Genomic DNA, 288,358 nt, shown 5'->3' on the forward strand with positions numbered 1-288,358 from the left:
TGAATAGTGCAGAGAGACGCCACGGAAAAGGGCAGTGTGGTAGCTGGGTCTCTGTGTAGCCACACTCCACAAAGCTCTCTCCTTTACTTAACTCAGACTTAGGTTTGTTTACTCATGAGCTAATTAACCTTTAAGCCTTAATATTCTCATTTGAAAATGAGGATGATAATAATTCTGATTTCACAGGACTGTTGTGACAATTAAAATAGATAATGCATTTGAAGTGCCTATAGGGAAGCACTTGATAAATGCCAGCTCTTCTTATTATTAGCTTCTACCCTCTCTGAATTCTTAAAAGACTTTTGGTGAAGTGCCTCATCATTTAGTAGTCGATGCTTACTCCTTGGAAAAAAAGTTATGACCAACCTAGATAGCATACTCAAAAGCAGAGACATTACTTTGCCAACAAAGGCCGTCTAGTCAAGGCTATGATTTTTCCTGTGGTCATGTATGGATGTGAGAGTTGGACTGTGAAGAAAGCTGAGTGCCGAAGAATTGATGCTTTTGAACTGTGGTGTTGGAGAAGACTCTTGAGAATCCCTTGGACTGCAAGGAGATCCAACCAGTCCATTCTGAAGGAGATCAGCCCTGGGATTTGTTTGGAAGGAATGATGCTAAAGCTGAAGCTCCAGTACTTTGGCCACCTCATGTGAAGAGTTGACTCATTGGAAAAGACCCTGATGCTGGGAGGGATTGAGGGCAGGAGGAGAAGGGGACGACAGAGGATGAGATGGCTGGATGGCATCACTGACTCGATGGACGTGAATCTGAGTGAACTCTGGGAGTTGGTGATAGACAGGGAGGCCTGGTGTGCTGCAATTCATGGTGTCACAAAGAGTGGGACACGACTGAGCGACTGAACTGAACTGAACTGAACTGAGCATACTGTCTTGTATAGTTTGCTAGTGTTTCTTCTGGGTTAATCTCTCATGCATCATTGATCTTATGAAGGAGATACTATCTTAATGTCTAAACCTGCTCCTTTACAATGTACAGAATGTGTCCACAGATATTCTTTTATATGTCTTTTGAATCTCTCACTTGCCCAGCCCAAAGCTGAACACAGACAAGGCAGTCTAAAATATGTATTGATGGATTGATGCTTCTTTGTCAGAAAGATGAATCCCTCCAGAAGTTACTGCGATGATTGTGAATCAAAGAGCTTCAATTTGAAGAAAGAGCACAGTGCATTTTAAAACATCGTAAAAGAAAGCTTCTTATCTTGAGAATTTTTGTCTGCTAGATTAAATACAAAATGATTATTAATCCTTTTCTATGGGAGCACTCTGGGGAAGTTAAAAAGTTCCTGTGGCACACTGTCCCTTTTTGAAGAGGAAAACACAATACTGTAAAGGTTCGTGGAGCCCATTGCTAAGCAACAGAGCCAGGTCTGGACTGAACAAGGGTAAAAATTCTTTGTTCAGTATGATGAATTACAAAATAGAAAATGCTTAATAGAATCTTCAGTCAGTTCACTTCAGTCGCTCAGTCGTGTCCAACTCTTTGCCACCCCATGGACTGCAGCATGCCAGGCCTCCCTGTCCATCACCAACTCCCGCAGTTTACTCAAACTCATGTCCATCGAGTAGGTGATGCCATCCAACCATCTAATCCTTTGTCATCCCCTTCTCCTCCCGCCTTCAATCTTTCCCATCATCAGGGTCTTTTCAAATGAGTCAGTTGTTCACATCAGGTGGCCAAAGTACTGGAGTTTCAGCTTCAGCATCAGTCCTTCCAATGAATATTCAGGACTGATTTCCTTTAGGATGGACTGGTTTGATCTTGCAGTCCAAGGGACTCTCAAGAGTCTTCTCCAACACCACAGTTCAAAAGCGTCAATTCTTCGGCACTCAGCTTTCTTTATAGTCCAACTCTCACATCCATATATAACTACTGGCAAAACCATAGCTTTGACTAGATGGACCTTTGTTGGCAAAGTCATGTCTCTGCTTTTTAATATGCTGTCTAGGTTGGTCATAACTTTCCTTCCAAGGAGTAAGTGTCTTTTAATTTCATGGCTGCAGTCACGATCTGCAGTGATTTTGGAGCCCAAGAAAAGAAAGTCTGTCACTGTATCCATTGTTTCCCCATCTATTTGCCATGAAGTGATGGGACTGGATGCCATGATCTCAGTTTTCTGAATGTTGAGTTTTAAGCCAACTTTTCACTCTCCTCTTTCACTTTCATCAAGAGGCTCTTTAGTTCCTCTTCGCTTTCTGCCATAAGGGTGGTGTCATCCCTGCAACAATAACACTCATTATTTTTCAAAGCACTAATCTGCAGTTGATAGCTAATTTTCATGGTAGTCTCTGATAATAGGACTTCCCTGGTGACTCAATGATAAAAGCATTTGCTGCAATGCAGGAAACATGGGTTCCATCCCTGGGTTGGGAAGATCCCCTAGAGAAGGAAATGAAAATCCACTCCAGTATTCTTGCCTGGGAAAGCCCATGGACAGAGAAGCCTGGCAGGCTACAGTCCGTGGGGTCACAAGAGTCGGACACAACTTAGCTACTAAACCACCACCACCATCTCTGACAGTAACTCACAGTTATGTTTTCCAAGTAAAAGCATTCAGCAAGAAGGTTTTGAATATTCATTTTTGTGGAAGACATGGATCTGGCATCTGGATTTTAAGTCACCATTCCCTGTGTTCTAGAATTAATCCAGGAATATAAAAATCCATCTGAACTAATTTCAATGTGGTTAGTCTTGATGGCAATGTGTATATCACATAATTTAAAACAGTAATCTCCAGACAACATCACCTGGGAACTCATTAGAAATGTAAATTCTTTTTTTCTTTCACTTTATTCTTTTTAATTGAAGGATAATTGCTTTACAGAATTTTGTGGTTTCATCACAGAATTTTGTGGTTACATCAACAAGAATCAGCCATAGGTACACCCATGTCCCCTCCTTCCCTTGTCCCTCCCCATCCCACCCTTCTAGATTGTCACAGAGCCCCTGTTTGATTTCCCTGAGTCATACAGCAAATTCCCACTCTTGAGCCCCATCCCACAGCTGCTAGATCCGACTCTGGGGTTAGGACCTAGCACTTTGTTGGGGTTAGGACCTGGCACTTTGCTTTTGTAAGCCCTCTCGGTGATTCTGATGCTGTGTAAAGTTTGAGAACTTCGAGAATCAGGATAACTGTGTCAAACGTGTTAAAGGAGACGGTGAAGAGTTAAGTTCAGTTTGGCAGTAGTGCATCATCTTGAACTACTGTTGAACTGTTGGACCATTTTGGACTGGGAAGAAAATTATAGTTGTAATTCAGAAAGTAACTGCAGAGGAAAAAGGCACATGTAATGGAGGAGAGTCTTTAAGGTAGCTTTCAGTTACTTCCTCCTAAAATTGGAGCCATTTAGAAATGCCTTCTACCAGTTGCAGTTGTGACAATCAATTTTTGAAGAGTTTATTTACCAAGAATTTATAAGAATTTTTTGGGTTATTTTTTCCCTAGGACATGAAGGGGGAATGATGTCCATTGTTTGTTACATAAGATATTGATAACCTGAAACTTTTAAAATAAAATAAAATATAAAGTCTAGGAAAAAATATGTGCAGTCAGTATCATCAACTTGGCATAATTTTAGAAGTTAGAAGTAATGAATATTAACTCCAGAAAAAGGACTGAAGGGGTCATTGCTCAGTTATAATACATATTGAGAATTAAATTTGATAAATAATGTAATTTCATTCTATCAACTACTAGCTCTGCAGTTACAAGTCATTTTACACCTTGGTGCCTCTTTTTCATTTTTTTTTAACTTTTGTGAAATAAGAGGTCCTTTCTTAGTTGCTTTCCATTTCCAGAATTTTGTGATTGTATAAATAATGCACACTGTGAAATATCTCACATTTGTCCCCAAAGAGAGAGATACCCACTAGCTCACTTGACCTTTACGAGAACCCAGCCCTTCTGTATAGTAAAAAATATGTTTAACTTTGTAGATCTAAATCTTAGAAAGCATGTAACAATCATTGCATAGGTTCTGCAGAAGTTTCAGACATTTAATAATTGGCTAACTTGGCAGATGCTGTTTTGGATAATGTCTTGCTGTGCCTGCAGGATGTACATCATAGGAAGAACTTTCTTATGTTACCCAAGCCTTGATCTCCCTGTGCCTCCAAGTGAACATTATCTGTGTTACCTTATAGGAGAGGGATGTGAGCTCTAAGTTGAGGACGTTACTCTCTTGGTGAGTGTTCACAGGGAACCTGACCCTTCTGAAGGGAGCTTGCTATCAATAGGCAACCTAGCTTAGGTTGGGACTTAGGTCTTTGGGGTAAGACTGATTTGTATTTGAATTCTGGCACTGCCACTTGGCTAGTTGTATTTCATAATGCTGTGCAAGGATTGAATAAAACTAGAAATGGTATGTGTAAAGAATATCCATAGTTCCTGGCCCATGTAAATGTTCAATAATTGTTAGCTTTGAAAGTTGAGGTTAAAGCAGTTGAGGGAAATTGGATAAATGCATTCTAACTGTGAACTTCCAGATGTTCAAGCTGGTTTTAGAAAAGATAGAGGAACTGGAGATCAAATTGCCAACATCCGCTGGATCATGGAAAAAGCAAGAGAATTCCAGAAAAACATCTATTTCTGCTTTATTGACTATGCCAAAACCTCTGACTGTGTGGATCACAATAAACTGTGGAAAATTCTGAAAGAGATGATTGAAATACCAGACCACCTGACCTGCCTCTTGAGAAACCTATATGCAGGTCAGGAAGCAACAGTTAGAACTGGGCATGGAACAACAGACTGGTTCCAAATAGGAAAAGGAGTACGTCAAGGCTGTATATTGTCACCCTGCTTATTTAACTTCTATGCAGAGTACATCATGAGGAATGCTGGGCTGGAAGAAGCACAAGCTGGAATCAAGATTGGCGGGAGAAATATCAATAACCTCAGCTATGCAGATGACACCACCCTTATGGCAGAAAGTGAAGAGGAACTGAAAAGCCTCTTGATGAAAGTGAAAGTGGAGAGTGAAAAAGTTGGCTTAATGCTCAACATTCAGAAAACAAAGATCATGGCATCTGGTCCCATCACTTCATGGGAAATAGATGGGGAAACAGTGGAAACAGTGTCAGACTTTATTTTGGGGGGCTCCAAAATGACTGCAGATGGTGACTGCAGCCATGAAATTAAAAGACGCTTTGGAAGAAAAGTTATGACCAACCTAGATAGCATGTTGAAAAGCAGAGACATTACTTTGCTAAGAAAGGTCCGTCTAGTCAAGGCTATGATTTTTCCTGTGGTCATGTATGGATGTGAGAGTTGGACTGTGAAGAAAGCTGAGTGCCGAAGAATTGATGCTTTTGAACTGTGGTGTTGGAGAAGACTCTTGAGAATCCCTTGGACTGCAAGGAGATCCAACCAGTCCATTCTGAAGGAGATCAGCCCTGGGATTTCTTGGGAAGGAATGATGCTAAAGCTGAAGCTCCAGTACTTTGGCCACCTCATGTGAAGAGCTGACTCATTGGAAAAGACCCTGATGCTGGGAGGGATTGGGGGCAGGAGGAGAAGGGGACGACAGAGGATGAGATGGCTGGATGGCATCACTGACTCGATGGACAAGAGTCTGAGTGAACTCTGGGAGTTGGTGATGGACAGGGAGGCCTGGCGGGCTGGGATTCATGGGGTCACAAAGAGTTGGACACGACTGAATGACTGAAATGAACTGAACTGAACTGAAGGCTAATTAGCTAACTGATTCATTGACTTGTTTATTCAAGAACTATTTATTAAGCACCTGCATGAGTCTGATTCTCTTGTAGACATTGGAAATATGACAACAAATATGATTTAGAAAGATTAAATTTGAGTTGCCTATTGACCTCTAAGTGGAGATGTCAAGTAGACAGCTGGATACATGAGGACAGAGCTAACTATTTGGGAGATATTTTTACCTTTAGATAATATTTAGTGGAGTGGGTTGGTTGAGAGCACTTAGGGAAAAAAGTACAGTTAGAAAAGAGAAAAAATTCTAGGAGCATTCTTAAAGTTTCAGGCACTATGACTCATAATAAAATCTTACAGTAATAACATATAACCCTTATAGAATTTGCTACATAAAAGTTTATTAATAGGAATTCTTTATTTTCTTACATTCTTTAAAAAATTGTTTTGTTGGTGTGTAGTTGATTTATAATGTTGTGTTAGTTTCAGGTATACAGAAAAGTAAATCAGTTACACATACACATACATCCACTCTGTTTTTAGATTCTTTTCCTGTATAGGCCATTACATGGTATTGAGTAGAGTTCTCTGTGTTCTACAGTGGGTCCTTATTAGTCATCTGTTTTATATATAATAATGTGTATATGTCAATTCCAGTCTTCCAATTTATCCCTTCCCCCTTACCCCTCAGTAACTGTAAATCTGTTTGCTACATCTGTAACTCTATTTCTGCTTTGTAGATAAGTTCATTTGTGCTCTTTTTTTAGATTCCACATATAAGGAGTATCATGTGGCATTTGTCTTTCTCTGCCTGACTTTTTTCACTCAGTATGACCATCTCTAGGTTCACCCACATAGCTATAATTGGCATTTTTCCTTCTTTATTATGGCTGAGTAATATTCCATTGTATATATGTACCACTTCTTCTTTATCTAGTCCTCTGTCATCAAACATTTAGGTTGCTTCTGATGTCCTGGCTGTTGTAAGTAGAGTTGAAGTGAACACTGAGGTGTGTGTATCTTTTTGAATTATGGTTTTCTCTGGATATATGCCCAGGAGTGGGATTGCTGGTAGCTCTATTTTTAGTTTTTTAAGGAACCTCCACACTGTTCCCCCTAGTTGCTGTACCTCTTTACATTCCCACCAACAGTATAGGAGGGTTCCCTTTTCTCCACACCCTCTCAAGCATTTGTTGCTTGGAGATTTGTTGATGGTCATTCTCACCGGTGTGAGGTGTTATCTCATTGCAGTTTTGATGTTCATTTCTCGGATAATGAGTGATGCTGAGCATCCTTTCATGTGCTTTTTTGGCCATCTGTATGTCTTCTTTGGAGAAATGTCTATTTAAATCTTCTGCCCATTTTTTGATTGTGTTGTTTGTGGTTTTGATATTGAGCTGCATGAGCTGTTTGTATATTTTGGAGAGTAATTCCTTGTCAGTTGCTTCATTTGCAAATATTTTCTGTCATTCTGAGGGTTGTCTTTTCATTTTTGTTTGTGGTTTCCTATGCTGTACAAAAAGCTGTTAACTTTAATAAAATCCCATTCATTTATTTTTGTTTTTATTTTCATTACTCTAGGAAGTAGATTGAAAAAGACCTTGCTGGGCTTTATGTCAAAGAGTGTTCTGCCTGTGTTTTCCTTGAAGAGTTTTATAGTATCCACCCTTGCATTTAGGTCTTTAATCCATTTTAGCTTTACATTCTTTAGTGTACACAAATGAAGACCAAAAAGAAGTGTGGTTGTAATACATTGGTCTTTGCATCCATCTGACCCATATTTCTGAGCGCCTACTGCAAGGTACCATATTACGTTCTATGTGTAAAGTGAAACCAACAAAACAGTCATGTTGTTGGTCAAACTTATTTACTGAGCACATACTATATACAGTACTTGAGGAGTTGAGGAGAGACCACAAAAATGGAAAATTCATTCTCTGTCTCTAGGAGAAGACAGTCTAAAACTGTCACTCAGAATAAACCACCCCAAAGTGGTTAAGAACAGTGCGTTTCCTTTCCTTTTTGCGTATCTGATGTTCTTAGGCCATTAGGAGAAATCTTTGTGGGCCAAAAGAATTTGGTGAGGTAGGTCACAGTCCATAATTCATTTTATCTTCTCCCCTCCCTTCTACTTGGCTGGTCAATGGGAGAGTGTCCCTGGGTAGAGAGAAGCTTGTTTCAGCCCATCTCATACTTGTAGTTAGTTGACTGGTACTCCATGCAACCCAGCATTTATATTCTCATTATCTGCGGAGAAGAGACAGCAGGAATCCATCAGCATTTGTAACGGCTCATCTCTTTTCCCTATGAAACCAACAGTTTTCCTAAAGAACAGTTCTAGTTTGTCCAGAATTCTATACTTCCTGTGTAGCTAGTGGATGGAGTGGATGCAGGCCCACTTATCAGTATAGATGGGGAAGAAGGGAAGTACCCTCTTCTGAACTGTGGTTGTATTATTCTGACTAATGGTTATATTTGCTTTATTAAGATGCAGCTGAACCTTTTGGAGGAGTGTTATCAGGAAAAACAGCCTGGCATCAATTATGCTGAAACAATCATTATATTTGGCAGTTATTGTCTAATCTCTAAATGGGCTTTATTAAATAAATCCAGATAAAAGCTTAATTCATTCAACTACATGGTACATTAATGATAAAGCATCCTGGCAGACTCCTGATGATGTAGTTCTGCCCAGAAAGTAATTCTCAGTACAAAGTCCATGTGACCTCTTTTGGTGGTCACTGTGGCCAGTTGGCAGTAGAAATACTTAGGGTCTTGGAGAGGGTCAAAATAATTCCTTTGTGCTTTATGATATCATATTTTGTGGTCTCAGCCAAATACTTGGCTATATGCTTAAATGGCTTCAAATGTTCTTTTGTTGTTGTTCATTGAGAAACATTTTGACCCTTTTCCCTGACAACAGCATAGCTTGCTTCTATGTCACCTTGCTTGAACAAGAATGGAAGGTTAGCTACTAAATTGTTCATTACAAAATGTTGAAAATCCTTTTATGTTTGCTATCTGAAGTGTATGGATTTCTCTTCAATCAATGATATATGATGTCATCCCTGTAGATATCCAGCAGAGAGAAAATTCACCTATTAAATCTTGCCATGTAGAGTACTTAGGTTCTGTCATTAGCTAGTACTTGAAAAGTGAAAGAAAGTGTGAAAGTGTTGGTTGCTCAGTCATGTTCGACTCTGCAACCCCGCAGACTGTAGCCCACCAGGCTCCTCTGTCCATGGGATTCCCCAGGCAAGAATACTGGAGTGGGTTGCCATGCCCTCCTCCAGGGGATCTTCCCAACTCAGGGATCAAACCCAGGTCTTCTGAATTGCAAGTGGATTCTTCACCAGCTGAGCTACCAGGGAAGCCCCAGATAGTACTTAAGAAAGCCTAAGCGGGATCCTTGTACTAGTCTCTTATAGTCACTGCATTTGGTTACATCACCAGAAAGTCAGTACCTAGACTGTATTATCTTGGGCTTTATATTGAGTCAATACCAATAATGTATACTTGAAGAAAATTTTGGGGTCTTCTACAAAACAACACAGGAAAATAACAGTTTATTAGTTTATCTGATGTTCCTTATATAAAGAATCATATGATAAATTCCTACTTGACACCAGTGTCACAGACATATTAGTTTCTTTAGATAACTTAGCATGTTTTCTTTCTTCTGGGGATGGGAAATATACAACACAAAAGGCTCTCTATTTTATTGTAAATGCCAGGAAACTAAGAACTTATTTTAGCAAGTCCTAATATCTTTAGATATGTTAATATCTTAAATTCTTAACTGGTTTCTTATCTATCTTTTAAATGTCTATAGCACAGTTTTATAAGTACTGTGAGTTTTTTTCTTGAAAGCAAAGTAAGAGAGGTCACCTCCTCAAAGAGGCTTTCTCTGAAGAGTCTATTGAAATCAGCATCCCTCCTCTGGCCCCCGGCCTGTTTTTTCTTATCAAAGCACTCTTCCTTTATTGCACTTACAACAATTTATAATTATTTTTATTTGTTTCCCTGTTTATGTTTGTTTCCTTCTCTAGACTCTAAACAAGACCAGGAGCAGGCTGTGGCTCAGATCATGAACTCCTTATTGCCAAATTCAGACTTAAATTGAAGCAAGTAGGGAAAACCACTAGAACATTCAGGTATGACCTAAATCAAATCACTTACAATTATACAATGGAAGTGACAAATAGATTCAAAGGATTAGATCTGATAGACAGAGTGCCTGAAGAACTATGGACATTCATGACATCGTATAGGAGGCAGGGATCAAGACCATCCCCAAGAAAAAGAAATGCAAAAAGGCAAAATGATTGTCTGAGGAGGCCTTACAAACAGCTGAGAAAAGAAGAGAAACTAAAGGGAAAGGAGAAAAGAAAGATATACCCATTTGAATGCAGAGTTTCAAAGAATAGCAAGAAGAGATAAGAAAGCTTTCCTCAGTGATCAATGCAAAGAAATAGAAGAAAACAACAGAATGGGAAAGACTAGAGATCTCTTCAAGAAAATTGGAGATACCAAGGGAACATTTCTTACAAAGATTGGCACAAAAAGGACAGAAATGGTATGGACCTAACAAAAGCAGAAGATGTTAAGAAGAGGTGGCAAGAATACACAGAAGAACTGTACAAAAAAGATCTTCATGACCAAGATAACCACAATGGTGTGATCACTCACCCAAAGCCAGACATACTGGAATGAGAAGTCAAGTGGGCCTTAGGAAGCATCACTACTAACAAAGCTAATGGAGGTGATGGAATTCCAGTTGAGCTATTTCACATCCTAAAGATGATGCTGTGAAAGTCCTGCACTCAATATGCCAGCAAATTTGGAAAACTCAGCAGTGGCCACAGGACTGAAAAAGGTCAGTTTTCATTCCAATCCCAAAGAAAGGCAATGCCAAAGAATACTCAGACTACCACACAATTGCACTCATCTCACACGCTAGCAAAGTAATGCTCAAAATTCTCCAAGCCAGGCTTCAACAGTACGTGAACCGTGAACTTCCTGATGTTCAAGCTTGTTTTAGAAAAGGCAGAGGAACCAGAGATCAAATTGCCAACATCCGTTGAATCATCAAAAAGCAAGAGAGTTCCAGAAAAACATCTATTTCTGCTTTATTGACTATGCCAGAGCCTTTGACTGCATGGATCACAGCAAAGTGTGGAAAATTCTTTAAGAGATGGGAATACCAGAGCACCTGACCTGCCTCTTGAGAAACCTATATGCAGGTCAGGAAGCAACAGTTAGAACTGGGCATGGAACAACAGACTGGTTCCAAATAGGAAAAGGAGTATATCAAGGCTGTATATTGTCACCCTGCTTATTTAACTTCTATGCAGAGTACATCATGAGGAACGCTGGGCTGGAAGAAGCACAAGCTGGAATCAAGATTGGCGGGAGAAATATCAATAACCCCAGATATGCAGATGACACCACCCTTATGGCAGAAAGTGAAGAGGAACTAAAAAGCCTCTTGATGAAAGTGAAAGAGGAGAGTGAAAAAGTTGGCTTAAAGCTCAACATTCAGAAAACTAAGATCATGGCATCCAGTCTTATCACTTCACGGCAAATAGATCTGGAAACAGTGGAAACAGTGTCAGACTTTATTTTTTTGGGCTCCAAAATGACTGCAGATGGTGACTGCAGCCATGAAATTAAAAGACGCTTGCTCCTTGGAAGAAAAGTTATGACCAACCTAGATAGCATATTCAAAAGCAGGGACATTACTTTATCAACAAAGGTCTGTCTAGTAAGGTTTTTTCAGTAGTCATGTATGGATGTGAGAGTTGGAATATAAAGAAAGCTGATCACTGAAGAATTGATGCTTTTGAAGTGTGGTGTTGGAGAAGACTCTTGAGAGTCCCTTGGACTGCAAGGAGATCCAACCAGTCCACCCTAAAGGAAATCAGTCCTGAATATTCATTGGAAGGACTGATGCTGAAGCTGAAGCTCCAGTACTTTGGCCACCTGATGCTAAGAACAGACTCATTTGAAAAGAGCCTGATGCTGGGAAGGATTGAAGGCAGGAGGAGAAGGGGACAATACAGGATGAAATGGTTGGATAGCATCACCAACTCAATGGACATGAGTTTGAGTAAACTGTGGGAGTTGGTGATGGACAGGGAGGCCTGGCATGCTGCAGTCCATGGGATCGCAAAGAGTCGGACACGACTGAGTGACTGAACTGAACTGACCTAGACTCTAAGCTCTAACAAACAAGAGATCATATCTCTCTTTCAGTCTAAATACCCTAGATGATTTTATCACATACTCAGTAAAAACCAATTGCTGTCAAATTTTGATAAATTGCAGTATCCTAGTACTATCAGTCAGTATAAAAACTTGTACCATGACATTTTAGATATCTAGAAATGTTGTTGAGATAAGAAATTAATATGCAGTAATTTGGACAACAATGTATTTGGATCTTTTTTTTAATATCTATATTTATTTGTTTGTTTGTTTTTGGCTGCATGGGTCTTCGTTGCTGCACCATTTTCTTCCATTTTCTAGTTGTGTGCAGGGGATATGGTCTAGTTGTGGTGTGTGAGCTTCTCCTTTTGGTGACTTCTTTGTTGCAGGGCACAGGTTCTTGGGCATGTGGGCTTCAGTAGTTGTGGGATGAAGTTTCAGCAGTTGTGGTTTGCTGACTTTACAACACAAGCTCCATAGTTGTGGCATTGTGGAGCATGGTTTAGCTGCTTTGTAGCCTGTGGAATCTTCCTGGACCAGGGATCAAGTCCACGTTTCCTGTATCAGTTGGTAGATTCTTGCTTTACAATGTTCTGTTGGTTTTTGCTGTACAACATGAATCAGCTATAATTATACTTGTATCCCCTCCCTCTTGAGTCTCCTTCCCCTCCCCACACCCTAGGTCATCACAGAGCAGCAGGCTGGGCTCCCTGTGTTATACAGCGACTTCTCATTGGCTATCTATTTTACACACAATAGTGTATATATGTTGATGCTACTTTCTCTATTGGTCTCAATCTCTGCTTCCCTGACTATGCCCACAAGTCCATTCTCTAAATCTGCGTCTCCATTTTTCTAAGAAAATAGGTTCATTAATACCATTTTTCTAGATTCCATATGTATGCATTAATATACAATATTTGTTTTTCTCTTTCTGACTTACTTCACTCTATGTAACAGGTTCTAGGTTCATCTACCTCACTGGTACTGACTCAGTTCATTCTTCATCCTTTTTAAGGCTGAGTCTGTATGCGCCATACCTTCTTTATCCATTCCTCTGTAGATGGGCATCTAGATTGCTTCCATGTCCTGGCTATTGTAAGTAGTGCTGCAGTGAACATTGGGGCACATGTGTCTTTTAGAATTGTGACTTTCTCCAGTGTATATGCCCCAAAGTGGAATTGCCGGGTCATTTCCCTGGTGGCTCACATGGCAGAGAATCCACCTGCAATGTGGGAGACCTGGGTTCGATCCCTGGGTTGGGAAGATCCCCTGGAGGAGGGCATGGCAACCCACTCCGGTATTTTTGCCTGGAGAATCCCCCTGAACAGAGGAGCCTGGTGGGCTACAGTCCATGGGGTCTCAAAGAGTTGCACATGATTTAGAGACTAAGCATGTAGTAGATTTATTCCTAATTTTTAAAGGAATCTCCATATTGTTCTCCCTAATGGCTATATCAGTTTATATTCCTACCAACAGTGTAGGAGGGCTCCCTTTTCTCCACATCCTCTCCAGCATTTATTGTTTGTAGATTTTTTGATGATGGCCATTCTGACTGGCGTGAGGTGATACCTCATTGTAGTTTTGATTTGCATTTCTCTAATAATTAGTGATGATGAGCATATTCTCATTGTATATTGGCCATCTATCTGTGTGTCTCTTTGGAGAAATGTCTGTTTAGATCTTCTGCCCATTTTTTGATTCAGCTGTTTGTTTTTCTGATAGTGAGCTGTGTGAGCTGCTTATATATTCCAGAGATTAATCCTTTGTCAGTTGTTTTGTTTGCAATTATTTTCTCCCATTCTGAGGTTGTCTTTTAATCTTGTTTATTGTTTTCTTTGCTGTACAAAAGATTTTAAGTTTAATTAGGTCCCATTTACTTATTTTTGTTTTTATTTCCATTACTCTAGGAGGTGGGCAGGGAGATTCTTAACCATTGAACCACCAGGGAAGTCCATTGGCTCTCATAAAAGTGCAATTTAGGTTTTTGTGAACAATCCTAGGATTTTTACAGTAAGCAATATTTCAGTTCAGTTCAGTTCAGTTCAGTCTCTCAAGTCATGTCCCAGTCTTTGCCACCCCATGGACTGCAGCACTCCAGGCCTCCCTGTCCATCACCAACTCCCAGAGCTTGCTCAAACTCATGTCCATTGAGTTGGTGATGCCATCCAACCATGAGGTATCAGAGAACTGAAGGAATCATTAAAATTCATAATTTAATAAAAGAATAATTAATTATTGCACATGATTCAGGTAATATTATCTACAGAGTAATACCTTTATTAAGAGTTACACAGGAAGAGGGGATAGTGTGGCTGTGTATTTCAAGTGTAGTTTTAGGAATTTCAGTTACAGACATAGATACCAATATTTCCTTTGGCAAATTCTGTTTTTATCATTTTGGGGTATAGGGAAGGGAGGCTACCTGGCATTCCACTTGCACATCAAGGAAATAATAAAGAAATGAGAAAAAGAATTTCATCCAGAAGTCCTCATATCTTCCTGATGATGGGCAAGTCCTTTGCTATCTTTTTTATGGCTGAGTAGTACTCCATTGTGTGTGTGTGTGTGTGTGTGTGTGTGTGTGTGTGTGTTTGTGTGTGTGTGTGTGTGTGTATTTATACTACGTCTTCTTTATCCATTAATCAGTTGAGGGACAGTTGGGTTGCTTCTAGGTCTTGGCTATTGTAGATAGTGCTTCCATGAATATTAGGATGCATGTATATTTTTAAATTAGAGTTTTTGTCTTTTCAATAAGACATTTCTGATGTTTACCTGATCACCTAGGTTAGGGGATATATACCTGGTTTTTCTGCTATACAATTTTTTTTTCTTTCTTTTTATACTCTGTTGGTTAGAAGTGTGTGATTTGTTTTTTGTCTCTAGCTTTACTGAGATAACTGACAAAAATTGTATATTCTTACATTTATAATGTAACAGTTATAAATGTTATAACAATTATAACAGTTATAACAATTATAAACAATTGTTAAACAATTAAAACAATTATAAAAAAGTTATAAATGCAACAAAAGAAGATATACTTTTGTTAAAATTTGCAATTTTATTGTAAAATGGAAATTAATTCCTTGTGAATTAATTCATGACCTATTTCTGTAACTGTTTCACGTGTGCTTGAAATGAATTTGTTTTTCTCTGTGGCTTAATATCCACATTTATGAAACAGGAAGAACCAAAAATATCCAGCTCCTTTGATTTTTGTTTTGGAGTTTGCAAGCCAAAGCCCAAACTGAAAGACAGAAGAATATGATACTTGTTCTTTTTGACTTTCACTGGCAAACTCATAATTGGTATATCTTGACACAAGCAAGCATGTAGAGGACCAAGAAAAAGGAAAATTGCTGTCCTTCCTGTAAATAGATTTGTTACCACTAACAGGTGCTTAATCCTCTGTGGGGGCACAATTTCAGCCTACAGAGGAGGACGAGATGGGAATGGAGGAGTAAACACCTGTGATAGTGATTCCGATCTGTGTTTGATCTGTTTGATTCCTGCTGGCCTTGGATATTTATAAAAGGGAAGCTGAACCTTTGCTGTGCTGCTTAGACTATCATTGTATGCTTGGGTGTGGCGGTCCTCCAACAGGCTAATAACAGCCGCCGGCTAGTCTAATCAGAGCGGAGAAGGCAATGGCACCCTACTCCAGTACTCTTGCCTGGAAAATCCATGGACAGAGGAGCCTGGTAGGCTGCAGTCCATGGGGTCGCTACGAGTCGGACACGACTAAACGAATTCCCTTTAACTTTTCACTTTCATGCACTGGAGAAGGAAATGGCAACCCACTCCAGTGTTCTTGCCTGGAGAATCCCAGGGATGGGGGAGCCTGGTGGGCTGCTGTCTGTGGGGTCGCACAGAGTCAGACACGACTGAAGCGATTTAGCAGCAGCAGCAGTCTAATCAGAGAGCCAGTCTGGTCACTTAGGAGGCAGCATGGATGCTTACCTCAGTTTTCCATTGGAAGGGGAATTTGATGGTCAGTGGTTTCACCTATGGATGTAGGACCCTTAATAGCCAACCTCTCAGGCTGTTAACCATAAAGATTCCATGTACCTTGGCTCCTGCACTAACTTTTCTCATGCAGTCTCTCTGTTCTCTTCTGTGAGCTCTCATGGAAGCCTTTGTTGGCCTCCAACCTCCTCTGGTTGTCATCAGCAATGTTTCCTTCTCTTTCCTAGGAGATCTCAGCCTTTCCAAACACAATGAGTCATTAAGAAGTGTTTTTAAAATAGGTATTTTCATATGGGTGTTTTTGATCTTATTTCTTTCAACTTTGCTATATGTTTGAAAATTATCAAAGTTTAGAGTTGGAAAAAATACATTTTTTCCTCCCCACAAAGTCAATAACCTCAGCTACTGGCACTGTCACAAGAGGTCTGCACTTTAACTGGATGAACACAGAGAATAAAGTTAACACACCCCAGGAAAGGACAGCAATTCCAGAGTGAAAGAAGAGGGGAGAATAAAGAGGGTACCTGGAACTCAAGAGTATCAAGAGTAGGAGGTGGTACCAGAATGACTTCTGATATTTTGGTTGTCATTAGAACAGTAGACTTTTCACCATGCAGGGGTGTGTAGTGCACTGTGTACTGGAAAGAGCATAATATCAGAAGGACATGGTTTTTAATTCAGGTTTTGCTATTCAAAATCTATTCAGGTTTTGCTGGCTGTGAAATTTTGGTTAAGACACTTGACCACTTTGATTCCATAGTCCTCACATATGTAAAATGCTAATTATAACACTTGCCACTGGATGTAAAAGTATTGTCACTGGCATAGTAAAATGGTATAGTAATACTCTAAACTGGTTACAAAAATTAGAATGTTTTGAGGAGGGAGGTTTACATTTCCATTGATGGTCAGTCATTTGCTCTATCAGTGTTGAGAAGAGGGTAGGACTCTGGAGTGGGGGTTTCTTGCCTTTCTCATTACAGGAGTGATTAACTTGTAAACTTCACGTTCCAGTTTTGGCAGTCTTGTTTAGGGAGTCAATCTTAGATGCCAAGACCCCCTCCAGCCTTTCTGATGATTGTGTGTGCGTTTGTGCATGCTAAGACACTTCAGTCCTGTCAGACTCTTTGCAATCCTATGGACTCTAGCCTGCCAGGCTCCTCTGTCCATGGCATTCTCCAAATAAGAATGCTGGAGTGGGTTGCCATGCCCATCTCTGGGGGCTCTTCCCGACCCAGGGATGGAACCTGTCTCTTACCTCTGCTGCATTTGGTAGGTGAGTTCTTTACCACCAGTGCCACCAGGGAAGCCCCTTCTAATGACAGTCTCTCAGTCGTGCCTGACTTGTGACCCCACGAACTGTAGACCGCGAGGCTTCTCTGTCCATGGGATTCTCCAGGCAAGAATACTGGAGTGGATTGCCATTCCCTTCTTCAGAGGATTTTCCCGACCCAGGGATCAAACCCTGGTCTCCTTCATTGCAGGCAGATTCTTTACTGTTTGAGGTACAGGGAAGTCCTTCTAATGACAGTAATCGTCCCCAATTCCTCATGACAAACCCCTTTCTTTCCAGAATAGCTAGTTGATTGCTGAAACTGAATCCTGACTGACTTGTAACTCTTTGTGGGCAGTACCCCTGTGATATAAAGGAATTATCTTATGTTGGGTGGGGAATAAATGATTAAGTAAAAGTTTTAGTAAGATAATGACACATACTCCAGACAAAAACAAAGCTGGAACTAAGGGGATGAGGAGGTGAATACTGGAATTTTAAACAGTTTGGTGGTCGAAACTGCTGCTTTGAATAACAGTGGTCCTGGAAGGCCTCCCTGATAAGATGACTTTTGAGGCCCAACTATCTGTCAATTGAGTGCAAGACCCAGGTGGAGATAATGCGTTAAAATGCAATTATCCAATTACTCCTTTCCTTAGATAATCCCCTAAATGATGCTATTTTCCACCTCCAGGTGGTTATTTTATTTACCCCTAGCAAACATGGCAGAAAAGGCTTCATCCTGGGCCACCAATAAAGATGACCACAGCACTTCCTGTGCTTGCCCTTAATAAAGATGGAGTCATGACTTCCTGTTCAGAGGTGCTTTGCCTTCAACAAAGATGGTGCTTATGGTACAGGTTCCCTGACAGTTTGGATTCCGGTTGCAGTTTTTTTTTTTTTTTTCCCTTAAGATACTTGTTTGCAGACGTAAGTAACAGGAAACTGGCAACCCCCCATCCATCTTTTCTTAAGAACCCCGCGCCGTGGCGTCTGCGGCCTGGTCCCTGTGCGGCTCCCACGCTCGCTAACTTCCTCGCGGCATTTCGGAGCCGGCCGGGTTGGGGTGGCGGTGGGGGCGGGTACCAGGGCCGCTCTCCCTTCGGTCCGCTCTCCCTTCGGTCCGCTCTCCCTTCGGTCCGCTCTCCCTTCGGTCCGCTCTGCAAGTCATTCCCAGCACCCTCTTTTTTTTAGCGGGTCACGTTTCCCGAAAATCTTTCGTAGTTCTTCCCGTTCCTAATACCACAGAGCTTCAGCTGGTGAGGAAGGGAATGAAAAGAAGTTCCACAAGGGCGGGGGCCGCCAAGGTGCACACCCCTCTGCTCACCTGCCGCCTCTTAGGGTCGCCCGCGGTGCTTGTACTTTCTGTGTCACGAGGCCCCACCTGCCGCCCTCGCGGCCCCTCCCCGCCACTTACTCTCCTAGCCATTGTCACTGGTGCTGTGGTCTTGGAAACAAGCCTTCAGTGGCGTGTGGATTGTTTTATTTTTAGTCTTTTAAAGGAAAAAACCCCACAACATTAAATGTCCCATACATGCCATGACAGTGTTGTGATGGAGATTCGAAATTCTTCCAGACAAGGGCTGGCACTTGTGATTGTAGATAGAAGATGTATACCGTAGACAGGGCATGAAAGCTTCATGTTTTCCCTGAAGGCGGTGGCGGTGATGTATAGGCCTTTTCTCTTAGGGAAAATGACCCTTAAACTTATTGGAACCTGTCGGTTTCTGGCTCCACTCGCATTGTTGTTCAGGTTCTGCAAAAGCACACCGTCTAAAGGGCACTCGCGTGCACCTAGACCGTTTCTGCGGTGGTGGGTATCTCTGATGATGTCAATGTTAAAATAAAAGCACTATTTCTTCCTAGGTTTTTTAGAATGAAATGCTCCTCTGTAATCCTTAGATAAAAGTTGCTTTTTAAGCAGGGTCTCTGATCCACTTTTCCCCAAATCTCTTTATAGAACAAGGAATGGAGCTAGGTTCCCATTGTGTGGAAAAGAAAAACAGAAGATGATTCATGTTCAGTGCTGTTCATCATGTTCTGAACCATTCAAAATTAATTCAACTTGGCTTAACAGCCACTGTGGCCTGGTGCTTTGCTAGGCTTCAAAGATGTCCATGACCTTAAGGAGCTTGCACTGTAAGACACTATCTTTAGGGGCTCATCAGACTTCCTGTGATCTGAGTTACCATTTTGTCTCTTACCAGGGGAAAATGGAGGCTAGAGACAAGCAAGTGCTTCGTTCCCTTCGCCTGGAGTTGGGTGCAGAGGTACTGGTGGAGGGGCTAGTCCTCCAGTATCTTTATCAGGAAGGGATCTTGACAGAAAGCCACGTTCAAGAAATTAAAGCTCAAGCCACAGGCCTCCGGAAAACAATGCTACTGCTGGATATCCTACCTTCCAGAGGTCCTAAAGCCTTCGATGCATTCCTAGATTCCTTGCAGGAATTCCCTTGGGTAAGGGAGAAGCTGGAGAAGGCAAGAGAAGAAGCTGTAGTTGAACTGCCTGCAGGTAGGCCTCAAAAAGTTCACTCCAGGCCAGCTCCAAAATTGTTGGAACTATGCCCTTTGGATTTGAAGTTGAGATTTTAGTCTGGGTGGAGGTTGGTGGATCCTGAAAGTGGGTAAAACGTTTGGTCTGAAGGCACATGCTATTGGAGGGACCAGATGAGGAGATGGAATTATGAAGTGCAGGGAAGGAGGGAGGAACGGCCCATGATAGAGAGGATGAGGAGGGAACTCAGAGGATACATTTAGAAATACTTCCAGGGAAAGTTGGCAGGTCACTTGGGAGGCATGCTCTCATGTGAGAGCCAGGTCATATCTTAGTCCTTGGCATCCGGAGCCATTTAGAAAGTGTAGATGGGAAAGCAGGCTTTCGGCTTCTTGATAACTGATTCGTGGGGTGCCAGAGCGGCTGGCTGGAAAAGGTCAGACTCCTGAAGGAGACCGCCTCGAGGAAGGCACGCCTGCACCTGTTCCCTGTCCTGTGTGGCCAACGGGAATTATTTGGAAGGTTGGCTTAGTTTGTTTTTAAAGGCTATTGATTTAAAGGCGTTCTTTTTAGTTTGGCTTTGTTCAAACACCCAGAGTATATAATTTTATAAGGACAGCAGTTTTTTGGGGTGGGCAGTAGGTGTCTCATTTTGATTTTAAGGAAAATTGGAAGCTATGGAAAAGAGAAACAGTCCTGGTGCTATCAGCCTGGCTTGTAGCAGGAAGAAGATGTGATAGGAAACACTTGTTCATGCTTGACACCTTCCTGTCTTCTACTTTCTGCAGAGACTGAGGAGCAAAGAACTGAACTGGCAAAAAAAAAAAAAAAAAAAAAAAAAGAAGAAAGAAAGCTAAGGTTTTTACAGCAGTGATAGTTAGGACTACTCCAGCTTAGGGGTCCCCAGAATTTGTTGTTGCTGTTTTTTAAACACCAATATAACTGGTAAAAAAAAAAAAACACAAACCAGTAATAGAAAGACCACTTGTGGCTTAGCTGGTAAAGAATCTGCCTGCAATGCAGGAGACCTGGGTTCAATCCCTGGGATGGGAAGAATTCCTGGAGAAGGGAAAGGCTACCCACTGCAGTATTCTGGCCTGGAGAATTCCATGGACTGTATTAGTTCACAGGGTCACAAAGAGTTGGACACAACTGAGCAACTTTCACTTCACTTTGTTATTTTTGTCCCATGGTCCTCATATTTTGAATGATATTCCAGAGTAATACTGATTAATTCTTCTATTTCTATTAATGGCATATGTCTGAATATTTGATCTGTATGAGAGAACTGGTTGACTTAGGAAGGCCTTGTAAAACCCCTGTGGAAAAAGCAAAAATATTTTCATTTCATTCAATTGAATTGAATATTTCAGTTTTCAAATTGGATTATCCTTACAAAATAAAATACTCCAGGTGTGTGAACAAAGCCAAACTGAAGTAGCTAAGATATTTCTACCACTTGATTGAAAACAGAATAAATAACGTAGAAGTGGGAAAATGGCTAAAGAAATGTTAGGGAGTCTATGTTACATGGTATTTGACTTAGAGGTTCCTCTTGGCAATACATAATTGGAAACAACAAAACAGGCAAACTGAAAGCTTATTACTACCAAAATATTTAATTTCATAGTCATTGTGGGTGTTGTAAATAGTACTTTTGTATGTTGTTCAAAGAGGTGTGACCCCATTTTCATTTCTTGTAGTTCATTCAAACAACAATAAAAATTGAAATTATTCTTTTACTAATGTGAAAGTCAACAGAGATGTTGAAGAAAAAAAGTTTTTTAAGTGAGCAGTATGAATCATTAGAGTGGGGAAAAAATTGAAGTTTGGAAAAATAACATTAATTTGTTAATTCTGTGGAAGTGGTCGAATGGAACAATAGGTTGGCTGCTGCACAAATGAAGTCCTCTTCATTGTTTTACTTCTTGTTGAGTAACACTGCTATTGAAAAAAATATCCTGAAGAGAGAGTTTGATTTATGTAATGTTCTGTGTATCTCCCACAGTGGCAATTACACAAACTCACTTTTTAAATAGTTTTTTTAAAATTCTTGAATACTTTTAAGTAAGATTACAAAATATAATAAAGTATGAAGAATAATGGTAAAGTGAACACCCATTTCCCTGTCACTTAGTTAAAAAAATTATTGCATGGCCTTTGAGGACCCCTGGGTGTCCTCAAATCTTAGCTCATCCCTAGCCTCCGCTCACTAATAAACCCCAAATTTCAAGTTTATCATTCCATTCTTCACTTTGTAATTTTCCATCTTATAAAATTCACTTTTAAAATCAACATATGTTATGGAAAATTCACTACACCGTAAGTTTCAGCACTATCTATGTATGTAAGGCATAGAGGAAATGATATACTTTAAAGGAGTTGTTAGTTAACAGCCTTCTTTATTTGAGACCTTAAACCTTAAGTTTTTAAATCAATTAATTTGATGGCAGTATTTTAATTATAAAATTAAATTAGGACTGAATTGGAAACCTATTTAAAAACATTCTGTGAAGAGCACTAGACTTGAAATGCCTTCAGTTTAATGTCCCTGTAAAACTTGCAAATGGACCCAGAGGCCTATTTCCCAGAATCCCTGTGCTGCTTCGGTGTTGTAATGGAGTAATTTTAATAAGCTTTTAAATAGTCCATTTAAATTTTTTAAAAGGCATGTTTGAATTTTGAGGAATTGGAATGTAGGAAAATGTGGTGCTTATATATACATGTGTGTATACATGAACCTCTTCTGACTTCTTACTCATTTTGGTTGCAGTTATTAATTAATTTGTGTGGGCTTGGTGGTCTCCTCTTGGGAGGCTTTGAAAACAAACGGGGAGGAATGGCTTTCTCTTTGGCCAAGAGGTCAATCCTGACTGACCTGCATGAACTGATTTTATTTTATAAAAAATTTTCTTGATTTGGTCTTCTTGTTTGGTTCTTGGTTTTCCTTCTGTTTGTCTGGTTAATTTTTGTGTTTCACTTGTAAACTTTGAGCTACCTCAAAGGCCATATTTGGTGATTAATTCCAGTTAGTTGCTTTTAATTTATTTTCTGTGTGTCATTTTTTAGAAAAGAATCAAGTTGTATCTTGATCCTCTCTGTTCTTCTAAACTGTGCCGCCAGGAAATCCCAAAACATAAAAACAGAAAAGCAAACACCAAAGAAAATACTTTAAATCTTTGATTGTCTCCGACTATGCCTAGATAATGGGTATCCCTATTTTTGTTGTTGTATATTTTTTAAAAAGCCCAGCATGTTAATGGATAATTGACTTCTTGTTTTTCTCACCTTATAAAGACTTTTATATTTTAAAAGAGGAATTCTGGTGATAAGATGACTTAATCCATTTTGGCACCATGGAAGGAACACTTCACAGTGTGTCCCTTACTGTCCAAGGTCACTCACTGGACACTAGATCAGCTGGAAATCCTCCTTGGGCTCCTGGCAGGTCACCGAAAGGGTGAGGACGGTGCTGAATCGGGGTAGAGGTGCATGTGCTTGCCTGCCTGGCTGCCCACTACTCATGGGCCTTGTCTAGACTGACAAGCTCATGCGGGTGCCTGAGCTAATCTGGATCTGGGAAGGAGGTTTGTCAGCAGCCTAGTCTCACCAGCTGGGTAAGACTTCTGGGCCCAGGGACTCTCTGTTCTACCTTGTTGGCCCCGGCTGTGGGCCTGGGTCTCTGCTGTAATTCCCACCTAACAGTCAGCCTGGCAGCTCTTCTTTTAATTCCAGTCCTTTTTAGGCTCAAGAGTTTTTTGGTGTTTTTTTTTTTTTTTTCCTTCCTTCCTCATTGGGCTAAATTTCTGCTTTTATAGTGTCTTAGCCAACTGCAAGGATGAAGGACAGATACCTTGGAATGCAGCGTACCGCCTCCTGTGTTAGTATCAGATGCCTGCTGGAGTAGCTGTCCTGGGGCTGACATTTGTTGTAACTTTGCCTGAGCTGGTTCTCGCCATGGACCCTTGCCCTGGACTGTGTGGCTGCCCTCACCAGAGCAGGATGTAGGGCTGGCTTGTTTCCGCTCTACCCCAGAGTCTCCAGGACTCAGCATATCCCTTTTGGAGATGGCCTTGTGTGACCACGCAGAACTGCACCAGCCACTATTTCGGGATATACTCAGGCTGTCAGATGTATGCTTGGATACACCTGAAGCTACTGAGCAATAAAGGGGAAAAAAAACAAAACCCCAAACTGTAGGTATTGTAATAGGTTTATTAGAGAGCTTTCTAGGGTGGGATTTTTGAATCATACCATGAATTCATACCTACTCTGGGGCTTCCCTCATAGCTCATTTAGTAAAGAATTGCCCACAATGCAGGAATCTGCCTGCAGTCCAGAATACCCTGGTTCAATTCCTGGGTCCGGAAGATCCCCTGGAGAAGGAAATGACAACCCACTCCAGTATTCTTGCCTGGGAAATCCCACGGATAGAGGAACCTGGTGGGCTGCAGTCCATGGGGTTGCAAGAGTCAAACATAACTTAGCGACTAAACCACAACCTGGGTATGGTAAGTTCAGGGTTGATCTTAGTTCATCAGACTCATGGTCTGTTCAGACCCTTCCTCTGTGCCTGAGTAGAGTTCACTCTGGCATCCTGTGTCCTAGAGAGGGTATGCTGTGTCAGCATTCAGAGCAAGACCCCTCCTCCTGCTAAAGGCAGAGTCTTCGGTGAGCCTGAGTTTCTGTGTGTCTCCAGCACAATTATCATATACTTCTTGAGGACTAAGTAAGCGCCAGGCAGTAGTTAACAAAGACAGGAAGGCTCTCCAGATCAACTGAGAAGATCCATTCATTCATTTGGCAAATATTCGTCTTGACCACGTGCCAGACGTTGGGTGCTAGGGGTACTGTAGTAAACAAAGCCCCCGCTCTTCTGGACTCCTCCTATTCTGTAGTCTAATGGGGACAGACCACAAGCAAGTGAATGAAGAATACATCAGGTGAGAGTGCTTTGAAGAAGAACAGCATGCGGGGTGGTGAGGAGAGGCTTTCCACAGTACATGGGGTGGTCAGAGGAAGCTGCTTTGATGGGAGGACATTCAGCAGAGACCTAAATTCTTCAACAGAGTGGATGCCTGGAGGAAAAGCTTTCAGATAGAGGGGACCACAAGTGCAAAGGAACTCAAGTGGGAGCCCCAGTGACACCATGGCTAGAGCCCAGAACTTTCTGGGGGAATAGCCTTCCTTTCAGAGAGATGCTGCGTCCCGTGGCTGGTTGCTAAGGCCCAGTCTCGGCTGTTTGTCGCTGTGCTTCCCAGAATGTGAGATGCGTGCACAGCCATGATCTTGGGTGGTTCTTAAAATAATTTCAGGTGATATATGGACATGGAATTAATCCTGTTTTAATCCAAAGGAAAACCTCCATCTGGTACAAGTTATTTCTGTTACGTCTCTTGCAACCCTTGACAATTTTTCATCTTAGTAGACCGAAAAAGCTCCTCATGCATAAAGCCTTTTGTGGACAACAGTATTGAGTTAGAATTCAGTTGTTTTGCCTTTTTTTTTTTTTTTTCTTATAGTACTGTAGTGGTTTTCTTCCATTTATGACAAGTAAAACAGGCTTCTGTTTTTGAAGTTGCTTTAAAACACATGGTATTTAGAAATGAGTTAACATAAAGGAAAATACTAAGAAAATAATAATGGTATGAGATACAGCAAAAAGCATGAAGATGTTTTTCATGTATTTTCTGTTTTAAAAAGAGCAACGGGAGTTTGGGGACAGGAAGCTTAGTGTGGCTGGCATAGTTGGGGCAGAAAGGCTCCAACCATCCTTCAGACAGAAGATAACATCTAGTCAAGGTACTTTACTGTTTTGCTTATTCAGTGGATGCACGGTGGCTGGCAGCTGGTTAAATTTACTAGCAGAATTGTGAGAATGACTCAATTTTAAGTTGTCTAAATTGTAAATGTCTTCACTTGCTAATGTAATAAGTGGGCAAAATGGAGAAACATCCTGGTATTCTGCACTTTAAGTTTGGGAAGGTGATGATCAAAGATCATCTAATTTTCCTCTGAGAAAATTGAGGGCTAGGGAGATGAAGGCAACCTGCTCACAATCACACAGCTAATGTAATTTGTTGTCAAGACCAGAACCCAGGCCTCTTGACTCTGGATTTAGGACATTTGCTATGTAATTTTCTCTCCCTACTGGCTGAGAAATGGAACTATATTAAGTTGTGATGTTAGTAATCGAAATTAGCCTTTAAAAAATTTTACTTATGCTTCTCTCTTCATTTTAAGGGGAAAATGTCAAAGGCTTTTTGAGGAATACTGGCGTGAGATTTTCCTAAAATATTTTTATCGATGCCAATTTTAATCATTTAAAAGGAAATTTTGATGGGTCAGCCTTACATTTTGTCAGAAAGCTCCTCCTCCCACCCCGTCCTTCCCCTCTTCTGCAAGGCTGATATAAAGGAAGAACAGAAGACTTTTATCAAGTATTTATGGGGCTGGTGAAATAATGCATCTGTTGGCAGCAAACTGCAGCTCTTTCTAGGAACAGCAGCCCATGTGACAGGTCTCTCCCCAGGAGGGGCGCCTCCATATCACTCTAAAAAGTGCATTTAATGTTATTTCCTTTTTGAAATCCTCCCTGTGATATTTGTTTCTCTCTCCTGTGGATGTATGGGTAGCTAGGCTATCTCAGTCATGCTGATCATGGTGATCAATCAGGGTTGATTTAGCTTGGTGTTTTTCAACTCTGGCTTAAAAAAAAAAAATCAACAACAAATGATCCTCAGTATTTGCCCCAGGCCAGTTCACGCCGGAATCTTTGGAGGTGGGGTCTGGGCAGTGGTGGTAAAGACAGAGGTGCAAACACAGGCACGGACACTTTCCTAGGTAATTTTAAAGTGTCGCCAAGGTTGAAAGCCTAAAGACCTCACCATCAGATTGGGCTCCTTTTTCACCTGTTGCTTCCCAGGAACAGGCCTCCCAAAGCTTTGTGCTTGCTTGAAGAGTTGCTCTTATTTTCAGGTGGGGGACCATGAAAGGAGGTAGGAATGGAGATGTAGAAGGATAGGTAGTTTTGTTTTAACTCTGTGCTCACCATTGTTTGTAATTCTTTGAATTCCATAAACAATGTAGCTTACGACTGTTCTAGCATTTCATACCCCATACAGGTGTGAGTCTACTACCAACATTAAACTCCATTAGAGCTCTGTGGGGCTTCATAGGCTCTGTGTTCATAGAGAAAAACTGATGGGAGGGTTTTGAATTATCTGGTGAATTTGGATTTGGGGGAATTACTTTCATTGTCTGTTCACACTGTTTGGTAATTACAGACCGCCCACATTACTGTGAGCGCTGGAGACCAAGCTGTGTTCAAATGGAGACAGAAACTGCCAGCGGAGAGTGAGTTGAGTGTTGCCGTCAGCCTTATGCTGTGTGCATGCTCAGTTGCTTCAGTCATGTCCAACTCTTTGTAACCCTGTGGACTGTAGCCCACCAGACTCCTCTGTCCATGGGATCCGTCAGGCAAGGATACTGGAGTGGGTTGCCATGGCCTCTTCCAGCGTATGTTCCCAGCCGAGGGACTGAACCTGTATCTCTTGCATCTTCTGCATCGGTAGGCAGGTTCTTTACCACTAGTGCCATAGTCAGCCTCAGAGGGAGCTGATGGTGGCTTAAGGATGGATGAGGGGACGAGAGGCGCAAACGGCCGTCGTCAAGACCGAGACCGGCCTGGTCTGTCTGTCTGTGGGTTGGTCAGACAATCTGTCTGTCTGCCCACAGTTTCAATTTATAATAAAAAACTAATTTTAGTCTTTTCTGTGTCTCGCAAGAGCCTCAAATAATACTAGTGGAATAATAATCACAGTATTTATTGGGGGCTTACTTTACTATGTGTCTGGCACTGTGCCAGGAAGTTTGCATTTATTAATTCATTTAATCCTGACAGTAACTTGATGAGGCGGAAGGTATTATTATTACCCTCGCTCACAGAGATGTTAAGTCACTTGCTCAAGGTTATACAACATAGTTAAGCCTAATTTGGAATCGAGAGACTTTGACTTCAAAGACTGCTGATTCATATCCTGTAAAGACACTTTCTCAAAATTCGCATTTCTCTCCTCCCTAATGTTGAGAGCCTGTGGTGCTTCAGAGCCTGTTATCTGCCAGTCTGATTTCTCCTCCTTTCCCCTACTCCAGTCTGTCTCAGAAGTGCAGCGTCAGGGGCTTTTCTTTCTCTTCCCCACCTATTGTCTAAAGACTAATTCCTGGTTGGTCTCTTTCTTCCACATCTCTCACTTTATCCTTTTATTCTTTTACTTTAGCAGGAGGAGTAGGGTGTAATGTGAGGCCATATGGGGTCAAGGAACAGGCCCCTGGGTACCTTGAGAGTAAAAAAAAACCCAAAAAAACAAAAAAAACTCAATCTTCTTGGCTATGGTCAGGAGATGGTGCTTCGGCTCTGCTAATCCTGGAATCAGGCCCCATTTCTGCAGCTTCTAAATCATGCTGTGGAAAGTCATCAGTTGCAACAACCAGCTTTTCTGGTGGCTCGGCCTCAGTTAAACTGTACGTTTAGCAAGGTAGTGTTCTCTTTTTATGGGTATAGTTCAGACTTGTAGGCTGCTGTTGTAGCTAGCTGCAGGAATGTTTGCCTTTACTTAATTTTAATAGGCAGCTGTGTTTATACTTGTTCCTCAGTTTGAGCAGTAAGGAGTATATGAATATGATTCTTTGGAGGACTTCTCCCCCTGAAGGGAAAAAAGAGTACATTGTCCTTTTCCAAACAGTAAATTTTAATTGAGAAGGAAATGTAACTTCTAGAAGAAGTTTGGGGCAGGTTTTAGTCTTAGGCTTTATTTTTGTTAGTGTTACAAAAGAAATCTTAACTCCTTGTGAGAAGTGCCAAGTTGACAATTCCTGGAAATGTTCATGTTCTATTTATGCTCAGCACCAAAGCAGAGAGGGTGGCGACGCTGTTACCAAAATAATACTGCTGAGATGTAGCAAGTGGCAAACGAGAGGCTTGTGGTTTTATAACCTAAATATAAGACTTTGAAAGCATCTCTCAGTCCCCCATTTGTCCATAAGGTGTATGGGGGCTGGCTGGTAATGGTACCATTATTATGGAGAATTCAGAACAGTCAGAGCACGTCTTCTGGAGCTTGCCCTGTTGTCAGAATTGGGGAAGGTTAGAGCCAGAAGGTATCTCAGAAACTTTACAGATGGGGAAACTAAGGGATGCAAGTCAATCAGACTTGTATGTGGGCCCTCTGGTTCAAGCAGTAGACCTCTTGCTAACATAAGCAAAAGTAGGAATTTCTGTAACATGCACTGGGTAGTTCACAACTTAAAGGGAGTTGCTCAAATTCCCGTACTTAATAAGGGCAGGAGTGAGGCAACCCTGGGGATTTCTGGGCATTGATGACTGTCTGCAGCTCAGTTCCTCCACTTCGTCTTCTTCCAAGGTTCAGAGTCTGGTTAGCTTGCGCTGAGTCGTGAGCCCTTCCCTTAGGACACCAGAGTCACATGGAGTGAGGGAGGGACAGATCCACAAGGAAGAGGTGAAAGCTGATTGAGAAGTGTCGGCTGTACTGTATCCCTCCTGTTCTTTTATTTTTAACAGGTTCCACGTTTGTGGGCCTGGAAAGAAGTGGTAGCCCTTTAAGGAAGGAGAATATTCTACATCTTATTTCAGCAGGGTCCAAGTTGAAGGCCAGGGATGGTAGGAAGAGTAAAGGAGAACAGTTTTGAAAGAAGGTAGGTCTTCTGAAACTTTTTTGATAGATACAGATTTTCAATAGGTATTCAATATCTATTTCAATAGGAATTGATCAGTAATAATCAGATGATATTGGGGAAAAAATGGATTGAACATGTTGAAGTAGAGAGGAGGTTAGAAAGAGAATTTGGATAGAGTTCTAGCCTCAGGGCTTTATATATATAAACTTAATCTTCATAGAGCTTTGAAGTAGGTACATTATCGTTATTAGATAAATTGCCCAAGGTCACACAGCTCAATAGTAGCAGACCTCAGATTTGAACACTGACGCTCTGGTCCTCCAGTCTTATTGATCACTAGGCAATTTTGCTCTAATTCCAGTTCTTGGTTCTGGTTGGAGTCACATGTCTTAGATGACCTGACCTGGGCTAGCCACAGCTTCTTTATTTTCTGACGCTTTCTTGCCTTGGGTCTCACATGTGGCCAATATTTGCACTGATTTTTTTTTTAAACAGTTTGCCAAATAGGAGATTGAAAGAAGTACCAAAAAAAGATAAAATATGTTTTCTAAGAAATGTGATTAGACATAGATTTTAAAAGAGATTGGCATGGCAATTTTTATTTGTTGACTATTTCAGTTTCTTTTTATTCTTAATTAGTCATTTGATGGTGCCATGGGAAAATGTGCTTCTTCAGGCCTCCCATATTTGTTTAAGAGGTCTTTTATTCCTTTATGTGCCTGCCAGAATCCATTCTAGAGACAAAAACCACATAGTAATTTGAATAAGGAAAATTAAATATAAAGCTTTACACACTAGTAAAAAGTTAACAATGCTTAACTACTAACAGTGTGAAAGAGGTCTCCAAGGAACGCAGGAATACCAAATGGAAGAAGCTAAGTTTTTCAGGGGCTGAAGGGGAGTTCAGGATGCAGTACTGTGAGCTTGCAAGAGGCCCCTTTCCACCCCCAAGACTGAGGTTCAGACCTCATTGAAGATGAAGTGACTGGCACATGAATATGCAGCCTGCTGGTGGCCAGTGAACTTGCTGGAAGTTCTGCTGGAACTGGTTTGTAAGAGCAGCTTACCAGGTTGAGAAACTTGATAGAGAATGCAGTAGTACACTTTAGAGGGGATAAAAGTGAAAATGAAAAATGAAAGTGTTAGTTGCTGAGTCGTGTCTGACTCTTTGTGACCCCAGGGAGTGTAGCCTGCCAGGCTTTTCTGTCCATGGAATTTTCCAGGCAAGAGTACTGGAGTGAGTAGCCATTCCCTCTCCAGGGAATCCATTGCAGGCAGATTCTGTACTGTCTGACCCACCAGGGAAGCAGAGCATCCCAAACCAGGATGAAAAGCCCCTTCCTCTGCAATTGTCTTGCAGTATCTCACCAGTGCCCTCTATTGATGAAAACTAACACTGTACCATCTGACAAAGGAGAAATGTTTGCTGGGTCCAGCCCCAGTATTATGAAGCAGGACAAAGAGGGTAAATTTAGAGCTAAGAAGTAATATGTTGGGGTTTCCCTGGTGGCTCAGGGGTAGAGAATCTGCCTGCAATGCAGGAGACTGTCACAAGAGTCAGACAACTTAGCGACTAAACCGCCAGCAAATAATATGTTGCTAATTGGTACACTTCATCTGTAAAAGGATGATAGTAATAGGCATCACTGTGGTATTAATAATTACATAATTCACCAAACAGTTCTTAGAACCTGGTTCATTCATTCATCCATCAGGCAGCATTCACTGAGTATCTGCTGTTGCTGGCTGTTGTGCGAAGTCTTTGAGATCATGATTGTCATTGTCATTTTTTCATTTCTCCCTGCAAATAGACTGTATTCTTCTCTAAGGCAAAGGCTGTTTTTTTATCTCTGTACTTGCAAAATCCATCTAGCATAGTCTGCGTGCGTGTGTGCTCAGTGTGTCCAACTCTTTGCGACCCCATAGACTCTAGCCCACCAGGCTCTTCTGTCCATGGGATTTCCTGGGCAAGGATACTGGAGTGGGTTGCCATTTTCTACTTCGGGTGATTTTCCCAACGCAGGGATCAAACCTGTGTTTCCTGCATTGGCAGGCAGATTCTTTACCACTGAGCCACCTAGGAAGCCCCTCACATAGTCTACATACATGTTAGTCCTCACATGTTTATTGAATGAATGGCTATAAAGTTATGACCAACCTAGACAGCATATTAAAAAGCAGAGACATTACTTTGCCAACAAAGGTCTGTCTAGTCAAGGCTATGGTTTTTCCAGTAGTCATGTATGGATGTGAGAGTTGGACTATAAAGAAAGCTGAGCGCCGAAGAATTGATGCTTCTGAACTGTGGTGTTGGAGAAGACTCTTGAGAGTCCCTAGGACTGCGAGGAGATTCAACCAGTCCATCCTAAAGGAGATCAGTCCTGGGTATTCATTGGAAGGACTGATGCTGAAGCTGAAGCTCCAATACTTTGGCCACCTGATGCGAACAACTGACTCATTTGAAAAGAGCCTGATGCTGGGAAAGACTGAAGGTGGGAGAAGAAGGGGATGACAGAGGATGAGATGGTTGGATGTCTTCACCGACTCAATGGACATGAGTTTAAGTAAACTCTGGGAGTTGGTGATGGACAGGGAGGCCTGGCATGCTGCAGTCTATGGGGTCACAAAGGGTTGGACACGACTGAGTGACTGAACTGAACTAAACTGAAAGGCAGAGTCATATCCTCAAATAGTTTATTTATTTTTTAAAATGTTTTTATTTTTTTTTTACTTATAGGGGTCTTAGTTTCCTCACTGAAGTTTGAACCCAGGGTCCCAGCAGTGAAAGCTCTGAATTCTCCCACTGGACCACCAGGGAATTCCCATCAAAGTGTTTTAATTGTAACTGGGGAGAGGTGGAGGCAAATGCATAAAGTGTAATATGGTGTTCTGGTTATCTTTTGCTTGGAACAAGGTACTCCAAAACTTAGTGGCTTTGCCCATGAATGTGCAGTCTGAACAGGGCTCAGAAGGGACAGCTCATTTTTGCTTTACCACGTGCCAACTGGGATGGTTTACTTGGGGCTGGAGGACCAGTTTCCCGGGTGGGCTGCTCACAATTCTGGTAAATTGGTGCTGCTTGTTGGCTTCTTTCCACGTTGTCTTTTGTACAGGTGGCAGGGGGTTTCTCACAGTATGGTGGTTAACTTTCAAAAGATAGGAAGTAGAAGCTGCTAGTTTAAGCCTTGGATCTGGACACTCTCATAGTGTTGACGTTCACTGTGCTCTTTCAGTTAAGTGGTACTGAAGCCCAGATTCAAAGAGAGGAGATAGAGACCTCACATTTCCAGGGGACTATGTTGATCATTTGGGGGCCTTATAGACTTATCAGATGTAGTGGTTTAAAATAAGTATATTTCTTATCATAAATGGGAAATCAGTCCATCTAGTCAAGGCTATGGTTTTTCCAGTGGTCATGTATGGATGTGAGAGTTGGACTGTGAAGAAGGCTGAGCACCGAAGAATTGATGCTTTTGAAGTGTGGTGTTGGAGAAGACTCTTGAGAGTCCCTTGGACTGCAAGGAGATCCAACGAGTCCATTCTAAAGGAGACCAGTTCTGGGTGTTCATTGGAAGGACTGATACTGAGGCTGAAACTCCAGTACTTTGGCCACCTCATGTGAAGAGTTAACTCATTGGAAAAGACTCTGATGGCTGGGAGGGATTAGGGGCAGGAGGAGAAGGGGACGACAGAGGATGAGATGGCTGGATGGCATCACCGACTTGATGGACATGAGTTTGAGTGAACTCCGGAAGTCGGTGATGGACAGGGAGGCCTGGCGTGCTGCGATTCATGGGGTCGCAAAGAGTCAGACACGACTGAGCGACTGTACTAAACTGAACATGAGAGTGACTTGTAAATTAATAACAAATGTTTTTAATGTGTAATAAAAATATGCTTTTAAAAGTGAAAATAGATTTTTTCTGAGTATAAATCCTTTTTTTTAAAATAGAAAGGCTCCAGATAGATATCAAGAAAATGGAAATCACCCATAATCTTATTGCCCAGAGAAAACCATGGTTTATAATAAATGATTAGTGAAATGTAGTGTTTGGGTTTTTGCCATAGGACATTTTGTTTTAGAAGTTCTCTCTTTTTTGAACTCTAGTCATTTCTAAAAAGTTATTATTTACTTAATACTAACACTTAAATCCACATGATGACAAATGGAGAAAAAAATCCAGAAGGTTATGTGTCTGTGTGTAAAAATATATTTATTTTCTTCAGAGAGTAAAACTTTCTGAATCAATTTGAAGTCATCTTTTCACATTATTATTAAGGCTGGTTGCTATTTCAGTTAGCAGAGGATGGGGGTGGGGAGCATTGGACTTAAATGACCTTCTCCAGTGACTCTTAAGGAACTATGAGTAGTAGGTTTCCCTCTGCTGTTTAAAGTATTTTCTGTTTATCTTTCTGTGAGTATTCTATTTCAAAGTGTTTCATTAGATTATTATATAACCTGATTTTTTTCCAAGTCTCCTCTTTGTATGCGTTTAAATACTACTGTATTTCTAAATCTTTCTTCATTGTTTTTCCCAGACTTTTGGGTTATAGGTGATTAAGGCTTTCCCTATGGCATGTTAAGATATAATTATATCCTTTGAATTGACTAGATTTGTAAATATGCAAATATTCTGAATTGTAGATTAGATTCCCCCCCTTGCACTTGGAAAGGCATTCCTAGTAGCTTTTTTTAGAAAACAAAATTAGTATATTTCAAAGAAACTGTTAAAACCTTGGGCAGAATAGTCCTATCCTGTTCCTCCTCACTTTTTATTACCAGTGTAAATTACATAAACCATTGTAGGAGGGACTATATAAGGCAGAGGGGAAAAAAAAAAAAACCAGTTATTAGAAACTCTAAAACTTTGCTTCCTGCATTATTTCAGCAAGTATTTATTGAGTATCTACCATGTGCCAAGAGTTAAACAGGAACAAAAATTAAGGTATAATCCCTGTCCTCAAGGTGCTCCAGGTAAATGAGATGATCCATGTGAAGTGCTTAGACTAGCCTGGTATATTTTACACATTCAGTTAATGTTTGTTGAACGTTAGGATGTTAGTTATTGCTGTTATAATCATTAGAGGTAACTGGAGTTGTGCTGTGTGAAAGGGACAGTGGCATTTCTAGTTCTCCTGCAGAAAAACAGAATTGGGAAAGGCTTTAAAGAGCATGTGTGTACCTTATTATGTTGAGTGTCGAGGCGGTAAGTAGAAGCTCATGGGGCAGGCAAAGGGGAAGGGCATTCTAGGTAGAGGTAACAGGAAGTGCCGTGTTCCAGAGGCCGTGGCTGTATGTTGTGTGTGCCTGCTGCCTAGAGAGGAGGTGGGGGTGGCAGCTGGGGCTAGGAGTTCAGGCCCAGGACTGCTCAGCAGGGACCTTGAGTGCCATGGAAAGGTCCGGCAGGGGTGGGGCATAACCGATCACTTTTGAGGAAGTGCTACGCAGGAGCAGACTTGCACTCAGCTCACTCTGGAGCATATGGTTGGGAAGCTGGGAGCTGCTGGAATATTTCAGAGGAAAACCTGTGAAGACGAGGCACTGGCGCTGAGGATAGGGGGAAGGGGAAATGGGCTCGAGAAAGATTTTGGAGGAAGGACTAGTACAGGTGTTCTCAATGAGGGGGTATGGCCCCAAGGAGGTAAAAATTGGTTGAGATGATGTAAAAAATTCATAGATGTTACTATGGTTTATGGTCTGTGAACTAGAGGAGTGGGATGGGGGTGGGTGAGAGGGTGGCTCAAGAGGCAGGGGATATATGTATGCTTGTAGCTGATTCACGTTGTTGTACAGCAGAAACTAACATACTTCTGTAAAGCAATTATCCTCTAATTTTTTTTTTTAAAGGGCCACAGTAATAAACAGATACACAGTCACCCATGGTATTAAAACTTCATGGGAGGGATACAGTTGGGGAAAAAATGTTGAGAAAATCTCCTTAGGAGACAATAATGAGAAATAAGGTTGAGAAGCACTGAATTGGAAGGACTTGTTACTTGACTCAACTCTGAGGGAGGAGGTGGTTTCTGGGATGATGTCCAGAATTCTGGTTTGGACAGTTATTGGAATTCACCGAGACTGGTTACACAGAGGTATGGTTGATGTACACGTTACGCTCATTGATTTTAAGCTGGTAGTGACTCCCATTCATTGGACCCTTATTGTGAGCCAGCCCCTTTGGGTGCTTTACATTCGTCAGTAGTGTGAAATAGATACTATTTTTGTTCCCATTTTTTCAGATGAGGAAGCTGAGAGCCAGCTCAGGGCTAGTTAATACTTCCTTCAGTGAAAATGCTTGGTGAGCTTTTGGAGACATGAGTCTAGGTTCAGGATGAAGTCCTACCTTTTGTTTGTTGTTTGACCTTGGGGGATGTTTATTATTTTTTTCTCTGAATGTAATTGCTTTGTGTGTAAAATGCATCCCAGGTGGCCCAGTGGAAAAGAATCTGCCAGCCAATGCAGGAGACATAGGAGACCGGCTTGGATCCCTGGGTCAGAAAGACCCTCTAGAGGAGAAAGTGGCAATTCCAGTATTCCTGCCCGGTGGACAGAGGCGCCTGGAGGGCTACAGTCCATGGTGTCACGAAAGAGTCAGACACGACTGAGCGACTGAACACTCACGTTTCTAAAAAAGGGCTGCCTCGTTGCTGTTCTCCAAAAGTAGTTGTTCAGGTTAAATGAGAGGAGATATGAACAAATCTTCTACAGCATAAGATGCTGTGTATATGTAGGTAGTATTTTTAATGTTAGCTGGTACCCCATGGTAAAGGGCTTCCCTGGTAGCTCAGATGGTAAAGAATCCTGCAAAGTGGAATACCTGGGTTCGATCTTTGGGTTGGGAAGATCCCCTGGAGAAGGGAATGGCAACCCACTCCGGTATTCTTGCCTGGGGAATTCCTTGGACAGAGGAGACTGGCAGGCTACAGTCCACGGGGTGGCAAAGAGTCGGACACGACTGAGTGAGTTTCATTTCACCCCATGGTAAATGCTGTTTTCTCCCTTGTTGTACCTCTTACCTTTCTCCTCTTTGTTCAGTTTGCTCCCAGAGGTATTGGAAGACAGAATGAGAAATCCCCCACCCCATCCCCACCACCATCTCTCCACCATTTTTTTTTGCAACTGTGTCCATATCATCTGATTCTTCCCCACTTATGCATCCCAGAAGATGACTCAGGAAGCTTTTATTTCTTGGGGTTTTCATGAACATCCTTCTATCTAAATCCAGTGATTTATTCTTAAGCTACAGTCATTTGACTTCTGCCATTTACAGCTGTTTTCACAGAGGTTATCAGTGACCTATGGTAAAATTGATTGACTTAACTTTTCAGGTTGCCACTTGGCAACACCTGACGTGTCTCAGCAGCATCTGACATGGCCACTCCCTCTCGCTCATTCTTGATGTGGCCACCTTCCTGGGCTTGTGTTTTTCCTCCTGTCTCTCCGTCTACTACTTCTCTCGACTTAGTCTGCTTGCCTCCTAAATGCTTGTCTTCTCCCAAGTCCTGTCAAATCCTTCTTCTCTCACTGGCACCATTCTTCTTAGACAAAACCAATCTGTACCCCGATTTGATGACCCCGTCAAGGTGAACTGCTTCTAAATCCCTGCCTCCAGCCCAAATAGATAGCTGCACTTCAGTCCTTGGTCCCTTAGCTCATCATGACCAAAAGACAACCCCACTTCTCACTCATCAGACTTTCTCCTTCTCAACAATACTGATTTTCTCCAGTTCAAAAATATATTCCTATATATTCTCAACCAGAAGGTAGCCTTTTTGTTGTTGTTTGTTTGTTTTAAGCACTTATTCCAGACATCATCTCTTCCTTAAAGCTTTGCATGACCACTTCCTGGCTGGCTGAGAAATTCCTGTGTTTCCAAAGGACTTGGGGTACATTTCTGTCACAGTGCATTCATACTCCGGTGGAATTTTGTCCTCCAGCAGGCAGTGAATTTGGCAAAGGCACGAATTTAGCTTTTCGTCCTTAGAGACCCAGAACCTCGCATGTTGCCGGATAGCTAGTGGGGCTAACACATGTTGGTTGAATGAGTGAATCTGTGGTGACCTTATTTGCTCCCACCTTCCTCTTAATCTCCATAAGCTGTGACTGTTTTTATTTTTTGCTTGGGTTGCCACAATCAAATACCCAGAGCAGGTGGTTTAAGCAACAGAAATTTATTTTCTTGCAGTTCTATAAGCCAGAAGTCGAAGACCAAGCTGTGGGCAGGTTTGGTTTCTCCTGAGGCCTCTTCCTGGCTTGTAGATGACTGACCTCCTGCCTCCTCTTCACAAGGTCATCCCTGTATATGTGCATCCCTGGTGTCTCTCCAAGTGTCCTAATTTCCTCTTCTTATAAGAATACCAAGCAGGTTGGATTAAGGCCCCCTTAATGGCCTCATTTTAACTCAAGTTACTTCTTTAAAGACTCCAGATACATCAGTTGTAGGTATTAGGGGTTAAGGTTTCAACATACGAATTTTATGAATATATAACGTATGAATTTTGGGAAGATAAGTCAGCCCATAACACTATTATCACATTTTATGAAAGTTTATCTTATTTTTCAGCTTTTCCTGGATAGCCAGCAGATAATAACTGTTTAGTTTTTGACCCTCCATGAAAGTAATTCTTTGGCATTTTGTAGTAGTTTCTGTTTAGTGTTTGCTGGATGCTATTCATTAGCCACTCATTTTACCAGATTTAAAACAGAATTTGCCCTGGTCTCTATGAAGCTTTAAGTTCTGACCCGTCTGTCTGGGTATTGATCCATTTTATCAGTGTTATTAGCAGCTGTTGTAATAATGAAATCTCACATGGGAGGGTGTTCCCTAACTTTCTTCTTGCTGAAAATGCCAGTTGTGGAGGTACAGGGTAAGTACTGGAGTGGGTACCACAGTCAGGGCCCCAGAGCTGAAGCCCAGCTCTGCCCAGGGCTGTATCACTTTAAAGGTGAGGGGACTTTGAAGACTGAACTGATATTCCTGGGAGCTCTGTACAAAATAAAAGTAGAAAGAAAAATCGCCCCGCCAACATGCACATACCGCAGTAGGCTTCCAACAGCACACTGTCCTTGCCTGCTGAGAGCAGTTTCGTGCACAGAGTAAGTAGCCTTGGTTCTTTAGTTCTGGGCTTGTCCATTCATCTGCTGTTCAGCTTTCTTACAGTTTAATCTGCATCCTGTCCCCGAGGCTAGTCATTCACTGACATCCCTTTTGCCCTTTCCTTTCCCACCAATGCCCAGGTGTCTTGGCTTCCTGCTTCTTTCTGTTACCACCAATTACTGCCCCCTCCTCCCTCCCAGCTTTCACCTCGTTTGGATTCCTCTCCCCTCAGGCGACAGCCTTCTAATTTCTCGTGGGCATCCCTTCTTCTTTTATTCACTTGGTCCTCCCTTCTTTCCTTCCCTAGCGGCCTTCTCCTTTGAAAAACAGGCTGGACGCTTTCTAAGTTCTTTTTGACTTTTTGTTACCACCTTGTCTTTGCTATAAAGCAGGGGTTGGCAAACTGGCCAACTCCTTGGGAGCCACAGACTACAACCTGTTTCAGTCTGGCCTGTGAGCTAAGAATGGTTTTTCTATTTTTAAAGAATTGAAACAAAAATGAAACAAAATAAGAAGAATATTTCTTTTGACCTGTGAAAATTATATGAAATTCAGATTTAGGGTCTATAAAGAAAGTTTGGCTGGAACGCAGCCGTGCTTATTTGCTTATCTGTTTTCTGTGGCCGCTTTCATGCCATGCCAGCAGAGCCGAGGAGTTGCAGTAGAGACCTGGGGGTCCACGAAGCCTGAAAAATATTTACTCTCTGGGCCTTTACAGAGAAAGTCTGCCCATTCTTCGTATAAAGAGTGAAAAAGGCCAGAAAATAGCCTTCCATGACGGGAATCAGCTTTGTTTACCTTTCTTTTCTTGGTGCTTACCAGAGGGCCGGATTAAAGCTAATGCTTAGTTCTAAAATTGTTTTGAGAGTCAAAACTGGAGAGGCCTTTCCTCAGGGCAAACTTTTCCTGTGAAAGTATGTCATTATCTCTGCTGTTCCTTTTGACTAAAATTTTGCCAGAAGAGATTTGTCATACCAGCGCCATTGAACCTTTTCTTTCATTTCTAAAACTATACATAAGAGAAAGTAAATTAGGTAAACTAAACAGATAAAACTCCTTTGTACTCTGCACATTCACACGAGGATTTAATTTCGGCTTATCCTGTGTACTCACTCATGGTTTAGTCTCACGATGTTTAAGTATTGGGGTGATGAGATAATGTTAGCATTTAAGTACTAACCACAGAAAGAGTTGAGCAAGGTTTGCAGTCATGAGCATTTGCCTTTTGTTCCCATCCATTAGGTATTTTGTGTATTTTTTTTTTCCACAACACCCCACCTTGTCTTTGTTTTCATCTCCTTTAAAGGAAATTACCATTGAAACTCAAATCTCCTGACAAGTAATGCCAAGCAAGGGTAAGAATTTCTTCCTGTTCATTCCTTGAGATAGCCATTGTGCTATTTCTGTCCATTATTCAGAAATGGGGCTATATTGGGTTTCTCAACCCCTAAGGCATTTGTTAACAATACATTTTGGGTGTTCTGGGAGTCCTGTGGGCTCCAAAAGGCAGGAAAGGGGTTCATCAGAAATGGAAGGTAGAACAAGGAGTCTGCAGTCTGTACTACAAGAGAGGGGTGACCTGTACGTGAAATTCTGAACATTTAACAGCAACTTACAAAGAAATACCAATGAATTGAAGTCCGCCAGAGCATGCAGCACACAGGCGATCTCTGTGGAGGGAGGGTAAAGTAGGGAGTGCTTCTAGGATGCTTTTGGGTTTTAAGGAAGGTAGTCTTTGCTTGGGCTTCCCTGCTGGCTCAGATGGTATAAGAATCCACCTGTAGTGTGGGAGACCTGGGTTCTATTCCAGGGTCAGGAAAGATCCCCTGGAGGAGGGCATGGCAACCCACTCCAGTGTTCTTGCCTGGAGAATCCCATGGACAGAGGAGCCTGGCGGGCTACAGTCCATGGGGTTGCAAAGAGCCAGACACGACTGAGCGAGTAACACTAACAGTCCTTCCTTACTGGGGAAGAAACCAGTCTAGACAAAGCAGATGCTGAGTGCTATCTCCTAGACCTCTTCTCAGGGTGCCTTGCTGATCATGAAACCCATGGCATTGCAAATGGAATGAGTTTTTCCCCAATAAATCTGGCTCTTCTTCCTACTTCTAGTCTTCTCATCCATGTCATTTTTGTTTTCTGAGCTACATACCTGCCCTGTTTACAAAGTGAGTTCTTGAATGAGTGGGTTCTGTGAGGAGAAAGACAACGCATAGACTGTTTGACTCAAAGGAAGAATTTGTTTATTTATTTTGTTAAAAAACGAGACAGGTGAAAGAGGGAAGATGAGTTGGTGGATGATCTTGTTATCAAAGCATTGGATTTGGGCTTGATAGGCCTGTGGAGTGAGGCTTGAATGTGAGGAAACTGGCCTAGGGAGAGAGAAAAGCATCCCTCTAACTCCCATCTTTCAGGGCTGACTTCAGTAACTGCCCCCTATCCTCCAGATTTCCCCCCAGATTTTAGTTGTGATTAGAGACTTTAATTCCACTTCTCGTCTTAACTGAGAAACTTCTTCCTGTATTGACTTCAGGCTGGTGCTGCTGCTGGGTCCTGAGAGTGATAGGCTTTGGCGGGGGACTGAGAATCCCACGTGGCATCTGACTGTGGCTTAACTTGACATGACCCTGAAGTTTCCCTTGAGAGAGGGAAATGTCTCCACCTGTCCTTTGATTCCTTTTCAGGGTCTTCATGGCTCCAGGCTTCTTAAAGCATGATTCACTTTGTCCTACCGTTCCTTCCATCCTTCCTCTACCCCTGCAAAACAAACGCGCAAACAAAAACTGCACAGCTCTCCTCAAGCAGCACACTTTATTGGCACTGACCTTGGTGGCCGGCAGACGGGGATGCAGCTGCTGGTCTTTGGCGTTGTTGATGGTTCTCTGCAGGGCCTTGAGAGTGGTGGCCCTGGACAAACAGGATAACCTCACCCACCCCGAGGTCGCTGGCTTTTCTGTACTACGGACCATTCGGATTTGGTAAACTGTTGCTGGGGAAGACTCTTGAGAGTCCCTTGGACAACAGGGAGATCAAACCAGTCAGTCCTAAAGAAATCAACCCTGACTATTTATGGAAGGACTGACGCTAAGGCTAAAGCTTCAATACTTTGGCTACCTGATGTGAAGAGCCAACTCATTGGAAAAGACCCTGATGCTGGGAAAGATTGAGGGCAGGAGGAGAAAGGGGGTGGCAGAGGATGAGATGGTTGGATGCCATCACTGACTCAACGGACATGAGTTTGAGCCAACTCCGAGAGACAGTGGAGGACAGGGAAGCCTGGCGGGCTGCAGCCCATGGGGTTGCCAAGAGCTGGACATGACTTAGCGACTGAACAATAACAACAAATTCTGATTCATTCCACAAATGGCTTAAATCATTTGCACTGTTTTGTTCAACTCAGGAAAGGAAAGCATAGACATTTTAATTGTTTTAGAAAGTGTTTCACACCTGCTGCAGACTCCCAGGGCCAACCAAATGCAGATTTTTGCTCCAAGGTTGCTGGCTGCGTGCTGTGTTCTTGAGAGCAGAAGTGAAAATAGCCCCGGACAAAAAGGCAGTTACGCTTTAGAAAGCAAAGGAGAGCAGATAGGCTGCCCTTAAATGTGCCACTTTGGCATGTGGATTGTTTTGAGCTGAAGGCAGTCAAGACCCAGCAGATGCAAGAAGAACTTGTATCTCTCCCTTAACTGCCTAAAAGAATTTGGACAGGAGGCCTGGCTCAGAAGGAGAGCTATTATCAGAGATTAGTTTTTTTTGTGAATGACCTTATCTGTCTGGCAGGGCAAATATCTCATTTACTAAACATCTGATCTTCTTGTGAATTCGTCTGTCCACTGAAAATACTCTCTTCCCCTTTGAAGCCCCAGACCCCTATCCCGTTCCTTAGCTCAGGATTGTACATGAGGCTCAATCTCCCTACTCTTCCTTGGGTTTCATATTTTTACTGGGCTCCTTCCTGTACATATAAAATTAAATTTCTTTTTCTCCTGTTAATCTGTCTTAGATCACTTTAATTATTAGGCCTGCCAAAGAACCTAGAAAGGAAGAAGGAAAAATTTTTTCCTCCTCTACAAAAGCAAGAAAACAGGTGCTGTGAAGAAAACAGATGCCAATTAGGTATTACTTCCCACACCGTCCCCCCCCCCCCACCCCCGCCAAGGTCCTTTTAATTTAAAGAACATTTGAGATAACAAAGACTTACTGTATAGCACGTGGAACTGTATTCAATATATTGTAATAACTTATAATGGAAAAGAATAGGACGCTGTACACCTGAAACTAGAACAATATTGTAAATCAACTATAGCTTTAATTTAAAAAAAGAGCATTTGAGCAATGGAGAATGTAGTCAGAAGAACTAGAAGTCAGTTGATCTAGGCTCAAATATTACCTTTTTCCTCCTAGTTCGGTATCCTTAGACAAGATTACGAAAAATAACTTTTTCCTTTAAAATAATTTTAGTAGAAACGCTTCCCAGGTGCTACCACACCACACACCACCCCCCACCCCCACCATGAAAATATCTTACATATCCATAGTCCATTGCCCAAACCAGGAAGTTGACATTGATTTAATACCATTAACTCAAATACAGACCTTATTGGGATAGTTTTTACATTCACTCTGCACATGTGTATAGTTCTATGAAATTCTGTCACATGTGTAGATAGATTTGTGTAAGCTTTTGATTTTTAATGCACACTTATCTTGAAATTATTTTGTGCCTTTGTGTGAATAATTAGTAGTAGCAGAACAGCAAAAGTGGAAACGATTAATCTGGAAATCTCAAATTAATATTCTTAATTAAAAGACTTCTGGATTAGGAAGTAGAAGGGCAGGCTCTATTGATAATCCCAGCTCTCCAACTGGAGAAGAAATGTAGAAGCTACATCAAACAGCAATCTTGATTGCCCATGGTTTCAGCCAGAAACCTAGAACTCATCCTTCTTTTGCCTTTCTCTGCACCAAATGTCCTCTCCAACGTCTATCCTGTGAGCATGCCTTCTGAAATATCCCCCAAATCTGTCTTAGTCTCCTTCCCTTGTTGGAATGACTACGGTAGCCTCTCTGTACAATCCATTTTCCGCACAGCAGCCATAACCGTCTTAAAAATATAAACCAGGTTATGTTGCTCCTCGGTGTAAACCCTCCTCCAGTGGTGTCCCATTGGCCTGGGAATCCGATGGAGCTCCTCCCTAGAGCCACGAGGCCCCTGTAGTCTGCTTCTCCCATTCCATTGGCGTTTTCCACCTTCTTAGCGTGCCCCCGCCACCCAGGCCTCCCTCTGTTGTCTGTCCGGTTGGCCACCATAGTCCTCCTGATGGTCTTTGTTCCAGCACTTCTCTTGGTTGGATGTGCCTGGTTCCTAGTTTTGCTCTGATACCTTGCTCCTTCTGGTCATTTAGGTGTCAGTCCAAAGTAGACACTTCCCAAGTCACTTTCTATCATATCATCCTGTTTTATTTCCTCCATCACATCTAACATGATCTCAAACTATCTTCTGTACTTGATTGGACTTGTTTTTACTTGAAAAGTGGGGTTGCCATAACTTCTGGGTAACCTTCAATCCTGGAGCTTAGGACAGTGCCTACCCTATAGAGAGCATCAATAATTATATTTTGAGTAGATGCATTAAAGCACCAGGTAATCACAGAGGTTTTTAACATTGAAAAAAAAAATATTGGGGACTCTTGAGAACATTGTGATTGAATTCCTGTATACTATGGATTCTGTTTATATACCCATGTATTAATAGCAGATCTCTTTCTGAAGCAGAACCATGTTAAATGGAAAAGATAAGTCTTTTGTCCCCTGGTAACAGGCTCCTGTTTGCCTGAACATGTCAGACAGACTACCTTAATCCTTTGAAGTAGTAAAATTGAAATACATTGACTTCCCCCATCAACTGAGTTTTTTTGCATCAGAGAAGACCATTGAGCAGGTTTTCATACAGAACGTGCAAGAAACTTAATATAATGTGGTTTGACATTTAGGCAAACTTGCTTTCACTGTTTATTTTAGGTTGAACACATTCTTTTTCTTTTGAATTTAACGTGTGAGTAATGACTCCGCAGAGAGAAGGCAATGGCACCCAACTCCAGTACTCTTGCCTGGAAAATCCCATGGACGGAGGAGCCTGGTAGGCTGCAGTCCATGAGGTCGCTGAGAGTTGGACACGACTGAACGACTTCACTTTCACTTTTCACTTTCATGTATTGGAGAAGGAAATGGCAACCCACTCCAGTGTTCTTGCCTGGAGAATCCCAGGGATGAGGGAGCCTGGTGGGCTGCTGTGTGGGGTCGCACAGAGTCAGACACGACTGAAGCGACTTAGCAGCAGCAGCAATGACTCCCCAAACTAGGAGACATGGAGCTGCTACTGTTCTGACTTAAGTGGAAGGAACAGAATTTATGTCCTTTGCCTCATTTCTTAAATTCCCATTTAACTTCCATTTATTGATTGTCAGGGTCATATAAGCAAATATTTCTCTATTCTACTTTTAGTGGTATTTCCAGCCACTTGTGCCTTTTAAGCAGTTTTAGAAATGTGATACAGTGTAGGAGTATAAATACATGTTTTTAGACATGTTATGCTGAATTAGTGATTTACTATTAAGTAGTGATTTACTGCTGCTGAAGGAATGGTTTCTACGTGAGAGAAATGGTTAGTTTGTCACTAACTGTTTTTTATCAGAGGTTAATACATTTTTTCTTCTCTAATTAAATTCTAGTGTTCTTTTTTGAAAAAATGCATGTACCTGTATAGCTTCCAGTAATGTAATTGTTGATTTTTTGGTTCCTTCTGTTCTGTTTTTATTGTTGTTATGGCTAATGAATTAATTTCCAAACAAATACATACTTTTAAACCTGGAAGATGATATTTATCTCTTAAGAGCATTTTGTCATTGTTATGCCCCTAGCTTATAGGGTATTTTCTTGAGAATTGATTTTCTTCTTGTTGACTTTTTAAAATGGCGTACTCATGGTGAGTGTGAATTCATATTATGAAAAATGTGAGGATGGAATATGATTAGACATAATTCAAAGTAGTAGTTTATATGAAAAATCAAAACTCTAAAGCATTTATTACCAAAATTTGTTCTTTTTGTGTTACCCTCCACCCCAGGTCCTCTTAATGGTTCTGTGTTTTTGGTGAGCCAAACATGATTTGAAGAAGATAATGGGGAGAGGGAGGTGTCAGAAGGGTTTCAAGTGAGCAGGCTGCTTTTCCAAGAGCCTTTCACTTGGCAGGGTCTGAAATGACTGTTTTGGGGAAGAAGTGATATTTACACTGAGGCGTTAAAAATGCCTGCCTATTTTGAGGAGCTTTTGCTTTCATAATAGAACTTCACTATGCAAGCAAAAGGATGTTTTGAAGGAGAGAACCATTTGCAATTGAATGTTTTCCATTCAAGTAGGATCTGACAGAGAATAATTTTCATAAATCCTTAGTGCTGCATGCAATCATAGCTTAAGAGTTGGATCTTTTTTTTTTTTTACCTTTTCTTTGTGACTGTGCCATAAGGTTTGCAGGAGCTTAGTTCCGTGGACCTGGGTTTGAACCTGGGCCCCTACAGTGGAAACATGGAGTCCTGACCACTGCACCACCCGGGAATTTTTGGATCTTTTTATCTTTATGGTAGAGTTGTACATTTCATTTCTAATTCCCACCCGTGTTTTTAAGTAGTGTAATAAAGTCGTGTTTTAAGCAGTGTTTTCTTGCCTGCAGTGTGACTGAGTGAAACTACGCATGATTTTCCCAATGGCGTAATTCTGTGATCTGTATCATCCGGTGTATGGCTATGGCTTTTGCACTGGATAATTTTCAGGTGATTTTTGTTGACCTGCAATCTTATTAAGTAAGATTGATTCAGGGTACTCATTCAAAGTTACCTAATTTGTGTTCTTCATATCCTAAAAATCAAATCTCTGAGCAGAGCAATTGTTGGATTTAAGACAAACCTTGGACTGAACGTATCTGTCACTTTAATAAAAAAATCAGTGGAGAGGCACTCTGAGAGTAATGATGTGCTATGATGATTCTTTTCTTTTTAAAATAAAAAATCTACTGCTATAAAACAAGTTACCCCAAAACTCAGCAGATTCAAACAGCTGTTTTATTTTGAAGGTTAGGGATTCAGGAAGGGCTCAGCTGGGTGGTTTTTTTCTGATATGCATGCTGTCAGTTGAGGTGGTTGGAGCTGGAGGATCTGCTTCTCAGAGAGCTTTTTCACTCCTGCATCTGGTGCCTGGGCTGGGATGGCTGACGGTCAGTGCTGGCTCTTGGCAGGGGCTTGGTTGGGGGCGGTTAGTCTCAGCACTGCCACGTGGTTCTCCATGTACTTTGGTTACGCACAACATGGCAGCTGGGTGTTCAGAGGGAGCATTTCCAGAAGGTGTGGTGGAAACTTTAAGGGTCAAGCCTTCTTGTGACATATCCCTGTAAGTCCCAGAACACCACTTTCCCTGCATTTGATTGGTTAAGTCACTAAGAACAACTCAGATTCAGAGTGAGGGGAGTTACCCTTCACCTTTCAGTGGGAGAAGCGAAAAATTTGAGGCTGTGTTTAATAGCTGATGGTGGAATCACATCAGGATAGTATTTATTTAATTGCAATTAATGCCTCTCCTAAGGTTCATATGGCTTAAAGTATAAATACTAATAAAGTAGTTCCATGTACTGGGCCCACTATTCTAAGTGATGCTGCTGCTGCTGCTAAGTCGCTTCAGTCGTGTCCGACTCTGCGTGACCCCAGAGACGGCAGCCCACCAGGCTTCCCCGTCCCTGGGATTCTCCAGGCAAGAACAGTCTTCATTTAAAGAAAAACTCTGATGTCATTCATTCCAGACATTTAATGCCCTAAAAGTGGCATGACTGTAATCTCATAATATCTAGAAAGATGTCAGTCCTCTGAGTCATTGGGCAAACTAGCTTGTCGAAACAGTTCAAAGGAATCATAGATCTTTCAGCTGGAAACGACTCTAAGGGATTACGTCATCATTATCACCTTCCAAAGAGATTTATTGAGTTCCACTGGGTGCCAGGCCCTAGGAATGTAGAGGAGAATATGACATAATTCTTGTCCTTGAGACACAGTTGAGAAAATAGGACTGGTGCATAAGAGATGAATAGAAATCCATAGACTGAGTGGCAATTGTAAGTACAAGTGAAATGTGTACAAGAAGTGATCAGTAGAGGCTGTTGGGGCTGGAAAAGAGTGTAAGAAGAAAGGCTTCCCATCCCAATGAAAACAGAATCCATTACCTGCAAGTCCGTATGTGACCTGGTTCCCCGCTTCCTCTCGACTCCTTTTCTGCCTCTCCTGTCCTCACTCACTGGCCTCCTTCCTTGAATATGCAGGCATTTTAGGGCCTTTCTATTTGCATGTTTTTCTGTCTGGAATGCTCTTTCCCAGGATATTCTGATGGTTTATTTCTCAGTACAATCAGATCTCTGGGCTAATGTGCTTTTCTCAAGTCTTCTCTGACTACCTACCCTGTCTACTTCCTATCCTTCATCATTGTTTGTCTCCACAAATGCAGGGCTCTTGTCTGCCTTGTTCATTATTATATCCTCAACACCAAGAACAATGCCCAGCAAGTAGCTGGTGCCCCCCCCCCAAAAAAAAAAAAAAACAATGAATAAATGAGTAAGTGAATGGAGAACCTTGAAACAGCAGAAGGACTTAAAGCGAAGAACAGATTTTGTGGCTGGCTGCCGTCTATCCTGTTGCAGGATACAGTGAAAGAGAAATAAAAGTGTGCATGGTACATTCATGAATCATCTATTTTAGTATGCTCACATCAGAGGTTGTCGTTTTATAACCATGGGTCCTTTGGACCACCCTCTTCTTAGTTCCATGTGATAAGCACTAAATTAGGGCTTATAAAGGGAGCAATTTATTTGACTAGAATGGCTGGGTCATACCTGGTCTCTGTTGTAGGTGAACTTGCCATTCCTGAAAAATACTCTGTACTATACCACATCTTTGTCTTTGCTGCTATTTCTTTCTGCAATATCCTGTGTTTTGTCTTGACATTGAAATTCCATGTGAATGATCCATTTCCTCCATTGTACTTAATATTTACATGACTTGATTATCACATAAGGACATTCTGCTTCAACTGGAAGTATTTTTTTCTTTCACTTGAATATAAACTTTTAGAGGGTAGAGCCTGGGTCTAGTTCATCTTTTATTTCCCTATACAGTATATCAGTTCAGTTCAGTTGCTTAGTCATGTCCGACTCTTTGTGATTCCATGGACTGCAGCACGCCAGGCTTCCCTGTCCATCGCCAACTCCTGGAGCTTACTCAAACTCATGTCCATTGAGTCAGTGATGCCATCCAACCTGTCATTTGCTTCTTCTCCTGCCTTCAGTATTTCCCAGCATCAGGGTCTTTTCCAGTGAGTCTGTTCTTCACATCAGGTGGCCAAAGTATTGGAGCTTCAGCTTCAGCATCAGTCCTTCCAATGAATATTCAGGACTGATTTCCTTTAGGATGGTCTGGTTGGATCTCCTTGCAGTCCAAGGGACTCTTAAGAGTCTTCTTCAACACCACAGTTCAAAAGCATCAATTTTTTGGTGCTCAGAGCTTTCTTTATGGTACAACTCTCACATCCACACATGACTACGGGAAAAACCATAGCTTTGACTAGATGGACCTTTGTTGGCAAAGTAATGTCTCTGCTTTTTAATATGCTGTCTAGGTTGGTCATGGCTTTCCTTCCAAGGAGCAAGTGTCTTTTAATTTCATGGCTGCAGTCACCATCTGTAGTGATTTTGGATCACAAAAAAGTAAAGTCTATCACTGTTTCCATTGTTTCCCCATCTATTTCCCATGAAGTGATGGGACTGGATGCCATGATCTTAGTTTTCTAAATGTTGAGTTTTAAGCCAACTTTTTCATTCTCTTTCACTTTCATCAAGCTCTTTAGTTCTTCTTCACTTTCTGCCATAAGGGTCATGTCATCTGCATATCTGAGGTTATTGATATTTCTCCTGGCAATCTTGATTCCAGCTTGTGCTTCTTCCAGCCCAGCGTTTCTCATGACGTACTCTGCATATAAGTTAAATAAGCAGGGTGACAATATACAGCCTTGACGTACTCCTTTTCCTATTTGGAACCAGTCTGTTGTTCCATGTCCAGTTCTAACTGTTGCTTCTTGACCTGCCTACAGATTTCTCAGGAGGCAGGTCAGGTGGTCTGGTATTCCCATCTCTTTCAGAATTTTCCACAGTTTATTGTGATTCACACACTCAAAAGTTTGGCACAGTCAATAAAGCAGAATTAGATGTTTTTCTGAAACTCTTTTGCTTTCTCAATGATCCAGTGGATCTTGGTAATTTGATCTCTGGTTCCTCTGCCTTTTCTAAATCCAGCTTGAACATCTGGAAGACCATGGTTCATGTACTCTGTTGAAGCCTGGCTTGGAGAATTTTGACCATTACTTTGCTAGCATGTGAGATGAATACAATTGTGGTGGTAGTTTGAGCATTCTTTGGCATTGCCTTTCTTTGGGATTGGAATGAAAACAGAGCTTTTCTAGTCCTGTGCCCACTGCTGAGTTTTCCGAATTTGCTGGCCTATTGAGTGCAGCACTTTCACAGCATCAACTTTTAGGATTTGAAATAGCTCAACTGGAATTCCATCACCTCCACTAACTTTGTTTGTAGTGATGCTTCCTAAGGCCCACTTGACTTCACATTCCTAGATGTCTGGCTCTAGGTGAGTGATCACACCATCATGGTTATCTGGGTCATGAAGATCTTTTCTGTACAGTTCTTCTGTGTATTCTTGCCACCTCTTCTTAGTATCTTCTGCTTCTGTTAGGTCCATGCCATTTCTGTCCTTTATTGTGCCCATCTTTATTTATGTATACAGTATACAATAGATTCTTAAATAAAAACATTAATTTTAATTAAATATAGAAACTAGAGTCCTTATGTAAAACAAATAATGTATGCCTAAAAATCAAAAGAAGCAATACCAAATCCCAAGGAAACTAAATAATAATGAGCTCTTTTCATCCATGGATTTTTCTGGTTGTTTTGATCTGTTTAACTTCCTCACATTGCATTCATGATTTGCAAAGGGCCCATAGGATCAACAGTTTACATGTTATATGTTTTATTTCATTATCTCTTGGTGCGTAATACAGTGCCATAAAATACAGTGGCTTCGAACAATGCCAGTCTATTATTTCTCACAGTTTGTGAGCTGACCAGGCTCAGCTGGGTTGTTGTTTTGTTGCACATGGTATTGGCTGGTGTCATCTGTATACCATATGCTTTCGGTCTCAGAGCTCGGCTGGGACTGGTATCGGCTACAGAAGGCACCCCTTTGTTCTCCTCAGTGAGGCCTCATTTCCTCCGGCTTCTAGGCCAGCTTCCTTACAGCTCGGTGGCTGAATTCCCAGCATGTGGAGATGGAGGTGGCCTCTTTTCTTGAGGCCTCGATCTGGACCTGGCACATTATCACTTCCACCACATTGTGTTGCTCAATGTGAGCCACAAATTCCAAGAGAGAGGAAGTAAATGTCATTCCTCAATGGAATGGGGAGCATGCATATTCAGGGATGGGAGAAATTATTAATGGCATTGTTTACAGGCAGTATACATCAGCATACTTATTCATTCATTAATGTTGTCTTTTCAGTGGGAAGTAGAATGATGTTAGTCAACTCCCAAGCCTCTGAATTTGATTTGAACTGTTCAGTTTTGAGTTGTGAATTGTTTATAGAGAGAAGTGCTGTGAATATTTTGGGCATAATTGAGTAGTTGCTGAAGATGATTACTGACTGTGTTGACCTCGTTTTCTGCTCTACTTGTCTATATTGTGTTGTACATGTTCCCTTGGTTTGAGTGGAGGGTGGAATCAGAAGCCAAAAGATCTGAAAAGAGGCCCTGAGCTCTTCTCTGATTCTCAGTGTAACTTAGAGCAAGTGACTCTAGCAGCAGGACAGGTAAGCACAGACCACAAAGCAGAAGCTGATATTTAATGTTAACAGATGGCAGAGGAAAACTTGAGGTACTCAGCTGTTTGGCCTCCAATTTCTCTCTCCTAACTGGCTTCTTTGATTCCATTTTTTTCCCACAGCATCCAGAGATCTTTTTAAAAATATGTAAACCAGATCATGTCATTCTCCAGCTTACAATATCCCGTGGGTTTCCATTGTACTTGTAATAAAATACAGACTCATCATAAACTGGCTCCTGTTCCCACCTCTTCAACTTCCCCTGCTATGACTCTTCTCCCCTGCTTTATGGTTTAGCCACATTTTTTTTCTATGCCTGGAGTCTCCCAGGTTCATTCTCCCATGTCCATCCCATCTTAGGGCCTTTACACTTGCTGTTCCGTCTCTGTGGAACACTCTTTCTCTAGATCTCTGTGTGGCTGGTTCCAGATGAGCTGAGAGACCTGTCCTGACTGGGAGTACCCCAGGCCTTCTCGCTCACAATTTATCCATTCTTTTCTTTCTAGCACTGAACCTGTTTCTGTTTTCTCAGGTATAAAAATGGGGCTGATCAGAAACTAGTGACCTAGAAAGTCCAATTATAAAAATTCTTGTAAGAAAGAGGGAGGAGGTATCAAGTTTACCTAATACCTGAGTTCTAGTATGCCAGGTGCCAAAGTTTTAGTAGAATTTATATCACCCCTGATGAGTTGTGTAATTAAGGAGCTTTTTGTGAGAAATTCGGAACAGAGCTTTAGCAGCAAGCAACCAGGCTATCCTTAAGGAGAAGGGAAACTCCTCAGTAATCCTGGGACCAGGTCAGTTCAGCTCAGTCACTCGGTCGTGTCCAACTCTGTGTGACCCCATGGACTGCAGCACGCCAGGCCTCTCTGTCCATCACCAACTCTTGGAGTTTACTCAAACTCATGCCATCCAACCATCTCATCCTCTGTTGTCCCCCTTTCCTCCCGCCTTCAATCTTTCCCAGCATGAGGATCTTTTCAAATGAGTCAGTTGTTCGCATCAGGTGGTCAAAGTATTGGAGTTTCAGCTTCAGCATCAGTCCTTCCAATTAATAGTCAGGACTGATTTCCTTCAGGATGGACTGGTTGGATCTCCTTGCAGTCCAAGGGACTCTCAAGAGTCTTCTCCAACACCACAGTTCAAAAGCATCAATTCTTCGGTGCTCAGCTTTCTTCACAGTCCAACTCTCACATCCATACATGACTACTGGGAAAACCATAGCTTTGACTAGATGGACCTTTGTTGGCAAAGTAATATCTCTGCTTTTTAATATGCTGTCTAAGTTGGTCATAGCTTTTCTTCCAAGGAGCAAGAATCTTTTAATTTCATGGCTGTAGTCACAATCTGCAGTGATTTTGGAGCCCACCCCTCCAAATAAAGTCTCTCACTGTTTCCATTATTTCCCCATCTATTTGCCATGAAGTGATGGGACCAGATGCCATGATCTTAGTTTTCTGAATGTTGATTTTTAAGCCAGGTTTTCCACTCTCCTCTTTCACTTTCATCAAGAGGTTCTTTAGTTCTTCACTTTCTGCCATAAGTGTGGTGTCATCTGCATATCTGAGGTTATTGACATTTTCCCCAGCAGTCTTGATTCCATCATGTGCTTCATCCAGCCTGGCGTTTCACATGATGTACTCTGCGTGTAAGTTAAACAAGCAGGGTGACAATGTACAGCCTGGTATGTAAGAGTGAATTTGAATCCTGAGTTAATGATCCCCCTCAGATGACTATTGTAAATAAAGACATCTGAAGTTGATCAACTTCAAAAAATAAAAAAATGAAAGTGAGGTTGATAATAACAGAATATACTTCACAAAGTGTAATGAGGATTCATAAGTTAGTATTTAGAAGGATATCTCACACATGGTGGGCTTTCCTGATAGCTCAGTTGATAAAGAATTGGCCAGTGATGCGAGAGACCCCGGTTCAATTTCTAGGTCGCGAAGATCTGCTGGAGAAGGGATAGGCTACCCACTCCAATCTTTTTGGGCTTCCTTGTGGCTCAGCTGGTGAAGAATCTGCCTGCCATGCGGGACACCTGGGTTCCATCTCTGGGTTGGGAAGATCCCCTGGAGAAGGGAACAGCTACCCACTCCAGTATTCTGGCCCGGAGAATTCCATGGACTGTATAGTCCATGGGGTCTCAAAGAGTCGGACATGACCGAGCGGCTTTCACTTTCCCTTCCTTGCACAAATGTGAGCTGTATTATTATATCATGTTTTACTACCTGAAGTTGTCCTGCTCATTTATTTTCTTTCATCCAGCTCTAGATTGTAATCTCTTTGCAAGCAGGGACTGATTTTGCCTATCTTGTTCATATCCCATTCGTATTCCCATTGTGTTGGCATATACAGTGTATCTTCAGCATGTATCTGTAAAATGAGTAAATCAAAGACAGAATGGTCATCCTGAACAGGTCAGTAAAATTCATGGTAACATACAATTAAAGCTTGAGAAAGTAGAGTGGATTGTAAGAGATTATTTAGTTGTTCAAAATGAGTGTAAGATATTTTGATCCAGAAGAATTGTATTTTGGTAATTTTAACTGGAGATATTGTTTTATTTTTATGGAATTTTGAAAAGTGGAGAAATGTCAGAATTATGAAGGAAGGTAAATGCAATCCTGATTTTCAGTAGTGAGGAATATGGGTTCAAAAACCATAGACTTGGTAATGCTATGGTGATACAATGGTTAGGACTCCACACTTCCACTGCAGGGGGCACGAGGTCAGTCCCTGGTCAGGGAACTAAGATTCTCATGCCACATGGCACAGCCAAAAAATAGTATAAAAATATTAAAAACAAACAAACCATAGACTGAGAAGGAGTTTTATGCTATTTGCAGGCAGAGTTCTAGAATGGATTATTGAAAGGATGATTTTTGAATGCTTAACAGTGTTGCTTAGTGGCAAAGTGGAACTCTGTTTAAGAAAAGAGGCCTAGAAAAATAAACTGATTTTTTTTCAAGTCACTTCTTAGTTTGGTGGCAGAATCAAAATGAAAATAAAGATCCCCTGATTCTGTTCCGAGGGTGTTTTCAAACTGGGATCTTAGAACGTCTTAGATTCTATATGCCATAGAGACTTTTTTGTATATTTTTATTTTGAGGATAAACTGAAAAAAAAAAAAAAAATAAAGAGGCACTTTTAAAGACAGTTTCTCAGTTGGGGAACATTGACCCCTGGAAGTTCAAGGACATAGCCACAAAGGGCCGTGAGATTTGATTCTCCTTCCCACTCCTTTAAAAGAGATCTGTATAGTACTCTAGGTCAAGAAACTTGTCACTGTGACATTTTGCCAATTTATCTGATTAACCAAACAGTGCATGTTGTCCATCTGTAAGAAATAGCACATTCTTCCCTCAGACCTGTGCTTTCCTATACGGCAGCCTCCACCATGTGGATAATGAAAATGTGACTGCTCCAAACTGGTATGTCCTGTAGTGGAAAAGTGTGTCTTGAATTTCAAATACCTAGTACCAAAAGAAAAAAAAAGTAAAATATCTCATAATTATTTACGTTATTCTGAGTATCTGTTGAAGTGAAAAGATTTTTGATAAATTAGGCTACCTAAAATATATTATCAAGATTAATTATACTTCATTTTTCTTTAAAAAATGTGACTGCTGGGTCAACATAAAACTTATAATTATGTATGTAGCGTGCATTGTTGCATGGTGCTGTGTTAGAACTTGTTGGCTCTCCCAGGAGGCAAGGTAAAGGAGTTGGTGAACACTGGTATGCAGATGAGGTGATATGACAGCTGCTTTCATCCATTTGGATGGCTCTCATTCATAGAAGAGATTCTCTCTGTTGTATATTTCTCAGAAGGTAGAAGGAAGACAAACAGCTGGAAATGTCAGGTTATTATGAGAGAGATGTTTCTAAAGTTGTCCAGATACGGTTATGGGCTCCTTCTAGATATAGCAAATCCGTCATCATTATTATATCCCTCATGCATTATTCAAGCAGCGGCTAAGTTGCGGCTTGAAAGATTATTTAGAGAGCTCAGGTGGTTAAAATGAATTCCCTTCCCAACCCTGAGATTCTGATCCTGAAATGAAATCAGGCCAAGGGCTGGTTTTATAGAAATATGAAATAGATGGATTCTGTGGGCAGGAGAAGAAAACAAAATTTCCTTCACTCTTTGTGTCCTTTTCCTTTAAACTTTCATTTGAATGTTTTTTAGTTGAGGAGCTTTGCATTCTTGGTTACAGACAAACATTTGATTCTGTGAATCTGGTGAGTAGTGCATCGGTTGGGAACGTGCTTGCCAACAAGCCAAGCAAATGGACAAAATCCACCAAACTGACAATGGCAAAGTGAGTTGCTGCCGCTGCTAAGTCGCTTCAGTTGTGTCCGGCTCTGTGCGACCCCACAGACAGCAGCCCACTAGGCTCCTCTGTCCCTGGGATTCTCCAGGCAAGAATACTGGTGTGGGTTGCCATTTCCTTCTCCAATGCATGAAAGTGAAAAGTGAAAGTGAAGTCGCTCAGTCGTGCCCGACTCTTAGCCACCCCATGGACTGCAGCCTACCAGGCTCCTCTGTCCATGGGATTTTCCAGGCAAGAGTACGGGAGTGGGTTGCCATTGCCTTCTCCGAAAGTGAGTCAAGATCCCTTTAAATCGTTTAACAGGAAGTCTGGAAGTCAGCTGCTTCTGGCATTGGTTCATTGGCTCAAAGGCCTCAGGGCGAGTGTCTCTGTCATTGGTTCATTGGCTCAAAGGCATCTGGATGAGTCTCTGTTCTTCTCTTGGCTTCTGTTTTCCTTCTGGTAGCAGGATGACTGCCGCTACCAACAGTGCAACTATAAGACTGGAAGCTAGCGGAAGGAGTAGCTCCTGATGCACCTGTCACTTTTATCAGGAAAAGCAATAGTCTTTTCAGAAATTACCAGCACACTTCCTCTTTTGTTTCATTGGCTGAAACAGTCATGTGGCCACTCCTTGCTGCAAGCAAATGTTTGTTGCCCTAGCCTCTAGAATGGAGACAGTACAAGACAAGAAGGTTGGGGATGGTGGTGAGTTAGCCTGAAGAGCAGAGTCTGCCACATATTAGCCTCACGTGTGACTGAGGGCACCACTCCCAAGTCAATAACTCCTTTTAAAAGATGGGAGAGACTTCCCTGGTGGTCCATTGGCTAAGACTCCACACTCCCAATGTGTGGGGCCCAGGTTTGATACCTGCTTAGAGAACTAGATCCCACATGCCACAACTAAAAGATCCTGCATGCTGCCACTAAGACTTGGCACAGCCAAAAAAAAAAAAAAAAAAATATCTATATATATATTTAAAAAAAGAGAAAAAACTGAGGACCAGAGAAGTAGATACCTTTGATTCTGATATAAAACATGGGTTCAATCCCTGGGTTGGGAAGATCCCCTGGAGGAGGAAATGGTGACCTACTCCAGTATTGTTGCCTGGAAAATCCCATGGACAGAGGAGCCTGGTGGACTGCAGTCCATGGGGTTGCAGAGTTGGACATGACTGTGCGACTGAGCACATAAATTACTAGTTCAGTTCAGTTGCTCAGTTGTGTTCGACTGTTTGCCACCCCATGAACTGCAGCATGCCAGCCTCCCTGTCCATCACCAACTCCCGGAGTCCACCCAAACTCATATCCATCAAGTCAGTGATATTGTCCAACCATCTCATCCTCTGTCGCCCCCTTCTCCTCCTGCCTTCAGTCTTTCCCAGCATCAGGGTCTTTTCAAATGAGTCAGCTCTTTGCATCTCACTTTGCGCCTCTACCTTACAAACTTCACTAGCAAGGAAAGCATATTCCCAAGTGATAGGGCACATTGGATATAATTGTCACTATCTTGGATCCTTTTAACATAGATTTAGACATTTTGTTTTATTGCAAAGGAATTTTGAGTAAATGGTTGTAAACCTTGTAAGGGACAGCCTTATAATTTTTACATTCATCTCCCATTTTGTTTTATTCCCCTATCAGTGTTCCCTGTGGTTCTTTTTTTAAACCAATGGCCCATTACGAGTATCAGTGAAATAATGTATGTCTAAGAGTAAAATAGCTTTAAGCCACCATGGTTACTGGCAGTGTTCAGCTGATTGTCACTCACTGCTTCACATACTCACATACTTCACATAGCCCTTCACATATGCACATTAGTTGCATAATCTAAAAGGGTTCTGCTTTGAAGGAAAAAAATACTATTGATGGATTGTAAAAGTGAAAATTGAACCAGTTTCCACTACCTCTTCTAAAGGCTCAAGACTCCCCCCTCCCCTGCACCCTGCCCCACTGCTCTCAGCAAAATCCCCTGTGAACTATACTTTGGGAAATGATGGTAGTGGCAGTGTTGTGATGGAATTTGTGAGAGCAAGGAAATGGAAGGTTGGACATACATAAGAAAAGCAAGTTTTGATGAAGAGGAGAATTGACCTGTGAAGTATTGTCAGGCAAAATGAGATTGGTGTGTAATAATGGAAATAATTTGATAAATGAAATAGTAAGAGTCCATTGTGGGTTGAGAAGTTGGGGACATTTACTTTGACCATTTAGTGGGCAGAGAATTTGAATAGGGAACTAGCTCTGTGTGGAATGCTTCCTCTGTCTCTTCATTGTTGGGTTTTCTATATACCTCTGTCTTAACCTCTTAAAGAAGTAGGTATTTCCCCCATTTTGCAAAGAAAGACGTTCAGAGAGATGAACTTTTCCAGTGGTTGAAAACTAGTACATCATGGTGCTATTATTGAAACCCAAGGCTGACTCCAAGACCTGTGCTATTCTACTGAGTTCATCTGAATGTTTGCAAAATCTGCAACTCTGATTGTTTTTGTGGTTAATGTTCTTGAACTGCAACAAGTAAATGGTTTAGCTATCTAATGAGTTGAGCCTCTTTAACTTTGTTAGGTCTCATTCAGTTCAGTTCAGTTGCTCAGTCATGTCCGACTCTTTGTGACCCCATGAATCGTAGCACGCCAGGCCTCCCTGTCCATCGCCAACTCCCGGAGTTCACTCAGACTCACGTCCATCGAGTCCGTGATGCCATCCAGCCATCTCATCCTCGGTCGTCCCCTTCTCCTCCTGCCCCCAATCCCTCCCAGCATCAGAGTCTTTTCCAATGAGTCAACTCTTTGCATGAGGTGGCCAAAGTACTGGAGCTTCAGCTTTAGCATCATTCCTTCCAAAGAAATCCCAGGGCTGATCTCCTTCAGAATGGACTGGTTGGATCTCCTCGCAGTCCAAGGGACTCTCAAGAGTCTTCTCCAACACCACAGTTCAAAAGCATCAATTCTTCAGCGCTCAGCCTTCTTCACAGTCCAACTCTCACATCCATACATGACCACAGGAAACACCATAGCCTTGACTAGACGGACCTTAGCATTAGAGACCGTCTATTATTTATTTGGGACAATCAATGCATTTTTACATTTAACTACATATTTGACTTTTCTCAGGTCTTACTTTTTATATTAGTGAACCAAGCTTTACTAGTACCCTTTTTTTAGAGGGTACTTGTCTTATCAGAGAAAAACCTTATTCAGGTAAACAAATACATGCCATGACAATAAAGAACTATATATGTTATTATTTTTCCCCATTCTTTTCTGCCATGCATCTTACCAGGTAGAAGTTTGGTTTTCATAGCAAGAAAGAACAAGTAACAACTTTGTGAACTGTGGCATTTGAGATTAGACTGATAAGACTGACCTACAGCACACTAGTTAAGCAAGCAAAAGGAACAGAGCTGCCGCCGAAGAAGACAGAGGAAGGTCTGTTGTAGCTGAGAGTACTCTTTGGCATTTGGCCATCACAGTGTCACGATAACATGACGAAGCAGGAACCTTGGAATTGCTTTCCTTTATATTCCTTTCCTGGATAAGTACCAACCATCCTCAGATTTTGAAAAGTCCTTTTATTTTGTGATTACATCTTTCAGCAACAACTCTTATTATCCTGTTATGCAATTTGTCTCATTTATGATGCTCAGGTGGGAAAACTTTCAGCCTCAGCAATCGTAAAGATCACCATGATTGAGCATTTTGTGGTGCTTTCACTTGTTTTGATATTGAGCAGGCAGGGTTCAGGGCAGGTGAATTCTTTCCAGATGCATTTTTAAATGACTGAATAGGTCCCTGGGGTCTCTTCAGGATAGCCCAAGTGACTGTGTGTTCTTGTCCCCTTCACGCACATGCAACTTCCTGAGGTCACTCTGCAGAGGGCTCTGTGGTTTTGGGATAATTCCACAGTTCATACTGAACCAAGGAGGATGGGTAAGTAGTCCTCCAAGCAGCGAATCCCTGGGCTTTCCAAGGTCTGCTTGTTTGGATACCAGAACCTGTCCCTCTCCAGGAGACACACAGCAGTTTTGCTTTCATTTGCTTTCTCACCATCCTAGGCATGAAATGGGACTGTTTTCTCCCAGAAGACAATGTTCCTGTGTAGGAGTAAGTGATAGCACTTCACAAGCATTGAGGAGTCTAGAGTCAGGCCCGTTCGTAACTGACATTGTAATGACTCAACTTGATACCACTGGCCTTCTCCTGAGGTTATTGAGGAGGGGAGGCATGGGAAATGTGGTCCCTTGACCGACTATGCCCAGCACCCAGCTCAGCGACGGGCAGCCAGGATGGCTGAGCCAGCTAGAGAAGCCTGCAAGTGGATGGGATTTTCTGCCTTGTCCTGACATGGAAGACAGAGCATGCCAGCCTCTGCGTTAAGGTACTCATTGGTTCTGGAGGACTGAATGCAGCTTTGAGATGTGCCTCTTCTTGCCAACCATGTTCAAGGGAGAATTGGGACCCCCCTTGGGGGTTGGGGAGAGCTCTTGATGAAGCTTTTCCCAACACATATATTCCTGGAGGAGGACGTTGCGTTGTTCTCCTGGGCTCACCTCTAACACAGAACTTATGTTATGCTTGTCTGTTTTATTTTTTATTTCCCTAGACTGTGAACCCTTGAAGACAGGGATTGTGTCTTATCACTGTTTTAATACTCAGTCTCTATGATGTGTTCAATAAATGTTTGTTTAACGAAATACTAATGTTCACTTCCTTTCTTCGACATGGTACTCCATCCTGTGCAAGGATAGAATTATATCAGAAATTATACCAGTTATCTTCAGTTAGTACTTACACTAATGAAACCCAGTAGCATAGATGTAAGTGGAGTTGAAAAGTGAAGGTGATTATAAACTACATAGAAATATACTTAATAAGAATTGGTCAGAATTTGTGTGAAAAAGACATCCAAACTTAACTGAGGCACATAAAAGAACACTTGAATAAACAGAGGAAAAACATACCATGTATATTGGCTGGAAGAGTTGATATGGTTAGTGTATCAGTATCACTTTTGTCCACCGTAGTCTAAAATTTAATGCTGTTACAGCAGGACTTGCAGTGGGATGATTATTCCATGGAACTTGCTAAAATAAGTCCAGAATAATATTGTTTGAGAAGAATGAAGAATGAAAAATGGGAGATTTTTGTCTCATCAAATATTAAGACATCGTCAACCATAGTAAAAACCACGTAGCATATAAAACAGAAGTCAGTATACCCTGGATTCCAAAACTTGATGAAGACATTTTAAGGAACAAATGTAGAATTCATTACTATAGATGTAAAAATCCTTAAAAAATATTGACAAGTTGAATCTAGCAAAAAGAAAAACATCTTTACCAAATGTATCTCAGCAACTCCAGGTCAGCTTAGTGTTTGAAGCTATGTACTTTATCATGTTAACAGAATAAAAAAGAAATTAGAATGGAATTTAGAGCTAGCCTAAAAACAAACTTGTGCATAGATATGGAAACCTGGTACAAACCCACAGTTCCTTATTTGAAACATATTTCAGAATTTCGATTGTTAAACAATATCTCATAGTCAAACATGTTTATTTCCATGGCAAAACTGATTAGTAGTGAAAGACCAGAAATAGCATCAACATTACCTCAGGTAAAGCTTTGCCACCACATAGTTTTGGCACTAAACTTAAAAAAAAAAAAACCCAGAAAGTTCTGTGTTTTTAATATCTTTGCGATTTCAGCATCTCAGAGAAGGAATTATCTACTGTTTTACATAAAGTTGGCACATTTCAAATCATTGATGACAGGGTTCTGAAGGATGCTGTGACTGCATACTAGTCATTTAAGAGAAAAAGAAAGTTAAATCCCTACTTTAAAGCAAAATTAATTTTTTTTTTTTTTTGCTGTGCTGCATGGCTTGCAGGAACTCAGTTGCCCCACCAGGGATTGAACCCAGATGCTCAACAGTGATAAAGGGTAGAGTTCTAAACACTGGACTGCCAGAGAATTCCTAATGATTTATAATTAGAGATCTTATTGTTAAGGATGGACTGTCAGAGAGTTCCCAATGATTTATAATTAGAGATCTTACTGTTAAGAAATTAAAGAATCTGTAAAAGTAACAATATACACCCAGCATTTATAATCTTGTGATAGCGGAGGTCTTTGTAAGCATTACACCAGTGGTAGAAACTGAAGAATTAAAAAGATGAAAAGAGAGATTAGATTTAATGATGTAAAAATTAACTTCTATACAGCAAAGAACACAATAGTAAGTTAAAAATGAATGTCAACACGGGAAATATATTGGTATTATGTATAGTAGCCGCCAAGGAGTTATTACCCATAATTTATAACAAACTCTTACAGATTAATAAACAAAAGATGAATTCTCCAGCACATAAAAAGGACCAATTATATGAAAAGGCCATTTGCAAGAGAAGAAATACAAATGGCTGCCAATATTCTACCAGACGACAGTTTGGACTGTAGAACTTCTCCAGCTCCTGTAGCCACTACAGCTGGTGGCTCCTATTTACTGAGTGTTCACTGTGTGTCGGGGACTGGGCTGAGGGCTTTACCCACAATGCTTAAGAAAATACTAAGGCACAATTATTTATACTTTGCAAAGACGTGTATATGATTTAGCGAATCAAGGCAGCTTGTCCTAGATCACACATGTAGCAGGACTTTTGTAACTCAGGACTCTTAGCTTCCAAAGCACTTGCTTTTCAGTAGACACTGACTTACCGCCTCAATGTATCAGTGTACTTATGAAGTGAAAATGCAAATGAAAGCAACCTGAAGTTACCATTTGTTTTGTCTATCAGATTGGCAATAGTTTATTTATTTTTTTGAACTTTATTTATTAAAAAAATTTTTTTAATTACTTTACAATATTGTATTGGTTTTTGGCAATGGTTTAAAAAGGATCTTCATTGCCAGGGAAGCTCAGGATATGGAGAAGCCTGCAGTCTTTTCTATTGCTGGTGGGAGTGTCAATTGTCATGATCCTTCTGGAAGGCAGTTTGGTAATGTGTATCAAAAGTCACATCCTTTGACATAGTATTTCTACTTCTAGGAATTTATCTGAAAGGACTGATTTGACATTCTCATATGCACAAGGATATTCAATTCAGTATTGTTTGTTAAAACACAAGGTTGAAGGAAGTTTACTTGTCCTTCAGTGAAAGATGGGTTAAATGAGTTGGGGGAGAACTGATGACATAGATAGAACTGTATTTATTAATTGTTAAATATTGTCCTACTCAAACTTATTATTGGGTAGAAAAATAAAACAAAGCAAAACAAAACAGGTTGCAAAACAGGACATGTGGCGCAACCCTATATTTGAGAAACTCAAAATGTTTATATATGTGTATAAGCCAAGAAGAAAGTCTAGGACACAGTGTTGACAGTTGCGTAATTATAAGTGACTTATTTTCTTTATATTTTATGAAATATGTATTGATTTATTTTTGCTATACACATATACTCTGGTTTTTACAAAGTACTTAAAAATATATATAATCTTCTGGTGCTGATGGAACATCCCAACTTGAAGATTAAGCACGAAACTTGGGGATCTCATCCAGGTCTGTAAATTTACTTTGCTTTTGTTAGCAGGTATTTAGGTACTTCCTGTACTTACATTTTACTCTTTGAAAGTTGACACAGGCATGAGTTTACATAAACATATGATTTCCTACATGTTCTTCCAAGAATTGCCAGACTTCTTTTTCACTGGCTTACAAAATTGTCAATGTGAAATTGACGTGAATAACTTTTTAATAGATATAAGGGAGTCTTATTCACGTTTGCCCAATTGGGAGATCAAGGTCAGATTTCCTTATTGGGCTGATGTCTTCTTAATAATAAATAGAGTTTTCAAAAGTAGTCTTTATAAATTGTAGCTGAGGCTCAGTTTGTGAAGAATCTGCCTGCAGTGCAGGAGACACAGGATATGCAGGTTCCATCCCTGGGCTGGGAAGATCCCCTGGAGGAGGGCATGGCAACCCACTCCAGTATTCTTGCCTGAAGAATCCCATAGACAGAGGAGCCTGGTGAGCTACACTCCTAATGCTCGCAAAGAGTTGGACATGACTGAGCAACTAAACAGGAGGAGTCCTGCCCCAGAAAATGGTTTAGAAAAGTATTATTTCTCATAGGGAAGCAGTCATGTTGAGAACATCTTAAAAGGTTTGATATAACCCAGAATTTACTATGAAACTGTGGAAATTAACATAAGGCACGTGAACAGTTTGCACAGCGCTTTTCAGCACCTTTCTAACCATTCACATTGTTTAGTGATGAGAACTATGGACTAAGGAGTGTGTATTTTGGTCACGTTTGAAGATTTGAATGCAAGGATTTGAGTTCCATTGGATTGAACTGGCAGTTTAAGACATAGATTTTTAAATAGCTTACCAAATGAAAGGGAAAACACTTGGTAGTGAAATCGCTGACTATAGATAGTTCTAGAGGCCGTCTATGGTAACAGAACAAGGTGACAGTCACTGAGCAAATGATTAGTAATGGGCTCTTAGAGAGAGTGTCTTTATGTAGTAGTTATTTTAAATTATCTTTAAAGTGGTTTATTGACCCTATTCTGTTTTGACATTCTCTTTGAAAGCTGCAAGTTCCACTGATACTATTTAAATAGTGGAACTCTTCTGTAGCAGTTAAGAAGATGCATTTTGGAGACAGGTAGACCCAGGTTAAAATACAAGTTCAACTACATGGTAGTTTGTTGGCCTTTGGCAGGTTACCCAATCTCTCTAAGTCTCTCTCAGTTTCTTCATCTCAAAAATACCAACCTTACAGGGCTGTTAAGAGGACTAAATGAGATAATTCTCATAAAAATCTTAATAGCATCTGACACATAGTAAATGCTCGGGTTGCTCTAATTATATAGTTCAATCTCATTCAGAATATTTTTTTGTAATATTTTGTGGCATAATGGAAACAAGGCATGTTGTACTGTGTAACGGTTTGAACCCAGGCCGTGTACATTATTAACTCCAGAATCTTGGACCAGTCATTTCCGTGCTGAGCCTGAGTTTTCTCCCCCGTGAAATGGGGTCTGTAATACTTACCTTGTCAGATGTTGTGAGGATTAGAGGTGATAGGCCAAGTGTCCAACTCTATGTTTGGAGCAAAGCAACAGATATTCAATGAATGATAACTATTGTCATTGCTATGAAAGCTAATAAATTTCAAAGAACATCTTAAGGGCTTTTTATACTTTCTCTCCTTGTTTTTTACCTTTAGTTTCATTTCTTTAAGAAAATGGGTATACATATCCAAGACTATGCAATATTAGAAAAGTTAAAGAAGTTATAAAAATTGATCATAATACTACATTTGGCAAACCAAAAGAATAAGAATCTGAAGTAATGAATGATATCACTACAGAAGAATGTGTACCTAGGGCCTGGCCTTGGGGTAGTTTTTCTTTGTAAACCTGCCTGTCACAATGACTGGATTTGCTGCCTTCCTCCGAATCTGGAATGGTTAACAGATAAGCTCTGTGCAGGCAGAACTCTGGTTATCTTACTATTTCCCCAGCTAACACTGGGCTTTATATTAAATGCTCTAAAAATATGGAATAGAGACTGGCTGGAGCAAATTTATGTTGTATTCAGTCCCTTCTTGAATCTGATTCTAACAATGCAGACAGTTTATGAAATGGTGCAGGTATCCCATGTTTTACTAATGTTTAAATAAGAAAGGGGAAAGCCACTGCTAAGATTTGAAAAGTTAGTAAAGTAGCAGCAAAAAATGATGAAGGGCAGAAACAAGACCCAATACAGAACTGCGGAAAATTGAATAAAACAAGTTATCTGTCTTTGTGTCCCTTTCCCACTAAACTTTAAGAAATTTAAAGTCAAGCACCAGAACTTGTTTATTTCCTATATTCTAAAATGAAGCACAGTTCCTGGCTCTTAGTAGCTGTCGAATAAATGGATGAATGAATGAATGAGACATCTCTTACCTTTGAAGTGGCCTTCCTATGTTCTTAATGCTGAAACTAGACAAAGGTATAGATCCTTATTGCCAAATTCAGACTTAAATTGAAGAAAGTAGGAAAAACCACTAGACCATTCAGTTATGACCTAAATCAAATCCCTTACGATTATACAGTGGAAGTGACAAATAGATTCAAGGGATTAGATCTGATAGACAGAGTGCCTGAAGAACTATGGATGGAGGTTCATGACATTGTACAAGAGGCAGGGATCAAGACCATCCTCAAGAAAAAGAAATATGAAAAGGCAAAATGGTTGTCTGAGGAGGCCTTACAAATAGCTGAGAAAAGAAGAGAGACGCTAAAGGCAAAGGAGAAAAGGAAAGATACACACATTTGAATGCAGAGTTCCAAAGAATAGCAACGAGAGACAAGAAAGCCTTCCTCAGTGATCAGTGCAAAGAAATAGAGGAAAACAATAGAACAGGAAAGACTAGATATCTCTTCAAGAAAATTAGAGATACCAAGGGAACATTTCATGCAAAGATGGGCTCAATAAAGGACAGAAACTGTATGGACCTAACCAAAGCAGAAGATATTAAGAAGAAGTGGCAAGAATACACAGAAGAACTGTACAAAAAAGATCTTCACGACCCAGATAAGCACAATGGTGTGATCACTCACCCAGAGCCAGACATCCTGGAATGTGAAGTCAAGTGGGCCTTAGGAAGCATCACTACGAACAAAGCTAGTGGAGGTGATGGAATTCCAGTTGAGCTATTTCAAATCCTAAATGATGCTGTGAAAGTGCTACACTCAATATTCCAACAAATTTGGAAAACTCAGCAGTGGCCACAGGACTGGAAAAGGTCAGTTTTCACTGCAATCCCAAAGAAAGGCAATGCCAAAGAATGCTCAAACTACTGCACAATTGCACTCATCTCACATGCTAGCAAAACAATGCTCAAAATTCTCCAAGACAGAGTTCAACAGTACGTGAACTGTGAACTTCCAAATGTTCAAGCTGGATTTAGAAGAGGCAGAGGAACCAGAGATCAAATTGCCAACATCTGCTGGATCATAGAAAAAGCAAGAGAGTTCCAGAAAAACATCTGCTTTATTGACTCTGCCAAAGCCTTTGACTGTGTGAATCACAGCAAACTGTGGAAAATTATTAAAGAGATGGAAATACCAGAGCACCTATCTGCCCCCTAAAAAATCTATATGCAGGTCAGGAAACAATAGTTAGAACTGGACATGGAACAACAGAATGGTTCCAAATCAGGAATACATCAAGGCTGCATACTGTCACCTTGCTTATTTAACTTATATGCAGAGTACATCATGCAAAATGCTGGGCTGGATGAAGCACAGGCTGGAATCAAGATTGCTGGGAGAAATATCAATATCCTCAGATATGCAGGTGACACCACCTTTATGGCAGAAAGTGAAGAACTAAAGAGCCTCTTGATGAAAGTGAAAGAGGAGAGTGAAAAAGGTGGCTTAAAGCTCAACATTCAGAAAACAAAGATCATGGCATTTGGTCCCATCACTTCATAGCAAATAGATGGGGAAACAATGGAAACAGTGACAGACTTCATATTTGGGGGCTCCAAAATCACTACAGATGGTGACTGCAGCCATGAAATTAAAAGGCGCTTACTCCTTGGAGGAAAAGTTATGACCATCCTAGCCAGCATATTAAAAAGCAGAGACATTACTTTGCCAACAAAGGTCCATCTAGTAAAAGCTATGGTTTTTCCAGTGGTCATGTATGGATGTGAGAGTTGGACTATAAAGAAAGCTGAGTGCCGAAGAATTGATGCTTTTGAACTATGGTGGAGAAGACTCTTAAGAGTCCCTTGGACAGCAAGGAAATCCAACCAGTCCATCCTAAAGGAAATCAGTCCTGAATATTCATTGGAAGGACTGATGCTGAAGCTGAAGCTCCAGTACTTTGGCCACCTTGTGCAAAGAATTGTCTCATTTGAAAAGACCCTTATGCTGGGAAAGATTGAAGGCGGGAGGAGAAGGAGATGACAGGATGAGATGGTTGGATGGCATCACCAACTCGATGGACATGAGTTTGAGTAAACTCCAGGAGTTGGTGATGGACAGGGAGGCCTGGAGTGCTACAGTCCATGGGGTCTGAAAGAGTCGGACACAACTGAGTGACTGAACTGATAGTATGATTTAGAGAAAGAATACCGGAGATAGAACTGGAGAGACACAGGTTTAAAACTGCATTGAGAATAGGAATAAATGTGCGTACCAAGTCGGTTTATTGGGAGAGTGGTATATGCAGTGAGTGGCACATGTAAGAGGTCCTCGAAAGATCTTAGCCCCTGTTTTCTGCCTCACTCTCTTTGGTCTTGTCTGGTGAAAACTTTGGAGGATTATGGTACATAAATTGTTAAAATGAAGAAAGAGAACCTCAAAACAGAACCATAGCAGTGGAACTGTGGTGTGAATCCGTCCATGGCACTCGCGTTTGTCAGCGCAAGCATGTTGCTGGAGTCTTACATGGCAGTGGAGGACGTGGTGGGAATTGGGAAATCACATTCCTATTATTCTTGTCTGTGGTCAACCTATTACTAGAAAAAGAAACCAAACTGATCTCTAAAGTCCTTAGGTTCAGAACTTTCCATTTTGACCTCTACCATTAATGTTTTCCCATCTTCGCTTAAAAATATCACCTAATCCCAGCTCTCCCTCAGATTCTTCCTTCTCCTAGAGTTATTTTGTTCTCCGTAGTAAATTGTCTTTTATGTCCATCAATGGCATTTCAAATACTTTTGATGGATTGATGGAAGATGTGTTAAATTTTGATAGATTCAGTAGTTTCCTTGAGTTCCACACTGATTTCTTTCAGGATGTGACTAGGTAGCCTGATTATTTCCCTGTTCCCCAGCTCCCTGCTGCTGCTGCTGCTGAGTCATGTCAGTCATGTCTGACTCTGTGTGACCCCATAGATGGCAGCCCACCAGTGTCCTCTGTCCCTGGGATTCTCCAGGCAAGAGCACTGGAGTGGGTTGCCGTTTTCTTCTCCAATGCATGAAAGTGAAAAGTGAAAGTGAAGTCGCTCAGTCGTGTCCGACTCTTAGCGACCCCATGGACTGCAGCCTACGAGGCTCCTCCATCCATGGGATTTCCCAGGCAAGAGTACTGGAGTGGGGTGCCATTGCCTTCTCCGCCCCAGCTCCCACCCCCATCTAATTATGCTAGAGAGGACAGAGAAGTGTGACTAGTTTTTCTGTTCCTCTGAGGACAGACCTGGAACAAATGGTTTCAGACTATGGCATGATAGACTTGGGTTCAACCAGCAGGATCTATATCAGCCTTGCACTAGGCTCATTATGTTTAAAAGCTAGAAGTCATTTCACAGCCACATCAGGTTACTTCTTGTTTATAGCACCATGGTTGTGTGTGTGTGTGTGTGTGTGCGCAAAATACGCAGGGCACTGGAGATACAAGAACAATTAGTTTCTCAGGGAATTTGAGTCCAGCAGGGGAGACAGACATGAAAAACACAGTGCTGTCTGGGAGACGCAGTGCAGGTATGTGTACAAGTGACACAGGAGGAAGGGCTGGACTTGGATCTGGGACAGGTGGGCCTCTTCATAGACCCATCTATTGAAGAATAAATTCGAGTTTGCTCTGTGGCCAAGGTCGGAGAGGGTGTCCCAAGTAAAGGAAGGAGTGCGTGGAGAGACAGAGAGATGTGGACTGGTGCGGCTGGCGCAGGGAGCTCCAGAGCGATTAGATGCTGCTGGATTGTCAAGCACAAAGGCCGTGTCAGGTCTGGCGGTGCAGGTGGGTTATGGAATCTCTTTCTTTTAAGTCTGGAAGATCAAAATGAAGCATTTGTGTCTCTTAGGTTGGTTTGGGTAGTATTTTTGCCAGAGGTAGGGGCATATACTATATATGTCAGAGAAAAATCAATGACTGTTTTGTAAACATGGAAGTTGTGTTAAATTATTTGAAAGAAAGGACCCAAACCTTGCACTTGACTGGATTTGCTATCCTGGGATGTACAGTTTTCAAGTCACATAACGAAGAACTGTGTTTGGTGGAACTCTGCTGTTTCTTCGTGAAACAAATGCACTCGTAAAAAGCAGTACAATTTCAGGGCTCCCTGAAACCCCTCTCCATTGGAGGGGTGTTTTCTTATGGAGCAGAGGTAACCGAATTAAAATGGAGGGTGGCCTCTCTTAGGTCACTCTTGGCTGCCTGGGAGTGCAGTGGAACCTTGGATATTGTGTACCTTTAAATCATCCATGTTGCCTGTTTCATGGCCTTCCCAGGCCGAGGAACTGGGTAGTCAGTTTCTAGTTCTCAGAACTGGAGCAGGACTGCTGTGCTTGCAGTTGCATGCTTTTTATGGAACAGGGAATGTTGTTTAGGGAATTTAGGCAGCTGGAACCTGCCGCATTAGCAATTTGGACGCAGGAAGAATTTCGGAGTGAGAAAATAAAGCTTATTATATAATTTCATTTGGGTATTTAGGAGGCTGAGAAGGGAGATGAGAGTATTATGAAGGCAGGCAGGAGAGTTTCATAAACAGCTCCCTTCCTCCCTATTCATTTTTACTGTAAGAGCTGGATTTAAATAGGGTGATCACGTGGCCCATTTTGAAAAGGGCAGTCATGTTCTTCTGCTGTTTCTTAGCTGTTTTGTCAGTTGGAGCAAAACAACAGCGCTGCTCACTTTTTTTGCAGGGTTAGAGGAAAAAGGAAGGGCTGGCAGAATAATGAGGTGGAAAGCTAGATGAGAGAGGAGAGGCCAAAAGTGTCAGACTGTGGGGACGAGGACCTGAAGGAGGCCCCTTTGGCCTCAGGGATGGGGCCTGGAACTCTGCCTTTTTGAAGCCTGTTGACGATCTCATCCTAATTTAGCCTTTTGTGGAATCTTCCATGAGGTGCAGTTGCCAACTTCAGCCTTCCTAGAGAATAGAGGCTGCCGAATCTGTTACGAAGTCTACCCAGAAGAGTTGGCAAAGCAGGCCCCCTCCTTAGAAACAGAACAGTAACAGAAGGTGAAAGTCCACTCCTCCTTTAAGAAAGCAGAGTCAATTCCTCACACCTGCCTCACCCCCACCCCACCCCACCTCACCCCACTCCCACTGCACAAAAGGGGGAAAAAAAAACCCAGCTCACAGCAAAAACTAAAATTGACGTCACTCTAACCTTTGATTATTCTTTTTTTGTGCGTAAAGTGTTAACCTCTTGTTTCATCTTTGTAAACAATGGAAATCTCATTTCTTTCCAGAAAATTACAAAAGATAACAGGGACCAGATTCAAGCAGAATAAAACTTATAAGTAACCCAGAGAGTCTGGCTTAAAAAAAGAAAGAAAAAAAGAACATGTCTTCTCTGCCTTAAAATATGGCTTAAAGGGAAATCATTTAGGTTCCTAGTGGTTTCTTTCTTCATTATACTAATTTCTATTAGCAGAACGTGATTCTGAAAAGATGCAGGGAGTTTGGCAAGAGAGTTTTATATATTTGTTTTTCCTGTCTTCTTACAACAAAATACAAAGGTATCTGACCTTAGAGATGCTTGAACTGAGCTATTCTGATTGACAATGGTCAGGACACAGTAGGATGTATAATGTCCAGGGATGGGCAGCTGCTCGCCTGATAACCTGGCCGGCTGTACTTTGCATCTCTCTCTCCTACAACCCAACAGAGATTTGAGCAGGGATTAATGTAGCCTCTTCCTCTTTTAAAAAATGTGTCCCCTGCTCATTTCCAACACAAATCTGAGGTTGGTATTCACTTATCTTAATATAATATATCTCTTGAAAGTATAGAACATACTATTTAAAATATGTTACTTAGGCCTTATTACATTATTCTGTTTTAGAGTATGTCAATGGACTAAATTTGTCTGAACTACTGAGATTTAAACTATCTAACTTTTACAGGCATTGGAGGATTTCTCTTTAAAAAGAGCTATTGAGATTACATATCAATATCATATAAATCTTTCTAGGAAAATATAATCGAAAGCATCAAGGCTCCTACAGTTGGTGGTTTCTGTTATCTTCGTTCTCAGAGCTATGACAATGTCACTGAATTTCAAGAATTCAAAAAGAAAGAAAACTCGTAGTTTTGAAATGGAGAAAAAGAAAGATCCTGGAAGTTGTCTTCTGTTTTTAAAATAGTCATTCTTACCTTAAACATACAAAAATCAGAAAATTATTTTTCATTTTTAAAGAAAACACCCTGCAGTTTATACTTCTGAATTAATGGAAAGACCAGTATTTTATAAATAACATTAGTAATAATTGTGGAACCTATTTACAACTCTGCTTTTGATTTATTACAAATATGCCTTCAATTTTCTTCCTTATTACCAGTTACCTTCTTTAATTATATAGGACTTTCCTACAATATTTGTATCATTTATTTTGAAATGTCTAACTTTACAAGAGGTTTGCTGATTTTTATAGCATAAAATGCAAAGGTTTTTATTTTAGGATAACAGATCATAAACTTAAACATTACTGGGGTAGTTTGGTCAAGAATACAAAAATATGTGGAAGGAAAAGTATACTCACCTAATACTGTGTACATTTTTACAACAGAGTGAAAGACATTTGGATTTAGAGTTTTAAATAGTAGTAACCTTATTTGTTTAGTAATGATTTTTAAAATAGAAAAAAAGAGTCAGCTGAAGCAGATAGGCACTTACTAGATATTGAACTGAATGAGCTGAAGTTAGTGAAACAGGGTAATTAGAACAACTTTATCAATATCTAAATATTTCTCCATTTCTTTAACATTTCAATTAAGTGTGAAGAAATCCCAGAAATGAGATACCCATTAGCTATGTGAAAGGAATTCTGAGGATTATAAACTATCTACATTTTTCTATGGCATGAATACTGCCCCCTCTTTTTTAAAACATAATTTGGAGGAGATTTTAAAATTTGTTAAGCTTCTGTAACACTGTGGTTTGCTACTTTTATTTTTAATTTTAAAAAATGTAAAAAAGAAGCTATCTGAGTCAATTCATTTTTGTTTGTTATTGTGATTAAAAACTAGTGGGCTGTATTCTGTGAAAACCCTATTCTTAACGTCACTACCTACGTAGAAAATATAGGAGTCATCCTCGATCATTCCTAATCATTTTGAAATTCTCTGGTCATTTTTTTTTTAAGGCCAGAATTGAGTAATAATACTGTGTGGCTGGTTATTTATTCTTGTCATAGTAGTTTAGTTATTTTTGTATAACATTAGTTTTCCCATAATAGTTAGAAATGATTCTACTTGTGATATAAAAAATATGTAAATTTGATAATTTTGTTGTATGAAATACTTAATACCTGTTCAAAGCTGTCTGACTTTCGGTTTTAAAACAGCTCTGTAGTTTGGTGAGTCCTGCAGAAATTCCAGCTTTCTCCGTGGCCTGCCAGCCAAATAATTTTTGCAGCATTTTCCTTTGCTTTCTTATAAACATTAAAAATTTTTCTTTGCTTTTCTGTAAGTTCAACCATTAACTTAGAAAGCCCTGAAGTTGCTATTTAGTTTTTTGCCTTATGAGGGAGGAACGATAGATTTTGTATATTCCCTGTGAGTTGTTAGAACAGAAATACTGAGGACTGCTTATGGAGCTGTACACTTGCCCTATTACAGATGAAATGACTCTGTCTAACTGCATTGCTTTAAAATGAGTTTTGTTGCTTTCACGCTCAGGCAAAGATACTTAATTTTACTTTTGTTCGGAGGATCATGTAATATACTGCTTTCCCATGTTGTGCTTCCAAAGCTCTGGGATAAACACCGAATCCTTTTAGGACTGCAGGTTGCTGTCTGATTTACTAGAAAGCATGATGCATGTAGTAAAACAGTAGCTGATGATCACAGAGTCCCACCTGAAAGGCGATTAAGAGGAAAAGTTAAAATATCAAGGAAGGCGCTACTACAGTAAAAATGCTATTTCTCTCTAAAACCCTGGTGTCTCATAGGAAGCCTTGGGTCTTATCTCAGCTACCAACAGTGTTTAAATATGAAAGTAAAGATGACACAGGAGTTCATTCTGTTTTAAGGCCCACTGTTCTTAAGGTGTGTGGTTATTAATCTTGGTTTGAATGTATGAATTATATAAGATTAATTTGCAGATAAGGTCAATGGAGGTTAGTGCATGGGTTTTTAGAATGAGGAGGCAGATACGATTTTACTCATCAGCCTTTCTGCTTCTGTTTTTGACTCTTTGGAAATGCTATTAGTTTTACTCTGTTGTTTTCTTAAAGCTGTGGTCAAAGTAAATAGGCTTGGAGAGAAAAACTCATATTATTTTCTCCTTTGTGAGATAAGGGGGCTGGACTGTGCGACAGTTTTCAGGGACTTGAATCTCGGATTCTGAACTCTCACTACTCATTCCAAGCTCTCTACCTTTCTACTCTGCCAGCTTTTTTGTTATCTGATTTGCAAGTCAATGTTATGGAAAGTTTCTATTGTAATGCAAACAGCCTCAGCTTCGGGTTCCAGCTGATTTCCACAACCCCAACAGGCTATTCAAGCCACCTCGGAAAGAAAAATCTTTTTAAAAGATGGCAAACTTTGCTTTCACGTTCACCCCAAACGAAGTTCTGGAGCAGCATCTGGCTATGCAGGGTAATCCAATCTATTTTAATGCAAAGATTTTCCAAGAAGGCAGGAAACAGTCCAGGGGAAGGCTTTCAGGCATCTGCTGTTTCGTTTCCAGACCCCTTGTGTTAATTTAATGTTTCTAGGGAACCAGGCTCGTTCTCGTTTCTCAGAATCCCTTCTCTAGGAACTGGTGAGTGCGGTGGCGCTGTGCGAGCAACAGATAAGCAGGCAGCTTGGCGCGGCGCACGGCGCTCCTTTGCAGCCCGGCCACCCCACCACCCCGGGGGCGCCCCGGGAGTGCTCTGCGGGTGACTCGGCAGTTTCCCTCCTTTCCCAGCATCTTACACAAACGCGGCGCTCGGAGTGACAGAGGTATACTTGAAAGACGTGTTTATTTGCATTTGTCCACTTTGGCCTTAGTGAAAGGTAACTAGGAAGCGATTGGCGGCCCTTTCTCACTCAACCAAAACCAGGGAAAGTCGGCCGATCTCAAGGAAACAAACCAAACCTAACATGAACCTGCGCGAAACGTGAATCTTGCATTGAACACTTGCATTTATGTTCGGGAAAGAAAATCCCGGGAAAGTTGGCATTCCTTACGGTAGGCTGCTGCCCATTCTCGGTGAATTAGCCGTCGCAGGTTGCCGGGAAATTTCTTGTCCTTGTGCGATGAGCGGGTTCGGCAGATTTTGTTTTGCAGCTTACTAGTGGAGTCAGGTGTCTGTGCGGCGCCAGAGCATTAACGCCTTGTGTTCCGGGGCCCTTATCTTCAGGGAGGAACTCTTCCCATTCTCATCTCCCACTTTACAACCAGAAGAATGCATCCAAACTTCCCTTCTGAAAAAAAAAATTCTGCAGAATCAAAAACAACAACAAAAAAGGCTGTCTTTTAAAATACTTTCGTTTTTGTATATTGGTATCTGTTATTCCTGTTTAGAAACTTAGAATGCTAGTAGTTTATGTTGCTGTGAGAATTGCCCTGCATACCTAAATGTTAAAGTTTAATGAGTTCACTTGTAACTTAGCTAGTACTCTGATAATGCCACTATGCTTCTAGCAGCCGGTTTAACTGTGACTAGGTTGATGGAACCACAGAATCTAAGGTGAAAGAGTGTAGAGGTCATTTAAGCCAGTTTTTAAATGGAATTGTAAGAAACTCTTTTATAACATTTCTGACTGCTTTTTGAGACAGTCCGTTCTTTTGCTGGAGAGCTCTGATTATTACTAGAATGTTACTCTTTTTACTAAATTGAATTCTCTCCTTGGTTCCTGCTCTTTAAATAATAAAAGTCTAATTTTTTTTTCACGTATTTTAGTGAGTGTTATTTACTTGGAGATCATAATAAGACAAGAGATTAGATTCATAGTAAAGATAACCATATTTGGAGCTCCAAATTCTTGCTTTATGCCTTATGAATCTTCTTTTGAACTGCTTAGAAACAATGGCAGAACCTCCCATCTCAGGGTAGTACTTGAGATTAAGCAATAAAATGGTATATTGGCAACACAGTTTTCATTTAAAAGATCCCTTTGATGATTTTATGCTTATATTCAGTGTTCTCTTATGGTAAGTTTTTGTGTTTACTTTTAGTTTTCTATGTAACGTTCTGTGCTTTAGCTGAAATCATTAAATAAAGATAAGTTTACTGGACTCAGAAATGCCCGTCTTTTGGTTCCTTTTTGCTTTACCTCTAGTAGTTTTCTACTGCTCTTATAACAAGTTCCCACAAAGTGAGTAACATGCAACAACATCCAGTTGTTGTCCCACCTTTCCACTGCTCTTCTCGGTTCTCTGTTCAGGTCCTCACGAGGCCCCATGTGAAGAGAGCAGCAGGCCTGGACTCTTAACTGTAGATCCTGGGGGAGAATTCAGTTCCATGTGGTTGTGGGACTGAGGCCCCCCTTCCTTCAGCCAGCAGTCTTCCTCGGCTCCACGTTCCTTGACTCACGCTCCCCTGCCCCTCATTTGCAGGGCCAGCAATAGTATGCGGAATCCTTGGGCTGTGAATCTCGCTGCCTTCCCTGTTTTCTTCTCTTACAGTTCCATTGGGCCCACCTGGATAAAGTCAAATGATGAGTAACCTTAATTACCCAGCAAAATCTCTTCACAGTGGTACCTAGCTTAGTGCTTGATTGAATACGAGGGGATGGGAATCTCGAAGGCTTATCTTTAGAATTTTGTTTACCTTATTCTTCTAGTTACAGATTTTCTGGGATGGTAGTAGTCACAATCCCACATTTTAAAGAGATTTTAAGCATCTTAATTGTCAAAAGTTTGCAGAGTAAAATTAAAACTAAAAGTGTCAGGTAACATCAAAGGTTATGTACAAAGAATTTTTAGAGGTTTAATAAAATAATAAACAATCACTTATAAGTTTTTTGTTTTTAAACTCAAACTTCTGTATTGTGAAGCCTTTCCCAATCTTCTTGTTTTGTTTTTGGCATTATTATAGGATAGCATCAGATAGGAATCAGTTTATAGTACCAGTACTGTATATACTACTAATAATCATATTTTTAAAAGATTGGTTTTCCTCTGCAGTCTCATTTCGGCCTTGGAGAATTTTTGATATATTCAAGTAGAATTCTACTAGAGTCTAATTTTAGATAAGAAACTGGGTCCCCTGACCTAGCTGTTAACTTACTCATACCTAAAATGTGCTTGAATATGCAACTTCCTAATATAGGGCCCACGCAAAGCCCCTCTTCACTTTTTGTTGGAGCTACATAGTTCTTACGCCTTGGGGTAGGGGGAATGCAGGCTTACATTTTGCATCCTAATTTACTATTTATGAATCTTGACTATCATTTCTTTTTTAAATTCTGATTTTTCCCTTCAGAGATTTTTAACCTAGGCAGCAATTCAAAAGTACAGATTATACATGGGAAAATTCTAGTGCTTTGGAACTACCGAAAAGAAACTAAAAGGATGCTCATCAGATGCAGCAGTGGAACAGAAAGTGGCTCTTGGGGAGTTTTATGAATACTCTTTAGGACTTTCCCACCTTCTTCCAGGAACTCCAGTAAGAAGGGGCCTGGTGCAAGAAGTGGGAATCTGCCAGTCTCAGGCTCAGATGTGATTCTGTGAGACGTAACTGATGGTCTGGAGATACAGGGCTGAGGGATAGGCAGCACGTATGCTGAGAGCTGAAACTTGTGCCTTAGCCTTCAGATGAGGTAATGATCAAATCACAGCCACACATCTCGGGTGACTATATATTTGAAGCGCACAACTTAGCTAACGAGTTTCTTTTGCTTTCCCTAATTTGGGATAATCTTCATGTAATGAGTGATGGTCATGGGCGTTTTTATATAGATTTTAATTATGTCTCAAGCCTTTATGCGGTTGATCAAACAGAATGATTTAGAGTTCTATGATTACTGAAGTCTGTTTAGCTGGAAGCCCATGGACCCACACCAGTTCATTATTACGTATACAATTACTTGTTTACTTATCTGTAGTCCACCTTACTACAAAAGGGTTTTGAGGAAATTTACACATATGTATATATCCACCATCATTACTCCCACCACCACCACATAAAAGAAATAGATGAAGCAACTGTACAAAAGGAGGATAAGGTTAGGAGAAAAATAACAAGACTGGTATGGGAGGGTTACTGCAAAGAAAATGTCGTATAAAATTCTATACAGGTGCTGGAACTAGACTATAAATTTGGTTCTGATTTTTTTTTCTAGCCACCAAAACAAAATGGCATCAAAGTAATCAGCTACAGGATTCATCACATTCATAAAATGACTATAAGAAGATTGGAATTTTCCTTTGAACTTAATCTTGATGCTTTCCTTCTGCTAGAAAGGTTAACTTTGAATTGCAATTACAGTTATAAAAACGTAAGTTTGGCTTTAGTAAGAATGAACAGAATGGCAGAATGGAAGCAGTTAGCAGGATTTCTAGTATTCCCTCTTTTCCTTGGTCCATGTTCTCATATTCCAACACATTCCAATACTCTCCTCAATGCACAGAGAGGTCCAAGGAGACTGGCCATTCTTTTCGGAAGCTGGAGACTTCCCTGAAGATTCTGTGAGAATGGGAAGCAGAATCTTGATTTTTTTTTTTTCTAGAATGGAAACCTTTTATCATGAAGAATTTTTTCTTTATTGTATACTTTTATATAGTTTCCAACCCATGAATTAGTGGTATTCCAAAAATTCATTTTTAAGTTGCCTGTTTGAAATTAAGAATATATTTTACCAAAGAAATGATGTTGTCTACAACCTAATTTCAGACTTGCAGTGTACCCAAGGTTCAAGGAGGTTAAATCTGAATAAATACAGGTCTACAATTCTGTATTCAAAACCTTTGAGGCCAGATTTTGCTGACTTTGAGTTTTGTTTTGTTTTTTGAGAAGGATAATACTGTGCATATACCAGTTATTACATAGCGCTGCAGTGTGGTCTGGAGCAGAATCCTATAATCAAACACATTAATACTTCTGCAGTGAAACTGATGAATATTCACACTCAGTGGAATAAATAAAAACTATAAATAGCCTCCTGTCAGTTCAGGTCAGGTTTTGTCGCCAAATGAATTCAGGCCAAATGAGTTCAGGTCAGGTCAGATTTTGCTGCCAAATGAGTTATGAAAAAACTTCTGGTTTTCAGAGCATTTTGGATTTCAGATTAGTGGATCTCTATTATACTTTTTTTTTTAATATGAAAAAGCTACTGGTATTATAAATCCTAACCACAATACAATATTATTTTATGGGAAAATGTGTTGAATTCCAATTAGGGAAGCCAGTAAATCATCACTATATTGCAGCCCTATAGCAAGAGTTAAGTGTTTCCATAAGGCTGGATCAGAGCAGAAACACCCTCTTCTCTGTAACCCAGGAAAGGGCTTGTGTCAGGCAGGTGCTGGTGAAGGTTCAAGGCCAAGGGCCGGAGACTGGTAAGAAGCGTGAGAGAGGGAAGGTGGGAGAACAAGATGGGGGACTTTCTTTCCCTTCCCATATTCATTTCTCTACTCCCCACTGTTTCTCTTCTCTTAACTTTTCCTTTCCTTTGAATGCAGGGAGCCCAGCAAGGATGTCACGGATGGTATTTCTTCTCCCCACCTTTCTCCCAAAACTGCCTGTAAAGGTACCAGATGGTGCCAGAAATAAAAAACTTCTAAAGGCAGTTAGACTTGGGTCTAGAACTAGCCTCTGCCACCCTCCTGCTGTGTGACCTTAGGTGGTCTGCTCAACTTGTAAAAAAAAAAAAAAAAAAAGTCCAATCTGCTTCATGGGCTGGTTGAGAAGACATTGTTCTGAAGTCAATGTGATTTTATGTGCAAGTGCCTCACATGGAATGGTGCTTGATAAACGATGGCATCCTTCAGCACTGTGGTCCCCTCACGTACCTTGTGGTAGTTTTTTCCTTCTTCCCCTGAACATTGGCCAAGAAGCAGGGAGCCAGGATCCAGTGGAGATGTGGTGTGTCTGTAAGCGGGATAGGAGAGGCTTCTCAAGTGATGTGTGGGGCGGTTGTGATGGAAAAGTGCTCTGTAAAGGCTGCTGCTGCTAAGTAGCTTCAGTTGTGTCTGACTCTGTGCGACCCCATAGATGGCAGCCCACCAGGCTCCCCCATCCCTGGGATTCTCCAGGCAAGAACACCGGAGTGGGGTGCCATCGCCTTCTCCGTCTGTAAGGGCATGAAGGCCCTAAAATGTGTCCACTTGTTTCTAACTTGACCATGGCATCCACTCCCTGGGTAGGGTCTGATCTAGGCTTGATAAACCCTCAGACCTAGAAGTTTCTGGAAGAAAGAATCATCTGCAGTCTCTTCTGGAAGTTAGTCTGGAACCTAAAATATCTTTGGAGTTTATGTGAAAGTTGTTTGCAGCCACAAGGGCTGACATTGCCCCATGGACTGGGGCTTAACAAGAATAGCAATAAGACTTTAAAGAAGCCACTAGAAGTTTCACAGCTATTCTGGGGCTTTGACACAGGTGCTGCTTGGTGGCACTCTAGCTCTTTATATTGACTACATGCATTCTTTCAATGATATTAAATGCTTAGTTAGTCCCAGGCACTGTTCTGGGATTATAATGGCATAGACAAGGTTCATGCTGTTATGGAAACAGATGCGGGTACTGTGTTAGAACATTGGTAAGATGTGAATGGGTGGGTGGGTGAGTCGGGGTGGTTAGGGAAGGTCTGTTTGAGGAGTTGATGTTAAAACTGAGACCTGAAGGATGGGTAGGACATAGCCATGCCAGGAGCATCCTAGATAGAGGGCTAGCAAGTTCAGAGGTCCTAACATGGGGAGGGGGCCTCCCTGGTGGCTCAGTGGTAAAGAATTCCCCTGCTAATGCAGGAGATGTGGGTTTAATCCCTGGTCAGGAAGATCCCTTTGAGAAGGAAATGGCAACCCCACTTGCCTGGAAATTCCTGTGGACAGAGGAGCCTGGCAGTCCCTGCAGTTGCAAAGAGCTGAACATGACTTAGCAATTAAGCAACAATAGGATGCGGAGGAGCTTGGTGTGTCTTAGGGCCTATAAGAAGCAGATTATTTGAGCTTCTTGAGCAAAGGGGAGAGGATCAGGTGTAGAGGGGAAGGCAGGCTGGGTCTAGACTGTATTGAACCTTGTGTGCCCTGGATGGGAGTATGAATTTCATTCAAAGAACAAGAAGCCCCTGAAGGTTTTCAAACAAGGGAGGAACATGGTTTGCATGATGTCCACTTGGCCTCTCAAGTGGACATCATGTAACATTAAAAACTAGACGAGGCTCCTTTGGGAATATTCCAGCGTTTCCCTTGTATCTTTAAACTCAGATGTGAGTACTTTGAAGTAACTTGTTTCTCTTTAGTTTTCAGGGTTTCTCTTCAAATCCAGTTAACTGTCATCATAAACTTAGCTTTTTAGTGAAAGTAAGATTGAGCAGTTCTCCTGTTTCTTTATTTCCTACTATGTTTTTTGTTTGTTTATCTTCCAGCACACACAGCCATTGCTGCCAATGTTGACATGCTTTCTCTTTTAATCCTTTTTCTTTTCCTCCCTTGGCTTTGCAATTGTGGTAGATTTTGTTGTTGTTGTTGTTGTTTGCGCATTTCTTCCGTGACTGTTGAGGCATTCTCTCCTGGCTATATTCATTTCCTTTATTGTTTTTTTAAATTTTATTTATTTATTTTTTACTTTCCAATACCATATTGGTTTTGCCATACATTGACATGAATCCGCCACAGACTCTGTTCGATATAACAAACCTAACACAGCTCCTCGTACATAGTAGTTACTTGGTGAAGTTTTGTTCTGTGACCGAATCAACAGCAAGATCTGCGGGGCTTTTGTGATGAACATGAAGATGAATAGGTCATTTTTATGCCTGTAAGCGGGCCACTTCAGGATCTAAAGTCAGTGTTTGTCAGGAATCCTAATAAAGGGGAGATAAGGACGGTGTGGAAGGAACTTTGGGGAATGAATTTGACACTAAACCTCAGATTCAGCCTCTGTTCTGGTTTTTTATTTAGGTGGATTTTTCAAGGAGACAAGTATAGTTGTTATTATTGTGGACAACTGAATCAGGCGTTTAGGAAAGCTGTTCTGAAACTTGGTAATAAGATGATAAGTTAGAGATACAGCTTTCAAAGTCAAAGTAGAGCGTTGTCTGGTAAGACCTAAGAGTCATCTGATTCCCTGGAAACTGGAGCTTTATTTTACTTACTATTTGCTGTTAATTAGTACTCAGCCTCTGTTAAACTCAGAACTTATAAAAAATTGTTATTGATGTACATAATTTCTTGCAAGTAAAGAAGATAACCCCAAAGGTTATATTTTATTGCCCTATAGAGTATTAACTAGTTTTGTATGTAATTAGCAGTCTTGTTCCAGTATTCTTTTTTTTTAAATTTTTATTATATCAATTTCTTTGCCACCTTGGTATTTCCCTCATTATGAGTTACTTAAGTTTTTGACATGTGCCCACTCCAGTATTCTTGCCTGGAGAATCCCAGGGACAGAGGAGCCTGGTGGGCTGCTGTCTAAGGGATCGCACAGAATCGGACACGACTGAAGTGACTTAGCAGTAGCAGCGGTATATATTGGTATGTGAGTTATATTTCTAACCTTTTAAAACCTATGTTTTGACTTTCGTATTCAGTAAAGTCCTTAGACGTGCATGAACGTGCAAGTCACTATCCAGCTTCCCCTCATTTCCTTCTGCCGCATGGGTTTTGGTGGCTCAGTGGTAAAGAGTCTGCCTGCCAATGCAGGGGACGTGGGTTCAATCCCTGGGTCAGGAAAATTCCCCAGAGAAGGAAATGGCAGCCCACTCTGGTAGTCTTGCCTGGGAAATCCCATGGACAGAGGAGTCTGGCAGGCTGCAGACCATGGGGTCGCAAAAGAGTCAGAGATACAACTTAGCGACCAACCGAACAACAGTGCTACCGCATAATTTCTGAATGGGAACATCATAGATGTCACAACAAAGGGCCTTATAGTATGATATAAAGGTAAACATTTTACTTACAGAAAACCTGTACTTTAAAAGGGTATCTGTCCCTGTATAAGTTCAATATAAGCAATCGTAACGAATTTTAGGCCAGTTGGACACGACTGACGTGACTTGGCAGCAGCAGCAGCAGCAGCAGCAGCAGCAGCAGGGAAGGTTCTCATTGAATTAATCTGGGTATGAGTTTGTACTTACCATGCTCTTTCTTGTATGGTGGCAAATATAATAAGTAAACTCAAGGAACATTCTACAAATATAAATCTTGCATTTTTTTTTCTTTAAAAAAAGCCTGAACATCATTAGAAGAAAATTTTGATTCTGAATTATTTACCCTGAGCAATCAGTAGGCCAGTAGTATAGTAAGTCATGAAGTATAGGTGACTAAATTCTTACCAATCACATTTGGAAGTTCAGCACTGGATGGTATATTTTCCTTAGAGACACCTTATCTGCATTGAGGGCAGCCTGTCACCACCTGATGCCATGTTCAAAGCCTCTTGGTCTAAACTGGAAATTCAGTTCAAGTCACTGTTAACTGAACTGACATTAGTATGTATTCTGCCCCATTAAAAGCTGTTACGAAAGGGAAGATTGATACCAAATTTGAACAGAGGACACGTTAAGAGAAGAACGTAAGGAAATGAAACATTCATTTAGTGCTTTTGGTAAATTATTATCTTCTCCAGTCATCACTTAAAGGAGTCCTAGCTGTGACCTAGTCCAGGTTTTAGTATAGTGCTTTACACACTTAACTCAGTTGCTATCTTTGACTGCCTCTCCCTGGATAGCTGTGGAACTGGAATCTCCTTTTCAGAGCTTTGTTGTCAATTTCTGCAGTTTGTTTACACTGTAGTCACTTAAGGGTGTTTGTATACCTGCTTTGCTAGGGACTGTCCTGTTTTGTGCTTCTTTTCTCCACAACATTCTCATTTACTCTCAGAAAAATCCATGTTTTTCGTCATACATTGTATGGCCACCTCACTTTACCCTGGCTAGTTGTTGTTAAGACTTATTGGCACCAATCTTGTCTGCTTTCTTTGGTCTCGCTACCCTCTTTATTCCCTTCTCCACATATGGTAGAAGCCAAAAAAAAAAAAAAGAGTGACACCCAAGATGAATGTGTTTTCCCAATTCTTCCTACTGTCATTTTCCCCTTTTATAGATAACAGCCTCATTTATTTATTCCTACATCATGCCAAGTTATATTTATTGAGCTCTTATTACATTCCTGACACTGTTTTTTACTGGGATTAACTCAGTTCTCAACAACAATTGTATGAGATACATGCTATTACTGTTCCCACTTTACAAGACTAAGTGGATGAATAACTTGTCTTGGGTCACATGGTATGGAGCTACCTTTGAACTTGGTTAGTCTGACTTCAGAGTCCACGCTGTTGACTACCAGTACATAAGAATTGTTTATGTAATTGTATGTAGTTGTTGGTCTTAGTTTGAATTGATATTAATAGTTAACATCTAATTGGTCATTTGTCAGCTAGCAACTTAACGATATAAAGTTTTATGTTAGCAATCTATTGCTGCGTAACACACCCCTAAATCTAGCAGCTTAAAATAATAAGCATATATGATCTCACAGAGTTTCAGGGATTTGAAAGTGTCTTAGCTACGTAGCTCTGACTTGGTGTCTCTGATGACATCTCAAGATGTCAGTTCTCATATGGCACCGCTGCTTCCAAGATGGTGCACTCATATAGTACAAGTGCCTAGCATTATGCTTCTTGATGGTGATGTAAACGCCCAGCTTGATTGCTGAGGCATCCATTTCAAAGATATCCTCTTGAGTAAACATATTGCCAGCTCTATAACACTGCTGCTGTTAGCAAGACAATTAGATAAGGAACCTATTGCCTCCACCTATGAGGTTCCCCTTTTATCTGGGTACCCTAGATAGCTGGCCACTTGAGTGACCGTGCTTCTCCTTCCCCATGCCCTAAAGCTTCATGTTTGCCAATGGAGAGTGAACGTGTGAAACCGTAGAAACCCTACCCTCACCCTGTTAAAAGCAGAGCCCCAGTCTTCCTTTCTGTCTCTCTACCCATGACCTCACTGTGTTGCCCTCAGGCATGCTGTGTACCCTCCAGGACTTGTGAGTGATAAATCTTGTTTTTCATAGTTCTCTCATGATTTGCTGGAGTGCGTCTTGAGATCATAATAAGAACCGCAGGGCTGGTCCAGCCACAGCACTGGCTTCAATCAGGAAAATGTCCGTGGGGACTCCCCACAAGCCATACAGGTCTGGGTGATGCCTTAGGCATTTCTAGCTCATAGCGTCGCTATCAGTAGGCTGAGGCTGACACAACTCATACAGTGTTGGCTGTTGGCAGGTCTCGCTTCCTCCTGTCTGGACTTCTCCATGGGCTGCTTGAGTGTACTCACAGTATGGAGGCCAGCTTTCCTCAGAGCCAACAAGCCTGGGGAGCAAGGTGGAAGCCAAAATGTCTTTTGCAGCTTAGTCTTGGAAGTCACATTCCCCTGTCATGTTTGTAATATCCTTTGGTTACAGAAGTCACCCTGAGTCAGGGAGGAGGGTAGGAGGGCTCCACAAGGGTGTGAAAGAATCACTGGGTTATTTTGCAGGCTGGATCTTACAAAAAGGCTAATGTATTTTAAAGTAAACGATTAAAAACAATGTTTTTCCTATTCTTTTCCATTATGATTTATTATAAGATATTTAATGTATTATAGTTCTCTCTGCTATACAATAGGACCTTTTTATTTATCTCTTCTATATATAATAGTTTTCTTCTGCTAATCCCAGACTTCCAATCCAACCCTCCCCGACACCTTCTTCTCCATGGCAACCACAGATCTGTTCTCTACGTCTGTGAGTGGTTTCTGTTTTGTAGATAAGCTCATTTGTGTCATATTTTAGATTCCACATGTAAGTGCTATCATATGGTGTTTTTCTTTCTCTTTCCGACTTCTTCCCTCTGTATGATCATCTCTGTCTAGCTCCATCCATGTAACTGCAAATGGTATTTTATTCTTTTTTATGGCTGAATAATAATCTATTATGTATGTAGTATTCTGTGATATATGTGGATAAATGTATCTTTATCCATTAATCTGTAGATGAATATTTAGATTGCTTTCATGTCTTAACGATTGTAAATAGTGTCACTGTGAACATAGGATTGCATGTATCTTCTCAAATGATAGTTTTGTTTGGATATATGCCCAGGAGTGGGATTGCTAGATCATATGGTAACTCTATTTGTAGTTTTTTGAGGAATCTCCTTACTGTTTTCCATAGTGGCCGCACCAATTTACATTCCCACCAGTAGTGTGAGAATGATGGTTCTCTTTCTCTACACCCTCTCCAGCATTTGTTACTTGTAGGCTTTTTAATGCTGGCCAGTCTGTCTGGCTTGAAATTGTACCTCATTGTAGTTTTGATTTGAACTCCTCTAATAATTAGCGGTGTTGAGAATATTTTCATCTGCTTTTTGGATATCTGTATATCTTCTTTGGAGAAATGTTTGTTTAGTTCTTCTGCCTACTTCTTGATGGGTTATTTATTTTTGTTATTGAATTGTCTGAACTTTTCTATCTTGAAAAATAAGTCCCTGTTGGTCACATCATTTGGTAATATTTTCTCCCAGTCCATAGGTTGTCTTTTTGTTTTGTCTATGGTTTCCTTTGCTGTGCTAAAGCTTTCAAGGTTGATTAGGTCCCATTTGTTTGTTATTTTATTTTATTTACTTATTTTTGCCTTGGCTTCTCTGATAGGTCAGTTGGTAAAGAATCCACCCACAATGCAGGAGACCCTGGTTCAATTCCTGGGTTGGGAATATCCGCTGGAGAAGGGATAGGCTACCCTCTCCAGTATTCTTGGCTTCCCTTGTGGCTCAGCTGGTAAAGAATCTGCCTGCAGTGTGGGGGACCTGGGTTCAATCTCTGGGTTGTATAAACCCACTGGAGGAGGGAAAGGCTACCCAATCCAGTATTCTGGCCTGGAGAATTCCGTGCCATTTAGTCCATGGCATCACAAAGAGTCAGATATGATTGAGCGACTTTCACCTTCTTTGCCTTGGCAGAATTGACCTAAGAAAACATTGGTACGATTTCTGTCAAAGAATGTTTTTGCTAGTTCTCTTCTAGGAGTTTTATGATGTTGTGTCTTATGTTTAAATCTTTAAGCCATTTTGAGTTTATTTTTGTGTATGATGAAAGGTTGTGTTCTAACTTGGTTGATTTATATCCAGCTGTCCAACTTTCCCAACACCACTTGCTGAAGAGACTGTCTTTTCCCCATTGCATATTCTTGCTTTCTTTGTTGAAGATCAATTAAACATAGGTGTGTGGGTTTCTTTCTGGGCTCTATGCTTTTCCATTGATCCATGTGCCTATTTTCCTGCCAGCACCATGCTGTTTCGATTACCATAGCTTTATACTACAAAGGGTTATACCTCCTGCTTTGTTCTTTGTCCTCAGGATTGCTTTGGCAATTTGGGTCTTTTGGGTTACATATAAATTTCAGGATGGAGAAGGAAATGGCAACCCACTCCAGTATTCTTGCCTGGAGAACCCCATGGACAGAGAAGCCTGGTGGTCTACAGTCCATGAAGTGGCAGAGAGTCAGACACGACTGGGTGCACACACACACACACACACGTACATTTCAGGATTGTTTGTTCTGGTTCTGTGAAAAATGTCACGGGTAATTTGGTGGGGATTGCATGAAATCTATAGATTTATTTGGGTAGTATGGGCATTTTAACAGTATTAATTCTTCCAATCTAAGAGCATAGAATATCTTCCTAATTTTTAAAATCATCTTGATTTTCTTTTATTAATATTTTATAGTTCTCAGCATATATGTCTTTCATCTCCCTAGTCAGGTTTATTCCTAGGTATTTTGTATTCCTTTGGTATAATTTTAAAAGGAATTTTTTTACTTTGTCTTTCTGATATTTCATTGTGCAACTGATTTCTAAAGCAAACAATTTTTGAAGGTTTAACATTTTAAAACCTAAAACAGATTCTTTAATTTTTAATTTTTTAAATTAAAGGATAATTGCTTTACAGAATGTTATTGTTTTCTGTCAAACCTCAACATGAATCAGCCATAGGGATAGATATATTGCCTCCCTCCTGAACCTCCCTCCCACCTCCCTCCCTATCCTACCCCACTAGGTTGATACAGAGCCCCTGTTTGAGTTTCCTGAGCCATACAGCAAATTCCTGTTGGCTGTCTATTTTACATATGGTAATGTAAGTTTCCATGTTACTCTTTCCTTACATCTCACCCTCTCCTCCCCTCTTCCCATGTCCATAAGTCTATTCTCTATGTCTGTTTCTCTATTTGGGTCAGTTCAGTTCAGTCACTCAGTCGTGTCCAACTCTTTGCGACTCCATGAACTGCAGAACTCCAGGCCTCCCTGTCCATCACCAACTCCCGGAATTTACTCAAACTCATGTCCATTGAGTTGGTGTTGCCATCCAACCATCTCAACCTCTGTCGTCCCCTTCTCCTCCCACCTTCAATCTTTCCCAGCATTAGGGTATTTTCAAATGAGTCAGTTCTTCCTGTCAGGTGGCCAAAGTATTGGAGTTTCAGCATCAGTCCTTCCAATGAATATTCAGGACTGATTTCCTTTCGGATGGACGGGTTGGATCTCCTTACAGTCCAAGGGACTTTCAAGAGTCTTCTCCAACACCACAGTTTAAAAGCATCAATTCTTCAGCGCTCAGCTTTCTTTATAGTCCAACTCTCACATCCATACATGACTACTGGAAAAACTGTATTCTTGACTAGACACACCTTTGTTGGCAAAGTAATGTCTCTGCCTTTTAATATGCTGTCTATGTTGGTCATAACTTTACTTCCAAGGAGAAAGCATCTTTTAATTTCATGGAGGCAGTCACCATCTGCAGTGATTTTGGAGCCCAAGAAAATAAATTCTGTCACTGTTTCCACTGTTTCCCCATCTATTTCCCATGAAGTGATGGGAGCAGATGCTATAATCTTAGTTTTCTGAATGTTGAGCTTTAAGCCAACTTTTTCACTCTCCTCTTTCACTTTTTTTTTTGCGATTCAAGTGTATTTTATTTTATTTTATTTTATTTTATATTGTATTTTATTAAAGGCTCAAGAATTAAAACAGTGTCTGTGTTAAGACACTGGTACCTGTGTCTTAACTTACATTAAGATAAATGAAAAAAATGGAAATGCCAAAATATGGTAGGGGTATACAACACTGGGATTAATCGAAAGAAAAGGGTGGCATTTCAAATCAGCGCTAAGGATGGTCCACTGTATGAACTATGGTAGAAAAGAGGAAGTTGAGTGCAGGACTCACCCCGTACTTCACTTGAATACAAAAGTTCTTGAGGAAAACACTGGAGAATTCCCTTATAATCCCATCAACCGCAATCCCAGAGCCAGAAATCATAAAATAGCTACCTGATAATTTCAACCGTTCTAAGAAACTTGATTTAAACACACAAGAGCTGAGAGAGCTTTCACCTTACTCCTTACGCTATTCAACTGTTCTGTGCAGTTTAATGCAATGTGTTTTATAACAAAAAGTTAAACCCACCATAAGTAGAGTTAAAACATAAAAACTGGGAAAAAAGATACATCTCATAAACAAAAAACTAACATCCCCATAAGCTCCTAGAAACTGCTAAAAATATCAACAAGCCCATAGAAAAATGAAGCCAGGACACAGAGTTTCTGGCCCCACAACAAATTAAAAGACTCATTCTTGAAAGGCAAAAGCAGTCGTTTAAAAACCTGAATGGTCTCTTGAAAGAGTTCCCTTGAAAATTTAGGTCAGATCCTTTTTACTTTCTGGCTTAAAACCTGCTAAGCATTCCCCATCTACTTAGGTATGTGTGTTTTTCTATCAGTGCAGAATCATTCTGTCCTGATCTGTGTAGCTATGTATGTTTTTTTTCCTCCATCAAAGTCCGTTTTAAGGATCTAGAGAAACGGAAGCACCTACTTCTTGTCCTTCCCTGCCACTAGCTGTGTAGTATTTCATCCAGTAATGAAAAACCACAGCTAACTGATGCATGAAGTTGTTATTGTTCAATAATATGAACTAACCTAACAGCTTTGTGACTGCTCTACATGGATGTGAGTTTACAAGTGGTTTCACAGTAGTAACTTTCAACATTATTCAGATTGCCTCTTCAGCCTTCCCCACCTAACAAAATTATAAACATGCAGACCAGAGTATTAAGGAGCAGGAGTTAGTTCGGGTGGCGGGCAATCTGTGAAGGAGGAAGGGCTGAGCGACAATCTGTGAAGGAGGAAGGGCTGATAAGGGAGCCACATCGAAGAATAGCTGTTCCACTGCCTAGCTTCTGTGGTGACAGGTCAGGGAGCCCTGGGTTCTAGCTGCTTGAGTTTCTCCTGGAGTTCCTGGAGCTGGCTTCGACCCCAGCTGATGCGGCTCTGAAGGCTGGCCATGTCTGCAGACCCTCCCGGAAGCTGGCTTGAGCTTGTCGCAGACTGTGAGGAACCAGGATTCCAAACCATTTCAAAGGATTCTGGGGAGCTGGGGAGGAGTCTGGCTCTGGAGTCCTTGGGAGACCCTTGCGCCTGCGCAGAGCTGAAGAACCAAAGGCTGCCTCGCGGGATCCCACTTCTTCTGGAGTCTGGGTGCCGGCTCTCACCATCCAGAACTTCTGGAGTCCGTCCTCAGCCTCGCCGGTGCAGACGCGGACTTGGGGCTCCATGTGGGACGCATACTGCAGGGGCCCTACTGACTTGGCACCCATTGCATAGCGCGCTTTGGAGAGCGAGAGCCAGCCCTCCTCCACCCGGGCGTTTAGCGCTTGCCGCTTCACCTCCAGTTGCTCCAGGTCTCCGAGGAGCTGCAGGAGAAGAAAGTCCAGCTCTGCCCGCAGATCCCGAGAAGCCCTCCTCTTTCACTTTCATCAAGAGGCTTTTTAGTTCTTCTTCACTTTCTTCCACAAGGATGGTGTCATCTGTGTATATGAGGTTATTGATATTTCTCCCAGCAATCTTGATTCCAGCCTGTGCTTCTTCCAACCCAGCATTTCTCATGATGTACTCTGCATAGAAGTTAAATAAGCAGGCTGACAATATACAGCCTTGACGTACTGCTTTTCCTATTTGGAACCAGTCTGTTGTTCCATGTCCAGTTCTAACTGTTGCTTCCTGACCTGCATACAGATTTCTCAAGAGGCAGATCAGTTGGTCTGGTATTACCATCTCTTTCAGAATTTTCCACAGCTTATTGTGATCCACACAGTCCAAGGCTTTGGCATAGTCAATAAAACAGAAATAGATGTTTTTCTGGAAATATCTTGCTTTTTCAATGACCCAATGGATGTTGGCAATTTGATCTCTGTTCCTCTTTCTTTTCTAAAACCAACTTGAACATCTGGAAGTTCATGATTTACGTATTGTTGAAGCTTGGCTTGGAGAATTTTGAGCATTACTTTGCTAGCATGTGAGATGAGTGCAATTGTGCAGTGTTTTGAGCATTCTTTGGCATTGCCTTTCTTTGGGATTGGAATGAAAACGGACCTTTTCCAGTCCTGTGGCCACTGCTGAATTTTCCACATTTGCTGGCATATTGAGTGTAGCACTTTCACAGCATCATCTTTCAGGATTTGAAATAGCTCAACTGAAATCCCATCACCTCTACTAGCTTTGTTCTTAGTGATGCTTTCTAAGGCCCACTTGACTTCACATTCCAGGATGTCTGGCTCTAGGTGAGTGATCACACCATTGTGATTATCTGGGTCATGAAGATCTTTTTTGTACAGTTCTTCTGTGTATTCTTGCCACCTCTTCTTGATATCTTCTGCTCCTGTTAGGTCCATACCATTTCTGTCCTTTATCGAGCCCATCTTTGCATGAAATGTTCCCTTGGTATCTCTAATTTTCTTGGAGAGATCTCTAGTCTTTCCCATTCTATTTTTTCCCTCTATTTCTTTTCTCTGATCACTGAGGAATGCTTTTCTATCTCTCTTGGCTATTCTTTGGAACTCTGCATTCAAATGGGCATATTTTCCCATTTCTCCTTTGTCTTTTACTTCTCTTCTTTTCACAGCTATTTGTAAGGCCTCCTCAGAGAGCCATTTTGCTTTTTCGCATTTCTTTTTCTTGGGGATGGTCTTGGTCCATCTCCTGTACAATGTCATGAACCTCTGTCCATAGTTCTTCAGGCACTCTGTCTATCAGATCCAATGCCTTAAATCTATTTGTCACTTCCACTGTATAATTGTAAGGGATTTGATTTAGGTAGTGGTTTTCGCTGCTTTCTTCAATTTAAGTCTGAATTTGGCAATAAGGAGTTCATGATCTGAGCGACAGTCAACTCCTGGTCTTGTTTTTGCTGACTGTATAGAGCTTCTCCATCTTTGGCTGCAAAGAATATAATCAATCTGATTTCTGTGTTGACCATCTCATGATGTCTGTGCATTGAGTCTTCTCTTATGTTGTTGGAAGAGGGTGTTTGCTATGACCAGTGTGTTCTCTTGGCAAAACTCTATTAGCCAAATTTCCCTGTTACTCCAGGTGTTTCTTGACTTTCTACTTTTGCGTTCCAGTCCCCTATAATGAAAAGGACATCTCTTTTGTGTGCTAGTTCTAGAAGGTCTTGTAAGTCTTCATAGAACCGTTCAACTTCAGCTTCTTCAGCATTACTGTTCGGGGCATAGACTTGGATTACCGTGATATTGAATGGTTTGCCTTGGAAATGATCAGAAATCATTGTGTCATTTTTGAGATTGCATCCAGATACTGCATTTTGGACTCTTTTGTTGATTATCATGGCTACTCCATTTCTTCTTGGAGAAGGAAATGGCAACCCACTCCAGTATTCTTGCTTGGAAAATCTCATGGACAGAGGAGCCGGGCGGGCTAGTCCATGGGGTCGCAAAGAGTCACACATGACTTAGTGACTGAACAACCATTTCTTCTAAGGGATTCTTGCCCACAGTAGTAGATAGAATGGTAATCTGAGTTAAATTGACCCATTCCAGTCCATTTTAGTTCACTGATTCCTAAAATGTTGACCTTCACTCTTGCCATCTCCTATTTGACCACTTCTAATTTGCCTTTATTCATGGGCCTAACATTCCAGATTCCTATGCCATATTGATCTTTGCTGCATGGAACCTTGCTTCCATCATCAGTCACATCCACAACTGGGTGTTGTTTTTGCTTTGGCTCCATCTCTTCATTCTTCCTGGAGTTATTTCTGTACTGATCTCCAGTAGCATATTGGGCACCTACCAACCTGGGGAGTTCATCTTTCATTGTCCTATCTTTTTGCCTTTTCATACTGTTCATGGGGTTCTCAAGGCAAGAATACTGAAGTGGTTTGCGATTCCCGTCTCCAGTGGACCACATTTTTTTGGAACTCTCCACCATGACCCGTCTGTCTTGGGTGGCCCTACACGGCATGGCTCATGGTTTCATTGAGTTAGACAAGTTTCTCCATTGCTGCCCTGTAAATAAATTCTTCAGTACCATTTTTCTAGATTCCATATATATATGCATTAGAATACGATATTTATCTTTCTCTTTCTGACTCACTTCACTTTGTATAATAGGTTCTAGGTTCATCAACCTCATCAGAACTGACTCAAATGCATTCTTTTTAATGGCTGAGTAATATTTCATTGTGTATATGTACCACAACTTCTTTATTCATTCATCTGTTGATGGACATCTAGGTTGCTTCCACCTTCTAGCTGTTGTAAATAGTGCTGCGATGAACAATGGGACACATGTGTCTTTTTCAGTTTTGGTTTCCTCAGGGTATATGCCTAGAAGTGGGTTTGCTGGCTTATATGGTGGTTTCATTCCTAGTTTTTTAAGGAATCTCTATACCATCTTCCATTGGAGAAGGCAATGGCACCCCACTCCAGTACTCTTGCCTGGAGAATCCCAGGGATGGGGGAGCCTGGTGGGCTGCCATCTATGGGGTCGCACAGAGTCGGACACGACTGAAGCGACTTAGCAGCAGCAGCAGCAGCATACCATCTTCCATAATGGCTGTATTAGTTGACATTCCTACCAACAGTGCAAGAGCATTCCCTTTTCTCCACACCCTCTCCAGCATTTATTGTCTGTAGACTTTTTGATGAATGCCATTCAGGCTGGTGTGATGTGATATCTCATTGTAGTTTTGATTTGCATTTCTCTAATAGTGAGTGATGTTGAGCATCTTTTCATGTATTTGTTAGCCATCTGTATGTCTTCTTTGGAGAAGTGTCTGTTTAGGTCTTTTTCCCACTTTTTGATTGGGTGGTTTGTTTTTCTGGTATTGAGTTGTATGAGCTGCTTGTAAATTCTGGAAATTAATCCTTTGTCAGTTGTTTCATTTGCTCTTGTTTTCTCCCATCCTGAGGGTTGTCTTTTCACCCTGCTTATAGTTTCCTTTGCTATGCAAAAGCTTTTATGTTTAATTAGGTCCCAGTGTTTACTTTTGTTTTTATTTCTGTTCTAGGAGGTGGGTCATAGAGGATATTGCTTTGATTTATGTCATCGGGTATTCTGCCTATGATTTCCTCTGAGAGTTTTATAGTTTCTCTTACATTTAGGTCTTTAATCCATTTTGAGTTTATCTTTGTGAATGGCGTTAGGAAGTGGTTTAATTTCATTCTTTTACATGTGGCTGTCCAGTTTTCCCAGCACCACTTATTGAAGAGGCTGTCTTTGCCCTATTGTATATTCTTGTCTCCTTTCTCGAAAAGAAGGTACCCATAGGTGCATGGGTTTATTTCTGGGCTTTCTATCTTGTTCCATTGGTCTATATTTCTGTTTTTGTGTCAGTACCATACTGTCTTAATGACTGTAGCTTTGTAGTATAATCTGAAGTCGGGAAGATTGACTTCTCCAGCTCTATTCTTCTTTCTTAAGATTGCTTTGGCTATTTGGAGTCTTTTGTGTTTCCATGTTTATTGTGAAATCTTTTGTTCTAGTTCTGTGAAGAATGCCATTGGTAATTTGATAGGGATCACACTGAATCTACAGATTGCATTTGGTAGTATAGTCATTTTCACAACATTGAGTCTTCCTATCCAAACTTAGATTCTTTTACCTGCAAATTAACAGTAAATTTTTTAAAATATCCATATCTAGTTGCTTTTCTAAGTTTTCCACTGACAGTAGAATATTTTTGTATTTGTATAAAAACTACAAATATTATTTATCCTCTGGTACAGACTGAACTCAGAAGTTCTGTCCAAAAATGTGTGTTGACAAAGGAACAGCTTGTGAATACCTGATAACAATAAACAGAGTGTACACAGGCACCTAACTCTGAAGAAAGTAGTGAGGAAACAGAAGCTAAGGTAGTTTTTGACCTCGAGATGTTTGAGGTGCAGGGGCAGGCAGGTAACTACACATTCTCTGTGTGCTTGAGGGAGCCTTTTTACTTACCAAAGGTGCCATGACTATTTTTCTGGATCCTTATTCCCTCTGAACTCCAGTGGAGGATAAAGCAGGGTCTTTGCTGAAGGTTTCCAGGAAGCGTTCCAAAGTACAGTTAGCATTAAGGATTAGGGGTGGTGACCATCTAGCTTACTCATAATGTGGAGGCCTTTTGGGTTCACTTATAAGGCTTTTCTGTTTAGGCCTGCTAAGGATATCAGCTATGTTAATATTCAAGGTGGGGATTTTAGGTTGTGATAGTGATCACTGAGGAATTTTGATAGCTCATTTTGCCAACTACTGTGACCACATCCCCTGTTAAATCTTCAGGAGAAATAGGCTGGTCAAATCAGCACTGTTTGCTTAGACTATAAGAGTCTGAGACGCCTGTGAATTAGTAGGTTAGCAGACCTGAGGCACTTGGACACATTCTTGTACTAAGGGCTGTAGCTTTTAGTTATCTTGGGTAAAATATACGATCCAATCAGTTAGGACAAAGGCTATATCTAAGTGTTGCCTTGTCCCTCACAAAGGAGTGGTGGGCTTATGAGGACACATGTCAGAGGAGTCCTGCATCTCACCTATGTTGGCTTTTTCTTCTAATTTGGAACATCCTTCACCTTTATCCTAGCTTCATCCTGTACCCTACAGAACAGTATAGGCTTACGCAGAACTGGTATCAGCTGCTTATTCCAGAGCTTTTCTTGTTCACTGCCATATCCTCAGCATCTAGAACAGGACCTGATAGGTAGGAGATGTGCAGGAAATATTTTTTGAATGAAGAAGGGTACAGTCTTCCCAAGTGGTTCAGTTTAGTTCAATTCAGTCGCTCAGTCGTGTCTGACTCTTTGCAACCCCATGAATTGCAGCACGCCAGGCCTCCTTGTCCATCACCAACTCCCGGAGTTCACTCAAACTCATGTCCATTGAGTCAGTGATGCCATCCAGCCATCTCATCCTCTGTCGTCCCCTTCTCCTCTTGCCCCCAACCCCTCCCAGCATCAGGGTCTTTTCAGTGGGTAGCCTTTATGTACAGGATAAAAGAGAGAGGTGTAATCCAAAGAAGAAATGGGTCCAATGGGAAAAAGCTAAGGAGACATGCCATACGGGCATAACACCATAACCTCTTAGCTTGTCAGGTAGTAGGGAACTTCCAAGTAGTGAGGACACATGACCTCCTTGCCTTCATCTTTAGGTATTAGTATGCCTTCTTCCCTTTTCTTACTGTCCATGGGGTTCTCATGGCAAGAATACTGAAGTGGGTTGCCATTTTCTTCTCCAGTGGACCACATTTTGTCAGAACTCTTGACTGTTACCCGTCCATCTTGGGTGGCCCTGCATGGCATGGGGTGAAAAGAGAGAGTTGAAAAAACTGGCTTGAAATGCAACCTTAAAAAAAAAAACTAAGATCATGGCATCTGGTCCCATCACTTCCTGCCAAATAGAAGGGGAAATAATGAAAACAATGACAGATTTTACTTTTTTGGTTTCCAAAATCACTGTGGATGGTGACTAAAGTCATGAAATTAAAAGATGCTTGCTCCTTAGAAGGAAAGCTATGACAGACCTAGACAGCAGATTAAAAAGCAGAGATACTACTTTGCTGACAAAGGTCTATATGGTCAAAGCAATGGTTTTTCCAGTAGTCATGTGTGGATGTTAAGAGTTGGATCATAAAGAAAGCTGAGTGCCGAAGGACTGATGCTTCCAATTTTGGTGGAGAAGACTCTTGAGAATCCCTTGGACTGCAAGGAGATCAAACCAATCAATCCTAAAGGAAATCAACCCTTAATATTCATTAGAAGGACTTATGCTGAGCTCCAGTACTTTGGCTACTTGATACAAAGAACTAACTCATTGGTAAAGACTCTGCTGCTGGGAAAGCCTGAAGCTAAAAGAAGGGGGTGGCAGAGGGTGAGATGGTTAGATAGCATCACTGACTCAATGAGCATGAGTTTGAGCAAACTCTAGGAGATAGTGAAGGACAGGGGAGCCTGCTGTGCTGCAGTCCATGGGGTGGCAAAGAGTCAGACAGGACTTAGTGACCGAACGACAGGCTTTCTTCCTCCCCCTGGCGTGCCTACAGGTGGGAAGCCTTGAGCGCCCTCTTGAGGCTGAACATGCCACCGACAGAAATTTCTTTAAAAGCTCACTTTTTACCGTTGTCTTGGAGGAATCCAATGGCAACCCACTCCAGTATTTTTGCCTGGAAAATCCCGTGGACAGAGGAGCCTGGTGGGCTACAGTCCACGGGGTCGCAAAGAGTCAGATATGACTGAGCGACTTCACGTTGGAGGAATCCATTTTTCATCTAAGGAATGAATGAATTACAACCGTTTAAGCACAGTCACTTAAAACTATTCCAACAGTTGTGTTGGAAACTTTACTAAAATATTGTATATTTCTCCATCTTCTTAATAAAGTACTTGGGGGTATCGTCTGTTTTCCTATTATTTCAGGATCATTTTGGAAATACCATGCTATAAATACAGTGATACACTTAGGGTTTACTGCAGATGGATTTTTTTCCATTACACTGAAGACCGTCTATTGTGCTTTTTGAATTCTCTCGCCCATTTTTCGTAGTTTCTCTCTGATAGGCATTCTTGTTCACTTCCTGATGCCACTCACATGTCTCCCCAAGGGCTCCCAGTCCCCAAGAGTATATTTTCTCTGGTTATGTGTAGGACAGTAGATAACTGAGTTTATTAGGTTTTCTAAAATACAAGGGAACTTTAATATGGGGACTTTGTGGTATCTGTGAGTCTCCTTTCTAGTTTTCCCCATCTCTAGTTCTTCTCAGGGAAATTCTAGAAAGTTAGGCTCATCAGACATGTGGCTTCTGAATAAGTGAGATGTTAATGACTCTTATAGTTATTCTGTTCCAAATTTTGAAAGTAGTAGGATATCAGTACTAAAAATAGCTATTTTGGTGGTGGTTTAGTCACTAAGTCATGTCCGACTCTTGTGACGCCATGGACCGTAGCCCGCCAGGCTCCTTTGTCCATAGGATTCTCCAGGCAAGAATACTGGAGTGGGTTGCCATTTCCTTCTCCAGGGGATCTTCCTGACCCAGGAATTGAACCCAGGTCTCCTGCATTGCAGGCAGATAATTTACCATCTGAGCTACAAGGGAAGCTATTTTGGGCAATCACTTTTCTTAGCCCGATTCTCATTAGAGCTTGAAAGTGAAAGTGAAGTCGCTCAGTCGTGTCCGACTCTTTGCGACCCGTGGACTGTAGCCCACCAGGCTCCTCCGTCCATGGGATTCTCCAGGCAAGAATACTGGAGTGGGCTGCCATTTCCTTCTCCAGGGGATCTTCCCAACCCAGGGATCGAACCCAGGTCTCCCACATTGCAGGCAGCCGCTTTAACCTCTAAGAAGAAAAAAACAACAGTAGGATGTTGTTTATCCAGTCTTTCCATTTCTGCGTAAGGAGAAGGAAAAAGGGAAGAGAAAATGTGTGGGGTTGTGTCATGTTCTAGTAGCCAGTTTTGAAAGACTCCTCTAGGTTTGGAGTGGAAACATGGATTATAGAGGATTGAGGGGGGAGCAGAGAGGATGGTCAAGATGTCACAGCAGCTGTCCATGGGAAGGATGGTGGTGACTTGGACAAGTGTAGAAACGGTGCGTGTAGTAAAGCATAGCTGGACTCAGAGTATGTAATCGAGATCGCGCCTGTAGAGTCAGATGTCGGTCCTGACTCTGCAGGCTCTTATTGTATTAGAGTTCAGTCATGTTTACAGTCTGCATTTGTTCTTAACTGAAGGAGTCACGTATATCAGTTATTCCTCATTGGTACTGATATTACCGTGGTTGGATTTGCTGTGAAAGTTACATTACCAGATACAGTATAGAATGAAAAATATTCCCTATCTTATGGGCAAGCAATCCAAATGTTTGAGGTTAGACTCTAGAATGTGGTGCTGAAGATGTATTAGAACACATGTTTAGCAATGAGCATAAAATTTTTCCCTCTTGCAGTTGTTATAATTTATCAAGCAAACATAGTTTGGGGGCTTGTATAAAAACTCCACAGTTTTAAGGAAATAAACACAAATCTCCAAATAAATAACTAAACATTCCTCAGAGGATACTAAGAAATATAATTTAGAATTTAACTCATTTCTTTTAGCTATTTTTTTTTGTGTGTGTGATTCTTTATAGTTCATGACAGCATTGAATTAAATAAGCATCTTTTTTCCAGGGTTTTAGATGCAGTGGAAGGCTTTTACATGTATCATTCTCAAATTGTTTGATTTATTGTTAGTTTGATTTATGTGAAAATTTTATCCTTAATTTTAGATTTAGTAGATTTTAACCTGACATCACTTTATAGGAATTTATATTCAAAGGCTTTATTGAAAGCCTGGGGGTACGCATTTTAACTATAAGTGTCCTATTTATTACTTTATTATAAGAAAGAAAAGTATGGAGCCTTGTGGCTGGGACTGTTCACGCTCTACTTTTATAAAATCAAGTTCTCATAATCATCTTTGCAGCCATTATTTATTGTGCTTTTGCAGTGCTTTGTTTATTCCAAGCTATCCTTACAGGTTTCTAGGAATTCAAGGGCTAAGAAACATTCTACTACGAATTTGAAATACCAAAGCACTTAAATTTATGGGAGTGTTGAGTGTTTACTCCTTTTTAAGTTTTGAGGACCAGCAAAATGAAGAGGTGTTTTGTGTTACACAACATGTCGTATTATAAATATGTTTTACTTTTATTGCCCATGATGTAACCAGAATGGGAAAAAACATAGAAAAAATAATTGTTGATATGACCTTGCCTGGGGTGGGGGATGGGCATATGACCCAAGAAGAGATCTGTTACCAATTATAGTAAAATCATTAGCATTAAAAAGAGTTGCATAGATGAGTGAGTAATAATCAAACTTACACACAGTTTTCCTGAAAATTTGCTGTCTCCTTTCATCTTTCTTTGCTTAGGTACTTGATAAAGGGAAAAAAAAAATCCTCTTGGGTTTTTCGGATGAAAAACTAATTCCATGATTTTGCTCTCTGTAGCTGTTTGTCTTTGATTTTAATCCCCAGAGAATACCATTTGGCTATTTTGAAATTATTTCTGTTTCCAACTGAGCTTGCACTCGGCCGGCTGAGAGCCTTTCCCCATCTCATTCTGCCTTTTCCTCTGCCCCGCTGCTCCCCCTGCTCCCACCTCTTTTCCTATAGCCAAGGAAGGAACTTATTAACCACCACTTTCTCTTTTATAAACCGACTGAGCAGTCCCATCAATACGATACATTCACAGGCACCCTACCGCATTCTGATCCCAGAAAAACAAGCAACAGGAAATGCAGGAAAACACGCCGCTCAACTCAACCCAGATAGACAGAATTGGGCAAAGGAAAATACCAGAACAATAGAGACTGTTCATTTGATTTCCAGGAACGGAGATTATTGGTAGTCTGCTCTTTTCAAAATAAACTCTGATCTGGAGCTGATCACTTTGTTAGTTATTCCCTTCGGATGCTTAGGACCGGTAGCTGCCCTTGTTGGGTTTTCAAGGTCAGTCTGTTAAATGCAGACATATGGGCTAACCTGTCTCCAAGAGAAGTAGAGAATACTGGTCACTTGTCAGCCTGGGCCCCAAGGTAAAAGCAGCATAAGGGTGTGTGTGTGGGATATTCATTTGAAATGGAAAGGAGATAGAAACGAAGATAGGGAAAAATGCAGAAATGTGGCCTGAAAAATTACAACTGGGAGGAAACTGCTGCTGTTGCTACTTAGTCGCTGAGTCGTGTCTGACTCTTTGTGACCCCACGGACTGTAGCTTGCCAGGCTCCTCTGTCCACGGGAGTCCCCAGGCAAGAATACTGGAATGGGTTGTCATTTCCTTCTCCAGGGAATCTTCCTGACCCAGGGATCGAACTCAAGTCTTCTGCTTGGCAGGCAAATTTTTTTTCACCACTGAATGACCTGGGAAGCCCAAGAAGAAAACTATTACCTTACTAATCTCTGTGTTATGTGTCAACTATAAAGGAATTTTCTCTAATGTTCATGTTCCCTGTAGACTATCCTTCCTTATCTCTTTCTTACAATTTCCCTGTTTTGTCCCCTTTCCCCCTCTTTGTTTTCTCTCTTCCTTATTTCCTCTCTCCTGAATCTCTTTCCTTCTGTTGTCGTTCTTTTTGAGCTTAACCTGGTGCTGTGGCAAAAAACAAAGATGATTAAGAACAAATCTAGCTTGCCTGATGGCGAATCCACATACGAGTAACTGTAATACAGCATACCCAGTGAGAATACTGCTCAGTTCAGTTTAGGCGCTCAGTTGCGTCTGACTCTTTGTGACCCCATGAACTTCAGCATGCCAGGGTTATCTGTCCATCACCAACTCCCAGAGCCTACTCAAACTCATATCCATGAAGAGGTAGGAAACAAAATTCCATGGGGTTCTGAGGTGAAAATGACATCTTTATCATTTGTGGGGAGACACGACTTTTTGCACTCCTTCGTTCATTCATTCATTCACTAACCCCTCCCTCCATCTGCCCAGGCATTCTGCCAGGAACTGGCAATAACAACAGGGCCAATGGTAGGTATGACCACTGCCTCCCAGGAGCTTGGATGCTACTGGAAAGACTAGAAGCAGGCAAATGAATATCAAATAGTTACAGGTTATGAAGAGGATTGTGAAGGAAACAGTTGCCCTTTGCAGTGGCAGCGAGTAAAGGGGGAAGCTGTCTTCCTTGTGTAGTTTGCGAAGGGATTTAGGAGGGATATTGCAGGAGACAGCTGAAGGATGAGAGCGAGCCCGTCTTGGGGAGAGGCAAGAGAAGCGTGGCCTGGTCAGAGGGAATGTGGGTGCAGAGACGCAGAGGAGAAGAGTAGGCCACTGTAGAATTGTCAGGAGGTCGGGATGGCTGGAGGACCAGGCTGGGCATGGCCAAGGCAAGATCTAAAACGAGGAGGGCCTAGATCCTTGACAAGCTGGGGTTGAATTCTGGGTGGAGTGGGAAGTCACTGAAAAGGAGTGTCTTGCTGGGATTTTATTTTTAAAAACATCCAATCTGTATGAGGTATGGAGAAGACATTTTAGGGGGTAGCCAGAGGGGAAGCATGGAAATCACCCCCCAAAATCTCTCTACTATAGGAAAAAAAAAAGGAGTATTAGGAAATTATGGGATTAAGAGGTATGTTATCAACATGGCGACATTTCATCTGGGCTTTGAAGACTAGCTGGAGTTTTGACAAGCAGAGATTTGGAGTGAGGGGCATTTCTAGAGCAGGAGGCAGAATGACCCAGGTGCGTGGGGTGAGAGGCATGAGGTGATTTGGCAAAAGGCCAGCTTACTTGGGGGACTGAGCAAGAGGTGAGGGTGACTGAGATGAAGGTGTGTCAGTGGTGGGAACTGGGGAGTAGGGCTTAAGACAGAAATCAAGGATGGCTTCTGGTTTGTGAGACAGAAATGTGGCTCGGGGGAGTGGCCATCAGGGGTGAGAGACAGCTGAAGGAAAGGCAGCTTCGGTTGTGCAGGGAGACGGGAGGGGGAGGTCAGTTGGCCTGGCTTGGCGTCTCCTTTCCAGTGTCTCCTGACAAACTCAAGCTGCTCCTCTCGACTCTGCAGCTTGTTCAGTTCCTCTGTTATAGCACTATTCGATGGACCCTGTCATATTTTCAGCAAAAATCACCGTGGGACCACGTTGGTCTTATGAGCACCAGTTTCTTTTTGTGACAAATAGGAATGGAAAGAAAAATCCTCAGTAATTTCCCCAGTTTTAATTCTCTGTTTCTCAGTATGCTTTGGGCCCTGATGGGTTTCTTGCTAATTTTCAGAAAAATTCTGCCCATGCTTTCAAGTGAAAGAAGGCGGATGAGTACTGTGAGTTCAGAAAACTGCCATGTCTTCTTGGAGGCAAAGTTTTGCTTTCCTGCCATCTTTGGAGCTTTGTTTCCTCCCAACGTTAAAGGAAGTACTACGCAATAGCAATGAACACCTAAAACCAAGATCCAGCTCAGCAGAAAGTAAAAGCCCAATAAGTTGAAAATAAATTTGAAAAGGTTAATGACTTGAAACCCCTTTTTAAGCTCAAAAAAGGACTCATTGTCTTTAAAGTGATAGTCTACTTCTTCTGGGTTTCATCATATGTTCTGAATAAAGAACAATGATAGAGAGTAGCAGTAGCTACTCTTGAGTTATGTCAGGCAGTGGTGTTAATTGCCACCATTCCTGGGATGAGGCTGAGAACAGTCAGGAATCACGAGGCTTGTTCCTTCTCTTTAAGAATTTGCAGTGTATTGGAGAAATACGCCTGACTTTCTTGAACCAGCTCATAAATGCAAAGGAAGTGATTGGGAGCTAAGTTATGGAGAGGACAGCAGTGGACATTCAGAGCAAGGGGAGGTCAGTCAGGAAGAGCCATAAGGTCAGTGAAGTCCTATGGGCCATAGGACTTGGCTCTGAAGTGTTTAGTTGAGTCAAGGTGAAAGTTGAGCTGAACCCTAAATGATATACCTTTATTTATAATATAAATGATATACTTAAATGATAAACCTTCATTTAATGCTCTGTCTTAAGATCGAACATTTTACTCACTTTGAACCGCTGGCTTGCACAAGCTGCAAATGGCGAAGGTCTCCTTTCTACTCCCGTCCCCAGTCCCTCAGTCTCCCTAACCCAGAGTGCCTGCCGTGACTCGTTTCTTACAGTCCCTTCCGGATAGAATGTAGTATTTTTACACATATGTAGCGTTTCTTATTTGAATTTGTGAAATGTTTTCATTTTTAAAATGTATCCCTTTCTAAGTGCTAAAATGTAGTAAAGAACATGAAAGGTAAAAAACACCCAAATCAAACAAACAGAAACCCAACAAATTGCTTTCCTGTTGGGAGACCGCAGCTGTGCTGGTCCCCTTTAATGGTGGTGGGCAACACCTGAGTGAGAAGTGCTTTCCCTGGGATCTTTGCATCCACATCAATGGGAATAGCCCTGGCGGGAAGGTAAAGCAACCGTGAACCCTCTGCGTCTTGGAGAATCATAATACTGTTGTCTTGAATGTGATGGTCTCGAGAACCTTACTACTCTTTCCCTTAATCTTCATCACAACTCCACAAGGTAGGCCTTTTCCTTCCTTTCAGATGAGAAAGTTCAGACTCAGGCCACAGGGCAAATAGGAGGTGCTGTCAAGCTGTGGCGCTGACTTCTAAACCTGGCCTTTCTCTGCATTTATCAGGCTGCGCTTCGAGATGGGACGGTCTGTATTTCTGGAATCACTGCTGCCATATTTTTCTCCTGTGGCTGTATGTTCTGCGATGTGGAGGTGAACTTGTGGTGATCTAAGGAAAAAGTCACCAGAAGTTTTCTTCCTCTCTATTAAAAAAAAAAGAAAATCTGGCAAAAGGAAAAGAGTAAATTCACAGCTCAGTCATAGGGGCTGTATGTCAAGGCATGTTTTCTTTTTGTGTGGCTAAACTGCCTCTCTCATTTTGAGTTTTTCAGCCTGAAATGATGAGTCTTATGAATAATAAATATACTTCTAATGAGCATTTTGGATTCAAGTTTAGAAATTCTTTTTATATTTTCATTTTTGTCTAGCCTCTCCTTTGAAAAAAGATTGTTAAAGGCAAAAACTTAAATTGGGAAGACAGCAGTCTTCTTGCTTTTCTGCACAGGGAACGTTTTTTATTTCATGAGCATATGTGTAGTTGTGTCCCAGGCTGCGCTCCCAGTGCCCAGACCCTGTGACAGAAGCGCCACACCCTTCCTCCAGCATCTCAGTGAAGGCACCTCATGAATTAGAAGCAGAGGTTGGGGAGGGAGCGCCTGTCTAGAACATATTTGACGGGCTGTTTTTGTTTGTTTTGGGGAGGCTGAGTAGATCTGGTTAGAGAACATGGACTTTGGGTTTGCATCCTGAAAGTCCACTTCCTAGCCATAGAACCTTGGGCAAGTTATACCCTTAAAAGTGAGGAATAGACTAGAATATCTGCCTCAAAGCTTTGAATGATTTAAATGAGTTTAAAGCACTTAGAACACTGTTTCATTTCAGTTCAGTAGCTCAGTCGTGTCCGACTCTTTGCGACCCCATGAATCGCAGCATGCCTCCCTGTCCATCACCAACTCCCGGAGTTCACTCAGACTCGCGTCCATCGAGTCAGTGATGCCATCCAGCCATCTCATCCTCAGTCGTCCCCTTCTCCTCCTGCCCCTAATCCCTCCCAGCATCAGAGTCTTTTCCAATGAGTCAACTCTTTGCATGAGGTGGCCAAAGTACTGGAGTTTCAGCTTTAGCATCAGTCCTTCCAAAGAAATTCCAGGGCTGATCTCCTTCAGAATGGACTGGTTGGATCTCCTTGCAGTCCAAGGGACTCTCAAGAGTCTTCTCCAACACCACAGTGCAAAAGCATCAACTCTTAGGCGCTCAGCCTTCCTCACAGTCCAACTCTCACATCCATACATGACCACTGGAAAAACCATAGCCTTGACTAGACAGACCTTAGTCGGCAAATTTAGCACAAAGTAAACATACTCTTGACTATTATTATTATTTGTCATAGTCCCACGCTATTTTCTAGTTTCTCTTCCTACTTTCTTTGTGCCTAGAATATGAATGCATTGTTCGTGGCTTCCATCTGGGCCCTTGAGGGAGAGGCCAAAACAAGAGCAATTCATTGGCTCTGAAACCATTGAGATGTTCACGGTGTCTTCTGCCACTTACTCGTGATCTTCTTGTTAAATGAGAGAAATAAACCCTCTTTCTTTAGGTTGCTCTGTCTTCCCCACAGCCCGGGAGCAGAGAGAAAGTATGACTTATCCAGGGAATTTTAAGCAGCCCAGGACGATTGGGGGCAGAGTGCTTGGAGCCAGCTTGGGTTGTGAGATGACACTGGAACCATGTGTACGGCTCAGATTTTGAAGAGTTTAGTTGGATTTAGGACCCCACCCCCACCCCCCCCGCCCCATGAGCTGTCTTAATCAGGTAGTCAGACATGACCAGTGGCTCAGATGGTAAAGAATCTGTCTGCCATGCAGGAGACCTGGGTTCAGTCCCTGGGTCGGGGAAATCCCCTGGAGAAGGGACTGGCCACCCACTCTAGTCTTCTTGCCTAGAGAATCCCATGGACATTGGAGCCTGGTGAGCTACAGTCCATGGGGTTTTAAAGAGTTGGACACAACTGAGCGACTAACACACACACAGACATGATCAGGTTTTTGGCTTAAGAAAGATCACTCTGGCTGCTCTGTGAACAATGAATTGGAAACGATAAGACTGGGGCCAGGGAGACCTGACTGAAGGCTCCATATGCAGTCATTAACCTGGGTGAGTGTCAGTCGCGGGGATGGAGGCAAGTGAAAGAGTTCTGGAAATGTTTAGGGAGAGAAGTTCAGTTCAGTTCAGTCGCTCAGTCGTGTCCGACTCTTTGTGACCCCGTGAATTGCAGCATGCCAGGCCTCCCTGTCCATCACCAACTCCCGGAGTCCACCCAAACCCATCCATGTCCATTGAGTCGGTGATGCCATCCAACCATCTTATCCTCCATCGTCCCTTTCTCCTCCTGCCCCCAATCCCTCCCAGCATCAGGGAGAGAAGAGAACAGGCCTAACGTGCAGAAGAGGGAGGAGCACGCAGGACAGCTTGGGAGTTTCTGGTGTGTAACTGCTTGGATGGTGGTGTTCTTGGCTGACAAAGGCCATGCAGAGGAGTGGTTCTTAGTCCTTGTTCTCTTGATGGGCTTTAATAAAGTCACTGCAAAGCTTTATATAATGTTTCGTTTCATATCGTATTTCTTCATGCTCTTTTTTTTTTTTTAACTCCCTTTTCTTTCTTTTTACTTTTTCATGGGGGAGGGTTTAAGAGCCTCAGTTGTGTACGAAATTCACATTCCTGCTAGGAAAGTGTCTGTGGTATTCTTAGAACAGTTTTCCTCCTAACTACAGAATTCTTTGTGGTGTTAGTAATTATTATTATTATTTGTCTACAGGGAGTGAAATGGAGAGCATTATAGTCTGTGAAAAATGTTATCTCTCCTAACAGCTTTTTGATGCAATTTTATGTGCCCGAAATTATCTTTATGAAATTCGACTTTCTGTGAAAGTGGTAAAGAGGGTAATACCTCATTTTAATGAAAGGCATTCATCCAATTTTGAACTATTTGGGAAGGAAATCTCTGTGGAGACCTGAACTTAAGGGATCAATAAATTTTTCTAATTCAGAAATTGAGATATGGCTGAATGGATATTTTAAATCTTGAGTGTGGTTATAAATTGGAAATGTAGATTAGGTCCAATCCAAAAAGCAAAAAAGCCTCAATATTTTTGAAGTTATTAGTGATTAGACTGTGAGCTTGTCATGCTTGAAGATAAACATCATTTTAGCACAGAGTTCCTGCTGCTCAGGGAGTAAGGGGCTTTTTGAAGTCATTCAGAGAGAGTTCAAGAGGGCATTACTGATTTTCTTTTTTGTTTTTAATGAATACTTAATTAACAATAGTAGTAAAAACAATGATGTATAGTGCTTAGTAGTTTACACTGCCCTTTAAAATGCACGATCTATTTAGCCCATGTGATGCAGGCAGGACAAATACTTTATCTCTGCTTCAGAGATGAGGAAACTAAGATCCAAGAGGTTTTCCTCAGGTCATCTGATTCCTGGAGCAGTACTTTTCCCAGTAAACACCAGCTTCCCTGAGCCTTACAAAGGTCTCCACAGTGCAGCTGTGTGGTGGGGAAGGGAGCCTCTTAAGGGGGGTTGAGCAAACTGGTCTCCGATGTGCTCTCCTAGGATTATGTTAGCTCCAGTCACACATGTGAGTGGAAACAAAAAAAGATGTTGGACTAAGCATGATCAGCTGTTGCTCATTTTTTCCCCCAGTAAATTTTAGTTCTGTATCTCTTCTCTTCCTCTAGGATTCTTCAGGAAAAGCATTCATTAATTAGTGCCACAGCCTTTAAAAATTTTTTGAAAAATACTTTACATTGAGAATGTTTTGTTTATCAACTTCTTTCCTGTGAATTTATAAAAGATTGCTGTGTGTGATCTTAGCAGAGTGTCTTGGTTCAGAGTGAGGAACTCCGACCAGTAATCCTGGGAGGCATAGTTTTAGAACCTTTAACAAACATTTCGAAAGTGATTGAAATGGACGTCCTTAAAGATGTAGTTTGTTGCCATCCGAGGAATATTTGCATAGGTTTTAAAATTATTCATATTTGAAAGACCAGCATTATACAGGCACAATATTTTTGAAATAGAGATATCCTATGAAAAGTGAAAGTGAAAGTCGCTCAGTCTTGTCTGACTCTGGATTGCCATGCTGTCCCCCAGGGGATCTTCCTGACCCAGGGATGGGCCCAGATCTCCTGCGTTGGTAGGCGGGTTCTTTACCACTAGCGCCATCTGTTTTGAAGTTCATCTGTATCACAGCTTCTCATGGTTCTTTCTAGTTCTCATTCTGCCTTTGGTCAAGGTTAAAACAAACTCCAAGGTGCAGCTGGTCCTGGGAAGAGTGGTGTGTCTTGCTCTTTCTTTGATATTCCCCCCTTCACAGAAGATGGCTATTTTAGGAATAAATAGTATCAACTATCTTTTGCCGGGTGGGAGAGTCAAACCTTCTAAAAGGTAAGCTCCATGAGAGCAGTGAACTTACTCTGTCCATCCCTCTCTTCCCAGTGCCCAGAACAGGGCCTGGAACGTTGCAGAGAAAGATTGGTGGCTAAAGGAACGAAACGTTCCTGTCGGGACTCCCTGGAGGTAGCTGACTCAGCGTAGAGGTCTGTGCATCAGGACTCCTGGTTGCAAGAGAGAGACAATGGGCTCAGTACATTTCTACGATTCTCTCCCTCTCACTTGTACCCACCTAGAAGCAAAGCTCTTGTCTTTTCTGTCTAGGCCTAGGCAGAAAGCCCATTGCCTGTGCTCTCTGAAATATTAAATCTTACATTCACAAAGAATCTGGGTTCTTCAGGTTGATCTGTATGTTCCAAGTTCCAGTCCATATTCAAAAGGTCTCAGCAAGTATATTTATGATTTCTTCATATCCTTTCCCTTCCAGAGATTGGGTGAAATGTTAAGCTGTTGGTTTCTATTTTTCACTTCACTCAAGCTATAATTGTAGCCCCTTCTTTTATAAGAGACTTCCCTGGTGGCTCAGATGGTAAAGCGTCTGTCTACAATGGGGGAGACCTGCGTTCGATCCCTGGGTCAGGAAGATTCCCTGGAGAAGGAAATGGCAACCCACTCCAGTACTCTTGCCTGGAGAATCCCATGGACGGAGGAGCTTGGTGCAGGCTACACTCTGCAAAGAGTCGGGCGTGACTGAGCGACTTCACTTTCACTTTCACTTATATAAGAAGCCTTCTCTGATCAACTTCATTTCCCTTAGATCCCTGTGTACCTTACTTTGTGTTTCCTTAGCATATTGCTACTAAGTTGTGTTGTGCTGTCTTGCATTTGATATGTTATGTATATCATGTATATATGTATATTTGTTCTGTTTGCCCTATTTTCAGCTTTTAAAAATAATTCATTTACTATATTTCACAATATACACAGAGTAGTCTCAATGTAACAATACTAACACTACCACCAACAAAGTGATTACTGAGAACAATTTAGTGTTTAAAATTTTTCAATTCCGTTTCCTTCCTCTATCCCTCCCCTCTTTCTTTCCTTCTACCAGGACTACCACATAAGGTCTACTTTCTTAGCTAGTGAAATTTCAGTTATATAATACAGTATTATCAACTGTGATCACAATGTTATACATTTAATCCTCAGACCTCACTCATCTTATGATAAACTTGCTACTGTTTTACCAACTTCTCCTCATTCCTAAGTTCAGTTGCTCAGTCATGACTCTTTGCAACCCCATGGACTGCAGCATGCCAGGCCTTCCTGTCCATCACCAACTCCCAGAGTTTACTCAGTCATGTCCGTTGAGTCGGTGATGCCATTCAACCATCTCATCCTCTGTTGTCCCCTTTTCCTCCCACCTTCAATCTTTTCCAACATCAGGGTCTTTTCAGATGAGTGTTCTTCCCATCTGGTGGCCCGAGTATTGGAGATTCACCTTCAGCATCAGTACTTCTAGTGAATATTCAGGACTGGTTTCCTTTAGGATGAACTGGTTGGATCTCCTTGCAGTCCAAAGGACTCTCAAGAGTCTTCTCCAACACCACAGTTCAAAAGCATCAATTCTTCGGCTCTCAGCTTTCTTTATAGTCCAACTCTCACATCCGTACATGACTACTGGTAAAACCATAGCTTTGATTAGATGGACATTTGTTGGCAAAGTAATGTCTCTGTTTTTAATATACTGTCTAGGTTGGTCATAACATTTTCCCCAAGGAGCAAGTGTCTTTTAATTCCATGCCTGCAGTCACCATCTGCAGTGATTTTGGAGCCCCCCAAAATAAAGTCTGTCACTGTTTCCATTGTTTCCCCATCTATTTGCCCCGAAGTGGTGGGAACAGATGCCATGATTTCTTAGTTTTCTGAATATTGAGTTTTAAGCCAACTTTTTCGCTCTCCTCTTTCACTTTCATCAAGAGGCTCTTTAGTTCTTCTTCCCTTTCTGCCATGACGGTGATGTCATTTGCATATCTGAGGTTATTGATATTTCTTCCAGCATTCTTGATTCCAGCTTTGCTTCATCCAGCCCAGTGTTTCTCATGACATACTCTGCATATAAGTTGAATAAGCAGGGTGACAATACACAGCCTTGACGTACTCCTTTCCCTATTTGGAACCATTCTGTTGTTCCATGTCCAGTTCTAACTGTTGCTTCTTGACCTACATACAGATCTCTCAGGAGGCAGGTAAGGTGCTCTGGTATTCCAATCTCTTGAGGAATTTTCCGCAGTTTGTTGTGATCCACACAGTCAAAGGCTTTGGCATAGTCAATAAAGCAGAAGTAGATATTTTTCTGGAACTCTCTTGCTTTTTTGATGATCCAACGGATGTTGGCAATTTGTTGGCTAACATGTGAGATGAGTGCAATTGTGTAGTAGTTTGAACATTCTTTGGCATTGCCTTTCTTTGGGATTGGAATGAAAACTGGCCTTTTCCAGTCCTGTGGCCACTGCTGAGTTTTCCACATTTGCTAGCATATTGAGTGCAGCACTTTCACAGCATCATCTTTCAGGATTTGAAATAGCTCCACTGGAATTCCATCACCTCCACTAGCTTTGTTCGTAGTGATGCTTCCTAAGGCCCACTTGACTTTGCATTCCAGGATGTCTGGCTCTAGGTGAGTGATCACACCATCATGATTATCTGTGTCGTAAAGATATTTTTTGTATAGTTCTTCTGTGTATTCTTGCCACCTCTTAATATCTTCTGCTTCTGTTAGGTCCATACCATTTCTGTCCTTTATTGTGCCCATCTTTGCATGAAATGTTTCCTTGGTATCTCTAATTTTCTTGAAGAGATCTGTAGTCTTTCCCATTCTATTGTTTTCCTCTATTTCTTTGCATTGATCACCGAGGAAGGCTTTCTTATCTCTCCTTGCTATTCTTTGGAACTCTGCATTCAAATGGGAATATCTTTCCTTTTCTCCTTTGCTTTTTCCTTCTCTTCTTTTCACAGCTATTTGTAAGGCCTCCTCAGACAACCATTTTGCCTTTTTGCATTTCTTTTTCTTGGGGATGGTCTTGATTCCTGCCTCCTGTACAATGTCACAAACCTCTGTCCATAGTTCTTCAGATACTCTATCAGATCTAATCCCTTGAATCTGTTTCTCATTTCCACTGTATAATCGGAAGGGATTTCATTTAGGTCATACCTGAATGGTCTAGTGGTTTTCCCTACTTTCTTCAGTTTAAGTCTGAATTTGGCAATAAGGAGCTCATGATCTGAGCCACAGTCAGCTCCTGGTCTTGTTTTTGCTGACTGTATAGAGCTTCTCCATCTTTGGCTGCAAAGAATATAATCAGGCTGATTTTGGTGTTGACCATCTGGTGATGTCCATGTGTAGAGTCTTCTCTTTTGTTGTTGGAAGAGGGTGTTTGCTATGACCAGTGCATTCTCTTGGCAAAACTTGATTAGCCTTTGCCCTGCTTCATTCTGTACCCCAAAGCCAAATTTGCCTGTTACTCCAGGTGTTTCTTGACTTTCTACTTTTGCATTCCAATCCCCTATAATGAAAAGGACATCTTTTTTGTGTGTAAGTTCAAGGTCTTGTAGGTCTTCATGGAAGCATTCAACTTCAGCTTCTTCAGCAACCACTGTTCTACTCCTTGTTTCTGTGAGTCTGACTTTTTCCTTTTGGATTCCACATATAAATGATACCAGGCAGTATTTATCTTTTTCTGCCTGACTTACTTCATTTAGCATGATGCTTCTTAGGTTTATTCATGTTGTTGCATGTGGCAGGCTTTCCTTCTTTTTTAAGGCTGGGTAATATTCCATTAAATATTGATATGTCACATTTTATTCATCCATTATTGTGTCAGCAGACACTTACATGGTTTCTATACCTTCACTGTGGTGAATAATGCTGCAATGAGTATTAGAATACAGAGATATCTTTTCTTTTTTTTTTATTTTTTAATTTTTATTTTTACTTTATTTTACTTTACAATACTGTATTGGTTTTGCCATACATTGACATGAATCCACCACGGGTGTACATGAGTTCCCAAACATGAACCCCCCTCCCACCTCCCTCCCCATAACATCTCTCTGGGTCATCCCCGTGCACCAGCCTCAAGCATGCTGTATCCTGCGTTAGACATAGATTGGCGATTCGATTCTTACATGATAGTATACATGTTACAATGCCCTTCTCCCAAATCATCCCACCCTCTCCCTCTCCCTCTGAGTCCAAAAGTCCGTTATACACCGCTGTGTCTTTTTTCCTGTCTTGCATACAGGGTCGTCATTGCCATCTTTCTAAATTCCATATATATGTGTTAGTATACTGTATTGGTGTTTTTCTTTCTGGCTTACTTCACTCTGTATAATCGGCTCCAGTTTCATCCATCTCATCAGAACTGATTCAAATGAATTCTTTTTAATGGCTGAGTAATACTCCATTGTGTATATGTACCACAGCTTTCTTATCCATTCATCTGCTGATGGACATCTAGGTTGTTTCCATGTCCTGGCTATTATAAACAGTGCTGCGATGAACACTGGGGTACATGTGTCTCTTTCAATTCTGGTTTCCTCGGTGTGGGATTGCTGGGTCATAAGGTAGTTCTATTTGCAATTTTTTAAGGAATCTCCACAGTGTTCTCCATAGTGGCTGTACTAGTTTGCATTCCCACTAGAATACAGAGATATCTTTTCAAGATAGTAATTTCATTCCCTTCAGATGTATATCCAGAAGCGAGATTATTGGATCCTATTGTGTTTACGTTTTAAATTTCTTAAGGAACTTCTGTACCATTTTCCATAGTGACTGTACCAGTTTACATTCTCACCAGCAATGTACAAATGTTCTTTTTTTCTCTGCATCCTTGTCAGCGTGTGTTATCTCTTGTCTTTTTGGTAATAGACATCCTAAGAAATGTGGGGTATTATCTCACAGTGGTTTTGGTTTGTGTTTTGCTGATGATTAGTGATGCTGAGCGCCTTTTCACGTACCTGGCCATTTCCATGTCTGCTTTGGAAAATGTCTATTCCAGTCCTTTGTTAATTTTTAAGATAGGTTATTTGTTTTGTTTTGCTGTTGAGTTGTATGAGTACCTTGTATATTTTGGATATTAGTTACTTATTGGATATGTGATTTGCAAATATTTCCTCCCAGGAAATATCACCTCCCAGGAGGTAAGCTGCCTTTTCATTTTGCTGATGGTTTCCTTTCTTGTGCAGAAGCTTGTTAGTTTGGTGTAGTCCCACTTGTTCACTTTTGCTTTTATTGTCTTTGCTTTCGGTGGCACATCCAAAAACATATCGCCAGATTAGTGCCAAGGAGCTTACCTTCCATGTTTTCTTCTAGGAGTTTCAGGGTGTATCTTCATGTCTTTAATTCATTTTGGTGGGCTAATTTTTAAATCTTCTTTATTTATTTTTGGCTGTACTAGGCCTGTATTGCTGTGCACGGGCTTGCTTTAGTCGCAGCGAGGAGGGGCTGTTCTTCATTGCGTTGTGGTAGCTTCTCATGGCAGTGGCTTCTCTCGATGCAGAGCACAGGCTTCGGGTGCGTGGGCTTCAGTAGTTACAGCTTGTGGGCTCTGGAGTGTGGGCTTAATAGTTGAGGCACATGGGCTTAGTTACTCCATGGCACGTGGGATCTTCCCGGAACAGGGGCTGGACCCGTACCCCTTGCATTGGCAGATGGATTCTTAACTACTGGGAAGTACCCTTTAATCCATTTTGAGTTGATTTTTGGATATGGTATAAGATAAAGGTACACTTTCATTGCTTTGCATGTGGTTGTCCAGTTTTCCCAGCATCATTTATTGAAAAGACTCTCCTTTCTATATTGTATATAATTGGCTCCTTTGTTGAAAACTAGTTGACCATATGTGCATGGATTTTTTTTTTTTTCCTGAGTTCTATGTTTGGCTCCATTGACCTGTATGTCTAGCTTTATGCCAATACCATACTATGTTGATGATGACAACTTTGTAATATGACTCTAAATCAGAAAGTGTGATGCCTCCAGGAGGCATCTATGAAACCAAATAGACAGCTGAGAAAAACACAAACAAACAAACAAAAAACCCATGCACATATGGTCAACTAGTTTTCGCCAAAGGAGTCAAGAATATACAATGTAGAAAGGAGAGTGTCTTCAGTAAATGTGCTGGGAAAACTGGACAGTTCACTTGAGCTCAGCTGTTCAGTCATGACCGACTCTGCAACCCTGTGGCCTGCACCGTGCCAGGCTTCCCCATCCATTGAGTCGGTGATGCCATCCAACCATCTCATCCTCCATCGTCCCCTACTCCTCCTGCCTTCAACCTTTCCCAGCATCAGGGTCTTTTCAAATGAGTCCGTTCTTCCCATCAGGTGGCCAAAGTATTGGAGTTTCAGCTTCAGTATCAGTCCTTCCAGTGAATATTCAGGACTGATTTCCTTTAGGATGAACTGGTTGGATCTCCTTGCAGTCCAAAGGACTTTCAAGAGTCTTCTCCAACACCACAGTTCAAAAACATCACTTCTTTGGTGCTTAGCTTTCTTTATAGTCCAACTCGCACATCCATACATGACTACTGGTAAAACCATAACTTTGACTAGATGGACCTTTGTTGGCAAGGTAATGTCTCTGTTTTTAATATGCTGTCTGGGTTGGTCATAGCTTTTCATCTAAGGAGCAAGTGTCTTTTAATTCCATGGCTGCAGTCACCATCTGCAGTGATTTTGGAACCCAAAAAAATAAAGTCTGTCACTGTTTCCATTGTTTCCCCATCTATTTGCTATGAAGTGATGGGACCAAATGCGTGATCTTAGTTTTCTGAATATTGAGTTTTAAGCCAACTTTTTCACTCTCCTCTTTCACTTTCATCAAGAGGCTCTTTAGTTCTTCTTTCCTTTCTGCCATAAGGGTGGTGTCATCAGCATATCTGAGGTTATTGATATTTCTCTTGGCAGTCTTGATTACAGCTTGTGCTTCATCCAGCCCAGCATTTCTCATGATGTACTCTGCATATAAGTTAAATAAGCAGGGTGACAACTTACTAGCCTTGATGATACTCCTTTCCCTATGTGGAACCAGTCTGTTGTTCCATGTCCAGTTCTAACTGTTGCTTCTTGACCTGCATACAGGTTTCTCAAGAGGCAGGTCTGGTGGTCTGGTATTCCCATCTCTTTCATAATTTTCCACAGTTTATTGTGATCCACACAGTCAAAGGCTTTGGCGTCGTCAATAAACCAGAACTACATGGAAAGTACAAATTTTAGTATTGCTTTTTCTATTTTTGTGAAAAATGCCTTTGGAATTTTGATAGAGATTTCACTGAATCTGTAGATTGCTTTGAGTGTGGACATTTTAGCAATAATTTTTCCATTCCATGAACACATATCTTTTCATTTATTTCTTTCATTGAAGTGTTACAGAGTTCAGTATACAGATCTTTCACCTCCTTGGTTAAATTTATTCCTGCATATTTTGTTCTTTTTGATGCTGTTGTAAATGGGGTCATTTTTTTAACTGGAGGATAATTGCTTTACAATGTTGTATTGATTTCTGCTGTGCATCAATGTGAATCAGCTGGAAGTATATATATATTTCCTCCCTCGTGATCCTCCCTCCCACCGCACCCCTAATCCCACCACACCCCTCATCCCACCTCTTTAGGTTATCCACAGAGCACTGGGCTTAGCACCCTGTGCTTTGCAGCAATTTCCCACTAGCTATCTAGTACGTGGGGTTATTTTTTCTTAATTTCTCTTTCTGCTAGTTTGTTGTTATTTTATAGAAATGCAGCTTATTTTCATATATTGATTTTTTTTTATCCTGCAACTTTACTGAATTCATTTATTAGTTTTAAGAGATTTTGAGTAGAGTCTTTTAGATTTTCTGTGTATCTCACCTGCAGACAATTTTATTTCTCCTTTTCTCACTTGGATGCCATTTATTTATTTATTTATTTTCTTTCCTAATTGTTCTGGCTAGGACTTTTAGTACTCTGTTGAATAATGTGGTGGGGATAGGCATCCTTGCTTGTTCCTGATCTTAGAGAAAAAGCTTTCATGTTTTCACCACTGAGTGTGATGTTAGCTGTAGGCTTGCTTGTCATATGTGACCTTTATTTAGGTTCATTCCTTTTATACCCAATATGTCATGAGTTTTTATCATAAAAGGATGTCACATTTTGTTAAATAATTTTTTTACATCTATTGAGATGATCATATATTTTTTAGTCATTTTATACTGTGTATCACATTTATTGATTTGCATATATTGAATCACTTTTGCATCCCAGGGATAAATGCCACTTGATCATGGTGTATGATCCTTTTAATGTACTGTTGAATTCAATTTCCTAATGTTTTGTTGAGTTTTTTTACATCTATGATCATTATGGATATTGACCTATAATTATATTTTCTGGTAGTCTTATAAAATGAGTTTAGAAGTATTCCTTCCTCTTCTATTTTTTGGGAGAGTTTGAGGAGGATTGGCATTAATTTTTTAAATGTTTGATAAAATTCACTAGTGAAACCACTTGATCCTGGACTTTTCTTTGTTGGGAGGGTTTGATTACTTTTAGTCTCCTTACTAGTAATTGGTCTGTTCAGTTTTCTGATTCTTCATGATTCAGTCTTGGTAGGTTGTATGTTTCTAGGACCTTATCCATTTCTTCTAGGTAATCTAACTTTTTGGTGTATAACTTTTCATGGTAGTTTCTTATGTTCCTTGATGTTTTTATGTTATTGTTGCAATGTCTCCTCTTTCATTTCTAATTTTATCTAATTTATTTAATATTCAGTGCATAAATATCTATAATTGTTATATCCATTTGATGAATTAACCCTTTTATAATTATAGGATGACCTTTGTCTCTTGTTACAATTTTTAGCTAAAGTCTATTTTGTCTGGTAGAATTATAACTATCCCTGTTTTCTTTTGGTTTTCATTTTTATAAAATATCTTTTCCCTTTACTTACAGACTATTTGTATACTTAAGGCTAAAGTGAGTCTCATATATAGCATATGGTAGAGTCTTACTTTTTAATCCATTCAGTCACTCTGTGTCTTTTGATTGGATAATTTAGTCCATTTATCAATACAGTTCAAGTATTGATAGGCATAGACTTACTACTGCCATTTTGTTAATTATTTTCTGGCTTTTTGATAGTTCTTTTCTTCCTCTCTCACTTTCTTCTTTTGTGATTTGATAATTTTCTATAGTGGTATACATAGATTCTTTTATCTTAATTTTTTGTGTGTATACTATAGGCTTTTGCTTTGTGGTACCACAAGACTTACATAAAACATCTTGCATTTACAACAGTTTATTTTAAGCTGATAGCAACTTAACTTCAAATGCGTACAAAAGCTCTACATTTTTACATTCCCCTTTACCCATATTTTATGTTTTTCATGTCACACTTTACATCTTTTTAGATTGTGTGTCTATTAACAGATTATTGTAGGTATAGCTACTTTTAATACTTTTACCTTTTTACCTTTATACTAGAACTATAAGTTATTTATCCATCACCATTACAATGTTAGAGTATTCTGAATTTAGCTCTGTGTTCACCTTTATCAGGGGATTTTATTCTTTCCGATGTTTTCCTGTTACTGATTAGGATCTTTTTATTTCAGCTTGAATAGCTCTCTTTAACATTTCTTGTAAGGCTAGTCTAGTGATGATGAACTCCTTCAGCTTTTGTTTATCTCTTTATCTCTTCTTTAATTCTGAGTAACAGCATTGCTGGGTAGAGTATTCTTGGTTGGCAGCTTTTTTCTTTTAGCACTTTGAATGTATTATTCTACTTCCTTCTGGCCTGTAAAGTTTCTGCTGAAAAATCTGATGAGAGCCTTATGGGAGTCCTCCTGTATGCAACAGGTTGTTTTTCTCTTGCTGCTTTTAAGATTTTCTCTTTGTCTTTAATTTTGACAATTTAATTACAATATGTCACTGTGTGGGTCTCTATGGATTAAACTTATTTGGTACTTTTTGGACTTTCTGTATTTGGATATATATATATCTTCAGATTAGAGAATTTTTCAGCCATTGTTTCTTTGAATGCACTTTCTCCCCCTTCTCTCTGTCTTTCTTTCTCTTGTCTGTTATGGGATGCTTAAATGCAAATATTGATCTGCTTGGTGCTGTTGCATAAGTTCCTTAAGCTCTTCTTTTTTACTCTCTTTTCTTCTTGCTTTTCTGGATGAATTCCACTGCCCTACACTCAACTTTGTTGATCCTTTTTTTCCGCCTGATCTAGTCTGCTGTTGAGTTCCTCTACTGAATTTTTTTTTTTTTTGGACTTCCCCCGTGGCTCAGATGGTAAAGCGTCTGCCTACAACGCAGGAGACCTGGGTTTGATCCCTGGGTTGGGAAGATCTCCTGGAGAAGGAAATGGCAACCCACCCCAATATTCTTGCCTGGAAAATCCCATGGATGGAGGAGCCTGGTAGGCTGCAGTCCATGGGGTCGCAAAGAGTCAGACGTGACTGAGCGACATTTACTTACTTACATTACTGAATTTTTCAGCTCAGTTATTGTATTCCTTAGCTCTATTATTTATGTTCATTACTTTTTAATATTTTCCGTCTCTTTGTTGAAATTCTCACTTCATTTAGGCATTGCTCTTCTGACCTCAGTAAACATTTTAGTGATCAATATTTTGAACTCTCTAAAAGGTAAATCACTCATTTCTATTTTATTAAGATTGATTTCTGGAGGTTTATCTTGTTCTTTTGTTTGGAACATTGTCTCCTGTTTCTTCATTAGCCTTATTCTCTATGTTGGTCTGTGCATTAGGTAAAACAGCTACTTCTTCCATTCTTGACAGTGTGGTTTATGTAGGAGTTGAACCTTATCAGTCAACCCTGTCTGAGCTCCTTGTGGTCTCTCGAAGATCATCCGACTGCCATCTTTGTCCTTAGTGGCTCCCAGTAGTAGGATTATAGTCACCTCTTATATGCATGCTAATTAGAAGCCAGATCCTCAAGCAGCAGCTTATAGAGTGTGCAGTCAAACCTCTCCCAGGGAAAACTGGGAGATGGGCATTTTTGCCTGTTCCCTCTGTGTTGAGCCTTGATGGTATAACAACAGTGAGTGCTCACACATGCCTTTTAAGAACTGATTCTTTGTTTGCTACTGTTCTGTGGGACTCGTGAATGCAAGCCCTGCTGGATATCAGAGCTAGGCAATCTGGAAGCCCATCTCTCAGGTGGCAGCTGCAACAGCTGGGACACCAGAAGTGTGTGCAAGCTTCTTCCAGAGTGATGCTGGTAACTTGTTTTTATCACTGGAGCAGGTCAGAGGGAGAAGGTGGAGTAAGTGCCCATCAGCTCCCCTAGGCTCAGGTGTGGATTGTAGCCAGCCTCTAGATGCATGAAGTCGAACCCTCAAACAGTAGCTTAAGTTGCACTTAAACAACATCTAGGTGAAGACTGGGAGATGGGCCTTTTTGCCCATTCCCTTTGCACTGGGCCTCTGAGGAGTAGCCTTGGCAAGTGCTCACCTGCCTAAGAACTGCTTCTTTGCTCTAGTCTTGTGGTCCTGTGGATACAGCCCCATTGGCTTTTAGAGCTAGGTGTTTGGGAGCTTGTCTCTTGATTGTGAGTCTTAAAAGTTGGGGCACTAGACATGCAGTCTAAACCCTTTGTATTTAATTAATACCCTTATGTTATGAATTTAAGTTCTTTTTTATTTTAGTCATTGTTACAAACACTATGGTCATGAACATTTACTTGTGTATATTTTTTAGTCCTTTTCTGTCTCCTTGGAATTAACTCCTGAAACTGAAAGTATGGGGTCAGCTAGCATGTACACTTTTCTTCCCCTGAGAACTGTATCATTAAACTTCTCACCCATAGTTAATTACAGATTCCACTCTTGAAACCTAGAAAATTAGTGATTTTTAGTATTTTTCAGTTTGATAGGAAAAAATACCATTGTTCTTTTCAATTTGCACTTTTATTATTAGTGAGATTGAGCAAGTTTTCAGTTGGTCATTTGTAGTTGTGTGTGTGTATGTGTGTGTGTGTGTGTGTGTGTGTGTGTGTGTGTGTGTGAATAGCCTGTTTATGGCTTCTGCTTATTTTCTATCAGTATTTTTATTTCTTTCTTACTCATACGTAAGTGTTCTTTACGTATCACAGATAAAAACCTTTTGTTATGTATATTTTCAAATACAAATCTGTATAATAACTAACTAATGGACACGACTGGGGTGACTTAGCAGTAGCAGCAGCATACTTTTGCTATTAGAGTTGGCCTTTGCAAAGGAGCAAAAAAGGAGCCCTGTTTAGTCTGTTTAAATTGTGATTATTTCTCAAATATTTATGTCCTTTGCATACTTAGTAATATTATAATAATAATGTGCTTCGTAGTAGGGGCTAACAGCAACTACATAAAATAGAAGTAAGATAATATAATAGAGAGGGAAAAACATTATAATTAGAACTGGAAGTCTGGGTTCTAGACCTGGCCTCACCTTTCTTTACCTCTGTGATCTTGGTTAGTCCACATATTCTCCCTGAGCCTTAATTTCCTCATCTATATAGTGGTCAAATTTATATTAGTCTCACAGGGCTAAGATGAGATCATGTGTGAAAAAAATTATTGCAGTAAAAGTTACACAGTACAAGTGATAATGCTAATAAGTGTGGCATAAGTGTGTAGCAGGTTGAATGTTTACTTTATTAAAATGATCCTCTTTTGAGGTAACCTAATTATAAACTATTTAGCCTAACATCTTTCTGAGTCTGTGGTTTTTGAGTTTGTACTACTTTGCAGGAGGCCTTTAAAAAGAAATAGTTTGCTGTTCAAAAATTCAAGCTGGTGTTCTTTGCAACAATGCAGAACATGTTTGTGGTGTGCTGGCTTCTAGGGAACTGTGCTTCTGTCTCCAATATTGACACCTTTGTGAGCTCATTAGCCACCTTTCTGGTAAAAGCCATTTTGATCTGTGATGAGGGCATTGCATTAAAAGGGCATTGGTGCTGGAAATCTATATTTTGGTCTTTTCATTAAAATGCACTCTTCACAGAAGAGGCAGCATGAATTTGCATTGCAAAGGATAGCTTATTTCTTTTAAAAACTCTTGAAACCAGGTAATTTAATTATGTCTCTGCCACAGCCTTTTATCTTCCTCTGCATAGGAATTCTGTTTTCTCTTGACGCTTCACACTGGAAGCCAGTCTTCTTATTCTCAGAATTAGTTAACATGCAAATACTTGTCTAGAGACTCAGGAGCACTCCTTTTTTTCCATTAGCATTTAAATGTCACTCTTAATGATGTCAGATTGACTCTTAAGGGTAAATTAAAATGGTGTACTCATCATCTGATTATTTCCCAGAGCATGTTATTGGTATTTCTGATTATTTGGTCTTAGTGTGAGTTTTATCTGCTACTGTTCCCAGGCTAATCGAGTCAGATCCAAGACCATACAGTGTGTGTGTTGTGTTAGTCAGCCGCTCAGATGTACCCGACTCTTTGTGACCCCATGAACTGCAGCCCACCAGTGTCCTCTGTCCATGGGATTTTCCAGGCAAGGATACTGGAGTGGGTTGCCATTTCCTTCTCCAGGGACCATACAGTAGTAACCCTCTTATCTGCAGTTTCACTTTCCATGGTTTCAATTACCTACAGTCAACTGTGGTCCGAAAATAGTAAATGCAAAATTCCAGAAATAGGCAATTCATAAGTTTTACATTGTACCCTGTTCTGAGTAGTCTGATGAAATCTTGGGCTGTTCTGCCCTGTCCACCCAGGATGTGAATCATGCCTTTGTCCAGTACATCCCACCTGTTAGTCACGTAGTAAGCATCTCAGTTATCAGATCCACTGACTTGTATCACAGTGCTTGTATTCAGGTAACCCTTATTAATCGCCCCGAAGCACAAGAGTAGGGATGCTAGCACTTCAGATATGTGAAAGAGAAACTGTCAAGTGCTTTTTAAAATGAAAAGGTAAAAGTTTTGACTTAATAAGGAAATAAAAGAAAATTGAAAGAGGAACAAAATTGTATGCTGAGGTTGCTAAGATCTATGGTAAGAAATGAATCTTCTATCTGTGAAATTGTGAACAAGGGAAAAGAATTTTGTGCCACTTTTGCTGTAGCACCTCAAACTACAGCGATACTGTGTGATAAGTGCTCAGTGAGAAGATGGAGAAAGGCATTAAATTGAGGGTAGACGACATGAACGGAAAATGTGTTCCAGTTGATGGCAGCATATCACGCCAGAAAGCATTGAGGCTATACGAAGATGACAGCAAGGGATCCGCTTAAGCGAGTGACACCAAGCCTTTTACTGCAGGTAGGGGATGGTTACACAGATTCAGGGATAGGTTTGAACTAAAAAGCAGATTACTGGAGAGGCTGAGTCTGTCATCAGAAAGCACTGTCACGTTTCCAGTGGGGGGTTTTAGAAGTTGATCAAGGAGAGAGACCACATTCACATAAGTTATATTACAGTGTATTGTATAATTGCTCTATTTTTAGTTATTGTTGTTATTCTCCTACCTGGTTTATAAATTAAACTCCATCATAGGTATGTATGGGCTTCCCTGGTGGCTCAGATGGTAAAGAAACCGCCTGCAATGCAGGAGACCTGGGTTTGATCCCTGGGTCAGAAAGATTCCCTGGAGAAGGAAATGGCTACCCACTCCAGTATTCTTGCCTGGAGAATTCCATGGACAGAGGAACCTGGCGGGCTACAGTCTGGTAGTGTTGCAAAGAGTCAGACACGACTGAGCACCTAACACGCACATAGGTATGTATGTATAGGAACAAACAGAAAATGCATTCAGTATTATCCATGGTTTCAGGCAAACGCTGAGGGTCTTGGGACATAGGCTGTGCCGATAAAGGGGAACTACTGTACTTGATTGCTGAAAAGCTGGGTTATAGCCTTTCTTTGCCTATGGCTTCTAGAAAGGCCCACTTACCATACCTTATACATCTTAGCACCAAGTGAGATGCTACAGTGGCGGACTATAGCATCTACAGTGCAGGAGCAGCACCTGCAGAAACTGTTAGCAACAGGCAAAGGTGCCCAGGAATTAGGTGTAGAGGGGCTTGGGTAGTGACCATGTGGTATGGAATAAAGAAGATGGACTTCAGAGTTAGAGACTCATAGGTTCAAATCTTGCCTGTGTCGGTTTGAAGCTATGTGACCTTGAGCAAATTACTTGTCTTCTCTGAGACTCAGTTTCCTCCCCAGTAAAACATAAATAGGAACGTGTCCCACTCAGGTTGTTGGGAGGGTTAAAGGTGATAATATGTATTAAGTACTACACAGTCAAAGTAAGCTATCTGCTTTATCAGAGAACCCCCAAATTCTAGTCAATTATTTAGATTATTTCCATCTGAGGGAGGGTGGGCTCTGTTCCATGCAGACATTCAGCCACCCAGGCTTCTTTTAGCCCATGGTTGTGCCATTCCCTAAGGCTGTGTAGCCCTTCACTGGATTATTTATCTCTTGCTGGCAGCTGAAGAAAGAGTGTGAGCATGTGGATTGCGCAGGAGGCTTTATGGGCCAGGCTGGAGATGGTGCACAGCCCTGCTGCTTGTCTCCTGCTGGCCAGAATGCACTTCCATAGATGCACCTGCTTCCAAGTTAGCCTGGGAAATGTGTGTCTAGGGGGAAGGCAAAATGAGTTTGTTTGGTGAACACATAGTCTTCCACTATGCTGCTGCTGCTGCTAAGTCGCTTCAGTCGTGTCCGACTCTGTGTGACCCCATAGACGGCAGCCCACCAGGCTCCCCGTCCCTGGGATTCTCCAGGCAAGAATACTGGAGTGGGTTGCCATCTCTTTCTCCAGTGAATGAAAGTGAAAAGTGAAAGTGAAGTCACTCAGTCGTGTCCGACTCGGAGCGATGCTGTGGACAGGCATCCAGTAATATGTGTTGAGTAGATGAAAGAAAGAATGAATGCGTTCTCTGTTCATTTTCCTCTCCATGGACTTATAGAGTGTTAGAGCTGATAAGGGACCTTAAAAGTGATTAAGTTTTACTCTCTGTATTTTACCAGTGAGGAACCTGAGGGCCTGAGGAACTTAGTGACCTAATTAAGATCTTCCAGATACTAGTGGCAGGACTAGAGACCCTGAATCTGCTTTCCCAAAAGCTTCTGTTTATCCTGCATTTAATTATTTGAAACATCACTCTTTGTTTTCTACCATAGGGTTTCCTTTGCTCTTTGGCATGTGAAAATGAGGAGTTTTAACACGTTAGTTTGGTCATTGTAGGTAGACTTCAGTTTTGTTTGGGAAGAGGAATTTGGTATTTTAGGGTGGTGGGAGAGATACCCTCAGAGGCTGGAGACTCCACAGATTTTTAGTATTTTGCACCAAGAGTGAAAATTAACCTTCATTCACCCACTCATGTGTTTAAGCAACCTTTCTTTAGCCTTCTTCCATGTATAATGAATTATACAAGGCAGTTATTATTTCAAAAACATCCACAGCTTGAGGAAAGTGTCAAGTATTTAAACAATAATTATTATATAACATGAGAGTGCAGTGGAAACAGTACTATAAGGTGAAAGTGACCAGCTGCTGGAGTTAGAAGGAGAGGGAGTATGACAAGCTTCAGGGAGGAATTAGGTCTTGGAACTGGATCTTAAAGAATCCAGTTTACTGAAAATTTGATCTGCTCTGAAATGTACACACTGTATTTATATAATTGGTGTGAACAGTGACTGCAGCTGTGAAATTAAAAGATGCTTGCTTCTTGGAAGGAAAGCTATGTCAAACCTAGACAGTGTACTAAAAAGTAGAGACCTCCCTTTGCTGGCAAAGGTCCGTATAGTCAAAACTATGTTTTTTTCCAGTAGTCATCTATGGATGTGAGAGTTGGACCATAAAGAAGTCTGAGTGCCAAAGAATTGATGCTTTTGAACTGTGGTGCTGGAGAAGACTCTCGAGAGTCCCTTGGACAGTAAGGAGGTCAAACCAGTCCATCCTAAAGGAAATCAGTCCTGAATATTCATTGGATGGACTGATGCTGAAACTACAATACTTTGGCCACCTGATGCCAAGAGTGGACTCATTGGAAAGGACCCTGATGCTGGGAAGGACTGAGGGCAGGAAGAGAAAGGGGATGACAGAGAATGAGATGGTTGGATGGCATCACTGACTCAGTGAACGTGAGTTTGAGCAAACTCCAGGAGAAGGACAGGAAAGCCTGGTGTGCTGCAGTCTTTGGGGTTGCAAAGAGTCTGATACGACTTAGCTACTGATAACAACTTACCTGGTTGTGGCTGTGCATTGAGAAAAATGGGGTAAGAAAACCAAACAGATGAAAAACCAAAGCTGTAATCAAGTTTCCTGTGTTAAATAAGCATTCAGCACTCACATCTACCACATCATTTTGTTGCAGTATTACCAGTAAATAATTATTTACGACAACCCTTGAATACAGGTGAATCATTATCAACAAATATTTTATTGTGAGCCAGCAAGTTCTTGACACCATCATTTTAGGTCCAGCGGGCTTTGCATAATTTTTGGTTAGGTACAGACCCTTAAAAGAATTTGTAGAGGCAAGGATTGGAAGGGTGATATTCCAGAAAACTATGGATCAGTATAAAGGGAAAGGGCACAGAGACACTGTATATGACCCATGAAAATGTACATGGATTTAGATTAGGAGGCTTGATTTTCAGGTACTTCTCTGAGAGGTACTGTTTGGAACCTAGATTTGTAAAGGTTGGAAATGCTTGGGAGTTGGCATCTCACTCTTAGCTGTTAAGTCATAGTAATTGAAAGAGCATGGGCTATTCCATAATCTGGCAAGGAGAATTCTGATGAGGAAAGGTGGAATGAAAGTTTCACAGAAAGTGGCAGAGGCTGGCTGAGCACTCAGGCTTGTCCGCAGTCCGTCCTTCCACAGCTCCATCCTGCCTCTTTGAGGATGCAGCAGGAGTTGGAGTCCCATGAAGCTCTCCATTCTGGAGGTTAGAATCAGGGTTGCCCAGGGTCAGCTAGGAAGTAGGAGGTGCTTCGGAGAAGGCAGTGGCGCCCCACTCCAGCACTCTTGCCTGGAAAATCCCATGGGCGGAGGAGCCTGGTAGGCTGCAGTCCATGGGGTCGTGAAGAGTCGGACACAACTGAGCGACTTCCCTTTCTCTTTTCACTTTCATGCATTGGAGAAGGAAATGGCAACCCACTCCAATGGTCTTTCCTGGAGAATCCCAGGGACGGGGGAGCCTGGTGGGCTGCCATCTATGGGGTCGCACAGAGTCAAACACGACTGAAGCGACTTAGCAGCAGCAGCAGCAGGAAGTGCTTGTCTTCAGTACGTCCAGCTCCTCTTGGTGTGTCTTTCTTCTCATTAGCAAATATTTGCTCACATTCTCCTATAACCTTTTCACAGCAGACTGTCAGGAGGATTCACATTATTTTAAAATACACATTGTAATATTTAAAAGCATTCTTATACATTAAGATGGTGAAGGACAGGGAAGCCTAGCGTTCTGGAGTCCATGGGATTTCAAAGAGTTGGACCTGACTGAGCAACTGAAAACAACTGTCTCTCTGTTTCCAAACCTTTAATCTTCATTAAAAAAAAGTATCCTTCTAGACATTTTATTTTGACATACAAGTACACACATGTATATCATTTTTTATTTAAGTGGGCTCATTTAATGCATTTTCTATAACTTGCTTTCTGTAATTAACATATGAATTAAAAGCTAATTAATAGATTTTTCTACTACTATATAGTTTCACCTTATTTTTGTAACCAGCAGAATAATGTCTGTGGTGCTTCTACATGATTCTTACTGAATAATCTTTAAGCTTGTTTCCTTAATCCTTAGCTATTTATTATACACTCTGCTGCAGACAACCTCCTTGTAGCCATCTTCAGACTTGTACAACAGTTATTTGCAGGGTATTTATAAAGGAATTCCTAGGTTGAAGAGTTATCTGTATTTAAAAAGTTTGATAGGTATTGCTGAACTGTCCTCTAGAAAGGTTGTACTTATTTTTCATTCTGTTCACAGTGTATGCAAATTCTTTTTGTGTGTTATTCTTTTTAAAGAGGATCCTGGACTTAGGGTCAGAGAAGAAGAGGCAAAGAGGAGATACCCTGCTAAAAATAAGTGGTGGCTGAGAGAAATGAAAACATATGTTCACAGAGAAACTTGGACATAGCAGCACTGTTCATAACAGCCAAAAAGTGGAAACAACCCAAATGTCCATCAACTGCTGAATGAACTAACAGAATGTGGTATATACATACAACGGAATACTATTCAGCAATTAAAGGAATGAAGGACAAATGCGTGCTATATTATGAATGTGCCTTAAAAGCATCATACTAAGTGAAAGAAGCCAGTCACAGATATCACACATATTTATGTGCAATGTCCAGAGTAGGCAAATCCATAGAGATAGAGAGTATATTAGTGGTTGCTTAGGGCTGGTTGGTGGGATAGGCGGGAATGGGGGTTTGAGAAGTGACTGCTAATAGGTGCAGAGTTTCTTTTGCGGGTGATGAAAATGTTCTAAAATTAGACTGTGGTTATGGTTACACAAGTCTGTGAATATGCTAAAAACCATTGAATTGCACACTTCAAATGGGTGAGTTTTATGGTATATGAATTATATGTCAATTAAGCTGTTGAAAAAAAAAGAGTGGTGGCGGAATGCATAGAATGGAATGGGAAGGATGAAGACGTGGCCATTAGCATGGGCCTGTGGGGCAGACAAGAAGACCCTGTTAAAGTCACGTGGCAGGGAATTCAGACGGTGAAGGCATTCCTCTGGGCGACAGTGTTCAAGCGGCTGCTGATAGGCAGCTGCAGAGGTGGATGGTGGATTTTCTCCCCGCTGGCAGCATGGAGACAAGAGGCAGTTACTGCATGCCTGGGCAGGGAGAAAATGGGGGCTAGTACACTGAATTACTGATTCCTTGTTCTTGTTCAGTCCTTCGAATACATAGAAGATACTGTTCTCCTGGAAGGCAGCAATAGCTTTTTTTGCTGACCTAGAAATGCCTGCTGTGCTCCAGCATTTGGAAAAGGAAGGTCAGAGAAAGGAAGCTGAGCTCAGCTGCTGAGTCAAGGAGAAGGGGAGGAAGACCTAAGGTCACAAAGGACAATGGGGCCCTCGCTTGTGAATAAGAGCAAGTGGTCAGTTTTGAATTCAGCAATTAAGCTTTTTCTACACAGTAAAATGAATCGTACTTGCAAAGAGTTGGACATGACTGAGCTACTGAACTGACTTAGTGGAACTGACTGTTCTGGAATGTGTTTGCTAGTAAATATCATGCTAAGAAGGTTTAAAAGGAAGTTATGATTTTAACTGTCCTCTGAGTTGTGCTGATAGGTAAAATTTAACTCAAGGGAAAGGGGTTAATTTTGCAATAAACAGTGAGGGTTAAAGGAAAATCAACCCGCTTTTCTGCAAAAGCCTGGTTTTCTTTGTAACAGCTTGAACATGCCCTCTACTTCTCGTTCCCTATCATGATGATTCTGTAGCACAGATTAGACAGAACTGGAACATCCAAAACCTCCTTAATTACTTTTAAGTCTGAGGCTTTTGGCTTCAAAAAGAGCTAAAGTAGGTCTCCATGGTTCTGTTTTGAAGGTTAATCGTCTTTAGGTGGCTTTTACTGGTTTACCAACAGTTTGCTTTCAAAAGCCCAAGACCACACATGTTTGGGTCAGTATATATCCTGATGGCAAAAAGACTGTGTCAGGCTGAAGTCTTTTTCTTTGTCACTGTGTTTGATTCACTCCCCTCACTATGCTTTATTCTCCAAAAACTTCATGTAAGTATATATGAGGAATATTAAACTCTTAGTCTTGGTGCTTGATTAGGATGTAAACAGGTATCTCATGCTCTTTTAAACCTTCCCAAGAAGTAACTTTCCCCTCCCATTTTATTTGACTTGCTAAAGAACCTTTGGCATTGAGAGAAAATTTGGCTGATGATTCAGTGTGAGCGAGAGGAGGGGAGCAGTTCTGGCAGATGCATAACAACTGGTGGATATTTTTATATTTATTGCTATTCTTAGTCTAAGGTCTGTAGTTAACTAGGGAGTAACTAAGCTTAGCTAAACTTATTAGACTTAGAGACTTTAGTTTGAATACGTCACTATCTAGGCCTTTGGGAAACCCGTATGTTTAGCTGATTGTAGAAATGCAAACATTCTCTCATGGAGTTCCCTCTCATTCAATAAATGAAGAATAAACTTCTAGTAGATTAAACTGTGAGATAATTAAAATTGCTGTTTATTTCTGGCTATTAATCAAATCCTAACTACTGCACATAACTGCATAAGATTTTTGTTTGATTTTGGCTTGTTTTGCTTTTTGGTTCATTTCCTTTAATGTATTTTAAGGATAATATAAAATAAGTTATGGCTTGTATTAGTATTCCTCTTTGTGTTCTTGTATTAGAATTCTGGAAGTAGCAGTGAATTCACAGGAGGACTCAAGAATGTGAGAGATCATATGTTGATTATATCTTAATTTTAAAAATTAATGAAAAATAAAACAAGTATAGGTGCAGGGTGTTTCCACCACTTACTGAGTTGGGGGTTAAACTTTCATCCATTGCCAGCCCACTTAAAACTTGTGACTGTGAGTTGTCATGACTTAACTTCAAAGCCCAGCTTGTTCTCTTGGTAGTAGAGCCAAACCATTTTAATTATGCCTGAACAGCTATTATAGGTTGGTGTAGGCAAGTGAGTAAGAGTCTTACTTTGCTGGTTGATGATATTGCACATATTTCAGTTCAGTTCAGTCGCTCATTCATGTCTGACTCTTTGCCACCCCATGGACTGCAGAATGCCAGGCTTTCCTGTCCATCACTAACTCCTGGAGGTTGCTCAGATTCATGTCCATCGAGTCAGTGATGTCATCCAACCATCTCATCTTCTGTCATCCCCTTCTCCTCCTGTCTTCAATCTTTCCCAGCATCAGGGTCTTTTCCGATGGATCAGTTGTTTGCATCAGGTGGCCAGAGTATTGGAATTTCAGCTTTAGCAACAGTCCTTCCAACGAATATTCAGGACTGATTTCATTTAGAATTGACTGGTTGGATCTCTTTGCAGTCCAAGGGACTCCCAAGAGTCTTCTCCAACACCACAGTTCAAAAGCATCAGTTCTTTGATGCTCAGCTTTCTTTAAAGTCCAGCTCTCACATCCATACATGACCACTGGAAACCATAGCTTTTACTAGATGGACCTTTGTTGGCAAAGTAATGTCTCTGCTTTTTAACATGCTGTCTAGGTTGGTCATAGCTTTTCTTCTAAGGAGCAAGCGTCTTTTAATTTCATAGCACATATTTAGAATCAGCTAAATGTCAAAATTGCCACCAGCCAAGATAAAGTCATTGATGAGGACATTAACTTTCTCAGTGTCTGATAGATGTTTCGTAGAAAGCAAAACTTTCTTTCATTTTCTATTTTTTAAACCATAGATTGAGGAAGCAATGTGATGGAAATACTACTCTGAACTTGGTTCTAACTAATGAGAACAACTGTTTATTGAAGTAGAATTGACTAAAATCTTGGGAAGGAAGTAACCGTGACAGTATTATTTTGTAACTTCAGAAGAAAGTGAAGTGGGCTATAGCCATATAGTAATAGTGACTTTAGGAAAATACACATTTAGAGAAAGGATAGAAGTTTTTCAGTCTCCAGAGACTTGAAAAGTGAAAACAATACGAAAAGAAAGGCAGAAAGGAAGAAAAAAATTGACAGCAAAAGTTATAAGTTGTGGGAACGAGGAAGAAAAAAGAAATGGAATCAATTTAAGAACAAGGACGCTTTTGATGAACTGGGATATTAAGAGAACATGTACAGAAGATTGAAGGACAAGCACAGGCTCAAGGACAAATGCAGAAGAGTGGCATAAAACCAGTAAGAAAATACCTGCAAAGCTCAAGTTCAGACTGAGCTGAGGTTGGAGAGAATGCTCAAGACAACAGACAGGGGCTCTTTAAAGCTATGTTCCAAATGAGAGCAAGTAAAGGCTAAGCTCATTGCTTGGGGCAGATGAAATAATGTTAACATGACGAAAAGCAGACCTACTCAACTACTTGGCTTCTCTCTTCCTCTATCAAAGAGAGTGATCTTTAGACTGGAATGTGTAACATAAACATGGTTAAGAATAAATTGAAGCACAGAGGATCAGTGATGATAATAATAGCTGCAACTATAATTTTTTGAGATCTACTCAGGACCAAGTATTAGGAAAGATAATTTAGTTTTGTTTTTTTCCAAATTCTTATGGCAGCTTTTGCAAAGTAGAGATTATTGTCACCGAACCCATTTTACAGGTGAGAACACCAAGGCTCAGGAAGACTTAGTAACAGGCCTGAAGTTATACATCCAGTAAGTGATGGGCTGAGATTCAGATCCAGGCCTGACTCTTTTGCCTGGACACCCTGCTGCCCATGCCTTTCAGCCCCTAGCTGTTTTAAATCAGATTGTGTCTTTCAGCTTAAGTTATGTTCTGAGACACAGAAATGGACAAAAAATCTGATAGATGTTATTGAAAATCCATAGTGTGTAATTGCAGGGGAAACAAAAATGGAATATCAAAATGATGAAAAACAAAGCCTGTTTTAATTTCCTTTTTAAAGGTTCGATTTAGACTACCTCAAGCAGTCAGACGGTGATCCTCAGGACACTTGAGATTTTGTTCTGCAAGTAAACAGTTGTAAATGAAAGAAAGGATCCTTCGGGCAGCAAAGGTTCACAAAGCATCACAAATTAGACACCCCCAACTCCCTCCCTTCTTAATTATATAACTGGTAACCCTATCTTTTGACAGAGAATCCTATATGGCTCATAAACAAGTTGAATTAATCTAGGCTCAATTGAGTAGATTCATATTTCTTTGAACTCCTTTACACAAATTATCGACTTTAGACAAATAGGCTTTGTTGTTGCTATTTAGCCGCCAAGTCCTGTCCTACTCTTTGCCACCCCATGGACTGAAGCATGCCAGGCTCCTCTGTTCTCCACCATCTCCCGGGGTTTGCTCAAGTTTATGTCCATTGGGTCGGTGATGCTGTCAAACCATCTTATCCTCTGGGTTGCCATTTGCTTCTCCAAGGGATCTCCCCAACCCAGGAATAGAACCCTAGTCTCCTGCACATGTCTCCTGCATTGCAGGCATATTCTTTACTGCTAAGCTTCAGGGCTTCCCAAACAGGCTTCAGTGAGCTCAAAATGCCATATTTATGGCATTTCTCCTGTCTATTCATATAGCAACTCTGTAAAAAAAAGGAAGTTTTTTAGCCTGAATTGTTCTTGCTAAAACCCTTGTGGTTTCTGGTATTTGTTGCCTTCTGAGTGCTTATGAATTATCTGTGTCAGCATTCCTCAAGCTGTTTTCTGAAGAAATCTATAGATGTTGGAAAGTAAACAGGTGTCATCTTATGAAAGCACAGTTTGGGAAATGCTGATCTGAATAGATAGCAAGTTCATGGATCTATGATTTAGGGAATCAAACTCTTTCATCATTTAAAAAACCTGGGCTGGATTGTTTTCATCCCCTTTGGTTGTTCAGAGTATTCCACATCTTTATACCTATCAGTGCATTCAGGATCCTAGAATATAATTTACCTTGGCTTGGTGACTTGAAGGCCTTTAAAGGAGTTAGGCATACTCTTACTTTTGGGGCTTTAATTCCTACTTATGCTTTTTACCTTTTGAGGTTTGAGGAGCAATTAGATAGGGCATGCCTAATGTCTGATGGCTTAAAGTAGGAGCAGTAATTGAAGTTTCAGTTTGAGAGGTTTCACATCATTATAATGAAGAGCTTTCTAATAATTTGGAGGGGAAGCAGAGATCATATTTGTTAGTGACATATAAAGAGGAGATTAATTCATTGGATGAGATGTTAGAGAAGATGACCTTCTCATACTAAGATTTCATGATTACAGATGTGTTTGTTTCATACTTAGTGAAAAAGAGGATAGCTCTTGGATGCTGTCAAAATCTTAGAAATCAAAGACTATTTTTATGGTACTGTTATTATCCAAGAAAAGCATGTGCAGCCTCAAGTTCTGAAGAGTAATCGCTGCCTTGGTTATTCAAAGGGGATAGGTGGCTGGGCCATAGATACATTTTAGGAACCCTTTAGTTTATTACGGTGAAATCACCACTGCCTGCTCTTCAATAGCACTCCTCTAAGTGGTTTTGTTTTTATTGATCATCAAAGAAGAGAAATCAAATTTTGGTTAGAACCCTATTTGCATGTAACAGGACTGTGTTGAAATTAAAACTTTGCAGACATTTGAAATGAAATGGAATTAATTAACAGCATCACCCTGTAGGTAGGTTGAAAGCAACACTCGTTGAGATTTTTGTCAGAACAGAGAGTTGCAGTCAGTATTCATTTTTTCAAAACAACTAATGGTTCTTTGAAAATAGCTCATTTCCCCCACAGTAATGAATAAATTACGTCAAGTAATGGGATTAACCAGATTTTATTTTGTTGTCGAAACAAAACATTGCCAGGAGTTATAACTGGTATTCAAGACCAGACTGAGTGTATTCCTTGGCACCATCAGCATTTGAAGAATATGACAGAGAATAGGTTTGTAATGTTCAGTGTCCACTTGGACCTTAACAATATAAAATGAAAAGAGACTTATAAAATACGGCTGTTGTTGAAGAGATTTGCATCAAGAGTCATGTTGGAGTAACCATCACTAGTCTTGCCTGATCATGAGAATTGTGGGATATTGATTATGATGGTGTGGACAGTTAGAACATATTTTATGGGATTTTTGTAACTTTCCCCTCCCTGTTCCAAAGTACTTCAGAGCAGTAACCATACTGTATTGTCAAAATGGACTCATGTGTCTCTTTCCTGGTAGGCTGTAAGCCTCTTGAGGGCAATTATGGAATGTGTCTTAGTCATACTGTACTGGACTCTGATCCTGATGGCTGCATGTGGCTACTAGCCTGATGATGACTAGACTTCACTACGCCCCCTCATCCCCTCAGCTGTGCAGGCTTCTGGCCAGCCCCAGTGGCTGTAACAAATGTTTGTTGAATGAACAAAGGGAGGAATGAATAAACAGGCTAACTATTTTTTGCTATGTACTGGCAGACCGTTCTAGAATAGGACTGACTGCTCAGAATTCCACTGTGCATGTGGCAACCAGGCACTGTTGCATGGTGCCTGTGACATTGCTGCAGTCACCTCCCTTTTGGGCCACTTTTGAAGCCCTTCCTGCCACTCTCTCTGTTCTGAGACACACAGCACAGTGTAGTTTTCCATCTTTCTTTTTTTTTCTGAGTCCCAGTATTTTTGGAACGCCTAACACATACCAAGCACTGTGCTCGTGCTTTTCCTTATATTCTCTATTTCATCATGTATACTGTTTTCGGTTTGAAAAAGATCTTATTTTACTAGTGTGGAAACAAAGACCCAGAGCGACCCAGCCCGTGGTTGTACAGAAATACATGGGGAGTGCCAGGGCTCAGCCCAGGTGTGTCTGATCCCAGACTCCATGTTCCTTCCTTTGCACCATGCAGCCTCCCTGGATTGTGCCTCACTGTTGCTCTTTTATTTCTCTCTGTCTGTCATCCCTGTCCTGCCTCACGGGCTGTTTCCTCACGCAAAACACAGATGGGGGTCAGTCCTTGAAATTACACTTTTCAGAAGATACTGAAATTGTTCGCATCTGTTACATGATGTCACCAAATGCTCGGCCTTGTTTAACCCTTTGGTTATGGTTAGGCCATTTCCCACTGCGATTATCACAACTTAGCCTTTGTGTCTGCTGTTTGTTCTCAGACAAGTCTGAACACTGTGGAAGAAATCATCTTCCTGCCGGGCCAGCTGTGCCATTCTCCCCAGTATATCCTACAGTGACTCTCCGGCTCTTCTTCTAGAGAGGCAGCCTTGAGGGCTGGTTGAGGTCATGGTCTCTGGAGTCAGAATGCTAGGGTGGGAACCCCAACTTTTGCTCCTGGCTTGCTGTGTTACCTGGAATAAGTTACCTCTGTGCCTCATCCCCTCACCTGAAAAATGGAGGTGAAAACAGTATGGCCATCATAGGATTGTTGATTTAATCCACGTAAAGCTAAAAGCACAAAATTAGACCCTCAATACATTTAAAGTGTTATTTTGAATAAAGGCCAACAGGCTCACTCACGGTTTAAGATTCATCCCTGAACTGCTTCAGTATTTGAAATCTTTCAATTCTCCTTCAGTCTTCCTTTTCCTTGGCGTCCCATCTTCTGCCTGTTCCTCCCATCTATCAGCAGATCATCAGCCCACCACTGTAGCCTGGACCTCATCTTCTACCTGCATCTCATTCTCTGGGCCAACCTGATGCTCCCTGTCTGCATCTGTCACCTGGCCTCCCTTACAGAGCGTCCAGAGCCTTCCAAAATCCTTTGTCTTTCATGAAACCTTTCTTACTGAAGGGAGAGATGGGAATAATTCCCCTGCTTGTACCTTTTCTGAATATATGCCTTCGCCTCCCCAAAACACAGTGGTATTGATGTACATTTGTGAAAAGAAACCATTTGATTGCACTGCTTGCTCCGAACCTAAAAGTGTGTTTGGAAGATCAGCATTCATTAGAAAGGGGCACTTTTTCTCTCCGTGCCTGTTCTGAGCCCATAGCTCATGGGAAATAAAGGCTCTGACTTCAGAGGCCGTAGTCCAGAGTCACCTGGCCATCTTTGAATAGTAGTTTCTTGATTCAGATGAAAGGCAGTTTGAATTTAATTATGCATACACAAAAAAGAAACCCTAATCCCTAACGTACATTTTGAAAATGGATATTTAATGCTTCAGCCAGATCTAACAGTTGAAAGACCATTTAAAGCCTCTCATCTTGCATTAGGGGTCTTAAATTTCTCTGCAGTCTCAATAAATGTTGACTAAAGATATTTTCCCCAGAGTAGACATAGAAAGGGACTCTTGAGAGTCCCTTGGACAGCAGGGAGATCAAACCACTCAATCTTAAAGGAAATCAACCCTGAATATTCATTGGAAGGGCTTATGCTGAAGCTGAAACTCCAATACTTTGGCCACCTGATGTAAAGAGCCAGCTCACTGGAAAAGACCCTGATGCTGGGAAAGATTGAGGACAGGAGGAGAAGGGGACGACAGAGGATGAGATGCTTGGATGGCATCACCGACTCAATGGACATGAGTTTGGGTAAACTCCAGGAGTTGGTGATGGACAGGGAGGCCTGGCGTGCTGCAGTCCATGGGGTCACAAAGGGGCGGAGACAGCTGAGTGACTGAACAACAACAGAAAGACATGGAAAACACCCATCCTTCTTCCTAGCCGTTCATTCCCCGCCGGCTACTGAAAGCTTTCTTATTTATCCTTGTATATCGTTTGTCCCTGCCTTGTATTTCTGCCCAGATTGGAGGAATGACTTTCACAATCAGTGGCAGGAACTGTTCTGATCCTTAAGAAAAAACTGCCACTGAATAGTGCATAGTCTTCTACTTTGGAGAGATGACAAAAATTATAGTGGTTTTGCCTGTCATTTAAAAAATAAACAGACTCTGAACCTATCTGGATTTATTGGCTTTACAGAGCCAGACTGAGAGTACACTGTGCACCAGATTATAGCGGAACAAATTCTTCTTTAGGACATTGATAGTGGCTTGAGCTTTTCTTTCTGTGTCTCATTACTGGCAATGAGTTTTGAAGCGTCAGGCATTTTCCACCTTTGTATAAAGTTAACCAAAGGTAGACTCAGTGGCCTTGAGCTACTTTTCATCTCTGTGTTGGACCAGATCCTTGTCATGATTGCTTTGTGGTGTCCTAGACAGAGGTGGGCATTCCTGAAGAGCAGTGTATATTCTATAAGAAATGCCTTTTGGATGCTGATTGGCTAGGTTCTTTTATGGGAACCGTTGAAAGTGAGACAGTGAAGGAATAGAGGCATTCCCGGCAAAAGATACAAGTCTTTGTTTTTATCTTTAACATGAAATGTTGGAGTAGGATATTTGCTAATGGAGGAGATGGAAATATTGCTTGAGCAGAAGTCCTTTTTATTGCTACATCTAAACTTTTACTTTAGTTTCCAGACTGCTGTCTTATACATAATTGAATTTTAACTTCACAGCAATCCTGTGAAGTTGTAAGGAAGATATTTCTTATGTCCAACAAATATACAAAGAATCATTCCTGAAGAGGCCAGATCTGATCAGGTTGGCTTGTGACTGAACCCAGATGTCTGTCTTCCAGTTCCAAGTACAGTGCTTTCCCCACTAGATGTGGAAATCTCACTCTTGATGGTTCAGATGGTCTGGGCTTGGGCCTAGAAATGACACTTTGATCACACACTCCTGGAAAGTGATTGTGATGAAGGTATGTGCTAGACCATACTTTAAACCCACCCCCCCTCATTCTTGTCCTCATTAATAAGAATCTAGGTTTCAGCTCCTTAAGTTAATTATGATGTATTAAAGTATAAGTGGAACAACCAAACACTTATGCTCCTCCTGATATGATCTGATAGAAATGATATTAAACATATGGTTTTTAAGATGGAATGTTTAACTTAAGACTGAGAAGTTAAATTTTGTGCCCAAAATAAAAAATGATACATGCACAAGTTTATTTATCATAACATGGCTGGTGATAGCTGAAGACAGTAACCTTCCACATATCCATTAAAAGAGGAATGGCTGAACAACCAAATGGTATAATCGTAAAGAGGAGTAATATGAATCTAAGAAGGAATGAGAAAGATTTCTATTTCTTGCTATGAAGTAATCTTTAAGATTTATTGTTAAGTGATTAAAAATAAAGCAGAAAAATTGTTTTTATAGTATCCTACTTGCAGCATGGCATAGGAAAGAAAATATAAATGTGTTTATATATGTGTGTGTGTATACTTCAAGGTAAATCCTCATAGAGAATTACAGCTAATAAATGTAGGGATGTTAGAAATAGAAAACCACTATTTCACAACATCCAATGAAATAATGGAGTGAGGCAACACTGGCAATCATTAATGGATGCTAAAATCACTGGGTGAAATTGGAGCTATATAACTGAGAATCAGCCTGATAACACTTGAACTCACCAGTCAATCTCAACATCACTACAAGTGGAACGCCAAACCCTTATACCGCTCCTGGACTTACCCTTGCCCACACCCCCTCTCTTCAAGTTTGAACCAGAGTCTCATCCAGCTGCCATATCTAAGTACCAGTTCACCCGAGAAGTATAGGAGACAGAGGAACGTGTTAAACACCCCCAGGAGAGTACATCAGTCAAGTCCTAAATGTGAGAAGCTCCACAAAACAAATGACTCAACGTCTTCAGTAAATAACTATTATGGGGAAAAATTAGGGAGGGGGAACTGTTTAAGTGAAAAAGGCTTGCTGCTGCTGCTGCTGCTAAGTCGCTTCAGTCGTGTCCGACTCTGTGTGACCCCATAGATGGCAGCCCACCAGGCTCCACCATCCCTGAGATTCTCCAGGCAAGAATACTGGAGTGGGTTGCCATTTCCTTCTCCAATGCATGAAAGTGAAAAGTGAAAGTGAAGTCTCTCAGTCGTGTCTGACTCTTAGCGACCCCATGGACTGCAACCTACCAGGCTCCTCCGTCCATGGGATTTTCCAGGCAAGAGTACTGGAGTGGCGTGCCATTGCCTTCTCCGAAAAAGGCTTAAGAAACCTATAAACAAATGCAATGTATGACCCCTGTTGGGAACTTGATCTGTTCAAATGAACTATAAAAATGCCTTTCTGTTTTAAACAACAGGAGAAAATAAAATATTTTCTGCTTATTATATTTTATTAAGAAATGATTGATAATTTTATTGATTTTGATAATGGTATGTGATTAGTTTTTTAAAGTCCTTACCTACTAGAGGCACTTGCTATTGAATTGATACGATGCCTGAGATTTTCTTTTAAAATACTCTGTCAAAAGGACATTTGTTTAGCCAAATAGAAGAAATCAGAATGGTAGAATGTAATCCTTGCTGAATCTTGGTGATATGTTTGTGGGGTTGTTTACACTTTTCTCTCCACTGTATTGTATATGGAAAATTTACACAATAAAAAAGGTCAGGTTGTGCTATTTTAGAGGTAGACTCCCGGCCCAAGTCCTGCATTGCAGCCTCTATCGTATAACTGAGGGAGAGTCACAGCTGCTCATTCCTCCGTCTTTCCATCCTTTTTATACTTGTTCAGTTCCTTCTGTTTCTTCAAAAACTATTTACTGAACCACGTGTTGCAACAGGCACTATTCCGGTGTGACCAGCTTTACGAGATACAGAGACTGTTCTCACTTTACAGATGAGGAAACTGAAGCTTAGAGACGTTAAGTTTCTTGCCCACAAACCCACATCTGCCTGTCACCAAATCTGAGCTCTTATGTGTTTTGTGCTGCTTCCCAGGAGTAGTCCTTTCATTTTATAGTTTATAAATTTCATTTATGGATACATTGTACACAATGAGTAAATAAGGATAAATCAAGTGGAGTAGCGTCTATACATTACTTGTGTGTGAGAAAGATATATGATCTCTTTCTTACTGTAATAATTACAAAGACCTAATCAAAGGAAAGGGCTTCCTAGTTTGTGCTGGTGGTAAAGAACCCACTGGCCAGTGCAAGAGACCCGGGAGAGGTGGGCTTGGAGAACAAAGTAGCAACCGACTCCAGTATTCCTGCCTGGAATACTGGAAATTTCCATGGAGAATTCCACAGCCAGAGAAGCTTGGTGGGCTGTAGTCCACGGGATCTCAAAGGGTCAGACGTGACTGAGCCACCGAGCACACACATGCACAATCAAAGGCAAAGTAGAGATGAGAGCGAAATCCATAGCAACTTTCTTCATATTCATGAAAAAGTAAAGCTCTGTGAATTGTAACTTTAAGTCACAAAATAAGGCTTATTTGTGCTTGTTCTTCAACAGCACACATTTGATCATCTTTTTCTAAAAATGAAGGCCAGAGGAAAAATGGCTGATTTCATTTCTTATGTGTTTGAACAGTGCTTTTAGGACTATTGAAATGGAGAAGTCCTTTCAAACTAACAAAGCAAACAAATAAAATCTTGAATTTCCCATGGGCCACTATTTGCTTTACTGTCTTGCAAAATCGTTTTGGCATTGGTAAAAGCCAGGTGTGCCCGTGGGCATGTGCAGCCATGCCCCTGTCATCTGTCACGTATGATGCTCTAGATGGAAGATACAGCAGTCATCATTCAGGGGACAAGAGCGAGCGCTTCCCTGAATTCCTGCTGCTGGGCGTGTGTGAATCGTGCCTCCTGCTGTACAAGATGTAGTGTGCAAAACCTCTGCTGTGTGCTATTCTGTGGCTGCTCCCACATAATGACATGTGCCGTAGAGACGTCTGACCAGAATCTTAGAAAATTAGACTAATGGGTCTTAAGCTGTTGTTTCCTTCAAGAATCAAGGCATTAAATACAGTCAGGCTGAATGAAAACATTTTACCCATATCCAGGGCATGCCAGTGAGAGCATCCAAAATGGATGCATAGTAAATATTGTTAATACTTATGGAGTCTACTGGATGCCAGGAACTTTGCCAAGCCCTTTAAATACCTAATCACATTTAACCCTCTCAGTAGTTCTGTTTTATATTAGAGGTGGCTGAGGCACAGAGAAGTTAAGTGACTCACCCAGGGTTACGCAGTAAGTAGCAGAGCCAGGAAGTCAGGAAGTCTCAGAGCGCCAGCAGAAAGATGATTAACAGCCATTAATCCACACGGCCATGGCTTGTCCCTCTGTGGACTTTCAGGGCACCTTAAAAACCTCTGTTATATATAGAGCTCCATTTTACAGTTTTACAGATGTCTGGAGCCAAGCAGAAAGCAATGAAGAGACTGATAAAAGTACACGAAATCCATGGTATTTGATATTAGATACACAGAGTTGATAATAGAACATAGAGTCCTAGAGTGATTTACTGGCCAGTGGGAAAGCCAGTTGGCTTGGCTACCTTGCAAGATGGTTAAGGGACATAAGCATGGATATTCATTCAAGACTGTCAGAAATTAGGTCAGAAATAAAATAAAAACAAATGGCAAAGATACCATCTTGATATAAATTTTAAAATCTGTTCTGAGTGATGAAAGAGGTGTTTATTCCTTATTGATTTATGAGAAAAGCATGGAATCGGCTTATTTTGAAATCCTAAAACCTCTTCAGGCCCAACTATTATTCATTATTAATGTAGTATACTTTTCTTAAAAGAATAGTATTTCACAAATGCTGTTTCTGGCTTCAGTCACGTATAGAAACATTGGAATATGTACAATATGGTGTTTTACTTTTTTAAAAAATAGGAACTACATTTGCTAATGCATATGCTGCAAACATCTCTGAAAATAATTTGCAGTTTGTAAGTTGTTTCTTTAGTGTCTTTTCCTGGTCTTGGAGAGCAAGTTTTAAAATTTAAATTTGATAAGCTTGGGAGTAAGGAGGAGAAGTTTTGCCAACTTAAATAATTGGAATATGCTTTAGCATTTATGTAATAATTGAGAATGACTCAACATAAATTTTCTCTGGCTAATATCAGAAATAAAAGTAAAGTATTATATCTCCTCTAGAGGGTTGTAGGCCCAAGTCAGCCACTGGTATGCATGACCTATGAGTCACTTGCTAGTTATCATCGTCCTCATCTTCCCTATCCCTGACCTGTGGGTAAGAAGTCAAGGATGATGCTTCTTTGGGGTGTCCTTCATAGCTTCTTTTACTCTTTAGTATTCAACCACACTGCTGCGCAGCTCCTGGAGAACAGAAAAGGGAGGCCCGGGAATGGATCTGTAAAAGCAGAGTAATTTGTGCATACGAGATCTCTGGGGAATAAAAGAAAAAAAAGATGATTTGCTATCTTGGCAGTACCAGCAATATTTATAAGTGATGTGAGCTCATAAAGGATTTCGGAAGAATAGTGATCCCTCGCTTCCCTGGTCATTAACTAAGAAACATGTTTGTTTACCAGTGAGAAGCTGAGGAGCAAAGCCTACAAGAATAAGAACATTCCAGATCTAGACCTGTGGCTCATGACCACGAGCCAGTCTTTTAATTTTTTGACCTTAGATCCTGTGTAAAGGGTTTGTACTTGAGCTCAATGACTGTGCTCTACTTCATGAAAATGGTATGATTCTAAGTTTCTGTGAGATATCCAGGTAAGGCAGGACAAGAGGAATATTAATTTGGTTTTGCTTTAAAAGAAAGTACTGGTGAGGCAGCAGGACATAACAGGGGTGATAGACTCAAATGCAGTGTTTACTTGGCCTGTGTAGGCCGATGAGTGAAGTGAGTTTGGTAGAGGGGAGGTACAGACCTGCGTTTTGTGCAAAACACCAGATTTTTGACCACTGACAATTCATTTCCTTGTTATCAGATCACTATTGTAGGCCACATAGGGCTGGCTGGGGGCCCTTCTCCTGTACGAGTCTGGCCTGCTCTCCACATCTTAGAGCTAAGGGACAGGCATTTTGATTCTGACAAACCTGAGTGTGAACCTTAGCTCTTCCTCTAATAAATTATGTAAACTTGTACATCTGTATTAATTTCTCAAAGTTTCATGGTTGTTTTGTCTGTAGAAATGAGAATGATAGTACCTCTTTTGTTAGATTTCCTAAAGATCACACACCATGGCATGTAATGCCCAGTAAGTGCATTCTAAATTCTAAATGTTAATTGTATTACCCTTGCTGTGGTGGTGGATTTTATACATATATATATATATATATATATATATATATATGTATGTATATATATATATATGGAGAATGAAATAGCAAGCCACTCCAGTACTCTTGCCTGGAAAATCCCATGAACGGAGGAGCCTGGTAGGCTGCAGTCCATGGGGTCGCGAAGAGTTGGACACAACTGAGCGACTTCACTTTCACTTCACTTTCATGCATTGGAGAAGGAAATGGCAACCCACTCCAGTATTCTTGCCTGGAGAATCCCAGGGACGGGGAAGCCTGGTGGACCGCCGTCTATGGGGTCGCACAGAGTCGGACACGACTGAAGCGACTTAGCAGCAAAACACACACACACACACACACACACACACACACACTCACACTCACACTAACACACACTCACACACACTCACACACACACAATCTCATTAGCCAGTTGCTGAGAATGGTAGATGCTGGTGCTTTTTCATAGATTCTGAAATTTCTTTTATTTCTGTTACTTAGAAATAAAGAGACACCACTCAGAGGGATAAGTTTTGTATTTGCCAGTGGATAAAAGAGGCAGTAAAATCCACTAGATCTTCGATTACTCTCGAAAACCACCTTTGAGGATGAGGAAACCCGAGGTCACGTTTCCTCCTTAAGAAAAAGTCTGGTGGATAAAGGCCTCATTGTTCCATAGTTTGATGATTCTCAAGGGAAATGTATTTTGAAAAACATTTACTTCCTGACCTACTATGTGTAGGGCTGTGTGAGGGAAAAAAAAAGATGACTGAGATGTAGTGGGATTGCTGTATACAAGAGCACCCTGGCTCTTTAGACCACAGTTGGTACAGAATCCCACGTGAATTCTCCTTGAGAGGCTGCAGAGGCGGTCCTGGAGTGCCGCTGTTGCTTAACGTCTCTGAAATCTCTCACAGGAATTTGCTTTTAGAGCCCTGGCACATTTTTGCTGAAGATTTTTTTATGCTGATGGTATTCTTAGAAGGTGGATTTGATTTGGGGGACTGGCCAAGAACTGTTCATCACTGTGTCTACCACATAGGTGGTGACCAAATTGGCTAGAATAATGTTTGGTTAAAAATAAGCCAGGACCGTAAGTTATATGACAGGTTTTCTTGTGTGTCATGTAAACTGATTATGGAGACGAAGGCAGCTCCAAAAGAGGTTTTCTGTAAGTTTTTTGCTCAAAACCAGTCCAAAAAATTCCAGTCTCACTGGAATATCTCTGTACCTTCCCAAAAGGGCTGCTTGGAAGGGAGTGGTGCTTATCTGTGCACATGTTATAATAGGTGCCCTTAAAGAACCTTGTAAATACTTACCTCTTAGTAAACCCAGTTTTTTTTCCCCCCTTTTAAATGTTATGGCCTTCTACCAAGCTCAGGGATATATTTCTTCCAAGAAAATGAAACGAGTCAAATCTACTCTAAGGAGACTTTAATGGGAAAAAATACCTGTTTATACTGTCTTTAAAGTTAGCTGGATGGAAACTGTTGCTTCATTGTTGACTATGATGATTTTACCAAGATTTAGGGGCAAATAAATTGCCCACCCATTGTTGAAATTAGAATGAAAGTGTTCTCTGGTGTACCTCATTCATGCATTCCACAAACATCTTTTGAGGCCAGTTGTATGCTAGTCTTTGGCCACCTCATGCAAAGAGTTGACTCATTGGAAAAGACTTTGATGCTGGGAGGGATTGGGGCAGGAGGAGAAGGGGACGACAGAGGATGAGATGGCTGGATGGCATCACTGACTCGATGGACGTGAGTCTGAGTGAACTCCGGGAGTTGGTGATGGACAGGGAGGTCTGGCGTGCTGCGATTCATGGGGTCACAAAGAGTCGGACATGACTGAGCAACTGAACTGAACTGAGCTGATGTGCTAGTTGGGCTTCCCAGGTGGCTCAGTGGTAAAAAACCCACCTGCAAAGCAGGAGCTGCAGGAGACGTGGATTCGATCCCTGGGTTGGGAAGTTCCCCAGGAGTAGGAAATGGCCCCCCACTTCAGTATTCTTGTTGGGAGAATCCAATGGACAGAGGAGCCTGGCGGGCTATAGTTCATAGCGTCCCAAAGGACCAGTCATCATCAGGCATTTGTGATAATGATGACAATGATACAGACTTCACTCAAGGAAGCCCAATATGCAAGAATACAAACCTATTCAACAAGTAACTTGAGTGGATTTAGTAGCTTCCGGGGAAAGGCGGTCACTGCATCTTTCTCAAGCGGACTGTGCTGCCACCTTGATATAGCAGGCTCTGTGAGAGCTTGAAGGAACCAGAAGACAAAGCATGGAACTTTCAGTGGTTTATAATCTTAGGGAGAGAACATAGGGTGATTGATTGGTTTAGAAGAAACAGGGACTGACTAAAGGAAACATGCAAAACAATGTTAAATTTAGATTTTTGTTTTCAATTGAAAAATTTAAAAAATTATATAGCTTTAAAAGTTGAGAGCAAAACAGTGGTTGCCCTGGATTTGGGAGGGAGTGATGATAAAGGACAGAATTGGTATGGACCTAACAGAAGCAGAAGATATTAAGAAGAGGTGGCAAGAATACATGGAAGAACTGTACAAAAAAGATCTTCACGACCAAGATAATCACAATGGTGTGATCACTCACCTAGAGCCAGACATCCTGGAATGTGAAGTCAAGTGGGCCTTAGGAAGCATCACTATGAACAAAGCTAGTGGAGGTGATGGATTCCAGTTGAGCTATTTCAAATCCCGAAAGATGATGTTGTGAAAGTGCTGCACTCAATATGCCAGCAAATGTGGAAAACTCAGCAGTGGCCACAGGACTAGAAAAGGTCAATTTTCATTCCAATCCCAAAGAAAGGCAATGCCAAAGAATGCTCATACTACCGCACAATTGCGCTCATCTCACATGCTAGTAAAGTAATGCTCAAAATTCTCCAAGCCAGGCTGCAGCAATATGTGAACCGTGAACTTCCAGATGTTCAAGCTGGTTTTAGAAAAGGCAGAGGAACCAGAGATCAAATTGCGAACATCTGCTGGATCGTGGAAAAATCAAGATAGTTCTAGAAAAACATCTATTTCTGCTTTATTGACTATGCCAAAGCCTTTGACTGTGTGGATCACAATAAGCTGTGGAAAATTCTGAAAGAGATGGGAATACCAGACCACCTAACCTGCCTCTTGAGAAACCTATATGCAGGTCAGGAAGCAACAGTTAGAACTAGACATGGAACAACAGGCTGATTCCAAATAGGAAAAGGAGTACATCAAGGCTTGTATACTGTCAGCCTGCTTATTTAACTTATATGCAGAGTACATCATGAGAAACGCTGGGCTGGAAGAAGCACAGGCTGGAATCAAGATTGCCGGGAGAAATATCAATAACCTCAGATATGCAGATGACACCACCCTTATGGCAGAAAGTGAAGAGGAACTAAAAAGCCTCTTGATGACAGTGAAAGAGGAGAGTGAAAAAGTTGGCTTAAAGCTCAACATTCAGAAAACTAAGATCATGGCATCTGGTCCCATCACTTCATGGGAAATAGATGGGGAAATAGTGGAAACAGTGGCTGACTTAATTTTTTTGGGCTCCAAAATCACTGCAGATGGTGATTGAAGCCATGAAATTAAAAGATGCATACTCCTTGGAAGGAAAGTTATGACCAACCTAGATAGCATATTGAAAAGCAGAGACATTACTTTGCCAACAAAGGTCCCTTTAGTCAAGGCTATGGTTTTTCCACTGGTCACGTATGGATGTTGAGAGTTGGACTGTGAAGAAAGCTGAGCGCCGAAGAATTGATGCTTTTGAACTGTGGTGTTGGAGAAGACTCTTGAGAGTCCCCTGGACTGCAAGGAGATCCAACCAGTCCATCCTAAAGGAGATCAGCCCTGGGTGTTCTTTGGAAGGAATGATGCTAAAGCTGAAACTCCAATACTTTGGCCACCTCATGCAAAGAGTTGACTCATTGGAAAAGACTGTGATGCTGGGAGGGATTGGGGGCAAGAGGAGAAGAGGATGACAGAGGATGAGATGGCTGGATGGCATCACCGACTCAATGGACGTGAGCTTGAGTGAAGCGAGAGTCGGACACAACTGAGCGACTGAACTGAACTGAACTGAACTGAAGACAAAGGGGCAGCAGAGACTTTGGGGGATAATAGATATTATCTTTGACAATGGATAACGCATGTTATCTTGGTTGTGGTGATTGTTTCACGGAGGTGTGCCTATATCAAATCGTATCACAGTGCATACCAAAATATATGCAGTTTACTGTTTGTCAAGTATACTTAAGTAAGGTTGGTAGAAATTGTACAGTTTCATTATTCTGGAAGGAGGGATATTTTGGAAAACACATTTTGCTGTAGAGAATAGCATTCTAGAAAGAAAAACTAAACATTGTCCCAGTTATTCTGTTTTATTTTTTTCTTCCTTCACAAATTCTCTATTGTGGGCTAATTAGTGATTTTTCCAATATGTAAAAGTAGTCTGAACTCTTTAGAAGTTCTTTTAAATTTGTAATCCAGGTGGTAGACCTGATTTTAGAAAATTGTGTACATATATTGCCTCTGTAAATTGGACAGAAGGCCCCTTCCATACCCGCTCCTCCCCTGCCCCGCCCCCAGAGGAGCCTGTCACTTAATATAATTATGCAGGAGCTCCTACTAAACAGTGTTGCCCTGGCCCAAGTTCCCAGAGTCGGGGATGTTGTCACCTCTATTACTCAAGATCACAAAGTCACAGTCCATTTGAAAAATACTTGTGGAATTCTGCTCAGGAAGAACTTTGTTTCCCTGGGTAGAAGCAGTACATGTTCTCCTTTCTGATAACTATAATGAATGCTACTCCTTTCTTCTTTCTGGCTCCCAAGAAACTCAGAAATAAACTTGAAGCTTAGTTCTAACAATTGTGGTCTGCATACTTGTGTTCATATTTTCACTGGTCTTGAATTTCCATTTTATCTATATTTCCCTCTCTTAAGACTCTATATTTTTTGAATATTCATACCTTTATATGATCTTGATGGAAATCCCCTAAAATCCTTTTTTTGTAGTGAGTCAGAGAATGAAATCTGCTGACTATGATTTAATCTGCTGACTTTTCTTTGGGCAAGGGATACTTGGACTAGAAAACCAAAGATTATAGTAGATTTGGAAAACCAATATAGTTCTTCATGTTTAAGCATGATCAGTCCTCAAATTTGCCCTGACCTTAGGAATTAACTCTCTTGGTCCCAAGTTTTAACTAGATGTGAATTTCTTATGAATAACAATCACATTTACACCCTCCAAAAGAGAAAGGAAAGAAGCCATTTAATTAACGGTGATTATTATCATCATCTCCTGCAAAAATAAATCATCTCTCTCTTTCTGTCTCTCTCTCATACAAATGGCTAACCCCAGCCCCCTCTCCCACTTTTCTTCCCTCCTTTCACTCAAAACACTGTGGTCTCTGCTACCATAGGAGCTGTTAAACGGAAACAGATTAGATAGATTAGAAATAGAGTAGATAAAATACTTTGTTGTTGTTCAGTCGCTCAGACATGTCCAATTCTTTGAGACACCATGGACTGCAGCATGCCAGGCTTCCCAGTCCTTCACTGTCTCCCAGAGTTTGCTCAAACTGGTGTCCTTTGAGTCGATGATGCCATCCAACCATCTCATCGTCTGTCACCCCCTTCTCCTCCTGCCCTCACTCTTTCCCAGCATCAGGGTCTTTTCCAATGAGTTGACTGTTCTCATCAGGTAACCAAAGTATTGCAGCTTCAGCTCCAGTCCTTCCAATGAGTATGCAGGTTGATTTCCTTTAGGATTGACTGGTTTGATCTCCTTGCATTCAAGGGACTCTCAAGAGTCTTCTCCAGCACCAGTTCGAAAGAATCAATTCTTTGTCACTCAGCCTTCTAATGGTCCAACTCTCACACCTATACATGACTACTGGGAAACCCATAGCTTTGATTATATAGACCATTGTCAGCAAAGTGATATCTCTGCTTTTTAATAAACTGTCTAGGTTTGTCATAGCTTTTTTTTCAAGGAGCAAACATCTTTTAATTTCATGGCTGCAGTCACCATCTGCAGGGATTTTGGAGCCCAGGAAAAGAAAGTCTGTCACTGTTTCCATTGTTTCCCCGTCTATATGCCATGAAGTGATGGGAGTGGATGCCATGATCTTAGTTTTTTGAATGTTGAGTACATTGTTTCAAAGAAAGAAAAGAAACCATGAAAATAATGCTAATGAAATTTTCATTTCATGGCCAGCTTCCAGAAAATGCTCTATGGTGGCCCAGACTGTTTGAATTTTTTCACGTAGATTTGTTCCTCTAAGTGTCCAGTAATTAGATATTTTGATAAGAACTCTCTTTCAAGAATAGATACTTCTGAGACTCAAGGTGTTAATAATCATATACAAGTAATTGTAAACTGGTGCACGGGAATGATCCAGAGAGATGATATGGGGTGGGAGGTGGGAGGGGGGTTCAGGATTGGGAACTCATGTACACCCGTGGCTGATTCATGTCAATGTATGGCAAAACCAATACAGTATTGTAAAGCAAAATAAAGTAAAAATAAAAATTGGACAAAGAAAAGAAAGCATTTTGCCCCTCGCACCTAGCTGGGGTAGAGAAAGAATTCATTTTTGAAGAAGATTATATTTTGAGATGTACTAGGGGCTTCCCAGATGGCTCAGTGGTAAAGAACCTGCCTGCCAATTCAGGAGACGTGAGATGCGGGTTCAATCCCTGGGTGGGAAAGATCCCCTGGAGGAGGACACGGCAACCCACGCCAGGATTCTTGCCACGGACAGAGGAGCCTGGCAGGCTACGACCATAGGGTCCATAGCGTCGCAAAGAGTCAGACATGACTGAAGCGAGTGAGCACGCAGGTATACTCTGTGGGAGAACTGCCATGGTAAGCATTACAGTAAGACTGTGGACAAAATAAGGGTACTGGGGTCTTAGGAAGGAGGAGTTCAAAAGCAGGACAGGCTTGCAGAAAGGGGATGAGAGGGGGCTGAAGAAGCTCTTCAACCTGTTTTATAGTGTTCTTCAAGGCAGGCCTGGCGTTCATGAAAGGGTTCATTCATGTCTTCTCAGTGCTTTCTGCACCAGGGTTCCAGGATCCCAAATCCAGGCCAGTGCTCCTCTTGGTGAATATAAGTTATCTCACCTATATTACTATTACTAGAGGTGAGATGACTTATTTGCTTTGTCCTTGCTGAAGTGTTTTAAAGAAAGTCCTAGATAACATGACATTTCTCTCTTAAATACTTCAGAATTCATCTGTAAAAAATAAAAAAAAAATTTTGTATATAACATATTATCTTACGTAAGAATAATGAGGTAACGATATTGTAATATATATGCTGTAACACCTGGGGTTCTAGTTGGGTTTATTATGTATTAAATAGGTTTGGGTATAAAGCTAGCTTCTGTTTATGCTCTTATCTCTACCACTTAAGTCAATATCAAGCTATAATTTAGTAATTTTCAGTGTTCCTAGAACCCTGGTGTCACAAACTGTAATAATAGTAGCAATTGTTGTTGTAATGGGTATAGTATTTTTTATGGAAAAATATAGAACTTAATATGTGCCAGTTACCCATTTATGGATATTCACTCATTTAAAGATATGAGGCATCTACTATTATTATTCCCATTTTACAGATGATTAAACTGAGGAACAGAAAAGTTAAGTAACTTAGTTTTCCAAGGTTACACAGCTCTTAAGCAACAAAACCTTGATTTGAACATAGACTCTCTATATCCAGTTAGAGCTCATGATTGTTATACTGTCTCTACAGGATTGAGGTTTTCCACAGCTAAAATAAAATGATAAAATCCTCCTCAAGCCACAGAAAAAAATTAGCAACATATACAATTTCCTTTGTGTTAACTTTTTCTTCCTCAAATCTTTGTACCCTGGACCACAGTTAACCAATGAATGAACAAATTAGTGTTAATGATACAAATATGTATCACTGCATATAAACAACCCACAGTAAACTAAATTGTTGCTGAAGTAATTTGGAGTCAAAAAGCAAAAATAGGAGAATTGCAAGCACAAGTAACTCAAGACATCCATGGGTGATTAGGCATTATTCCTCCAATTTACAGAAATTCCCACCATCTGTAAATGTTCTGCCACAGTGCCAGACATTGCATGACAGTCAGACTGCTTAGCATAATTTTGAATGAGAGTCATTTGCAAACTCTAGTAATGTACTAATTTTAGTAAACCTAAATAACTCACTTAATAAGTTATACTACTTATTCATGCACAAGAACAAAATAAAGACCATGAACTTGGATTTCTTCTTCCCCCATACATGAGAGCTGAGGAAAGAACTTGGGTGTGCCCCGCTTGCTGCTTACCTGGAAGCCCCTCATGGCCCACCTGCAGACTGTGGGCCATAGTTCGAGAATCCCTGCTTTAAAGGAAAAATAAATTTTATACCTTTTATTGAAGTTACTCTGTTAGTGTAGTGGAGTTTGAATTTTTTCAGTGATAGCATTGTTTAATCGGGCTTTCTCTTTTCCTTCTTCATAACAGTATTTCTCACTTAAAATAAAAATCAGCTTTCCTTGAAATAATGTCTGGGCTTTTCTTCAAAACAGCCCTCTGGGTGGAGAATTGGGAATGAGCTGGGGGTAGGGGCGGCAGATGAAGTATGATGGGGAGGAGAAAGCGGTCAAAGCCGGATAACATGGGGCATTCATCCACTGTTCTGTTTTTCTATGTCTTAGAAAACAAAAGTTAACAACAACAACAAAAAAACAAGAACATCAACAAAAAAACTCTTCCTCAGCCCCCACCCTACCTACTGCATTCTCTGGTCTCCTTTGTAACAGCGCTTCTAGAAGGAGCTCTCCGTATAACCCCTTTCTCTTTCTGCATCCTCCACTCTGTTGTCACTCGGGTCAGTTTCCATCCCTCCAGTCCTCAGGTATCTCTGTTAAGGAACCTCTGATCTCCATCTTGCCATATATGGTGGTTAATTCTTTTTTCATGTTACTTGACTTTCAGCAATATTTGATACCACCGGTCACTTTTTCCTTCTTGGAATATTTTCTTGTCTTGGCTGATGTCAACTCACACCTCTTGTTTCTATACCTCCTTGATTGTTCCTCCACCTCCTGACCTCTGGCTATTGGAAAGCCTCCTGGGACTTCTCCATACTCTTTCTCTGGGCAGTCTCAGTGGGTCTTGTTGCTTTACCTACTTTCTGTTTACTAACATCTCTGTAACCCTGACTTCCAGACTTGCAGTCTGAGAGGCAGCTCACATTTTATATATTGAGATCAGAACTCTTCATCTCACTCCTCTTTTCACCATCAGGCCTGGCCCTCCCCATCATCCGCATCTCAGTAAATAACCCCATTACACACCCAGCCGCCTGAGCCCCACACCCGAGCACCATCCGTGATTGCTCTGTTCCCCCCATCTCCCACATCCAGTCTGTCGGGATCACCTACTGAAATACCCCCATATTTACCCAGATCCGTTATCTCCCCCTCTCTGCTACCACCCTATGCAAACCTCCGACGTCTCTTGCTGGACTTCCAGATGGCCTCCTTACCTGCCTGTCTGCTTCTATGCTTCACACACAGTCTACCTGAGATAGCAACTGGAGGGGTCTTTTAAAATAGAAATGTCATTTTCCTACTTAAAATCCTGCATTGCCTTCCTGTCACACTTAGAAGAAAATCCAAACTCCTTTATCCTGTGGCTCCTGCCTATGTCTGTACCTTGTCCTTCATTGCTCTTCCATGGCTCATCACTTTCATCAGATCAGATGTTTCCGATCTTCAGATACCTCAAATGGGGGTCCTGCCTCAAGTCTTTGCAGTTCTCTCGTTGGTATACAGGCCGTTACAGACTGACTTCCTCTCATTACTTAGGCCTTAGCTCAAGTCCTCTCCCCAGGAGGGTTTCCCTGACCACACTACTTAAAGCATCTGACCCTAGGTTACACTCTAGCCCAAAGCCTGTTTTCTTTGAATTTATATATTAATAAAACACGCATATATATTTGTGTGTTTGCATACTTACTTTTGCCCCTAACCTATGAACCCCAGAGAGCAGGTTCTGCTTGTTCAGTACTGGATCTCTGGTACCTAGAACAGTATCTGGAACATACAGAGGCATACTTATTGCATGAATAAACAAACAAATGACTTTAGTTTCTGATTCTCCATCAAAGACCTTGGCTTTCAAGGGCTAATTTAAGCAACCTTATCCTTATTTCTTCCCCCACCCTCCATCGTCTGCTCATCTGGGTGCTGTGCTTATGTACTGGGTAAGCCTTGTTCAGGAGAAGGCAGTGGCACCCCACTGCAGTACTCTTGCCTGGAAAATCCCATGGACGGAGGAGCCTGGAAGGCTGCAATCATTAAAGAAATACTGTACTTTAGGATCTTTGTAATTTCAGATTCTCTCTGGGGTACCATATGGAAGGGTCTTGTGTTTCCCTATTTCTCAAAAAGACCCTTTCACGATTGCTTGCATCTCTTCTCCAGCAGAATTTGAACTTCACACCCTTCATCAGCAGGGCCAGGACCTTTCCTTCCTCTGAACCAAGAGCAGCAGAGCTCCGGCGGCTCCATCCACTCTTTGATCTAAGACACACTTGTTTGTTTTCATCTTTCTCTGCCCATCCTTGTCAGCTTGCTCCTCCTTTCCCTTTCCCTCTGTGTTTCTCTTTCTGCAGAAAACAGCTCGTCAATTTCTAGTTTACTTAGATCAAATGCTAGAAAGGCCATTTCCCAGGCTTGTCTATATAACTAAAAGCTATGCTCACATTCTAATTTTAATATAATTGTGCAACCTTTTGTAAAATAACTAGAGCAGGGGTAAAGTTATGAATTTGAGTATCAGGTCTGACTCAGAGATTTGAGCAAATTCTAGCCTTCTCTAAAGAGGGCATAAGGAAACTCCTGATCAAAGTGGAATCCTTTCTCATACCCTAGAGTAGGTCAAGATTTTAAGAATCTTCTGGATGGGGGATAAGCTGGAATCACAAAATTTTGTCTGTTTATCTAATGAGTACAGAAATAGCTCTCTATTTCTGCTTGATAAAGTGGTTGGGAGGTTAAAGTTTTTTCTTTACTGAAAAATTTTAGGCTCTTTCTCAAAGAATTATAACTTAAGGAAAAACTTTATATAAAGCTAAGCCATTGTGTGAGTTTTTTTTTTCTGCTACAGCTAACAATTTTGTGCTTGACATTCTTTGCAGGGTATAAATAGAAGACTGTTGTTTTGTTAAGTTGTTCCTTATTGGAGAAGGAAATGGCAACCCACTCCAGTATTCTTGCCTGGAGAATCCCGTGGACGGAGGAGCCTGGTAGGCTACAGTCCATGGGGTCGCAAAGAGTCGGACACGACTGAGCGACTTCACCTTCACCTTCACCTTGATTACTATATAAAAGTTATCTGAATAGTACTTACTCCTTATAAATGTTAAGTATTTACTATTAGATCAGTGAAAACATTTTAATGGGGCTAGACCTTTCCTTGTCAAGGTTATAATTTTTCTCAGGAGTTTTTACTTGAAGCCCCTGTTTCCTCAGGCCCTAGGGTTAATGAGTAATTTTAATTTTGTTTTTTGTTTTTGTTTTTTTTTAATTTTTTTATTTATTTAATTTTAAAATCTTTAATTCTTACATGTGTTCCCAAACATGAACCCCCCTCCCACCTCCCTCCCCATAACATCTCTGTGGGTCATCCCCATGCACCAGCCCCAAGCATGCTGTATCCTGTGTCAGACATAGACTAGCTAGTTCATATCCTCCTCTGCCTCTGTTAGAGTTCCAGCCCTTTGCAAACCTCTCTTCCACCCTTGAGGTTAGCCCCGAGGGCATGTAGCGTGCCCTGGTCCCACCTCTGCTTCTCGTACCAGCCATTGTCGCATCCCTTGGCACAGCTGCCGCTTCCACCGGGATCAGCCCCTCCTCTCCAATATAAAATTTAGCTCAGAAGCTAGGGAAAATGGAAATGCTATCATCTGAACATCTGGCAGCCCACGTTGCTTTATGAAGGAAATAGCCTTGAAGAAGACACCTTGATGAGTGCTTGAGGAAGAGTAAGAGGCCCCAAAGGCCTGCTTTTGGCAGAGCTGCTCTGTGAGAGTCCGGTTGTTGAGAGCGAGGCGGGTACAGGCAAGAATAAAAGAGAAGGGGAGGTGGAAGAGGGACAGAGCACCAGCTCAGAGCAGGAGGTCGTGGGCAGGGCTGAGGGTGGGGAACACACTGCCCTTGTGATCTCCGACGTCTCTGTGAGGCCTCTCCTCTGCCTGTGCCTGCCCAGCTTGGAATGGATTTCAGGGGTGAGCTTGGGAATGCAGAGGTTCACAGAACAGTTGATGCAGTACAGGGTGGAGGCAACACTGATAAGGTCTGGAGCCCAGAAAGTAAAGGGAACCCGGAGAATATAATCTCACCAGATGCTGAGAACTTTGGGATCCCAGAAGCTATACAGTTCATGAAAGCTTGAGCTGATTTCCTGAAGGTCAGGGAGAGCCCTAGCTGACACCTGGGCTGCATCCAGGTAGTACCTGGTAAAACATTGGCCGAAGAATTTTACCACTGCAGGTAGGTGGCTCACCTACTAATATTGGATTTTATGCGTTTGGTGTGTTTGTATGTCTGTAATTCTATTAAAATTTTCTTTATTGCACAAAGAACATTATAACAATTCATAACTCTGTACCAAGAACAATATTAAATCAAAAGACAAAGGGACACATTCAGCCAAATGTGTCTCAAACGCCTGGCAGAAAGGTTGTCAGGGTGGAGCTGTGTGAATAGAGAGCCCAAAAGAGGCAGTTCCTGTAGCTCAGCAGCTCTCGGAATTGAGTCCACACTCCCAGCACCCTGTGAATCAGCTGTTTCTGCTTTTCCATTCTAGTAGCATCTTTTAGACTTTGGGTAATTTATTACGAGAGTAAGTAAGGTTTCGTGCAAGACTGGAAACAGTTTTTTCCTGCATCATGTGAGCCTCAGCTGAAGCATCGCCTCCTTTATTAGTCTCATCAGGCTTCCCTGTAACTCCTCATCTGTGCTTCTTTCTCATCCCTGATCAGATAATGCTTTGTTCACTTCTTCGTTTCTGCATTCAGCACATTATTTGTAATTGGTTGTGTGTATCTGTTTTCTAGGAAGTTATACTTATCTTGAAGGCAGGAAACTGTATCTTGTCTGTGTTTTGTGATTCCCTGGAAACGTCTGCTGAATAAATGTCTTGGGAGACGTAAGTTAAGGTATACTAGAAGTGTTTTCATTCCCTCTTCACCCTAGAGTGAAGGGTAAGTGAAGAGGTGTGGTGAGAAATAAGATTGATGAAGTAAAATAAGAGCTATGTCAGTCATTGTTCTAAGCATTTTATACATATTCATTCATTCCTTATAACAATCCTATGAGATGGCAGTTATCATCCTTCCCCATTGCATAGGGCTGGAAACGGAGACACAGAGAGGTCAAGTGACTTGCTCAAGGTCACACAGCTAGTAGGTAGTGGTTGGGATCTGAACTCCACAGCCTGGCCTCAGAACCATTATTCTTTCTCTCTAAGGTTGGAAGAGACTGCGAGAGCTCAGGTCCCCAGCATGAGCTAGCCACCAGGTCACAGCTGTTGCTATCACTCTACTATTACTAAAGAGCTGAACTGAACCGCGTGGCTGACTCCTTGTGCAAACCCTTCCCCTACTTAACACTGGGATAGTGAGGACATGTGAGGCCTAGGACAGCAAGCTGAGGAATGCTGAGGAACTGCTCTCTGTGGTCCTGGGAATGACAGCCAGCAGCCCACCTGGGGTCTTGTAATCTGGGTGTGTAACCACAGGTGCCCAGCCCTCTGCCAGCCTGCAGAAGAGAAGGGGACTCCAGGAGCAGAGTTCTGAGAGCGTAGGTGGGGCCAGGGCCAGGGATGCAGAGGGGCGTGTGCTCCCACCTGTCTGTGGTTTGGTTTCCTTATCTTAAAATGAACAACTTGGAACTGTATTATTCTTTCTCAGCTTGAGGTTTGAGGACCCAGGGAATCCAAAAGTTCTATATGAACTAGTTATTTTTATTTCAGTTCTGTTCAGTTGCTCAGTGGTGTCTGACTCTTTGCGACCCCATGAATCGCAGCACGCCAGGCCTCCCTGTTCATCACCATCTCCTGGAGTTCACTCAGACTCACGTCCATCGAGTCCGTGATGCCACCCAAGCCTCTCATCCTCTGTTGTCCCTTTCTCCTCCTGCCCTGAATCTTTTCCCAGCATCAGGGTCTTTTCCAGTGAGTCAGCTCTTTGCATCAGGTGGCCAAAGTATTGGAGTTTCAGCTTCAGCATCAGTCCCTCCAGTGAACACTCAGGCCTGGTCTCCTTTAGGATGGACTAAAAGATTGTGCTGTGTGCTCAGTTACGTCCAGCTCTTTGCGACCCCAAGGACCGTAGCCCACCAGGCTCCTCTGTCCATGGGATTTCCCAGGCAAGAAGACTGGAGTGGGTTGCCATTTCCTCCTCTAAGGAGGATCTTCCTGACCCAGGGATCAAAACCTCATCTCTTGGGTCTCCTGCATTGGCAGGCAGATTCTTTACCACTAGGGCCACCTGGGAAGCCAAATTTAACTGTATTTGGGATCATCTCCTAAGGGACTCCTGCCTCTTGATTTCAGTTTCTTAAGTTGGGTTTGTGATGCTGACTGTGCGGGGTGTGTAAAGCAGCCAGATTCAGGCTTTTTGAAATTTTTTACATCTTAACCCAGCACACACATCCATGTGCACATAACCACAACAAAACATTTCCTAAAGTATCCTTTACCCTTTTACAAAGGAAGTACCCATTGTTCCTCTCCCTTCCCCAGCTAGTCACGACCTACAGTCTTCAGTTAGAAAGACCGGGGGATTCAACAGCAAGCGTGTCCAGGCTGCTGTTTTTTTTTTTTTTTTTAAGTGGAAAATTTCCACTGAAAGATGTTTACTAGAATAAATCTTCAGTTCTTAACTGATTTCAGAGATTTCAGTAACTTAAGAAACTGAGTCATTGACTTGAGGTTATGAGAACAAAGCTGAGGTATGAAGTAATGACTGTTTTGTTCTTGATCACTGAGGAAAATACACAGGCAGTTAATCTGTTTATGTCTGTGAATCAGAATTACAGTCGATTCTTGAACTGTGCAGGTCCACGGATGCGCGGATTCTTTTCAATAAATACGTAATGTACATCACGTATTTATTGGTTGTGGTTGATCGAATCTGCAGATGTGGAACCACTGATGGGAAAACCAGATGCAGAGGGGCGAGGGCTAACTATTCAGTTATATGCAGATTTTCGACTGCTTGGAAATCGGGGCTCTTAATCCCCCACCTTGTTCAAGAGTCAACTGTACTCACCCCCCCAAAAAAAAACTAAATCAGAATTTGTTTGCTGTACGAACAGAGTTTTGTAGCAGAGATTAGTAAACTGTTACATCAAAACAACCGGGGCCCCAGCACCCAGTGCTTTGTGAGGAGATGTAGTGCATGGATGGATCCTATCTCTGCATATACCAGCTTACCTCAAGTCAAGAGCACAAAGTATGGTCACCAGTGGATAGTGGTTTTTTTTTCCTGTTGAACTTGATTTTTTCATGTTATTTATTTTGGAATACATTGTTAAGGTAGATGTCTCATTTATCTTTTACATTTTTTCACATTTGGGTAATTTTATTCTTGTGGTGGTGGTGAATATGGTCTTCCATTTTCTATAAACTAGTAGCTGGATCTAGAGGTTTGATTAAACTCAGGCTAAATAGTTCAGGCAGGGACTCTTCATTGCTGGTGCTGTGGGTTCTCAAATATATCTTGTCAGAGGGGATGCATAATGCTAGGCAGTCTTGTTGGTCATGCAGGGAGGAGGCCCACCTCTCCAACCTGTTCTCCTGCCCAGTGCCATTTGTGAGCAAGAGAAGAAATAGCTACTATATTTGCACCTACCTTAACTGATGCTGGGAGGGATTGAGGGCAGGAGGAGAAGGGGACGACAGAGGATGAGATGGCTGGATGGCATCACCGACTCTATGGACATGAGTATGAGTGAACTCCAGGAGTTGGTGATGGACTTGGAGGCCTGGCGTGCTGCAATTCATGGGGTCACAAAGAGTCGGATATGACTGAGCCATTGAACTGGACTGAACTGAACGAGTATGGGGGCTTCCCTGGTGGCTCAGACGCCTACAATGCGGAAGACCTGGGTTCGATCCCTGGGTCGGGAATTTCCCCTGGAGAAGGAAATGGCACCCCACTCCAGTACTCTTACCTGGAAAATCCCATGGATGGAGGAGCCTGGTAGGCTACAGTCCATGGGGTTGCAAAGAGTCGGACACGACTGAGCGATTTCACTTCACTCCACTTCACTTAACAAGTATGGGGCTTCTCGGGTAGCATAGTGGTAAAGAATCTGCCTGCCAATGCAGGAGACATAAGTTTGATTCCTGGGTCAGGAAGATCCCCTGGAGGAGGGCATGGCAACCCCCTCCAGTATTCTTGCCTGGAAAATTCCATGGACAGAGGATCCTGGTGGGCTACAGTCCATGGGTTTGCAAACAGTCAGACACACATAACAAATACACTTTCCCTTAAAGTCATTCCACATCTACCTTTTGGCATGAAGCATCTAAAACCATCCAAAAACTGAAAGTGCCTGCCTTGCCAATAAGCTGTTAGCAAGTCTTAACTCAGGAGATCTGTCTCTCCTGGCATTCTGAGAAGCAGAAGTCTCAGATTACTTCCAGCTGAAGTGGAAAATAAACCAAACAAAATAGAAACTCATCTGTGGTAGGCCAAAAGATGACCCTATCACCCCCGAAGTTGTACACGTCTTAATCTCCAGGACCTGGGAATATGTTACCTTATATGGCAAAGAGACTCTTTAGATGTGATTAAGGGTACTGATTTTGAGATGAAGAGATTATCCTGGATTATCTAGATGGATCCATCCTAATCACATGAAGAAGAAAAGGAAGGCAGAAGAGTGGGTCAGAGAGATGTGACATGAGGATTTGGCCCACTTTGAAGATGAGGGGAAGGGGCCATGAGCCAAAGATTTCAGAATGTCTTTAGAAGCCGGAGAAGGCAAGGAAGCAGAATCCTTCCCAGTGCTTCCAAAAAGGAACACAGCCCTGCTGATGCTTTGATTTGAGCTCGGTGAGATCCACGTCAGACTTCTGCCCTACGTAGCTGCAAGATTAAATTGCTAGGTTTGTAGTCAGTTGCTGTGGTAGCAACAGAAGACTGATAATACCATTTCACAAGAAACAAACTTTTATCTGTCTGTCTCTGTGTAGCACGTACATTTAAAGGTCTTTAGTGCCTAGTATCGATCCCTGGAAGCTTGGGTGCTTGCTTAACTGCATTTTCACAAGATTGACGTTAATGAACATGTTCCTGGGCAGCTGAAATATATCCAGGCTGTTAAAATGATGCCAGACAGTCAAGGGCAAATGTAAATATTTAGTCTTCACAGGTATTATTGCAAACATCTCCATATTGGAATTGCAGAGCCAGGTGTAGACCAGAAACATCTGAGAGGAACTTTTCGGTGTTCAGCCCATGTCTGGCAAGCGCTGACATAGCCAGACCATGTGAGATCTGGCTGGAACTAAGGAAGTCCCCGTGGCTCTGGAGAACAATGAAATGTGGCCCTGGATGTCTGCTGGAATCATGGGGCATTCATCAGGATGAGCTGCTGAATGTTGTGGTCAGGCCCTTGGGCAAGCCACACAATTGAGATTCTGTTTCCTTCTAAATCATTGCCCCCCCTCCACCTGCTGTTGAAATGTGGCTAGCTGCTTCATCTCTCTGTTAGGGTGTCACCCTTCTAATTCACACCAAGCAAAACAGTTGGAAAATAAAACCTCATGGCCAGGAAGAGGGGAGGAGGAGGGGAGTAAACACATAACTAGAACCGAAAGCTGAAAGATTAATAGATTCAGATCGCATCTTAGTTTGTCCCTAGACCCTGTCTTTGACCTTGCACTGATTTCCCTGATCCTTAACTTCCCAGAACTCTAAAAGGTGCTTATTAAGCACCTGTCACACAAAGGTGGTGAGAGCTAATAAGTGGTAGTTATGGATGATGAGTTAGCCAAATGTAATGACTGTTGCTTTTAAGGTTTCCCAGAATATATATTCAAGTTACTTTTTTTTACTTTACAATATTGTATTGGTTTTGCCATACATCAACATGAATCCACCACAGGTGTACACATGTTCCCAATCCTGAACCCCCCTCCCACTTCCCTCCCCATACCATCCCTCTGGGTCATCCCAGTGCACCAGCCCCACGCATCCTGTAACCTGCATCGAACCTGGACTGGTTCGATAATTCGTTTCTTATATGATACTGTACATGTTTCAATGCCATTCTCCCAAATCATCCCACCCACTCCCTCTCCCACAGAGTCCAAAAGACTGTTCTATACATCTGCGTCTCTTCTGCTGTCTCACATACTGGGTTATCATTACCATCTTTCTAAATTCCATATATATGCGTTAGTATACTGTATTGGTGTTTTTCTTTCTGGCTTACTTCACTCTGTATAATCAGCTCCAGTTTCATCTACCTCATTAGAATTTTGTTTTAAGGACCATGATGAGTTCAATAAGTCATTTCTGAGTAAGGTACCAGTTATCTTTATGTCCTAAATATTCTTAAAGCTATAGTAATTTCCTTGCTATAGCTGTAATTCATTTCCTCTGGTGGTTTTGAAACTAATTAGATGTCCTCGACCCACTGATGAGCTACTTCTGCTTCTCTTCTGCTCTCTCACCCCTTCACACCTTACCTGTTCTTGCTGAGAAATGCTGTGAATATAAAGCATACAGTAATTGCTTTATTTTAGTGTTTTGATGTGCAGTGTTTATAAAAGATCAGGGTAAGACTTTTGGGTTGCTAAACACTTTCACCATAGAGACCAGATTATTTTTCAAATAGTGGTGAGTGACTGAAGATAGTCATCTGGCACTCTCTCCCATCCTAAATGAAATGTAAAATAAATATTTTGTTTAAGTGCTGGGAGTCAGGGAAAGGTGCTGTCTATGTGTCTAAAACCAGAAGGAGTTTTTTTACTAGAGGTAGTCTTGCTTATTCTGGAAAATTCATTTTCAACTCAACTTCACAAAACAGAAGCATTGTCTTGAGAGAAGTAAATGTAGGTCCATGGTGTTCGAACTTTTTGCTGGATGCCTCATAAAAGGAATTTTTTTAAAAACCATGTACTTCCTTGCATTTTTAACTTGGCATCTAAATGTTTTCATCATTTTTTTAAATAGGAGATAGAAAACATTACGCATTTCATAAGTGGAAGGAAGGTGAACATTGAGCTTGTATGAAATTAATTGTTGTTAGACGTGATTTGGCAAAATATGTTATAATGACCTCACTGAATACCATGTTACATCTGTAAAGAAATCAATTAGAAACAAAACTTATGTGTAGACCTTGTTTGGAGAAGGCAATGGCACCCCACTCCAGTACTCTTGCCTGGAAAATCCCATGAACGGAGGAGCCTGGTAGGCTGCAGTCCATGGGGTCGCTGAGAGTTGGACACGGCTCAGTGACTTCACTTTCACTTTTCACTGTCATGCATTGGAGAAGGAAATGGCACCCCACTCCAGTGTTCTTGCCTGGAGAATCCCAGGGACGGCGGAGCCTGATGGGCTGCCATCTATGGGGTCGCACAGAGTCGGACACGACTGAAGCGACTTAGCAGCAGCTGCAGCAGACCTTGTTCAGAAGATCTGAGGAAATCTAGAGGTTTCAGGTTTTTTTTTTTAATTGCAGTTAATTTAAAAATAATCCACATCAGTAATTTGTTACCTTTCTGAATTCAGAACTTCCTAGCCTGTCCAAGCTCACCTTTTCAGACCTGTTTACAGGACAGGGGGAGGCAGAAAAGCCCATGGCCTCCCTAGACCAATAGTTGGAGTCATGTAGGGAGGCACACCTTAGGAAGATTGGAGATATTTGAACAGTATGACTCTCCCCACCCCGCCACCCCCCCCACCCCCCCCACCCCCCACCCCCCCCCAGCCCCCCGCGTAGAGTAGGAGAAAGAGTGTTGCTTATGCTGGAGATCTCTCAGGCAGTTTTAGAAAAAAAAGTGCAGGTGCAAGTTGAGGGTATAGCAATTCACTTTGTAAAACTGTGCCTTAGAAGGTCCATTTGAAGACTTTGAAAACTGCTGGCATAGAAACTTCTGGGAGAGATCGTGGCCCTGATGGATACCTTGCAGCCTCATCTGTTTTTGTTTTGTTTGTATCTTTTTTTTTTTTTTAGATTCCACATAAACATGATATAGCACGATATTTGTCTTTCTCTGTCTGACTTACCTCATTTAGTATGATAATCTCTAGGTCCATCCACGTTGCTGCAAATGGCAAAATTTCATTTTCTTTTTATGATTGGTTAAGAGTTGGACTGTGAAGAAAGCTGAGCGCCTAAGAATTGATGCTTTTGAACTGTGGTGTTGGAGAAGACTCTTGAGAGTCCCTTGGACTGCAAGGAGATCCAACCAGTCCGTTCTGAAGGAGATCGGCCCTGGGATTTCTTTGGAAGGACTGATGCTAAAGCTGAAGCTCCAGTACTTTGGCCACCTCACGCGAAGAGTTGACTCATTGGAAAAGACTCTGATGCGGGGAGGGATTGGGGGCAGGAGGAGGAGGGGACGACAGAGGATGAGATGGCTGGATGGCATCACGGACTCAATGGACGTGAGTCTGAGTGAACTCCAGGAGCTGGTGATGGACAGGGAGGCCTGGCGTGCTGCGATTCATGGGGTTGCAAAGAGTCGGACACGACTGAGTGACTGAACTGAACTGAATATTCCATTGTATGTTTGTACCTTCCCTGGTAGCTCAGCTGGTAGAGAATACACCTGCAATCCAAGAGACCCCAGTTCGATTCCTGGGTCTGGAAGATCCCCTGGAGAAGGGAACGGCTACCCACTCCAGTACTCTGGCCTGGAGAATTCCATGGACTAGAGAGTCCGTGGGTTCGCAGAGTCGGACACGACTGAGCGACTTTCACTTTCACTTAATGTATATATGTACACACATGTATGTGTATACAGCGCATCTTCCTTATTCACACGTATGTTGATGGGCACTTAGGTTGCTTCCGTGTCTCGGCTCTTGTAAATATTGCTGCTGTGAACATTGGGGTGCATGTATCTTTCGGAATTAGACTTGGACCATGTGCTGACTCTACCTGTAGTCTGTTAAGGACTCTCCATACTGTTCTCCATAGTGGCTGCACCAATTTCCATTCCCACCAACAGTGTTAAGTTTCTCCACATCCTCTCCGGCATTTGTTACTTGTAGACTCGATGGTGGCTGCATTTTCTAACTGTAGAAAAATGCTTATCACTTAACAGAATCAGCCCTCCAGGAAAATGCACCATGTTTATCCTGTTGCCTTGCATACTGCTTGTGCCCCAGGAAGTGGTTCTGCCTCAGTTGAAGGAACATGGATCTACTGGAAAGCACACTGGGTCAGGGATGGAGATATTTGAGCACTTAATCCCATCTTTGCATAAATTAGCTATGTGATCTTGGGGAAGTCATTTAAAGCAGGCCATTTCCAGTTTCCTTTATCTTAATTGGAGGGATGTGAGCAATCAGACTAGATAATCAGAGTCCCTTCCTTCTGTCATTGTGTAATGACAGAATCTGGAAAGCCAGAGCCCTCACTCTGCAGGGCTTGAGTGGTTGCATTTTAAACTGTAAGGTCTAGTTTGTACAACTTACTGCCCTTATCTCTTTACCACTTCATAGTTTTCATTGTTGAATAAATAAATAATGAGCGAGCATCTCGGCGTAGCTGGTTTTCACATTCCTTCTCCCCTTTCCTATCTAGAGAGTAATATGAATTAAATCCATAGTCCTCCCTTGGCAAATAAAGACGTGGGCACAAAATTTCCATGAATTTAGCCTGCTTTTATATCCAACAGTCTCATCTCTTTTACTCAACTTGTGTCCTCCCTGACTGAAATCTTGCCATTACTACAAGTGGCAGCCAAAGAAATATTCTGCCAACAGATGAAAAGTTATATACGTTCTTAATAATTTTTATTTTTATTTTTTTAGAAGAATATAAAACTATTTATCGACCACTGTTCACCAGTATTTACAATAAAGTAAACAATATACAGTTGAATAACATTCTGATTACTACAAAGTTATTGTTTTTCTTGGCTTCTGCTGAACTAGTAACCCAAAATACTGAGAAAATTGAGCCTTCATGTAAGGAATGGATTGGAGTCAAGTCTGAAAAAACATGCAGGTCAAGCGTAGATTAGAAAAGTTTGTTCACTCATTTATTCCTATAGATCGTAAATTGCCAATATTTTAAAACTATCTGATTAGGTTTCCATGAACAAATCTGAGACATCCCACGCCTTCCCAAAATATAGCACAGAGACTTCAATTTCTTGTAAAACAATGGTTCACCAAAAAGTACCATCGAGTGTCCATTTAACTAAGTTTTGCTTTGCTATATTAAAACATACCAGAATTTTTCTACATTTTTCATTTGGTTGGGGAGGTTGTTGATAGTGATAAAAATTCTCTTTCAAGGGTTTCTGCATATAAAACTGCATTTATATGCAGATATGGATGCAGATTCTGATAGGGATGCTTTAAAAAATTACCCAATTTAAACTGCTTAAGTTGTCTAATTAATTACGAAATTATTTAATTTGAAAGGTTAAGACTTAAATTTTAATCTAAGTTGAAGTTATTTCTTACGTTGCTCAAAATGATATAATTCCAGAATATGGGCTTTTCCATGGTTATGAAAGGCTATTGTTTAAATATATTTACCAAAACAGAAACCACAACAAAAAATTAACTCCCAAACTATTTACATATGTCTTTTATGTATATACATACAAAAAACTTAGAATGGTCCTCAAGCATATATGAGTTAAATGCAAATTCTAAATTCTTACTGAGTAATGACTATGGAGATCTCCTGCAACATTTAGAAGAACTGTTCTCTAATGCTGAGGAAATAATATACCATGGTATCAAATTCTTTCCTGCTGAAGGAAGAAACTATAGAAAGCTTTTATTTGTTCAAAGTAACCAGTGCTATAGATGGGGGAAAAAAAAATGTAACTTCCCCAATACTACTACAAGACAAACATCAAACCTGATTTTCATTAGAATGTAGTTGTTTCTTCACACTAAGAAATCAAACAGAGAGGGCAATGGCAACCCACTCCAGCACTCTTGCCTGGAAAATCCCATGGATGGAGGAGCCTGGTAGGCTGCGGTCCATGGGATCGCTAAGAGTCAGACACGACTGAGAGACTTCACTTTCACTTTTCACTTTCATGCATTGGAGAAGGAAATGGCAACCCACTTCAGTGTTCTTGCCTGGAGAATCCCAGGGACGGGGGAGCCTGGTGGCTGCCGTCTGTGGGGTCACACAGAGTCAGACATGACTGAAGCAACTTAGCAGCAGCAGCAGCAGCAGCAGCAGCAGCAGCAGGAAATCAAAAAACCAAGACCCACATTTTATATATGTGTGTGTGTGTGTATATATATATATATATATATATATATATATATATATATGGCAATGCAAACAATTATTGAGACTCATCTTCTGGACCAGAATGCCAGGTTAGTCTCTCTTCATAAAAAGCAATTACAATTTGAGGACACTTCATATTTGCCTCTTTTGCCAGCACCAAGTCCGCCTCATCAGAATCTTTCCATTTCATGAGGAACATTAATTCTCCAGTGCTGTCTGTGGCACCTATTATTCATTCTGGATCAAGACCTCTGGCAAAACCTCTTGGTTTATCAGCAGCATCTCTTCTTCTTTGATTTGCTGTCATCAGATTCACTGTCAGACAAAGATTTTCTTTTTGTTCCATCTTTTTCTTTACCAGCTTTTTTAGAATTAAGAAATGCTTCAGTTAACTCTGGACAATGTAAATTTTCTTCAGGTTCCCAAGTATTGTCTGCATCTGTAAACCCCTTCCACTTCAGGAAATACTCCGCCTTCCCGTTCGCTACACAGCGGTCCAGTACTTTTTCTACCACAAATTCTTCAGATTCTGCCTCTTCAACTTTTTTACTCTTTCCATTTTGTTTCTTTCCCATTTTTTGCAATGTAGTTTTATTGGAGGCCATTTTTTATTGCACACTTGAAGAGCTATTATTCACCGCCTCTGAGCTGCTCTGGGTCCCGGGTCTGTGGCATTTCCTTAATAAAATTTTAAAGAGATGACCATTAGCAGAGGGTGGTGCTTCTAGGCTCATCCAAATTACTCTGTAAAGCATACTCCCTAAATTAACCAGATTGCATTAATATTATCCATGAGAGCAAGCATCACTCTTCTTCTTAAGCTGTTTCTCCAAGCTGTACCAAATTGTGCTACCTCTAGAAGCAGGACATTCTGTGCCCTGTTTGAAGGCTGGTGTGACTGATGTAGTTGGAATTGCTGAAAGGAGGAGAGGGGAAGAGAAAGAATTGATACTCTTTAGGGAATTTCACTAGGCTCTTTGCAGTATCAGTATGGCTGATATGTGTGTTATTGTGTGAAAAGTATTATCCTCCACCTTCTAGATGGTGGGATGGTCTCCATATCATGCTTCAAGGTCACACTAAGTAAGTAAGCCTAATAGTGAAGACAGGCTGACTGTGGTCCCTACTTTCCCCAGCCATCCCTGCCTGTCACTCCCCCCCCAACACCTACACTGTACATTGTGATGGTCAGTTACCTGAGGTGCTGGTGTACCTGGATTTCTGCCCTGCTTAAAAATTAGGAATGCCTCAGGAGTGCAATGCAAAACTCCCTTGTCTTGAGGTGAAAAAATAAAAACATTTTAAAGTCACTAAATCCCTTAGTTAACTTATAGGTATATTGGAAGGACAGATGCTGAAGCTCCAATACTTTGGCCACCTGATGTGAAGGGCCGACTCATTAGAAAAGCCCCTGATGCTGGGAAAGATTGAAGGCAAAAGGAGAAGGAGGAGGCAGAGGATGAGATGGTTAGATAGCATCACCAACTCGATGGACATGATTTTAAACAAACTCTGGGAGATAGTGAAGGATGGGGGAGCCTGGTGTGTTGCAGTCCTTGAGACTGCAGAGTCAGACACGACTGAGTGACTGAACAAGAACAGCATGAGTCTATGATGGTCATCTTAAATTGTTTCTGGAAAAAAAAAACTTACAAGTGGCAGCACATGGCTTTTCCTCCAGCCTTCCATCCCAAAGCAGCTGGTATTCTCGATCTTTGAAAGAAGCCCTGAAATCAGAAACCTGATGCTGAGGCATTTGGTTAGTATTTGTATTACTGAAAGTGTGTGTGTATTTTTTAATGGAGTGTTGCTGCTGCTGCTGCTGCTGCTAAGTTGCTTCAGTCGTGTCCGACTCTGTGCGACCCCACAGATGGCAGCCCATCAGGCTCCCCCGTCCCTGGGATTCTCCAGGCAAGAACATTGCAGTGGGTTGCCATTTCCTTCTCCAGTGCATGAAAGTGAAAAGTGAAAGGGAAGTCGCTCAGTAACTGTCCAACTCTTTGTGACCCCATGGACTACGGCCTACCAGGCTCCTCCGTCCGTGGGATTTTCCAGGCAAGAGTACTGGAGTGGGTTGCCATTGCCTTCTCTAAATGGAGTGTTACTACAGAGTTTAATGTCTTTGCCTTCAACTGGAGCTGTATTGTATTGAGATATTGAGGTGGGGCTACTTCTAATACCTGCCCTGTGCCTGTTCACAGGGCCTGTAATCCCTCCCCGGAGCTGTGGCAGAGGAGGAGGAGAGAATGATTCTAGGGGGAAAAGTTATAAGGCTTGTGCAACAGGATATTTTCCTGGTGTCTTGTTTTAGACTCAAGACGGGAACGTTAACTCACAGAGTAAAGATTGGCAACATAGTCTCACACCATTAAAGGACCCTGATTTGGCTGAGTGTTTGGTTCCCTTGGTACAGTATAGTGCAAGATCACTACCTTTAAAGCCAGACCAACCCAAACTTGAATTCTGGCATCAGCCATTACTCTTTTGCATGACTTTGGACAAATTATGTAATCTCTTGGAATCTCAGTTTTCTCATCTGACAGCTATAACATACATACACTGAGGGGTGGCTGAAAGGTTAAGAAATGAGAAAGCGAAGTAGAATAGCACTTTGCAAGACACTTTGGCAATTTCTTAAAATGATAAACATAATCTTACCACATGATCCACAAGTCCTGCTCTGAGGTTCTGCCTAAATAGTTGAAAACTTATGTCCCCACAAAAAGCTACACACAAATGTTGATAGTAGCTTTATTCATAAATGCCAAAATTGGAAGCAACCAAGATGCCCTTTCGTAATTGAATGGATAAACAAACCGGTACATCCATGTGATGGAATATCGTTCAGCAATAAAACGGATTGAACTATCAAGTCATGAAAAGACTTGGAGGAACTTTAAATGCTTATTACTCAGGGGAGGAAGGTGGTCTGAAAAAGATCCATACTGTATGATTCTATTAATATATGACATACTGGAAAAGGTAAAACTTTGGAGACGATTAAAAGATTGCTGGTTGCCTGGAGTTTGGGCTGAGGGGCTGAGGAATGAATGCATGAAACACAGCGGATTTTCAAAACAGTGAAACTATCTTGTGTGAGGTAATGGTGCACACATGGCATATATGTTTATCAAAGCCCTTCGGATGTACAATACAGAGTGTGAACCCTAGTGTAAACTTTTTTTTTTTAAGATCAAACAAGACAGTGTATGTAAATTGGCTAACCTACTAATTAGCGTCTGTTAAACTCTAATAAATGATAGATTTTATTTATAATTTTTATTTTTACTCTAATTTCTAATAATGTCATTTAGACATAGTTTCTGTTTGTGTTAGATGTGTCAGTTTTAATTAAAAGTGGTATTTAAAATCTAGCTGTTTACCAAATGAGAATTAATTGTCCTTTATAACCATTTTCTCTTCTGCTGTCTGTTGTGTGCAAAGTGGATAACTTGTTTACCGGTCCAAGGAAAGCAACCTCTGGCTCAGACTCGAGTTTTACTTCAGTCTGTGATTTACAGTTGGTGTAAAATTTGTAACTGGAGTTGGTTAATTATAATGCAATTGCAGTACAAGGCATCTTGAGTTGATTTTTGTCGTATCCTGTATTGTTATGTAAAATGCTAACTTTAATCAGGAATTGTTTCAATGCAATCTCCTTACTTGTCCTGAATGCAGTTTCTCTTCTTTTGTCTAAGTTTTTTGTATGGTTCACATTAGTGTGGGAAGAATAGTAGGCAGGAAATATAAATTTAAGCATGTTAAATCATGCTTAATGATTTAAACATGACACATGTTAAATCATAAAAGAATTACATCACAAAGCATTAAAATGGTGCATAGAGAACTTTGCCAACGTCTGATAGAGTTGTGGGGATTATATAATTAAGAAAGAACAAACACCTATTCTATAACTGGAGATCAAGTGTCAAAGTCCCTTTCCTTTTTTCACTGGATGCTAGGAATCTAACCTTGCAAAAATGTCCCGAGTGGCCAAGTCCCACAGAACTTGAATCCAGCGAGATACTGCAGAAGTTGTCAAGCAATGCAGTAGTCTTTGGGCTTTTACAGAGCAGTAACAATTAAATGTGACTTTTATCTCCTTATGCACTTTTCTGTGCCTAAATGTAGTATCTCCTCCTGCATTCACGTTGTCCACCCCATTAGGGAAATCAAAAAGACCAGTATCGTTGGTTTCGTCTCATCCCTATTACTATTTTAGGTTGAGGTCTCTGGTTTACCTGCTGGGGTCTGTATGACATTGTCTCAAAGCCAAAGGGGCCTCAGTGATGCAGATGCCAGGAACAAGGGGGACTTGCTGGCATGGTGTGTGCTTCTCTTGGGTTCTGTGGATATTGGGGAACCACTGGCCTGAGGAAGAGGATGGAGCTGAGCTAGGGAAGGGGGAAGAATGAGCTTAGAGCTCCCCAGGAAAGGGGAAGAATATATGCTTGGGAAAAAAAAGCTGTTTTTTGGGGTATCTGAGGGCAGGTTGGAATCTAGGGCAAGCCGGAAGCACCTTTTACCCAACTTGCTGAGGGTGTTGCGAAAAAAAAAGTTGATCTGGAGCCAGAGGATATTGCCTGCAGACCAAATGCTGAAATTGAGGGGCATGGACATGGAGGGGGAAGCAGGGGCAATAGCCAAGGTGATTGTCAGGGCCTGCTGCTCAGGCAGGGTTTCGCCTCTGCCTGCCGATTCTCTGGTGGGGCAATCCCAGCCACAAAGTACAGACCAGACTTTGGTGCTGGCTGTAGGCATATTGTTTTCCCATAGCTGCTGTGGTTCAGACAGGATCTGGTGTCTTGTCATGAATAGATTGTTCCCACTGAGCACAAACACTCTTCTGTGAGCAGGGCCAGCAGATCTTCTGAGGAACTAGATGGTGTCTCCATTCCAAGATGAGCAGTTAGGGGGTCGGGGGAGATGGAGAAAAGCCAACTTTACCTTCTGTTTGTGTAAGTTTTGAATGAACTGGGTAGAATCCACATTCCTCCCCCTCCACAAAGTAAGTGAGGTTCTAGTGGGGTTACCCAGCAGGACTGCAGTTTGACTGCAGTTTAACCTGTTTGAAGGATCTGAGGGAGAGATTTAATCTACCCACATCGTGAATCCTAGAATCACATGTAAGCAGCAATGAAAGAGAACACTGCCGTGGGAGACAAGAGTGTTGCAACCCGTGCGATTTCTACTGTGGTGTCCTAGAAACTTTTAAGAACGCAGAGGAAACAAGCCTGCAACACGGGCCTGGCAGCCTGGAGGCCTGGCCTGTCCAGCCCAGCCTGCCTCAGAGTCTCTGGGCTGCTTTTGTCCAGTGGGAATGCGGGCAAAAATGTCTCAGAAGACAAGTCTTTCTAACAGATTGAAACGTGACTGAACCAGCAGTGATCAGCAACATAAGTGTGAAACCTCAGTTCCTGATTCCCTTTGTTCTGTCGTAGCATACATATGCAACTGTCTTGAAAATAGACCATCTTTTCAAAACTTTACTATGTCTATTATCTGTGCTCTCACATCTTATTCAAATTATGCCCGTAATTAAAAAGTTCTGCCCATCAGGGATTCTCGTCTGTGGTTGGCATCACGCCCTGGGGTGCTTTTAGCATCCTGTGGGAGTGTGTTTATTTTTTATTTTATTTACGTGGCTGCATCAGGTCTTGGTTGCAGCAGCAAGATTTTTGTTGCAGTGCACGGGCTTCTCTCTAGTGGCACCCAGGCTTAGTTGTCCCCTGGCACATGGGATCTTAAGTTCCCCAACCAGGGATTGAATCCATGCCCCTGCATTGGAAGGTGGATGCTTAACCATTGGACCACCAGGGAGTCCGTGGGAGTGTTGTCAGATGCCACAGTGCTCAGGGGTGGGATGCTAGTGATATCTGATGGCCAGGGGCAGAGCTGCTCTGTGATACTCTGGACAGTTCTGCAGAGAGGAGAATGGTCCCACAACCCTCATGACTTCCATATGTTCTGCCAGGTTTTCAAAGAATCCAACTTTGTTTTACTCATTAATGTATAGCAGTTTTCATGTTTAAAGATATACACGGGATTCTCCAGGAATATATATAAGCAGAGGTAAGATTGTACTCTGTTTTACTCAGAGCTTTACAGAGTTATTCACTATTTCAGAAAAATCATCTCGCCATTAGCAAACTCTGAAGATGTTTGAGTCACCAGCACAACACGCCTGTACCATCTGCACTGTCGCATCCATGGTGCTTCTGTAGGTGTGTGAACCTGAAGCTTCACTGCGCTTTAGAGCAGTCATGTGGAGTATTCATATATTGAAATACGTATTATTTTATAGAAGTTATGCTATTTTCATCTCTCCTTTGTATTGCAGTTTGCACGTTAATTTTAAAATGTGTATAGGTAGGTTACATTATTTTATATCAGATTAGCAAAGAACAGAATTGTACAATGTTGGATTGTAAAAATTGGATTGTAACTGATTGAATTGAAAACCACTAGACCAGAGAGTTCTAAAGTCCCTTTTTGCTTTAAAATTCTGCTCACCTATCAGATTACTTAGTCTGATGCCTTCCTTTTTGCAGGTGGGTAAACTGGAGCCCTCTAAGTCTTTCATGCATTGCATTCAGCCAATTTCTATTGACTACCTCCTCGAGGTGTGGATACACAGTGGACAAAAATCTGATCCCTGTCTTCAAGCAGTGTTCAGCTTGGCAGCCAAGATGAGATTATGCCAAGAAATAAAAAATAGAAAACCCCAGGTCTGGTTAGTAGCTCAGCTGTATCTAGAACCCACCATTGCTTTGAAGACTGGTTCATTTTTTATGCGTGGTACTCCCTGGGCCTGAGGTGGGGCCTGGATTCTGAGGCTAGAAATGTTTCTGTCTGTGATCATTGGAGAAGGGTAGACTGGGAGGAATATACCACCAGCCAAAAGAAAACGATTTTAGTTTATTCTCTCCTTTTCCCCCGCAGAATAACAGAAGCCTAGGAGTGACTCCAGTACTCTTGCCTGGGAAATCCCATGGACGGAGGAGCCTGGTAGTCTGCAGTCCATGGGGTCGCTAAGAGTCGGACACGACTGAGCGACTTCACTTTCATGCATTGGAGAAGGAAATGGCAACCCACTTCAGTGTTCTTGCCTGGAGAATCCGAGGGAGGGCGGAGCCTGGTGGGCTGCCGTCTCTGGGGTCGCACAGAGTCAGACACGACTGAAGCGACTTAGCAGCAGCGGCGGCAGCAGCAGCAGGAGTGGCTAGTTAGCTTCCCACTGCTCACTTAGGTGAAGGGTTAGGACGAAGCATGAGGATGGCAGCAGTGAGAGGGCAAAGAGCACAGGAAGCAGATTCCGCAGCTTTACCCTCCGACAGAAATACGATGCAAGCCACAATGTGAACACCTGTGGAATTTACATTTTCTAGTATAAAAGTAAAAGTGTTAGTCATCCATCAAGACGGACTTTTTGCGACCCCATAGACTGTAGCCCACCAGGCTCCTCTGTCCATGGGATTCTCCAGGTAAGAATACTGGAGTGGGTTGCCATTCCCTTCTCCAGGGGATCTTCCCAACCCAAAGATTGAACCCAGGTCTCCTGCATTGCAGGCAGATTCTTTACTGTCTGTTACATTTTGAAAAGTAAAAAGAACATGTGAAATTAGTCTGATTGATGTGTTTAACCCAATATATCCAAAGTACAATGATCATTTCAACCTGAAAGGAATAGCAAACAATTATTAATGAGGTATTTTACACTTGTTTTCCACAGCTAAGTCTTCAAAATCTGGTGTGAGCTTTGTACTTGCAGCATACTTCCATGTGTGTCAGGCTGTTTTTTTAAGTGCTCAGCAGTCACACGTGGCTAGTGACTACCATACTGGATAGCACAACTATATCGGAAAAGGACTTTTTAGCCCTTTTTCTGCCTTCATCCTGTTCTCCTATCTAGGCACTCCATCAGAACCGCTCTGATTATAAGCAGTGACTCCTCATCTAGAGGACACTCCCATCCCTGTGAGATGACAGTGGACAGAGAATGGGGGTACAGGTACCACTACCCGCCCACTCTCTGGACAAGAGTCAAAGGCTCTGAAAATACAGGAGGGTCCCACCAAGTCTTACCTACCCAGTTTAGTGTGCTGGGGTGACAGCTCCAGAAGGGACAACTGCTGATTTGGAATGAGAGATCTGGATTTGGAGCAGTGACCAGGAAATCCGAGGGCTCAGTACAGTAGAACTTTCCAACAGAATTTCACAAATTTACTATTTTTTAAGTTACATCTTTTTCCTTCTCATTCTGTCTTCGTCTGTTCATTTAGCTCCTTTTGGAAATCACATGCATAGGGTGTTGGGCCAGGTGACTTCCCAGGGACCCTCCCTGCCCATGTTACTGTCTCCTCAGGTGGAGGGCAGTCCGTCAGAACCTGGGACCTGGTCCTTCAAGGGACTGCAGCCTCTGACCAGGTCTCCCCAGCAGTGACTCTGAGGTATTTGAAATGTGTTTTCAAAATGGCTGGGAGCCACGTTCATGGGTATGTGGGTGGGGCTAGAGAATGTGGAGCCTGACTGGGCCAAGTGATTTACGTATTGTATATCACTGTGCTGAATCGGCAGGATGATCATTTGAAGTAGGTCCTAGACTTATCCTCATCCTACAAGAGGCAATGGAGGGAGAAAGTGTGGAGTAACTTGCTCTAGGTCCCAGTAGCTATCATCATCCCATTCTTTATGGTTGGCTGGCAGAATTTTCTTTCTTGGCAGGAAGGTGCCAGCCCCTCCTTATTCATTTTTCTTTTTCCATGACCTCTTCTCCTCCACACTGCCTCACCTCTTTACCACAGAGGTGCTTTAGGTAAGATCTCATCATAAAACAATTGAGAGCTTCTAACCCCCTGTCTGTGGGCTTCAGACGGGCATTCCCCTTGATGGCTCAGATTGCCTCTTCAAGAGACTCAGTCTGGGGACATGTGACATTCAGCTTAGATCAGGGATCTATTTTGCCTGTCATCTCGTGGAATCCAGACCAGGGAGCTGCTGCTACCACCTTAGCCTTTCATTGGAAGAAAATCTGCTTCCCAAGACCAGAGGGCGCTGTGTGGCCACTTGGCAGGCCTTGCCCATGGACAGTGCCTTGCCAGGATGGCCCTTCTCCAGGCCTGGTCCTCAGCTTCACAGACCAAGGGATGCCTGGACCAGAGCAGAGCAGTCTGGGAAAGAAGATGGAGAAACTGATTCATGAGAACCGATCTTAGAGACTGGTGGAGAAGTCACAATGCCCATTCATTCATGTGTTGGAAAGGATTCTTCCTAAACAAACACAGATATTCACGTTTGCAGGTTAGCATATTTTTCTCCCTGCAGAAAACCTTGTGTGAGGAGCCAGACTTTTATCAGAAGGTTGTGTTAACACACTTGGAATCAGAACTAGGAGAGCTATTAGGTTATTATTGAAAAAGTAAATATTTGTAGTTGAAGAGAACATGATACAAAAGGCTGCTTAGTGGAAAAGCTCACCTAGGCCTCCCCTGACCCTTGCTCCTTAGCCCCTTCCCCGGAGGCAACCCTTATTAATAATGAACTTCTTCCACCTGTTGGATTGTCTGAGGCCTCCATTTCCTAAGCAGGGAAGTTCCTGCTGTACTGGCCAGGTGCCTTACATCTTCTGGTTAGGCTACCTTCCTGGATCAGCTTTTACTTGACATATTAGTGGGTGGGAGACGGGAGGTACGTGAGCAGTGGGAGTGACAGAGGCAGTTGGGAGGAGAGGTACGCAGGAAGCTGCTGAGTTAAAAAGATCTGCATTCTCTAGAGGGGAGGGCACAGAGGAGGGGTGTGGAGTGAACCGGGAGCTTCCCAGTGACACTGGAAAGGAGTGCTCCCAGGTCCCTGGCAGGGAGCAGATGGTGGGTATTCCCTGACCCTTCCTCGGCCCTGGGGAACAGAATGGGAAGGAAAAACATAGAGCAAGAGATAAAGGGGAACTCTGCCCCAACTGTCTTGAAGGGACAGCACCCGCCCCAGAACAATAGCCCCAAAGAGACAGAGCAAGATCAAAAGCACTGTGAGAGGTGCCCCATCCCCACCGCCCCCTCCCAGCCCCCGAGCAGCCATGCCATTCAAGGCCAGTCATATCTTATGGTGCAAAAAGGCGCCTTCCAGCTTCGACACTGTGACCTGGGGACAGTGCGGGAGAAGGTCTGTAGCAAGAAGGAACAATTAGCCGATTCATTATGTTGACATTTCTAGCCACAAAATAAGGCCTTTCCCCTTAATTAGGGTTGTGACAGATAAAAGCGTATTCCCAGCCGACTTCTGTTATTCACGCGGGCAGGCCCATTATCCCTGCTTGGTCTGGCCCTGTCTGTATATGAGGGCTTGCTCTGTGTGAACGCTCTTGGCAGCTTTGTAAAGGATTCAGAGGGAATAAACACAGGGCCTGCTTCCTGCCCTGCATCCAGAAGAGAAGACACATTCATACATATGGTCTAAGCCAGCAAACCTTGGTGCTTCAAAAGCAGGAAAAGAGCTAATCGGGGGGTGGGAGGGGGTGTCTAAGACCAGTTCATGTGAGGAAAATAAAGCTAATGAGGGATCTAGAAGCCAGTTCAAGTGAGGAGCCAAGGGTGGTTAGAGTGGAAGAATCATCTCCGATCTTCGAAAAGGTGGTGGAATTTAGCGTATGGTGGCTAAAAGCCAGATTATTGTTGTTGTTTAGTTGGTAAGTCATGTCTGACTCTTTTGCAATCCTGTGGACTGTAGCCCCCCAGGCTCCTCTGTCCGTTGGGATTTCCCAGACAAGAATCCTGAGATGGGTTGCCATTCCCTTCTCCAGGGGATCTTCCCCACCCAGGGATCAAACCTGTATCTCCTGCTTGGCAGGTGGAGTCTTTACCGCTGAGCCACCAGGGAAGCCAAAACCCAGATTGCCCAAGTTTAAATTCTGGTTAAGCCACTTTATGACCTGTGTAACCATAGGCAAGTGACGACACCTCTCTGTGCCTCAGTCTCCTCATTTAAGAAAGTGAAGATGATATGATGCCTATCACATAGGGCTCTTGTGAGAACTGAGCAGGTTACAGCATGGTGAGCTCTTGTAACTGCCTGACAAGGTAAGCACTGCAAGTATTTGCCACTATACAGAAGAAGACAGGGCGCAGAAAGTTGGTTGCACCAAAGTAGAATCAGGGATGGAAAATCTACCTTAATCTATAGATCAGCTTATTTTATTGTTAGAGTTACCCAATAAGGGGCTTGGAAAAATAATAAGCAGAGACAGCACTAAAGTCCAAATGGATTTATTCTCCAGTCCAGACCCATTTGAGTTCTGCGTGTCTAGGCATCCTGACATTTCCATTTGGATATCTTCCAGGCGTCTCACATTTAACATGTTCAGACCTCGTCTGGGTCCTGCTTCCACCTGTTTCCACCCTCAGTCTTCTCCATTTCAGTCCTGGCAGTGGCAATACCAGCCACCCGGTCACCCAAGGTAGAAGTTTGACAGTCTGTCATCTTTGACTCCTCTGTCTGCCTCGTCCCCCAAGTCAGTAACCCACAGTTGTCCATTCTGCCTCTTCAGTATCCCTGCTGTCCATCTCCTTTTCTCCTTTGTCACGGCCTCTATTCTAGTCCAAGAAATGACCCCTCCCTTGCAGTAACTCACTAACTGGCCTTTTGCTCTTACCTGTGCCCCGAAGCCAGAAAGCCTTCAGGGCACCTTGGTGTACAGAAGTACGCTGCCCGTATGAAGAGAGGCAGCCCTGGCCAGGCCTTGGGGAGCAGACTGGGGCCAGGTTTCACCCCTCACTTGTCTGCTTGGGCAGCACCCTTGTGCTTCAGCACCTGCTCAACCATGTGCAGTGGCCCTTCCCAAATGATTTTTCCAACAGCAGTTGGAGTGGTTTCATTAAAATGTAAACTGGCCCATGCCATGCTTCTCTGTAACATTACCCCATCCACAGCCCTTCATGGGCTTCCCTGGTGGCTCAGCTGGTAGGGACTCTGCCTGCGGTGCAGGAGACCTGGGTTCGATCCCTGGGTTGGGAAGATCCCCTGGAGAAAGGAAAGGCTACCCACTCCAGTATTCTGGCTTGGAGAATTCCATGGACTGTATAGTCCATGGGGCCTCAGAGAGTCGGACATGGCTGAGTGAATTTCACTTGCACTTGGACAGTCCTTCGTGGCTTTCTGTTGCCCTTGAGCTCTGAATCAGATCCAAGCTCCATCCTATCATTTATAGTGATGTATTAATATCCATCATATTAACGTATTAATAGTATTAATAGCCATTAATCAGGTCGGAGTGCCGAGGCCATAGACTGAACACCTAGGGGCATTCACATTTTATTTGGCTCACACAGCGTTTTAAAAAAATTTTTAAATCAGTTGACACTAATTCAAAATTGAGATTCCACTTAGAATATAGCTTCTCTTGGAAGATGAGAAAATGTGGAGTTGAAGGACCCTCTTCCTCCCAGGGTGACACTTGGCTGGTGCTGAGCAGCAGCTGCTTCCCCAGCTGGGGTGTGGGCACTCTGGTTTCCCCCAGTCCCCGCTGCTCCATAGTTTATACTTTACTTCCTGCATGTTATCTGCTAGGCCCCAGTAAGTGTCTGCCTTTGAAGCCCCTAAGCTAGATCCACCCTTTCACTTTATGGTGAGGAAGCTGAGGCTAGAAAGGTGGCCTTTTAGTCTCAAGGTCTAGTGCTGGATCATGAAATATGCCGTGACTTCTGCCCTGCCTACTAAATCACAACTGCCTCTCAGTTACTGAAGGAAAGGAAACACACCATGCCACCTGGTTAATTATTCTTCCTGCTGTGTTTGCTAGCCAACACGCCCTTCTGTTATCTTGCTTATATCTGTGACCGCATGAAAATTAGAACATTTGATCTAGAGGATTGGGATTTTGTTCTGTGAATATCACCCATTTGGCATGAGAGTCTAGCTAAAATAGGAAAAAAGGAGAAATGGGGGAGGATTGGAAGTGACAGGAAAGATAAAATCTTTTGAGAGGGGGCACAGTCTTCTCCTGGTGGTGTTACAGAAAGGTGGGGGCCTGGCTGGATCACCACCTCTTCAGGGATGTGGAACTTGAGATGCAGATGGCAGTGAGTCAGGGGCAGAAAAAGGACTGAAGAGCGTGTCCTGGGCTCAGTGCCCCATACCACACTGTCACACCCTGAGAATGACCACGCACAGATCCATCACTGCAAAAAAGGGAAGTTTGCAGTTTACCTTGGCAAATAACGACTTTGGCCAATCAAGAGGAATGGGAGTGAAGCACAGCCCCAGAGCCTTGAGTCAGATGAAAATCATCTTCCTGTGTAATTCACTAGAGAAGGCAGCCACATCATGCCATAGGGAAATGAGTCTTGACAACCACCAGTTCCTCCTTGTACCACAGTGACTCAGGGCCATGAAGCTGAGGGGCGAAGACTGCTCCAAGTCATGAATGAGACTCCACCCTCACGGCCACTCCGGGATCCTTCTTCGTAAGCTGTGGAAGGGCAGGCTGCTTCTGAGGAGGGGAAGAAGTGGCAAGATGGGTTCCCAAAGGCAAGCCATGGGAAGGAGTTGGTGTTACATGAATTCCCCTTGGGGGCTGGCTCTCTATCGTAGTTTTCTCTTTTTTGTTTCGCATTGGAGTCTAAAAATGTTTAATGATTCCTATAGTACTCTTAAAAATCTACCTTCAAATGTATCTAAGAACTTTTTCATATATTAACACTCTTATGATTAAGCCCGTGTAATTAGAACGTTTTATCAATACACCGTATGCAAAGTGTTTTCCTTTAGAAATAGAGGTAGAAATCAAATTCTCTCTTTCAAATCTCTGAGCCATTGCTCAACAATGGAAATCAGGCTTATGATTTTATAGATTGTCCTCTCCTTACAACAGCAGACTAATGAACGCAATGATTTAAGCAAGCAAAATGTGCTCATTTGAGAATAGGCTCACATTGCTGATTTCATTTCTAGAATCCCCTGGGCTTTTATGTTTTTCCCCCTGTAAAGAATATACCAAAAGAGTGAGTAATAGATCAGAACTCTCATCATCCCCTTCCCTTAGACAAAAGTAATTTTCAGACTTCAGACTAAGATTACTTCCATTAATGGTGTAGCTCTATTAATCGATTGGGTCAACAGGAATAGAAAGTTTTTCTTCTGTTCCTTTTAGGACTTTGCTGCCACCAAGTTATTTCAGCTAAAGAATGTTCATTTGTTATAACACCTGTCAGTTCAGGCATTTACTTTATTCATCTGAAGTGTGGATCCATCGCTATTCTTGTCTCTTGTCTAACGCGAGGTCTTTTTCCTTGCCTGTGGTTCATGGAAAAGTGGAGAAGTGATTTATGTTGAAAGTGTAGGGAGAGTCTAGAAGTAGGTAATGGAGATGAGTGTGGAGTGGGGAACTGTCAGAGCGGAAAGAAGTCAGGCTGTTGGAATGGAGTGGCCCAGAGAAACTGGGGTCTTGGGGGTGTGTGGGGTGGGGGGCCCAGCATAAAAACCCAGCTGCTGGAGTCTGGGAAATCATCAACAGAGAGCCGGTAGTTGAAGTGTCTTGGGCGCAACCGCTCTTGGCAGTAAAATGCTGAGTTATGGAGAACACAGTGACCCACGCTGACAAAATATGGAAATCGATGGCTTTTCCCCACTGAATGGAAATTTGCTTTTTCCCATATTCCAAAACACTGGCTCCAGTTTGGTGCATGCTGTGTTTTCATTTGTAATAGTCTGCCTTGGCAGTTCCGGAAAACTCTCCCGTGCATCTGTGAGTTTTGATGTGGGCTCTATGGTGGCCTTGCCGTCACCTCTAGCCACCATCATGACACACCCTAGGTCTTGTTTTCAGTGTCTCGGCATACTCTCCAAGGCTTCCAGTAATTGATTGTGCAAAACACAAAACCAAAAGCAGATGGGACATATGTAGATAAGCTGTTTTGTTTCTCATCCCTATAATTTCCTAGGTTTGATAGCACTTCAATTTTCTAACCATAAAAGCTGCTTCTATGCTCTTTGGAACACACATACACGCACACCATGCTGCCAGTAAGTAGGCTAAATGAATTTATATGTGGCTTTCTCTTGTTGTTGTTTTTCTTTCATTCTTTTTTAAAGAAGTACCTTGCTGCTAGAGAAGGAAATTTTAAAAATCGGCTTCAGGTATTTTTGTTAAAGTTCAGTTTACTTAATGGAACTATTATGTTAACACAGAGGAATATTTTAGAGTGACATATCAGAGCTAAAGCTGATTACTAGAGTCCGCATCTTCTGGACTAGGGCAGTGGGGAGGGAAGATTGACTCTTCTGTCCACTGAATGCGACTGACCAACAGGAGGTAAAAGCTGCCACTAGACAGAGTGCAGCATTTTGGGGGGAAGGGTTAAGCACATTAAAGGAGGCATCCCTTTGGACCCATTAAACGCTCATTTTATCTTTTCAATGACATAGACCTTACAGGCATGGATTTACAAGGGCTCTAAGTCCATCATGAAAATAAGTTGTGGTTGTTAGTGTTATTTATTAAAGTGCCTGAGTGCCTGCTCAGTCGCTTCTGTTGTGTCCAAGCCTTTGTGACCCCGTGGACTGTACCCTGCCAGGCTCATGCGTCTGTGGGATTCTCCAGGCAACAATACTGAAGTGGGTTGATATGCCCTCCTCCAAGGGGATCTTCCCAACTCAGGGATTGATCCTACATCTGCATTGTAAGCAGACTTTTTTTTTTTTTTTTTAAGTGCCGAGCCCCTGGGGAAGCCCACCTACCCCCAATTTTCAGTCTGTAAAATGAATAAATTCTTCTCAGCGGACAACCTCTTTGCACATTGGCTCCAGGCTCAGCCATTTAGTAGTGTTTCTGGGTATCTGCACAGGTTGGGAACTATATCGAAGCAGCACAAAATCATTGCCCAGTAAGCTTCTACCTCTCTTAATGGATTTGTTAACACTCGTCTAGTCAGACAGACTAGAGAGCATAGAGAAACTCACAGGAGGAGCATAGACTCTGGAGCCAGATGGACCTGAGTTTAGAACCAGGCTGTCACTTCTTCAAAGGAGTGAGTTGGTTCAAGTCATCCAGCTTCTTCTAATAGTAATGCCCTCCTTATAAAAAGAATATAACAGCTATACCTGTCTCATGGTGATGGCCTTAAGAGTAGAAGTGTTTCCTTTGTCTTCCCTTCTCCTTGTTTTGAAATGACACAGGAGGGAGCACACACAGTGAGAACTGTTTGAAACCAAGCCGGGCTGTGTTTGAGACTGTGTGAACGTGGAGCAGGGCTTTTGTCGTATGAGTCATGCCGTGAGAAGGAAATGACTTATCTTGCTTGTCTTCTCTGTTATCCATCCAGTAGCTATGCGGGGAAAAGGAGGGGCTCATTAAGGAAGAGCAGCAGGAAGCACCAAGAAAGCCCCTTCCCTGTGCCCTTCATCAGCCCCTCTCTGGTGCCGAAGGGGCCACCGCGCCAAGGAGGGGTCAGCAGGACCTTGCGGGCAGCGCCTCTCAGACCCAGCCCTGGACGGACCCCGCCCACGCAAGCTGACAGGCGTGGGGGCCATCCCATAGGTCCCCTCTCCCCCTCCTCGGAGCTGCCTGATGGGATTGTTTTTCCCGTGGATAAAAGTACAGCTCCTTTTAAATGAACAGAAATCGAGACAAACACATCCCCAGAATCTGACAAGTATTTACGGAGCTCTGTGCTTTTATTTTCTGTTCTGCCTGCAGAGTGTGTAAATGGGAGGGCTAAACTGTGTTCAGGAAAATCTGAAAGCCAGGAACTTATTAATAGGCTTGACACCTGCCTCCGTGAGGAACTTCTGAAGCCAGATACTCTTTGTAACTGCAATCCATCTGTTGCACAGATTTTTAATTCAGATATTCTTCCTTCTTGAGCCAAGACTGAGAAAGCAGCCAATTTTGTGGAAAGATCTCTTTAATAAGAAACGAATAAAACTATCAGTGCTAAATAAAGTAGACCACTGTGAAACTTGGGTTAAATCCCACAGGGAAGAGTATGTGAGATTAACTGCATTATATAACAAGACCGCCTTTAATAGCTGGCACGGTTCTTTTTGTTGTTCCAAGGGAGAAGCAGCCAAGGCTGGGGCCAGAGCACAAGATATTATTTTAAAGTACTGCAGCCTTTGGAATTTTTCCTCGGAGAGATGTCAGGAGTCAGAGTTGTACTTTGATTTATGGTTGCTTCAAATGTTTAACACTTTTTACATTTCAAAGCGACATCCTCTGCTTCTAGAGCCCAGGGGTGCATTTCTGTTGCTTTTGAAAGATCATTTTCAAATAGGAACTATTAAAATTATGCAGAAAAGGAGGTTCTACCCTCCCAGGGTGTTTGAGAGATTTTAAATGGACAAAAGGAATGAAGCCGTTAAGGCAGGACCCTGTAGCCATTTCCTCAGCTGCCTGTGATGACCCAACAGAGAACGGGCAGCTGGAGAGAAAAGGATTTTCACAGCGGCAGCATATTTGCCCGGCAAACATCACTGGGCCAGGTCTTCCTTAGATCTCAGAGAGCTCACTTTCAGGTCTAGCTGACAGGCAAGCACTTAGGTTGAACCACATGAACCTGCCATATTTTAGATTAGAAATAGTTGGTAGTGCCATAATGGCTCAACTTAAGAGTTGGATGAAAAATTATACTCATTGACTGACTAAGGTCTGTCTAGTCAAGGCTATGGTTTTTCCTGTGGTCATGTATGGATGTGAGAGTTGGACTGTGAAGAACGCTGAGCGCCAAAGAATTGATGCTTTTGAACTGTGGTGTTGGAGAAGACTCTTGAGAGTCCCTTGAACTGCAAGGAGATCCAACCAGTCCATTCTGAAAGAGATCAGCCCTGGGATTTGTTTGGAAGGAATGATGCTAAAGCTGAAGCTCCAGTACTTTGGCCACCTCATGCGAAGAGTTGACTCATTGGAAAGACTCTGATGCTGGGAGGGATTGGGGGCAGGAGGAGAAGGGGACGACAGAGGATGAGATGGCTGGATGGCATCACTGACTCAATGGACAAGAGTCTGAGTGAACTCCGGGAGTTGGTGATGGACAGGGAGGCCTGGCGTGCAGCGATTCATGGGGTCGCAAAGAGCTGGACATGACTGAGCGACTGAACTGAACTGATAAAGATTCTAACAGGGCCAGCATATGGTACTACGGGAAAGTCTAGGAAAGAGGACCTAACACAGTAACGTGGGGTCAGGTGACAAGAAAAGGACAGCACAACTATTGGTTTTTTTGTTTGTTTTATACCACTTCACTGAGGTATTACTGGCATGCAGTGAACTGCATGTATTCTTAGTGTATACGTTTTGACACATATGTACCATGAAATCTTCACTATAATGAGATAATGGACATATCTATCACCCCAAAGCTTCCTCCTATCCCTTTGTAATTCATTCTTTCTGACAGCCCCACTCTGGCAAACGTTGATGTGCTATCCTTATACACTATTTCATGGCCTAGAGTTTTATATCAGTGGAGTTATACAGGGCTATTTTTTGTCTGTTTTTTTTCGCTCTCCTTTGTAGTTTTCATTCATGTTGAAGTGGGCATCAATATTTCATTTTTTAAAAAGTTACATAGCAGTATTTCAGTGCACAGATATGCCACGGTTTGTTTTTCCACTCACCTATTGATGGACCTGTGTTTTTGGCCATTATAATTAAAGCTCTTCTGACCATTCATGTACAAGTCTCTGTACAGACACAGGCTTTCTTTTCTCGATGGTATTCATGTACAAGTGAAATGGCTGCATTGTATAGGAGATGTATGTTTACCTTCTTAAGGGACTACCAAACTGTTTTCCAAAGTCCCATTTTACTTTCCCATCAGCACTGTATGAGCATTCCAGTTCCTGCACATCCTCAGCAACGTTGTATTATTGGTCTTCTTAATTCTTACCACCTAACAGGTACATAGTGGTATCTCATTGTGGTTTTCATTTACATTTCTCTAATGACAAATAATGTTGGGCATTTTTTCATGTGTTCATTGGCCATCCATTTATCTTGTTAACTGAAATATATGTTCAAGTTTTTGCCCATTTCTAAATTGAGTTGTTTATTTTCTTGTTAAGCTTAGAGAATTCTTTGTCTATATACTATATACAGACCTTTATAAGATATATTGAGACTGCAGAAATGCACCCGGAGGTGGTTCTGAGGAGCTCTAATTCTTTATGTCTCAGTGCAGAAAGAATTCATTGATAGGCAGTGATAGATAAGAAGCAATTTATTAGAATAGGATGCTTGTGAGGTTTACAAGTGGGTAGGCAACTCTTGCCTGGAAAATCCCATGGATGGAGGAGCCTGGTAGGCTGCAGTCCATGGGGTCGCGAAGAGTCGGACACGACTGAGAGACTTCACTTTCACTTTTCACTTTCATGCATTGGAGAAGGAAATGGCAACCCACTCCAGTGTTCTTGCCTGGAGAATCCCAGGGACGGGGGAGCTGGGTGGGCTGCTGTCTATGGGGCCTCACAGAGTCGGACACGACTGAAGCAACTTAGCAGTAGCAGCAGCAGCAGGCAAGAGGGTACTACCCCAAGAGTGGGTTACCGTTTTATAATCAAACGACAAGTGGGGAGAGGAAGACCACTCTTCCTCATTCTCGAGTAGATGTCAGGCTTCCATGATCAGTTTCTCCTCCACTTTGGGCAAGGCAGTTTTCTTGTCCCTACATAGTCAAGCCTGGACTGTCATGATGCAATGGAAATGAGCAAAACAGTGGTAACATAAACTAAAACACTGTAAGTCATCTCAAGTTTCAGTGTAATATCACCTCTTCCTTATATTTTTGTTTTTACTATGCACAGAGGAGTATATCCTAAGAATCATTGATTTACTGACCTCACCGGTCAGGATGTAGGTCTCATTCCACCATTGTTTCATTGTTTCAGGGCATGTCACATACTTCTGTTGCATGGTTTTGTTGCTAAGCAAGCTTGCCTGGTATTGTGGTTAAGCAAACCTGCTTTCTTGACTGATCATTAATTTACAGGTATCTCCCATACTTTTTCCTTTATTTACAATCTCTTAGTGGGATTAACTATTTAATCACCTATTTTGTCTCTTTACTCTGTCCCTATCAATATGATTTGCATGTAGCTTGTCATTTCATTCTCTTAACAGTGTCTTTCAAAGAGCAGAAATTTTGCATTTTGACAACAGCCACTTTATCAATTTGTTTTTATATTGACCATGCTTTGGATGCTATTTGTGAGAAAACTTGATTTAAGCTAAGGTTGCGAGTGTGTTTTTCACCTGTTTTCTTCTGGAAATTATGTAGTTTTAGGTTTTTCATTTGGGTCTGTGATCAGTTCTGAGTTCATTTTTGTAGATGGCATGAAGTATGGATTGAACTTCTCTTTATTGTTGTGCATATAGATAGCTGATTGTGTCAGCGTCATTTGTTGGGAAGACTGTCCTTTCTCCAGTGAATTGCCTTTGTTCACTTTGTTGAAAATCTGTGGTCCATAAAGGTGTAGATCTATTTCTGGACTTCAGTATGTTCCATTGATCTGTTTGTCTATCATTTCACTAATATCACATCCTCTTCTTTACTTTTAGAATAAGTCTTGTAATCAAGAGAGTGCTAAGCAAAAGTAAACTAGCATACATTACTAATATAACGTCCTTAATTTGGTATAAGTGTGATACATTTTCTTGCTTTCCCATGTAATGTAATTTCTCTGACTTTGTTCTCTTTGAACATTGCTTGGGCCCTCACATCTCCTTATAAGTTTTAAACTCAGCTCGTCAGTTTCTATTTTTAAATGTGTTGGGATTCTGATGGAGAGTAATTTTGATTGAGAGCTTTAGGTCTTTCAGGGCTTTCATGAGGATGTATCCGTGGGAGGAAGGTATTCAAGCATCACTTTTATATCTGAACAACTGGAATTTTGAGACCAATACACCACTTAAAAATTTTTTCCACAGTCTTGCTTCCAAGTTTATTGAAAACCCACCTGTGCAAAATGGTGTTATTCAAAGCCAGAGGATACAAGGAAAAATAAAATGTTCTAATTTTGGTCCTTATTTCCTATGATTCTACATGTTGTTGTTGTTTTTTTCTTTCCTCTTTTCATCTCCTCCCATTGAGAGAGAAAGAGGATATAAAGACAGTTCTCTCAGGCAGCCTTTTGCCTCTGGGAGATAGGGAGGGCCTGTGCTTTCTTGAGTGAGAGGGGTCCTTTTTGCCATGCTCTCTTTCTTACCACAGATGGTGGAAGCTCATTCACTCTATGCGCTTTTGTCCCATTGCTTGGTACAGGAGTCAAGATCACACACCTGTAGGACCCAGGAGGTCTTGTACATGGGAAAGCAGCCCAGCACCTGGGCTTTTACGAGCACTGTGGAGAGAGCGGAGGTTCAGAGGTGACCAGCCTGAGGATGACTCTGGTGAATGGACAAGCACAGCCACAAATCTGGAACTTTATGAAACCTCCCAATTTTCAAATGCTTTCGCTCTAGTTTTTTGTATTGCGCAGGCCAAATGAAACACATCTGCGGGCCAAATTCAGTCCATGAGCTCCCAGTGTGCAGCCTCTGATGGATGGGCTCTTTTATTTGCTTTCAGGATAAGCTCTTTCATCCGCTCCCTAAAGGATTTATTTTAACAATTGCTTAATGAGCATTTATGATGGGTCTGGAAGTACTCAGTACCCAGGAAATCAATCAGGGGTGAGGAAGGCCTTCTCACCCTGTGCTCGAGGGGCTCCTGCTCCAGTGTGGAGCTCAGGTGTGGCACAGACAACTGTTCCAGCACCACCTCCTGTTCTCTCCTGAATCTGCCCCTTCCCTGTGCCCTAACTGCCACTCAGGTCAGGCTTTAAAGAAGGGCATGGTTGATTGTGCTTGGAGGAGTCCTGGCAGTCTTCTCTGAGGAGGTGACATGTGCGCTCATTATTGAATGGCAGAGTAGCAATTAGCCAGCAAAATGTCCGCTTGAACAGTGTTGCTACCTGTTAGTGGAACATGAAGTCACTTTAGTGGCTGCTGGTCAGTATTAGGGCAAAATAAAATACAATAGGATAATATATAGTAAAGGTAAGGATTTTTTGTTTTGTTGAACTTTTCTTTCAGTTTCACACACATATACGTGCACATGCTTCTAATACATCTATGTTTGTTTAAAAAAATGTTAGTTAAAAAACAGAAAAACATAGTCTGGAAAATTTTTCATTTTGGGGAATGTTAAAAAGGAGATTAAAAGAAAATTTCTTAACAATGATCTTATATTTATAATTTCTGAGTTCCCTTCATGAATATGCCCCCAAACTGTTAACTTCAGCTGCTTATTTGCAGCTGTAAGCAGGCACTGAGTCCCTGCTGGGATTGGCATCTGTCTTCAGAGCTCCATGGACAGTTAATTGTGAGAGTGAGCAAGTGACTTTAATTCCTTTCATTTTATTTTTTTCTTTGATGAAATAAATGTGTTGGTTTAGATAGATAATTGTAAAGACCTAAGTTCCACAGAGGTGCTTTAGACAAACTGCAGGCAATTTACCTAAATAGCCAAATTTGCCTACTGCTGAATGGCTAACACTGAAAGGTACCCAGTACATAATAGGCCTCAAATGCTCACGTGCTAAGTCACTTCAGTCGTGTTGGATTCTGTGTTACATGAACACTCTAGCCCGCCAGGCTTCTCTGTCCACGGGGCTCTCCAGGTAAGAATACTGGAGTGGGTTACCATGCCCTCTCCAGGGGATCTTCCCCACCCAGGGATCAAACCTGCATCTCTTAGGTCTCCTGCATTGGCAGGCAAGGACTCCTGGGAAGCCCCAGGTGTCAATATTTGCTAAATTAACATGTCTATCCTCTGAGTGCCCTTGCATTTTATGTGATATTAGGCATATCTGAATTAAGTTGATCATTATTACTGAAGTCATACTTTAGGCACACAATTTGAAATAGTGCAAATCCTAGAATATTTAAATTTTGCCGACAATCACAAAATTCCAAAGCCAAGAGGATTCTCTACAGTGCTTCAGCCCTTGCTCGAAGCTAGTGCTCCTGCATTTTGCCAGGTTTGTCTCCCAATGTGTGAGACTTTCTGAATGCATCCCCTGTATAAAATGTAACTGCTCTGTATGTTTTTAAACTAAAGTCTTAAAAGTTATTTTTTGGGAGCTGTGATGTCCCAGATATGTGCTTGGTCCTTGCCGTGAATAAGACAGGCACAGTTTTCTACCTCGCTAGAGCTCATAGTTCACCATAGTAGACACCAAATTCTTGCTTTCACATGGAGTTCATATGCGCTTACAGGTTAACCTTTTTAGGCAGACCTTGCATTCAGGCTTTGCCTGCTTCCCTGCCCCTATAATATGCAATCAGGTCATTGACTTAGAAGGGATCTGTCTGACTAATACAAATCTGTGAAACTATCGTCTCCCTTCTTCCTGATTCCCAAATTATGTACAGCACTTGGAACTAACATTGTGCTCAGTTTTCTTTTTTTTCCTTTTCCTAGAGTTATATTGCATTTGCAGTCAATTAAAACATCACGGTCTTTTCCAATGAGTCAGTTCTTCGCATCAGGTGGCCAAAGTATTGGAGTTTCAGCTTCAGCATCTGTCCTTCCAGTGAATATTCAGGACTAATTTCCTTTAGGATGGACTGGTTGGATCTCCTTGCAGTCCAAGGGACTCTCAAGAGTCTTCTCCAATACCACAGTTCAAAAGCATCAATTCTTTGGCGCTCAGCTTTCTTTATAGTCCAACTCTCACATCCATACATGACTACTGGTAAAACCATATCTTTGACTAGATGGACCTTTGTTGGCAAAGTAATGTCTCTGCTTTTTAATATCTTGTCTAGGTTGGTCATAACTTTTCTTCTAAGAAGCAAGCGTCTTTTAATTTCATGGCTGCGATCACCATCCACAGTGATTTTGGAGCCCTCCAAAATAAAGTCTCTCACTGTTTCCACGGATTCTGCATCTATTTCCCATGAAGTGATGGGACCAGATGCCATGATCTTTGTTTTCTGAATGTTGAGATTTAAGCCAACTTTTTCACTCTCCTCTTTCACTTTCATCAAGAGACTCTTTAGTTCTTCTTCACTTTCTGCCATAAGGGTGGGGTTGTGTCATCTGCATATCTGAGGTTATTAATATTTCTCCTAGCAGTCTTGATTCCAGCTTGTGCTTCATCCATCCCAGCGTTTCTCATGATGAACTCTGCGTATTAATTAAATAAGCAAGGTGACAATATACAGCCTTGATGTACTCCTTTCACTATTTGGAACGAGTCTGTTGTTCCATGTCCAGTTCTAACTATTGCTTCCTTATCTACATACAGGTTTCTCAAGAGGCAGGTCAGGTGGCCTGGTATTCCCATCTCTTTCGGAATTTTCCACAGTTTATTGTGATCCACACAGACAAAGGCTTTGACATAGTCAATGAAGCAGAAGTAGATGTTTTTCTGGAACTCTCTTGCTTTTTCGATGATCCAACAGATGTTGACAATTTGATCTCTGGTTCCTCTGCCTTTTCTAAATCCAGCTTGAACATCTGGAAATTCACAGTTCACGTACTGTTGAAGCCTGGCTTGGAGAATTTTGAGCATTTCTTTGCCAGGGTGTGAGATGAGTGCAATTATGCAGTAGTTTGAGCCTTCTTTGGCATTGCCTTTCTTTGGGATTGGAATGAAAACTGACCTTTTCCAGTCCTGTGGCCACTGCTGAGTTTTCCAAATTTGCTGGCCCTGATGCTGGGAAAGATTGAAGGCAGGAGGAGAAGGGGACAACCGAGGATGAGATGGCTGGATGGCATTGCTGACTTGATGGACATGAGTTTGAGTAAACTCCAGGATTTGGCGATGGACAGGGAGGCCTGGAGTGCTGAAGTCCATGGGGTCACAAAGAGTCAGACATGACTGAGTGACTGAACTGAACTGAACTGAACGCATGTGAACCTTTTCTTCTAAACTGCATTTGAGGCCAGTTGAAAACAGACTATCTTTTTTTTTTTTTAACCTCACCACGTGGCATATGGGATCTTAGTTCCCTGACCAGAAATCAAATCTGTGCCCCCTGAATTGGAAGGCAGAGTCTTAACCACTGGACCACTGGTGAAGTCCTCCGTCTGTATCTTTATAATTTGTTTTTTAAGTTTGGTAGGATGTCACATTTATCCCAAAACAAATGAAATCTTGTGGGTATCATTCCATCAATCTATCCAAATTATTTTGATTTCCTGATATCAGTCAGTGCATTAACTGTCCCTTCCAGTTGTGGGAAGGCAGCAAATTAAAAAGCCTGCCTTCTATCTCTCTCCCTAGATTGCTGATAAGACCAAGTTTCATTTTTAAAATTATTATTGTGTCATGGCTTTGAAAGGTTTTGCTTGGCAAATTTACATGACCTTCATCCTTCTTTAAATCTTTGGTCTTATCACCAAGCCACACAACCCTGCTGAACTCCCATCAAAGGAACATACTTTTGATGCCTAAAGTCAAATTCTGTAAGCACTCCTTAATGATGATCTTGTTCTCCTAAGTAGGTTTGGGACCAAGAAGGAAAACAAGAATCTATCAGATATGTTATGTTATAATTCTAATATACAACTGACGCTTCTTAAACTAACTCTCCTTATTGACCAGGGGCCAGCAGCAAAGACAGAATCAAGTGACATGAGGGCAGCTTGTTTTCTTCAGTTTGGGTACCAGTTTAAATATTTATCTATCTGATCTTGAGAACCAAAATAAATTTACAGATACTTCTAAATAATTTTGAACATTTGGCAGAACAATCATCTGTGGGAAATACTGTGATTAAGGAGTTCATTTTCCCCATTTAGAAAAGAAAAAGAAAAGCCTCAAGACTTTATATCCTTATCATGCAACTTCCGTATGAATGGCTTTTTATCGTCTGCCAGTAGACCATAGGAGAAGGCAATGGCAGCCCGCTGCAGTACTCTTGCCTGGAAAATCCCATGGATGGAGGAGCCTGGTGGGCTGCAGTCCATGGGGTCGCTAAGAGTCGGACACGACTGAGCGACTTCACTTTCACTTTTCACTTTCATGCATTGGAGGGGGAAATGGCAACCCACTCCAGCATTCTTGCCTGGAGAATCCCAGGGATGGGGGAGCCTGGTGGACTGCCATCTATGGGGTCGCACAGAGTTGGCCATGACTGAAGTGACTTAGCAGCAGCAGCAGTAGACCATAAAAAAACAGTGTTGTCATTAACGTTGAAAATTTACATTAGTCGTCCGTGCACTCTGAGTAACTGACAAGGTACTTTGGAATTTTGTCTATCAACAGCTACACTGTTTTTAAGTTGGAAAGGTAGTTTTTTAAGTACATGTTTCAATAAACCAAGTAAGTTTTTGCCATCTGCCAATGAATTTGTGATTCAGAAACAGGGCCACATTATGAAATTTCGTGGACTGAAGGCACTGCTGATTCTGTGGGCCTTTTCCTCCATAAAAAAGTATGAAAAAAGTACAGTTAATGACTGGGTTGGTATAAAAATGAATATATTCACCTGGATGGGAGGGCAGTTTAGGGGAGAATGGATACATGTATATGTATGGCTGAGTCCCTTTGCTGTCCACCTGAAATTACCACAGCATTGTTGATAGGCTGTACTCCAATACAAAATAAATGTTTTTTAAAAATAGTTGCATTTATATTAATATTATATATTCAAATATTTTCTTTGACCTGAAGTTCACTTTTTTCTTCGGATTTTCAAAAGAAATTAAAACATTTTCATGGGTCCCCAAAAGTACTGTGGGCTCTCTCAGCACCATTCCCACTGTGCATAATGGGTAACTTGACTCAGATTAGAAGTTGTATTTCCTCTTCAATTTATTAACTGTACTTTTTGCATTTAATGTCCATATCTTTTTAATGGGAAAAACCAACTCTGTTTCCATAGTACACCCCTATTAAACTTAATAAGCACTGCATATTTGGTAGGAATGACCTGTATCAGCAAGATATGTTTCAAAAATTGGTAGAATAGAAATGTATGTCCTTTATATACCTGACTCAAGCTAGCTGCCTGGCCTGAAGCTATCAGCATTTACCCATTCTATCATTTCAGACAGTGCTAAGTCTGCATGCTAAGTCGCTTCAGTTGTGTCTGACTCTGTGCGACCCTATGGACTGTAGCCCACCAGGCTCGTCTACCCAAGGGACTCTCCAGGCAAGAATGCTGGAGTGGGTTGCCTCGCTCTCCTCCAGGGCATCTTCCCAACCCAGGGACTGAACCTGCGTCTCTCATGTCTCCTGCATTGGCAGGCGGGTTCTTTACCACTGGCGCGATCTGGGAAGCCCATGCAGTGTATAACAATCATGAAATAGCACTCCTTTAATCCCTCTTCCTTTCCTGCTGCAATCAAAAAGAAAAAAAGAAATCTCTTTTGCCATCTGGTGATTTTAAGGCTTGATAGTAGAAGGCCAAGTGTTGTTTCTAATTCATGCAGATTCTAATGATTCTCCTGTGTTTATAGAAGTGATACACGCTCATTATAAAAGAAATTGAAGGAATGCAGAAAAGTAAAAAGAAAAAGATAAAAAAAATCCTAACACTCAGAAATAAGCCTCATTAAGTGAACATCCTGTTGGACATCTGACATCTCTCTAAACTTGTTTGCAAATGATAAAGATGGATGGATGGATGATAGGTAGGTAGACCGATTGAAATGCTTTCGTTAAAGTAGAATCATATACTGCTAATTTTAAAATTTTAAAACTAATATATTTAATTTTATTTGAAGTTAACTGGATAAAAAGAAACTAAGAATTAAGAAATTACTAAAATTTAAATAAACATTTTTTTTTTCACAGTAGGAAATGTTATTTTTTTCCCCGCTTAGGTTAAGAAAAGAGATGATGAACTTGATGTTTTGGATTCTGGCCTTTCTTTTTCTCCAAGCGTATTTCTTGGTAGATCTTACTGGTGTTCACCCAGTTCTCTCCCTGTTCTGGGGTACAGGAGAATTTTATTTTCCTCACTCCCTTCAAGTTACGTATGATCTTGTGACTGGCTTTAGCTGCACAGTGTGAGCAGAAACGACTTGCATCACTTATGGATGGTTGTATTTAATAGCCAAATCTCCAGTCTCTCACCCCTTCGCTCCTCGTCTTGGTGACCGTGGACATTTATGTGATTTGTGAATGTGGAGAGGCATAATGCCACTGTGGATATGGAACACAGTGCCAGCTCAGGGAGGCACTGCCCTGAAGAGCCATGTGAGGCTGCGGTGGATGGTGTGTGAGTGAGGCATGAACTCTTGTTCTGTTAAGTCATGAGATTCGGGGCTTATTTACTACCACAGGCTGTCCTGGCTGCTGCTGTCTCCATCTCAGACCATAGGGATTTCCCTGCCATGATAAATGAGCTCACAGGCGCTCTCACTCTCTTTCCTTCCTTCCGTCTAGATTTTGGTTTATTACATCGTTATTTTCATGCAGTCAGACTATTTAGTGTTTACATTCCACAGTATTCTATCATCTAGCCTTGATTTTGATTGGTTATATTACTGTTTTCATAAAATCAAGACATGTAACATTATGTTCTGTTCAGTTGTTTAAAATTAGTTTTATACTTAAATAAATTCAATATCCAGTACTGATCTTTTTTACTGTGGCTTTCAAATCACTGTTTTCAAGAAGCAAGTCAAGGGGCTTAGAGCAGACTGTCTGGTAGGAAAACGTTCCACTCGAGAAAGGAGGAATATTTTTATCATTTGCATTGCTGAAGTTGTTGTTACATGGTGATATGAAAAGCAGACTGATTTTTTAGTGGTTTTATTTCTAATTTTAACTTCTCTATAAACAATGCCTTCTTTATTGCTTGCATCTGAAGCAAACCATTTCCATCTGCCCATCCTTCATATGCCGCTGTTGATATTTTTATTTTATTCATTGCACTGACTAAATCGTCAAGACTTTTAAAGGAGGGCTCAGAATGAAAGTGAATTCTTACGTTGTTTTTATGTTCTACAATACCTACTGATTATCTTTCTGTTTGAAAATCATCTTGGCTAAGAATAATATTCAGAGACTACACTTTATCCCCCTTAAACATTTTTGTGAAATTGCTTTGTCTTTTGCATTTAAAGCACTGTGAAGAAATTTGACTTTCTCCTTGTATACAACTTGCTTTTTCTTTCTACTTGAAGAATTATATTTTGGAATTGGAAATTCAATTACTTGGCCAGAATATGCCTCATAGTTGGTTATTCTATGTCAGTTTTTTTTTTTTTTCTTAAAACAGAGTTTGCTCTTTCATCTTAGAGATTAGATTCCATTGTGTCCATTTTAGGGATATTTTCTTGTGTGAGATTTTTGAATACTTTGGGGTGGATTTTCTACTTCAGGAATACCCATCAACCTTTTAATGGACTGTATTTTTCTGTCCTCTGCATCTATCATTTTTCTCTAATTGCTTTAAATTCTGCCTTGATTTCAAGCCTTTCCTGAATATGAATAATTTGGAGTCATGTCACTGCTATTCTTTGGTATTTCTAATTTATGTATTAATTTCTAGGTGATGCTGTTTGGTCATCAATTTATCATTTTAGTATGACAAGCTTCTTTTAAAATCTCATTTTGTTATTTGATCATCTCACTGCTAAGTTCTTGTTTTTACTATATTCACGTTTCTATTATGCTTTTAAGTTATTCCATGACAAATTACTTTCTCTTATTCCTTGAGGATCATGAACTTTAATCTTTTTTTTTTAATATAATGTCCCCTTTAAAAATCACTTGTTACGGTAGAATGTTCATTGCTGTGCTGTTTCATTCCATCTTGCCCATGTCTGGGCAGCCATGCTCACCCTTTGGCGCTGTAATGGACTGGAGTGGTTTCTGCTTGGCACTCCTGTAACCCTCTATCTGTTGCCCCTTGAAGACTGGATATTTCCTACTCTGTCCACTTTCTTTGGCTTAAGGGCACACGTCGGCAGAAGAGTTGGGTAGAGGACTGAACTCATCTAAGTTGCTTGTGTGGGCCCTGCAGTGTCTCTCCTGAGACCCTGTGAAATGTCTCATCACTTCTTCCGAGAACAAGTCTGTTGTGGTTGTTCATGTTTCTGATCTCCCCATCCTTCCGTGTGGCAATTACCGTCCCCAGTCTACTGAAGTCAAAGGAGAGAAAGTGAGAAGAAAACCCACATAACTCTTTTTTCCCTTCCAGATTTGGGGATATCAGTCTTTCTCTTAAAGTAGAGTTTGATGCAACTTTCAGAGGTTTTGGAGTGTGGTTCTGCCTTTTTTTTTTTTGGGAGGGAATGGCTTCTTTTCGTTACCTTTTATTTCCTTAGATACTAGTGGGTTGGAACCAGAGTATTTACCCAGAAGCCATCTTGGGGTCTGTCAGCGGTTCTGACTCTCTTAAAATTAAACATCAATGTAGAGGGAAGAGTCCATTGTGGCCCAGTTCAGACAAAGAATGGGAACCTGCACACCCTTAACCTTGACAATATCTTACTGTTATAAAGTTGCCCCTGCCTTTAAAAAATCTGTGTTCACTCCCAGATGATACAATAGTTTCTTTAGTTTTTAAGTCCTAAGTGACTAAAAGTAGGCACTCTTGGTAATACTGTAGCCATAGAAAACACAACCAAGTGAATATGTTGTAATTGTAATGGATCATTCCTTTTAATTTGTTCATTTATCCAACAGTGTTCATTTAGGTAGTGAGTAGCTACTATGTTCTGTTCTTGGTGCCTAGGATACATTGAACATCACCGAACAAAACAGACAAAATTTCCCTTCCTGTGAGGAGCTTACATTATAGCAGGGATGGGATTTGTGTGTGGAGTAGGGAGAGTCAGCAACGGCAAATATAGCACATCCTTAAAATACATGGTATGTTTGAAGGTGATATGTGGATAAGGGGGAATCACAGAGTGGAATGGGAGTTGTAACTGAGAATCGGGCGGTCAGGCAGGGTTCCATCGAGAAGTCACATTTGATGGAGGGAGTCAGAGGAAGAGTGCTCCAGGAAGAGGGAGCTCGCTGCTCGGGACCCTAAGGTTCCAGGCAGCCTGGTGTGTTCAGAGAGCAGGATGAATGGTAAATTAATGGAGTTGGGTCAGCTCTGTGCAAGTATGTGAGAAAAATGTGTGGCTCAGCTAGTTGTAACATGAACTTTTAAAGTTTTTAATACTGTTTTGAAAAAATTTACTATACCAATGTTCAATTAACTTTTTCTTCCCCCCCCTTTTTTTTTTTTTTACTATAGAAAGATGTGTTTCCATGAGCAATATTTTAAAAGCAGGAACAAGCCATAAAACATCACTAAAACCCCCAAAATCTTGGTTCTCTTTTAGAAGACAAGTAGGGGAAAAGGATGAGACCTGCAGGAAATAAAATTGCTTTTTAAAAAGATAGTGTAATATGTCATATCTACATAAGACCTTGGAAATCATCTGGTTTTGTCTTTTAACAAATGAGAAAACAAGAGAGGCTAAATGATATAGTCAGTTTTATGGCAAGTTGGTGGCAGATTTGAATTTAGATAGTAGCCAGGCCTGCTCATTCTTAGCCCAGAGCTCTGTCCACCCTGCCTCCCTTCTTTTAACTCAGTGAGAACTCAATTATTGCTAATAGTCTTGTCATTGACCTTCCACAGACTCGATGGTCAAATCAAGTTTTCCATGACAAATAGGTATGACTTACTTGCATTTTGCAGTAGAACCTTCATCTAGCTGGAAATCAGTTTTAGACCAGTTTATTAATATTTCTGCACCTCTCTGGGCACCTGATTGTTCTCTACGATTATCTACCAGAACATGTGGCTCTAATCACTTTTCTTTTCAAGGTGCTTTTCTTTGATTTCCAGGCAGCCAGTCCCTGACCCAGAGGGATTTCTCTGCAGGACCACTGCCCACAGGGACCCAGATTAACATGTAGGCCCTGGGAGGTGGCCTGCCATGTAGTTTGTCAGCCTGGCAGCCTCCCCACATTTCCTTCCCTTCCATAACTAACTATTCTGTCTTACACATTGTTTTATTTGTATATGTTTTTTATAAATGGTGCTGTTTTAGGCATGGATATTAGAATTCACATTGTTGTAGAGATCATCCTTTTAACACTGGCTTTAGTTCACCCTTTCTGACTGCACAGTGTTCTCTATGTGCTCCTTCATATTTATCTATCATTTCCCTCGAAATGAGCTCTTATGTTGATTCCAGCTCCTTTCTTCCCAGTGTTACTTGATATAAACCACCTCCTACCCAGCCCCTCCTGGATCTGAATGGGAATTCTTCTGAGATATATAAGCCCCAAAACAGGATTGCTGGGTTCCAAGGCTTATGTATATATGTTTGCTAACACAAATGATTTAGCCTTGTGCAAACAGCCTTGTACGCATCCCTTATCGATCTTTTTCAGAATTTTTCTTGGGTACATACACTGTGGAACAAGGTTATGTACTGCATTCTGTTTTATTCACATGGCTGACTTGTTTGTATTGATGGAGTGGCTGCCCAGTCTTCATTCTTATCAGCAGTGGATAAAATTTCATGCTCTGACGCATCCCAGTCAAAATTTGTATTGTCTACGTTTCTATGCACATCAAGTAATTTATCATTGCTATTTCATTTGTTATTTCTTAAATTTCTGCATTTGAGCATCTCTTTACATATTTGCTTTTGCATTTCCTCTAATTCGAATCACCCGGCCATTTCTTTGTCCTTTTACCTTTGGAGGTTCTTATCTTTTTTCCTATGGTTTCAGGAGTACCTTATAAATCCAGAAATTATGTCCCCTTTGCTTTTAGACATTAATAGATGTCTTTTCTGATTCTGCTCTGTCAACTTGAATCATAATCTCCTTTGATGTAAAAGGTTCATCTGATCATCTTTGGGGTATTCACTTAAAAAGTCACTTCCAGTGTGGGAGAGGGATAAATTAGGAGCTTGGGATTAGCATATACACACTGCTAAGTCGCTGCTAAGTCACTTCAGTCGTGTCCGACTCTGCAAACCCATGGACAGCAGCCCACCAGGCTCCCCCATCCCTGGGATTCTCCAGGCAAGAACACTGGAGTGGGTTGCCATTTCCTTCTCCATGGAAGTGAAAAGTGAAAGTGAAGTCGCTCAGTCGCATCCGACTCCTAGCGACCCCATGGACTGCAGCCTACTAGGCTCCTCCGCCCATGGGATTTTCCAGGCAAGAGCACTGGAGTGGGTTGCCATTGCCTTCTCCACTACACACTACACTATATTAACTAGAGAACCCACAAGGACCTATTGTATAGCACAAGAAACTATACTCGATGTTTTGTAATAACCTATAAGGGAAGAGAATCTGAAAAAGAATCCACACACACACATACAAAACTGAAGCACTGTGCTGTACACCTGAATTAACACAACACTGTAAATTAACTGCACTTCAATTTTTAAAAAATAATACATTTTTTTCCTTAAACTCAAAAAAAAGACCCGTTTCCACCACAGGTCATAAAGATACTCCAATGTTATTTTCCATTAAGTGTATACTTCTGCCTTTTATGTTTGGGCCTTTTATTCACATGGACTCTGTCACTGTTTATGGTGTGATATAAAAGTCCAGTTTCTTTTTAGGTAGAATTAGGTAGTTTTCCCCAGTTTGGAGAAAGCCTCTCCTTAGCCCATTATGAAATTTTAATTGCCATTATAAGCATTCTCGTCTTTATGTCATAATAATGTCTTCCCAGCCGTCACAAAAATAACTCCATTTATTCAAATCTTGCTTTACATCTTTTAATAAAGGCTTAAAAATTTCCCCACAGAGGTCTTATGTGATCTTTGCTAATTTAATTCTAGATTCTTTGTAGTTTTCATGCTTATTTTCTTTTGTATTTGATGATTGCTATAATGTAGAAATGCTGTTTAGTTGATTTTTGTTTTGAGTTGATCTTGTATCTGGCAATTTTGCTCAACCCTCTTCTTCGAATGAATTGTCTATTGATACAGGCCTTTTTCTACTTATTAGGTCATATAGTCTGAAAATGCTTCCCTTCAAGTGCTAATACATAATTTCTTTGTCTTTATTTATAGCATTGGACAGGACTGTCTACTACTGTATTCAATAGTAATATAGTAATTCTAGGGGGCATATTTCTTCCCATTCTTAGAGGGGATACATTTTAAAATTCATTAAATCAAATGCTTATTGAAGGTTTTCATAATTTTATTAAGTTTTAAAGACTGTTCATATTTCTAGTTTTTGAAGAAAATAAATTTAATGATAAATAAGTATCAAATTTCATCAAATCTTTTTTTTCATCTATTAAAATAATGAATTTTCTCTTTTGGTTGTTGATATGTTGAATTAATTGGTAAATTTTATGATGTTGAGATTATTATAATCCTGAGATAAATTCTACTCATTTACAATATATTCTTTTAAATATTTGTTAAACCTGTTAAAAAAGCTTCTCTTCCATAACTCTTTTAATTTTTATTTATTTGCTTATTTTATTCCTGGCTGTGCTGGGTCTGTGTTGCTACGCAGGCTCTTCTCTCATTGTGGCAAGTGAGGGCCGCCCTCCAGGTGCAGGGTGTGGGCCTCTCACTGCAGTGGCCCCTCTTGTTGTGAACCATGGGCGCTAGGGCTTGCAGACTTCAGCACGTGCAGCACGTGGGCTCAGTAGCTGTGGCGCACAGGCCCAGCTGCTCCATAGCACGTGGGATCCTCCTGGACTCAGGGATCCAACCTGTGTTTCCTGCATTGGCTGGCGTATTCTTCACCACTGAGTCACCAGGCACCCCTGTTTTAAAATATATTTTAAAAAACGCAAATAGTTACTATTTAGGATTTTCACATCTAAAATTATAACTGAAGTGAGCCTCTGATTTTTCTTTTTTCTCCTCGTTGCTTGGGATAAAAAGTACAGGAGTCTAATAAAATGGACTACATAGTTTTCATTCTTTTTGTATTTTCTGGAACAACTTACATGAGATAGGAAATGAAATGTTCCATGAATGTTTGATACAACCAGTGTATAAAACCACTGGAGCCCAGGGCTCTTTAGGGCTTTGATTACCACTTGGGTGTATTGGAAACTTTGGTTTATTCAAGTTTTCTATTTTGTTCTATACCAGCTTTGGTGTTTTATGTATTCCTAGTAATATATCACCTCATCTACATTTTAAGAATTTATTAATATACTTGTAAGTGTTTATAGATCATTGCTCAGCAGTTTTCAAATTCCTCTCACCCCATGAGATGATTTAATTCCTTTCCTGTTGGCTTTGCCCTTGGCCACATGTCTTGCTTTGGTCCGTGGAACATTAGTAGATGTGACCTGAGCAGAGGCCTTATATGTCCTTGAGGCAGGGTTTTTAGCCTTTTCTCCTAAAAAGTGGCTATACTAGAAGGGCACAGTCTCTTAGCTCAACTTTTTTTTTTTCCTGGTCCAGCAAGCCTGAAGCATATGGCACTTCCATCAGTGAGTTAAGGAGTGTGGTATGTATCACCAGCTCTCCAAAGAAATGTATATGGTTTTTCAAAGTACTACCCCATTTGCAACTGAGTCACTTTATAAAGCACTCATATGTGCTTACAAAACCGCCAGTTGTACCTCCAAATAACAGGTTTAAAAGGGAGTTCTGTAGTTATATCCTTTGCAGTAATTCTAGACCCCGGGCTGCGGCTTCATCTGACTTTTCCAGCAGCCATTTACGTCTGCCACGCCTCTCCCTTACTCCATGGCCTTCAGCGTTTGAACTGTGCTTTTGAACTCTGTGTAGGTCCTCCTCTCAGGTCACTGTTAAGGTGGCCACATATATGCAGGGTACAAAGCAGAGGTCAACCGGGCAGGACACTGGGCCTGTGGACTTTAGCCAGGGTAGAGCAGAGAGTGCTGTTTGCACAGAGGTTTGGAGGTGGTGACTGTTTTCTGTAACAAGTCAGAAACACGTAGCTATTAGAGAAGGTGAGTTGGAAACTTGACTTGGATAACCTTTTGATTTTAAGAATGTCATCAGTTACTGGAAAAGTATACGTGAAGTTCCATATTGTGCTCAGCAAGGGGCTAAAGCTTGTAAAGGAAAGACATAGAAGTAGGAAACATGGTCTCTGCCCATAAGGAGCTTGAGAGACAGTGATGTCATATAAGAAACTGCCGGGAGCCAGTGTGAGGAATCCCGCCCGTGACAAGGTCATGAGGAAGGAAGCTGACATACGCAAGGCGTGCTCAGACTTCAGGGACCCCTCTGGAACTTCCTAAGCATGTACCCCAACAAAAATCTGCCGGTTTTTGTGCTCTGCTTTTCCACTCTTCTGACATTCTCTGGAAAAAGTCAATTCAGGGCTTTAGACTTCTGCATTTAAAAGAGTGTTTCAATCCAAAAACCCCTCTGATGGCTTTCTAGCCTGCCTGCAGGACTCGTACAGCTGCGCGTGTGATTGTTTGAGGCCTCCTGACCGCAGGAGGCACGGGAAGCTTAAAACATCCTGGGAATGTAGGGGCTTCCGAGGAGTCAAAATCTTTAGAATAGGACTGATTAAAGGTTTCATTTGTTGAGTCAATGCTTGCTGCCAAATTTTCATATCCTTTATTTTTAGATACAGTTGGTATATAGAAATACAGGTAGTAGACCTGGTATTAGCAACATTAGATCTTTGAGTTAAGTACCTTCTTTGTTATAACCCACTGCGCCTTTGTTCTATAGAGATGTAACTTCAGCGCTTTAAGGAGATGCAGATTAAAGAAAAACACTTCAGGGGAAACAAAATTAACATTCATTAAGGAAGAGAGCCAAAAAGTGTTAACAAGCCTCTTGGCCAGAAGATAATGTAGATCACCTGAGACCTTTTGTATACAAAATAATATACAGAAATAGTCTGAGTTGCGAACGCTACATAATTTTGTGTTACCCATTGATCTCCATGTTTTATCAAAAGTATAAAAGGCCTTCTGAACAATAAAGGATGGGACCAGCTTCTCGGACCAGCTTCTCGGACTAGTCTCGGCCTGGTTTCTTGGGAATCTGGCTCCCCCCGTGTCTCTCTCTCTCTCTTTTTCTCTCCCTTTCCCTCCCTCTGCTCTTTACTTTAATTTCAGGCTGAATTTCCATCTGGGGCGTGGAGGCTCGCCAGGTCTACTTATTTGCCCTGGCTGTTAAGACCCGCGCGAAAGGGAGCTTAAGGCGAGGCACCCTTAGATATTCAAGCGGGCGCCGGTGGCCCAACGTAGATGGTGCAAATTCCTTGTCTTGAATTTTATTGGTCTTCCGCGTAAACCAAGGTATTCAGCCCTGTTCCTCCACTTAATCTTCTTACTGCACTATAGTTTCTTAATCTAATCTTATATTAATAAATAAACAAGTCTTTCCACGCCAGCGCCGTCCACCCTTCGAATTCCCTGGATCCACCGGGGCTGGACCCCGGCAAGAAACAAAAATGCGGTGTGGAAGTGTTTAAGATTTAAGCCCAGAGCAGCTATTAGCCACAAGTGTGAGAAGAAGAGATAGTTGTAGAGAAGGGGAATCACCATGTACATCTCATTCATGTCATCACCACAGAGTTGGAGGGTGGAGGGGAGGTGGGGGGTAGGTGGGCAGATGGCGGTGGTGAGTACTGGAGGTGTTCATCCCTTCAGATGGATTTTCATCCTGGTAGACAGGTTTGTCAACAAATGATATTTCTTTTGAAACAGGTGAGTTTTAACTTCACCAAGAATGGGATTAAAGGATTGCATGAAAGAGACAGGATCTATGTAAGGGAGAACAGTTGTCAGTATAAAAGGAGTTAGCTGCCTGCTTAGGATTTTTCTTTTTTTTGAAGGATGGACATTCTTCTGTCCCTAGTATCTGGTGGTTCTTAACCAGGGGTAGTACTGCCTCGCTCCAGGGCACGTGGACCTGTGTGCTTGGGCTGGGGTGGGGTTGTTACTGACACTTAGTAGGTGTAGGCCAGGGGTGCTCCAGACCCTGCTTTGCACTGGAGACAGCCCCGCAGGATGGATTGTCCTGCCTGAGATGCCAGTAGCTCACTTGTTGAGAAACACTGGACTTCCCAAGCTTCAGTCATTTCTGTTCTACTTGTACAATTCCTGCCTTATTTTTGTATCACCTGTATTGCTAATTTAATGCTGTTATTTAAATCTACTTTTTATTTTTTAAACTTATGTGGTTTGTTTTTTTTTTGGTCTGTTTACTTTTTGGTCATTCTACTACGTCTGCTTTTTAATTTACTTACCTTAATCCTTGCAATCATGGGTTTGAAATACTATTTGTACTTTTCTAACCATGTTAAGACAGATACATGGCTGTTCTAATACAGAATGTTCCCCTGTGTACCCCCCGGCATCATCTTGCCCACCACCAGTGGTGTGCACATCAAGCATCGCGGAACAGTGGCCAGATGGTCACAGTGGATTAATTTCTAGCTTGACCTGATTTGATGTAGTATGTCCTTGGGAGTTGACACTACCGCCTTAGGGCTCTCATTTTTAATTAACCTCATATTCAGCAGAATTCATGAGCTGGAAGGGCTTCATGAGGATACTTTTCCAGACAGAGGTCAGACGACCCAAACAGCTGTTACTCTGTGTGTGTGTGTGTGTGTGTGTGATCTCCTTGGAAGGGCTTGATTCGCTCTTGGCTGGGGCATGCCTGTGTGCCAGTTATCTTTGCTCAAGTCTGTGTCTGCAGACTGCTGGCCATCTCCCAGTTAGGTGGCAGTATTCACAAGGGATATGTGACCCTGAGACTGTAGAGGAGCAGAGCACATACTACCCTCACTTCCACATCCTTGGCTCAGAGCATATGTTGCATGAACAGCTGGCCAGGAGTCAGAATGATGACAGAGTGCAGCAGAATCACACATGTTCCCACCCAGCACCCATTGAACTGCCCCAAAAAGAAGTTCAGAATAAAAGCAGAGCCCAGCAAACAAGAAAGCTGATCACAGCTTTATGCCGAGCACTTTGGAAAGTGACAGGCAAAGAAGGAACCCTCCCATCCTGACCCCTCAGGAGCGATGCTGGAAAAGGAAGGTGAGGGGCCGGTAGCCTGAGGGTGCCCAGTCATACAGGTCAGTTGGAAAGAAGCTGTCTGAGGAGGGTGGGCAGCCTCAGTGATGTCAAGCAACACCCTCTTCAGAGGCAGGAAGGCAACTCAAAGCAAGCTCTCGCCCCAGTTACAGGAAGGAGATCACAGAAGTGAATGCACCTCAGCAGAGCAGGCTCTGGTATAAGACATTTAACTGGCTTTCAAAAGAGAGAGCAGGCCTTCCCTGGTGGGACAGTGGTTAAGAATGCACCTTGCATTTCAGGGGGACACTGGTTCGCTCCCTGGTCTGGGAAGATTCCACATGCCCTGACGCATGTAAGCCTGTGCACTGCCACTAGTGGGCCCACGCATCTGAGAGCCCTTGACCCCCACGCAAGAGAAGTCACTGCAATGAGAGGCCCGTGCACCACACTAGAGAGCAGCCCCTGGTCACTGCAACGGGAGAGAGCCGATGCACAGCAACAAAGACCCACCGTGGCCAAGAGAAAGTGTTGGTACATACACACAGTGGAATATTGCTCAGCTATTAAAAAGAACACATTTGAATTGGTTCTAATGAGGTGGATGAAACCAGAGCCTATTATACAAAGTGAAATCAGAAAGGAAAACACCAGTACAGTGTATTAATGCACATATATGGAATTTAGAAAGACGGTAACAATGACCCTATATGCGAGACAGCAAAAGAGACGCAGATATAAAGAACAGTCTTTTGTACTCTGTGGGAGAAGGCGAGGGTGGGATGATTTGAGAGAATATGTTGAAACATGTATATGATCAGATGTGAAATAGATCCCCAGTCCAGGTTCCATGCATGAAACGGGGCACTCAAAGCCGGTGCACTGGGACAACCCAGAGGGATGAGAAGGGGAGGGAGGTGGGAGGGGAGGTTCAGGATGGGGGACACACATACACCCATGGCTGATTCATGTCTGTGTATGGCAAAACCCACCACAATATTGTAGAGTAATTAGCCTCCAATTAAATTAATTAAACAAAAAAGAAAACCAAACAAAAATCAGTGCATAGCACCTCCAGCAAAAGCTGGCCCTGTGGGTCCTACCCCTCCTTCATGGCAGAGGCAATCTCAGAGTGTAACCCCCTGTGAGTGAACAGGCTGTCAAGGATACATCAACTTACTGTAGGAGACCACACAGAAGTCCTGAGCAGAGATACCCACATTAGGTATGAACAAGATGAGTCTAAGTGTTGTGAAAACGCTGCCTACAAGAGAGGAATGAAAGACAGGAACACGACTTGCGAAAAATAAATGTGCAACCAATCTGGTCTGGGAGAAAACCGAGTCCAAGGAAACTCAATCTCACAACCATTTCATGCTATAGAAGAGCTCAGTGTCAATTCGGTAGGAATAAAAATTCAGTGTTATGATTAAACAAGATTCTTTTCATGTTTTATTTTTAAATGTAGAATATACAACTTGCTATCCTTTCCATTTTCAAGTGTGCAGTTCAGTGGTTAAGTACATCCATGTTGTTATGCAACAAACCTCCAGACCTCTTCTTCTTGCAACTCAGAAACTCTGTCCCCATTAAATAGCAGCTCCTCATTCACCCCTCCCAAGACCCCAGCAACCATCATTCTTTCTGTCCCACCAAATTTGACTATTCTAAGTACCTCATGTGAGTGAAATCATGGTGTAGTTGTCTCTTTTGTGACTGATTTATTCCAGCTAGGATAATGTCCTTAAGAATCATCCATTTTGCAGCATGAGCCAGACTTTTTTTTTTTCCTTTTTCAGGTTGAATAATATTCTGATGTGTAATATGCCACTTTTTATTTATCTGTTTACCCCTTGATAGATACCTGAGTGGCTTCCACTTTCTGGCTGTTGTGAACAGTGCTGCTATGAAGATGGATGTACAAATATCTCTCTAAATCACTGCTTTCAATTCTTTTGGGTATATAAGCCAGAATTAGAGTTGCTGGATCATAGTTCCATGTTTAATTTTTTGAGGAACTGTTTTCCGTAGCAGCTGCACCATTTTACATTTCCACCAAGAACACAGAAGTGTTCCAGTTTTCACACGTCCTCACCAGCACTTTTTTTTTTCTGATAGAAGCCATCCTAATGGGTGTGCAGTGGAAAGGGATTTTTAAAGATTGAAGGGCCAAGAATAATTGGCAATAGAAATATGATACAAGATTTGAACCAAAAGGAAAAAAATACAGAATAGCCCCTTCAGTTCAGTTCAGTTCAGTTCAGTCATGTCCGACTCTTTGCGACCCCACGAATCACAGCACGCCAGGCCTCCCTGTCCATCACCAACTCCCGGAGTCCACTCAGACTCACGTCCATCGAGTCCGTGATGCCATCCAGCCATCTCATCCTCGGTCGTCCCCTTCTCCTCCCACCCCCAATCCCTCCCAGCATCAGAGTCTTTTCCAATGAGTCAACTCTTCGCATGAGGTGGCCAAAGTACTGGAGTTTCAGCTTCAGCATCATTCCTTCCAAAGAAATCCCAGGGCTGATCTCCTTCAGAATGGACTGGTTGGATCTCCTTGCAGTCCAAGGGACTCTCAAGAGTCTTCTCCAACACCACAGTTCAAAAGCATCAATTCTTTGGCTCTCAGCCTTCTTCACAGTCCGACTCTCCGTTCTTAGTGGTAGTCAAATGAATGGCATAGTGGAAAGGCATGAGGTGATCACTGGAAGGGAGTTGGAATGATAAGAGAAAATGATAGCTTTGGAAGGTAGACAAAACCACCCAGCATAAGGAATATAAAAAAATAATGCAAAGATACAACTCAGAAAGATATTTTTGAAAAGAAGGATGGACTAAATCTTTGGTCAGAAGGCCATGCCACATATAGAGTGACCAAGATAAATTCTGGTCTAAAGTTTCAGTATTGCAAACACCAGAGAGAAAAAGCAGGTTATACCAAAAGGGGGATGATGAAGTTAGTATCAGAATTCTCCATACCAGCATTCTCTACAGTAAAATATGAGCAAGTTCTACAACTGTAAGAGAAATAAAATTATTTAAACAATATAAAATTATATTCATAATTTAAAATATAATATGACATTGTTTTTATAAATATTGTTCTTGTTCAACAGTGAAGGCACTCAGCAGATAGTCTTGATCTGAAAGAACTCAAGGGATATCGTAACCATGAACCTTTCTTGGAAAAAAAACCACTTTATGAAGAAGAGACTGACCAAATGAGATTCAAATCAAAATAACAGACTCAAGAGCAGAAGAGCTGTGTTAAAAAAACAATAACAACAATAAAAAACAATAGTGAACATTCAACCCATTATAATGTAGTTTTAAGACTAATCAGTGGGGGAAAATTATTCTTACAGAAGCATGTGCATGTTGTGCATCCAACAAAATAAAAATTATAGAAGCAGCAAAAACCAAGAGGTATGAGAAAAAAGAGAGAGACTATAAATGTTCATTATACAGCATTAATGTGGAAACATGTTGTTTACCTGTTAAATTTTCATTAATTTTTTCTCAGCATTAAATATTTTGTGTATTTGTGTTTTTTGTTATTTGTTTTTTTTTTTAAACATTTAATTGTAAATACAAAAGTCATTTAGTTCCACCTCTGCTGGTTTTCCTTCCTGTATTCAAGCAAAATGAAGTAACTCTTATTGGAAAAAACTGTTATATTCTCCTTCTCATAGTATACACACATAAAGAGATGTCCGGAATGATGTTCACGAACTGTCAATAAGATGGTAGGGTAGTGCAAATTTTGTTTTCTTCTTTGTATTTTTTTGTATGTTTGAGTTTTAAAATGAGCCCATATTTTTATAAAAGCCATAAAAGTGCCAGTGTTAATATAAGCTATTGCTCAGTAGTATCGTTATTCTAATTTGCTTCTTAGTCATTAAAAAAAAAAAAAAAAAAGCAGTCTTGACAGATACCAGAAAGAGTCCTTGACAATATTTTTGCAACTTGTGCCTAAGCTTTTGGCAACTGCCTAGAGACCAAAGGTACATTTCGTGGAAGATATCAACTATTCTAACAGGATGCCTCTTGCCTTCTCATTGAATTCATAAATCAAAACAGTGAGCTGTGAGTGTGAAGTGGGATTGACCTGAATTCCTGGAATGCTGGTGATAGAAAGTGTAGTTCAAGGTGCTATCATATGGAAATCTGAGCTTTCAGTCCTGTTCTAACCCATAACTGGCACCATCCTTTTGGATGTTGGGAGTGTGTCTCAACCTCTGCTCTTTGCTACAGTGACTGCCTTTCACCTGCCACGTTCCGTTGCCTCGGGGCCTTCGCATATGCCTTACCCATTGCATAGAGTACCCTCCTTTCCTTTCTCTTCACTGGGCTCCTTCTCCTCATGCTCAGGACTTAGCTTTTAATCTCCTTCTTCTGGAAGGCCTTCTGTATAACTAGTGGCACCTTTCAGCACATCTGTAGCCACTCACCTGGTGTTAGACTTCCTCAGCAGACTGGCCTTGGGGAGACAGGGCTCCCGTTTAGGAACTGCAATGTCAGGTTCTGCCATTGCCTGTCGGCAGCACATGCTTGCTCTCCTCTTCTGAGCGCAGCCAGGTGGTCATTCTTCTTCTGTGATCTGTGCTGCTCCCTCATGGCCTTTTATTTCTTGCTTCGGGCCTTTCTTAGCTCATGCTTCTTTAGCAACTGTCAGTTTTCTCGGAGGTGTTCAAGTTGGTCAGGAGAGACTAGCTGTTCTGTACAGCCCGTTACCCTCTAGCAAATTACCCTCTAGCACTGGCCATTCCTACAGGACGCAACACCACAGGCCAGTTCCAGAGGGAGGAGGGCCACAAAGGCATCCTTAGGTGCCCCCAGAAGCTTCAGCTTGGCCTCCCTAGTGAAGGAGATGAAAGTGAAAAACGCGTGTTACAAGGTATCGTGTGTGTTAGTTGCTCAGTCGTGTCCAACTCTTTGTAACCCCATGGACCATAGCCTGCCAGTCTCCTCTGTCCATGGAGTTATCCTGGCAGTAATACTGGAATGGGTTGCCATTCCCTTCTCCAGGGCATCTATTGCAGGCAGATTCTTTAACATCTGAGCAGTACCCGCAGTGTAATCCTAAATGTATGTTTTATGCATAAAAGACTGAAAATAAAGTAAAAATAATTTTTTTTAAAAAAAAAGACTGAAAAGAAATAGATCGAAGTATTCTGAATGGGTGTTTCTCTGATGGGATTTCACGTTATTTTTATTTTCTTGTTTTCACATTTTCTGTAATAAACCTATCCCTAGGTGCTAAGTGCTTCTTAAGCCCCTACATATGGCTTTTTGCTGAGCAGCCCCTGTGAAGACTAAAAGTTGGCCCCTGACGCTTGGGATGTGTGTCATCATTTCTGCCTGGCCCTGCCCGTCTGATGTGTTTGGGCTTCCCTGGTGGCTCAGACAGTAAAGAATCTGCCTGCAATGCAGGAGACCTGGGTTCAGTCCCTGGGTTGGGAAGATCCCCTGGAGAAGGGAATGGTTACCCACTCCAGTGTTCTTGCCTGGAGAAACCCATGGACAGAGGAGCCTGGCAGGCTCTAGTCCATGGGGTCACGTAGAATCAGACACAATTGAGCATCTAACACTTTTTTCACTGTCTAATATGTTGCCTCCCTCTCTTCACCATGGTGTCTTTCTCCTCCCCAGATGACCGGATGGCTGGAATCCCCCCGCACATCCTGCACAGCTCCCCATCCGACCGGCAGATCAACCAGCTGGCCCTGAGGCTGGGCCCTGAGTGGGAGCCTGTGGTGCTGTCTCTGGGGCTATCCCAGACAGACATCTACCGCTGTAAGGCCAACCATCCCCACAACGTGCAGTCCCAGGTGGTGGAGGCCTTCGTGCGCTGGAGGCAGCGCTTCGGGAAGGAGGCCACCTTCCAGAGCCTGCACAGGGGGCTCCAGGCAGTGGACGTGGACCCCTCAGTGCTCCAGCACATGTTGGAATGACTGGGCCCTCGTCCATGCTTGGGGCTAGTCACATGGCTGAATCGTGACTCTCACCAGGGCAGGTAGATTTGGGGGTGGGGTTGTTTCTTTGTCATGGTGATTTTTAGATGAGAGGAAATAGTGGAATTTGCACTTGACGTTAGTTGACAAGCAGGATTACTCAGGAGGTTTGCCGGAATGAATTGACAATTGACTTTCTAATTGCTCAAATACTGCATTTTTTGAATTGTGCAGGTTTTAATTGTGTGGGTGCCTTTTAATAGACTGGTGAGTCCTACTCGTTAAAAAAAAAATACAGGTATTCTGTGTATAAATCACCCACTTTTATGTTGCCTGGGAACTCTGCAGTGGACTTAACTATTAATGATGACAATAATAAAACAAATTGCTATATATAATGTAGCCCTTTCATGAGAAAGTATTGCTTTTTTTGCCCCCTTTCATTCTTGTATTGCCTAGATTTAGGGTATAAAATTACGGCAGTTGTGTCTTTGGAACGGAATTGATAGTAATAGTGGAATAGTTACTTGCTCTAGTCAGGATGAATAGCTCAGGCAGGGTGTCTGCATTGAAGTTAAGACACTAAAGCTCCCTGCAAAGACCAGTTCAAGTACCAGCATGCATACCTGAGCCCTTTATCTTTAAAAGATTTGCTTAAGAAAATCCCGTGCCCTTTATTTAAAGAACTGGAGGTTTGGGGACAGTGTGGTCTTTCTCCTGAAGCTGTGATGATTGACGCGTTGTGCTCCTAAGGTCTATCTATGACCCAGTCTTCTGACTTTTTAAAATAACACATGCTGTTTGTCAAATGCTCTGCTGTTTTCAAGGCCTTTAGTACATAGGACCTCATTTGGATCTCGCAAAAAGCCTGTGAAGTAGTTGAGCAAGAGGTGAGCTCCATCCCGTAGCAAGATGGAGTGATTTACTAGCAGCGTCTCCCCGGACAAGTTACTTCACTTCTCTCAGCCTCAGTTTCCTCATTTGTAGAGTGAGGCAATGACGGGCCTCACCTCCAAGATATTTGTGACAAGTGAAAGAATAACGTCTGCCATGGGCTCATCCAGTGCCTGGCCCGTCGTCAGCTCTTGGGAAATGGTAGCTGTTAATTCTCTGCTGTGGCTCAACATGGATCCAGTTCCCAGGTCAAGGGGACGAGTGGCTAAAGCTGAGGGTTCTGTAGGAGGAAGTGCTGTTACCATGTTTCTGGTTAAGCTTTAAAAGGTGATCTGCTTTTATTAATGCTATTATGGGTCCAATAAAGAGAGTGCAGACTTCCCTGGTGGTCCAGTGGCTAAGACTTATGCTCTCGATGCAGGCAGCCCAGGTTCGATCCCTGGTCAGGAAACTAGATTCCACATTCTGCAACTAGAAGTTTACATGCTGCAGGTAAAGATTGAGGGATCCTCATGCCACAACTAAGGCCCAGGATAGCCAAATAAATAAGTAATAATAATTTATTTTAAACAGTAACAGGTGAACATTCCCATTTGTGATCCATCCTTTGGAATAATTGGAGAATCTATTTCTCAATACCAACCTAACTCAGAATTCTTCAAAGGGAAAAATATTCTGAGGGGAAGCATATGGAGTCGTGAGGTTTGACAGAAGGCAGGTCTTCAAGACGATGACAGTGGTGTGTTAATTACATTCTGTCAGGTGTCTGGTAACCATATTCTCTTTCCTAAAAAGGATCAGTTATTTAACAGTCCAGCAGTTTGGCAGTTTGGCTCACTGGTCTTATCACCTCTAATTTTCCATCCTGTAGTCCAGTCATTAATTCATGATCTTGTAAAATCCTTAAACTTTTGGCCTCATCATTGCACTGAGTGACTGTACTTCCACAGTATCTTCAATAACTGCTTGTCACTTTGAACTCTGGACTTGCGTTGCTGTTCGTCCCCCTGGATTTGCTAACAGAGAGTTATTTCAGCTTTTGTTCTCACCACATTTATGGATGAGTGAGTATAGCTGGGCTGGACTGCACTCAGTTAGATGACATTTTATTAGTGGATCTGATGACTAGGGACTTCCCAGGTGGTGCTAGTGGCAAAGAACTCACTTGCCAGTGCAGGAAACAGGAGAGATGTGGGTTTGATCTCTGGATCGGGAAGATCCCCTAGAGGGGAACATGGTAAAGCACTCCAGTATTCTTGCCTGGGAAATCCCATGGACAGAGGAGCCTGGCGAAATACAGTCCATAAGGTCGCAAAGAGTCGGCCACAACTGAAGTGGCTGAGCACGCACTGATGACTAGCTGGGGCCTCCCCGCCATTGCTGTCACCCGTGAAGGGCAGCTCATTATGAAGTGGTCCATGATGGGCTGCCAGGTTAGTAGGCAGCTCTGATTTGTCGCTCTTAAGGAGCAGAGTGTCCCTACCATCAAAAACCAACTGCAACCCTTTAGGCCTGCTCATGTTCTTGCAAAAGACTTGCAGAATGGAAGAAACGAGTATCAGCTTACTGCCTGGTTTTTACCTCCTGCTGAGAAGAGTGGTCTACATCACGTCTGCCTACCACCCAAGAGGACCTGATAGGGGATGCACCTGCAAGGCACATCCGTGTGTTTTTGTACAGAAGATTCTGTGATCCCAGCGAATGCTACCCCCCAATAAAATTTTGAGTGAGTACAATGATGTGGCAGAGGACCTGTAGCTGCTGCCAAAAAATAAAGATGAAAAGTCTTACTCCACTTCGGTTGGGGTGTACGTGCATGTGGGCACAGACACACATGGATGAGCATGCCCCCTAACTTTCTAGAAACTTTAACTTCTATGAAATTTTCTCCGTATATAAATAGAACATCTTTTTTTTTTTGTAGCAGTGAAAAATTACCAGTGAGAAAAAAGAAAACAATAAGCGTCTATTCCCATCTTCCAAAGATAAGCCCTGTTACAGCCCAGTTTTGGTCTGTGTCCTCCAGTCCCTTTGCCATGCCTGCACATTCTTTCTGTAATAAAAACAGGATTGTGTCATACATGCTGTTTCATAACCGGCTTCTTTTATTTGATGTTTCACCATCTTTCCATGTCATTAAAGATTTTTATTTACCATTGATTTTCAACATCCTTTGTGTCTGATGCACACGTTCAAACCCTGTGATTTTTACCACATACTTGAAAAAAAATGAAAAGACCCCAGCAACTAAGTATACAGATGTCTTTTTGTTGTCAAAACATCCACCATAATCCCACTGTTGGCTTGTTCCCCCTTTAGAACTCGTTCGTTACTTGAGTAGAGCTATTGGGGGCCCCCACCGTGCACTCTTATGTCCTCAAAAAGCAAAAGTTGAGCACATTCCTGTAAATGTCCTGGGCTTTATTCTGAGTTTTTAGTCTCTCTCTTACAGCATGATACGCTCTCTAGTGCAGCATGTGATCCACTCAGCTCTGTGTTCTCTTCCTCCAAGAATATCTGTTCCAGGACACAGAAATATTGTACCTATTGATTCAAATTTGGTGCAACACCAGATTTGACCTGTGTGCAGCTGCTGGTCTACCCCATCATTGTTAGTGGTGGCCTGCTTTCCAGTAGGGGCCTATGCCGTGACTTGCTGACCACTTTCCTATTACATGAGGTGGATCTGTAAGTAGTTTTTTCCTTTTTCACTATAAACAGTAATGCGAGGGGAATCCTTGTTAAATGTTTACATGCACCAGAGGTTGCAGAGACAACGGAGGCAATAGAATGAGCCTGTCTTCATCCTTTTCTCTGGGACAGGGGTCCCCAGCCCCAACGTCACAGACTGATAGTCATCTGTGGCCTTTTAGAAACCAGGGAGTACGGTAGGAGGTAAGCGGCGGACAAGCAGGCGAAGCTTCATCTGTGTTTCCAGCCTCTCCCCATCGCGCGCGTCACTGCCTGAGCCCCACCTCCTGGCAGATCAGCAGCAGTAATAGATTCTCACAGGAGCGCAGACACTACTGTGAACTGCACGTGCAAGGGATCTAGGTTGCGCTCTCCTTATGGGAACCTAATGGCTGATGATCTGATTCTGCATTATGGTGAGTTGTATTAATTATTTCACTATATGTCACAATGTAATAATAATAGAAATAAAGTGCACAATAAATGTAACGTGCTTAAATCATCCTGGAACCATCCCCGCCTCCAATCCCACTCCGGTCCACAGAAAAAATTTTCTTCCCCTAAACCAGTCCCTGGTGCTGAAATAGTTGGCGACCACTGCTCCGGGGAATTCCTCAGAAGTGGTCGTTTTGGAAAGAGACTCCCCTCATTCGGTTATTCAGCGGACACTTATTGAGAAGCTCCCATAAGCCAGTTACCCTAAGTGGGGAGGCAGAAAGGTGACCGAGAAACACAGCCCCAGTCCGCCAGCTACTTACTCAGTGTTCGGCCAGCGAGACCCACATGGATCTCCTGTCACAGCACAAGGCAGTGAGGTCCGGGCCTGAGTAGTGGGTCTGTGGGAACACAGAGGAAGAAAGGATTCACCCTGCCTTGTTTCAGAGGTGAGAGGCATGGAGAATACTCACATTACTCACATAAGGCTCGTCTGTTTGGCAAGTAACTCTGCCTTTCTATGCCAGTTTCCTGGTATGTAATGTATACAGCAACAGTCCTGTGCTTTACAAGGAGGCTCCAACAAGATAAAAGCTTAGATCAGTGCCTGGCACTGAAAAATGCTTTTGCTGAATCACTGAGTTGAATTATTTTTGGTCGTCAGGGTTTTTCTAATATTCTCACCGTTCCCGGGGCCCTGAGAAGTGTGGTCAGAATCTCCCTTTCCTGCTGTGATTTGCATGTGAAACAGGAAGTACATGGTCCTTCAGCACTTTTACCAAGGCCTGTGAGCCGGTAGGCACACCTCAGAGTGTATTCTGAATTGGGATGGAATTCCGGTCCAACACTCAGCTCTCCTTAAATGAATCCCTGCAGTCAGCAAGCTGGCAATTTATGTGCACTGCCCAAGATACAGAGATAAATAAAACATAGTGCCTGCCCCAGAGGACCTCAGCCTGTTGAGGAGACCAACATAACAGCTAGCAGTTATGATACTATTTGGCCAGCACAAAGGAGGGAGCAATTAAGTTGGCCACCAAGGAGGTGATACCTCAATTGAGCTTTTTGTAGGTTCTTCCCAAGTTACTAAGTTGGTCCCTTTAAGGGAAGTTAATGCATGCGAATATCAGAATTCCACTTAATTTATTTTACATCCAGTTTAAAAAGTGACACTTCTTGCTATGGGTCTGCAAAATGCTTCCAAGTTACTGTCTCAGGCAAGTTAGAAACTAAGAGAGTCTTAGTTAGAAAATAAGAGGATCTTACGGATAGACTAAGTGGCCAGTACTATCCCATTTTGTCCCTGAAGACAACAGCGATGTTGAGAAGCATGTGGTTTATTTAACCACAACGGAATCAGATCAGGCTTCAGGTTCTAGGTATCAGGCATATTTGGGGGTTCTTTGTGCCATCTCTAGCCCTTAGTTCCTCCTCTGAATGCCCCACAGGTTCAAATTAGATGTTGCTGGCACACAAGGAATGTTTTTAATGTAATAACTGCTTGTTTACTTCTTAGAAGTGTAAACAGCCTAGAACAGGGATGTCTATCTTGTTGGCATTTGCTGTTTTATGGGAAAACTAAAGTCTCACAAAGATACAGTTCAGTGAGCCAGTTAAGCCTTGCCTGTTAAAATTATGCAAAATATATGGCAGTAACTATAAAAGCTGTTATTAATTCAAAGCATAGACCTTAAAAATCCAGGTTTTAGTGCTTTCAAAGAAAAAAAAATGGACCAAACATCTTGGTAGCACTCATGTGTTTCCATTTCATTTTCACATCGTCTCTAGCCAGTGCTGTTTTGGGTGTCAAATTACAGTCCTGGTGGAGAATATTTGTGGAAAATGTCCATTCTGCCCAGATGTTTGTGTCCCCTCCTCCTCCAGAGTTCATATGTTGAAATATTAACCCCCAGAGGTGAGGGAATTCAGAAACAGGGCCTTTGGGAGGTAACGAGGTCGTAGGGTAGTGTCCTCAAGGAGTGACCCCACTGACCTCCCTGGCCCCTCCCGGCATGCGAGGACACAGCGGGAAGGCCCCAGCCACGCACCTGGCAAGGGCCGTGCTGCTGCCTTGATCCTGCACTTCCCAGCCTCAAGGACCGCACCTGGAGCAGTAAGTTCTTGTTTATAAGCTATCCAGTCTGTAGTATTTTGTTATATCAACCCTCACAGACAATATCAAGTGGGTTGGATTTAATCATATAACCTCCCTCTTGATTTAGTCACACTTTGCTGATACCAAACTTCTTGGCATGACTTATTGGCTCGTGGTTGATCCCAGGAGAAGACTGAGAGCCTACAAATGAAGTAAGTAAGCCTGTTCGTAAACTGGTGGTAAACTTGGTACTCCTGGGCATGTCAGAGCCAGTGTCAAGGGAGAGCTGTCTAGGTAATCTTTCTTCAGAGCACCAGAATATCTGTAATAGGTAATGGTTCTTATCCATTCAGGTGCCATGGATCCTTAAAGAATGTGAGAAGACTGTGGAATCATTCTTTAGAAAAGTGCACATGCCTGCGTGAACGCACACACACACGCACGTGTGCACGCACACACATACACACACACAACATATGGTGTATAATTTTTAGAGGATTCCCAGTATACCTTAATCTAATTTGCTCATCCCAAGAACCCTGAGTCTGTAAGTTATAAATGGGCCCCTGGCACCAGACTTCAGTAGCATCTGAGTCCAACTGATCATTTTTTTGGCTTTGGAGGGTATTTGGAGGGCTTGTGTCCAACAGAATGGAACTACGTGTTTCTCTGGGCTTGTTCTAGAATGTAAACTCTGGTGCGTGCGTGCTCAGGTGCTTCTTTTGTGTCCAACTCTTTGCGACCCCAGGGACTGTAGCATGCCAGGCTCCTCTGTCCTGGGGTTCTCCAGGCAGGAATGCCGGAGTGGGTTGCCATGCCCTCCTCCAGGGGATCTTCTTGACCCAGGGATCAAACCTGCATCTCCTGCTTTGGGGGCAGATTCTTTACCCACTGAGCCACCAGGGAAGCCCTGTGAACTCTAGGAGGAAGGACTAACAAAGGTATTGGAATAAAGTTGAAGCCATTTGTCTAAACCCTAATCTTTATAGAGCTGACCACAGATCTGCCCGATGGGAGGGCAGGCTGGTGGACCTCTTGTATCTGTGCCTTGGAAAGGTAAGCGCATGCAGACATGAAAGGTATGACTGTCTCTAGCTTCTAGGAGCACCCTGCCACCATCTCATTGCTTTAGAAACAGGGATCCTAGACAGGGAAAGGCTGAGAATTCTGTGCCCAGCAGAGAGGAGATAGTTAATTTCAGGAAGAAATTATATAGAACCACATCTACTTTCTATACTAGGAAATTATTTCCAACAGTATCTTTTTGTCCAGCCATCTGCTTGAAACAAGTTTCTGTCAGCCTCTGGAAGTAGTAATTATTCCCTCCTCTGAAACTGAGCCCCATGCTGGCTTTCTGCTAAGGGAGTAGACCATTTGGTCGTCTGTGGTCTATTGTCAAGAATTATTTTGACACTTAACTATTGTCAGCTGCTGATTTTCCAACGGATACCATCTTTGAGGCTAAAAATAGATCCTCCCATCCCAAGTCCCCTCTTCATGAAGTGTGAAAGACAATATGCACCAGTCAATTATGGATATAATTTTGCAATAGGGAGAACACTTATTAATGAGGAATGTCTCAGAGAAAAGAGGCCTGAGTTTTCATAGAGGCCAAGAGGACTTGCCTTGGACTTGTGGGACTCCTGAGACAGGGTGGAGGTGGGTCTTATATCAGAATATGGGAAGGCTGGGTTGTCCTTTGTGGTGGTTGACTGTTTCTTAGAACACAAAGAGGGGTATTTCTTAACCATCCCTAGTTTCAGAGAGCACAGGGCTAAGAAAAACTCCATCATTGCCAAAAGTCCTATCTTCTTTGACTTTTAGGAACCTGAAGCAAATTTGAAAGAAACAAAAATGTTTTTGTAAGGTTTAGGTAGGAGATAAATTCAGAATTCTGGCCTCTCAATTGCCTGTTCTAGAAAAGACACTTAAGCTACTCCACCTTTAACTCGAGTAAAGAATACCAAATACCAACCTTAACAGAAGAAAAGGAATTGAAGCTACCATGGCTTTCTTAGGGACCTGAAGAACCCATGGAATAATTTTCAACTTGGGCCAATGATGGGAACTCTTTCAGAAGTTCATTCAGCATGTGTATTTTTGAGCACCTGTTACGTGCTAGGCATGGCTGTAGATACAAGGGGCACAGTAGTCAATGCACCATTCCGAAATTCCTCCCCTTGCGGAGATCCCTGCTATGGGAAACCGAGCAGCAGAGGGACTGGGCGAGCCGGGGGATGGCGCACAGGGCCACGTGGGTGAAAACCTAGAGGAGACGAGGGCGAGAGCCCCGCTGAGGCCCAAGGGAGCATTTTGGATGCGGCGAAGAGTGAAATGTGAAGGCTTTAGAAGGACGCTGGCCAAACACTTGTAAAAAATAACCAATGGGTCAGTGTGGCCTAGCGCGCAGTGGGCAGGAGGGCACGCAGCAGGGGCTGAGGTCCAAGAGCCACGGGAGGCAGAGAGGGCAGGGTCTGACGGGCCACTGTGATGACTCGGGGTAGGATGGGCAGCTGCTGGCTGGTTTACAGCAGCATCAGTTGCTCTCGCTGATGTCTTGAGAGGGCTGGAGCAGGGAAATGGTGAGGAGGCTGTTACAGTAGCCATGAGAAGTTGGGGTGTCGGATGAAGACAGTCATGGCGAAGTGCACTGGGCGTGTGGTACCCTGCCCAGATCCCCTTCAGAAAGGAAGTATTTATTTCTCCAGCAGCTGGGAGGTCTCCAGCTAATGGCCTTCGCCTGTCATTCCTCTTGAAGAGTTGCCTCCTCTGAGGAGAGCTTCTTTATCCAGTGGCCTCCTGCCTTCCTAGGGCAGTCTGTGTCCAGAGACGTGTGGGTAGAGGGTCTGAAGACCTGGCTCCTCACCTCAGTTCAGCACGGCTCCCAAGGGCTGTCCTAGCTCAGAGCTCCACATGGCCAGCTCAGGCCTGCCCTGTGAGAGTTCCCCAGCCCCACCCCTCCCTCTTCCCAAGCTGTTTCCTTCCTTTTCGTAGATATTCCCAGGAGCACTCCCCTGATCACCTTGCTTCCACTTGGCTCCATCCCAGGGTTAGCTTCCAAGAGAACACCTCCTGTGATGTGGAGGTGGTAAGTGGGGTCAGGCTCTGAATATATTTTGAAAATAAAACCAAATGGACATTCTGATGGATTGGAAAAGACTTTTTTTTTTTTTTTTTTTTTGAGGAGGGGCAAGGGAGAATTTAGGGAATAGATTAGAAATAAAAATAAACTCTTAATATTCATGCAGGTAAAAAGACTTCCATTTCCAGGAGCATATTCTCAACTTTGATTATGCCCAACATTATACAGTTTTAGATAGAATCTGTTGTAGCATACATTTCATTTAATTTGAGGAATATCAGAGTAATTAAACATAGACAGAACACATATGTTCAGTCATTACCCAGTGATTGCTAATTCACAGAGAGACAAGCTGTATAAGAGGTTTTATAAGGGAACAAAGCCAGCCATTGGCACATCCAACCAGGATACACATCAAGAAGTATTTTTTCTACAAGACTCATGGTATCCATAGTACATTTAGGGGCTCTCATGAGCTTTGCCTACAAACACCCCAGACAATAATCCCAAGGCATCATAGAAGGGATCACACTGACGTGACACCACCTTTGGTAGATACAGTTCTGAGAAAGTTCACTGGGGGGGATAGTTGTTAGGACATGAATCTTGAACTGGTGCTTTGTCTGAAGTGTGGAGTCAGTGGGGAGGCTGAGAAAGGCATTTCTAGAGGATGGAGGAATGTGAGAGAAGGCCCAGAAGTGAGGATGAGTAAGGTGGGAACAGCAATGATGCGTCTGCCTCCCAGGAAAGTAACATTGATCAGGTAAAGTGGGACAAGTCTGTTGACTTTTAAACCTGGCCAGGAGTTTGGATTTCACGTTTTAAATAACCAAGGGAACAGAAGAAATATTCTCAAAACCTGTAAGTTGCCAATGTGCTTTGTGAATCTCCAAAGTGGAAATATGCAGTATTTCCCAAACTTATTTGAACAAGCTTTTTTTCCATGACCACCCATGAGCAACTTTGGAAAGATTTGTTCTATAGACACATTGAGACAGAGGACATTCCACCTAGGAGTGCACTGGGAAACTAGGGGCTCAAAGGTACCAAAAATAACCAAGATTTTTCAAGGGCATGAATGGTATCTTGGGTGGTGTACAAATAGCATCAAGTTATTCTCACCCTCACAATTCATCCTCACTTGGAAAGACACTCGTGGCTTTCTTCTCTTCTTCTTTAATGATTGATGAGTCTATCCCATGTTTCATAATACGATTCCTGTGTTCTTGCAGGATACTCTCTTGGTCTGGTGTGCAAGAATACCTTCTTGCATTTAGTTCAAGCAATAGGTTGTGCTGCCTGTTCACCAGCAGGCAGCGGGCACTCTCTCTGGTTGTCAGGTGCCAGATTGTACCTGTAAGACAAGCAGAAAGAAACTGGTCTTGCTCATAACAGCAGCCCCAAACCAGGAAGCCTCTGTCTGCAGCCCCAGGCCATTTCTGCCTGTCCGCATTCTCACCAGAGCTTCCTCTGTCTTTGCTGTGTTTTCATTTGGGTTCTCATTTGCTTACTCTGGGCTTCCCTTGTGGCCCAGCTGGTGAAGGATTCGCCTGCAATGCGGGAGACCTGAGTTCGATCCCTGGTTTGGGAAGATCCCCTGGAGAAGGAAAAGGCTACCCACTCCAGTATTCCGGCCTAGAGAATTCCATGGACTCTACAGTCCACGGGGTTGCAAAGAGTCGAACACGACTGAGGGACTTCCACTTCACTCACTTGCTTACTCTGGTCCCTCTTCCCTCCCCACCATCCCCCGACCCAACCACTTGGTAACTGAACTTGAACTTTATCTTCCCTTCATTCTATTTTTAAAATATCTGAAAATAGCTTGTTTTTCCAGGGAGGCCTCCAGCAAGACTTTAGCAGTAGTTCCCATCCAGGAGTGGTATGACATCTCCCCAGCCTTCTACCATGTGGCGTTTGGGAATGTTTGGAGGCATTTTGTGGGGACTTATCACTGTGCGTTGTTGAGGGTGCTATCACCTTGGAGTGGGCAGTGACTGAGGCTATTGATCTGTAGGCAGTGTGGGAACTAGCCCTCCACAGTGAAGAGCAACCCCGGCCAAAATGCAGTAATGACCCCAGTGAGCATCACTGTGGGCTTCCCAGACTCTGGCCCATTTGAGTACCATTTGGATCATTTTTAGCTTGTAATGCACCACCTGGGCCAATATTTGTTTTTTTTTAGGTAATGCACTTAATTATTTTTTCTTTAAGCAATAGTGCTTTTGAAATAATGGATCAGTGCTATTTATAAAATGTTATTTAATGTACATGTAAAAATAAATACCCAACACCTCACATAAAATATTCTTCATTGGTGACGCATATGAAGTTTGGGAACATGGGGCCCTGCTTATGGCCACATGCCTTTTCTGGGTTTTGGTGAGGGCATAAGCCTCACACACACTTCTCTTCTGAGCTATGAAGGTCTAAGCAAGTGGACTCGATGGACTTCTTAGTGTGGGCCTTATGAGGTCAAAGGTCACATATCTGATGTCCCATAAAGGTCTTTTTTTCTTTTTTTTTTAGCTGCGTGGCATGTGAGATCTTAGTTCCCTGACCAGGGACAGAACCTGCAGCCTCTGCATTGGAAATGTGGAGTCTTAACTGCTGGACCACCAGGGAAGTCCCAAAGGGCATTTCTTTACTATAAAGAGGAAGTCTACCCCACTGGCATTCTCGACCCAGGTCAGCTATCTTTGCTGGTGGCCAAGTCAGAGGATACAAATGAAGCTTCTTTGGCATTTGCCTCCTTGTAGACTCCATGAAGAGAGGCCTGTGTCTCGTGTATGCCGCCTTTCCTAAAGCAGTGTGACACACACTTAGTTATTAATGCAGGTGTCAGTGAACAAATGAGAACATGAACAGGTGCTTGTCCCTCCGCCTGGACAAACAATGGAGGACTGTAAACGTTCCCATCACCAGGTCCAAAAAGTGTTGCGTTATAGTTTCCTGGGCAAGTTCTGTAACTTCTCTGTGCTTCAGTTTCATTACTTCTGAAATAGGGTTGTAATGATACCAACCTCACAGCACCATTGTGAGGCGTCAGTAAGATCATGTTTGTGAAGTGCTTCAGACAGTGCCAGGCATAGAATAAACGTTATAGAAATATTGGTGATGAATGGATGCTATCTGTCTTACGCTCAGGTTTTCTCTGTTTGTTGCAAGAGTGAATCAACAGGTGCTGCACGGCAGTGTTGCTCTCCTCCGTGTCCCGATGTGCAGCAGCAGATGTTGAAATAGAACATCCCCAGCTCCAGCCAGGTGGGGGGCAGGAGGAGCCTGGGCTGGGGCAGTGGGTCCTGCTCCAGTGCCCAGCACAGGAAGAGGGCTTCCAGAAATAGGTAGCTTAGGATGAGGAACCCACCCCTCCTCAGTCCCAGGCCACACAGAGAGCGCGGCCTGGTTTTTGTTTAAGGCAATGCTAGAACATGTCCGGTGTACTCAATTCCTGGTCGTCTCGGCTGACTCATTCTGCGGGAACACCGCATCCACAGACAATGAGCGTGGGGAGGCGGGAGGGAGGTCAGGAGAGGAAGCAGCGCTGGTGGAGCATCTGTTAGGAGCCAGGCTCGGAGAAGGTGGTTTCAGTGTATCGTGTCCCTCTATCCACTGACATCCTTAGGAGCCAGGATTTCAGCCTGATTTTACAAGTCAGGAAACGGATACTCAAGTAAGTTAGCTAATCCAACCAAGGTCATACAGACCAATGTCACAGTTTGAACTCAGGACCGTCCAAGTGGTTTCATAACCCCCTGAGGTGCTGCCGAGGACCCCAGCATGGCCCTGTCAGCTTCATGCTGAAATGTTTCCCGTCTACCTCCTAGGGTTGTGGTGTCAGCAGCTCTCTCCCCTCCTTATTACAGAGAACGAGCGGGTGACATTCATAAACCAGAAGATCTTTGGGAACTCCTGCCTGCTGCCAGCCCTAGAGTCACATGAGATAGCACAGCAGAGTGAGGTTGCGTTACTGCCCCGTGGAATTGCGTCAAAACCAAGATAATCCGGTTGAGACAGTCTGCAGGCAGGGGCAGGAGCTTTGGAACAAGGTATTTGCCTCATCAGCCGAAGGGAAAGAGCTCTATTCGCGGTCTTCTCCTGATAGCCCTTTGCATGAGGAAGTGTGGGAAAAGCCAGAGAAGAGGCTGGTCCCCTTTCTCCAAGCAGAGAGATCCCACATCCCATCCCTGGGAAGACGACTGTAGATAAACAGTTGAGATTTTTTTCTCCCACAATTATGGGGCAGCACTAAGACACTGTCTCAGTATCTGAGTGTTCTGGGGAGTAGTCTGCCTCTTTGTAGCCGAAGGAAATCTGAGCTGCTTCCTGACGTCACTAAAAGTCCTTGTTCCTCTCTCTCCCCACCCCAAAACCTTCCTTCTGTCCCCACGGAGAGCAGACTTCAATTCTGTGTGCTGAGTGAAACGTCATTAGTCCCCTCTGCCCTCTGAGGAGTAGTCCTCCTGCCCTTTAGAAATGACCATAGCTGTATCCTGCCTTCTGAACAGCTCATCTTATTAAATCATCCACAGGATTAGGAAATGACCTATCTTCTGAGTTAATTAATTCCAGTGAAGGTGATGCGAGGTCCCTTTGGTCAACCTGAACTTTGGGGTTCCATGTTAGAACCGGAGGTATTCCCTTTCCAGTCCCCTCTCTGTGAGCTAAACACGTCTCCAGCCATGGTGGCTGTGCCCTTGTGGCGCAGGGCTTGCCTTGGCAGGAACGGCCTCAGTATTCAGGATCCATGGTGAGTGCTTCAGGCACAAACCCGTGTGTGTGTGTGTGTCTGTGTCTGTGTGTGTGTGTGTGTCTGTGTGTGTGTGTCTGTGTGTCTCTGTGTGTGTGGATGTCTCTGTGTGTCTGTGTGTGTGTTTGTGTCTGTGTGTGTGTGTGTCTGTGTGTCTGGGTGTGTGTGTCCGGATGTGTCTGTGTCTCTGTGTGTGTGTGTCTGTGTGTGTGTATCTCTGTGTATGTGTGTCTCTGTGTGTGTGTGTCTGTCTATGTGTGTCTCTGTGTGTGTCTTTCTGTGTGTGTGTGTGTCTGTGTGTGTGTTTCTGTCTGTGTGTGTTTCTGTGTGTGTGTATCTGTGTGTGTGTGTGTGTGTGTGTGTGTGTGTGTCTTTACTGCTAGAGTCTCCAGGCACAGTTGGCACCTATAAGAACGTCTTCCCTTTTGTGTTCAGGCTGCTGGTGACCCACATCAAGTCACCACAGCTTCCTCTTCTTTTCAGTTCAGGAAATCTCTCTAGCCTCTGTGTCTTACTTGCCACTTCAGACTTCTCTGCTCTCAGCTAGGTCATTTGTTCCCTCATTTAACCTCTTTTTTATTTATTTTGTAGAACCACCTAGTGCCAAGCATAGGTAAGGGACATCACAACAAAAGAAGCACAGATCCTGGCCTCATGGAGCTTACAATCCAGGGGCGTTAGGAACCCTGACAAGTGATGAGAAGGGAAAGGTCAGCAAGCTGGGAGAAAGGAGCCTTCCTGTGAGGACACTCTGGCTCCCCACTCTCTCCCTCACTGCCTCAAGTCTTGGCCCTGGGTTTCCTTTGTTTTTTAGCCTTCCACTTTCGTGACTTAGTTGCACTATTTATTTGGCTTTTGGATCCTTTTCTCCAAAATGTCACCTTCATAACACCCATTGGTTCCACGAACTACAGCTGTAAGTTACAGGGTGAAGGCTATCCATAATGATGTTTCACGATTGCTGGTTAGTGACTATGGAAGTGGGGAGAAGAAGGTTGGCATGATGCAAAACAGCTTGTAAGCTAGAAACAACACCCCAAGTTCAAAATCGCAGTTCTGCAGCACTGGCACTGAGGAGCCATTTCTTGAGCCCCTCACCCTAGTTGGACAGGATGTACTGTTCTGGGTTCTGCATCCCAGGACCCTAGTATTCCAGAAGGGGTGTCGTATAATATGACTTCATTTGCCTACAGGACTTAGTTTAAGAGCACTGTTTCATTTATTTACTAATTCAAAAAATATTTGAGCCAGTGATTGTTTTCCAGCCTTAAGCATTATCTCCTGCCTTCTCACTGTGAAGTCACTATGGAGTCCTCTCACCTTTCTTTTGTGATTTCATTTCCTCTGCTTTCTTTTCTTCTTCTTTCTATGGCTAATACTGGGTTTAGGTATCAGACTTCCTGGCTTGGTCTTTAAATGTTATCTTTTCTCTCCTATATTCTGTCATTTTTGTTGGCCTTTGGAGTTTTATCAAATTTTTCTCCCAACCTTTTTATTGGATTTTCAAGTTATGTCATATTTTTTCATTTCTAAGACTCTTTATGACTACTCCTTTTAAAACACCATCCTATTGCTGTATGTTTGCAGTGTATTTTCTTAGTTCTCTGATAGTTTTCACCTTCAAATTACTTTAGTCTTTTTGGTTTTCATCTCTTTTATGTTTGATGCTTTCTTCAAATGTTTTGTGATTCTTGGTTGTCATTTGTGTTTTAAATTGGGGCACTAAAAAGCTTAATGGTAACTCTGTATTGTGGATGGGGCTTGAAGACCACCAGATCACACATAGGAGGATAAGACCGGGCTGTTTAATTGGATAACCAATGTCAGTATCTTTAGATCTTTTCTTGTGACTTGTCAAATGTTTTTCAGAGAAGAATTTTCTGATGTCCTGCATTGTATTCTGAAAACCATGTGATGAAAGAGGGCCAGTAACTATAGTGGAGGGTTTCAATATTTAGTATTTAATGCTTCTGCTTTCAAAATGATTACTACCCTTGACTATACCATGTGTCGTCATCTCAGAGATCTTTTCTTTTTTTTTTTAACTTTCTTCTCCAGAAACCTCCATTTGCTGCTGAAGTAGACCAGAATTTTTCACCTGGTTGCATAATGTGGGAAAGAGGATTTGTAGAGAGGAGTGTTCTAGCTGCCCCTTAGACTTCTGTCCTTTCCTTTATCCCCAAATGATGCTTCTACTTCTTGAGCCTTTGGAGAAAATGGGCTATAACTTAGCTCACTCACTTAGAACATAACTTTCCTGGGTCTGCTAGGTCAGTTGTCTTTCCTTCTTCTGTTTTTTAATTTGGAACATTTTGTGGTTATCATTTTCTCTCCAGCTATCTTTTCCCTCTTAGATTTATGTTTTATAAAAAGAAATTTCTTTATGTCAGTTAGTGAGAATTCCGAGACAGTACAGGAAAATGTGTATGTTTAGTTTCCTACCTTTAACTCTTCCTTTACATATATTTTACTAGGAAAATGGCCCAGTATTTTATTTACTGTCTTAGTGGTTACTTTTTAAAATTAAGGAAGGTAAAGAAGCTACAGTATTAATTTTGGAGACATTTTAGAGCATTTCTTACTGACAAAGTTCTTTTGAACCAGTTGTTGCCATTACATGGTTCAGATTGCAATGACCTTAATTCACAAAGACAAAACTGTCTATTTTAGATTTGGGCTGCTGCTGCTGCTGTTGCTGCTGCAGCTGCTGCTAAGTCGCCTCAGTCGTGTCCGACTCTGTGCGACCTCATAGACAGCAGCCCACCAGGTTCCCCCGTCCTTGGGATTCTCCAGGCAAGAACACTGGAGTGGGTTGCCATTTCCTTCTCCAATGCATGAAAGTGAAAAGTGAAAGTGAAGTCACTCAGTTGTGTCTGACTCTTCGTGACCCTAAGGACTGCAGCCCACCAGGCTCCTCCATCCATGGGATTTTCCAGGCAAGAGTACTGGAGTGGGGTGCCATTGCCTTCTCCGTTAGATTTGGGTGAATAACGTAAATTGTGAAGATAAGTGAGAGGATGTGAAGGGAATGAGGTAAATTGTGAATATTCATGATGGAGCAACACTAAAAAATAAAGCCCTGGGCTAGGTTGAGCTGTAGATGATGTTTTACCAGTAAAGTCAGGAAGCATGCCTGAAGTAGAATCCAAGTTTTTTTGATTAGGAGCCCAGAAATATAACTGGTCTTCAAAAGGAGTTACATTCAAAAGAAAATAATTTAGTATCTTTCAAAGACCATTAAAAGAAGTGTAATTCAGTGATTTCTCCCCTAGAATAATTATTCTATGGGAAAGACAAATAATAATAATAATAATAACATACAATGTATAATGTTGATTATATCATTGCTTCTGATAAGGAAAATTGAAACAACCATAAAGTACATTAACAGAGGACTATTTAAATTCATGATGCTTCATACCCAAATCGGAGAAGCCAATGGCACCCCACTCCAGTACTCTTGCCTGGAAAATCCCGTGGACGGAGGAGCCTGGGAGGGTGCAGTCCATGGAGTCACGAAGAGTCAGACACGACTGAGCGACTTCACTTTCACTTTTCACTTCCATGCATTGGAGAAGGAAATGGCAACCCACTCCAGTGTTCTTGCCTGGAGAATCCCAGGGATGGGGGAGCCTGGTGGGCTGCCGTCTATGGGGTCGCACAGAGTTGGACATGACTGAAGCGACTTAGCAGTAGCCGCAGCATACCCAAATATAACTGGTCTTCATAGGGAGTTGCATTAAAAAGAAAGTAATTTAGTACCTTTCAAAGACCATTGAAAGAAGTGTAATTCATAACCTACAACTCCATTTAATAGTTTATCTTTGTTATACAGCCTTATCATCAAATACTTGGAATGCCATATGTCAAAGGAAATAAGGTCAATTAACGTATATTGACATGGAACAATAACTAAAATATGTTATTCAACTTTTAAAATGTTATAAAGGAAAATATATAGCATGACTTCATTTTTGTTTGAACATATATAAAAGCTTCCAGGTTCAAGTAATGGCGAGTAGTTTTATCAGACTAAACATCCTACTGATAATAATTATAAACTCTGCTTATATGTCTGCTTCAGTGTACCAGAGAAGGACTAAAATCACATTTAACTGGCTTTTCTGCTGCAAGCATTCACTAGTCTGCAGAACACGCTTATTGGACTAAACAGTTAGAAGCCAGACTAGAAGGCTACAGAGCAACTGGAAATTGAAAGGAGCAGGGAAATCCCAGAAGGTTAGGAGTGATGGTGGTGGGGAGCCCCCAGATCTATGTATAAAATCTTCTCCAAAGCTTCCTGACTCTTCAGATGCACAGGGCAAGATTGCAAGGAACAGAGCAGAAAACAACAGCTGGATGGCTGAAAGAACTGATCAGAGATTTCAGCAGCTGCCTGGTGCTAAGGAGACAGAGTTTGAAGTTAAAAACTACTAAATTAGAGGGGTTTGATAAATACGTCTTGCATTTCTGTGATTTGCCAGCAGTGTCATGCCTTAGATATAAGGACCATATCTCAGGACTCTGAGCTAAGGACTATGAGCCTAGGACTAAGGATAAAATTAAAATGTAACTAGCTTAGCAAAACCCAGAAACAAGACTGCAGAGGAGTAATGTTATCCACGAGACATTTAGCTGCCTTCTGGAACAAAATGTCAATACTCATCAGAGGAAGATAGCAGAATTTAGATGTCCACAGTGTGTCAGGTACAGTGTCTAGTATACAATAACAATTACCAGAGTCACGAAAAAGCAGAAAAGTGTGACCCATAATAAAGACACACACACACACACACACACACACACACACACACACACAAAAGAACTGAAATAAAAGGAGGCCCACAGACAAAGCAGATATTAAAATTAGCATATGAAGACTTTAAAATTACTACTATGTTAAATAATTTACACAAAAATTGATATAATTTGTGAAGCCATGGGGTTTTGGAGAAAGATATGAAAATGCTGAGAAAAAGAGAATGTTCTGGAAATCACAGAACTGAAAAATACAGTATCTGGAATAAAGAACAGACTATCTGGAAAAACACTGGGTAAGTAAATGACATGAGTCTGCAGATGGCAGAAGGAAAGATCAGGTAACCTGAAGAAAAGTCAACAGAAATCACCAAACTGAAAAGGGGTGGGGGTGGGGGGGACTTGAAAAAAAACAACAGAGACCCAGTTACCTATAGGAAAATAAGCAGTCTCACACACATGTTATTCAGGAGAGTAGAGAACTCATGGAGCAAAAAATATTTAAGAAAGTTTTGGCTGAACTTGATTAATAATGTCAATCCATAAATCTAAGGAACCCAGTAAATCCCAGAGGGAAAAACAGAAAGAAATTCATATCAGGTGCATGATTGTTGAATGAAAATTAAGGATAAAGAAAAATAATGCAAAAATATCTCAAAAGAGCCAGACAAAAGGCACAACATATACATAAGCACAAAGATAAAACGACTGAAGACCGTTCGCCAGAAATAACAAATAAGGTGGGGTTGGAGCAGGACTTCCCAGGCCGCCTTTTATTTTATTTTACTTATTTATTTATTTTTGGCTGCCCTGGGTGCTCATTGCTGAGCACGGTCTTCCTCTGGTTGCCGCGAGCACGGGCTACTCTTCACTTCCGTGCACAGGTTCTCGCTGGGTGGTTCCTCTGATTGTGGAGCACAAGCTCTGGGCACATGGGCTTCTGTAGTGGCATGGCCGGCTCAGCAGCTGGCACAGGGCTCAGTAGTTGTGGCATACCCACTCAGTTGCTCCTCAGCACGTGGGATCTTTCCCACACTGGGGGTCAAGCATTGGCAGGCAAATCCTCAACCACTAAAGCACCAGGGAAGTCCCCCAGACCTTCTCAGCACAACAATTAGATGCACTCTAGGACCCAGGAGCAAAATAGGAAGTTACCACACCCCAAAGGAAGGTTTTGAATACATTTCTTCCTACACTGGCTCTGGCACTGGCGTCTCTTTGGGGATCAAGGGGAAATATTAAATAATTCTAGACCGATTCTAATGTTGCAAGCCCAGGGTAAGACTATGCGGTTTACTGGTTTGCTTTCTGACTCTGCTTTTAACATTCTTTTTGATCATCTTAACCACTCTGGGTTTAAGAATATGATTGAGAAAGGGCCGCTTCGGGAGCATAAAGACAGAACATTTGATCCCCTCACAACCCCTCATATATTCCTGACACTCCTCACCACCATCACCCGCCAAAATTTCTGAAGAGGAAACTTTTGCTGACACTATGCAAAATTGGACTTCTCATGTGGCTCAGTGGTAAAGAATCCACATGCCAATGCTGGAGATGTGGGTTCCATCCCTGGGTTGGGAAGATCCCCTGGAGGAGAGCATGGCAACCCACTCCAATATTCTTGCCTAGAGAATCCCATGGACAGAAGAGCATGGAGGGCTACAGACCATGGGGTCGCAAAGAGTCGGACATGACTGAGCATGCATGCCTGCAAATACTGCTTTACTCCCTGAAGTCTGAAGACCAGCAAGATAGGTGGAGTCTTCAGGTCTTCTTTGGAACCCAAAAATCGCTTTATGCCTTACAGTTGCTCCCGTAGCTTTGACAGAAAGCCTTATTTTCAGATAGAGTTGATATTTACTCTAGTTGACCTTTGTTAATAAGTCCTCTTTCCCCTACTGGTTTAGGTAGATTTGTTTTTGTTAGAATCAAACTGAGTCATAGGCTGCCTTCTCAGAAATAAATACCTCATCAGGAGACTTGTTGAAGTATCCTTAGGCAAACACCAAATTGAATATCTAACATTTCCTTTTTTTGAAGCTGGAAGGAAGGGCAAGATGGTCCAAGGAAGCCAAGTCCTAGTTCCAAGAAAGTAGAGACACTGTTTGTACACTTTCTTTAGATGCTTATCATTTTTAGCCAACAGCTGCATGATCAACCTCTGTGACCACATCAAGGCAACGATGTCAACCAAACCTCCATTGGCCTGTCTGCCCTAAAGCAACAGATTTTGTCTTCTGGCGGTTATTTGATGAAGCCCAGGTCATCCTTGCAGGGAGGAAGTGAAAAGAGGTTCAGACAACATTTTTTTTGGCAGCAACTATATTTCTGTGGCTCGTTTCTTTTAACACAAAAAGATCATGGGTGATAGATATGTCAAAGCTTCTTAGACACATGTCCTATTTGATGTGTGTTTTGCAGTGCTCAAAAATAAAATGAAGTGATCTTTTGTAGCTTCCAAGAAAAAGTCCCTCTTCTTTTTTGTTTGACGCACATCTAAATTCCAGCATCATCTCGGAAAAAGAAGAGGATGAAGACTTTCGAAAGATTTGGCTTCTTCACCACCAACGTCATATTCCACCCCCACATACACAGGCATGTGTAGAAGAGAAGGTACTCTTTGTCTTTCTGGATCTCAGTTTGCACATTTAAGTAGAGAAGCCTTGTGTCATAGCCAATATCTATTGCATAAGGTTGCCCCTGAGACTAGTCATCAGAAACTGGATTAAATAGAACTGTGTGCTCAGATAAGATGGCTCCTTGGGAGATTATCCCAGGATGATAATAGAATACTGTACCCTATACCAAAGAAGTGGGTGATTTGAAAATATATGCATATATAGGATTTGTATATATGTATCAGTTCAATTCAGTCACTCAGTCCTGTCCAATTCTTTGTGACTCCATGGACTGCAACACGCCAGGCTTCCCTGTCCATCACCAACTCCCAGAACTTGCTCAAACTTATGTCCATTGAGTTAATGATGCCTCCATCCATCTCATCCCCTGTCGTCCCCTTCTCCTCTCACCTCCAATCTTTCCCAGCATCAGGGTCTTTTCCAATGGTCAGTTCTTTGCATCAGGTAGCAGCTTCAGCATCAGTCCTTCCAATGAATATTCAGGACTGATATCCTTTAGAATTGACTGGGTAGATTTCCTTGGAGTCCAAGGGACTCTCAAGAGTCTTCTCAAACACTACAGTTCAAAAGCATCAATTCTTTGGCACTCAGCTTTGTCTATAGTCTAACTCACAGCCATACATGACTACTGGAAAAACCATAGCTTTGACTAGACAGCCCTTTGTTGGCAAAGTAATGTCTCTGCTTTTTAATATGCTATCTAGGTTTGTCATAGCTTTTCTTCCAAGGAGCAAGAGTCTTTTAATTTCATGGCTGCAGTCACCACCTGCAGTGATTTTGGAGCCCCCCAAAATAAAGTCTCTCACTGTTTCCATTGTTTCCCCATCTATTTGCCATGAAGTGACAGGACTTGATGCCATGATCTTCGTTTTCTGAATGTTGATTTAAGCGAACTTTCTCTCTCTCCTCTTTCACTTTCATCAAGAGGCTCTTCAGTTCCTTTTCGCTTTCGCTATAAGGGTGGTGTCATCTGCGTATCTGAGGTTATTGATATTTCTCCTGGCAATCTTGATTCCAGCTTTTGCTTCATCCAGCCTGCCATTTTGCATGATATACTCTGCGTATAAGCTAAATAAGCAGGGTGACAATATACAGCCTTGAGGTACTCCTCTCCCGATTTGGAACCAGCCTGTTATTCCACGTCCAATTCTAACTGTTGCTTCTTGACCTGCATACAGATTTCTCAGGAGGCAGGTCAGGTGGTCTGGTATTCCCATCTCTTTCAGAATTTTCCACAATTGTGATCCACATGGTCAAAGGCTTTGGCATAGTCAATAAAGCAGAAATAGATTTTTTCTGGAACTCTCTTGCTTTTTTGATGATCCAGCAGATGTCGGCAATTTGATTTCTGGTTCCTCTGCCTTTTCTAAATCCAGCTTGAACATCTGGAAGTTCATGGTTCATGTACTGTTGAAGCCTGGCTTGGAGAATTTTGAGCATTATTTTGCTAGCGTGTGAGATGAGTGCAATTGTGCAGTAGTTTGAACATTCTTTGGCATTGCCTTTCTTTGGGATTGGAATGAAAACCGGCCTTGAGGTCTAATCAAAACCTCTTACTTCTTCCTGAATCTAAATCTTGGGCTCTTCAGTCAGTTCAGTTCAGTCGCTTAGTCATGTCTGACTCCTTGCGACCCCATGAATCGCAGCACGCCAGGCCTCCCTGTCTATCACCATCTCCTGGAGTTCACTCAAACTAACATCCATCGAGTTGGTGATGCCATCCAGCCATCTCATCCTCTGTCATCCCCTTCTTCCCAGCATCAGAGTCTTTTCCAATGAGTCAACTCTTCACATGAGGTGGCCAAAGTACTGGAGTTTCAGCTTTAGCATCATTCCTTTCAAAGAACACCCAGGACTGATCTCCTTCAGAATGGACTAGTTGTATCTCCTTGCAGTCCAAGGGACTCTCAGGAGTCTTCTCTACCACTTTGGGCTGTTAGTACCCTCTAAAAGGATGCATGGAGTAAAGACGACAAAGGAACAGAGAAAATAAGGTGACTACTAACCCACCTTCTTAGGCACTTAACACAGAGGATGCAGTGAGTAAGAGAGAGGGCTGAGTCCACTTGCTCAGCCAACTGCATATAATTTAAAAGAAAGAGAACCACTCCCGGGGATGGCATCCTGCCCCTAATTACAGTTGTCCCATGGTATCCACAGGGGATTGGTTGCAGGACATTGGAGATACCAAAGTCCATAGATGCTCAGGTCCTTTATGTCAAAAGGTGTTGTGTTTGCATATAATCTCCTGTAGCCTTTAAATCATCTCTAGATCACTTATAATACCTAATACAATGTAAATGCTATGTAAATAATTGCTGGCAAGTGGTGAAGTCAAGTTTTGCTTCTTGGAAATTTTTGGAATTGATTTCCAAATGGTTTTGATCCACTCTGGTTGAACATGCAGACATGAAACCAGTGGATACAGAGGGCCAACTGCATAAAGTTCTATCTCTGATCCCAGATGCTGACCAATCAGATTAGCAGCTCCTCTTCCCTGCCTGGTGTTGGGAGGCTAGGAAAAAGCAAGATGGCAGGGAGCAAGAAGTAGAAAACTGTCATCCCTGTTTTTCATTTTAGAAAACTGAGATGCAGAAATGTTATTGAAGTTTAATGAGGCCTAAACTGTGAATGAACATCCCAACTTTTAAATTCAGCCACAGTGGTCACATTAAGTCAAAAATACCATAAATGCTGCTGAACTTGTGATATACCTTAAATTTTTTTTTTTTTTTTTTTTTTTTTTGGCATCTCTTCTAGGTTATACAGAGAAGGAAATGGCAACCCACTCCAGTATTCTTGCCTGGAGAATCCCAGGGATGGAGGAGTCTGGTGGGCTGCCATCTATGGGGTTGCATAGAGTCGGACACGACTGAAGCGACGTAGCAGCAGCAGCTGAGTTACACATTAAAATAACTAAAGATACACATTTAAGAAACAGAAACACGAGAGGGAACTTGGAATCATTTATTGCTGCCTGCTCCCTGCAGAGGTAAGGAGACGGACATCTCAAGAGTTAACGGCTGGGAAAAGAGGCCCGGTCTCGTATACGCACTCCAGTCCGGTGCTTTCCCCCTGTGACACTGAGCTGATGTTCCCCTGGAGATTGTTTGAGTCTTCCTCTTCCCCAGCTATACGAGAGGCAGGGAATGTGGCAGGAAGGTGTTAGAATCAGAAGCCCCACGTTAAGCCCGAGCTCCATTCTGTATTAGTTCGTGTGATCTGGGCACTCTCTCCTCAGTTCCTTCTTCTGAAAAAAAAAAAAAAAACTGGCATAATAGTATTTGCCAACTTCTCAGGATGATTGAAAAGATAAAAGGAAACATCTCCACGGAGTGCAGGTACTGGGCGAAAGGTAAGGAATCGGTTTGGGGAGATCTATACAGTGTCCGACTGCCAAGCTAGGATAGTCACGCCCCTAGCTTCTTACATTTTGCTTCCTCTAAAGTTTTTGGACTCCTCACTTTGCACATTGCACTCCTGCCTCTCCGTATGATGTCATTTCCATGGATGGTTCCTCCAGCTGAATTCTGGACCCAGAGTCCCGAGAGGCCAGTGACTCGGTTTTCCATGTGGGATGAGGTTTTCCCCTCCCGAAAGCCATGAGAATGAGCAAAGTGTGGTGCATACTACTTTGCAGGGGAGGAAGCGAACAGTCCTGTTATTGGAGAGGAGTCTTAGAAGTTTTAGCTGCTTGAGTGAGTGTAGGCATTGAGACTGGCTGGCAACTGTTCCTACTAACAGTGGAGAGTCATTATCCTAGAAAATCGTTTCAATCTGCTGAGATTCCATAGAGACTCTTGTGTGATCCTGGGTATAATTAATAGCAGAACTATTTGGGAAGGGTATCAACATTTATGCAGGGCCTCCCATGCCCAAGGCAGAGAGTGAGATGTGAGGTTGGAGTCATTCTTGCTTTGCAGAGGAGAAAGGTGAAGTTCAGAGAGGTTTGGTAGGTGGTCCAAGGACATAAGCTTGTAAATGGTAGAGTTAAGGTTTGAATGAAGGTCTTCGCACTTTCTGCAGTAGAAGTACCAGGAAGAATCTTAACCCATTTTGAATTATCTATCTATGTTTGAAAATGAGAGAAGATGTACAGGGAAGTACTGTAATTAAAGTAGATTAACCAGTTTCCCAGAGTTTGGAAACTTTGGAAATAAGAAAGTTAAAATGTTGATTAAACATGGAAAATAAAAACCCCATGCTTCTCCTACCTCTTGACATCAGGCATGGATACACTTTGAGTAACAGATTTTTTTTTCAGGTACTGTCAATAGAAGAAGATTTCAACACCAGGGCCACTGATGAGTGGAGGGTATGGAAGGTCACAGCAAAATACAGGGGACCTAAAACAAGGATTTGAAGGCGTGTCAGTCTGGCAAGAAGAAATTAAGTGAAACTCAGAAAGTCGTCAGATGCATAGCAAGAGATTTTGTTTCACAGCTTCTGTAAACAAACCCCCAAATATGTGGATTTCTAGGGAACAGAGAAATTAGCACATTGCCAAGGTGTTGATAATCAGTTCTTGATATTGTTACAGCACAGTCTAACTTGCATATCTGATGGAAATGGTTTCCATACACTTTTTTGTTAGTGATTTTTAAGGAGTGGATTGAAACCACAGGACCCTGACATTGATTAAACATGAGACATGGAACAGGGAAGTGGTCCAGGATGGTTCCTGGGTTTCTGGGCACTGTGCATGGCATTCCCCGATGCACAGAGTTAGAGCAGTGCTGAAGGAGCAGGTTTCAGAGACAGGTGGGTAAGTTCCATTTTGGCAATTGTGAGGGGAAGGAGCTGTTTTGTTTTCTTTTGGCTATGCCAAGCACCGTGTGGGATCTTACCCGACTAGGGGTTGCACCTGAGCCTGTGCCTTGGAAGTGCGGAGTCTTAACCACCAGACCACCAGGGAAGTACTAGAAATTGCTGGGGAAGTCTGCAGGACATCCACATGGAGCTGTTCAGTACAGAAGATGAACAAGGGGTGGAATCTCAGGAGAGAAATCTGAATGGGTTATGGATTTAGGAGTGATTGATCAGTGGATGGCCCTGGAATCCAAGGCTGAAATCACATCGGCACATCCAGCATCTTGTCTTCAAAAAGGGACTGGAAGCTGTCACTGTTTCTCAGTTGTCTTGGTCAGATCATATACGTGTGATTTAAACACAATGTCCGTTCTCACGTCACTTTACGCTTTTTCGAGTGTTCACCGTATGTCCCTAGGACTTCGGGGCAAGGTGCATAGAAGGAAGCGAGTGATGCACATGCGATGTATGTCCAAGGTTGTAAAGTGCCGCGCAGTGACTGAGCTCAGCTCTGGCTCCTTCCTGGGCTTCTTTCAGTACCCTATACAGTCTTCGAGGCTACCTCTTCTAACATTCCATAAAGAATACCCCCGATTCACAGATAGCTATGCCAGGCTGCAATTCAGAGAAGCAAAGGGACAGCCTCTCTACTGGTCTCTGGATTTTAGCTCCTGCTGCCCTTACCCCGTCATCCTGTCCACCCTGTGTTGGCCTCAGCACAGTGTCAGACTGCCTCTCTCTGCCCACAGCAGGTCTGTGAGCAAGCTCCACGGCTCCTAAGTCTCTGGATGCCTGGCCTTTCACCAGTTTTAAAAGTGGCCCAACTAGCACCCAAGTGCTCAAAGGCAGAACCAAAGTGTTGTGATAATATGGAGAGATATCTGGTATGTTGGGAACAGAACGAGTTTTCCTGCTCATCCAGATAACCACAGTGTGTGGACAAGAGATAAAAAGGTCATTTGGGTTTGGGGCTTTGTTTTTGTTTCTGAGTAATGGGATTCCTTTTCCAAAAGGAATTCTTGAGCAGGACACCAATATATAAAATAGTTAAAAAAAAAAAAAAAAAAAGAACTGCTCTGATTAAAGAAACAGGGGCCCTGGGAGTTGAGCCAGCCTCCTGGTGGGAGTGGGGACACTCCCCACCCCCCATAATACACACCCGGGGCCTTTTAGGCTTCTTGGAACCCTTTTGAAAAACAGTAATTTAGTCCACGCCCCAGGATGATGGAAGATACCGAGGAATAAGAGCTCATGCTTTAGAGTCAGTTCCTTTGGTTTGAATCTGGTCAAGCTTCTTATTAGCTAAGTGATTTGGGACAAGTTATTTAAGTGTTCTGAGCTTCAGATTCATCTGTTAAATCTGTTAAATGCAAATAGTAAATACAGAATTGCTTTGACAGTTTTTAAAACAGAAAAAAGACATATTAATATAAAGTACTGAGTACTGTGCTCAGCATTTAGTATAGTCTCAATAAAAGAAATTATTATTACTGTTGTTTATCAGTTTCCAAACATTTAGATTTTTCAAGTCAAGCTGAAAATTTTGATTTTCAAAGATGGGATAGAAATTTGGATTTTTTTTGTTGAGGAGCTCCCCGTTTTTAAATGTTGGCAAGTAGTTAATTGAGAAAAACAATAACAACAAAAATAAATTGAGTTAAATAAAATTGGATTCCCGCAATCCACTGGGGACCTCTGGAGTAAGTAGTTAAACCATGTTTGTGCATGGTATGTACCATATATGAGTAAGCATGTATATAGAGCCGCAATTGGAGAAGGGTGAATTGTCCTGGAGGAGGAGGGGCAGGACGCTGAGTGGCTTGGAGGGAGAAGAGGCCTAAAGCTGTGCCTAGGTCCATGGGCTGGGGTTGTGGGTTGCTTTAGTTGGTAGAAATTGAACCCTGCCATCCTGCTGTTGGGTAAATTCATCTTTCTGGAGTGAGGGAACATTTTCTTCCCTGACCAGCCATGTTAATGCCAGGATTCACAAAGGAAAAGCTGATCCTAGCACTTCCCAGTTTGCATTCAACTCAGGAGCATCTGCATGGACCTGTCTTTATTTGAAATATTGATATTTGGTTTATCATGGATTTTCTGCATCAATTTTGATTTTTTAAACTGTTGTATTTAAAATTATATTTAATGGAAACTTTGTTAAGTAGGAAGACATAATTTTTTTTTTTTTGAGACAGGGATAGTGTTTTATTCTTTTTATACATCCACACTACTGAACATACAACTGTACTCTTTTTTTTCCCCCATGCTATGCATTAGGTCCTTGTTGGTTATCCATTTAAAATATAGCAATGTGTGCAAGGACATAATATCATTAGAGAAGGAGGTAGGTTCTAGAGCTAGATTACCTGAATTTTATTTTTAAATTTTTATTTAATTATTTAGTTGAAATACAGATGATATGCAGTGTTAGTTTGGGGTATGCAATCAAGTAATTTGACGTTTAAATACATTACAAAATGATTGCCAACCGAAATCTACCAACCATCTATCCCCACATAAAGTTATTACAGTATTATTGACCATATTTTTATGCTGTGTATTACATTCCCATGACTTATTCATTCTGTAACTGGCAGTTTGCACCCGTTAATTCCCTCACCTGTTTGGCCCACCCTGAACCCTCCACCCTTCTGACAACCACCCATTTGTTCTTGTTTTTATGAGCCTGTTTTCATTTCATTTGTCCATTTGTTTTTTACATTCCACATGTAATTGACATCATATGGTGATTGCTTTTCTTTGTCCAATTTATTTCACTTAGTATAATGTCCTCTAGATTCATCCTTGTGGACAAATGGCAAGTCCAAACCAGTAATATTCCACCATATACATATACCACAACTTTTCTATCCATTCATCTATTGATGGAAACTTGGGTTGTTTTCATATCTTTGCTTTTGTAAATAATGCTGTGATGAACATAGAGGTATATATATTTCCAAATTAATGTTTTTGTTTTCTTTGGAAAAATACCCAGAATGAAATTGCTACGTCCTATGATAGTTTTTTTTTTTTTTTAATTTTTGGGGGAAACTCCATGTCGTTTTCCACAGTGACTGTATCAATGGCCATCCCACGAATAGTACATGAGAGTTCTCATTTCTCCACATCATTATTGACACTCATTGTTTGTTGTCTTTTTGATAGTAACCATTCTGGTAGCTGTAAGGTGACATTTCCTTGTGCTTTTGATGAATATTTCTCTGATGGTGAATAACATTGAACATCTTTTCATGTGTCTGTTAGCCATTCATATGTCTTCTTTGGAAAAATGTCTATTCAGGCCCTCTGCCCTTTTTAAAATAAGATTCTGCTTTTTATATTAAGTTTCATTAGTTCTTTATGTATTTTGGATCTTAATCCCTTGCTGCTGCTGCTGCTAAGTCACTTCAGTCATGTCTGACTCTGTGCAACCCCATAGACGGCAGCCCACCAGGCTCCCCTGTCCCTGAGATTCTCCAGGCAAGAACACTGGAGTGGGTTGCCATTTCCTTCTCTAGTGCATGAAAGTGAAAAGTGAAAGTGAAGTCGCTCGGTCGTGTCTGACTCTTAGTGACCCCATGGACTGCAGCCTACCAGGCTCCACCATCCATGGGATTTTCCAGGCAAGAGTACTGGAGTGGGGTGCCATTGCCTTCTCCGTCTTAATCCCATACTGGATGTCATTTGCAAATGTTTCCTCCCCTTCAATAGGCTGCCTTTTGTTTGTTGATGGTTTCCTTTGCAGTGTGAAAGCTTTTTAGTTTGATGTAGTCCCATTTGTTTCTTTTTGTTTTGTTTGCCTAAGGAGACAGACCCCCCCAAATATTGCTACGACCAGTGTCAAAGAGTATGCTGCTTATGTTTCCTTCTAGAATATGGTTTCAGGTCTTAAATTCAAGTCTTTAATCTATTTTGAGTTTATTTTCTTACATGGTATGAGAAAGTGGTCCAGTTTCATTCTTTTGCCTGAGCGTTCCAATTTTCCTGGTATCATGTGTTGAGGAGGCTGTCTTCAACTTTGTATGTATTTGCCTCCTTTGTCTATATTAATTGACCATATTAGCATGGGTTTATTTCTTGAACATCAATTCTGTTTCATTGATATATGTTTCTTTTTGGTGCCAATACCATACTATAGACTTGTGGTATGAAATCATGAGCAAATAACCTCTAGCTTTGTTCTTCTTACTCAACATTGTTTTGGCTATTTTGGTCTTTAGAGGTTCCATACAAATTTTAGGTTTATTAGTTTTAGTTCTGTGAAAAATGCCATTGGTAGTTTGATAGGGATTGCATTAAATCTGTAGATTGCCTTGGGTGGTATGCAGTATTAATTATTTCAATCTGTGAGCAAGGTATGTCTTTCCATTTGTCTCTGTCATCTTCAATTTCTTTCATAAGTGGAATTGTTTTCTTAATTTCTCTTTCTGATAGTTCATTATTAATATATAGAAATGGCATGGATTTCTATATATTAATTTTGTATCCTGCAACTTTACTGGATTGATTAGTCCTAATAGTTTTTTGGTGGAGTTTTTATGTTTTTCTATATAAAGTATAATGTCATCTGCAAACAGTAACAGTTTTACTTAAAGTAGATTCCTTTTGTTTATTTTTTCTCTGATTTTTGTGGCTGGAACTTCTGATACTAGTTTGAATAAAAGTGGTTAGAGTGGGTATCCTTATCTTTTCCCTGATCGTAAAGGAAATGTTTCAGTTTTTCACCATTGAGTATGATAATGGCATGGATTTGTCATATAGGATCTTTACTGAGGTATGTTCCCTCTAAACACACTTTGTTAAGAGTTTTTATCAAACCTTTTTTCTAGATCTATTGAGGTGATCATATAACTTTTATCTTTCATTTTGTTAATGTGGTTCAGTTCAGTTCAGTTCAGTCTCTCAGTCATGTCTGACTCTTTGCAACCCCATGAACTGCAGCACGGAAGGCCTCCCTGTCCATCATCAACTCCCGGAGTCCACCCAAACCCATGTCCATTGAGTTGGTGATGCCATCCAACCATCTCATCCTCTATCGTCCCCTTCTCTTCCTGCCCTCAATCTTTCCCAGCATCAGGGTCTTTTCCAATGAGTCAGCTCTTCGCATCAGGTGGCCAAAGTGTTAATGTGGTATATCATGTTAATTGATTTGTAGACATTGAGCCATCCTTGAGTCCCTGGGATAAATCCCACTTGATTATGGTATATGATTCTTCTAAATGCTTTCTGTTTGTGAATATTTTGTTGAGAATTTTTGCTTTCATATTCATCAGTGATATTGGCCTGTAATTTTCTTTTTTGTGGTGTCTTAGTCTGATTTTCGATTCAGGGTGATGCTGGCCTTGCAGAATCAGTTTGGAAGCATTTCTTGCTCTTCAGTTTTTTGGAATATTTTGAGAAGGATAAGTGTTCACTATTCTTTAAATATTTGGTAGAATTCTTTTGTGAAGCCATCTGATGTTGGACTTTTCGTTATTACTGGTTCCATCTCATTACTGGTAATTGGTCTGGTTTGATGTTTTATTTCTGATTCATTCTTGGAGGATTATATATTTCTAGGAATGTATCCATTTCTTCTAGGTTGTCCAATTTGTTGGCATGTAATTGTTCAGAGTAATAGTAGTTTCTTATGATCCTCTGTGTTTGTGTGATATCAGTTGTAACTTTTTCTTTCCCGCTGATTTTATTGATTGGACTCTGTTTCTCTTTTTGGTAAGTCTGGCTGAGGTTTGTTGATTTTGTGTATCATTTCAAAGAACTAGCTCTTAGTTTCATTGATATTTTTAAGTTATTTTTTTGGTCTCTATTTCATTTTTTTTCTGCTTTTATCTTTATTCTTCCTTTCCTTCTAATAACATAGGTTTCTTTTTTCTTGTTCCTTTTGATGTAAGGTTAGGTTGTTTATTTGAGGTTTTTTTTTTGTTTGTTTGTTTCATGAGGTAGGCCTGTATCACTATAAATTTCCCTCTTAGAACTGTTTTTGCTGTGTCCTACAGATTTTGTAATATATTTCCCATTGTCTCAAGGTATCTTTTGATTTGCTCTGATTTCTTCAATGAGCCATTGGCTTTTTAGTAGTATATGCTTTAGACTACATGTGTTCATGGTGTTTTTTTTTTTTTTTTTCCAGTTTTCAACTGGTAGTTAATTTCTAGTCTCATACCACTGTGGTCAGAAAAGATTATATGATTTCAGTCTTCTTAAATTTACAGAAACTTGTTTTGTGGCCTCGCATGTGATCTATTCTTGAGAGTGTTCCACATGCACTTGATAAGAATGTGTATTCTGCTACTTTTGGATGAAATGTTCCATATATATTGAATTCATCTGGTCTATTGCGTCCCCTAAGCCAGTGTTTCCCTGTTCATTTTCTGCCTGGATGACCTGTCCGTTGACGTAAGTAGAATGTTGAAGTCCCCTACCATTGTTGTTTTGCTATGACTTTCTCCCTTTATATCTGTTAATGTTTGTTCTATGTATTTGGGTATTCTTATGTTGGGTGCACATATGTTTATAAGTGTTGTATCTTCTTGTTGGATTGATCCCTTTATCATTATACAATCTGTTTTTTGGTCTCTTTTTAGGGCCGTTGTTTAAAAATCCGTTTGATCTGATGTAAGTATTGCTACCCCAGCTTTCTTTTCATTTCCATTTTTATGGAATATCTTTTTCCATCCCCACACTTTAATCTGTGTGTGTCTTTAAATCTGAAGTGAGTCTTTCCTAAGCAGCATATATATGGATCTTGGTTTGTTTTTTTCTTTAACCATTCAGCTACTCTGTGTCTTTTAATTGGAACATTTAGTCCATTTACAATTAAAGTAGTTATTTATAGGTATGTGCTCCTAGCCATTTTGTTTTCTGATATTTTTTTTTTTTTGGTAGTTCTTTGCTTCTTCTCTTGCTCTCTTCCCTTGTGGTTTGATGACTAGTATTATGTTTTGATCCCTTTCACTTTCCTTTTTGTGTATCTATTTTAGGTTTTTGGTTTATGGTTACAAAGAGGTAGGAGTGTGTGGGGGGTGGGGTGTGGGGTGTATTTTTTTAAGTTGACAGTCTCTTAAACTTGAATGCATTATAACAGCCATATATTTTAACTTTTAACCCCCCACCACATTTTGTTTTTTACATAAGATTTTATAAGTTTCAATTTTGTATCTTTGTTAACTTACTGTAGGTATAGATGATTTTACTACTTTTTTTCTTTAACCTTCCTAATAGTTTTATAAGTGGTTGATCCACTACCTTTACTATTGTTTTCTTTTACCTGTAAGATACTAACTTTTGTAATTGTCTTATTTCTAAGACAACTGTGGCCTTTTCTTTTCTACTTAGTGAACTCCCTTTAACATTTCTCATAAGACTGGTTTAATGGTGATGAACTCTTTAAGCTTTTTCTTGGCTGTAAAACTCTATTGTTTCTTCTATTCTGCATAGACTCTGTCTTTATTTGAAATATTGATACTTTGTTCATCATGGATTTTTCAATTTAATTTTTATTTTTTAAAATATTTCCTTAAAATATTACTTGTCTCAATTTCTGAGTTTTTGGTGCCCCCTTAACCTTTGTGTCCAAGGAAAACCTCATTTGCCTCATTCTAGCCCCTGCCCTCACTTTTCACCTTCATACATTGGAGAAGGAAATGGCAACCCACTCCAGTGTTCTTGCCTAGAGAATCCCAGGGATGGAGGAGCCTGGTGGGCTGCTGTCTATGGGGTCACACAGAATCAGTCACGACTGAAGTGACTTAGCAGCAGCAGGAGCAGCAGCAGCAGTCCCTGCCCTAAATCCTAGCCCCAAGTCATGGTTTAGTGGATTGTCCATGTAACAGGATGTCTGTTGGAGGCTAGAACTCAGCCCTTATAGCTGCCCAAGGGAACATAATCACCCCACAGAGCAGGTGGATGCTAGGGAATGCAGACCAATTTTGAGTGTAGCCAAAGTAAACAGTCATTAAGAGACAGATCTACTGAAGGAGAGGAGGGAACAAGCAAGACATTCCAAAGGCAAATAGGGACTGTTTCAGAATATTTATTCTTTTGGATTCTTGGCACTTCTTATTTCTCCAATTCCTTAGGAAGGAAATGCAGACCAGCTTCCAGGGGATCAACTGTGACTGCCATCCCCCCAAGCTTGCAGCATTTCCTCGCTTTGTTCCATTATAAAAGGAACAGAGATTTGATTCAGAAGAGCTCAGCTGTTAGTGGAGAAAACTATTTTCCCTGAAGCATCTCTCATCCAAAAGTGAAAGCGAAGTTGCTCAGTCGTATCCAGCTCTTAGTGACCCCATCGACTGCAGCCTACCAGGCTCCTCCATCCATAGGATTTTCCAGACAAGAGTATTGGAGTGGGTTGCCATTGCCTTCTCCAAGGCTTCCATGAAATCCCAGCTCTGGGTCTGGAACTGCCTGTGGAGCCTGGCCTTGGAGCTTCCAGGCAGGACAAGATCTCAGGTAGTGGGGTCTGCCTGGGAAGGTGCAGGCCTGCTAGCTGTATTTCAATCAGTGTGGCTCGACCTCCATTCCCGTCGGCTAGACAGAGCCACTATGGGCACTGTCCCCACTATGGGACAGAGTGGCTGCCGGGCAGACACCTGCAATGTGCCCACTGTACTCCAAGTCTTCAAGTAGATGTATCTCATCCGACCTAGAAACCCTGCCTGCCTCTGAACTGAAGGGCGAGGTCTGGAAATTTGGCTGAATCAGTAGGTGTTCTAGATGAGCTCAAATGTTTCAGACGCAGAAAAAAAGAGACCAGTAGATTGAACCTCTCCATACGTTCCACCCAACTTAAAAAATGAAGTATTGCTGATACAGTCGAAGCTCCTTTAAATAATTTAAGTGTCTACCCTTGAGAGAATGGGTATATAAGTGAAGGCATGTTTTAGAATATTCTTCATCAGGCAAACACATGAATCAGAGCTATCTGATTTATCTGTCATCACAGATAAATCTTAAATATTATTGACCTTAATTCTTTCCTTGAGTGTTTCCTAAGCAGCTTGAACTGACTTCCCTATGAGAGTTCTCAGGTTAGGACAGGACTGAGACTTCCTTCTTTCTTTGCTTTCTTTCCTTCCTACTTCCTTTCCTCTCTGTCTCTTTTTCCTCCCTCTTCTCTTCTCTTACCTCTTCCAGTCTTGGTTTATATTCTTCCTGCCTCTCCCGTTTCTCTCCTTCTTACTCATTCTTTTCACAGGAGAAATTTGGGGTGTGGGTGTAAGTATGCAGGGAGGTGTGTGTTTGTGTGGGTGTGTGTGTGTGTGTGTGGTGAAAAGGGTTAATACCTAGTGTGTACCAGACCATACTGGGTGTTGTCCGCACATTGCTTCATAGTCAATCCATTATTGTCCCCATTTTAAGGATGAGAAAACTGAGTCTCAGAGAGGCTGCAAAATGGGCCAAAGTTCTACAGACTATAAACAACTGAGAAGAGAGTTGAATTCAGGTCAGCATCTGAGATCTGGGCTCTGCCCGCTTCCCAGCACACAGCCTGCCCCATCCCTCCACCCCTTTCCTCTCTCCTGCCTTTTCTCTCCTTCCTTCTCCAAGTATATCTCCTCCTTTCCAGTTATTATTATTATACTTCCTGTTATACATTTCAAGGACCCCTTAAGCTACAGTTTATCAAATGCTCTTGCAAACAAGAACTTATTTGGTCTTAACGACCCCTATGAGATAGGTGAGGCCCCCCTTTACAAAGGAAAACCTGAGGGGCTGGGAATATGTTGAAAGCCACATAGCCATGGGCTGCTTTTCTGTCTCTGACTCCTGATGTTTTGTTCATCATGAACTTTTGACGTTAATTTTGATTTCATAAGAATATTGCGTTAAAATGTTACTTACTTATCTGATGGGTAGGCTTATTCGATATCCTTAAATCCTACACTAGAAGTGATCCCTCACCATCCTCACTCTAGTCCCCGTCCTGCCTATCTTTATCCAGCACAGTAGCCTCCCTTATTCACGGGCTTGTTTTCCCATTGCTCTAGTTACCGACAGTCAACATCAGTCTGAACATGTTAAATGGAAAACCCCAGAAACAGACAATTCATAAGCTTTAAATTGCACATCATTTTGGGTCACGCGATGAAATGTTGCATCTTGCAGCTCTGTCCTGCCCGGTATGTGAATCATCCCTTTGTCCGGTGCATCTCACCTGTTACTTGGAAGGTGTCTTGGTTATTAGATCAACTGTCATAGTATCACAGTGCTTGTGTTCCAGTAACTTTTATTTTCTTTAATAAGGACCCCAAAGCACAAGAGTAGTGATGCTGGCAATTGGGATATTCTCTTACTCTGCTTAATATTTCATAAATAAAACTTTCTCACAAGTATTTATGTATAGGAAAAGCATATTATCTTATATATGTATCTGGGGCTTTCCAAATAGCACGGTGGTAAAGAATCCACCTGACAATGCCTGAGACACAAGAGATGTGGGTTCAATCCCTGGGCTGGGAATATCCCCTGGAGTAGGAAATGGAAACCCACGCCACTGTTCTTGCCTGGAAAATTCTATGGACAGAGGAGCCTGGTGGGCTACAATCCATGGGGTCGCAAAAGAGTCAGACACCACTGAGCTCACACACACACACACACACACACACACACACACACACTCCTTTTCTTTAAAGTTGCTCAGTTGTGTCCTATTCTTTGCAACCCCATGGACTATAGTCCATGGAAATCTCTAGGCCAGAATACTGGAGTGGGTAGCTGTTTGCTTCTCCAGGGGATCTTCCCAACCCAGGGATCAAACCCAGGTCTCCCACATTGCAGGTGGGTTCTTTATCAGCTGAGCCACAAGGGAAGCCCAAGAATACTGGAGCGGGTAGCCTATCCCTTCTCCAGCAGATCATCCTGACCCACAAACTGAACTGAGTTCTCCTGCATTGCAGGCGGATTCTTTACCAACTGAGCTTTCAGGGAAGCCCCTCACACACATACATTTATAGTATTATCCATGTTTTCAGTCATCCCTTGAGGGAGCTTGGAATGTATCCCCCACAGATAAGGGGGAATGACTGTACTAGAATTATAGTGTTTGCTTCTGGTGAGGGAAGCATGTGAGAATTAGTTTTACAACAGTGCCGCCTGGCCGCCTTTTCTGACACTCCATTAGTTTGGTTCAGAGAGACTCACTCCCGCAGGTCCCCTATGGGAACCTCATCTGGTGAGAATAATTCTGTAGGAGCAAGTGAGTCCCTGGGTCCGTGCAGGAAAAGTGATGCCTTAGAAAGAGGAGATGCTTTTTTCCACAGGGCCCCTGCTGTTAGCTGGTGCTCAGCTGTTCGAGCTAGTTAGCACAATGAAGTCTTTTTCTGAGAGGGAACTATTTGGGAATAAACTTCCATGGATACCTCCTCAAACACCCCTCCAACCCCCTCCCTTGGCTGTTAGCCTTTAAGAAAATAGAAGGAACAGCTTGATGGGGGTTTTCCTAGAAAAGCCCTTCGATGGGCCCATTATAGAAAAGAAGCTGTTTTTGTTTTCTTTGATTAATCACAGGGTCTTGTTTCCCGAAGCAAATGTGGCCTTGGATCTTCCAGTGAACACGGCCACAAAGGAAAGGCCATGGTTGCCTGGAGCTTGACAAGGACCCTGAGACTTTGTTGGGGTGGGGCCAACTGTGGCTCTGTCCTCAAGGACTCGGCTCTTCATTTCTTACCATTGAAATGGCTCAGGTTACCCATTTCCTTTGTGTTTTTCTGCCAGTGTGAATAAGAGAAATATTAGCCTTTAAAGATTTCTTTACAGTTCCTTGAAAGCTGGCTAGATGAAGTCAGCTAGAGAATTATATAACAGCAAGCCTCATTTAAAGCAACAGTGCCTTTCTATAGGACTGTGGGGTTTCATTGACCAGTTTTTGCTATAAATTATAAAGAAAAAGATACAAATTTTATGAAAAAAAGAGAGAGGGACCCTCCCATTTTTACTTTCTGTTCTTTCACTGAAAGGGATACAATTTCTAGGGTGTTAATTTTTTTTTTTAAAGATACAAAACCTCTTTCAAGAAAGATAAGAAAAAAATCACGTTCATTAACCTCAGGCAGTCATAGCATGCTTAATCATGTTTGAATTAAGAAGAAAAAAAATAATGAAGAGAAAATCTTTCTAAAGCATTCGTTTGTTTTCAGAGTTTTTGTGAAATTTTATAAATATTCAGCTTTTTTCCCTCTCAAATGGAACCAGACCCTTTGAGGCAGGGAAGGATTCAAGCATCAGATAATCTACTGCTACAGCGTGTTCTGTGGTGCTTGACTACCTCTCAAAGTACCCACCATGCATTAATTCAACTGTTATTTCCATACACCCTTGGTTTGCCCTTCTCTATCTTTCCATTTTAGAGATAAGAAAACTGAGGCTCAAGGTTTCTGTGACATGCCTGGCAGCACACAGCTCAAGTGGAGATCACATTCTGCGTGTCTGTCTTTCTCTGGCATCACCCTCAGAAGGCCCCCGTCTCCTTTCCTCTGTACCAGTAGTACTCAGCCAAGAGCAGCTCTGCCTTTCAGGGGACATTTGACAACATCTGCAGGTATTTTTTGATTGTCACAACTGGTGGAGGGGAGTGCGGTGTAGGTGCTACTGGCCCTCAGTGGTTGCAGGTTAAGCATGCTGCTAAACCTCTGGCGGGGCACAAAGGGCCCCCACAAAGAAGTACCTGGTGCCAAAGGCAATAGTGCAGAGAAGCCGTGGTCTGCATCAGAAGGAAACTCCAACCTCTGGGAGCTGCCAGAGCTCCTCTGCCCAGCGGCAGGCTTGGCCTCTGTTCTGTGGCTGCCATAGGAGCCACTGTCCAGAATGCCCTTTGGCAGTGGCCAGGCGTCCCCTGCGGAGTCTCCTGCAGGACATGCAGTGCATCGGCTGGAGCTGATGTGTGTTATAATTTATAGTCACAGGGCGCCTGTCTTCATTTAGCAGCAAGCCCGCTGGCAGCCGCCCTGCCGGGGAGGAAGCAAGTTCCACAGAGGCCCACAGCCCCCGCCAGCTAACAGCCCGAGGTATTTGGGGACGGCGGCTGCTGCTTGGAGGCACCTGGGAATAGGCGGGGGTGGAGATGGCGCTGAGCACGTGGTCTCCCCGACCAACCCATCCGTCAGCGGCGGCCCTGCCAGAAGATGGCCTATTGAACATTTCCAGGAATAGCACTGCCAAGCCTGTCAACTGCTTTCTTGGAAATACACTCAATAAGGATGGCGGGCCTCCAGCAGGGAGAGCGGAAAGCCTGGCCTGGACTGCAGGGCTCAGAAATGTTAATGCAAGGCTGCAGGCCCTATCAGTGCCTTGGGGGAGGGAGCAGTGCTCCCTGGGCTTGGGAGACTACCAGCTTCTGGGGTCATTGGGAAATGTTTTCAGCCTGGAAGGGAGAGGACCACACCTTTCAAAAGGCCAGGCCCTGCTGACTTCTGCAATCTTGTGACCTTTAGACGCTTGCTGTGTTCCAGCCACCAGCAGACTGGAAGGCTCTCCAGCTTGGAGGCCAGGTATTAACTAGGTATTACCTGTCAGCAGTGACTGACCTCAGTGTCATCTGGGGAGCCTTGGCCATCACTCCTTTCCATTTAAGCTTCACTCCCAAGTAGAGCCAAAGGAGCACAAGAAAAGCAGGGTATTCCCCCCCACACCCCGCCCCCAGCCCCCGCACCGTCCTTTCTCAGTCACTGTGAAGACAGAGCAAGTTACAGGCAAAGATGTGACGACTAAAAGAAAAGTATTTAATCCACCCTTCCCCCACACCCCTGCAGAAGTAGCCTTTCTCCTCACAGAGGCCTGACATTCCTGTTGAAATTTGACCACTTGGGACCCTTTGTCATCTGAGCTACAGCCTTCTCTAGCCTCTGGGGTGCCCAGGCTTGGGGATGCCCTAAGGAGACCAGCTGCCTTCAAAGAAAAACCCTTTGAAGATGTAGGCAGTATAAAAAAGCAAGAAATGAAAAACTACTGTCTGCAGGGTTCAGGAAGTATTGTTCCCTCACCCTTTAAAAGTAATAATAGAGTTACAAAGTTTACTGCAGAGCTGGTATGGGACATCTTTCCATTTCTAAAAGCCACCAACTTGCAGGACGAACATTATTCGAGGCCCACACTGAGCTGCAGTTAGTTGGCGGTAGGGCCGCCAGTCCCTGGAGGAGGAAATAGTCACCCACTCCAGTATTCTTGCCTGGAGAATCCCATGGACAGAGGACCCCACCAGTCCGTGGGGTCACAAAGAGTCAGACAGGACTGAGGTGACTTAGCATGCACCCAGGGCTGCCAGTATATTCTCAGACACCCAAGTAAATTTAAATTTCAGAAAACAACAGATACTTTTTTCAGTATAAGTTTATCTGAAAGTCAAATTTATCTGGGCATTGTGTGTTTTTATTTGTAAAATATTGTCACTTCTCTTTGGAGGATAGTGACCTAGTTGTTAATAACAGGGAACATCAACACACATTTAGCACATATAAAAAATCATAGAAGAGGAAGAAGGCAGGAAAGGAGAAGGGTAGCAACGAAGGAAAGAGGAAGATCAAGAAGAAAGGAAGACAGATATAATGAAGGAGAAAAAAAAATCTAGGTGAAAGAGAAATGGGAAGTACTGAGAAATGGGATGAAAACGTCTCTGAAAGACCTAAAATGCTTTATGATGACAGTTCACAGGCTGCCATTTCCCTGGGAAATGCCGTTTCCTTAGCTAGCCACTGTTTCTGGATCTTCTACAATTCTTTGTTCTGTCTGGTAAAACCCACAGTGACCACTTGGGAGAAATGAGTCCTCAAGCTCCAGTGGCAGTATGTAGGCCAATATTACCCTGGAGGCATGCTGAAACCAAACCTAAGCCTCTGTCCAACCCTAAGACCTGCCTGCCACCCACTCACCCCACCCGCCCACACCCGCACTGCTGTCATCAGAGGACTGTGGATTTTCAAAGAATTGTAATCTGAATAATACGGTGGGGCTAGTTGTCACAACTCTGGAAAGTTTTGTTTCCAGTGATGTTTCAGAAAATCAGCTTCTTTTGCCTCGGGGTGAACGTGGTGAGGAGCATGGTGTGCATGCCAGCAGCGATTTCCTGAATCATGAATCCCCTTATTCTCTGACCTGCAGAGGGGCACCAGGTTGGCCTAACCTAAAGAGAAGAAGCCTTGATTGGCTTGTAGGGGCATGAGAGAGGCAGGCCTCACAGGGAGACGGTGTCATGGTGGTGGTGGTGGTTGGAAGGAGGGGACCCTGCCTAGGAGCCTTCCATCACATGCGTGTCCTGGCGAGTGGAAATGGGGCTGCATTTGATTATCAGAGCGGCGGAATAGGTATCCCCATAAACTCCAGTGGGGAGCAGAAGAGCCTGACTAGTGACCCACTGTGTTGTGATTCTATTCCAAGCAACTTCTCAGACTGTGTCCATTTTTGACATTGTCATTGCAACAGTAGCTAACGCTCACCAAGCAATGCTGGGCAAAAAGTTAAGCTCTTGTTTCAAAGTCAATTGATTGGTAAGTGTTGGGGCTGAGATTCGCCTGCAGTCTGCCCGATTCACAGCTCAGAATTCACCTTTGTCCCTCCAGGGAGACTGCAGAGGTCAGATCCCAGCTCTATAACTTACTAGCTGTGTGACCTTGGGTAAGTTACTTAATCTCTCTGTACATCTGCTTTATCATCTGTAAAATGGGGATAAAAATAGTATCTAGCCCAAGCAGTTGCTATGAAGATTTAAGGAGTTTGTATCAAGCCCTGAGAACCCAGTGTTTCACTTCTCATTGTATCCAATCTTCCAACACTTCTTAAAGCGGCTAATATTATTATCCTTATTTACATGAGAGGAAGCTGAGGTCCAGAGGGGCTAATTAGCTTGGTCAAGGTCAGTAAGTAAGAGCTGAGATTCAAACCTAAACAGACTGATCCATTTGTTGTTCAGTCGCTCAGTCGTGTCCGACTCTCTGTGCCCCCGTGGACTGCAGCACGCCAGCCTTCCCTGTCCTTCACCATCTCCCGGAATTTGCTCAGACTTATGTCCACTGAGTCGGTGATGCCATCCAACCATCTCATCCTCTATCGTCCCCTTTTCCTCCTGCCTTCAATCTTTCCCAGCATTAGGGTCTTTTTCAGTGACTCAGCTCTTCGCATCAGGTGGCCGAAGTATTGGAGTTTCAGCTTCAGCATCAGTCCTTCCAATGAATATTCAGGACTGATTTCCTTTAGGATGGACTGGTTTGATCTCCTTGCTGTCCAAGGGGCTTTCAAGAGTCTTCTCCAGCACCACAGTTCGAAGCATCAATATTGTTCAGCTCTCACATCCGTACATGACTACTGGAAAACCATAGCTTTGACTATACAGACCTTTGTCGGCAAAGTAGTGTCTCTGATTTTTTAATACGCTGTCTAGGTTGGTCATAGCTTTTCTTCCAAGGAGAAAGCGTTTTTTTTATTTCATGGCTGCAGTCACAGTCTACAGTGATTTTGGAGCCCAAGAAAATTAAGTTTGTCACTGTCCATACTTTTATAGATTCTGCCTCCTACCTGTATACTTTTATGTGTTCATTTCTTAGTTTCTGCCTTTTATAACCAGGGCGTTGTCTGGTGGCATTTTTATATACTTACACTTGTGAACAAGGTACAGTATCTTCCTTAAAGCTACCTGATACATATTCTTCATAGTACAGTTGCTCAGAAGCTTCAACTTCTCTGAATCTGCTCTCTGACTCCACCTGTGGATAGTGATGCTAGTATTCAGGCTAGGCTAGGCTATAGTGTAGTAACAAATATCAATGCTATATCACAACAAAGGTTTATTTCAGAACGCCTAAGGAACTTTCTGCTGTGTATTAACCTTGTCACTGCACAAGCTGGCATGGTCACAGCCAAATGAGATAGAAGTGGAGGAGGCATTCCCATTAACACCCGTGGTCTGGCATTCACACATGCCTCGTCTACTCATAGTGCTTTGGCCAGAATAGTCACATGGCCCCAGATGCTGTGGTCAAGGAGGTGAAGTGAGTGTGTGGATTTTCCCCTTCCCAGAGCTCTACTGGCCTCTACCTCCATGAATAAACCCAGCTTATGGTCTCAAGTTAAGAACAGTTGCTCAGTTCAGTTCACTTGCTCAGTTGTGTCTGACTTTGCGACCCCATGATTCGCAGCACGCCAGGCCTCCCTGTCCATCACCAACTCCTGGAGTTCACCCAAACTCACGTTCATTGAGTCAGTGATGCCATCCAGCCATCTCATCCTCCGTTGTCCCCTTCTCCTCCTGCCGCCAATCCCTTCCAGCATCAGGGTCTTTTCCAATGAGTCAGCTCTTTGCATGAGGTGGCCAAAGTATTGGAGTTTCAGCTTTAGCATCAGTCCTTCTGATGAACACTCAGGACTGACCTCCTTTAGGGTGGACTGGTTGGATCTCCTCACAGTCCAAGGGACTCTCAAGAGTCTTCTCCAACACCACAGTTCAAAAGCATCTATTCTTTGGTGCTCAGCTTTCTTCACAGTCCAACTCTCACATCCATACATGACCACTGGAAAAACCATAGCCTTGACTAGACGGACCTTTGTTGGCAAAGTAATGTCTCTGCTTTTTAATACACTATCTAGGTTGGTCAAAACTTTCCTTCCAAGGAGTAAGCGTCTTTTAATTTCATGGCTGCAGTCACCATCTGCAGTGATTTTGTTGCTAGCTTCTTTATTAACCAGATTATGCAAATCCCTTTCTTATTAATTATAGTCATGCATTTATTTGAATTGAAACCTCCTCGTTTGTTCATTCAATAAATATTTAGCAAGTGTTCCTTCTCTACTAGGTAGTTTTAGGTCCCTGAGATATGTCAATAAATGAAACAAAAGAAAACCACTGCTTTCTTAGAACTAGCTTTCCAGTGGGGAATGGAGGAGGATAGATACTTAACCTGAAAAATAAGGAAGTGATATGACATACTAGGTGTTGGTATGTGCCATGGAGAAAGATAAAACAGGGAAGAGGGGATCAAGGTGTGAATGTGTATGTTTCTGAGCACTGAGGGGACAGTTTTAAATAGGATGTCTGGGAAGGCATTCCTGAGAGGGTAACATTTGAGCAGACATCCAAAGAATGCAAGAGGGCTCTGGGGTAAAAGGATTCTAAGAAGAGGAAGTAACTGGTGCAAAGGTCCTGGGGCAGGAGACTGGCTGGTGGATCAGAGGGCTGCAAGCAGCTAAGACAGAAAGCAGTAGGAAAGATCAGGAAGGGATGAGGGTGGGATGCATTGACCCTTGAGGACCTTGTTACCTATAAGGACTTGTGATTTTATTCCTGATTTAAAAATCTCCATTTTCTCCTCCTTGTTCTAAGAACCTGGTCTCTCCTCCATGCTCCACCCCCCCCCCCCGCCCCCACCCCAACCTCCCAATGCACACACACTGTTCTTCTCTCAGCTCCCTTGCAGCAGTGCCTCTCAAACTTGAGGGACATCAGGTCCAGCTGGGGGATGGGGGGTAACGTCAGATTGCTGGGGCCCACCCCAACCCCGAGTCTCTGTGGACAGGATCCCAGGTGACGCCAGTGCTGCTGGTACAGCGCCCACACTTTGAGTTAGTGGGCTTAGTGCAACAGGCCCTCTCTTGCTTTTCCACTCGTTTCCTCAGGAAAGCTTGCCTGGATTCCTGGACAGCACCAACTGCATCATTTGTGAGGTCCAAGACAAAATGAAAATATAGACCCCCTTGTTTGAAAAGTAGGACAGAAAGGCTGATTGAAGGTAAAGTGTAAATCTTTTCCTTTTAAAATATTTTATTATTTATAAGATTTTATGAGTTTTCCTTGTTAACTGTTGGTTTATCTGAAATTTTGTATGAAGGTGGTGTTCTATCAAATGGAACAGTCTTTACATTTAATTCCTATTTCTAAACCCATAGATATTTGGTTTGCAACACTGCAACCATTTTCAAAACCAGAAATTCTTAATTCTTTGAAGAGTTTTAATAAGTCCCTGATATGCTTTATTGCAGCATCAATCTGTATACCCTTATTTTGTAATAGTTTACTGACAAGCTGTACTGCCTGAGCGCGCGAGTGTCCTGGTGCTCAGATCAGAGGGTTAGTATTTGTGCAGATGCCGCAGGGACAGGCTCCGGGGAGAAACGAGGAAGCCTGCCTCCCACCATGGGTCCCCGTGGCGCCCCCGGAACCCCTCCCCTCCCCCCAGTCGCCTCTGCTGGCCCCACCACTGCATCTGCTACTGCCTCTGCAGCCACCATCAAGCAGCCTGGGCCCAGGTCCGAGGCAGGGCTGCCTGCACTGCCCCAGGTTCTCTGGACAGCCCCAGGTGTGCACGTGCTCGCCGGACGGCCAGGCCAGCTGCTTGGTGCTGCCCGCTGCTATATACTTGTGCACTCCAGCCCTCACATGTGTGCACGAGCACCTGGAACAGCAGCTCTGCTCACACGCAGGCTCCATTGTCCTTTCTGACCTCACAGGTTCAAATAAAACATCTTTAAAAATTCCAAGACACTGACAACAGAGCATTAAACCGAGCATGCTGTCCCGTCTGAGTACACCTTGTTTGCACACCCACAAAGCTGGTCTTGCTCCTGGACTAAGTGACTTACCCTAGTTTTGCCCTTGGAGCATCTTATATTATTCTCTAGCAGTGTTGCAATTCTCTAGCATCTTATATTATTCTCAAACATTCTAAATGATTTAATGTCTGTTTTCCCCCCTGGGCTTCCCAGGTGATGCTAGTGCTAAAGAACCCGCCTGCCAATGCAGGAGATGTAAGAGACGCAGGTTCGATCCCTGGGTCTGGAAGATCCCCTGGAAAAGAAAATGGCAACCCACTCCAGTATTCTTGCCTGGAGAATCCCGTGGATAGTGAAACCTGGAGGGCTACAGTCCATAGGGTCAAAAAGAGTTGGACATGGCTGAAGTGATTTAGCACTCACTTAGCTTTTCCCAATAGCAAATTATGGCCCACTGGTCAAATCCTGCCAGCTGCCTGCTTTTGTAATAAGTTTTATTGGAACATATCATCATGCATTTATTTTGGTATTGTCTATGGCTGCCTTCATATTATAAGGCAGAGATGAGTAACGCAACAAGGAATATTTGGCCCAGGAAGCCTAAAACGTTTGCTGTCAGTCTTTCATAGAATTTTGCACTAGACTATAAAATCCTTGAAGGTAAGAATGAGGTCTGTCCAAAACATTGCCAGGCACACAGAAAATGCTCAGTCAACACTACTTGTTGAAAAAAATTATTAGAAAATGAATACAAAGAGAGCCTAGTATTTTTTAAAGTAATTTATCTTAAAGAAAACCATGTAAATTTTGTTTGATTTTTTCATAAAAAAAATTATATGTAAAGTTGCTTACCACACTGGGAGACTGACTCTCCAGGGAGGTGTAAGGTGTTTGTCGAATACCCCTCTGACGTGTTGCTGTACACCTCAGACTGAAGAAGCACAGGCTTTGAAAATGCATTATTCCTCATTCTCTGATAGTTATTAAGCAAAGTGTGGGGCTAGCCATTATGACAGGAGTGATAATTCACCCTTGTATCTCACCCAAGAGACTTTTAGGGGCTGTCGAGCAAAGGAGAAAAGACTTGCAAATACATACTATATAGATAAGCAACTATGATAAATGGCATTCAGTGCAGAAGGAAATTTCTAGATCAAATGTTGTCATCTTTCAGAGTCAAGACACTTTACTTTGGGCTGTGAAGTCAGAAGTTTCTCACCAGCCATTCTATTTGGTCTCAGATTGGACCTCTGTCCTTCTTCCGCTTTGCTGTGCACCGCAAGGAGCTAACTCCTGCAAGCTCCACTTCCCTGGCTATGCTGCCAGCTGGTTCCAGCTCGAATCCATCAGTGGGAGGCCCCAGAGAAAGAGCGGGTAACTGGAGGAAGGAAGGACCCAGGGTATTTCTCCTCACTTTCTGAGCCTATACAATGAAAAAACCAAGAGTGTTTTCACAGGCTTTCTATGAGAATTAAGTGAGATAAGGCATGAAAAATGCTTATACCTTGTGTATAAAATAAACACTCGAGGAATAGAGCTGTTGTTGCTTTTAGCCTTGCTTAGGTGAGTGGGAAAGAGCACAGTGATCAGTTAGTGACGTCTGCCAAGAGTGAAGGGTTGGGCAGTCATGCTGTGTGAGCAGAGTATTTACCAACCCTGATCTCTTGGAGCTGTATTGTGGAGATAGAACTGAGAGAAACTGGCAGATGGATTTACAGACTGGTAAGGTCTTGGGAGAAATCAAAGAATTGGGATGGTGATATCAAGAATAGATACAGGCAATGAACGAGAAAGAGAAGGTTTGGGAGAGAGGATTATGACTTCATTTTTAAATAAGTTGTTGGGCTCTTTCCAATTACCAAAAAGCAAAAAACCCCAAACCAAAAAAGAATACACTTAACACTGCAAGAGATGTGGGATTTTGATGAAAATTCATGTGTGCAGTGAGTTAGCAAAGAAAACCGTCTCAGCATCCATACACTCAGACCTCACGATGAGACCACAGCAATTCCAGTTACTGTATTCCGGTCTCCTCTTGAGAGGAAAACCCACCATTCTTTGCTTAGTGATTCTTCCCTGCTCAGGATTCTCTTTCTGGTTCTATTTTGTTTTCCTCTTCTTGCCTCTGTGCTGTGGTTATATTCTTTGTGTGCTGCATCAGAATGATCAGAGTGGGTATTTACCATGTAGCACAGGGCTTCCTTAACTGGGTTGCTTTCTCAGTTCAGGCCACCTCATAGTTTCCTGAAGTCTGGCCCACACTGGATGTCCTTGGCTTGGCATAGCAGCTGTGGCTGGCATAGCAGTCACCTGACACAGAGTGTCAAGGTCCACCCTTCTCAGAAGGAGCTGTGGAACCAGCTATGGAACCAGTAGGTTTCATGGTGTAGACGTGGTGAGTGAGCTGGAGATGTCATTGAGATCTCCATGGAGCTGAAAAGGTCAGATTGGGTCATGGTTGAGAGCGCATTGAGGAGACTTGCTTACTTCTGCTTTTATATATCTCATGCAAATTCGATCATACAGTATCAAAATCCATCCAAGGTGCAGGGCAAAGAAGTCAGCAATTATTTATGAAAAAAGGATGGTTCTTCCAGTGGAATCCAGAAAACTAGACAGTTTGCAGAGGAAGAGATTATTACTGTTGTTTATAAGTCACTCAGTCGTGCCTGACTCTTTGCGACCCCATGGACTGCAGCCCACCAGGCTCCTCTGTCCATGAGATTTTCCAGGCAAGGATACTGGAGTGGGTTGCCATTTCCTTCTCCAGGGCATCTTCCCAACCCGGGGATCGAACCTGGGTCTCCTGCACTGCAGGCAGATTCTTTACTGACTGAGGTACAAGGGAAGCCCTGTTTATTGTTACTTACAGGGACATCACTAATTTCTTAGAGGAACAAGCTAGAAATTGGCTTGGAAGGATAGGTGTGGTGAGTTTAGGGTTTTCTTACTGCCGTCTATGCTTCAAGAAAACAAATAAAACAACTCAACCCTCTGTGATTCTTCCCAGAACTCTTCAAATCTGAATATCCCTCACACCATTGGAGCCCAGAGCTTGCAACACACAGATTTCAAGGGTAAGTTGATACAAGTTCACTTACGTGTATTTCTTGAAAACAAAGAGAAAGGAAAAAAAGAGAGAAGGAAAAAATTAAAAGAAAAACACAATATTTTGAAAATCTGTTATTGATGGAGACAGATGGGGGCTGTAAGAGTGCAGCCTTACCCTTACTCTTAAAAATTCCAGTTGAGGACAAAGAGGCCGATTCTTCAGGCAGCTCTACCTGATAGATGGATCTTTTTCTTTTTGTTGTCGTTAGTCCCTCAGTCATGTTAGTAGTTAGTTGCTCTTCCAACAACACAAGAGAAGACTCTACACATGGACATCACCAGATGGTCAACACCGAGATGAGATTGATTATATTCTTTGCAGCCAAAGATGGAGAAGCTCTATACACTCAGCAAAAACAAGACCGGGAGCTGACTGTGGCTCAGATCATGAACTCCTTATTGCCAAATTCAGACTTAAATTCAAGAAAGTAGGGATAACCACTAGACCCTTCATATGTGATCTAAATCAAATCCATTATGATTATACAGTGGAAGTGACAAATAGGTTCAAGCGATTAGATCTGATAGAATGCCTGAAGAACTATGGATGGAGGTTTGTGACATTTTACAGGAGACAGGGATCAAGACCATCCCCAAAGAAAAGAAATGCGAGAAGGCAAAATGGCTGTCAGAGGAGGCCTTACAAATAGCTGTGAAAAGAAGAGAAGCAAAAGACAAAGGAGAAAAGCAAAGATATACCCATTTGAATGCAGAGTTCCAAAGAATAGCAAGAAGAGATAAGAAAGCCTTCCTCAGTGATCAATGCAAAGAAATAGAGGAAAACAATAGAATGGGAAAGACTAGAGATCTCTTCAAGAAAATTAGAGATACCAAAGGAACATTTCATGCAAAGATGGGCACAATAAGGGACAGAAATGGTATGGACCTAACAGAAGCAGAAGATATTAAGAAGAGCTGGTAAGAATACACAGAAGAACTATACAAAAAAATATCTTCACGACCAAGATAATCACAATGGTGTAATCATTCACCTAGAGCCAGACATCCTGGAATGTGAAGTCAAGTGGGCCTTAGGAAGCATCACTACTAACAAAGCTAGGGGAGATGATGGAATTCCAGTTGAGCTACGTCAAATCCTGAAAGATGATGCTGTGAAAGTGCTGCACTCAATATGCCAGCAGATTTGGAAAAGTCAGCAGTGGGCACAGGACTGGAAAAGGTCAGTTTTCATTCCAATCCCAAAGAAAGGCAATGCCAAAGAATGCTCAAACTACCACACAATTGCACTCACCTCACACACCAGCAAAATAATGCTCAAAATTCTCCAAGCCAGGCTTCAACAGTACGTGAACCGTGAACTTCTAGATGTTCAAGCTGGTTTTAGAAAAGGCAGAGGAACCAGAGATCAAATTGCCGACATCTGCTGGATCATTGAAAAAGCAAGAGAGTTCTAGGAAAACACCTCTACTTCTGCTTTATTGACTATGCCAAAGCCTTTGACTGTGTGGATCACAACAAACTATGGAAAATTCTGAAAGAGATAGGAATACCAGACCACCTGACCTGCTCCTGAGAAATCTGTATGCAGGTCAAGAAGCAACAGTTAGAACTGGACATGGAACAACAGACTGGTTCCAAATAGGAAAAGGTGTATGTCAAGGCTGTATATTATCACCCTGCTTATTTAACTTATATGCAGAGTACATCATGAGAAACGCTGGGCTGGATGAAGCATTAGGTGGAATCAAGATTGCCAGGAGAAATATCAATAATCCCAGATATGCAGATGACACACCACCCTTATGGCAGAAAGTAAAGAAGAACTAAAGAGCCTCTTGATGAAAGTGAAATACAGTGAAAAAGTTGGCTTAAAACTCAACATTCAGAAAACTAAGATCATGGCATCTGGTCCCATCACTTCATGGTAAATAGATGGGGAAACAATGGAAATGGTGAGAGACTTTATTTTGGGGGGCTCCAAAATCACTGCAGATGGTGACTTCAGCCATGAAATTAAAAGATACTTGCTCCTTGGAAGAAAAGCTATGACCAACCTAGACAGGATATTAAAAAGCAGAGACATTACTTTGCCAACAAAGGTCCATCTAGTCAAAGCTGTGCTTTTTCCAGTAGTCATGTATGGATGTGAGTTGGACTATAAAGAAAGCTGAGTGCCAAAGAATTGATGCTTTTTAACTGTGGTGTTGGAGAAGACTTGTGAGAGTCTCTTGGACTGCAAGGAGATCCAACTGGTCCATCCTAAAGGAAATCAGTCCTGAATATTCATTGGAAGGACTGATGCTGAAGCTGAAACCCCAATACTTTGGCCACCTGATGAAAAGAACTGACTCATTGGAAAAGATCCTGATGCTGGGCAAGGTTGGAGGCTGGAGGAGCAGGGGACGACAGAGGATGAGACGGTTGGATGGCATCACCGACTTAATGGACAGCAGTTTGAGTAAGCTCCGGGAGTTGGTGATGGACAGGGAAGCCTGGCGTGCTGCAGTCCATGGGATCGCAGAGTTGGACACGACTGAGTTACTGAACTGAACCCCAGGTGGGCTTTGATTTGACATTAGACATGGACTCCCTCCAATCCTCAGGATTTTGGCTCACATTATGCCAAAAAGAGGGCAAACTTGCCAGGTTCGTTCTGGGAGGACTTGTATTGTTTCCCACTTTCGCATGAACAGAACTGGGCTGAGAGGGAAGTTTTGAGGACTGACTGAGATCACACTCCTGAACAGATGAGCTGGTTCAAATCCTGCTTGTCATCAGCTGTGTAAGGTTGTGATATCTTCCTGCTTCAGTTTCTTTATCTGTAAGATGGGATGAAATGTATAGTGTCCATCTCACAGGGTTATGGGAGGATTAGTAAGCTATTAGTAGCTGGTGCCTGGGCTCCCCTAGTGGCTCAGTGGTAAAGAATTCACCTGCCAATGCAGGACACGCAGGTTCAATCCCTGAGTCAGGAAAATCTAGATAAGGAAGTGCAACCCACACCAGTATTCTTTTCTGGGAAATCCCATGGACAGAGGAGCCTGGTGGGCTACAGTCCATGGGGTAGCAAAAGAGTTGGTCACAAGGTCACGACTTACCAACTAAACAACAACAGCTGGTGCATGGTAAGTGCTTAATGCTGCTGGCCATTGTTAACCCTCTGAACAGATGTAAGAAGAAACTTCTGAAGTGCACAGAAGGCTAGAGAGACACCAAGTGGGGCAAGCTCCTCCCCAGGAAGGGAAACAGTCCTCTGTGTTGGTGGTGAGCAGTAATTATGATGGAAAAAATATTTTCCAAGGTCTGGAGCTGACGTGTCCTCCTTGTGACATTTTAATCTCTGAGTAATAGATTCCATTGCTTGCAGAGCCGTGATTTTTCAGTTTATTGCTTTTTCCTCTTCTGTCTCAAACCTGGATTCCTCCTCCCCTGGGCTCCAGCCTGTCCCCAGCAACCCTGAACTGTTTCTGGACAGTCCCTGTTCCGGAGCCACGTTCTTTACTCAGCTCAGATAAGGAAGCCTTCAGCCCCAGCAAGACACACTGACTTCCTTGAGGAAAGTGGTAAGGGCCTACTGTGTGCTCTATCTACCATATCCCCTTTCATGCTCCCAGCAACCCTGTAAAGCTGGCCCTGAGATGATCTCCACTTAAGGTGTAGCCGTGGGGTCTGTGCTTGGGTTTTGGAGTCAGCAAGCCCAGGTCTGGTGTTCTCGCTCACATGTTCACTGTGAAACCTTGGGCAAACTACTTCAGTCCTCTGAGGCTTGGTTTCCTCATCTCTAAAATCAAGGGGACAATAATAATGCCAGCCTTACAGGTTGTGGGGAAGACTGAATTAAATAGTATGTGTAAAATGTATGGTATGGCACCTAGAGTATGGGGGCATGCTCAATAAATGCTAATTACTAATGGTATTGTCTAGACTTGAAAAAACTGAGTTAAGGTTGTTATTATTGTTAGATTTTGCAGGTGAGAAAACCCCTTTATACCCATCTCTGAGTTTAGTGCTTTTTTCACTGTACACAGTCACTTGCCTCTTCTGGGCCAGGACTACCATTCTCCTCTCTTTTATAATAGACATTTTGAATGAGTGGAAAGACTACATTTCCCAGCATTCCTTGTGGCTGGATGTGCCCATGTAACTGTTTGGCCAGTAGAATGTGCTTGGATATGTGATATCTGAAGCTTCCTGTTAGTTGTTAACAGGGAAGAGATTTGCTTTCCTTTGCACCTTTTTCTCTTGAATTGACTACACAGACTTTAACATAAGAAGAATATAATTCTCTATCTTGTTTGAACCATTGTAGAGAAAAAAGCAGGGGTGTCAAGCGTAATAGCATCGATAGTCAGGAGCCAGGAGACCTGGATTTCCTGACCCTGACCCTCATGTGTCACTTGACCCAAGCATTCATTTTGCTCCCGCATCTGACATTTATTTTGCCAGCAACTATACTAGACATTAGCAATATAGACATAAGTAAGACACAGCCTCAGAAATGATCTTACCTACTGTGGTCTTGGTGATGTTATCCATGTCAATCCTCGGGGAGAATATACTCCTTTATAGAGGCTATGGATTCAATTCTAGGTGCAGGCCAGGGTTCTTGAGTAATTTCTCTGCTGGTTCTAAAGTTTTTGTAGATTCAAAATGGGCTCCAAATCTGTTACTTTAGTTAGAAAAATCGCTGGTGCCTGGGTACTTACTAGTTGCAAATCCTCGGCAAGTTATCAAACTTCAGCTCCAATGATTCAGTGTCAAATAGAAATAATGGCACTTGGAAGATTAAAAAAGAAAACCCATGCAAAGCACTGAGCACTGTTTCTGACATTTGAGAAACCCTCAACAAATGATGATAAAGGTGTTAGGCTTGATTCTCTGCTGCTCATAAAGCAGTCTGTGGAATGAGCCAGCTAAGAAGGTCCTCTGAAGGGTAAGCATCAACTTTCCCCTGACCCTCACAAGTGCTATAAGGCTCAAACAAGGCTGTGTTTGTTGAAACACTTTTTAAAAGGGTGATACAGTCGTGGAGTGAAAGCTTTGTCAGTATTCAAATCTGCAACATTCTGCCCTACCTATGTTGGCCCCTCAGATTGCTCTCCTTTTCTGCCAAGATCCCATCTGACAACTGCTGCTCCATTGCAATGCCTTATTGCCAATTCTGAGAGTTTATGTTACTGGCTGTTGAGTATCTAATGTCTATGTCCATTGGGATCTATTCCTATAAATACACAATTAATCAGATAGAATTCACAAAAAGAAAAAGTTTTAACCTAATCATTACATGGACCCCATATTTGAATATTCATAACAAGTTACATGGGACTTCCAGTTATGGCTCAGATAGTAAAGAATCTGCCTGCAGTGCAGGAGACCTGGGTTTTATACTTGGGGTGGGAAGATCCCCTGGAGAAGGAAATGGTACCCACTCCAGTATTCTTTCCTGGAGAATTCCATGGATAAAGGAGCCTGGTACGCTATAGTCCATGAAGGTTGCAAAGAGTTGGACATGACTGAGTGACTAACACACACACACACACACAAAACAAGTTACATATATATACATATGTATAATCTTGTGTTAAGAGTCAGCATCTTAAACTCAAAATTATATATTTATACAGATAGATCATATATATCATATAGATAAATAGATTATATGTGTATATACATACATACATATATATATAGTTCTTAATTCCAGAGAATAATGATTATTATCTTAATTTTATAGGTGAAGATACTATGATTCAGAAAGGTATGTGTAAGTCTCTCAAGAAGCTAATAAAGTTTAAGCTCAGTTCTCCCACTTATACAAGCATCTTCCAAGTCTTTGTTTTGATTTTTAATCCATGCATTTCATATTCTTTTTCTTAAAAGTCTCCCCAACTTGTTTAAGCTTCAGGCTCTACAAAATCTAGATTCTTCTCTGAGGGGTCACACAGATGCTAAAAATGAAGCTCAAATTTGAGCAGTAATTGTCTGGGATTTCAACTGAGTTTAAGTTTTCTATAATAGTTCTTTGAAATTTATTAAAATCATGCTGTTGGCATGTATGTTTGTGCCAGTGGATCAGTATTGATCCACAAGGCTGGTATTGCAGTCTCACTGTGTTATGCCCAAGTGATACGCTGGATAAATTTTATAAGTCCATTTGTTGATACTAGCACTTGCCGGTACTGTCCAAGGCACTGCACGGTGATAAAGGTCACAATACCTCAGTTTCACAGAGCATATTTCTTTGGACATGCTCAGTGACTGTATGCATTTTTCTTATGGGACAGAATTATCACTCCCATATTATAATTGCTAATTTAGTCAAGAAATAAACATCTAAATGGGAGAACCAGAATAGAGGACGAGGAAATTGTCATGAGTACATATGAGACACCTCTGGGAATTCCCAGATATGACTCAGTGACATGTTGAAATGCTGGGCAGCTTGCTTTAAAATGTGAGTAGTTCTTTACCTGACTCCAGTGTGTCTATAGCCTGAAAAACTCTAACTGATCTTGTTTCTTTGCTCATGTTTTTCCATCCTCGAGCTTCCCTGGTGGCTCAGATGGTAAAGCGTCTGTCTGCAATGCGGGAGACCTGGGTTCGATCCCTGGGTTGGGAAGATCTCCTGGAGAAGGCAGTGGCACCCCACTCCAGAATTCTTGTCTGGAGAATCCCACGGACGGAGGAACCTGATGGGCTACAGTCCATGGGGTGGCAAAGAGTCGGACACGACTGAGCGACTTCACTTTCACTTTTCCATCCTCACACTTCATTCCTCTCCTCTGAATATCCACCATCTTTCAGAACTAGGACTGGGCACGGCAGAGGAATGCAGAAAAGGAAGCTGGATTCTCACCCAAGGGTACAGGAGTGTGAAGGTGGGGAAAGGACATGTGTAGCCGCCTTTTGCCTCTGATTATGACTCAGGTCATTGGTGAGGGTTGATCTGAATTCTAATGTTGCAGCACCAATCCTCTTCCTGGGGATAGTCAGCCATCTACCCATACAGGGTCTGCCCTGCCTGGAAATCTTCATGTCTGGCTTCAGTCACCTTCAGAGCTCTTCTTGGTAGAAAAAGACAAACATACCTTGAGGTTTCTGATTGCCTCTCATTTGGGAAATGTGCCATTTCCACACCTTCAGTACTGATGGATGTCTCTCCTTGTCTTATCAGTAAAATGCCCTAAACAACCAGTAAAAACTGACTCACATTCAAAACAAATCTTATGGTTTTAAAGATATGGAGATGTTGTTTTCTTTTTTCCTTGAGAGTAGCTGCTGCTGCTAAGTCACTTCAGTCGTGTCTGACTCTGTGCTACAGCATGGACGGCAGCCCGCCAGGCTTCCCCATCCCTGGGATTCTCCAGGCAAAAATACTGGAGTGGGTTGCCATTTCCTTCTCCAATGCATGAAAGTGAAAAGTGAAAGTGAAGTGACTCAGTCGTGTCTGATTCCTAGTGACCCCATGGACTGCAGCCTACCAGGCTCCTCCGTCCATGGAATTTTCCAGGCAAGAGTACTGGAGTGGGTTGCCATTGCCTTCTCCTCTTGAGAGTAGAGATAAGACTAATTCTGGTTTTCCAGGAAGCAGGATGAAGGTTGGGTAAGGAGATGGGCAGAGAACAAACCAAAGCCCCTGAGTCCTGCGCCAACTACTCTGAGCTTGCAAACAGCTGCAAAGACATGCTTGAGATGATCCACAGGTGGGGGCCCTGTGAGGGCATTCAGAGGAGGCAGCGACCTCTGGCCAGTCCAGGAGTCCAGTGGCGATCCACCAATGGAGGGAGTTTAGCTTCCTCCCTTGGAGTCTGAGACAGTTTCTAGAACAGCTGCCAGGGCTGATTTCTGTCTATTTGAGAAGGATCTGAAATTCTGAGCCATCTTCATTATACACAGGCCAAACAATCTTTATTTTCCCACCTCTTTACCATTAAAATTTTTTTTATCAATTAATACATACAGGGGGAAAAACTGAGAAGATAAGTTTATGATAAAAAGAAATAGTCTCCTTTTCTACTTCTCTCTAGCCTGGTCTCTTTTTCTCCAGAAACCATTTCTCTTTCTCAGTTTAAAAGTTGTAAAGTTTCTGGTGGTTGCCTCCACGTTGAGAAATAATTTTACTGCCTGTTCACGATTTATCAGCTTTACACTTTACACCAACTTCCTGTTAAGATACGAGTTTTTTTAATCCCTCCTCTAGTCCCTCACCCTTCATACTTACATCACGATTTTGAGTTCCCAGATTTTGAAATTTAAAGCTCTAATTGAATTTCTATTTACTTATACAACTTACCAATGGGAACCAGTTCTTGCTAAAGAGTCAGGCTTTAGAAAAGCAAGGAATAAGAGTTGTTCTGGGAATCTAAGAAGCAGGAATGAATGCACCATCTCTTTAGGGCACTGCCTGATGTGAATTAGTGGGGATTCTTAATTTACCAGAAAGAAAAAGTCTGATTAGCTTACACTGGGCCACATGCTCACCCATCGGCTAGAGAGTATCCATCCTGTGGATGAAGAGTTTCACTCAGCCGGCAGGTTGTGGAGGGGAAATGACCCAAAAGGAACTTCAGGTGCTATTACTCACGATATATGGTACAGATTCCTCAATTGCTAAGATATCATATTTCATGGCCACCCCTTCCTTCTTCTCACTTCTCTTTCCTTCTTGCAAATCTCATTTGAATCTGTAGTTTAACACTAACAAGATCCATAATAGTTACAGTTGTTTCTGTGCAGGCTTTGTCCTGCTGATTTTAGAAATGGAGAATCATTAAACAGCCCTTATAGCATTATCTTTCTGGAGAGCAGTATGCAATGATTGCAGTTCATCTTCTCACAGTTTTTAATTTTTCCTGGAATTTCTACTTGCCTTAATTTTTGTATTTTCTGCCTTTATCATTTCTTTATGCTCCTAAAATGTCTCTAGCATACTCTGTAATTTATGGAAGTTCTTTTCTCCCCAGAGCCGTCCTCTAGGAACTCTCCAATTACCTCCCTCCTCTCATGTAGACTGATGGCCTTCTGGGACTGATAACTAGCTGCTGTGTTTCCTTCCCTTTGGTTCTCCCTGGATCTTACAACTTCCTCTTTCTTGATTTAATTCCTAATTTGATTGGAGCACATCTTCTCCAGTCACTCCCAACTGAAGAATGGATAGGAGGTGAACTTTCTGGGGGCTGCCTGTATGATGGCAGATGTTTACTCTGCCATCATTATTTAATGGCATTTTATCTGGGACAGAACTCAAGTCAAAGACCATTTCTCTTCCGTTTGAAAGCTGTTGTTCCGTTTCCTCTCAGCACCAGTGTTGCTGTGCCAGTCCATCTCTTTCTTTGTCCTTCGTAGGTGACCATTTTCTCTCTCTGAAGCTAGTAGGGTCTTTATTTTTGGTGTTCTGAAATTTCACAGAGATGTGCCTAGAAGGGGTCTTCTTAAATTCTCACCTTTCAGTATGGAAACGCTAGTCTTTTGTGTTGGAAAATTAATTTGTATTATTGCCTTCTCTCCTATTTTCTCTCGGGAACTCCTATTGGTCAGATGTTGGATTTTTTTGCACAGAGCCTCCATGGTGCTGGTCTTTTTCTCTCAGATTTTAGGGAGTTCACACCAAGTGAAGGAGCAAGCGGTGTCATGGAGTATGGCACATAGAGAGCTGGATGACGCACTCCGCGTGTGTTCCAGTTCACCTTCCTCTGCTACAGTGACTGCATGAATAGAACCCCTTGTGGCGAGACATCAAGTATGTGGTCTGCGTTCTTCTACTTGGATGTGCTGGCGCAAGCGGAGGCAGAAGTGATCAGTGTGAGGTGGTAGTGGTGGGAGGAGGATGGACTCTTCTGACTAGGAGAGCGGTAGAGCTGTCTAGAAATTCTGAGGTGGTAGGAGAAGGCGATGGCACCCCGCTCCAGTGCTCTTGCCTGGAAAACCCCATGGATGGAGGAGCCTGGGAGGCTGCAGTCCGTGGGGTCGCTAGGAGTCGAACACGACTGAGCGACTTCACTTTCACTTTTCACTCTCATGCATCGGAGAAGGAAATGGCAACCCACTCCAGTGTTCTTGCCTGGAGAATCCCAGGGACGGGGGAGCCTGGTGGGCTGCCGTCTATGGGGTCACACAGAGTCGAACGTGACTGAGGTGACTTAGCAGCAGCAGCAGTAGCCAAGCTTACATCCTCAGGTCTACACTGCCTAATCAGTGCTAAGGAGCAGCAGCTGCTACCATGCCCCTCTCAAGCAGCTGGCATGGCCAAGCTCTTTCCTGGCTGTTAAATTTAAGTAGGTAGCATTCCTGATGGCTCAGGTGGTAAAGAATCTGCCTGCAATGTGGGAGACCTGGGTTGGATCCCTGGGTTGGGAAGATTCCTTGGAGGAGGGCATGGTAACCCACTCCAGTATATCTTGCCTGGAGAATCGCATGGACAGAGGAACCTGGTGAGCTACAGTCCATGGGGTCGCAAAGAGTCGGACCTGACTGAGAAACCACGCATAGCACAGCACAGGTAGCATTCAGACCTGGTTTTCCATCCGTCCCCCAAATTCTGTGAGCCACCCAATATCCTTTAACAAATCATGTTCTGCTTCAACTTGCCAGAATGGGTTTTGTTGTTTGCATGTAGAAAACTTTACAAGAAGGCATGTTCTATGTAGTATGGAAACAGAGGCGAAGAGGTCTTTTCCTTCCTGAAATGAAAGAAAGGATTTCACAGAATGAATGCCAATTGAACAGAGACTTTTAGAGTGAGTTGAAATTTATTGAATGGACAAAGATAGAAGGAGATTTCAGATAAAATCAGAAAAGTGAGTGAGCTCATATACATTCATTCATTTATTTTAATATTCATGAATATATACTATGTTCTAGGTACTGGGCTAGATTCTTTGCATACAGCAGTGAGAAATATAACCATGATTCCTGCCCACAGGATGTTTATGTATTTCCAAATTGTACATGTAGATTATGTTACTCTGAAACAACTTAGATGTGGAGGTTACAATAAAGAAGTTGTGTGTCCCTTTTCCCATTAAGTGCTTGCCTCTTGGGAGGTAAAGAAGACTATACTTTCTTACCTGTGTTCCTATAAATAGTGGTGAGATAATTGTCAGAACACTGGGCTAATTTGCTTTTATCCAAGTGATTGTCCTTTTCTGAAGGATCATCTTGTCTATCTTCTTTAATAAGTGTCTTAACTGATATGTTCTGGTGCTGCAGAAACTCAGGGTTAGAGGAAGACAGAAATTGAAGAGAGGGATAAAAACATGCCTATGCCAAGGCTTATTATTCTATGTCAGGTTTCATAGTGAAAACTATCCAACTGTGAAGCCTCAGGGCTGCTCTAGATGCCCACCATCATTTCAGACTCTTGGCTTTGTTTCTTGGACTCCAAATGACCAAGACCACTCATGGCATGACAAGCCCCAAGGGACAACACGTGATGACTGGGGCTGATGCTCCTAGATCCAGGGAGATTTGCAGTCAGTCTTCAGCCACCTCTGTGTGCTGAAGATCCCTTTTACCTAGAGGGCTTCATGGCTTGGCTGGGTTTTCAGTTCCTTAATGACTAGAAAGGTAATGCCCCTTCCTGTTTCACAATGAGTTATTGTCTATAACACCATCCCTACTTTTCTTTGGCTTTCTCTCTTCTGGAAATTGGCACAGTTCATTAATTAAATCATGAGAAATGGTAGGGATCCAATTTGCCATTGGCAATCCAAGAGGCAAATTCCAGATTCCAGTAGTCAGTAGCAGAATCAAATTTTCAGACATTTCATTGCTAGGACATTTTGTGAAACCAATTTACCACAACAATAATTGTTAACATTTATAGATGCTTTTTGAGTGCCAATAGCTATGATAAGCATTTGTATGCATTTACCCCTTTAATGCTCACAGCATCACCAATGGCATAAGTACTCTCAATGTTGCCATTTTAAGATGATGAGGTTGGGAGTAGTTAAGTTTAAATCGAGTCAGTTAATAAGTGGCAGAGCCAAGATGAGAACCCAGAGTAGTGAAATCTAAGGCCTGAGCTCTGATCCACTCTGCTATCTTGTCCCCTGTGGAGAGCTGGCATTTTTATTCTGATTATTTTTCTCTATTGGACATCCTTCCTCATCCCTGAAATAAGAGTGTGAACCAAATTAAGATTTACTGAAGCCAAAGTTTTGATCAGATTATGAATTGACCTTAAAATTAGTTTCATGTGTAGGCATAGCTTAACCATGAAGCACTGGACATTCTCTCTCTGACTGGTCTGACAGGCATCAACTGCAAATTTTATGGCTCTAAAATAGTTTGAGTTTTAACTCAATAAATGAAAGAAAAAGCAGTGACACATTCTTGAAATTTAAATTGTAAGTATGTCCTCTCTAAGTTACCATCAGGTTACAGGGTGATTTTTACAATGTTCACAGAAACTCAATGGTGTTGCTACTATTTTAACACATAAATTTATTTCCAAGATGTTTAAGTGGCATATTGCAGAAAGTCAGCTGGATTTTGATTCTTAAAAGTCTGGCAATGATGGAAAAGCTTTTTGAATTTAAGTGAGAAGATCCTCCCTGCTAAAACAGCATTCTGATTAGATTCATTTCTACAACTGCATTACTCACACATGGAAATGGTATAAATTTGTTACTAAACCATCTACAGATGGTAGGGTTTATCTTCCCCCAGTAAACACCAGAGGCTGTGATAGTGCACTTGAGAACAAATGGGCTCATTTCTGCAGCCTCTTCATATTTTGCATAGCAATGTCCTGCGCATTGAACTGGGTCCCTAGTTCTTGAAAACAAAGGCTATTTAACATTAGTGATTGCATCTTGGGGAAAAAAAACTTGTTTTGTTATGAAGGATGATTGCTTTTCTATCCTGTCCTATTCAGCAAATAAGGACTGCCATAACTCCATGAAGAGCAGAGAAACTATTGAAATGACAGAATCCTAAGAATTGAGAAGTGCAGCAAGTGTCACCCAGGGGAAGCCTCTGCAGTCTCTGAGACATGCTTATTTCCGCTGCTCTGGCTGAATAACTTCTACAGATAAGACCCTTACCACCCTGCTGAGATGACCAATAAGAGTTTATTGAATGTGCCAGTCTCTGTGCTGGGTACTGGGGATTAGGAGGCAGACAATATACCCATTGCTGTCCTCCTGGTCTCTGCCCTCATGGAGTCAGTGTTCTAGTGGGGAAAAGGCAAGTAAGCAAGCAGTTATGGTACATATGGGCTGTTTTAGTCACCTCCCAGGCACCCTATTGTTGAGGAGGGATTCCCAGCCTAGGGTTATGGGGATAACTGAATATATGACCCTCAGCACTGGACAGCTGAGACATAGCAGTTTAGCAACCACATATCCTCATGGCGGGGTGGGTGGGGTTTGGAAAAGATACCACATACCATACAAAGATGGCTCTCAGGAGCCGAGTGGAACCATCAGGGTCTGTGACAGGCAGGCTTGTAGTATCAAGAGGGTGAGGAGGCCCCTGGTTCCTGCAGGAGGATGTGACTGGCATGTTTGAATAGTTCGTCAGCTGGCAGAGAACTGAAACCCACTGCTCAAGGATAAGCAGGAGCTGCACCTGGAGTGGGGGTGGGGGTTGATAAAGAGGGCTATTTGATTAGGGAGGTTATCTATCCACAGGAGCAGAGTGGGGAGGGGACCTTGCCATTATGCCATTTGAGGCCTCCCTGATTTCATCAGATGTCAAGGCAGCAGGTAATAATACTGAGTGTCAAATTTAGTTCTTACACCATAGGGTATTCTATGGAGGGACAATTAAAACATGATTTGGGGATGGGGCCTAGGCAGAGGAGATCGGGGCTGACATTCCTGAGAAAGAGAACATTTAAACAGAGACCCAAAGAATGAATTGGAATTAGACCTTCCCAAAGGTGGGTTTTCAACTACAGAGCAGAGAGGTGAGAGAGAGCCCAGATTGTGCATATGAGGGGGTGAGGCCGGCTGAGAGAAGTTAGCCCCGCAGATTCTCCCCACAGGCATGCAGGCAGGCAAGAAGAGAGAGAAGGAAGGTGAGCCTCGTCAGGGCCGTCATGTAGAGCCTACCTGTCCACAGCATCAGACAGGTGACCTCTGTGAGCCGGAGGAAGGGCACACAGCAGGCGTGGCACAGGCTGGGAGGACTTGGAGACAAAATCCCAATCCACATGGGAGGCCCTTTCTGTGTGGGGGCCTGTGCCCAGCATTACCAGATACCCCGATTTTTCCAGAGAAGCCATACGTTGGGATTTGTAGACAAAGCTTTCAAATTTATAGACATTGGCTCTACTGGAAATTTATATTAAAAAAAAAAAGCACTGTGCGAGCCAAGCAAAACCTATCATCCCACAGGCTTCTGGTGAAGCTGGCTTCTAAGAAAAAAACTTCAAAGCCACGAGAAAGAGTTGAGGGTCTACCGTAAAGCCATGGAGATTTAGGAGCCGTGGGGGTCTGCTGCACAGCTTCGTAAGGGGCCAGGGCAGGACCACATCTGTATGTGAGAAGGATGGCAGCCACTGAAGGCCAGGTGGGACGCTAGGATGGCAGTGTCTCTGTCTGACCTGGGGACGTGACTGTCAAGATGGAGGAAAGCTGTTTTCATTCCAGAATCGTGTAGGAGGTAGAAGCGCTAGGACATGGATATCTTGGGGAGAGTGGGGAAAAGGAGTCAGATCTTTGACTTCTCACAGTATCAGGCAGTCTGTTAGAAATTCTATATGTTGAAGGCCATCAGGACTCATCCTGAGTCTTTTCCTCATTATTCCATATGTAGGGGCTGAGGTGGGTAGTAATTGATAGTGTGAAAAGTGCAAAGTTCTTTCAGCCTAAAACTTTGAAACCAGAATGAATATGATTTGTGGGGAGCAATAAATTTACTTGCTGAGCCATAGGCTAAGATTTAATCGAATTTTCATGTTCTGAGTTTTCATAAAGTGATGCAGGAGCCAAGCTACCCCTCAGAGGCATCCTGGGTGCCATGGGGATTCCAGACAGTGATTAGAAACATGCAAGGCAGGTAATTCACTTGGATGATTATTCAAATTTCTTATCAGAAGTTTATATCAAGCTGAGTGAGGGGGGTAGGTTCTCTGCCTGAGACGGAACATGACTAATTTAGCCATTTCTCCACATTCCAGAGAGATGAGAATTTAACACAGTCCCCCCCTCCTGATAAATTCCCTTGGTATAATTTAGATTTTGCCCTCAGATACAAATGTGTAAGTTGTTTTAGCCTCCCAAGTATAGACAAGTAAGGGAGTCAGCATCCTGCTTGTATAAAGGAGGCAAGCGCCTTAAATGTACCTGTATACTCCCAAACTATGAACAACAAAAACTAGCTTGGCAGACACAAACAGTAGGCCTATGCAAAGGAGATTCTTGGAGATTCTCCTTTTCTAGGAAAGATTTTTCTTTTCTAGAAAAGCTGGGTCCTAGGTATGTATGGAAGATGAGAAAGGGTGAAGTATAGTCCAGAGCACACAGGAGATCCTCAGCTTGTCCCAGGTCTAGCAGGAACATCAAACACATGTCAGTGGGAACTCTTTCATCCTCCAAATGAAATGGAATAAACCCTGGATGCTGATTATTTTTTGGTCTTTCTTATTCTATTGTGTTGCTTTTTCTTAACAGGTTTATTGTAGAAGATTAGAAAATAGTTCATTGTGAAAAAATACAAAAGTAGATACATAGAAAGGAAAAAAAAGAAGGAAGGAAAGGATTTGAGAGACTGGAGAGAGGAGAGCGCTAGTAATTCCAACACCCAGAGGGAACCTCAGTGAACATTGGATGTATATCTTTTCAGTGTTTTTCTTCAGTGGATCCATGTATTATTAATTTTTTCCAAGAGTGGAGTTCTACTCTTAATAGGGTATAAGAATATCAGTCAACCTGCTTAGGTAATTTGATTTATATCAAAAACTTGCATTCTCTTGGGGGAGCAGGAATGGAAATATAATCTCACTTCAAAAATGTCCTCACTTGCTCCACTGCTCAGTTGCCAGTCCACGCAGGGCACCATTGAGTCCTTTCTTATTCACACTGCTGATCCTCCAGACCCCCATCCTTTTAACTATGTTTGTTTCCCTCTTGAGTCACACTCAGCTGCAAGAAACTTAGTGAGCTTGTCTGAGGGGCCCTATTAATCGCACATCACTCTCAGACACAGAGGGCAGTTCACCAGGGCCCAGGACATGCTCCCTGTTTACGTAAAGCCTTCCTGCACACACACATCTCTGGGCCATTTCTTCCTCTGACTTTCTACCACCTGCCCAGCCTGCGCCGGAGAAGAAAATGCAGGTTCCTCTTTCCCAGAGTTCTGCAAATGCCCAAGGAATTGTGATTTCCCCGCTTAGTTGACACCTCCACCCCGCATTAGAAGAACATTCAGAAGATTTCCTCCTTCTCATGGGATCTTCCAAATCTGTTATTCATGCTCTGAATTTTTATTGTCACTATTGTTCCTTGTAAGGACTTTTAAAAGAAAAAGTCAGGAGAGGGTCCCATTTTCTCTCGTCTGCTGTTCAATACCCATCACTCTGGCAAAAACTTCATATGGCCTCATTTGAGGTGTTAAAGTGTTAGTCACTCAGTCGTGTCCGGCTCTTTGTGACCCCATGGACTGTAGCCCATCAGGCTCCTCTGTCCATGAATTCTGCAGGCAAGAATATTGGAGTGAGTTACCATTTCATTTGAAGAGTAGAAGGGATGAAATATCAGGAAAGTGGAAGGAATGCCAGATAGAATTTTAGAGCGAGGTCACTCCACTGTGCTTACAGGAACTTAGGTTCCAATTCCTCCAAGCAGGCTGGGAGGTGGCAACCTGGAAGAGAGCTTTCTAAGAGGAGGTGTGGGGGAGAGGGGCAGTCCTTGGCTATTCTTTCTACCTGTGGTTCATGCTCTTGCCCATCTGGATACAAACTCACAGGGGACTTCTTTGGTCCTGGCCCTTGGCCCCTGGAGCCCAGAGCAAAGGTATCCATCCAGGAAGAGCTGAGTTTTCTTACCTCACCTCTCACCTGCACTATGGGGGCAGAGGAGGGAGCCCTTGAAGGAATATAATCTCTTGGAGAGAATGGCACTTTCCAACACTAATGTAAATATGATTCATGCGATTCCTGCAGCCAGGCTCCTTTTATGTCCCTAATTCGGAAACATAAGCCGGAGGTTCTTACTTATCCTCCATCCCAGAAGGAGACCCTGAGCTGGGCTTGGTCCTGCTCCAGCATCTCAAGTAGAAACCACAGCCTTGAGATGGTGCCAAGGCAGCCAATTAAGAAGGTGTTGATGACACTTCCCAGGAACATTTATCTAGAGTTTAACTTTGACCAAAAGTTTAAGCTTCTAATAAACCCCAGGAACCTCACATTTTCCAGGAAATAGTGCCTGGACTCTTAAAAACTTCCAAGAAACTCCGATTCTCAGAAGGCTTTGCAGCCTTCAAACTCACCCACCCATTCAACCTTTCTGGACAAAAACAAAGGCGATGAAAATGGTGCTTTCTCTCATTCCCGGAGAGTTTAGATGACTAAAGTCAGATAAGAAGCCTGGTGCCGATTAAGCCACTACACAGGCTTTGGGAAGCAAGGTCCGGCCTCACCGGCCCCGGCCTTGGCCTCTGAGTAGCACAGGATTGGCAGTGACAGCAGCAGCTGTATCTGTCAGCCCAAGAGCCAGGGGCTGGTGCTGGCCAGGCCTGGTTCCCTCCATCCGGAATTTTCTCAGGGTCCTTTCTTCACTCTGTCTTATTCAAAATGACCACAGGCTAGCTCTTGACATCTGAACGTATATGACCATCAATCCAGCAATCTTACTGGACCCCTGCAAGTGGACTTCCATCTCTTCCATCTCCGTCTTACAGGTGCGAAAAGTCTCAGAGGAGCCAAAGCATTCATAAACCAGCAGACTTGAGCCTGGGTTCTGACCCACATTTGGATTTCTCAAGAGTAGGTGGGAACAAGAGAAGATCCCACAACGTCAATCTCCCCAGACCCTGGGGTGATCCGGAAAGTGCAAGAGGAGGGGCCAGGTTGAGTGGGAACCCGGGGGAAAGGGGTATTGAGGGTCCTGGGATAGCAATGTTTTTTTAATCAAGTTGTACAAAAGTAATTGAATAATGTTACAACTGGGACAGCAAACCTGGTATGTAACAGCAAATATGACCCCTGGTCATAAACACATTAACTGAGATACCCAGTGGCTGGATAAAAGTGGGAGGGATCCACTCTCGGGGTACAGAGTGGAAGGACCAACAAGATGGTCCATTAGACCATCAGAACGTGAGGAAGGGAAGGGCATCTCAAGGCATTTCAGGGAGGCTGGAGGGCAACAAGCAGCAGGATCTGCAAACTGTCGTGGGGTCCAGGGTTGGGGCACCAGGGAGAACACTTACAAGACCTGAAACTGGAGGGACATACAAAGACTTGGTCCGTGACATCTTGACGGGAATTTAGATAAAACATTCCTATGTTTTGGACAGGTGGACATTTGTGGGTTGTTTCTTGACTCTAAAGCACAAATTATTAAACTTTGAAAAAAAATGTTTAGACGTAATATTCTTTAAAACAGACACCTTCCCTCCATCGTGTTCTCCATTGCATCTTTGGTGCCTCCTATGCCCCTAAGCATAGGGTCCCTGCTCAGCAGTCCTTACTGATGCTGTCTCACTCCGTCATCTCACCTCCCAACAATCTTGCTGGAACTGGATCACCTTTTAAAACCTCAGACTGCTTAGGTGAGCACCAGACTCTGGCCTGCCTATTCCCAGACCCCTCTCCCCGTGGGCTGGAGGCTGCTCTCCTTCTTCAACCAGGGGAGGTGGATTTGCTGTGAATCAAGCTATCATGCCACAAATTCCTACCTGCTTTTAATATACCTTCCTTTTATACCTTTATCTAATACCTTTAAATAATGTTTATCTTTTATATAATACCTTTTAATTACATACATATATATACCTTTTTTATAATACCTTTTACTAATATCTTCCTTCACCTGGATTCCCACTGCCTCAGTCAATCCACTGAATTGAAACTCATTATACACCAGCTCCTGCAGGAAGCACACCAGGGGTCAATGTGGATACCATAAACTATGCTTCCTGCCATTCCTCTTGGGGTCTAGGGCTGAGCCAGGCACATTCCCTAGTTCTCCACTCCTGTGCCATCAGCTCCAAATATTCCACGTGCCCTGCTCTTCCCTGCTTCACTTTCCTTAAGGAAGACACATCACGTATTACATAAGGGTGCCCTAAGTCACAAAACAAGGACAAGCCAACTGAAGTCATGCTTATCTGAACAAAATGTCTGACTCTCAGTGCAAATATTCAGGTGAGTTCCATCTGTGTGATCTTGGGTGCTCAGAAGGAGAAGGTCCACAGAGCAAGAACCAAGTGGAGACTCATCTCCAGTGCAGGGAGGCATGTGATGAAGTCCTTGTCTTTTGCCAGTTCTTGTCTACTCGTTTTTAGCCCTGATGACCTAGGTTTATAGACACAGAGAGGAAATAAGATGTAGTAGAAAAATCATGACTGGATGTCCTGAGGCCTGAATTTTCATCCTGGTTGTGTGTACCCCACCCCAGCTGTGTTGCTCCACTTCAAATCCCTTCCCTTTTAAGACTTCAGTTCCTTAGCCTTAAACAGGAGACTGGGTGGAGGGTGGGGGTGGCTGCTTGATACTCTTTCTAAGTTGATGATTCTCATTCTTCTTGTGTTTACAGCCTACTTTCAAAGAGCAAACTATGATGTAGCAATATTAAAAACTTTAAAAGACTCAAAACAACAGTAAAAATGCCAGCAATTGCTAAATACAATTCTCCAGCAGGGCAATGTCTCTCAGTGACTGTAAAATCACCCACAGTTATGGTTCAGTCTCTGGCTACGTTTCACCACCTTATGGTTTTTTGAGTGGAGCTGTTTACTGCCGTGACCCGCTTCTCTTGTGGACCACAGAGTTGAAGCTTTCACATGTTCTGGAAGCTCCACAACCTTTCATTTGCCTGGGCTTGTTGACATTGCACCCATGCCCCACAGGGCCTGTTTGTTCCAAGTCTCACTACCCATGTTTTCTCAAGGGCTCATCTGACACATAGACTACAACGTCTTAAGGACTCAGATATAACCCAAATGGTTCTCCACATTGAACAAAGTTTAAAAATTGAGAATGACAGCTCTGTGGGCCATGACAGCTATGAAGTTCTATCTTTTCATGAATTTTTAAAAAGTAACATTTTGAGAAAAGAACTATATATTTGAGATAGAGTACTTAATTAAAGCACCAAGTCCAAATCAGCTGAAGAAAGAAATCCTCATGGATGAAAAAGTGAGCTCAGAGAGCCCAGAGTGGCCCGAGGAGCTTGTCGAGTTTGAGAGGCATTAGCAGAAAAATGGGGCTTCCCTGGTGGCTCAGACAGTAAAGAATCTGCCTGCAGTGCAGGAGACTGGGGTTCAGTCCTTGGATCAGGAGGATCCCCTGCAGAAGGGAATGGCTACCCACTCCAGTATTCTTGCCTGGAAAAATCTCTTGGACAGAGGAGCCTGGTAGATTCCACGGGGTTGCAAAGGGTCAGACACAACTGAGCAACTAAGCAAATACACACAGAGAAGAAAGATGAGCAGGATGAATCACAGAGAATGTGAGTAGCCAGATGGAGAATCTCAGTTTCTCTCCATTTCTAAAAGGTATATTTTTTTTAGAAGCTGGCGTTTAGAGTTTTGGGTAATAGGAAGCAGTTATTTTTAGGTTCTGTTAAAAGATAAACTGAGGCATATTAGACATTTTGAGAGTTTATTTGAGCAAGTATCCGATCAGGCAGCATCCAATCCGGCAGATGTGATCCTGGGTCCTGGGAACACAAGTGTGTGGGGTGTCCCGGCAGGTCTCATTCTGGTCACTAGAGATATACAGGTCCTCCTTTCAGGGAGGAAAATACATTTTCCCTCTACCTTTTAGGGCGAATGCTTGGCTAAGACTCACTTTTCTCTAAGGCATCTCGTAAATGGATAGGCTTACTCAAGTAAAGTTCTCAGCTGTGCCCACTGTAATTAAAGATTTTCGTAAGGTTCCCTAAAGTAAGGTTAACCTGCTCATTTAGCATTAAAACAAAATTGTGTTCACCTGCTTTGGAAGGACTGATGCTGAAGCTGAAATTCCAATACTTTGGCCACCTCATGCGAAGAGCTGACTCATTGAAAAAGACCCTGATGCTGGCAGGGATTGGGGGCAGGAGGAGAAGGGGACGACCAAGGATGAGATGGCTGGATGGCATCACTGACTCGATGGACATGAGTCTGGGTGAACTCCGGGAGTTGGTGATGGACAGGGAGGCCTGGCGTGCTGCGATTCATGGGGTCGCAAAGAGTCGGACACAACTGAGCGACTGAACTGATACTTCACGCTGGGCCCATCAGAATCAGCTGCACCCTGAACTCAATCCGATTTTTCAGTCAGGCCCACCCCAACCCCGGTCCTTTCCAAAGTGTGGGTGAAAAAAAAACGCTCATGTGAACCCTGAAAGCTAGTAAGGCGGAAGCCAGAGGCTCCACCGTGGACCGTTGCAGCAGCTCCTGGGGCAGGGAGGCCGTGAACTCCCAGCTCCGCAGGTACTGTGTCTGGTTGTTCGTCGTTGCTCCTGGGCCTGCCAGGGTCTCCTTTGGTTCTGCTTCTTACTAACAGAACTGTTAAAAGATAAACTGAGTCGTATTAAAATTTTTAAGAGTTTAACTGAGGAAAAGTCAATTCAAACCAAGCTGCATCCAGTCTAGTACAAAGAAAGGAGCTCTAGAAGCTGTTTGGAATGAAAGACTTATGAACACAAGGGAGCAGGGACGAGGGAAATAAACTAGGCCCAGAAGCGGGTGGTTAATGCAGTTACTTTCCTTCAGGGGCGGGCAGGGGTCTGTCAGGCAGAGACCCCACTAGTGCTGCCCAGGTGGTTCCTGAGTACTTGGTTTAAGCTTCCACTTACTGGGAGAGCCAAAAATATAATGAAGTCCCAGTACGGTGATGTGGGGCTTAGCATAAGTGATGCCATTTGAGGCCTGTTGTCTTAACAGTTCTTAAATATGGTTGTTTGGGGGTACCAAGTGGTGGGTCCCATTGTATTCCTAGAAATTATTTTTCATTTTCTCAAATGCCCTTTCTAAATATTGGTTGGTTGGTTTCTTGTTCCCGGTACAGAAAATTATGACCAGTTTAGTGGCTGCTTATTACAGGTTGAGTTTTGTTTGTCAGAGAATGCAGAGGACCAAAGCTTTTCAGTGCTAGGCAGAAACTAGATCAAAGGAAATCCTCATTTCACATCTCATAGGGTGTGACTTATCTTTAAATACAGAGGGTGGACATTTGGAATCAGGTTTTTATCATAAGACTGCTTTCTTCTGAGATAACAGTTTACCCAGTCACCTACCTATGTTTGTGCCAGGAATGGGGTGGGGTGTGAGCTTTCTCTCTAGTGAGTCTCATGTGTTGGTTCAATAATGATATTTTTGTGTCTCTTCTGTGTCAGATGGGTGCCGAGTGCTCGGGGGTACGTTGTTAAGTGAAGACAGGCCCTCATGTAGCCTAGCTGGGAAGACAGGCAGTTGTGTGTGTGATTGTGTTAAACTGTGGGGAGTGTTCCAACCAGGGACAAGGACACAGAGTCAGGCGGCAGGAGGAGGGGTGCTTCACCTGGTCTGGGCAGCCACAAAGACCTCCGTGAACGAACGGCTGGGGCCGAGGAGGCCTGAACAAGTGAGGGACGGGCAGTGTGAAACAGCACACGTCAGGCAGAGGAGATGAGGAAGGGGAAGGCTCCCCAGCAGGGAGTGAACAAGAGCAGTTCGGCCTGGGCGGAACAAAGATGGCGTTGCCAAGAAGGAACCCTGAAGGGGAGGCAGCAGGCAGCCCACAGAGGGCCTTCCTTGTCAGCCCGCTTAGAGTGTGTCCTGTGTTCAGGGAACCATGAGAAGCGTTGGAGGGTGTTACGTAGGAGATGATTGTGATTGGCTATGTGTGTTTAAAGATTCCCAGGAGAGGGCTGGAAAAATTGTGTGTGTTGGTAAATCTGAGAGTCCGTGTGCAAGCCTGCTTTCTCTTTTATAGTGAATTATCACTATGTCAGGAAAAGTAAATCATGAGCTCAGGCACAGGATGTCTCTGGGAAGACCAATGAAAGGCACAATGGCTGCTTCCTGGAGAGGAGCTGAACCCCAAGGGATAGAAGTGGAAGGAGTCTGACTTTCCACTGTACACCTTTTAACATTTTTGAAATGATATGATTGTGTTATCCAATTAAAGTGTTTTTAAATCTGAGCATTGAAGAATTCCTTAAAGGGGATAGAGTCCTGTCCCCCTGGCAGTGGAGGAATCCTTCCTTTTCCCCGATAGACAGGCATTCCACTGTGTCCAAACACTTTCTTTGACAGTTCCAGGGCTGAGAAGTCAAGTCTAGAATTTGTTCTGACGTTGAGCTGAACTCCATGTTCCCTCCCCCATGCCCTTTCCCCTCCCCGTTGGTTCTAGCTCTTTCTTTGCAGTGCTGCGTCAGCTTCTTCCATTCCCCAGCCTGTAAGTCATTTGCAGGAAGCTCTTGCGGTTTCCCCAGTCAGAGGTCACAAGCAAAAAGCTGGCAGGTGAGGCAGGTGTTGTAAATGAGCAATGCGGGCCTTGCCAGGTCCACGTGAGCGCGCACCTTCCACCTGGAGACGGCACGCAGCGAGGGTGGCAGATGCCATGGCGGGAGACGGAGAGAAGCAATGAGTGTGTGTGTGCTTGTGCGGGCACGTGTGCGTGCATGCTCATGTCTGACGCTTTGCGACCCCAAGGACTGTAGCCCTCCAGGCTCCTCTATCCACGGGGATCTCCAGGCAAGAATCCTGGAGTGGGTTGCCATTTCCTTCTCCAAGGGATCTCCCCAGCCCAGGGATCGAACCCACTGGCAGATGGATTCTTTACCATTGAGCTACTTGCAACTATTCCTCCCCAAGGAAATACTGCCCTGGAAGGAAGAGGGCCAGATATTGCCGTTTCTTCCCAGGGACATCAGAAACTGGACATTTAAACAGATCAATTTTAAAATGTTGGCAGCTAGTTTTTTAAAAAATGTTGTGCAGAACAAGAAAAATGTATGCACAGCGTGTGGGTGGCAACCAGTTTACCATCTGCTCTGTGGTCTTTCTTCTGAGTACCGTGAGAATATCTCACTTTGTTGTATTTTTTTAGACATTTATTTATTTGGCTGCACCAGGTCTTAGTTGCAGCATGTGGAATCTTTATCTGCAGCAGGTGTGATCTTGTTCCCTGACCAGGGATCGAACTTGGGCCCCCTGCACTGGAGTACAGAGTCTTAGCCACTGGACCACCAGGGAAGGCCCTCACTTTGTTGTGTTCTGGTTGGATTTGCAATGGGATGCCCGTGCCAGCACCACTGTCATCCACGGGAGCTGTTTATCAGTCTTGCTAGAGCACTAGAGGTGGGAGTCAGGCGGCTGGGTTACAGTTCTGGTCCAAAGCACTGTGTGATCTTGGGGAAACACCAAAAGCACGTCTTCCTAGGTTTGCATTTCCTCAGTGTTAAAGTGGATCCTAACAGGGCTGCTTTACAGACTGTCTCGAAGAGTTTCCCTTCTTTGCTGAGCTTCAGAAAGTTTTGGAGCTGGAAGTCTGAGCTGAGGGTGCAGGTGTGGCTGGGTGAGGCCCCTCTTCTGGGTCGCAGGCGTCTCCTCCTGCCTTCACCTGGTAGAAGGGCAAGGCTGCTTTCTCTGTTCATTATCCAGCCACAAGCTTGATTGTTTTCTGTTGGGGAACTGAAATAGGGCTCTTCACTTGGATAAGATAAATAATCAGGGGCTTTTGCTAATGAACAATGAGCAAATGAGCTAATGAGCCCATGAGCTCCAATTCACAACATCTTGAGAGACAGTTAGGCCATAGCAGCATATTTACTACTAAACTGTGCCCAGGCAGGTATCTTGCCAAAGTTGCCTCCAGTACCCTGTCAGTCAGCTAGCTGCCTCCTAAGAAATCCCTTTGGAGGAGTCTCGGCCCCTCTTCTCAGTGTCCCATGTCTTCCCCTCCAGTTCTGGAGAGTTCTTTCCCCAGCCAGAGGCCATGTGGACAACATTGGTGAGGTGGGAGGTAGATGGCCCCCCAGGATAAAGTGGTAGGAGATTCATGCTCTATGGACCAAGTCTAAGATGACAATAGCAGGACAGTTAAGAGAGGAGCCTGGACCCTGCCCAGACCATGTATTTCTCCTTCTCGAGGTCAGGAGACCTCCCTGACTACACATGGGCAAAGCGGTTCCTCGGAGGTCAAAGGGGAGTGATGCCAAGAGATACTCTACCCATAGGCCTCTGCAGTGGAACCCATCTTGGCCAAGAGTTGTGTGTGCACACATGGGAGAATCCTGAGATATACGAAATATGGACTCTGAACCAGACAAATCAAAATGACTGGCCAAAGGAAACCAGAAGAAATACCCCATAAAGGTAATTCAAGCTGCCATGAGGGTGCGACTCAGGGACTCTCCCTCTGGAGTCTGCCCATGTGTCTATCAACACATACTGTACTCTTCTTCCTTTTAATAAATACTTGTTTCATTCCTTTCTGCTTTGGGGGAATCCTTTTCTGCAAAGTTGAAGGGTAGGGTCTGATCACTGCCCTGGTGGTTCAGTGGTTAGGATTTGGTGCTCTCACCATCGGGACCCAGCCTCTGTCTGTGCTCGGGGAACTTGAGCCCTGCTTCAAGCTGCTGCAGCTGAGGCCACCTGAAATCAAGGGGACCCCCTGCCTCCCAGCTCATCCTGCCTCTCTTCCACCTGTCCTCTTCCCCATCTTATTCTGTCTTGTCTCTCCAGGCACCCTAACATGCCTCCCGTTTGTAAATACTATCAGGAGTCTTTAAAGACAGAGCATTTTTCAGTTACTCCTAGTTTTCTTCTTCCTCTCTCCTGCTAACCCCTGTTAGAGCTGAGTAAAAATTAGCAATTATAGCATTTATGTACCATCCATGCCCAATTGCCATACAGCACAGTAAAGATGGCTGTGCACATCTGTGATAGTTGATTTTATGCATCAAGTTGACTGGATCAGGGGATGCCCAAAGGTGTGGTTAAATGTTACTACTGAGTGTGCCTGTGAGGGTATTTCCCGAAGAAATTAGCGTTTGAATCAGTGGACCGCGTAAAGTGGATTGCCCTCCCCAGTGTGGGCGTGCCTTAGGTAATCCGCTGAGGTCTGCAATAGAACAAAAGATGAAGGAAGGAAGCATTCCCACTCTCTACCTGACTATTGAGAGGGGACAGAAATCTCCTGCCCTCAGTATTCCTGGTTCTTAGGCCTTCAGATGACGACTAGAATATACACCATTGACTCCAGATCTTAGCCTTCTAATTGCACTACCAGCTTCCCCAGGTCTCCCGCCTGCAGATGGTGGCACTTCTCAGTGTCCATAATCTCAGTCTCCTTCTCAACCAGTTCTTCATAGAGTATGGTGTGTGTGTATATATGTGATGTATAGAGTATATATGTTAGTATATACGTGGTATATATAGAGAGAGTATATATGTGATGTATAGAGTATATATGTGAGCATATATGTGATATATAGAGTATGTATGTGATGTACTATATATATTATATATGTATTTACATATATTTCTTTCTGTTTGTATGCATACATATTTACATATGCATTACAGATTTACTGTAAGGAATTGACTATAGGATATAGAATATATGGGATATATATTGATCATTGGTTCCATTTCTCTGGAGAACTCTAATACAGCATCATTAACTGTTGGATTAATTTGGGCTTCAGTTAAATTGTCATGGTACCATGCTGCCTGTACATGTTCCCTCTTTGTTGCTGTTGCTCATATAGACTGGCTGTTTTTATACAACTTTAAGGAAAATGTAAGGCAAGGGTCACAGGTCACAAAGTAGTAGCTAAGCTGTGCCTCATCTCAAAAAACTATGGGTTGGTAAAGATGGTTGTTGAAGTGAAAGTTGTTCAGTCGTGTACATCTCTTTGTGACCACATGGACTAAACCGTCCATGGGATTCTCCAGGCCAGAATACTGGAGTGGGTAGCCATTCCTTTTTCCAGGGGATCTTCCTAACCCAGGACTCCCACATTGCAGGTGAATTCTGTACTGTCTGAACCACCAGGGAAGCCCAAAGATGAGTGTTAGGCACCTATTAAAGTTAGAACTATTAGTGGGCCCCTAGAAGACATCCTGTTGAATGAATGGGTAGGAATGCAGAGTTGCAATGCTAAGATTAACACCCATTAACAAAAGCAGAGTGAGGCTTGCTCTGGGTAGTGAGGAATTCCTCCCGAGAGGAAAGAGTCCAGATGCTTGCATCCATGCTGGTACCTCAGTTGATGGCACAGGAAAGAGAGTTTCCAATAAAAAATTGATGGGGCTATGCAATGAGCCCTTAGCCTCTGAAGTTCTTGTCCCAAGTTGCCATAAGGAAGGGATATAAGAATGTAAAGAGCAGGCTCCCATTTCAAAGTCTAAAAAGTATGAAAATATCTTAGAGGCATAGCCTCTTTTAAGTTCCAGGACTTTGGCAAGGGGTAACAGTGTGAAGAAAGCTGAGCGCCAAAGAATTGATGCTTTTTTTTTTTTTTTTAAATTATGAACTTTACTTAGTTAAGAGCAATGAGAGATGAACTGAAGGACTTGGACATATACAAGAATTGATGCTTTTGAACTGTGGTGCTGGAGAAGACTCTTGAGAGTCCCTTAGACTGCAAGGAGATCCAACCAGTCCATCCTAAAGGAGACCAATCCTGGGTGTTCATTGGAAGGACTGATGCTGAGGCTGAAACTCCAGTACTTTGGCCACCTCATGCGAAGAGCTGACTCATTGGAAAAGACCCTGATGCTGGGAGGGGTTGGGGGCGGGAGGAAAGGGGGACGACAGAGGATGAAATGGCTGGAGGCATCACCAACTCGATGGACATGAGTTTG

At 42.2% G+C, this 288,358-nt stretch overlaps 1 protein-coding gene and 1 pseudogene across 1 annotated transcript; one reads left to right on the top strand and one right to left on the bottom strand.

The window, feature by feature from the left end:
* The first annotated feature begins 17,950 nt into the window (after positions 1 to 17,950).
* CRADD (CASP2 and RIPK1 domain containing adaptor with death domain) lies at positions 17,951 to 212,065 on the top strand. The gene is made up of 3 exons (XM_052640268.1): positions 17,951 to 18,071; positions 19,349 to 19,652; positions 211,399 to 212,065. Exons 2-3 carry the CDS (start codon positions 19,355 to 19,357, stop codon positions 211,698 to 211,700), a joined length of 600 nt encoding a protein of 199 aa, XP_052496228.1. The 5' UTR covers positions 17,951 to 18,071; positions 19,349 to 19,354; the 3' UTR covers positions 211,701 to 212,065.
* Positions 166,894 to 167,443, bottom strand: LOC128047878 (chromobox protein homolog 3-like; annotated as a pseudogene).
* Positions 212,066 to 288,358: the final 76,293 nt, after the last annotated feature.

Source organism: Budorcas taxicolor, chromosome 5, assembly GCF_023091745.1.
Source record: "Budorcas taxicolor isolate Tak-1 chromosome 5, Takin1.1, whole genome shotgun sequence".
In the NCBI taxonomy this organism is placed as follows: Eukaryota; Metazoa; Chordata; class Mammalia; order Artiodactyla; family Bovidae; genus Budorcas; species Budorcas taxicolor.

Coding starts and splice junctions, on each gene's coding strand:
- CRADD (XM_052640268.1), top strand. CDS start 19,355: ATGGAGGCTAGAGACAAGCAAGTGCTTCGTTCCCTTCGCCTGGAGTTG. Junction 19,653..211,398: donor TGTAGTTGAACTGCCTGCAG/GTAGGCCTCAAA, acceptor TCTCCTCCCCAG/ATGACCGGATGGCTGGAATC.